This window comes from Delphinus delphis, chromosome 10, assembly GCF_949987515.2.
Source record: "Delphinus delphis chromosome 10, mDelDel1.2, whole genome shotgun sequence".
Classification (NCBI taxonomy): Eukaryota; Metazoa; Chordata; class Mammalia; order Artiodactyla; family Delphinidae; genus Delphinus; species Delphinus delphis.
The window spans coordinates 96,524,599-96,809,841 of NC_082692.2; the positions used below are offsets into that span (position 1 = coordinate 96,524,599).

Here is a 285,243-nt window from a genome sequence, read left to right on the forward strand (position 1 = left end):
TACGTTGATTTACTAAGTTGGTTAACCTAGTAAAGAGACCTGGTAAATTATTGCCTATAAGGTGATCAGATGTTTGAAAGAAGGAAAGAAAACAGAGTGGCTGAAAGCAATTTTGGGAAAGAGTGACAGGAGGCTCACAGACTCACCCTTTCTCCTCCCAACTCTTGGTTTTTAAAACAGTGGTCTTATGTGACAGAATATATGCAGGAATATATATTATATGAATATATATAAAAAACAGGACTCAAACATTAGCAGGGGTAAGAGATCTGAGCCACCTATTAGCCTAATAGAAACATAAACAACACTGTGTTGAGAACTGCACCAATACTGTTTTGTACTCAGCTCAAGCTACCCAGCTGCTGGCCTACAGATTCATGAAACTCCTGCTTTGAATCTGAAAGACTAGCAGGAAAGAGGAGAGAGCTCTTCCTACATAAGTGATTATTGGAGGAAATGGAGATATCTGTATAACTGGTTCTGAAGATAGGTTCAAAGTTTCCCCTTGATTTTAAAATATATAGGATTTACCTTGACAAACAGCTCATGAGACGATATGAGAATCTGGTTTTCACCAGTCCAGCTCGCATTTCAACAGGAATTCCGTAATGTTACGAGCCCGAGGAAGAACTGCTCCACTGCATGGCAGTACATTTCCATTCCCTTATGGAGAAAAAGGGGACGAGAAAATTAGCTAAATCAGTTCTGCTTGATTCTGCTCACATCTCTACTGCCAAGAGTAGCAGTTATTCACCAACAGGCACTAGAAATACCCACACACCCAGAGACATGTACAGTCAAGCATTTGTTAGACTATAACTTAATAAGCGTGTTGTTTTCCATTATCCAGGCCTCTAGATAAAATATTCAGTACCATCAAAATTTGGCTTGCCTTAACAGCAGAATTTTATGCACAGTCCTAGGTCAGCTATAAATCACAAATAGTTACTTTTCATCCAAGACAAAGTTCCAAAAAGTTTTCTCTGCCCATCCTCTGAGGTAGGATGAAACAACACCAGTGAGGGTCCCTGACAGGCCACAAGCAAGGGTAGGAGAGAAGATGTAATGACAGAAAAAGAAAAGCAGGGATACGTGGAAAGAAAAGAGAGGAAAGACTAAAAGTAATAGAACATTTATAAGACAAATGTGAATGATCTCATGTGTTACAGTACTGAATTGCCATAGGTTATATTTATTCAGCATCATCTACCCTATGCCAGACACTGTTCTAAGTGCTTTTATATGCATTATTTAATTCATTCAACACACATTCGTGGCACACCTTCTGTGTGCCAGGCACTGTTCTAAGAATGTTCTGTAGAGAACAAAATAGGTGAAAATCTCCTCCTTCTTGGAACTTACATTTCAGTAGGGAAGATCTTATTTAATCATCCAATAAGGAAATGAGATAGGAAAAGTATGTGAGAAGGGACAGAAAAAGAGAATTTAGGAACAGGGAGATAAAGGAGATGAAGGTCAGAGTGAAGTGTCCTTTTCAAGGCTTTCAGATGCTAGAAAGAAGATAAATCTCTGTTCACGCCTCAGCTCCTCCAACATAAAGGTTTTGGAAGGTCTCCAACATAAAGGCTTCGGAAGGTCCCACCATAACCAATTTAGTAAAAAGCCTGAATTGGAAATGTCTGAAGAAATATACTTCTATATTATATCAAATGTATATAGCAATTTGAAATGCTAACAAAGTCTTTCTGAGTAGATATCCTGTTTTAATAAAAATACAAGACCTATTTGTAACAAGCAACATTCACCTGCACATATAACCCTTGTTTCTCTCAGTCTTTTTCAGTGAAAGAGGAAAAAAAAACCCAGTGACCTAAGAAAAGATAAACCAGATATTTGGCTGAATCCCTCACCAGCACCAATTATAATACTAATAGATGCCATTTATTGAGGACTTTCTATTTGCTGTATAACAAACTATCCCAAAACTTAGTCATTTCACAGCAATGAATTATTATTTCTTATAATTATATAGGTTGGCAGGTCAGTTCAGGTCTCAACAGCTCACTCACATGGCTGCATTCAGGTGGGACTCTGGCTCCCTGATGCCTCTTTCTCCATGTGGTCTCTTACCACACAAGAATCTAGGCTGAGCTTCCCTACAAAGTGGCACAAGTGGTCCAAGAGAGCAAAAGTGGAAACTGCCAGCCCTCTTAAGACCTGGGCTTGGAATTGGCCAACAACACATCTGCCACGTCCTACTGGCCAGAGCAAGTCATAAGCCCAGGCACACTTCTAGGGGAAGGGAAATAGATCCCACCTCTTTTGGGGAGGAATATTGATCCTTACAATGATGAGAATTGTTGGCAACCATTTTGCAGGCAAGCCATCTCACTTGCCACATGCCAAAAACTATACTATCTTAATGAATCTTCAACAGCAACTTATGAAATAATCACCATTTTATCCCTATTTTACAATAAGGAAAATTAGTTCCTGAAAGGTTAAATATCCTCCTGCAAGTAGGTGGCAGACCTAAGACCAGATCTTAATCACCTTCAGAGTTCCAATTCACAACTATCCCTCAATACAACAGTCAGTAGAGTTAGAGGCATTGAACCCCATGTTCCCTCCCCCTTAGGGAAGCAGGAAAGCATGGCAATGAAGAGCTTGAACTCGGATCAAATTGCCTTGGTTCAAATCTTGGCTCTAAGTCTCATTAGCTCTGTGACTTTGGGCTAGTTACTTAGACTCAAGTTCACAATCTTCAGAACAGGGCTGGTAACAACATCTACTCCACAGGACTATTATGAGATAATGCATGTAAAGCACTGCCTGGATAGAGTATGTGCTCCATAAATGTTAGTTATTTTTGTTATCCCCTGCGTGTCCTGACTAGTTCACCCTGAATCAAGCAGTACTACAGTGCCAAGACCATGGTCTCCGAGGCTGCTGCTGACCAGCGATCCTGAGTCTATGCAACTTAATCATCATCTTCCCTGTTGGCCTTGCTTCTAATTCTGCTTTGCCTCTAGACCCATGCTGCTGCTGCAGTAACCACTGCAGAGGGTCCTGCTTCACTGTGGTCCCTCTCTGCTCGCTAGTTGCACTTCCTGCTTCCTTCTGGAGCTTCCACTTCATGCTAGAGATCTGGTGGCCGTCCGTGTTTATCTAACAACATTCTCCCTTTGTCAGTGCTTTGTTAATTCTTCTGATTACACAAAGGAAGAACGGCTCTCAGGGTCAACCCCATTAATACCTTGCTTCGTCTTTGACTATTTAAAAAAGGCTCACAAACATCCCTTTCTAACAAGGGAAGAGGGAGCAGAAGTTTCCCCAGTTCCAAACATTTGCTGGATGTTTCCTGTACCAACTCAGTTCCTTTTCTGCTGTCTGTGCTTTCAAAGAACTGCCGTGTTTCAGAATGAGTGACCACTAGGTGGCAGGGGTGTTTTGCTCCCCAGCTCATTACCTTCTTCCTCCTTGCAATCTCAATTACAGCCAAAATACAGTTCCTTTTAAGATGAATGAGTTGCTTTTAAATAAACCTACTTATCCATAGGAAGTTTAAGGTGAACGATAAATTTCAAGGACATTCTCTTGAAAATTCACTGTGATGTCACTAATTCTATTGGAGAGTTCTCGCAGGAGTTATATTACTTAAAGCAGTTTTATAGCCTTTGGCTTGACAGGGCTTGGGAAAAGTAAACAAATCTCAGCTTGTTCAGGGCACGGCCAAAGCTGATTGCTTTCCTCTCTAGTTGTTATCATCACCTGACAGGCCAAAGGTCCGTTGGGTTAAGAGTTCATGGACTCCTAGTCTACCATATCATTTCATTAATAGGATTGTAGACACATCACTTGTTTCCCAATGAGGTCCCAAAAGGTTTTCTTGGGGACGATGGAATTTTAGTAGTTTCTTCAGTGAGAAGCAGGTGTAGGGGTATCCTTTCTTTCAATTACATCCCCACAGGAATCCAACCTGGCAAGCGGAATCCTAACAAAATAGGTTGGGAGCTATAAAGAAGAAAAGTAGAGAGGGGCTTCCCTGGTGGCGCAGTGGTTAAGAATCCGCCTGCCAATGCAGGGAACATGGGTTCATAGCCCTGGTCCAGGAAGATCCCACATGACGTGGAGCAATGAAGCCCATGCGCACAACTACTGAGCCTGCACTCTAGAGCCCACGAGCCACAAACTACTGAGCCCACAAGGCACAACTACTGAAGCCTGCACGCCTAGAGCCCATGCTTTGCAACAAGAGAAGCCCACGCACTGCAACGAAGAGTAGCCGCTGCTCGCCGCAACTAGAGAAAAGTCTGTGCACAGCAACAAAGACCCAACGCAGCCAAAAATATAAATAAATAAATAAAATAAATTTTTTTTTTTAAAAAGGAAGAAAAGTAGAGAAAGGTACAAAGTGGGCAGCAGAAAGGCCAGAAGTGCTGATAAAACCCTCACCTAACAGTATGGGGAATCAAAAGATACTGTCTACAGCTGATAAAACAAAAAAATGTTTCATATATCGCTTAAATTTACCCCAGTAAATTTAACATAGAGGAACAAACTATATTGGGCTGTAACTTTAATGGGAGGGGAAGGGAGGGGGAAATAGGCTAAATCTCAAGTACCACAACAGACTTCACAGATAACGCCAAAATTGAAAAAGCAAAACATAGCACTTCAAGCATGCTATTTAGCGACATGGAGGAAATCACCATGTAAACTAAAGGCAGACGTGGTTAACAGTCCTTGCTTCCGTACAAGAGCAGAGGAAGGGACAGGGCTGGGGAGTGGCTGTACTCTTTAACTTTCTAACCACGATATTGTTTTACCCTTATGAATAGGCAAGGATAGACAGCTATTAGGGTAAAATAGATATGTGTTCATGGGAGCAACTACCACTCAGTTCCTAATTTGTGTCACTGTATCTGATAGGGATTATTAAATTTAATCATTTGCTTATTTACTTAGGGGTCACTTTAGTTTACTATAATACAACTACCAGTTAGGAATTAGAAGCTTCAATTTCTACAGGTATGTGTTACTTATTCAAAACTGGCATTTTCAAGCAAGGATGCACTTTAGTCAATATTTTCACAGCAGATCATCAGGGTTTGTCTGATGTAAGCTAGAATACTATTTTGGTTCTGGTTTATGACTCTTTGCAATAAACCAGAACCAGAACTCTAAAGAGCAAATATGTCCATTTTTACTTCCTCTGTAGCATTTTGGCCTGAGCTCTTGAGCATTCATCCCCCAGCAGAATATGGGCACTTTGAACCAGCAAAATCTGCTAGGTCTGACCCTTAAACTTCCTGTTCTTTACCTTGTTTTCAAACCCACATCCAATTCATCAGCAGTGACAGGTCATCCCTCAAAATACACTAGAATCTGACAATTCTCACCACACCCACCCCTAATATCCTAGTTTGAGTCATCATTCTCTCTCACTTGGACCACTGAAATGGCCTGGGGACTGCTTCCATTCCTGCACTCTACTGTTCTCCGTGCAGCAGCCAGAGTGATTCTTTTAAAATCTAAGTCACGGTGACAATTTGTAAAACATTGGCCTATATGATGTACCCATCCCATCTTATCTTCTCCCTCTCTCCCCCTCATTCTCTCCTCCCAGTCTACACTGGCCTCCTGGCTGGCTATTCCTAAACCCTGTTGAACATGTTCCTGCCCTCAGCCTGGAATGCTCTTCGCCCAGATACCCAAATGGCTTGCTTTTCATTTCCTTCAGGTTCTGCTTTGTCACCTGATCAAAGAGGCCTTCCTGACCACCTGATATAAAATAGGTTTTCCCCTCCATCTCTCTAGCACTCTTCATTAGTTTTTCTCCGTAATACTTATCATCACAGGGATGATATGTGTATTTTTCTGTATTGTCCGTCATTTCCATTAGCATATAAGCTCTAGAAAAAATTTTCAGTGCTGTATCTTTAGTGCCTGAGAGTGTCTAACATGTAATACATGTTCAAGAAGTTCTGTTGCAGACTTCCCTGATGGAGCAGTGGTTAAGAATCCACTTGCCAATGCAGGGGACACGGGTTCAAGCGCTGGTTTGGGAAGATCCCACATGCCGTGGAGAAACTAAGCCCGTGCGCCACAACTACTGAAGCCCGCGCGCCTAGAGCCCGCACTCCGCAACAAGAGAAGCCACTGCAATGAGAAGCCCACGCACCGCAATGAAGAGCAGTCCCCCGCTCGCCGCAACTAGAGAAAGCCCGCATGCATCAACGAAGACCCAACGCAGCCATAACTAACTAACTAACTAAATTTATAAAAAAAAAATTCTGTTGCTTCAACGACAGACCTAACATTACAGGTAGTTACTGTCTTAGGGTAATGTTTCCCCACGTGTGTGACCTGTTTATGAGAGACAATTTAAATAGTATAAAGGTATGCATTAAATAACACTGAATCAAGTGGAAAGAATCTTTTCAATATTTTAATCCCTCTCATTATGTCAAGAAGGTCTCATTTAATGCAATTTTGTCTCTAATACTTGATAATTTATCCTTTTAAAAAGCAAATGGGCCTCACATTTAGAACCTTTTATAGGGAACACTATCTGGCCAGCATTTAATAACTTTGTTTCCACTGTATTTTTTTTAATGGCACGATTTATTTTAATTATGTAACACGTTAATCTCATTTAAAGCTTGCAAGAACTCTTATGAGAGAAGTAGCATTTTGCATGTGAGGAAACTGCAGAAGAGTTTCCCATGACACCAAAGTTTCCTTTAAGACAAACTTCACCAATTTAAATATTTTAAACTGTACAATTCAGTGTTTCTTAGTAATAGTCACAATGTTGTGCAACCATCACTACTTCCAGAACATTCTCAACACCCCAAAAAGAAACCCCATACCCTTTAGCTATCACTCCCCAATCTCCTCATTCCCCCCAGCCCTAAACAACCACTAATCTTTCTGTCTGTATATACTCGCCTATTCTAGACATTTCATACAAATGGAATATGTGGTCTTTGGGGACTGTTGTTGTTTTTTTTCACTTTGCATGTTTTCAACGTTCATCCATGTTGTAGCATGTTTCAGTACTTCATTCCTTTTCTTAATGACTGAATAATACTGCATTGTGTGGATACACCACTTTTGTTTACCTATTCATCAGCTGAGGGATATTCTGGTTGTTTCCACTTTTTGGCTCTTATAAATAATGCTGCTAAGCACATTCATGTAAAAGTTTTTGTTTGAACATCTGTTTTCAGTTCTCTTGGGTATATAGCTTCCAGTAGAAATGCTGGATCATAAGGTAATTCTGTTTAACTTTATGAGGAAAGGACAAACTGTTTTCAACAGTGGCTGTACCATTTTGCATTCCCACCAGCAAAGCCCAAGTGTTCCATTGCTCCACACCCTTACTGAAACTTGGCATGTCCACTTTTTAAAACTTTTAGCCACTCAAATAGGTATTTCACTGCGGTTTTAATTTGCATTTCCCTAATGACTAGTAACCTTGATTATCCTTCCACGTGACTGTTGACCATATGCGTGTCTTCTCTGGAGAAATATTCCAAATGGCCTTTGCCCATTTTTAAATGAATTACTTTTTGTTGAATTGTAAAATCTCCTTCTAAAATAACTTGTTGAAACTATAAATTTAAAGAAAAGTGTTAAGTAAACAACAGTACAATTGGGCAAAAATAATGAAGGCAATGTACAACTCAGGGACTAGTTTGAGCAATACTGGCTCAGACGCTAAGAGCAAGCATTCTGGAGTCACAGCACCCAAGTTCAAATCCCAGTTCTGCCTCTAAAGTGCTGTGGGGGACGTTTTGGGCAAGATACTTAACCTCTGTGAGACTGTTTCCCCGGCTTTAAGAGGGGTGGCCCCTGCCACTTGAGAATTATTGGAACAAATTAAATGACGCGTGTGAAGCGCTTACTCAGTGCCAGCGCCGCTAAGCGCTCTCTAAAGTTAGCTACAAGGACGTCTGGCGACGAAGCCCGCGGCCTCCCCGGTTCAGCTTGCTGAGGCGCCTGTCCGCAACCGCAGAAACCAACCACCACGTACTGCACGCCACCGCGCACAGCCCTTTACACACACGCCCTTTCCTCAGCGACCTCGCACCGGCGCCCGCCCCTAGCGCGGAGCCCCTGTGACCGCGCCACCAGACTTCCGTTTCCGGGGCACCGAGGCGACTTCCGGCGCGGTGACCTGGGCGCGCTGGCCTCGGCGGCACCGGGAGCCGGAAGGGTGTTCATTGGCGACCGGTAACCGGGCGGCGGGTGGGAGTGGCCCGTTGGGGCGCTGCTGACCCTCGGCAGGGAAGGGCGGCCTTCGTCTTGCGACCCGGGCCGGAGACTGGGTACACTTCAGCCCGATCCACGGTGGAGCCCTTCTCGCTACCTTTCCCTGGGTTTCACCTGCTCCCCAGGATCCTGTGATTAGGGCCCTGGGGGTGGGAGTCGGGAGACGTGGGTTTCATTCTAGCCTGCGCCATTGGTTGGCTCTCTGACCGTGGTAGGATACGTCCTTTCGTGGGCTTCAGCTGCCTTATTTAGCAGATGGAGGTCGTTATCACAGTGATTGTGAGCTCCTTAATGGCAGGAACTGACATTTATTTGTGTTAGACACTGTCGCCTGTCCCGGGTACAGAACAAGAACTGTGTAGGTACTCTGGGCCTACTTGTTTTGGCTCACGAAACTTTGAAAATCTGCCGAGAACTATTGATCTCCACCTCCCACCCAGCTCTTTAGTCCCTCCTACTCCACCCCGCCCCCCACCCTACCAAAAGCTCAGATAAAGGAAATTTGGCTTACCGGTTTAAATAGTTCACAGGTCTCTCTTGATGCCCATCCAAGCATCCCAGAGCCTATCCTGTCCTAGGCATTCAAATATTTGTAGTCACTAGATAGTAGGTGCTCAGTTGATCATTTTTTAATGCATGAATCACTGTCCATTTCAAGGAGGAAGATAGATATCCTTAATTAGCAAGTTTTAATCATGGGCCTGGCAGTATGCTATTCCCACTGAAGTCTTACAACAACTCTAAGAGAGAGGCATTATTCAGTTCCCATTTGGCAGATAAGGAAGTTGAGGCAATGGAGAATAAACTTGTTTTAGGTCATTCAGCCTCTGAATGGTGAGGGCAAGAATTCAGACCCAGGTCTGAAATTCCAAAGCCCCATGTTCTTAACTGCTAGCTGAAAAAGGACTAGATGTAGAAATATTTTTGAATGTGTTGTAGCAACTTCTGTTTTGGGATTAACTGTTGTAGTTATGCGATGGCTATCATCAAGATAGGTGATCCCAAACCAAACATTGCATGCTGTGGAAATACTCTTGTCTGTCTCCTTTTCTTCCACAGTACCTGTATTGCTTGTTTAATAATATTTTATATCCTCCACTTTGTACCCATGTTATTCAGTCCTTTTATCTTTGGTGAATACTGATTCCGTTGTGTTGCATTGTTCTGCCAGACCTCCAAAGCAGATGTTTTTAGTTATAGTTGAAATAAGAGGTGATAACGTTTAGGCATTATTTCTTTTTCTTTTCTGTACTACTTTTAAAGGGACTATATTCAGGACCTTGGAAGCACTGCCAATATGTCTGATGTTCAAGAAGCCACTAACCAGCTCCTGGATGTGAACCTTCATGAGAACCAGAGGTCTATACAAGTGACAGAAAGTGGCTTCAGAAGTGAGTCTGAACATCTCCAAGTCACTATTGGAGCCACTGTGCCTACTGGTTTTGAGCAAACAGCTGCAGATGAAGTGAGAGAGAAATTGGGGTCACCGTGCAAAATCAGCAAAGACCGGGGCAAGATATATTTTGACATTTCAGTGGAAAGTCTGGCTCAGGTTTGAATGAAGCAATGTTTAAAATAGTTTTCTAAATATATCATTTTATGGTTACTTTCTAGTTTACAGACCTCTCTGGAATCCTTATTGCTTTTCTTTTCTTTGCTCTGCCCCAAATCAGGTAATTTTAAAGTATTACTGCATTTTCCATTGGGTACTGATTTGTACGTGTGACTACTAGTTTGCTTTATTTTTTAGAAGTGATCCTAGTATTTCCTGAGGATGAATTCACCAGAAAGGATCCTGTGAGACTTATGAAGAAATTCTTAGTATCTGCTACGCCTCTTAGAATTTATTTACTTCAGCATCTAGCTGAAGTGTAGACTTCAGTGGTGAAGCATAAAGGGAGAGATTTTTCTTTTTATCTGTGTCAAATTTATTCTTGCTCAAAAGTAATTAGGAATCACTGAAGGTGAGAAGTGAAGGTCAGCAAAACTGCCATCCCACTAAAGTAAAAGCTAAGCTGTATCTCATTACTACATAAGCAACATGAGGGCAGGGATTGTTGCCTGTTTGTTTCGTTTTTTTCTTTTTTTTGGTCAATATCTCCCAAGCTCTTAGTATCTGGCATATAGTAGACACCCACTACATATCTGTGGGATGAATTGGTAAGCAAGTATTTTTCATCCAGTGTTTTAGATAACAACTCAGCAGCTTTGTAAAGATAGGCCCTACCATTATCCTCATTAATTAAGGATTAATTAATTTTATTCCTAAAATTGAGCTTAGGAGTAAGTAATTTGCACAGGGTTGCTTAGCTAATAATCACAGAGCTGGAGCTCAAACCCTACCTATACAGTACCCCAGAGAGCCATGAGGGCAGTATAAAGCCCCACTTCACTGTCTTCCTCTCTCCCTTCCCCCCAAAACCCATGTTGCCCACATAACACTTCAAGCTTCTATCCTGCCATCTGTCTTTTTTCCTTTTCTGTAGAGGAACAGAAGCTGGGAAAAATTTTAAATACAAATTATAGGTATTAGCTGCTTTAAAATCTTTGTACCTGATTTTTATATTTAAATGCTGATAGTTTATGCGCTTCAAAAGTTTTTGGAGAAATTTGTTTCTAACATTTTTTTCCCTCTCCAGGTTCACTGTCTGAGATCAGTTGATAACTTATTTGTGGTTGTTCAGGAGTTTAAGGATTACCAGTTCAAAGAAACAAAGGTGAGCTATCCCAAACGCAGTAGCTGATTTTCAGCCGTCTTCCCAAAGAGATTATTTCCACTTTTCACATTCTGTGTATCGTTTAGCATTACTGCTGCTTTTATAATATAGAATACTGGGAGACTTTTACAGTAAAATCCAGAGATTTATTGATAGTCCATCGCAAAAGTTGCTTTTAAAAATCATTATTGCAGGGGGTGGGGAATGGATGAAGGGAGTCAACAGGTACAGATTTCCAGTTATAAGTAAGTCCTGGGGCTATAATGTACAGTATGGTGACTGTAATTAATACTGTATTGCACATTTGCAAATTGCTAAGATAGTAGGTCTTAAAAGTTCTCGTCACAAGAAAAAAAATTTTAACGGTATGGTGACAGATGTTAACTAGATTGTGGTGATCATTTTGCAATGTAAACAAATACTGAATCATTATGTGTACACCTGAGACTAAAATAATATTATATGTTAATTGTATTCCATTTTCTAAAAAGATGAAAGAATAACAACAAAGAAATAAATATCAATATTGAAAAACTTATAAGAAATAGAACAAATTGTTTGACTTTCTTACAAAAGATGGACACCTTAGATGAGCTTTGCTGATGTATATGGTTTCAAAATAGAATTGCTTCTAGGCTGTGAACCAGAGTAGGTGACAGTTTGTGTCATCTACAAATAACACTTTCTCTCACCATGCTCCTTTTGCCCTGCTTTCTTCTCTAGCTTGTTTTTTGAAATAAAGCCAAAGTAATATCTAAATACTCCTTCAGTTGTTAGGATAACAGCTTTGTCCCCAACTTGTATTTAGCATCTGATTCCTAAATATTGAGACGCTGCCTAAGCTGAACGCTGAAAATAGATCACAGTGAGTCTTTGGTATTTTTCCAGATTGCTTTTTGGTCTGGTTTCCAGAGTCAAATGCTTGAAAACTTTTTTCTTTCAGTTTTATTGCCTATATTAGAAATAATCTTTTTTAAAGTTGTGATGTGCTGCCTAATTCTCTAATTTTTATTTATTGACAACAGGTTGATTTCAAAAACTAAACTGATATGAACCCCCAACCTAGAAAAAAACAGACCTAAAAGAACTGAGACTCAAAATAGATGATAATTTTATTAACTAAAAATGTAACTTCTAACACTAGTTTTATAACCCTTCAGCCTTCTGATAGGCATTGCCAACCATATCATATCTATAAAACTAGTGAATAGCAGGCAGGGTACTGACAGTTTTTGCTCTTAAGTATTTCAAAATTGTGATAGTCAATTCTATACATGAATAAATGTTAACATATTTTTTAAAACTATAAGTGTCCATCTTAAATTCTTGCCTCTAACCTACTAGGGTGTTATTAATATTTTCTTCAATTACTATGTTTTTGTCATCTTAGAATTTGTATTATTTTGAGTATTTTTGGAGGTGAATTTGTTATTATGGAATGGTTCTATATGAGCCAGGTATTCAGAGTTGCCTTGTAAGTAACTGCAAAAGATATTACTGGTGGAAGTCCCAGAAGAAGAGCAGCAGAGATTAAGGCAGATTTTCTTTCATTTTTTTTTCTTTTTTTAAAAAATAATTTCACCTTTTATTTTTTTTTTTAATTAATTTATTTATTTTACTTTTGGCTGCATTGGGTCTTTGTTGTTGCACACGGGCTTTCTCTAGTTGCGGCGAGCGGGGGCTACTCTTCGTTGTGGTGCGCGGGCTTCTCATTGCGGTGGCTTTTCTTGTTGCGGAGCATGGGCTCTAGGTGCATGGGCTTCAGTAGTTATGGCACTCAGGCTCAGAAGTTGTGGCACATGGGCTTAGTTGCTCCACGGCATGTGGGATCTGCCCAGACCAGGGCATGAACCTGTGTCCCCTGCATTGGCAGGTAGATTCTTAACTGCTGCGCCACCAGGGAAGCCCTGAGGTAGATTTTCAGATCTCTGCAAGGGCAACTTCTCTTGTGTATAACCATGAGAAATTGTTAAGCCCTCCACTTTGTGGACTTAATTTGGAACATGCCCCCAATAAAACCTTGTTTTTAAACATTCGCTTCTAGTTTTCATTCTGTTGACCATCAGTTTTTCTTTGTTGCATTATAATTTCTCATGGCTTATAAAAGCCTGTTAGTTTAAGCATTCTAATGGGTTCTCTTATTTTTAAATATTCAGATGATATCATGAATTTTATTAGCCTTTTTATTAACTGATTTAAAAAAAAGCTAACATCTGTGATTAAAATTTTTTTAAGCTACTTTATACATGTTCTTAGAGCAAAACTGTAAAGACTGAAAAGATATACAGTGAAAAGTATTCCCCTGTTTTCATACCACGTGTTTCCCTCCTTGGAGGCAACAACTATTACCAATTTCTGAGATATCCTTCTAGAGATATTTTATGAATATGTGTATTTTATTTACATATTTACACAAATGGAAGTATCACATACATACTGTCCTGTGCTGTGCTTTTTCTCATTTTTCTTGGAGATGATGGCAATATCATTGTTGGATTTGACTGTATCACAATTTAATCAGTCCCATTTTAGGACATTAGGATTTTTCACAGTCTTGCTATTACAGTAGTGCAATGAACATCCTATATACACCCTTGTACATATTCAGTCTGAGGGTCATTTTTCTGTTTAATAAGTTTATCCCATTGATGTTTATTGACACGACAGAAATGTTTGGTCTTGGTTCAGTCACATTTATGCTACATGCCTTCTGCTTTCTTTTTCTTTCTTTTTAAAAATTTATGTTACGTGTTTTCTTTGCTTTTTCCCCGTGCACGTGTTTTAAAATATTTGGAAGGCTTGTATTTGCTCTCTACCTATTACCTTTATAAATACAACTTAATCTACTGCTTACACAGTATTTTTGAATCCCTACTAAGAGCAGTGATGAAATTGGCATATTTCCCACATCTCTCTTGCTTCCCTTTCACCTTCCAGTTTTATAATTTTTCTTAGTGTTGAACCACATGCCTTTAAATCCTTTAAATATACTTTTTTAAAAATCATCTTTATTTATTTTTTTTTTTAAAGATTGGATGAAACCCGAAAAGCTTTAATGCTGCATGAAAAGTCACTGAGATTATATTCTGGAAGCACCAAACTGCCTGTGTTTTGCACTTTCTCTGCTAAGCATTCATTTCTATCCTTTGACCTTGGGGTATGAGAGAAGAGGATATCAGTGTGCTTAAATTACTTCCCATCTTCTGTTCCCTTTCCCCTCTAAGGACAGGCCACTTTGTAACATTTACATTCTGTTTTGCAGTCATAATCCCTGTATTTGTTTTCATTTTAGTCCTATAGTTAAATTGATTATAGACATACTACCTGTCCTTTTGTTACAGTTTTTATCTCTTGACTGGCATGAGTTCACAAATGTTTGTCTTTCACCTTTCTATTTGATTAATAGTTTGGGTTTAAAATTTGGAGTCACGCTTTCCTTCCTTAAGAATATCATAGACAATGTTTGTTCTCTTCTAGCATGAAATGTTGCCATGGAGAATTCTGAAGTCATCCTGTTATTTTTCCTCCTTATTTGTTGCTTTCTTGTTATTTTTGCTTGATGCCCAGATGATTTTTTTTTTTCAATTTTGAAGTTCACCAGGGTACATCTCCTTGTTGCTAATTCCAGTTAAGACATGTCAGTCTGTAGAGAAATTCACTTCCATTTATGTTTCTTGAAAGTTTTCTTGAATTATTTTTTTAGTATGTTTTCTTTATTTTAAATCCCTCCATCAAGGATAAACCAGTTATACATACAGCAGGATCTCTTTGACTGTCTTTGATGTTTTATCATGTTCTCTCTAATCCATTTTAAAATTTTTGCTCATTTTTATTGTATTTGCTTTACTTTTCTTCACATCCCTTACTGTGTTTTCAGCGGTGGCTTTTATATGTGGTGCTTTCAATATGGTCTTCATTTTTGCAGTGGTTTGTTTTTTTATTCCACTTTTCTTTGAACTCTACAAGATCCTGTTTCATCTCCTTCTGGCGGCTCCCCTCATCTTTTTCCTGCTTTTATATCTCTGCTTTGAGCTCTTATTTTACAAAAGTATCTCCTTATTACATTTTTTGATGTCATGTCAACATATTTGACCACGGTTTTCAGCTGCTCTGTGGCAGTGTCTTTCTGGTCACTGGATTTAGTCCACTGTTTTTCTGTCCCTTTTCTTCTTTTTTCCGTTCATATAAGTCTGGTGCTGATAACTTTTGATAATTGCTCATCTTTGAATGAGGTAGTTCCTCTTGGGCCTACTGTTTATAGGAGGTTCAGGAACTGTTCCAAGCTAGCAAGAAATCCCTCTGGTTCACTGTGAAGTTCCTTTTGACAAAAGGTTGTGGTGAATGAGTTCTCTTCCTTTTTTTTTAAACAGCTTTATTGAGGTGTAATTTCCATACCACTTAATGAGTTCTTTTAACCATTACTTCTCCCTAGCTGGAAGCATTCAGCAGCTTTAGGGTTATTCACAATGTAGAGTATCTCTCCCCATCTCTACTCTGTTTCCAGCAAATAGAGCATGTCTATGAGATTCCTTGTTCAGCCTCCATTTCTCTCCTCTGCTGCTTCTGGGTACAAACGAGATCCAGGGACGCTCCCTCTCAGTGCATGTACTTGTTCCCTGCTGTTCCAGAGAAGAGTTTATTTCCTACTGCTCTGCAGACTGCTCTCCCCTTTGTCTGAGATCTGTAGTCATTCTCCCTCTGTTGTCTTTCTGCACCTCTGCTTTACCTTCACTGAACCTGGGAATTCTTATGTTAGAATTCTTATGTTCTGTTTCTAGGTTACAGATATCATGTAGATTCTATTAGGATAGAGTTGGTATTTCTGTTGTTCTTTTCTTTTAGAGTGGTTTCTGAAGAAAGAAAGGGGCTGTACCAGTGTTATCCCACCATGTTAAACCTACAAGTCCTATAGATGCCCTTTATATGGAAATTATTTGTAAATAAAATTGAATTTGCCCAACCTGAAATTACCATTATTTCATCAGGTTTCAAGTAGTATTAGAGCCTTCACTCATTTCCAATTCAAGTCTCAGCTCCATCAGTCAGCACTGATTTCTTTCTACTTTGATCTTCAGCAACATATACTGTCTGTGCCAGTGCTCTGCACCAGAACTTCTGATGGAAATGTTGTATGTTTATGCTGTCCAGCATGATAGCCATGTGAAGTGTAGCTAATATGACTGAGAAACTGAATTTTTAATTTTAAATCATTTAAAATATTTCAGTAGCTGTATGTGACTAGTGGCTGTTGAATTGGATAGCACGGCTCTGTACCACCCATTTTAACATTTTACCACATATCCATTAGCTGTTTACTGAGCACCTTTTTTACACCAGACACTGCTCTAATGTGTGGTTTATAGCAATGGTCAAGACAGCCAAGGTCTTTCCACCCTGTGCTTACCTTCTGGGAGGAGCCTAAACCTAATAACTTTAGATAATGTTAAGTTCTCTAAAGAAAATAAAATGAGAAAAGAATGACTTGAGAGGATTACTTTAAGTAGAGCAGGTCTCTCAAAGGATGTGCCTTTTAAATTGCTGTTAAATAATGAGAAGAGAACCAGCAATGCAGAGAGGCCATATGAAGCAAATACCTTCCAAGCAGAGGTACGAAGCTAGGGAGAGAATGATCCTGAAGTGATGTAAGAGACACAGGCAAGAGTCGGGTTGTTTGGGCTTTTTAAGGAAGTTAAATTTTGGGGGGTGTAATGGGAGGCTGTTGAGGGGCTTTAAGCATGATCAGATTTACTTTTCTAAAAGATGACTATAGATACTATTTAGAAATTGGATAGATACATTTTTAACTGCTTAAGCTTTGGGTTTTTTCTTTTCAAAAATAGTTAATTTGTATACACAGCACAAAATTCAAAAGGAAGTCAGTGAGAGGTAAGCTGCCCTCCCTCCTCTGTCTTTCATCTCCTCATTTCCACTCACTGGAGGTAACCACTGTTAATAGTTCCTTATTTGCTTACATTTTAATCTTGAATCCCAGCCTCTGATCTACCATTCTGTCTTGTATTATTCTGTCGTAGCCTTAATTTGTGTAAATCTTAATTTTCAGTGAGACTTTAATTTCCTCAATTGCAGACATTATATTATTTACTCTTTTGTCCTGTACTCCTGCCACCCCCAACATAACAATTAACATAGTCTGTAGGCAAAGTAGGGGTTTATTTTTTCAATTAAAGTGGTGAGAAATGAATGAAATGAATGGATTTCATTCTCTCTTTTATAGGAAGAAGTTCTAAAGGATTTTGAGGACTTGGCTGGGAAGCTTCCATGGTCAGACCCTTTAAAAATATGGAAAATTAACACATGTTTCAAGAAAAAAAAAACAAAGCACAAAAAGATAAATCAGAATTCAAGTAAAGAGAAGATTGAAAGTGGACGAGGAGACAAAACAGATGAGAGAGATGTCAAAAAAGAGTTCACTAACAATGTCTTAGATTCACAGATCTTAGACTATTATGAAAATGCAGCCATCAAAGAAGAGATATCAACATTAGTAGGTGATGATTTGACATCTTGCAAAGATGAGACTGAGGAAAGCTCAAAAGAAGAAACTGATCCTGAAGTGCTGAAGTTTAGAGTCACATGCAACAGGGCAGGAGAGAAACATTGCTTTTCCTCAAATGAGGCGGCAAGAGATTTTGGGGGTGCTGTTCAAGATTATTTTAAGTGGAAGGCTGACATGACCAACTTTGATGTGGAGGTAAGTGCAGGCTCTTACTGTGAGGATTCAAGAAGGCTCTCATAAATGTGTAGAATTTTCAAGACTAACCCAATCTTATGGACAAATTAAACTGAGGCCACAAAGCTAATAGGGTATCTTTTTTTTTTTAACATCTTTATTGGAGTATAATTGCTTAACAATGGTGTGTTAGTTTCTGCTTTATAACAAAATGAATCAGTTATACATATACATATATCCCCATATCTCCTCCCTCTTGCGTCTCCCTCCCTCCCACCCTTCCTACCCCACCCCTCTAGGTGGTCACAAAGCACCGAGCTGATCTCCCTGTGCTATGTGGCGGTTTCCCACTAGCTATCTATTTTACATTTGGTAGTGTATATATGTCCATGCCACTCTCTCACTTTGTCCCAGCTTACCCTTCCCCCTTCCCATATCTTCAAGTCCATTCTCTAGTAGGTCTGCGTCTTTATTCCTGTCTTGCCCCTAGGTTCTTTTGGCCATTTTTTTCTTAGATTCTATATATATGTGTTAGCATACAGTATTTGTTTTTCTCTTTCTGACTTACTTCACTCTGTATGATAGACTCTAGGTCCATCCACCTCACTACAAATAACTCAATTTCGTTTCTTTTTTATGGCTGAGTAATATTCCATTGTATATATGTGCCACATCTTCTTTATCCATTCATCTGTCGGTGGACACTTAGGTTGCTTCCATGTCCTGGCTATTGTAAATAGAGCTGTAGTGAACGTTGTGGTACATGACTCTTTTTGAATTATGGTTTTCTCAGGGTATATGCCCAGTAGTGGGATTGCTGGGTCGTATGGTAGTTCTATTTGTAGTTTTTTAAGCAACCTCCATACTGTTCTCCATAGTGGCTGTATCAGTTTACATTCCCACCAACAGTGCAAGAGGGTTCCCTTTTCTCCACACCCTCTCCAGCATTTATTCTTTGTAGATTTTTTGATGATGGCCATTCTGACCGGTGTGAGATGATATCTCATTGTAGTTTTTGATTTGCATTTCTCTAATGATTAATGATGTTGAGTATCCTTTCATGTGTTTGTTGGCAATCTGTATATCTTTGGAAAAATGTCTACACAACGACTCAAAACCTATGGGATGCAGCAAAAGCAGTTCTAAGAGGGAAGTTTATAGCAATACAATCCTACTTAAGAAACAAGAAACATCTCAAATAAACAACCTAACCTTACATCTAAAGCAATTAGAGAAAGAAGTACAAAAAAACCCCCAAAGTTAGCAGAAGGAAATAAATCATAAAGATCAGATCAGAAATAAATGAAAAAGAAATGAAGGAAACTATAGCAAAGATCAGTAAAACTAAAAGCTGGTTCTTTGAGAAGATGAACAAAATTGAGAAACCATTAGCCAGACTCATCAAGAAAAAAAGAAGACTCAAATCAATAGAATTAGAAATGAAAAAGGAGAAGTAACAGCTGACACTAAAGAGATACAAAGCATCATGAGAGATTACTACAAGCAACTATATGCCAATAAAATGGACAACGTGGAAGAAATGGACAAATTCTTAGAAATGCACAACCTTCCGAGACTGAACCAGGAAGAAATAGAAAATATGAACAGACCAATCACAAGCACTGAAATTGAAACTGTGATTAAAAATCTTCCAACAAACAAAAGCCCAGGACCAGATGGCTTCACAGGCGAATTCTATCAAACGTTTAGAGAAGAGCTAACACTTATCCTTCTCAAACTCTTCCAAAATATAGCAGAGGGAGAAACACTCCCAAACTCATTCTGTGAGGCCACCATCACCCTGATACCAGAACCAAAGATGTCACAAAGGAAGAAAACTGTAGGGTATCATTAACAAGAGCATGGGCTATTGAGACAGAGCTAGATCCAACTTTTGACTCCCTAACTGTGTAACTTTGGACAAGTTATTCTCTCTGAGCCTCTGTTTCAAATGGAGCCAATAATAGTTTATACCTGTGTGTCCTGAAGGTTAAATGAGATTATACATTTTAAGTATCTGGTGTGATACCTGGTCTATACTACATGCTTAATAGATGGGAGCTATTAAGACTTGAATTTTCTAATTTCTAATCTAGTGCTTTTTACAACATTATGTGGACTTTCAGATTATAAAATTCAAAAGAATTAAAACAACTATTTTGTTTTGTGTGTCTTGGTTTCAGACTTTGCTTCTGAAGTGGAATACATTTTTAAAACAAACCTTGACCTTCTAAAATCAGGACATCATTGCTAATACTCATGCTAGAGCCAGCTGTCCTTTTTCTTAAATTCTGCTAGATTCCCAAATCCAGATACCTCTTTTTAGCATGCTTACCCTCCTTGGTCTCAATCTTCTACTATAAGGGTGATTCACATGTGAGCCATACTAACAAGTCTTTCCATCTCTGACAGCTTAAAAGGCCCCTAGCAGCTGACGTTTTCACCAAGGAGTCATTTACTGTTGCTTTTGGGACACTTGAATCTGGGGCAAGTTGCCTGTTCTCTCTGTAACTTTTGTTTTTGCATATCAAATCAGAAGAACAAGTCCCCATTCTTTTTTTTCTTGTAACAGCTGTTATGAGAATGAATAGGCTAACTAGAACAGTGATGTTCAGAAGTTAGCATGGGAGCTCAGAGTACAGACTCTGGAGCCATACTACATGGATTTAAATCTCAGTTTACAAGCTGCATAACTTTGGGCAAGTAAACCGACCTCTTTGTGCCTTGATTTCCTTATCTATAAAAGGAGGATAATAATACCTAGCTCAGAGGGTGTGGCTATGAAATGAGGTAACAAATATAAAGTGTGTAGAACAGTGGTTTGCATATAGCTAGGTAAGTGTTAGCTGCTGCTGTTAAGATCATGATGAGGAAATTTTAGGTGGAAGATTGCAGAACATATTTTATTTCAACTTTTATTTTTGTTTGAATAGTATATATTTAACTGTGTGTTAGAAAAACTATAACTAAGACCAAAAAGAAACATTCTTTCACAGACATTACTTGAGTCAAGTTTTAAAAAATACTAAAAAAATAATAGGTTTTAAAGCAAATGTGGCCCATCGTTAACAGTTGGTTAATCTAAATGAAGAACATACTTAAGAGTTCGTTGTGCCAGTGTTGTGCCAGCATTTCTGGATGTTTGGAATTTTTTCCAAAAAAGTTAAAAATTTTAAAAATGCATATTAAAAACCTGGAAACCTTCAAAATGTGTTTCTCTTATAAAAATTCGGGGGGAATCTGGTTATAGCTAACTTGTGAATACGGTGAATTAAAAGGAGAATAAAATAGATTAAAAAAATTTTAAATACAGTATTCTTAAATTATTTCATTTATATGAAGCTCAAAAAAAGACAGAAGAGTTTATCACGGTAGTGGTCAGATTAATGATAATTTGTGGTGGGTATTGACAGAGGGCAAGAAAAACTATATATATGTTTATATGATGGTTACACAGCATTTATATGTAAAAATTACTGCGCTTCACACTTAAGATTTGTGCATTTTACTGTATGCAAAGTATACCTCAGTAATAAAGTAACAAAAATTAATAAAGCCTCAAATTTTAAAATCTTAGTGATAAGTACAGTTCGAATAACCCTAAAACTATTTTATTATTTTATAGGTTCTTTTGAATATCCATGATAATGAAATTGTTGTGGGCATTGCATTGACAGAAGAGAGTCTCCACCGAAGAAATATCACACATTTTGGACCCACAACTCTTAGATCTACTCTTGCCTATGGGATGCTCAGGTAAGAGAATGGGTTTGCCATGTAGATGAAAGTGACAACTTGGTTTGAATTTTCCCTTCAAAATGTAATTTTTTGTGAGGTACTGTGTTAGAATCTAGTAGTTAAGGAACAGGATAAAAAGCTAAAGCTCTTTCTTTGTATCCAATGTTGATTCCTTGAGATCCTGAAAATATCACTTAATTACTATCTCAATTTTCTTGATTTTAAAATGAGAACAGTAGTTTTCATCTGCCTCTTGAACGTGGTTATCACGTTTCTGTTTAGAAAGGATATACTGCGTGTTGGGAAATAGAACAAATTTTGCTTTGTTTCATTTCTACGCAGTGAAGCAGATGAAAGCAGAGATTTTTTTAATGTGTATAATGTATAAGTGAACACAGAGAGCTTTTACTTATATTTTAAAATTTTATACTCACATGGAAAATTTTCCACTTTTCCAAGAGCAAAATATAACTTTCTTTCTCCTTTGCCCTTTTCCCTTTGATTGGGTGTTTCTTTCCACCACTAGGACGAGTTGTTTTCTCTAAGTTTCTGTTTGCCAGACTGCAAAATGGGTTTGATATTAGACTTAAAGGATTATTAGTGAGGAGTAAATTGCAAAAACAGATGAAAAATACCTGTTACATACGGTGCCTGGCATAGCCTGGTAGTTAATTGTATTTCCTACTCCTCCAATCTTTGCTTCCTCTTTTACCCTGCTCATCCATGGAGTCCTAGTTCAATACAATTGGAACCTGTCAATTCAATGACAACAATAGAAAACTGCACCCGTTTGATTAAGGAAGAGCTCCTAGTCTTCATTCATTTAACAAACACTTATTATCTACTGCCAGGCATTATGGTGGGAGCCAGGGATATGGAGAGTTATTTTGGGTGCAACTGTTAGAAACCTAAGTAAGCTAGTTTAAGATTAAAAAAAAGTGATGATTGTGTGGGAGGGGGAATTACTGGCAAGATACTGAGAAGTCTTGGGAAATCCACAGAAAAACTAAAAGCCATATCTTAAGAAGGGTAGGAACCAGGTCTTAGAAAACCACCAGAAACCGAGACAGTCACTTTTATCTACCCTGGGAGCCTACAGGTTCTTGTTTTGCTCATCTGTGCAAATGGCTGCCCGTCATCTAAATTTATGTATTTCCAATTTTAAATAACCAGCCAGCCCCATACTGCCTAGGTCTTCTAGCTCTTTGTTCCCACGTCTTAGAAGAGAGAATCTGGTTGACATAGTTTCAGTCATGTGTTCACCCAGACGCAGCAGCAGTGGCTAGGAGTACGGGGTTGCTTACTACCAAGAGGGTTGCCAAGGATTCTGTTGCCGTGTGTTGAGGGGCAGGAATGGAGAAGTAGAGCTGGGCAGGTATTACAATAAGAATCCAGAGTTAGTCCCCAGGAATCTCAGTTTTGTAAGGGAGAACCATAATAGAATGTGGAAAGAATAGCAGGACAAAAGGAGGAAAGAGAAACCTTGTCGCCTGTCTGAGGAGGGGATGCTTCATAGAAGAGGTAACATTTAAGCCACTAACAGTAATTCCTCTAATCCTGACTCTGTCACCTACTAGCTTTGTGTCCATGGACAGGTTTGCATCAGCTTATCTGTAAATGAGAATAATAATAGTAACCTATCTCACAAGATGGTTAAAAGGACTAAAAGAGATAATGCATGCAAAGAGCTTAAATCCATGCCTGGCAAATACTAGGTGCTCAAAGTAAAGCAGTTATTTTATAGCAATGTTATTATCTTTCAAATTGAATTAATTAGGAAAGGAATACTGAATGAATAATTTCCAGTAAACTTATATTGATATATATTCTACTTCACACATTTGAGTTGTTTTAAACGTAACAACACAGGTCTATATACAAAATAACGTGTTTTCTAAAAGCATATACACACATATATTAACAGATCTAGAAGCTATTTCCATTTGGAAGTGAAATGGGATTTTGGATGGTAGTCAAAGGGGACTTTTAGTTATATGTAATGTTTTTGTAAGTGCTAGGATATAGAGTCAACATGTAATTACAAATTGATTTTAAAAATAAATATCAATTGTTTCTTCATGCTAGCATAACAGGCCTTTGATCTTACAGCTTTAGGAATAGTCTTTGTGGAAGTCTTGTCTGTTCACATAGGCTGTTTTCTTCTCTAGGCTCTGTGCTCCTCAGCCTACTGATATAATAGTTGATCCGATGTGTGGAACAGGGGCAATATCAATTGAGGTAATAACTTTTCTTTAGCTTTTATTTATTATTTTTTAAATTTTATTTTTGTCTGCATTGGGTCTTTGTTGCGGTGCATGGGCTTTCTCTAGTTGCGGCCAGTGGGGGCTATTCTTTGTTGCGGTGTGCGGGCTTCTTATCGTGGTGGCTTCCCTTGTTGCGGAGCATGGGCTCTAGGTACATGGGCTTCAGTAGTTGTGGTTTGCGGGCTCTAGAGCACAGACTCAGTAGTTGTGGTGCACAGCCTTAGGTGCTCCGTGGCATGTAGGATCTTCCCAGGCCAGGGCTCAAACTTGGGTCCCCTGCATTGGCAGGCATATTCTTAACTACTGCGCCACCAGGGGAGCCCTTCTTTAGCTTTTAGATAAGGAAGTGATACATCCAGAATGTTCTAGAACTCATGGGTAAATAGACATAATGAAATCACCAAGGTTAGATCCATGGACCCAAGAGTTTTGAGTGAATTACACTAGTAAAGCTGGAACTTTTGTGATAAGGATGTAGCCACTTATTACAAATAGCCAAGGACTAGATTTAGGTTATAAGTCATGTTTAGTCACTGGATTACAGAGGAGGCTGAGAATTACAAACTGGTGAGTCCCATTTCTGTAACAGACAAACTGGTAGACTTGAACAGAAAAGATAATTGAAGGTACAAGCTTGAACTGGAGGAGGGCATTTCATCTCTATAAAGTGAGACTATGCTTCTTCATCCTCCTAGGTTCTTGTAAGATGGGGAAGCCTGTGACCATTAGTTAGGTTTGTTAGGAAGTTTAACAAGGTTACAAAGTTTTCAGAAAATACCATGACATTGAGAGGACTCAAAAACTGCCTAAAGCAAAGCAAGAAATAGAAAGGCATTTTCTAATTGGAGAACATTTAACAGGAGAGTCTCCTTGAATCTGTATTATTGAATCAATATTACCTAAACTTTTATAATAAATAATTTGGAAGAGGGCGCCAGTAAAATTGCTTAAATTTGTAAAAAATTTAAATTAAATTTAAATTTAGGGCTTCCCTGGTGGCGCAGTGGTTGAGAGTCCGCCTGCCGATGCAGGGGACACGGGTTCGTGCCCCGGTCCGGGAGGATCCCACATGCCGCGGAGCGGCTGGGCCCGTGAGCCATGGCCACGGGGCCTGCGCGTCCGGAACCTGTGCTCCGTTACGGGAGAGGTCATGGCAGTGAGAGGCCCGCGTACCGCAAAAAAAAAAAAAAAATTATATTTAAATTAAATTTAATTTAAATTTGTAAAAAATTACAAATTTAAATTTGTAAAAAATTGCTTTATGTATAGTATATGTAAAGCCAATGGGAACAAACTGCAGGGAGATACTACAGATTCTGTGACTGAGCAGAAACTGGACAGATGAGCAAGTCCAAAACAACCCACAAAGGGAAAAATAATCCAGACTGCAATTAGAAAATGACATCGGCTATCTGGGAATTAGAATCCCAGAAGGAAATCATAGTAGTCTAGATGACTGCTGTTTTCTGCTAGTGTCAGCTAGAGAAATTTACTCTGGCTAAAGAGCCACACAGAGAAAACTCAGTTGTTGTCACAAAGAATTCTGGGAACAAAGCAGAGTGTGCTTCTCTAGCATTAAACCATGATGTGTCTATGGTCTGGAGTAGCAGTGAAGGTTACTACATGTCAAGAAATATACAACAGAGCTAGAGAGAGACCAGAGGAGCTCCCAGCCCCACCAAAAAAAAAAAAAAGATAAAAAGAAAATGTTTGAGGCATTTCCATGTAGGGGTAGGCATGAGAATGTCGATATGGAAAAACCTAAGTTGGTATATGATCAAAATGAATGAAATTATGAAAGGAATTGAAAGGGTATATAAACAGTTTGTTCACCAAAGTATAAAGTATTTGATTTATAATACTGCCTTTAAAACTTGGAAGTACTATAAAACCCAAAAATCTAAATAGGTTTAGAAGAAAAAATGAATACTCGGCAATCAGAATCACCAGAGAGGTTTTCATCAAACTCTACATCATCCTCCCTACATCACCCTTCTCCATTACCCTCAAGGGTCTGGGCAAAAGAAAAAGCTAAGAAGCCCTGTGTCCATAGATATGGGGGTATTACTGTTTACCATGGAAGAGGTGTTTGTTACTCATCCCTAAACCAAGGGCAGAACTGTCTCTGCTTTCATGTCAGAAACCTTCTGTTAATCTGCATAGAACATTGTTCAGGCCTAGGGTAGTATGTCACCCCATTGCACAAATAATATGGAAAGCTCGGTATTTCTGTTCTGCTGACATGTTTTTGATTTAAAATTACAAAATCCTGGGTTTCCCTGGTGGCGCAGTGGTTAAGAATCCGCCTGCCAATGCAGGGGACATGCGTTTGAGCCCTGGTCCAGGAAGATCCCACATGCCATGGAGCAACTAAACCCGTGCACCACAGCTACTGAGCCTGCACTCTAGAGCCCGCAAGCCACAACTACTGAGCCTGAGCGCCACAACTACTGAAGCCCGCACACCTAGAGCCCATGCTCCACAACAAGAGAAGCCACCGCAATGAGGAGCCTGCACTCGCAGCAACTAGAGAAAGCCCGTGTGCAGCAACGAAGACCCAACACAGCCAAATATAAATAAAGAAATTTATTTAAAAAAAAAAAGTGACAAAATCCTTTCAAGAATATGGTGGTTATCATTCAAAAGCCTATATAATAGACATTACACTTTATTTAAATTCTCAAATATTCCAGGTTATCGGATTATATAAAAATTCCATAATCACAAAAGGATATAGGTTAGTCGGTTTGATTTGGTTAAACTATGTTTGTATTTAAAGTCTGTAATACCTACTGTGTGGCAGACACTGCTGGGTGAGGGACTGAGTGACACACCAGACCTATCCTTAAGGAGTTCCTAGACGTTTTGAGCCGCAGACAGGTATAGAAATAATTAAAAAGAGAGCAAGTGCAGTGGCAGATACATGTACAGAGTGCTTTTGGAGGGGCAAATGAGAGACAGCTTGGAGAGTTGTGCTTGATGTCACAGAGGGCATGACATTTGAGCTGGGCCTTTAGAGATGAGTAAGAGTTCAGCAAACAGAACAGGAGGGCATTTCAAGTAAGGGGAATAGCAAAGTTGACAGCATGCAGTATTTTGCCACTTTAGAAAAGCATTGGATTATTGGATTGGATTGGATTGTCTTGTTTATTGACAAGTGATTGAAATGATTTTACCTTTTTATCATATTTTGGTTTTGTTTTTTTTTTTTGCAGTTGGCTACTTCTGTTTTCATATATACTCTTGTCTTTTAGGGGGCTACAGAATGGTCTAACTGTTATCACATTGCTGGTGATAATAATCCATTGGCTGTGAATAGAGCAGCAAATAACATCTCATCTTTATTGACCAAGAGCCAAGTGAAAGAAGGGTAAAATTTTAATTTAAAAGATTTTGTAGCATCTCTTAGACTTAGATAATCACTTTTCTTTCTTTCTTTTTTTAAAATTAATTATTTCTTTTTGGCTGCGTGGGGTCTTCGTTGCTGCACACAGGCTTTCTCTAGTTGCGGCAGACAGGGGCTATTCTTCATTGCGGTGCACGGGCTTCTCATTGCAGTGGCTTCTCTTGTTGCAGAGCACGGGCTCTAGGCTCCTGGGCTTCAGTAGCTGTGGCACACAGGCTCAGTAGTTGTGGCTTGCAGGCTCTAGAGCACAGGCTCAGTAGTTGTGGTGCACAGGTTTAGTTGCTCCGCAGCATGTGGGATCTTCCTGGACCAGGATCAAATTTGTGTCCCCTGCATTGGCAGGCAGATTCTTAACCACTGCACCACCAGGGAAGTCCAATAATCACTTTTCTTATTGGCTTTATGAACTAATACAACCAGTGCATTGTGACAGTATTATAGCCAAATGAATATATTGAAACTCCATTTAAATTTTAAAAGTTGATTGAAACTAATTTGTATTTTTAAAATATTTTAAATTTAACTATAATTTCCCCCACCCTAATGCAACTATTTTTATTTCTGTCTTCCTTTTTCTTTCCTTATTCAGATATCTTTTTTCCCATGTAGTGGAAGAACTGCATAGATTCATTTTAATTTCATAAGTTTTCCATTACTGCATGCAGGCATCCAGCTGGGGGTTTAACAGAGGCACAAGACTCCTCCTAACTGACTAGTGGTCTTTTCTCTGGAAATGTTTTAGTATTGAATAAGTGATGTAGTTTGGAGAAGGCACCCCGTGAAGGGGGTGAGAGAAGGGGCCCTAGCTGTCCTCCTAGCTGTCGGGGAAGAGGACCGAAGTGGCAGCGGTGCACTCTCATATCTGAAACTTAATTGAACACCAACAAGGAACTCAGTCCTCTGCTACAAGCTATAAGTATTAGAGAAATACCAGGGGGAAAATAATCTAATGTTCAAATATTTGCATATCCCACACATATTAGCTTTCATGTCCTCTTATATGTTTCAGGACCATTTTTGATGATTGTAGTCTTACAAGACCACATGGGCCCCAGGACCTAATTCATTCATAACTCAGACTGACACATAGACACGCTTTGTAATCATTTTCTCAATTCAAAATTTCTAGGTTCTTGTAAAACAAGTACATATTAAAATATTAATATTTTCTAATGCAATTAAACAGTTGAAAACATTAAAAAATTTTCAAACGCTTATGTTTTTATTCAATCTGTTTTTTAATGACTGCATAATATTCCATTGTACAGAAATATTAGTTTATTTAGCCTTTCCTCTGTTATTTGGCACTTAAATCTCAGAGTTGGAAAAGACCTGAAAGCTGTCCCTACAGTCCCTAAATGTCCTGTAGGAGATCCTGACCAGTGGTCTTCCAGCCTGTATAAACACCTCTTATGACTCTGAAGGCTGTTGATTCCAGCTTAGCACAGCTTTGAGTGCTAGTCATATCTTTTAGGGAACATGAATCTCTCCCTGTACCTTGTACAGATCTGGGTTTTTTCTTCCACTTGAGTCCATAAAGAAAAATCTTATCTCTGTGTCACAGTGATGATTAACATCAGATATTTAAAGGGCTACCAACCCTCCTCTCCTTATCCCAGCTCTCCACATCCTCTCTTCTCCAAGCAAAATATTCCAAGGTCCTTCAGCCATATCCCTTTGATATATGTGCATTGAAAGTCTGTTAGCCTCTGGGAAATTTCCCATCCTGAGATGTATGTTGCTATAGTACCTTAAGCCCTAGCCCATTGCTACAAATTGGATTTGACGACACACCATCTGTGCCAGCCTTTCACCATTCTTTCAAAGTCTCAGCTGTCTTTGGGAAGAATTGGTTGAAATAGCACTTGGTCTGCAGTTTCCTGCGAGACGCCTCATCACAAAATTGTTTCTCTGGTCTCCTCTGCTTGGAGTCCTTCATTTTCTTACAAGGTGGCAGAAATATGTAGCGGTAAGCAGATTTGTTAGGTCTTACAGGTGCTTCATATCCAGGAGCACAGGAAGTCATTATATCCCATGATTGACCTCACAGCTGCCTCCATGACCCTTAATGTGAGGTTTATATTTGTAAGTAGAAATCAGTTGTTTTTAAGAATATTTGTTCATTTTATGCAAATTTTCATATTATTTATACATGGTATGCCTTAATATTATTTTGTCTGTATATTGCTTATCCTCTTTTCTTTGCTAGTTTTTTTTTCCCTTTTGATTAGATTGCCAGTGCTTTGTTTTGTTCTTTCATATAGTATTTGTTCTGTGGTTTTATGCTTGATGCTTTTTGTTTTTTATTCCTATTTCCTATTGAGGTCTTTTCATTTGTTATCTAAAATCTTAAGTTATATGCTGTAAATGTCTTCTTTTTTTTGTTTGTTTTTTTTGTTTTTTTGCGGTACGCGGGCCTCTCACTGTTGTGGCCTTTCCCGTTGTGGAGCACAGGCTCCAGACGCGCAGGCTCAGCGGCCATGGCTCACGGGCCCAGCCGCTCCGTGGCATGTGGGATCCTCCCAGACCGGGGCATGAACCCATGTCCCCTGCATCAGCAGGCGGACTCTCAACCACTGCGCCACCAGGGAAGCCCAATGTCTTCTTTTTAATAAAAGTTTTTACTAGAGCTGACTTTTATGCTAAGTACTCCTGTTGACCATATCCTATAGATTTTGATAAATCTGTTTTGGTTACTTTCTAAATGATTTGTTATATACTTGATTCTCTCTAATTGTTTAGGACAGTGCTTTTCAAACTTTAATGTTCAGATGAATCACCTGGGTAACCTGTTAACTACACACGGATTCTGATTCAGTAGGTTTAGGATGGGACCTGAGGGTCTGCATTTCCTGGCAAGCTTCCCAGTGATGTTGATGCTGCTGGTCTGTGGCCCAACTTTGAGGACCAATGGTTTAGATCATTTTTTATACATAAGTAGTTAAAAGCTTTTAGTTTATTTTTATATTATGTTTTATTGTGATTAATGAATTTTTATGGTATATTTTGTTTTATATTTGAGATTTTTCCTGAGGCATAGTACATGACTAGGGTTTCTTTGAAACCTGATATTTTTAAGCAAATAATTTTTCTAGTTTCTGAATATTTTATCATTTTTCATATCCTCTGCATCTTCACTTTTTGTCTGTTCAACCTGTACTATTTCTATCTTACCTTGATTTTTTAAAAATATTTATTTTTTTAATTGATTTGGCTGCATCGGGTCTTAGTTGCAGTACACGGGGTCTTCATTGAGGCATGCGGGATATTTCATTGTGGCGAGCGGGCCTCTCTCTAATTGTGGTGTGTAGATTTTTCTCTCTCTAGCTGTGAGTTTGTGGCACGTGGGCTCTCTCGTTGAGGCGCAGGAGCTCAGTAGTTGTGGCAATGTGGGCTTGGTTGCCCCGCAGCATGTGGGATCTTAGTTCCCTGACCAGGGATCAAAGCCACACATCCCCTGCATTGGAAGGCAGATTCTTTACCACCGGACCACCAGGGAAGTCCCAATCTTACATTGACTTTTAATATTTTTTGCCTTTTTTGTTTTGTTTTATTGTAGCTATTGGTGCTTGTGAGTGTAATACATATTTTTAATATCTGTATTTTTTCCTATTATGTAGTGATTACCTCTATTGCATTTTATTTTTTCTTAAATTCTTTATTAAATATCAATATTACAACATTTAATTTCTGCTCATAATCTTGATTTGCTTTTAATTTTTAGCCTGTGCATTATTATTGCCTGTTATAATTTTGTTTCTTAAACTAGTAGGTTTGCCTTAATGGGGAGGATTTAAATCATTTATATTATTATATTCATCCTGCCTTCTGTCATTATTTTTTTGATGTTAACTTTTTTGTTCTCTTGTTTTTTTATAGTATGATACATGTTTTTTAATTTTAAGACCAGTACCTCTATACTTCCTAATTTTACATACCTGTTTCTTTAGGTCTCCTGTTATTTCTGTGTAGACTTACCAAACTTTATCCTTCAGGTGTGTCACCTCATCAGCTTTTTTCTCTTTAGTGTTCTGGTTTTTTCCAGTGTATGTTTCATCAACAATGTTTTTACGTCATCAGTTAGGTAATTAACTGCCTCAACACTGTTTTCAAGTTGTGTACTACAGTTCTTTGTGTTAACGGTCTTTTCCCCTTAATCTGTCTTCTTAAATTGTAGATGAAACAGATATAGACAGCTTTTGAAAACGAATCTTAACTAATTTTTTAATTTACTTTTTTACGGACTGTCATTATAAAAGTTTTAGCTTATGACCTATGCTTTCTGCCTACCTGCTACTTTAAAAATTTTTACTAAGTTCTTGATGTTGTCACTGATATTATTATTTTAGTTTTTGTATTTTATAGCAGTCTCTTCAGAAGAAAAGTCTTCTAAAATTTCATTCTTCGGGATATGTTGAAGCACCTTTTCTTTTGTCGCCACAGCAAACTGTCCTGGGGCTTGCCCATAGATACTATTCAGTGGGATATCTGCAACTTGCCACTAAGAACTGGCTCTGTGGACATTATTGTAACAGACATGCCATTTGGAAAAAGGTGGGACTTGTAAAAAAATGAATTTTACTTTCATTTGTTATATTAGTACCCACTTGTCTTCTAAATCTGTTGTATTTTCCTTGAGCTTATTCTGTCAGAAATCTTCCGTTTTCTTTTAGCAGACTTAACAGTTTTTCACTTAAGAATGTAACAATATGATAGATTCACCCATTTTGTTTCTTATGAGAACTCAGGAATGTACTAACTACACTTTGATCCTGACCATCACAGGTTTATCCACTTTGTAGCCCGTTGTTGAATTACATTAATACTTCAGAGAAAGGTTGAGGAAAACTTGGTTATCAGGATATTTTTTAATCACTGGTTTCATTTACATAATGATTGCTTATACTCATTAAGGGGACAATTTACATAACTATTAACATAACTATTATAGTTGTCAGATCTTTTCCGTAACCAGTTCATCCCATTCAGAATTCTTAACAACTTAACTAAATCTAACCATTTCATTGACATGTAATGACAAAGGTCTGGCTCTAGAAGGCAACTGTTTTTCATACCTCAGGACTTTCTTATTGCAATGAAAATGAGTTTTTAGTAACTTCTCATTTCATATAGTCCTAGATACTTATTTTTTGCAAAAGTAAGTGACTCATTAGACCTTCTTTTATAGGATGGGCTCCAAGAAGAGAAACTGGAACCTTTATCCAGCTTGCCTACGGGAGATGAGCCGTGTCTGTAGGCCAGGGACAGGCCAAGCTGTACTACTGACCCAGGACAAGAAATGCTTTATCAAGGTGCCGTACGTTAGCTTGAAAACTCAGCCAGCCCATGACAACTTTAGGACCTTTTTAAGTATACTTGGGGATATTTCAATAAGATTTGTTTTCTCCCAGTGTTTCTTACTAAGACCCCTGGTTGGTAGAGAAGCAGTTATCAGCTAATTACTTTTCTACTTTTTGTGTGTACACAGGCATTATCTGGAATGGGACACCTGTGGCGGAAGGTACATACCGTCTGGGTCAACATAGGGGGTCTTCATGCTGCAGTTTATCTTCTGAAACGTACACCTCAAACTTTTGTTCATCCTTCAGAACAAGATGGAGAAAGATCTCCTTGGTGATGCAAAGACTGAAGATGATTAGTAGCGCTGCCAGTGCTTCCTGACAGTGGACATGTCAGCATGAAGAACTTGCTTTGAGAGAAAAATAGTATTAATAAAAGTGATGTTTGGTGTAAATCTCTTCACCCTAGATAGCAAAAGGTGTGAATAGAATGGAACAAGTCTTAAGAGAAAGCAGAGCTTTTCTTTGGAGCTGTTGTAGTTGGGCAATTAGTACTTTTCTTAAAATGCTTTAAAGATGCTAAGCCTACTAAAATACTCTGGGATTTGGGTTTAGAACATTTTATTTTCAGGCTTTATAGCAGTTCCTGTTTTCCACTGTAGCAGGTGGAAAGCTACCCTGGCCTAAGGGAAAGGCAGAGAGCATAATCAGATCGTGAGGTTACATTTCATTGCCTCTGCAGCTTTGTTATTTAGTTGCTCAGGTTCTTCACCTCAACTTTAAAAAATGAAGCATTATTACACTTTGTAAAATAGTGTTTGCCCCATGACAAGGTGAAATCTCACAAGACCTACAGAAAAGTTTACTATCTGCTTTAAAAATTACAATATGCATCTGTTATTCAGATTAATAGAACTAAATAGACATTTCTATTTGTAAACAGCAGGGATTACACTGGTAGATGAAGTATGGGACCAACAAGCCATATTTAAATAAATTTTTCTTTCAGTACACAAAGGTGGTGATGCCTTTCAAAGTCAAACATAAACCTGTCAAAGTATTTTTGTTGGCTTCTCTAAAGGACTAGAGAACAAACTGATGTATCTTTGAATTAAAAACTTTGTGTAAGTTCTTTTATTTTCTCAGTCACTATTCATATTTAATTGCTTTTGCAGTAGCAAAGTCCTTCCCAAGACAGTGGAAAATGAAATAACCTAAACATCAAGTCCTTGTAAAAACAGTGCTTCTGTGCAACAGAGTTGGGGTTTTATGTGGCATTCTGTATTCAGTTTACTTTGGAGTTTCTGGCTGCATTCAGCTTAGATTTTCAGTGTCATGTCAGTAACATACTAACTTTTGATGTCTCATTTAGAATAAAAGGACACAGTACTTCTTTCCTTTGAAAGAATAGAGTTCACATTAGCAGCAGAGCCAACAGTCCTTGTATGGTTTCTCTCTGATATACCTCACCCTTGAGAATGAATTGGAAGTAAGACATTTATAAGGGTCTTATATCCTAGACTGGAGTTTTTAAGGTCATCAGAATGCAGTTTCACTATTATGGGTTCAACATAGAACAAACAGCCTTTCACCTCTCACAAAAGAAACCATTTAAACCTCTAAGTGTTGGTCAGCAGTCCATAGGACTGGAAAAGTACAAGGACCATGTTTTCTCTACTGTTCATCAACTGCCTGACACATTACCTATCAGCATGGACGTTTAATATCTGTTGAACAAATGGGTATTTTTGCATATTGGCTGTTTTTACGTGTATCAAATTTGTGCTCAATATATCATAGCTTTAGTCCTATTAAATACCATCATAAAAACATGAACAGATGTGATTTAAGATGATATAAGTATGTAGCGAACATTGTAATAGTTTGCCATCTTCCTCTCTAGTATTGTTTTGTAATCTGGTGACAGGAACAGGAAATGCGCTACATGAGGATTCAGAAAAGCTGAGATTGAATTATATATGACACTGCCACCTACTAGTTCTGTGACCTCGGTTTTCAACTTTTGAAACAGACCTGTACCATGGGGATGTAAAAAGATGGGGAAGGTAATCTTAGTAATCTGAAAACAGAATGACTTGAGTTATAGAGCAGACATTCAATGCATTTTAGAGAGGAAAAAAAACAACAGACATTGAGACAGATTTTATAAATTTAATGAAATTAAAGGAAGATGGTTATCTCCCAGAGACAATATACTACTTGGCTAGAGAGGGAAACATTTGTTTAAACATTTCTTTTAAAATGGTAATAAGACTTTCAGAAAATTTTAGATTCTGACATGTCACATTGCAGACATGGCTCATGTTTCCACTGCAAGGACCAAAAGGTAAGCTGAAGACTGAAAAAAGGAAGTATTTTAAAAGGTCTGTAAAGTGCCTGAAGTATACTCATGCCCACAAGTGCTTAATATTAATTACTGAGCTAGGCATAGGAAAAGTAGAACATCCTTATTCTAAGCATAGCCTTTTCCAAGTTCAGATGAGGTGTTATGTGGGAATATGATGAAAGTTTGAAACTTCTAGGACAAAAAAAATCAAATTATTGTACCTTGGTTACATTTTTTTTTTTTAAGTTCAGGAGAAACACCATATATAGGTCTCTCCTGTGCCAAATTTTAAAAAGTGCACAATGTGAAAATATTCATCATTGTTTACAAGAAGCCTGCTCTGTCACCCTCATACTTTTGCCCCAAGGCTAACACGTATGCCAATCAGTTGTGAGGTAGTAGCTGTTCAGTGATATATTCCATGATGAAAGCAGTTTTCACTGCAAAGGAGAATGGTGTTTTAGTTTTTCTCACGCCCAAATTCTGAATTTCCAACTGCCTACTATTGTTATCCCTTCTCCTGTAAGTCCTACTTAAACTCAACAGGAACCTATCTTTCTCCACTAAAACCTGCTCCCTGTCTTAGCGTGCCCATCCTCCCAGTAATCCACACTTAGTGCTGGGAGTCATTTTTAGCTACATCCAGCTACTCAACAGGCATGAGTGTTTGTTTACAATATACACTGTGCTACAGCAGCTTTCTCAAACTTCTTGGCTCAGGACCCCTTCACATTCTTAAAAACTGAGGGCTCCAAGTAGCTTTGTTTACCAATATTTTACCATAATTAGAAAAACAGAAAAAAAGTAAAATACAGTAAAAATATTAACACTTTCACGGAAGTAACTATTTTCAACAAAGAATGGCACATTACAAAGCATGTAATCTCATACAATAACCTATCCTTTAAGATACTTCAGTAGGTTTTTCTCATAGTTTTTTGGAGTTGATTCTCCCTATGTGTCAGACAACTCTGTGAAATATTCATCACCTTATTTGATAACAGAATGTATTCATGTTTATGCTTAGGTGCAAGGAAAACTACAAGATTTTATAATAACTGCATAATACTGAGGTTTGCTGGGGTTTTGGAGGTATAACCTGAAGAGTGAATTTCTAAAGACACAGATATTCATACCCTAAACCTACGACCTTAGGAAATTGTGAAAAATTCAAGAATATACAGCACCATTCAATTAACATTAGTGATGATGTCATCCAACACATATCATGTAGCCTCTATGTACTTGTGAGAATGAGTTGAAAAGGTAAGTTACGTCTTAGTACAGTAAGCCCCCTACATAACGAACAAGTTCAGTTCCAAGAGGGCATTCATAAGTGCAATTTGTTCATAAGTCCAACAAAGTTAGCCTAGGTACCCAATCGGCTATGTAGTACTGTACTAATAATAGGTTTATATAAAAATAAATACAAAAAATAAAATATTTTTAATCTTACAGTACAGTACCTTAAAAAGTACAGTAGTACAGTACAACAGCTGGCATACAAGGGCTGGCATCGAGTGAACAGGCAAGAGTTACTGACTGGAGGAGGGAGAGGAGGTAGAAGATGGTAGAACTCAGGGATGGTCAGCAACAGGAGACAAAAGGCAAGCTGCAGTTTCACTCACACCTGACACTGATGGCACAGGTTCTGGTTCCTTGCTGGATTCAATTCTATCTACCCTCTTGAAAAAACAACCCAATGATGTCTGGGTAGTAGCTCTTTTTTTCTCGTTGTAGATGACACGGTTGCACTGGATTGCATCCCGAACGGCTGCTGCAACCTTCATGTACTGTTCTACATTCGGATCCTGCACCTCAAAAACTAACAGTGCCTCCTCGAATAAAGAAAATCCCCTTGCCATTTCCTGTGTCGTGAATCTCTTCGGTTACTTCCTCCTCTTGTCTCTCTTCGTCCTTTCTCTGGGCCTCCAATTCCATCAGGTCTTCGTTAGTAAGCTCCTCGTGTTGCACAGCAAGGAGTTCAATGAAGTCGTCCTCTTGCAGATCTAGCTCCAGCTTCTCTCTGAGGGTCACTAAGTTGCTAAAAACCTCTTTGGACTCCTTATCCCGGGCAGCTACCATATCTGCACTCGCTGCCTTGCCACTTACTTCTACATTGTGAAGGTTGGCTCTAGCCTTGAACTGATGAAACCAGCCATAGCTGGCATTAAAAGATGCACCCTCTGGTTCTTCACCATGTTTCTTCTTCAAGTCTTCATAAAGCCTTTTAGCTTTTCTTGCATCAGCATTAAGCTGAGGGGGACTCGATGCTGATGCTGATCCTGCATCCACACACTGAGAAGTTTCCCCATCTCCATCACTTTTCCCGCTTCTTCAACATTATTGTCGCCATCATTGGCACAGCAGACTTCACATGTTCCATGATCTTGTCCTTGTTCTTTAGAATCATGCTGATGGTTGAACGATTCATGTTATAAGAATGAACAACGTCTACCATCTTTTCGCCTCGCTCCACCCTCTCAATTATTTTCACTTTTGTTTCCATCGTTATCACTTGGGGCTTCTTAGCAGTACCAGCTACAGCGCTTCTGGACATGCTGGGCTTGAAATAAAGATACTATACTACTGTATACAGTAAAGTACAAAAAAGCACAACCACTTGTAGAGGCTGCAGGCATGTGACAATGTACGCCAGACACGTGAACTAACTTACACGACTGGACGTGAAAACACATGTTCGCATCTTTGAAAGTTCGCAACTTGAAGGTTAGTATGTAGGGGACTTACTGTGTTATGAGAACAGTTTTGACCTTGAAGACTTCTGTATGCTTACACAACAGGGATATAGCCATAAACAAGCAATGTCATGCCCTCAAGGAGCAACCTAAAAAAATAGGGAAAAAACCCCAATTACTAATTACAACTGCGAGAAATGCTATGACAGCATTCAGGTGGGTACCCAATACAGTGGAGTTAAGGCATCAAGGAAGGCTTCCTTAAGAAGTGATGTGTCGAGACCATTTTCAGTGACCATTTGGTCAGTCTGACTCTTTTAACTTCCTTTCCATTTTGACTGCCATCACTGTATACCAGACCTAATCACTTCCTGTTTGGACTACTGTAAAAGAATCTCCTAAGCGGTCTCTCTGCCTTCAACCCTACAACCCATCCTGCATCTGTAGCCAGATTAAATTTCCTAAAAGACTGTTTCCATCAGAGAAACACAGTACCCTAAATTGGTAAGGAATACTGACTAAGCAAGTCAGATCAGTCTCAATCCCTGGCCCTTAATTAGTTGCTATGTCTATAGGAAAGTTGTTCAACCTCACAGCTTCAGTTTCCTACTCTGTAAGATGAGGTTTCATGTATTAGAACCACACTAAATACAATGGCAGAGTCTGGCATACTATCTGGTACACAACTGGCACTCAATGAATATTATTAGTTCATTTCTTCTAACCTGTGTTTCCATTAGCTTTGCCTATAGTATGCACTAGTAAGTTACCACTACTTATTATACTAAAAAGTCTGGGATGAGATTTTAACCAAAGGTCAGTAAAAAGAAGAAAGTCTGTAAAGAGTGTTGACTGAATTGACTAAAATCCATATACTAGAGGTGGGGTTCATTAGCTGGTAACATAACCAATTCTATAAATGTGATCTGAAAATGTGTTACTGTTGTCAGCAGGAAGAGCCAATCGTAAACATGTTTTTTAAAAACCCAAAAAACTAGAACACAAAGGGTGACTAAGTACCAGTACAAAGCAAAGGTCCAGGAAAAAAGCTAGAAAGTAGAATTATTAAGTGTAACCATGACTTCCAGATATAATCAGAGAGGCAGAAAATAATCTCTCTAGTCACCAGGAAGGTATACATCATGATACCAGGAATAAGTCATCAAGTTCAACACTGGCCTAGATAAAATAAACCTAAATATTTTATGCCATTCTATTAACAGTTCTCTAATAACCCAGTTTCTCACCCACTCCATCAAGAATCCATGAGGAGTCATGGATAAGAAGCAAAGTCTTCTGGAGAAATACATCCTCCAATAAAGTTGTATGCTACTATGTAACTAAATCAAGAATTCTCAGCCTGCAAAGTAAAGTACCAGACTTCTGGATATGTGACCTAACAATGTGCTCTAAAATTAAGATGGGCTTAAAACAAACTAGTCTTACACTTGTGATGTTGATCCCTATCATATTCTGGATTAACAGTTGCAAACCATAATTATACCAAACCTCTTCCGTGCATAAAAAATGAGAGAAACATTATGTAGTTCAAATTTTTTAAATCTTAAAAAAAAAAGATTATAAAATCCCTTACAAAGCCTTCAACTCTCTCATGCAAGTACAAGTTTTCACTCTATTTAATTTCTGTCCTAGGAGTATAAGAAATAATATGGCTCTACTTCAGAAGGAGGTAAGTAGCTGCTTTGTTTAAAAAATTGTAATAAAGCCTAAGGAAGTCAAGCATAGGAAGAGGATGAGTGCAAGGGTTTGCACAGGAAACCCAAGGAAGAGCTGAATGGCAGACAAATGTATTCAGAGACCATGAGGCATCAGATTCCTTTATGAATAGAATATCAGGTGACTTGGGTTAAGTATGATCCTAAAGTTTCTCCATAAAAGGAGCATTGCTTCTGTGGATTTAAACTATTACTTGAAAACAAACTTCACATATAAATCAATAAAATCAACATTTATTGAGTATCCAGTTCTGTGTTCAGGCACCAGGGAATCAAGAACAAATCTGTATCATTGAGGAATGCATTTAGTGGGACAACAGACAAAAGAGGGAACTTTCTTGGTAAAAAAGTAAAAAAAAAAGATTACTTGGAATAGTTTAACACTCCTTTTAAAACAAAGCAGTCTGACCTGTATGTTTCCCAAACTATTAAATATAACTTTTTTTTTTTGCCTTTCAAAATGTTTCCCCATTTATTCAGTTTTTCTGGAGGAAAAAATTACAAAGTAGAGGGGACATAGTTTCCCTGAAGTCGTAATCATTTTTGTAAGATAGGCATACTGTAGCCCCTCGGGTCTGTATTTGTAGTGTGCTTTCTGGGCCACCAATATCAGAAGCATATAAAAGACACAGAATTCTAGTGACCCCCACCAGTCTTAACTGAATTCAGAATCTCTGAGTGTGGGACTGGGAATCTGCATTAAATAGCAAGCCAATTATGTGCACTTCTCATATTTTAAGGAGAAATCTTAAGAAATTTTAAGTTAAAAAACTTGTTTTTTAAATATAAAAAATTTGAAATTTACAAGATGCTATCTATATTAGCATACAAACCAAAAAGCATTTTGGTGTTAAAACATATCTATTAATTTATACTTCATCAGAATGAAAACTTACTTTGTGATGATTTCCTGTAACTTAAGATATGATACTTAGGGCCTCCTCTGATGGAAGTTTTTCCAAAATTGAAAACTTTGTAGAACTGAAATTCAGGGCTAGTTTCACTAACATCAGATATAGTCCTATTCCTCATTAAACTTCTGTCACCGTTATGATTTAATGAAATCCCACTTTCCTAAAATCCATTATGCCTTCTTGAAACTCAAACGAATCAACAGTTGCTTTCTCAACACACCATTGTCCAAGGCAGGTTTATCTTTAGTAATGGTTTGCTGGATTCAGCTGTCAGCTAAAGTATACAAATAAGTTTTAAAACAAACCAACCGGGCTTCCCTGGTGGCTGCAGTGGTTGGGAGTCTGCCTGCCGATGCAGGGGACACGGGTTTGTGCCCCGGTCCGGGTAGATCCCACATGCCGCGGAGCGGCTGGGCCCGTGAACCATGGCCGCTGAGCCTGCGCGTCTGGAGCCTGTGCTCCGCAACGGGAGGGGCCACAGCAGTGAGAGGCCAGAGTACCGCAAAAAAAGAAAACAAAAAACCAACCAACCAACCAACCAACCAACTTGGTGGGGGGGGGGGGGGGCGGGGCGCACACCTAAATGGGCCAGAAAGGTTCAACTTTTATTTCCTTACTGCTCAGTATGAAGACAAAATTATCAATGTCCATATTAAGTATTCTGCAATCTACAACACAACTTTGTGGCTATGGCCACACCTCCACAGTGGCAATTTAAGCTTAAATTACATAAAATTAAAAACTGACTTCCTTAGTCATAATAGCCACATTTCCAGGGCTCAAAAGTAATGTGTGATTAGTGGCCACCATATTGGACAGCACAACTATGGGGTATTTCCATCACTGCACAAGGTTCTCGTGGGCAGTGCTAATCTAGAGCATTAGCAAGTGCACAAAGAAGTGTTTGAGAGGCCAATCTATCAAACCTTATAAAGACATTCTTTCATTTAGGGTTGGCTAGCCATCAAGGAATATACTAGGAGCTTAGGTACAAGACTCAACAAGAGCCTGTGCCCTCAAGAAGCTCCGAATAGTTAAGAGAATTTAAACAAGCAACAACAACAACCTGAGAAGCGCTATGATTCAACCTGCTTTGGGACCAAGAGAAAGCAATACTTACTTTTTTGTAGGCGAGTCTGGCTTAAAGGACGGCAGATCACAGAAGGCAAGATGATATTTGAGTCTTAACAGTTTTTACTGGAAGGGTAAGGATTATCAAGGGTAACATTCCAGGAGGAACCACCCTACAAGGAGGTCTGATAATCTCACTATGATTTGGGTAAACAGCAGTCAATTCAGTGTGACTTGAGAAGTAGTGTTTGTGTGTATATGCAGAAAACTGTGGCAAAGGAAAAAGCTGTTAAGGTGAGATCAGTCCATTGAGGGACCTTGTATATCACATTTGCAACGATGGAATTCATCCTGTCAGTAGTTAGGGAGCCAATAATGGAGTTGGATCAGTTATTTTCATGCTCTATCTTTATGTTAGGACAACTGTCCTGGACACACAAAAGTTGTAACAGCAGACACCGGAGATGGAGACACTAGTTCAGAGACTACTAACATTATGGCAACTGAGCTCAGTTACTGATGAGAACAGCACTGGAGATGGACTGAAAGGTATTCAAAGGACATAAAAGAGAGATGTTGCTGAACCTCACACCCAATTCTCAGGAAAGCAGTAGCCAAAATCATGTGGACTGAGAAGAGGGTCAGGAATAGAATCCCACATGAGGGAAAAGGACAAAATGAAAATTAAGGTGAAGATTCAAGAATATCCGTAAAGGAGAAATAAACGCATTGCTGGGCAAGAGTGAGGCCTATGCTCAAGTTGGGTAGCCTGTGTGGTTTCATGACTTACCGGGCTACCAAAACAGGAGACAAGAAAGCCAATGGTATGTCTGGGACTAAATGAGCAAGTAAAACAAATAGAAAATGGGCTGAAAGCATGAGTGAGAGTTGCTAAAATGCCTGACCCTGGGGATGCAAGGGTGGGGGACTAAAATTTTAAGATTTAAATCTAAGATGCTCTATTTTGGTGGTGTAGCAAGGGCTTCAAATGGGTAAAGTTTAAAACTCAGGAGATCATGCCTTTCATCTACCTCCCTTAATCTCCAGGAAAAATGCGAAAAAAGATCTTAAGAACTAATAACACGCAGTCTCGCTGCATAAAATCAGCCCCAGGTGTTGCCTGGACTCCATTTCCCCCCTCCACCCCTATTATAATTACTTTGTGACACAAACTCAAGTCTGTGGGTAGAGAAACTGGGCTCGTCCTCATAATCTTACACCTGCTCAGTTTCCTGCAGGACAACGCCCAGGAATCAGGTTAAGCGTGGGCAAAAGAATCCCGCCCACAATCGAGAAGGAGCGACTCGACATGGAGGCGATGACGAGATCGCGGGGGAGGGAGGGATTTTTCTAGGCCCAGGGCGGTCCTTAGGAGACAGGAGGCAGCCGAGAACTCCCATAAAGGTATTGCGGCACTCCCCTCCCCCTGCCGAGCAGGGTGCGGCCTTCTCTCCGCCCCCTCCTCTGCAGCTCCTTCTGGATTGCAGCTCGCGCCGATTTTTGGAGACCATGCGCCTCCCACCCACAAACCACCAGGACGGACGCCCGCTCCTTCCTCCACCCCCACGGGTCCAGGAGCACGTCGGGCTAGTCTCGTCCTTCAGGCGGCGGACGCCCAGGGCGGAGCCGCAGTCGCCGCCACCCAGAAGCCTCGGCCCTGCAGCCCGCCCCCGCCTCCAGCGCGCGCTTCCTGCCACGTTGCGCAGGGGCGCGGGGCCAGACACTGCGGCGCTGGGCCTCGGGGAGGGCCGTACCAACGACCGCCTCCCCGCCGACCCGCGCAGTGGTTTCGCTCATTTGGGACCCGAGCCAATAACAAGGGGCCGTTGCCGGGGCTTCAGCAGCCAATCAGATGCCGAAGCCAAGCAGGCGGCGGGTAAACCGACTCCCCCGAAGGAAGGGGAGGGTGGCAGGACGTCCGCACGGAGCCACTTTCACTGACCCTCTCCTCCCCACCGCGGGAGGCCGACCGCGCCCGCCAGTCCAGCTCGCTCCCCACCCCACCTACCTACCCGCCCCAGGGGGCAATGCGAGAGTCTCTAGGCGGCGGCGCACTCCCGAGGCTGTAACTGACAGGCGCTTTGCTCCAACCAAAACACGCCATTTGTGTTTTCACACACGGCGGGAGGAGCGGCAACCAATCAGTGACAGCAGAATAGCCGGAAGCGCCCCTCCCTCTGAGGGAGCAATGGCTCCGTCCGGATTCGAGCCTTTTCCGCTCCCTTTTCCCTCCCCCTCCGGTTGCCACAGGGCAGGCCACACTCCCGCCTGCCTCTAACCACCTCTTTCCCTTGCAGCGTAACAAACGCTATGCTCCCGACTTCCCGCGGGGGAAGATGACCCCCAGCTACCGGCCAGACGGCCTCAGCCACCCACCCTCCCCCCCGCCAAACCGCCAGGCCTCCCCCCCTCCCCACCAGAGTTCCGCTCCCCTACCTAGCCGAGGCTCTCTGAGGAGCGGGAGTCCAGAGCACAGCCTCTTCTCTAGGCGGCCCCGGCGGCTTCCGCTGATTGGCGGCGAGTTGGCCAATGAGTGCGGGGCGGTGGGCGGAGGGGCCAATGGCGGTGCGGGAGGGGGCGTGTCCCGGGTGCCCCTGGCGCCGGCGCTGGGAATCCCCGTGCGGTCAGTGGCGTTTCCGCTCGGGCAGCGGGCTGAGTGAGCTGCTGCCGCTGCCGCCGCCGCCGCCGCCGCCGCCGCCGCCGGGGGAGGGGCGGCCGCCGCCCGCCTGCGCTCAGAGACTCACGCAGCCCCAGTCCCGCCAGTTCGCCAACACTGTAGTGCCGGCCCCCCTTCCTTTCCTGGCCCTTCCCCCTCCCCGGCTTCGGCTCGCTCCGCCTTTCTGCCCCCCACCCCCACCTCACGGGCACGGGCCATTCCCGGCCAGGAAACGCCGTGGCGCCGCGTTGGGCCTAACTCGAGTCCTGCTGCCTCCCGGGAGTGCCGTGCGCCGCAGCCCGGGCCCAGGCCTGGGACAAGGTAAGGGTCCGACAGAAAAGCGAGACCTACCCTCACGACCGGGCCCCGGGGGAGGGAAGGGTCACCTCCTCCGTCTCCCCGCGCTCGCTCTCGGGACGTGGGCCTGGCCCTCCCCAGGCCCTCAGCAAGGAGGATGCTGCCCCTTCTCATCCCGCTCGCCGCCCCCCACACATCGTTGCACCCCTCTTGCCCAGGCAGAGAGGCCCCGTCGGTAATCTCGTCGACCCCGCTACCCTTTTCACGTCTTTCCTGGGTCAGGACATTTCCCCTCCCCCCACGCCTCTTCATCCCTTTTCCTGGGAACTGCCTACTCCACGTTTACCTTTTACTTGAGGGTAGGCCTCTCGCTGGTCTCCCCTCAAAATACACAGGCACACTTCTTCCCCCTCCCCAAACCTCACCCCCACCCCCGTTCGCGCGGCCTTGTGACAACTCTGATCCCTCTGGGGGCCTCGATCTCCATCTCCCCCTCCCCCCCCAGAATGTTTCTGGACGCCTTCCCTTTCGGCCAGGGTCCCCATCGCAGATGATTGCTTCGTTCCCCACACTAAAGACGTTACCTTCGCCACCCCCAGCTCGCATTCTTGGGCTCTCGGTGGCGTTTGCCCCAGTATCTCTGAGATGGCCCTACTGAATTTGTAGGGTTCTCGCTTGGAGTGGAGCCAGATTGTGTCGTTTTGCCTGCCTTGGGCGTGGAGAGCGATCATTTGCGAACGTCTTTAAAGGCAGAAAAATGTAGCCTTTATGAATTCCCTTTCCGTCTGTGCGGAAGCCAGGGATGCGAAGTGAATGGTGGTGAGGAAGAGCCCTGGTTTTAAGTAGGTGAATCGCGTGAGAGGGAAAGTTTAACTGTCGGGAAAGCCCCTTCTCTGCTAATTTATTCTACAGAGTTCTTTTGCTTGTCTCACTTCTTAGGAATAACTGGTCTTTCCCGTGTATACTGGTGCTGGAGCCAGCTCTGCTGGTCTGGGTCAGGGGTTGCGTGTATGACCTGCATTTTCTGCTTTCTCATGTTACTCGTGCAGTGTGTTCACCACTAACTCATTTCTTGCCCAGACCTCTGGGTTCCGTTGGGCTTTGTCTGTAGTTAGTTCATTTTTCCAGTTTTCCCCGTTCTTGTAGTACTGGAAAAATCCCTAGGTCCTCTGCTAATTTCCCTTAGCACTTGATTAAACGAGTTGCATTTAAATAACAGATATGTAACCAAGGTCATATTAACATTTTTTTGTTGGGCAGTTACATAGCTATACTTTGATTAGGGAGGATTCAGCTGAGTTGAGTGTTTGAGCTTTTCAGGAGAATGTGTACCCCCTATTTGGGAAAATTTCTTGGTGATTAGTTTTATATCATTAATGTTTTTACGTCACTTTGAGAGAAAAATTATAAATGGTAATTTTAGGTGTATGGAATCTGAGGTAGTATTAAAGCAAAGAATATTCACATTATCAGAGGTTTCTGGGCCTCTTGGAGGACAGAGGTAATTTTTTTATTGGTTTCTACCAGTTTTCTCAGGAGGATCATTAGTTTTCTTCTGTAGCCAAAAATTCTGGCCCATTATGGGATTAGAATCTTTAAGGTTTACTCAGCATGTCATTATATATAGAAAAATGAATTATGTCCTTTGGTAGGACGTAACACAAGCCGCTGTCTTTAACTGCAGATTTAAATTTGACTGTAAAGAGAGTGTTTGGCAAATTGGCCTTTTAGAGACTAAAGCTTAATCTGCACTCCTAAATTGCTGACTTATTAAATATATATTTGGAATTTGGTAAATGTTGATTTTTCTAATAAAAGGACTTAGTTCAAACTAAAAGGGTGACTTTAGGATTGTTTCTTTCTAAAGGCATAATTCCAGCCCTCCTGGCATGGAACACTGGTCCTCCCCCCACCCCACTCCACCCCCCCCAAAAAAAAGAGTGTGTAAGGAGTGGGGGTGGGGTAAGGAGAAGGTTGTTCCTTTGGGTTGGATCACCGGGGTGGGTATACAAGGCGGCAGCAGCTGCTGGCTCTGGAGCTCTGGTTGCTACGTGAGAAGCTTGAGTAGTGCTGGCTGCTGTCTCCAGGGAAGGACAGCAGTGCAGCGTCCATTAATGCTGTTGGCTGCAGGGAGCTGCACTTAAGCGATGGCTGCTTTAGGACTAAGAAGAAACCTTGCTTTCCTGGGAATTTTCACTGCTGAGCTGGTTTGCATTTTATTGGTGGGGACATGAGAACTAGCAATTCGTAACCTTCTACCCATTTATGGATATCACCATCTGGAAACTGGATCATAGTTAAAGACACTTCTTTTTTGTTCGGTTTTTGGTTTTTTGGCACATTTTGGGTTTTGCCTGGGGTTTTTGCTTGGATAGGACTGGAAGTTCCATTTGAGTTTTAATTTTTCAATACATTTACAACCAAAGTAATAAGAATTTAAGGATCTCCCTGAGAACGAGAATGGGGAAAATATCGGTTCATTTTTCTGCAACTGACAGGTTTTCCTCCATCTGTTTAATCATTAAATCAATTTTAATACTTTATTTGTATGTCTCCTTACTTCTGGTTAGACCATATTTACCTTATTGAACAGGTGTTTTGCTAAACATTTTACTAAATTCGGAATCTTAAACTTTAAAAAGAACTGTCCTTTTAGGAATTATTTCTATATATATAACTATTAGAAGTATTTTCTTTTTTTCTGTATTTGTAATAGACTTCTCCAGATTAGATTTTTTTTCTTTAGAATTTGACCTATGATATTGATTCATTAAAATAATGTTGAATATAGTCATCTGAGATCACAAGGATGTATATGTTTGGCCGTGATCCATCTGAAATATGGAACAGACTAGAAAGAATATTCAGAAATCAAGTATCTAGTGGACAGGATACTTGAGAAGACAGCCTCTGAGCCCCTTATGTGGTCTCTCTTCCCCCACAGCTCCCACACTTCAGGGAGATCTCTGATTAAGCAAACAGTTTGCTGAGTATGGAAGAACTTGAAGAAGAACCACCACCACAATATACCATCAGTTACATCCCTACAACTCTTGCAGCCCATGTATTTTTTTCCCTAAGAATTTTGATATGTTCAGTTTTGTGCAGATGTACCCAGTCATCTGTAATGTGCGGTGTGACTCTGGCATTTGTGGCGGGAACCAAAAAGAATGGAAATGAGTTTTGTCATTCACAAAGGTTGCTTGCATTGTCGCTCAGGGATATAAGCAGACTAATGAAACAGAACCTTTAATGGATAATATTTTAGGTGGTTCTAATTCTTATTACTATCACATATAAAAGATGTCATATCAGGTAAATATGGTTTCACTCATACTGGCCGTTTAACATAGTTTAGATATAAATGTCTTTAAGTTATTATGTAACATGAAAGTTACCTTATAAAGTAATTGCTTTTAACTTGTATTTCCTGTTTGGAACCCCCTTGTGATCTTAATGTAAGATCATTTCCTTAAGAGCATAGAGGGCCTTTTCATAGGATTTATTTAACCAGTATGCTTGAAATTTTTAATATCTTTTGATAGTGTTTTGTGTCCAGGAACTTACATACTTTCTGGGCTTATTTTGGCCTTTCGGAGGAGAGTGGCTACTTCATTTTTTTTCCTTTGGACAGGAAAATAATATGGGAGAAAATGCAGATGTGCAGACAACCACTTTTACTTTATCCTCTTCATATTCAAATAACTTATGAAACATTAGGCCACAGTTAAGGACAGTTAATGATTGTTGGATACATCTTATCAGTGAGAAATTGGATCATGAATAAAAATTTTTTGTAACTTGTGGTTCACCTCTGGTGATGTGTCAGTTTAATTTGAAACTAAAAGGCCTAGCAGTGAATTTTTTTTATAAAAATTGTTTTGGCTATTGAAAACTAAAACTTATTGATAGGGATGTTTGTTTAAAACAAACAAAACTTTGACTCCACAAAATTGTAAGATAATACATATTTAGTAATACAACTGGTAGTTATTTGTAAAAAAAAAAAAAATCCTTTCAGAGGCACTCCTTAGAAAATAGGTATAATGTACCTATGATAAACAGGGATTGATACCATTCCTTGCTACCAAAAATTCCAAAATATGTAGTGAAATGGCATTTTTAACCTTTCCCTTGATGCAATGATTGATTTCTCTTGGAAAGGGTCAGGGAAGTTCACCAAAGGTTGATAGAATATCATTTCTTTAATATCTTGATACATATTTTGTTTAATTAGTTGCAGTCTTATGAAAAAAGATACCCTGTAACTTGGTGGGGGACGGGTGTTGGAAAACATTACTTTAGAGAATCCTCTTATTTTGACAGAATATATTAAACTCTTAACACTTTATGAAGGGAACTATGAGAGATAATAAAGGAACAATGAAGCAGAATCTCTGTCTACTTCATATGAGCCCTCACTGAGCAAGGAATTTGTAATCCCATCCTGCCTCACTCAGTTTCTCCATCATATGGATTTTGTTTGCTGAATACCTCAGGGAGAGATGTAAGGGTCACATTAAGTATCTTTGATACAAAGACAGGGATAAGGAATTTTCTGCTTATTGGAATAATGTCTTAGTATTTTTAAAACACTAGGATTATTGGCCAGTTCTGCTTGATGTATACGACTGTTGATTTCATCTGACTGATTCCTCTTCTGTGCTCTTCTGTCTTTCCTTGAAGTATGAGAATTATCAGAGTTTTGATGGCAAATTGAAGGAGTAAGAATCATTTTCTTAGCCATGTTAGTCATGTTATACACCTAGAGCTGAGGGTACTCCTTGGCCTATGTTATGAATCACAGAAAAAACAGTGGATGTAGGACTTTATACAGAATTTGTTTCTGTCTGGGGAATCAAGTTTTTGATGTGCTACCTAATTGAGAGAAAATGCAGAGTTCCCTGCTGCGCTGTTTGAAAAATAGGTGGAAGCATGGGAGGGGCCTGAGACCTCTGCAGCAGGATTTGGTCTGAGTAGAAAAGGAAGATATTTGTTTGAAATTGCCAGCTGCTTATATCAGACTGACTCGCTTATTATGCCTCTAGTTGGCCTGTCAATATGGCCAAACAGCTAGATAAGTACGGGGCAGGACAAAGGGCTCTTTGCACAGCAGGGAGGCAGTGTTGATGGGGGAGGGGCAGGAGGTAGGAAAGGCAGGAGGAGGAGGTTCTTTTCCCTGGGAGATTATTCAGTTTGGCATACAATTAAAGAAATCATTTATAGTTCCTACTCGAGCATTGAATTTGTGCCAACCATATAATGTTAACCCCAAATTTAGTATGTCCCTGAATATCTGGTAGGAACCCATCCCCTCCTCCAAGGAAAATAAAAGCTTTGTATAGATTAAAAGAATAAATCCCATGTTCTCCACCCTTCTAAATACAAATCACCCCTCCCCCCCAGTAGACCAATTCTGGAGCATCTGAGAGCTGAATTCTCATTAAAAAAATGGAAAAGAATATTCTATCTGAATAAAACTTTTATATTTCAACACATACATTGTCCTTATTTGGGTTGGGATTAGAACAGAGTAAGTAGAATAGTTTGCTTCCCTTTGTGAAATAGTTGCATATTGTTAGCTCCAATTTTATATGAGTATCATGGAGAGCATCCTTCAGCATTCAAGTGTTGGGTTGCCATCATGTAAAATGCTAACTAAAGAAAGGTTACTTACTGTTTGTCTCATCCCTACTTCCTGGAGAACATGATATTCTCTGGAGTTTACCCAGCCCCCCTTTTAAGTTAGGCACAACCTTGTTTGATACATACGTGCTCAATTCCCAGTTGCAAGTGGGATGGTTGCATCTAGTTTATTATAATTAATACGAATCAGAGTTGGAAGAGATCTGTCATTATCTATCCCTTTAAACAAAATCATAATGAAATATTTGAAAGTTTTTGGAGGTTTTCATTAAAATATTAAAAGGATCAATGTCCTGAACAGTATTTATAGTTACTTTTATTTATTTATTTAAATTTATTTATTTATTCATTTATTTTTGGCTGCTTTGGGTCTTCGTTGCTGCGCGCAGGCTTTGTCTAGTTGTGGCGAGCGGGGGCAACTCTTCGTTGCAGTGCGTGGGCTTCTCGTTGCAGAGCACAGGCTCTAGGTGCACGGGTTTCAGTAGTTGTGGCACACGGGCTCAGTAGTTGTGGCTGGCAGGCTCACTAGTTGTGGCGCACAGGCTTAGTTGCTCTGCGGCTTGTGATCTTCCCAGACCAGGGCTCGAACTCATGTCCCTTGCATTGGCAGGTGGATGCTTAACCACTGAGCCACCACAGAAGCCCTGTAGTTAGTTTTAAAATAAATGTTGAACAATACATGTGCGCCACTTCTTTTTAAAAACCCAAAATATTAAAGAATTGCATTCACAAATTAGATAGCAGTTATTTTGATTGCAAAAGGATTCCTGCTTTATAAAAGGTATATGCTGTGGTTCTTTTAAATGCTTAATATATTTTAGGAGAATTTGATTTTTAGACATGATTGGTTTGAACTCAGCTTTCCAAGAGTACATCTGTTGCTTGAATTGAGATACCACCTGTATTGCAATGTTATTAAACTAGCTTTAAAGTTTTCCCTTCTATCCAGACTGGAGGAGATGATAAAGGAAACTGGAGTGCTAATTTTTACTTATGGGTTCAGAGCTTGTGGCTGTTAGCAAAGAAGAGATGTTTTAACTTAATAGAATAGCTAAAAAACTGCCTTTAATGCACATTATAATAGTAAACAAACGACCAAGTTTTGTGTCTTTTCCCTCAGTAAAAGAAATATGTGTTACGTACTTAACATTATATTTTTATGTGCAGTGGTCTTGGCAGTAAAGATATATTTTGACCTGAAAAGGGAAATTTGAGTGACTAATCATCTCTGCCATTAGTTAGAAGTTTTTTTCATTAACATGAAATTTAGTGGGCTGTATTTTATATTATTATGGAAATTAAGGGTAGTCATTTCTTCTCTTTAAAATTCATTCACACGGATTATTTCCATAGATTTGTGGGAGTAAAATAGAAGCCATCTAGTTCAAACCCTGGCCTCCATTCCAGACAGTTTTCTTTACGAGTCCTAAGACCCACATTGCTAGCACTAGGGTAAACATCCTTTACGCATGTGCTTGTGCATGTACACACACTCGGGCGCACACACACCACTTCCCAAATAATTAGAAATCTCTTCATCGTGGTTCCTAGTACTCCTATTACCCTAAAAAGTTCCTGGCAAGAGTGAGGAGGGCGCACATTTTGATCCCAAAGGTTTTGATAACTGCTTTGGCTCCCCAGACAGCTAATCTCATTTTCAGTAAGACGTAGTCAGCAGTAGGCTAGAATGAAGGTGAAACGCAGCACTACCTACCTCATCTTGCCTGTGCAGCTGCTCCACCTTATTTCCTGCTATTATCATCCTGCAGTGCCTCTCCCCAGCAAAAAGGAAAATAGGACAAAGGGGGAAAATTGGATGGGCTATTAGGATTTTTATTATGATTCGATTGTTTATATATACTTAAAGACAAAGCTGATTTGTCCTATTCTTAAAAATCAGTAGTGAAAGAGGTTTTATAACTTCAGTACCTTGCATTCTCTTTCTTGATAAGCCATTTCAGTTCTTAGCCTTACAGGAAAAAAAACTGTTTTTAAGCATACTTATTTTTCATTGGTTGGTCACACAATCATTATTACCACCAGATGCCACCGTATTATTAGCTTGAAAAAAGAGAGAATCTCTTCTGTAGATAGTATTTGCAATTTGAATTGGGAATTACTAATTAGTGTAACTCAGATTTATGACAAAAGTAAGGTTAAAAATTAAACCTTGATGAATATTTACCCCTTTACCTTAGTGGAGGTGAAATTGTTTGAATATAGATTTTTCAGACTTCTTTCTTCAAGCTGCATAATTTATATTTTTCAAGCCTTGTTTTTCCCACACCACCTCCCCAAACAAGAAATTTTATTTTTATTATTTTCTGATGCTGAAATTTCCTCCTCCCCACTCATGAAATGTGAAGACTCAGATAAAATCCAGTAATCTAATAAGGCATGTGCACTGCTGGATATAGTAAGAGGATAATTTCATAATTCTTAGAAGTTATGATCTGGTTAGGATGTTCCAGTATAGTGTTAGCATATTTAGTAATGTTGACTTGTTAATTTTAATGTATATCCAGATGGATGTCATTGTTTTACATTTGCACCCATTGTTTGTCATTTTGTTTAAGGTTGTTTCTTTTCTTTTTTTGTCCCCCTGTCTCCATGGTTTTTTATTCCTGTTCTGTTATGATCTTTGGCCTGTGTTGAAAAATCTATTTCCTTCCACCAACCTCTGTGCATGCCACAACACATACAGTTTGTACTCTCTCACAGCTCTGCGAAGGAGGATGATCTGCAGTTAATAATCAACTGTTTGGGCATTCTTGGCATCCAAGGAAGGTTTTATTTATGAGGAATGACCTGGAAGGACCTGTTGGCAATTACTCTGCCTTTATGTTACATTTTCCTTTATTAACGTAGGCTGTTGAGAGTTGACTTATTTTAAAAGAGAAACCAGACAGGAATGGAAGAGCCACAGTCAGATAGTTATTTGAAAAATAAATGTTTAATATGTTAGCATTTGAGATAGAGTGTAGAGGACACTTTTTTAAAAAAACTGTATTTTAGTTCTAAAGACAAAGGAGTTTAATCTCTTAAAGTAAAACAAGGAGAAAGACTTTTGAGGGACTGTGATTGATTGCATGCCACATGTAGCATTAGATTGTTGTGTGAATACATAAATTTTTATATTCTTGATTTCTGTGGTGCAGACTGCTACAACCATGCAAGTTAAGTGTCTTTATGCCCACAGCCTGGAAAATATATGGTGAAATGACTTTAAGAAAACAAAAATAACAAAGAACAGGCTTGAGGAAATTGTAGAAGCAAGTCCAAATTTTTGAAGTCCGTTTTAAATTATTTGCATTCTTACTAGAGAAATTTAGTTTTATTTATGGCAATTAGAACTTTAATGTCATAGCTTAGTAATAGAAAAGAATAAAGGTAGGTTGACAGGGTATCAATCCACATTTTAGTATGAGGCTAAATTGTACCAAATTGTTGCATACTTTCATATTTAGGCTACTTTTATTGAAAAGGTTTACCCAATACTTTAAAACCTATGAAATGGCATAAAATATTCACAGTTTAACAGGTACTCATCTCTTGGTGACATGTTATATAAGCAATACTAAAACCAGATATTTGCTAAAAATTAAAAAAATTGAAAATTATATTAACATGTATGGAGCTCTGCAGTTACTGTAGCCATACCACTTTAGAACAAGTAGGTAATAATAATGCCAACCCCAAGGCCCTTTGGAGCTTGGGCTGGCTGACCTGATCAAAATGTTTTTGCTTACTCTTGCTTTACCCCTAGGCTGTTAAGATTTGAAGTATTGCTAGGAATAAGGTGTCTGTTCATAAATTGAGTAGGAGTCTGACTAAGTCATGTGTGGAGGCCCATGGGAAGACGTGTATTTTTAGAAAAGCAAGGCTCTGGGTAAGTGTAACTTTCCTCTCATAGTTTATCATGCACAGTTGGTATGAAAAGAAATGGCTGGAGGTTTGCAGAATACACTGAGCAACGAGAAGAGAAGTAGGCATATCCCACTTTATGATATAACTGTGCCAGGCAAGAAAGATGAAAAGTAATTTTTTGTGTGTGAAGAATACCTTAGCTTTTCTGAACTCTATTACATTAGGAATATGTTTCTATGGAAAATGGTTACCCAAAGGATTGAGTTGAATATCTTCTGTGAAAATGATTTTTAATCTTTTGTGGATAGAGTGACCATACGTCTTGGTTTACCTGGGAGTGTCCTGTTTTGTGTTTAGCAGGTAGTTAGTGATAGCACCCCTTTCACTCTCAAAAATGTCCCAATTTGGGCCGTAAATTACATGCTCACCCTAATTATAGAGGGTTGTGGAACTTTTCATCACTCCACAGCAATGCAGTTTTCTTTTATAGAGCTCTTCTGATTGTCCTCTCGGCTAGGATTTTTCTGTTGGCCTCTCTGAACCCCCATTTCCACGTGGACAGTTTAGAATGCCTTTTTCTTTTCCTTTCAGTTTGTGGTGAGGGAGGGGATAGGTACAGATTTAATTTTTTATGATGAAAAATTCCAAATACAACAAAACAGAGGGAATGTAGAAAAATGGACTCCCTTTGGATTTTACTGAAACCATTCCATTTGGTCAAGATAAGGTCCATACGTTCCTTGCACTTGGTGGATTAGTTTGTGTCTTTCTAATTTATAGCTTCTCTCTTCTCTTTTTCTCATGTAATACACTGACTAATGAAATTTATCATTGTGTTGAGTTCTTACTCTTGGATTTTGGAAAGTGTGTCTCTATGGTGTCATTTAACATATTCTCCTATTAGATGACCCCTCCATATTTTATGTAAATTAGTGATTAGATCCATTTCAAGTATACTTTATAAAAGTAGTGGATACTTCCCTTAAGACTTACATAATGTCTGCTTGTCTTTGTGATGTTAGGCAGCTGTTGAAGGCCCCAGAGGGTTTCTGTTTTTGTAGTTTCTATTGAGATTTACCATATTAGAAATTAAAACTGATAATATTTTTAAATATTTATTAACCAATTTTAGAATAGCAATAACAAATCCTGCTGACATAAGTAACATGACTGTTATGAAAAATAACTTTCCAGTTTTTTTAATGGTATTGTTTAACATTTTTGTAAGTCTCTTTAGTGATAGAAGGTAGCTGCTTTCTCATAGTTACTTCTGCGTTTAATTTGTTGTGATAAGTTGTTTTGGTTAAAGACTGAAGAAAATCTGGCCTAACACAGATGCGTAGTTAAAAAGGGAAAGCCTTCACTTATTCCCCGAAAGAATCTCAAGACCTTCAGGAGTTCTCAGACCACAGTTTGAGAAGAACAGGCTTAGATCCTTATTTCCTTTATGGTTGTGGAATGGTGATATCACTACTTCATTTAATTTCTGTAATACTCCCCCTCATTAATTATATGGTACCCTAAGATACAGTTTGAATACAAAAAGCAAGATCAGTACTTGGTTTCTTTTTCCCCCCTCTTACTAATTTTCAAAATAATGGGTTGGTAACTTAGCAACGTCTAGAGGTGAGCAATAAAGTGTTGTTATTATTGTGTACTTAAGGTTTTAAACCTGTTTGATATGTTTCAGTCCCTTGGAGTTACTAGTTTTGACATTCAAATGGTCCCACATTTGGCTGTTGGCTTCTAAGTCGTTTTTATTTATTCTCAGTCGTTTCCTGGCTTGTTTTGATTGATTCCTTGCTTTCTAGTATGACAAGATGTTCTAGGATCATTTTGTGTATTTCCCGCCCCAAACCTGGAATTACTCATTTCTGCAAAACTCTGATTTCTTTTAGTGGGAAATGGTACTTAGAGACCATGGTCTGGGTGTTAGGAGTGTTTAGTGCTCTTGGGTTGGACCTTGTTTCTAGACCTTTTCAGTGAACAGAACTAAAAAATGGTTTCTCTCCTTTCCTCTTTTTCTCTTTCCTTTTTTTGTTTTAAAATATCAGTTGTTGGTGTTTGATAACTTCTATTTTGAATTTAGTGGTTCATGATATTTTCATAAGCCTAATCTTTTCCCCATGCCTCAAATCCCAGTTTCCACTAATAACCAATGTAATTACTTTGCTTTGTCCCACGATACACACACAACAGTTTTAGAATGGCAGAACAATATGATTACTGGAAAGTGAGTTTGTTTTGTTTGTTTGTCTTTGCCCTGAGCATATATTCCTCCAAGGATATACAGTCAAATTACAGTGGTTTTTCCATTCTGTTATCTTCCTGTCCCTGTATGTAAGACTTACGAATACAGGTTCATATGAATACTATTTAAAGTGATATTTTGTCGTGGTGCTTCTGTTGTAACACAAAAGCATATAAGTTAGTTTATTTACTAAAACTTATCTGCTTCTAGATTTTTCAGTAACATAACTTTTAGGCCATGGAAAAGGACATAGACTTTTCTGTTCTTCTAGGGTCCCGAATTTCTTGACTTAATATAAACAGTTCAAGATAAGAAACTTCCTTTCTCCAGTAAAAATTCTCTCTCTTGAGTTGTTAGATCATTTTCCATTTGTCCCTGATGATTTCAGATACTTGACCTTGACTACCACATGGGACACTGGAAGTACTTGTAGTACAAAGGTCATCAATTAACATTTTTTCGATAATTCACCCTTAGACCTGAAATTTAGATATTATCTTAGAAAGGATGTCATCTAATTTTTAGCTTTGTCATTTAAAAGTCAAATTATTTGATTTTATAAGTTTTAAATTAAAAATCAAATTGTTGAAAATCTTAAACCTGTTAAATATTAAATCTGTCTTATCCTTTCTAATTATAATACCTAAAAAGAAAAAAGTTACAGCATCATTTCAGCAATCTTATGTCACATTCTAATATATTTATTTTGTATGCTAAAAAATATTAAATCAAGATATGCCAAATGGTGAAGTGATAGTGGTTAAAGGTGTGAGGGTTCTGAAATTGGATAGACCTTGGGTCAGGTTCTAGTTTGGGGGTTTCCTTGCTCTGGCCTTGGACAAGTTTCTCAGCTTAGTGAGTGTAAGTCTTTGGCTACATAGGGATAGTGCCTTTCTCATGAAGTTGTGGGCGTTACATGAGCTGATGCATACAAAGTGATTGAGGACACAGTGGCTTTTAGAAAATAAGCATTCTCCAGATGTTAGCTTTTATTTTGGAATTCGTTATTGTTATGAATATTTGATCAATTCTCTAAACTCTGTCTGCATCTTAGGATAAGTAATGCTTACATGCTGTAAATATAGCATCTGATTTTCACAACTTCACTTGGTTATATGAAAAGAACCAACTGTTAACAGAGGAATAATTGGTGTCTAGCTAAAATTTGAGACTTCTGACTTTACAAAGGTACCAGTGCTTGCTATATAAATATAATTACATTAAATATCTTAATAGAGAAGGGAGTTTTGGGTGTGGTTTTTTTTTTTCTTTTTTTTTTGGTTTTGGCTACATTGGGTCTTCGTTGCTGTGCGCGGGCTTTCTCTAGTTGTGGTGAGCGAGGGCTACTCTTTGTTGCAGTGCGTGACTTCTCGTTGTGGTGGCTTCTCTTGATGTGGAGCACGGGCTCTAGGCGCATGGGCTTCAGTAGTTGCAGCACGCCGGCTCAGTAGTTGTGGCACGTGGGCTTAGTTGCTCTGCATCATGTGGGATCTTCCTGGACCAGGGATCAAACCCTTGTCCCCTGAATTGGCAGGCGGATTCTCAACCACTGTGCCGCCAGGGAAGTCCAGAGAAGGGAGCTTTAAGGAAACAAAACTTATTTTCAGAATCCAAGGTCCTTTTCAGACATCATTAGAAGCGGCTCTAGGGCTTCTACTGACCAGAGTGAAAGGAATTTTTTAACTCTGGAATTCTAAGATATATCAGCCTTTTAAGAGCCTTCAGGTAAAGCTATGTAAGTCCAGGTTGCTCATCAGGTCAGGTGTTTTTGTTTTGTGTTTTGTTTTGTTTTTAAGCTTTATTGAGGTATAATTGACAAGCAAAATTGTGATATATTTATAGCATACAGCATGATTGTTTGATATACACATATGTTGTGAAAGGATTCCAGCAATTAAGTTAATTAACATTCATCCATCACATGTTTACCTTTTTGTGTGTGAGGGAACCTATAAATTCTAATCTCTCAGCACGTTTCAGTTTTCCAATATGTGTTATACATTAGATCCTCAGAACTTAGACACCCTTTTCACTGAAAGTTCATACGCTTTTACTAACCTCTTCCCATTTCTCTTACACTCCGACTCCTGGCAACCACCATTCTACAGTCTTTTTCTATGGGTTTTTGCTTTGTTTGTTTTTTACCAATTCCTGTATAAGTGGTGATACCGTGCAACATATGTCTTTCTCTGTCTGACTTCTCTTAGCATAACACCCCCCAGGTTCATCCATGTTGTCACAAATGGTAGGATTCCCTTCTTTTTTATGAATAATGTTCTATTGTAGGTAGGTAAACAGCTAGATAGATAGGTAGATATCACATTTTCTTAATCCATTCATCCTTCAGCAGACACTTAGGTTGTTTACATAACTTAGCTATTGTAAATAATGCTGTAGTGAACATGGGAGTACAGATAGCTCTTCAAGATGTGATTTTGTTTCCTTTGGATATATACCCAGAAATGAGATTGCTAGATCAAATGGTAGTTCTACTTTTAATTTCTTGAAGACCTCCAGACTGTTTCCCATAGTGGCTGCACTGATTTACATTCCCACCAACAGTGCACAAGGGTTCCCTTTCTTCCACATCTTCATCAGTATTTGTTATCTCTTGTCTTTTTGATAATAGTCATCCTGACAGGTGTGAGGTGATGTCTTATTGTGGTTTTGATTTGCATTTCCCTGATGATTGGTGGTGTTGACCTTTTCAAGGATCCGTTGGGCATTTTTATGTCTTCTTTGGGAAAATATCTATTCAGGTCCTTCGCCCTTTTTTTAATTGGGTTTTTTTTTTTGTTCTTTTCCTTTTTTGGCTATTGAGTTGTATGTGTTCCTTAAATGTTTTTGACGTTAACCCTTTATCAACTCTGTGGTTTGCAGATAATTTCTCCCATTCCATATTATGTTTTCTTTTCATTGATGGTTTCTTTTGCTCTGCAGAAACTTTTAGTTTGTTGTAGTCTCACTTGTTTATTTTTGCTTTGGTTGTCCTGGCGTTTGGTGTTAAATCAAAAAAAATCATTGGCAATAAAGAAGATGTGATACATATATACAATGGAATGTTACTCAGCCATAAAAAGGAACAAAATAATACCATTTGCAGTGACGTGGATGGACCTAGAGATTGTCATACAGAGTGAAGCAAGTCAGAAAGAGAAAGACAAATATCATATAATATCGCTTATATGTGGAATCTAGAAAAATAATTCAGATGAACTTACTTGCAAAGCATTAGTAGAGTCACAGAAGTAGAAAACAAACTATGGTTACCAAGGGGGGAGGGGTGGTATGAATTGGGAGATTGGGATTGACATATATACATTACTATATATAAAATAGATGACTAATGAGAATCTACTGTATAGCACAGGGAACTCAGTGCTCTCTGGTGACCTAAACGGGAAGGAAATCTAAAAAAAGAGTGGTTATGTATATATGTATAACTGATTCACTTTGTTGTACACCAGAAACCAACACAACATTGTACAGCAACTGTACTCTAATAAAAATTAATTTTTAAGAAAATAATTAGCGGGAGTTCCCTGGTGGCGCAGTGGTTAAGAATCCGCCTGCCAGTGCAGGGGACACGGGTTTGAGCCCTGGTCCGGGAAGATCCCACATGCTGCAGAGCAACTAAGCCCGTGCGCCACAACTACTGAGCCTGTGCTCTTAGCCCACAAGCCACAACTACTGAGCCTGCGTGCCACAACTACTGAAGCCCACACGCATAGAGCCCTGCTCCGCAACAAGAGAAGCCACTGCAGTAAGAAGCCCATGCACCGCAATGAAGAGTAGCTTCTGCTTGCCAAAACTAGGGAAAGCCTGCACGCGGCAACGAAGACCCAATGCAGCCCTAAGTAAATAAATAAATATATTTAAAAAAAGAAATCATTGGCAACATCAGTGTCAAGGACCTTATCTCCTATGTTTTCTTCTAGGAGTTGCTTGGTTTCAGGTCTCACATTCATGTCTTTTTAATAGATTTCGAGTTGATTTTTCTGTGTGATATAAGATAGGCGTCCAGTTGCATTCTTTTGCATGTGGATATTCAGTTTTCCTGGCACCATTTATGGTAAAGAGAGATTATCCTTTCCCCATTGTGTATTCTTTTTTATATATATGAATGAAATTTTAATTACATTATATTTTAATTATACGCAAATTAAAAAAGCCACTTTTAGTTTCTTGTACAACCTCCATTATTTACAGAAAATGTCAGAGGAAACACTAAAATGCTATTGTATAAATTTACATTTTAAAATTCAATTCAGATTTACAACAAACTGATTTATATAAAGAGTTAAATTTTTTAAGAAAAATTACTCCATCAGAATTATCAGCTGTAGAAGTACTGTGATTTATATTTTGAAATAATTTATCGGAAATTTATCCCACCCCATCCCTTTCCCCTTTGATAACCATAAGTTTGTTTTCTATGTCTGTTTCTGTTTTGTAAATGAGTTCTTTTGTGTTATTTTTTAGATTCCACATATAAGTGATACCATACAATTTTGTCTTTGTGTGGCTTCACTTAGTATGATAATCTCTAGGTCCATCCTTTTCCTGCAAAGGGCAGTATTTCATTCTCTTTTTATGGCTGAGTAATACTTCATTGTGTGTATGTACCACATCTTCTTTATCCATTTATCTGTTTATGGACACTTAGGTTGCTTACAGTGCTGTCATGGCCTATAAAATACTCTTAACAGCTCTAGTAACAGAAAGATGCTTCTCAAAATTAAAGAATATCCAAAGAAGTCCTAATTCATAGCTTTTGCTGAATTTCTCCCCATTGTATATTCTTGATACCTTTGTTGAAAATTAGTTTACCGTATATGCATGGGTTTATTTCTGGGCTCTTCAGCCTGTTCCATTGATATATGTGTCTGTTTTTATGACAACACCATACTGAGTTTTTGTAATATAGTTTGAAATCAGGAAATATGATGCTTCAGATTTGTTTTTCCTTCTCAAGATTGCTTTGGCTATTCAGCGAAAATGCCATTGGAATTTTGATAGGGATTGCTTTGAATCTGTAGATCACTTCGGATAGTATGGACATTTTAGCAGTATTCTTCCAGTTGATGAGCTCGAGCTGTCTTTCCATTCGTTTGTGTCTTTGATTTGTTTCATCAGTGTTTTACAGTTTTCAGTGCACAGATCTTTCACTTGGTTGGATTTATTCCTAATTATTTTATGCTTTTTGATGTTGTTGTAAATAGGATTGTTTTCTTAATTTCTCATTCCTGTAGTTTGTTGTTAGTGATTTTTTTATATATTGATTTTATATCCTGTCACTTTGCTGAATTTGTTTTTTGTTGTTGTTGTTTTGGGGTTTTGTTGCTGTGTTGGGTCTTCGTTGCTGCGCATGGGCTTTCTGTAGTTGCAGCGAGCAGGGGCTACTCTTTGTTGCAGCGCGTTGGCCTCTAACTGCAGTGGCTTCTCTTATTGCGGAGTATGGGCTGTAGACTCATGGGCTTCAGTGGTTGCAGCGTGCGGGCTTCAGTAGTTGTGGCGCGTGGGCTCAGTAGTGGCAGACGGGCTTAGTTGCTCCACGGCATGTGGGATCTTCCTGGACCAGGGATCAAACCCATGTCCCCTGCAGTGGCAAGCGGATTCTTAAGCACTGCACCACCAGGGAATTCCTTGAATTTGTTTATTCTAAACATTTTGGGGGGAATTTTTAGGGTTTGCTAGTTATAATACCATGGCATCTGCAGACAGAGATGATTTTATTTCTGATTTGGATGCCTTTTCTTTTTTTTCTTTTTTTCCTTTTTCTTGTTTAATTGCTCTGGTTAGTACTTCCACTACTGTTTTGAATAATAGTGGTAAGAGTGGAAATCTTTGTCTTGTTCCTGATCTTAAAAGCTTTCAACTTTTCACCATTGAGTATGATGTTAGCTGTGGGTTGTCATATATGGCCTTTATTATGTTGAGGTACACTCCATCTGTACCCAATTCATTGAGAGTTTTTATCATGAAAGGATGGTGGAATTTGTAAAATGCTTTTTCTGCATCTATTGAGATGATCATATGGTTTTTAATGTGTATAACATTGATTGATTTGGGTAGTTGAACCATCCTTGCATCCCAGGAATAAAACCCATTTGATCATGGTATATGATCCTTTCAGTGTACTGTTGAATTGAGTTTGCTAATATTTTGTTGAGGATTTTTGCATGTATGTTAATCAGGGTTATTGACCTGTAGTTTTCTTTTCTTGTAGTATTAATATCTGGCTTTGATATCAGGGTAAAATGAGTTTTGAAGTGTTCCGTCTTTAATTTTTTTGGAAGGTTTTTGTTTGTTTGTTTTAGTACTTTGGGATTAGAGTGAGATTGAGGAGTGCTAAAGTGAATTCAGATTGGATGACAATCCTTTAGATATAGGAATGGGAGTTCTAGGAAAGGACAAAATGGTGGTTTGAGTTATCTTCCCCCCAAAAGGGGAGGGGGCTAAATTGGGAGATTGGGATTGACATACACACACTACTATGTATAAAATAGATAATTAATAAGGACCTACTGTATGTAGCACAGGGAACTCTACTCAATACTCTGTAATAACCTATATGGGAAAAGAATCTTAAAAAGTGGATATATGTAAATATATGTATAACTGATTCACTTTGCTGTACAGCAGAGATTAATACAACATTGTAAATCAACTATATTCCAATGAAAATTTTAAAAATAAAGTTATCTTCCCTCCAAAACAAAACAGGAACTGAAATGCACGCTTTTTTTTTTTTTTTTTTTTAAAGAATCTGTCTTTTAGAGATACATGCTGAAATATTTATGGACGAAATGATATGTTCCTGGTGTTTGCTTTAGAATGGAGGAGAGGTAAAAGATGGAACAAGATTGACTGTGAGTTGGTAATTGTTGAAAGATGATACATAAATGGAGTTTCTTCTAAAAGTTTACTTTTATTACTTGTTTGAAATGTTTCACAATAAAACATTTTAAAGGATAAAATAAAGGTGTCTATCAAATTGGCTGTTTTGAGTCTTGTTAAAGCAGATAGTAACATACTCAGATGTTTCAGTCTTTCCCCATTGGTGCTACTTGCTTTCTGAGCCCAGTTCCTTTTGTGACTGTCACATGATACTTCCAGTCAATGGAAAAACAGAGTGGCTACGCAGATATGACTTTGTAGTAAAAGGAAACTAATATTTTTTAAAAGTCTGTATAGAATTCTGGAGAGCCTTCCTGAGAGGAATTGGACAGGATTGAGGAAGCAAGTGGCTAAATTAACAGTATATTCAGTATATATTAGATTTCATTTTATGAGCTGGTTGAATTTCTGAAAAAGTATCTTATAAATACCACATCAATGCCAAACAGTTCAGATTTCTCTAAGAAAATTAATAGGGTATTTGACTAAGAGTGCAGATTATTCTGTGACTGTTAGCAAGTTTTAACGTTAGTAGACTTGGCAAGTTATTAACAAAACTCAAACTGTAGGTTCCTTTCTTCCACTAAATACTATTGCCTTGGAAGCAGGAAAGTGGTTCCTATTTGCCTTTTGACCTCTATTTACTTCTGTAATATTGTAACCCTGCATACCAAAAGTAGGTACCTGCAGTGTGCTAAGTATCTTGCTAAGTTCTCAATGTTATGTTACTTAATTCCCAAAGTAGTGCTATAGGAATGGCTTACAGATGAACAAACTGAATCAGAGTGATCGCACAACTAGTAATAAGGTGAGTCAACCCTGTATGATTCCAGGATCTTTTCATTATACTGTATTATGTTATTTAAAGAAGACTCCACCAACATAATCTGCACTTTCCTCTCCTCCTGACTTTGGATGTTGCCATCCATCTGTAGTTTTTCCCCTTTTTCCTCTAGGATTCTTTGCCTCAAATTGGATAGCGGTCCTGGATCTGGATAAAGAGAGGAAATTGATGAGGTTTTATTGGACTTTGTCCCCTACTGGACATATTGTAAATTCTGACTTCGAGGGTATTTACCATTCAGTCAGTTACCGGCTTCCATTATTCCAGACTGCCTGCGTTTCAGGAATGGGTATAGATCAGAGGCCTAGGAATCCCTAGAATTTTTCCCTGAGTTTTGTCTCTACATTTTTCTGAGGTAATGTTTCATAATCTTCTTAAGATTATCACAGAAATCTGTGTTTACTCTTCAAAAAGGTTAAGAACTATAGGCATCCTATGATTTGGTTCCTAAGAGAGCAGCTTGACTCAGTTGATTTCTTCTTCAGCCTGAAGAGGTGCCCCCCTTTGACCTATTGGGCCAAGCAGCAAACCACCACAGAGTCCACCCGTGAACGTACTTGTTTTCTTATAAAGAAATAATCTGTGAATTCTTGTAGTTTTGAAATTTTAAATAATTTTGCTACTAGAAATCAAAACCTACTTGTATCAAATTGGCACAGATGCACACTCAGTTGTGCTTGATAAATCAATTTTTTCCCAAAGAAAATACCTTTTAAAAAGGAAGTAAAGGACTTCCCTGGTGGCGCAGTGGTTAAGAATCCACCTGCCAATGCAGGGGACACGGGTTCAATCCCCGGTCCGGGAAGATCCCACCTGCCATGGAGCAACTAAGCCCGTGAGCCACAACTACTGAGTCTGCACTCTAGAGCCCATGAGCCACAACTACTGAGCTTGCGCACCTAGGGCTGGTGCTCCACAACTAGAGAAAGCCCGCACACAGCAACGAAGACCCAGTGCAGCCCAAAATTAAAAATTAAAGAAAAAAAAAAGGAAGTAAAAAAGGGAGGCATTAATAATAGGTCTAGAAGTCTGCTAAGACTTCTAAAAGGAATTTAAATTTTTGTAGAATAAGGAATGGTATCAAGCTGCTCCCAAACATTTATCTTTAAAACTTATTTTGGCTTGTAAATAAGGATTTTGTTTGAACTGTAATAGACTGATAGCCAAATAAACATTTGTTGTAGGTACCCCTCAAAGAAAATTTTAGGCCAATATTGTTTCCTTTGAACAGTACACTAATGTAGAGTTGGTAGGAATTTAATGAGTATGTATGCTCAAATAATAGCTAAGAGGTGTTAAGTTAGAAATCTGCTAGAAAAACTGTAACAAGGTAGTTATACCCCGGATTTTTTTTTTTTTTTTTTTTTTTTTTTTTTTTTTTTTTTGCGGGACTTGGGCCTCTCACCGCTGCGGCCTCTCCCGCTGCGGAGCACAGGCTCCGGATGCGCAGGCTCAGTGGCCATGGCTCACGGGCCCAGCCGCTCCACAGCATGCGGGATCCTCCCGGACCGGGGCACTAACCCGCGTCCCCCGCATCGGCAGGCGGACCCTCAACCACTGCGCCACCAGGGAAGCGCCCCCAGATAAATTTTTAATATAAATACCAAGGCAAATGGAGAGGCTGCGTCGTGGGCTTCCTTCTTGCTTTCATGTACAGATGGGGGAAGAGTTGGAGTTTAAAACATGAAACACAAACTTAAGTCTTAGTGGATTCTTAAGAAATCCTAAGTTCATTGAAGAGCCAAGGGTCATGTAATTTTTTTCACAATTCAGGGTTGAATGTAAAGACATCTTTGCTTTAACAGGGGGCTTTATGGTGGTTTGGCCCAAGAGGTCAAAGAAAGGCACCTTCTTAGGCAGGGATTTTGTTTGTTTCCCTTTTTTTTGTCACTTTTAGTAAGTATCATCTGATACATTTATCATAGTATAAATTGTTTAGTCCTGTCGTGGCTAAATGTTAATAGATAATGGTCCTTAAGGGCATAAATGAAAGGCTCTTGTGCAGAAATATTGTCAGTTCTCCATAATTATTATTATTATTATTATTATTATTATTTTTGCGGTACGCGGGCCTCTCACTGTTGTGGCGGAGCACAGGCTCCGGGCGCGCAGGCTCAGCAGCCATGGCTCACGGGCCCAGCCGCTCCGCGGAATGTGGGATCTTCCTGGACTGGGGCACGAACCCGTGTCCCCTGCATTGGCAGGTGGACTCTCAACCACTGCGCCACCAGGGAAGCCCCATAGTTATTATTCTTGGGCACTGGTGCTTTGTGGGCCAGGAGCCCCAATTGCAAAGGATCTAATGTGTTGACAAATGCAGGGGTTTTTGTTTTTGTTTTTTGTTTTTTGTTTTTTACTGTACTTTCCTAGTCAGCAGATAATCTTCTTTGCCCTTTTTTTGAGGCTAAAATTCTGAGAGATCAAGGTGTCGGCAGGGGTGGTTTCTCCTGAGGCCTCTCTCCTTGGCTTGCAGATGGTCAGTCTCTTGCCTCTTCGTATGGTCCTTCCTCTGTGTGTGCATGTCCCTGGTGTGTTTTGTGTGTCCAGATTTTCTCTTGTAAGGACACCAGTTATGTTGGATTAGGGCCCACCTTAATGGTCTTATTTTTTTTAATTTTTTTTTGAGGTTTAATTGACATTAGTTTCAGGTGTACAACATAATGATTTCATAATGATTTGTATATGTTGTGAAATGATCACCATAATAAGTCTAGCTAACATCCCTCACCTTAGTTACAACTTTTTTTCTTGTGATGAGAACTTTTAAGATCTACTCTCTTAGCAACTTTCAAATGTGCAATACAGTATTAACTAGTCACCATGCTACAGATTATACCCCCATGATTTATTTATTTTACAACTGGAAGTTTCTACCTTTGACCCCCTATAGCCATTTCTTCCACCCCCCAAAATTTTTGCAGTTTTAAAAGCTATCCTCATACCCAAAAAGATTGGGAACCACTGCTCTGAAGTTATTAGTGGTGGTCTACAAGAGATTTGTCAAAATCTAGGGCATAGGCTTTTTTTTTTTTTTTTTAAGTCTTAGTTTTTATACTGGTTACCAGGCACTGGAAAAGGAAATACCATATTCAAAAACAGTAATGTTGAGCATTTAGAAATATTTTACTTAGGAAAAAATAAGTTTATACATAGAAAATGTTTTAACAAAAAAGAAAAATAGAAGCTAAATCCTAAGATGCTTTATGTTTTACTCCACTTTGTTCAGTGGTAGAATTGTGGGCTTTGCTTAGGGTCAGACTCTGACAGGACAGGAAAAGCAACAGAGATGATTGAAAGAGACAATAAAATAACTGGGAAATTTTAACGTAGTATATGGTTGTGATTATATTTTGCATGAGAATTTGGAGCAACTTTACTGTACCAGTTGTATTCATTAAAAAGTACTGTTTTGTCCGTGTCCTGGGGCTAGTTTATTGTTAAGTATTAATTAATGAATGAGAATTTTGGCCCAAATACAGCTGAAGGGTTTACTGAAACTGAATTATGAGGGTTTTTATTTTTATTGGCTACGCCACGCAGCTTGTGGGATCTAAGTTCCCCAACCAGGGATTGAACCCAAGCCCTCAGCAGTGAAAACGCAGAGCCCTAACCACTGTACCGCCAGGGAATTCTCTGTATCAAGGTTTTTAAATTATTTTCATATTAAGATCTCCAGAGAATAATTTTACAATCCATAAGTTAAATATTTTTGATGTTTTTCATGATGAGAACTCTTACAAGTTTCTGCATCTCATAACAAATGACTAGCTAGTTGGTCCAGAGATGTTCATCCTCTTGGACTTCTAGGGAAATGATGTACTTACCATTCCAAAGATTTCATTTTACCCAGTAAGCTACTATATGAGTAAATGTAGGCTAGTTTTTGGCTTAGGTAAAACAATGTACATCAGTGTTTCTTTGAGTTGATCATTGTCTTACATCACTGTTACTTTTTAAATTACAAATTATCCTGAGTTTAGTTTTATTGTTATCAGTATAGCTTATGGAGGGTAGTTTGATAATAGAATGTGTTGGTATATATTTGCATTGGCATTGATTTGGGCCTATTTTCCACTAACTGGATCTTAAGATATCTTTGCTTTGTGGTTTATATAGGTATCAGCTATATATATTCCCAAATGTTTCTGTTCTGTGACACTCACCATTATTAGTGAGTTTTTTGGCTGGAAAGTATGCTTCCATTGAGTATGAGAGCTTTTTTAACCCTAAGTTAGTCATCAGCCTAAGGTTCTAGTACTCTTAAGAAACTGCTCATTAAAAAGAACAGCTGGCTAGCACCTCAGATATGATCCATTGCTAGTGTGATGTTACAGTCCTTATCTTTTCTTTTTTTTGACTCAAAACCAATTTTTTTTTCTTTTCTAACATCTTTATTGGAGTATAATTGCTTTACAATGGTGTGTTAGTTTCTGCTTTATAACAGAGTGAATCAGCTGTACATATACATATATCCCCATATCTCTTGCATCTCCCTCCCTCCCACCCTCCCTATCCCACCCCTCTAGGTGGTCACAGTCCTCTATAATGCATTGGTTTATCACACTTAACTGCTTCCAGGTGTTTCTTCTGTGTTTTATCCATTTTTACTTATTGACACATAGCATATACAAATAAGAATGCTATGTCAGAGATGTGGGTCGTGTGTATGCTTGTACTTAAATTAACTCTGCTATAAGGAAAAATTTGCATTCCCAAGAACACAAGAAATTTTGTTATCAACAAACTCAGATAAAAAAATTGCTTACTGGGACTTCCCTGGCAGTCCAGTGGTTAAGACTTTGCCTTCCAATGCAGTGGGTGCAGGTTTGATCCCTGGTGGGGGAGCTAAGATCCCACATTCCTCAGGGCCAGAAAACCAAAACAGAAGCAATATTGTAACAAACTCAATAAAGACTTTAAAAATGGTCCATATCAGGGCTTCCCTGGGGGCTCAGTGGTTAAGAATCCACCTGCCGATGCAGGGGACATGGGTTCAAGCCCTGGTCTGGGAAGATCCCACATACCGCGGAGCAACTAGGCCCTTGCCCCACAACTACTGAGCTTGCGTGTCTGGAGCTTGTGCTCCGCAACGAGAGGCCGCGGCAGTGAGAGGTCCGCGCACCGCAATGAAGAGTGGCCCCTGCTCGCCTCAACTAGAGAAAGCCCACACACAGAAATGAAGATCCAACACAGTCAAAAATAAATAAATAAATAAAAATTAAAAATATAATAATAATTGCTTACTGGGACTTCCCTGGCAGTCCAGTGGTTAAGACTTTGCCTTCCAATGCAGGGGGTGCGGGTTTGATCCCTGGTGGGGGAGCTAAGATCCCACATGCCTCAGGGCCAGAAAACCAAAACAGAAGCAATATTTTAACACACTCAATAAAGACTTTAAAAATGGTCCAGGGCTGGGCTTCCCTGGTGGTGCAGTGGTTGAGAATCTGCCTGCCAGTGCAGGGGACACGGGTTCGAGCCCTGGTCTGGGAAGATCCCACATGCCGCGGAGCAACTAGGCCCGTGAGCCACAACTACTGAGCCTGCGTGTCTGGAGCCTGTGCTCCGCAACAAGAGAGGCCCGCGCACCGCGTTGAGGAGTGGGCCCCGCTCGCCGCAACTAGAGAAACCCTGCACCCAGAAACAAAGACCCAACACAGCCAAAAATAAATAAATTTATTTTTTTTAAAAAATGGTCCAGGGCTTTGCTGGTGGCGCAGTGGTTGAGAGTCCACCTGCTGATGCAGGGGACACGGGTTCGTGCCCTGGTCTGGGAAGATCCCACATGCTGCAGAGCAGCTAGGCCCGTGAGCCATGGCTGCTGAGCCTGCCTGTCCGGAGCCTATGCTCCGCAACGGGAGAGGCCACAACAGTGAGATGCCCATGTACCGCAAAAAAAAAAAAAAGGTCCATATCAGGGCTTCCGTGGGGGCTCAGTGGTTAAGAATCCGCCTGCCAATGCAGGGGACATGGGTTCAATTCCTGGTCCAGGAAGATCCCACGTGCCACGGAGCAACTAAGCCTGTGCGCCACAACTACTGAGCCTGTGCTCTAGAGCCCACGAGCCACAACTACTACAGCCCGTGCACCTAGAGCCTGTGCTCCGCAACAAGAGAAGCCACTGCAATGAGAAGCCCACGCACCGCAACGAAGAGTAGCCCCCGCTCGCCATGACTAGAGAAAACCCGCCCGCAGCCATAAATACGTAAATAAATAGATAAATAAATGAATCTATTAAAAAATTGTCCATATCAAATTTAAAAATTGCTTACAGTATTTGTTTTTTGGGGTTTTTTTTTTTTGGCTACACGGCTTGTGGGATCCTAGTTCCCCAACCAGGGATCAAATCTGTGTCTCCTGCAGTGGAAGAGTGGAGTCCTAACCACTGGACCACCAGGGAATTCCCAGTAGTTTTTTTTCTTAAAAGAAAAAGATTGACATTTTTAATAGTTATGTGTGTATAACTGTAAAGCCTAAACATTACTCAGCAAATCAGTTGATGAATTACATTACGTTTTTATCCATTTTCACTTTTGCCTTGGAATGATGGTCTTTCTTTCCCTGTCACTGCCACCTGTCATTATAAGCCAACCACTCTCACCATATTTATAATAAACAAGGGATAACTTTATTCAGCAAATGTAATATGTACAACTGATATTTCTGGGATTTGCTTTAAAATAATCATGTAGAAGAGGAAAGATTATAGATAAAATAAGATTGGCTATGAGTTGGTTGTTGATTAAAACTCGGTAGTCTGTGAGTTCATTACAGGGTTTTCTCTGGTTTTGTATTTGTTTGAAATTTTTCATAAAGTTTTTTTAAGATGCAAAAAAATAGCATATCAGACAAGATAAGTAGTGTGAAGAAAATTTTGAAGGAAAAGAAACAGATGAATAGCTAATTAACAAAGGTGGTTTTCCATTCAGGCAAAGGAGTTTGAACTAACCCAGTAGGTATTAGGTAGCCATTATAGGTTTCTAATAGTAGAATGATAATGGTCATAGTTATTTAGCGTCATGGGAGAATGAAGAGTAGATTGAAGGGTTGAGAACTCAGGAGAGCAGTTCACTGCAACCTTGAAATCATAAGGAGGTGAGTAGTGTTGGTGAATGGATGGATAAAAGACAATCTGTGAAATATTCAGAGGAGAAAGAATACCTCTGCATCTACGCTGTCAGTCAGGTGCTAGTGCCAGCTCAGTGAAAAGGAGAGGTTTTTTGCCTCATTGACCCAGGACTTAGATTTGAACCATGTCTGGTGTCATAGTGGAGTATATACCAAATGATTTGTAGCTACGTTACAAATTTAGTCAATATTTTGGCACTCTGTCTTTTAGTAAGTCAATATTGACAAGCTTCTTGTAGTTTCAAACTTTTTTCTCTTTCTGAAGGTAATTAAAAATGGAAGGCATCATATATACTACTGAGGCAGAACTGCTAGAACAGAGTTTTGATAGCTTATTTGAAACTGAAGAGCTCAAATCAACAGATGCCAGCTAGATGGCTAGCATTTGTTTTTTCATTACTGGGAAAAGAAATTTAGAGCTTGGCACTGCATTCTATTAAATGAATTTAAAGTTATGTCATGGGACAACCATAAGAAAATACTTCCGTTGTGTAATGGTGCCTTATCTAGGTTTTACTTTGAAGATCCCATCCCAAGTTTAGTGAAAAAGCAACTGAGATTTCCTACTTAGTATAAAAGAATTTTAGAGGACATCCAGTACATCCAGTCAGTAGTCTTAAAAGTGTATCACAGAAATGATGAGAATTTGCAATTAACTTTCATTTTAGGGTTTTCTTGTAGGCTGTAGAGAGTCTTCTAAGGAAGAAACTCTATGAGGAATGTTAGAATTGAAATTATTTTGAACCTTACGGGAAAATGTAGCCTTCCCACTATGTTTGTAGCAGTGTAAAATGGCTTTAACTTTCTGGAGGGTGGTTCGGCATCACTACTAAATGTGCTCATGCCCTTCTAGCAGTTCCACTTCTAAGAATGTGTCCTAAGGAATTGTTTATACACATGTATAAAGAAAGGCATATGTACATGTACATGTCCATTCAGTGCAGCATTGTGTATATTATGGAAAATTAACAACAATGTAAACATTCTCATGCAGAGAATTGATTTAAATTATAGTGCATCCATAGGATAGAATACAGTGCTGTCTTTTTTTTGTTTGGCTGCATTGAGTCGTCGTTGCGGTGCACGGGCTTCTCATTGCGGTGGCTTGTTTTGCGGAGCATGGGCTGTAGGCGCACGGGCTTCAGTAGTTGTGGTGTGTGGGCTCAGTAGTTGTGGCTTGCAGGCTCAGTAGTTGTGACACACGGACTTAGTTGCTCCATGGTGGTTGGGATCTTCCCAGACCAGGGCTTGAACCCCTGTCCCCTGCATTGGCAGGCAGATTCTTAACCACTACATCACCAGGGAAGCCCCAGTGCTGTTGTTTAAGAGGAAGAAATAAATGTTGTACATGTGCATATAGAAAGATGTCCGAAACTTACTACTAAATGAGCAAAGCTGATTAAAGAAAAGTAGGGTTCTCACTTTCATCTTTGGGGAACTTTGGGAAGTGGAATTATGTGAGAATTTCACTTCTACTTCTTATGCGTTTGTAATGTTTGTATATTTTTATAAGCATTTATTATTTCTCAATAAGTCAATAAAGATACAGCTATTGGTCAGGAGAGGATCTCCGTTGTGCATATCAGAATTATTAAGCTTTAAATTCCTTTACTGCTAGATACTTAGCCACCTGGTCTGTCAAATAATCACAGAACACATATAGTCAGCTTCTGTTTGTCTGTGTTTTGAAGGTTCTTGCTGCCCATTGTTCTTTATTCTTCTTCATTCTTAATAGAATTTTTCATGAGACCAATCAGTGAAAAGTTTTGTCTAAACAGTTTAAGAGATTTATAAAAGAATCTGTTTCTGTACCCCTCTGTGTCATTGCTAAAAGATGGAGTGGTTTGGGGTTTTCTTTCTTTGGGGGAAGGGTGTTGTTTTCACTTCAGGATGACTCATTAATTGTAGAGACACACTTCAGGATTTTCTTTTCCCTTCATGGTTGTGAAGATGGAATACTTTGGCACACAGGCAAACAGAAAGAGTTTTTGCAAAGTGCCTACCCTCTTCTACTTGGATAAGAGAAACTTTATTATTTTGGGGGGAGCGGGGGCTGCGTTGGGTCTTTGTTGCTGCATGCGGGCTTTCTCTAGTTGCAGCGAGTGGGAACTACTCTTCATTGTGGTGCATGGGCTTCTCATTGTGGCTCCTCTTGTTGCGGAGCACGGGCTCTAGGTGCGTGGGCTTCAGTAGTTGTGGCTCGCAGGCTCAGTAGTTGTGGCTCGCAGGCTCTAGAGCACAGGCTCAGTAGTTGTGGTGCATGGGCTTAGTTGCTCTGCGGCATGTGGGATCTTCCCAGAGGAGGGATCGAACCTGTGTTCCCTGCGTTGGCAGGCGGATTCTTAACCACTGTGCCACCAGGGAAGTCCCAAGAGAAACATTTTAAAATAAAACTTAAGATCGTTTTTATACGTAGTAGAGTTACATGAGTAGTTACTCACTTCATGATTGTTGAATGAACGAATGAAGAAAACCCTGACAAATCTAGGTAATATAAATCCCAAGAGAGCCAGGAATGTTAATCTGGACTTGTTTGTCTAACGTAGTACCAACAATAATTGGTGCTTAATTTTTTAAAATTTTCTTTTAGGGAATTCCCTGGTGGACTATTGGTTAGGACTCTGCGCTCTTACTGTGGAGGGCCGAGGTTCAATCCCTGGTTGGGGAACTAAGATCCCACAAGCTGCTCAGCAGCCAAAAAAAATATATTTTTAATTCAAATATTGCTATCTAAAGTTAGTAGTGATTACTTTAATAAGTAGAACCTATCCATTAAAATCCTAATTTTCTTCTTAACTCCACTACTGTGTGTGTGACTTCTTATAAGTTAACACTTTTATAGCTCTGTTTCTTCATCTATAGAATAATGAATTAGACTCTGAACTTGAAACTCTAAATTTCTTATCAACTGGAGAAATTTTGCCTAAACTACTGAAAATATAAAGATATCAATTCCTTATAAATATGTATGTCTCACTTTGTCTGGAGTAAGTAAACATGGTTCCCATTCAGGGTTTGAAAATGAAAAAAGTATGGATTTAGAGGAGGCAGACACAGAGGTAGGAGAGGTTCTTTTCCGATCTAGTATGGAACATGGCTCTAAAGCATGATCAGAGGCTTCAAACACAGTAGGACAAAACCTTTAGAAAGTCTTTAGAATATAGCTCTTTAAAGAGATAAATCGAAGTTCATTGAGGGTATCATCTTTATTTGACACTTAGAAACCTAAAATTTTCCTAACTGATTATTGTTAAGGGCAGAAAGAGTCTGTGCATCCTTGGTTAGTTTAGCAGTAAATATCTGTTTATCATTGTTAAATGAGTTGTAAATAAAATATTTCTTTTTCTTCACTGTCATCTTAAAATAATTTAAGATTTAGTTTCGTTATTTATAGAGTGTACTCTTACCCTGTTACTCACCCCCCTTCCTTCCAAGCACAATGAAGTATGTCTTCGCCTCTATAATATTGCCATTATTGAAGTATTTCATGGGGAAAGAAATTCTTACTATGGACTGAAATAGGATTTTTTTTTAATTGGGTTTTAATTACCTCCTACTCTAGTAAGTTTAGAGCTTTTGTAGACATCAGTTTATTGTGCCAAGCCCAGTAGCCCCTAGAGGGAGTATAAATTTAGGCAAAGGAGCCAAGGGATAAACAGGTGTTGAAGGAGAAGAGGTGGGAGAAAAGCAAAACTTTATCTTGGCTCTAAATTACTAAATAACGATGTTTCTTTAGTCTCTCTTAATTGTTTATCCCAACACGTTTGTCTTTTCTTCTCTTCAGCCCTGAATTTCTAGATCCTTTGCCTGTATTAACTTGCTTCAGATCATAAGCCTAACTTATAACTTACACTACCCCAAGTACATGAACTTTTCCCCAGATCTCTGAGCTCTTTCTCTTTTCTTAGAGTACATCTCTTATTTTCCAATAATTCTTATTTATTTCTTCTAATGCTTATCACTTCTCTCTCCTATACTTTTCTTTTTTTGCATGTTTCTTACATATCCTTTTCTCACACGGTTTATTTTACTTTAGCAAAATTGAAATATACACTGTTAGAGATGAGTGAAAATAATTTTTAGCCACATTCAGATTATTAGTAGCACCTCCTCTTTGTTTACGTATATTTTGAAGTTCCAGAGAGCCACTTAAATTATTATTTGCTACAAACACTAGTCTATGTGCACCTATGTCAGCAGTACAGGTATTATTCTTTCTACTGTACACTGAGAAAACCGAGACATTGCATGAATTGCCCAAGTCAGTGTCACGATTCACAGAAATTTAGAGCAGGAGGAAACCCAGTGAAGATTTTACTTTGAGGAACTTAAGTCTCATCTATAAAAAGTGATTTTTCAGAAATCACCAGACTAATTAAGTTGTAGGCTAGAACTCAAATTTCCTAACTCCTAATACAGTACTTTTTCTTAACATACATTTTCTCCTCCCAAGATAAAAAGCTTTATGTTAAACAGTACAACGGCAGTGTTTTTCCTCAATATCTCAGTTTGGGTGGGAAATGGAAGATAAGCGTATAATGCAGCTGCCACATTAGTTCTCAGGCAAGTTGGTTGTGTAGCTAAATGTACATATATATTTACTGCTTTCTTAAGTGTTATGTGATTTAAAAATTGAGGATATAAACATACAAAAAAGTCTTCTAATATTCTCTCTGTCTTCCCTTTTTACTGTTTAGTCATTCAAAAGTAGGAAATTTAAGTATAGAAGTATTTAAGAATAATCTCAACTTACATGTGTAACAAAATTTTGAATAATCAGTAGATTCAGAAGTTGAATCTTAAAATTAGTGGTTATTTTCTTTTAACCCTTATTGAAAATTCTTCTGACTTTTTTTCCATCTTAATTGTGTTGAATTTATTCATTTATTGGCCTATTAAAAATTTTTACTGCTTCAGAGTTATTCTGTATCTCTGTTGATTTTTATTAATAGTTTAAATATCGGGGTAGTAGATTGGGCTGAACATATTGATTTCAGAATACATTTTAGAAGCTTGTGTTTATAGTGAATCCCAGTTTAAGGGTTATTGCTTTCAAAAAGAAGAAATTTGGGCTTCCCTGGTGGCGCAGTGGTTGAGAGTCCGCCTGCCGATGCAGGGGACACGGGTTCGTGCCCGGTCTGGGAAGATCCCACATGCCGCGGAGCGGCTGGGCCCGTGAGCCATGGCCGCTGAGCCTGCGCGTCCGGAGCCTGTGTTCCATGACGGGAGAGGCCACAACAGTGAGAGGCCCGCGTACCGCAAAAAAAAAAAAAAAGAAGAAATTTGGTTAATTGTCGCATCTGGCTAGTTGGAGTTTAGAGAAATGAGGTTTCTTGTATACAGAGTCTTTTATTTAGTATTCAAGGCAGGAAAAAATCCTAATAATTTCATAACAATACTGTGTGAACAACCTGATACTAAAGCTCTGAAAAAGAAACCAGGCCTAGGAGATGAGGAGTCTAGGGAGGATTTTTTCTTTTTTTAAAAAAATATTTATTTATTTATTTGGTTGCGCCAGGTCTTAGTTGCCACATGCGTGTGGTTTCTAGTTCCCTGACCAGGGATCGAACCCGGGCTCCCTGCATTGGGAGCGTGGAGTCTTAACCACTGTGCCACCAGGGAAGTCACCTTGGGAGAATTTTTAGGTGGAGGATGTTTTAGATTCTAAAACAGTAAGTTGTGGCTAATAGGATGAAAATAATCATTAACCCTCTTAAAAGATCTGAAGTAATATTACTGCCCTTGAGAAAAGTGGGCATTGCAAACTGATATTACTCAGCCTACCTTTTGTGTCAGCCTAAGCAAGAAGAGATTTTTCTCTTTTTCTGTAACACCTGCCTATTTTTAACATATTGAGTTTCACATAATTTCAAAAATGTCTAAAAATACACCTTTCTGGCCCTGAATTAGTGAGTGTACATATTTGTCTTTACTTTGAAATCTCATAATTGGGCCCTAGATTGCAGAGTGAATTTAAAACTTAGGGAATCCACTACATCCCCAAACATTTTTTTTTATAAGAAGGGGAGAAAAGTGTAAAATTTCAACGTAAATACCTTGCTGTTAGCTTGAGAATTCATAAAAATAAAAATAATCTCAGTGTTTTCTTTCAAATGTAATGATAGAGGATAGATATTATAAAGCCACAGGAACTTAAAAGGGACATTTTGAGAAAATGGCGTGTTTGTATATATCTAAATATATATTCACTAACATATTTTGTCAGAGATCAAAACTGAGGAAGAAATTTGACTTTCTGGTGGTTTGTGAGAGAGTTGATCAGAGATTGCTTCTTGGCTAAGTTGCTGTCTGCATAGGCTGTTAACAATTGTTTCTCTGGCAGCAGATCTTGTTCATCAGGATTGCATCATTTCTGGGAGAATGGCCAAGGTCCACAGCCACAGTACAAAGACTGTCTGAAGCATATGAGGCCTGTTCTTTTTCTGAAGCGGCACTCCTCTTCCTGCCAGTCCTCTTCACAGGATTACTGAAGCAGACTTGTTCTGAATTTCTTTCATCGGATTGGCTGTTTATTGGACTCTTGTCTCCCAGCTGCTTCCGGCTCACCTGGCTGATGCAATTTCTTTTTCTGAAATCTCTGTTGGAGTTGTTCTTAAAACACTTTTTGTCTGTTTTCTCTGAGAGTGACCTGACAGATCACATGGGTCTTGTGCTTTCAGCAAGTCATATAGAGAAGAGACTGTCAGAATGGCAGATACAGAGACTATTGACCATTTCTGAATTCAATTTAAAAGACTGGGGTAATTATAAACTATTTCTGGCACGTTCTTAAAAGCCTTTTCCTTAGAAACTATATGTAAATGGTGACTTCTCAAAAGAGTACTCAGTACTGGGAGTCAAGCTGGTTCTGCTTCTGAGTCCAAGAACTTAACTACAGTTCCTGGGGGGTCTGATGGATTGTAGTTAAACTGAAATGAAATTGAAATTGTGATGCATTCATTTTCCCCCTACTGTATACTCATGTACTTATTTCTCTTTTTACTCCTCTCCATTTTTCTTTCTTATTTGTTGTTGCTAAAGGAGTCTGTTTCTTCCTTGGTGTAATTTTTTTCTTCCTTCCATTTACTGTTACCTTCATACCTTTTATTTTTACAGTTCTGAGTATGCTCTTTTAAAATTGTTTCTAAAGAATAGTTTATTTTCCAATTTTTAATAAAAAGTTAGAAATCCATAATATATCAACATAAAGAACATTTACTCTCTACTGCTTGGTAACTGGAATCTCACACACAACTCTTTGCACATATATGATATAGCATTTCAGATGTTGAAACTCCTTTCTGGCTAATGTTAAATTTGACTTTTTACCCCCCCCCCAAGTCCTATGTCATCACCTATTTTCTTTTTGGAGTGTAGAAAGCTAATTAAAGCTCTGTTTTCTACATGCTTTCCATTGTGTAGATGACCACAAATGGATTCCCTCTTGTCACTCTTTCTGTAGTAGGACAAGAGGGTAGGGGGAAGCAAGGACTAATATGAACTCTAATAGATCATGGTAGGTCCCTGTCTGACTGGAGAATAAATCTGACATTTGATTAAAGAAAAGCCTCCGAATTTAAGAATGGGTCAGAGGAGGAGAAAAGCACCTCCTAGGAGAGATAAAAAGAAGGAATCCTTTGGGAAATGGGAGAGAATTCTGATTTGAAGGAAAGAAAAGGATTACCCAGAGACAATATATATCACTTCTTAACTCAAATAGACAATTGCCTTTTCTACCCTTTATTTAGGTTCTGGCTTTACAGGAAAATAAGATAACAAGGTTAAAGGACAAAGATACAGTACTAAATGGAACAATTACCGTTAAAATATTATTTCTGTAGAATTCTATTCCATGTGTCCATCTGTGTTATTTCTTTCTATACTAATTTGCTTCTCAACTTTTTCTAGGTCTTCAGAACTACTGGCAGATAATTTTGGGGGACTTCATATTCAGAGGTCTATAAAAAGGTGACTGAGCCAAGTAAATTCTTTTAATTTGTTTTAATTTTTGTACTTCAATGAATGCTAAAAACTATAATTTTGATATGAGTGATCATAATTTATTCAGCAAATATTCTCAAATACCCTCTATGTGCCAGGTGCTGTTGTAGGCTGTGGAACTACAACAGAGGATAAAATACAAAAATCCTTGTTCTCATTGAGTTTTTACTTTGGTAGGAAGAGAGAGAGACAAATTAACAAGTAAAAGATACTTTGAAACTGTTCCACCTAGAGATTTTAATTCTTATCAATTCTTTCTAGGACATATCTCCAACTATGTGATAAATTAGTAACTGTTATAACTACTAAGCTTGGTAAACTATAGTAGGAGCCTATTGTCTTGTCTTATAAAACCAGGGTAATTATAGTAAAATACTGCATATAGATGATCTGTTAGAAGTTTTTCAGTTAACATTTTAATAGCTACATTTTGCATGTTATTTAGGAAAGGAACTAGTCTTGGGGTCATATGAGAAATTAGGTTTTGTTATCTTTTTTTTTTTTTTTTAATTAAAAACACCCAATATTATAAGAGTATTATTTGGAACAGGATAACCAAGCTAATCCAAAATGCCTTCATCAGAAGAGTGGAAGAGGTCATGTAAAATTACACAAAAGGGAAATGGAAGAATTCATGAAAGTAATTAACTACTTAATCTTTCTTAAAGTTATTTTTCAACTATCCAAATTAGCTGGGTTGAGATTTCATTAAGGAATGTATTAATCACTTACTCATTTATTAAGGAGATATTATCTGAAGTGATTTTTCCATCTTTTCCTTTTAGTATATCTTTTTTTGACTCAGAAAAATAACCACTGTCAGCTTAGTTTTGTAAATTTTCTTTTATCTAGACACCTACATTTTTTTATGGGCATATAACAGTAATGGCTATGACAGAGGATTTTTTAATGGTGTTGAGTAATTGGTAGTGAGGGGTTCTTTACTGAAATATAACACACGATTCAGATTCCTGTATTGGTCAAGGTAGTAGTATGCTCATTATTAGACTCTGTTCTGGTTATTTAGCCAAGTAGCCTCTGGACTTTTTTTTTTTTTTTTTTTTTTGAGAATTATGCAGTGATACCAAATAGAGAAAGAGTTGTAACCAATAATCCCCAATGTTTAAAAATGCCCTTTTGGGCTTATTTGATAGGTATTCTCTCTTCTGTTACTAACAGATTTTATTTCAATTTCCCAGAGGATTAGAGAATGTACTGCTCTCCTCTGTTCGGTTTGTTAGGGAAAGGAAACATTTATGTGTAAAATAGGCCCAAAGGCAGAAAGTTGTATTAGTCACTTTTGTTTTATGAGCTGTGAGGAAGCAATAGATAGGAAGATTTGCCCTTTTCATTTCAGTCTCAAGTCCAACATGTCACCTCAAGTTGAGTGGGAACAGGTATATTGCCACACCCGGATTTGGAGAGTCCTAGGTCCATTGGTGAGATCCAGCTCTTTCAAAGTGTAGGTGCCAGGGAGGACTGCTTAGTTTATCGCTGTTCTAGCATTGTAAAATAATGATACAGAAGAGTATTATCTTTACGTGTTCTTAAAAATCTTGTCCTGATTCACTGTTCACTATTGGTTTTCTTTTCCATGTTAATTTGCTTCGTATTTCAAAATAAGAGTCAAGCATCTGAGATCATCTACCATTTTAAAATTTGCATTGATCCCCTGTATTGACTCAATTAATATGGTATAGTTTTCATTTGATTTAATTTTTTTAGTATAAATAACCGTTTTCTACTGTCTTATTTGTCTTATCATGAATCAGTATATCAGTCATGACTTCTTTTTGTAGTTTTTTTGCAAAAATCTGTATTAACCTGGGCCTTAACAGTCACATTGACTTTCTTTCCTCCCACATAAAATGCTTTGTGTTCCATTCTTTTAATGTTTTTTTTTTACAGAACTATAAAATCACTAATGTAAAGTCAAAGTACACTTTTTCCCTTTGCACCATACCTCCAAATCTCTTAATCTACTTAATCTACTTTTGTTTCTTTACACTACCAAATTTGTTTCTTTCTGTTCCCAAACTCCACTGGCTGTGGTCACCAACTCAAGGTATCCTCACTGCTTTTCCATGCAAAATTTTCTTATTTTTATCATGAAACTGTACACTTTGTGGTTTATGTTTTTATTCATACCTAGCAGTGGATATTATCTCACAGATATCATTACTAACTACATCTTCTCCCAAAATTATAGTTATTAAAAAGGTTTAAAAGAAGGAAAAGAGTATTCCATGACAAAAGAAGGCAATAAGAAACAGCTATTCAGTCAAATATAAGCAAATTGATTTCTTTTATCATCATATTTAATTTGGAAGGAATAACATTAAACTATAACATTAAACTAGTAAATTCTTTTAACTGTTCTCTTTCTTGTTAGTTAGGTCCTAGGGTGTCAGAAATTTTTGTTTGGTAAGCAGTTGTGGAATGGGAGAAATGTGCTCATTGGTGAGCAGACTGTTACTTTCCCTTTATCTGAAAAGAAAAAAATTAAAATAGAAATGAAAAGTGAGCATAACTTTTGCTAGCTCACTTTGTGGAACATTAATGTAGAACATAGTAAACACGATACAATGTTGATCCCTTGTATTTGTTTTATATTTATCCCTTAAAAGCTTTGTTCAAAAAATAGAAAAATATTCAGTAATATTTGCAATAAATTCAAAGAACTTTCTGGTTACTAGATGTTTTCCTTTTCTGTTCTAGGATTCCTCATGTCCATAACATGTTGGTTGAGGCTCTGCAGCTCACCCCCACTCTCAGAGTGGCCAGTCTCTGATAATTGGACCCCGTGATTTCCACTCTCTGCTGTGTTGGACGTCATGAGCATTGCAATCCCTCTGGGAGTCACCACACCAGATACATCCTACTCAGATATGGCTGCTGGATCAGAGTAAGTGCTGCTTCCTAGGTAGCAGATACATTACCAGTTTGTGTGGAGACAAATTTCTTGTGGGCATCTAATAATAAATAACGTGGTATTTTCTAAACCCAAGCCTAGCCCATTGTAAATGACATTAGACCTTTCCCTTTCCCCCATAGAAACTGGAGGAAAAAAAGAATTAGAAGCGGGAGGAAAAGAATTTGGCGGGGCGGGATTTCTGAGTAAATAATTAATAGAATTAAATTTTCAAGGTAGTGATTATGTTTTCATTTATTTTGATGGGTGAGGAAGATTGAAATAAGTAAGTGTCACTACCTGCTTCTGTAGAGTTAATGATTATCTGATGAATGAAGGATAAGGAGGAGTTCTCTCCAACTGATTTTCCTTGAAGGCCTCTTCCTATGTACTTCTCATTGTTCTAGAGTAAAGGGGCTGCAGCTATATGGGCAGGTTACTTAGACATTCTGATATTTGGGATAGAAAATGTGGAAATTAGTATCATCTGTTTTTATAATATTCATTGCCTAGAAAGAGGACCTTCAAAATCAGTGGTACCAAACTTTTTTTTCAGCTAAGAGCAGCTTTAGGAATTCAGAATTTGTCGAAAAGTCCAATCCCTAAAATAGACTCTCAATTCTTGAAGAATTTAAATGCCAAATGGCAATGAAGGTAGGCCTTCATTATAAAACTTTATATTCACAGTTTAAAATTTTTTAGACTTTTGTACCCCTTCTCTTTTAAGTTGTCCAAGATTCCCCCTGCTCACAGATTCCCCCCCTCTTGTCCTTTTACCTCCCTTGTACCCAATCTTCCTTGCTTACAGAAAGGAAGTGGAAGCCCCCTACCTTTCAAGACGAAGTGGCACTACACCAGGATGTGAAAGTCCAGCGAAAGAGACCCAAGGGGCCTAGGGGGCAGCACACCCCCAGAAGCCAAGTCTATTCCAGGCAGTACCAGGGATTAGGGTCTGGGCTGGAAAAATCCTGGTGTTTTGAATATGTTCAGGTCCAGTTCAGACTCTTGATCCCACAGCCACTTCTTGAGTGAGGTGGGTGTTGCTCTAATTCCCCTGTTTCTCTTGCCATTCTCACAGTCCCTGGGGATTCCTTCCCCTCCAGCAAAGTAAAGAAGCTGTACCAGAACTCTGGGTTCAACTGCATCCCTGATAATAGTGGTTTTCTTCCTTAAGACTGAGAATATTAGTAAAGAGCATGTATGTTTCTTCACAAAGCCACCTAGGATAATTTAACTGTTTCATGACTTCCTTAAAGAGGAAGGCTTAACATGAAGCTACCCTAAGAAGCAGTGTATTATATTCTGGGGTCGTGTAGAATTGAAAGCAGTTTCTGGCCTTATTCCCATATAAAAAGGAAGATGGAGGGTCGGGGGGTAGGGAAGGGTGGATTGTGTTACTTCCAGGGCCTTTTTTCCTGTTTTGTTTTGTTTTTGTTTTTTTGCATGCCACAGAGATGTAGTTATGCCAATAGCCGAGACTACCAATTTTACACCTGTTTCCCAAATAGAGTACTTAAAAATCTTCCTGCATTCATAGGTAATTGTGTAGTGTTAATGAATTTGTATAAAGTCAACCACTAGCCTCCTATATGGATTGGCTGACAGACTGTATATGTAAACAACATTAACATTTGTCAGAAATTTCAACGAACAGATTAACTCAACGAGTTTGGGGTTAGTAGCTAAGGAAAAGACCTAAAGCTATTATTCTTAAAACAGGGATTTTTCCCATAGTACAGAGCTAACTGCCCATAAATGTTGCTAGGGAGTCCAGAAGTAATTGCAGAATCAAAAAATACTTGTGGCCTAAAAGTTTGACTGCAGTGTTTCTGTTTCCTGAAACATTTTCATCCATAATCTCCAGACAGATTTCTGATACTGTGGTCTTAGCTAATTATACAGTTTTTCGTTTAGTATTCCTATAAAGCAAGAGAATGTCAACAATTAGCTTATATACCACTCTGTTAAATTATTGATGATATTTGTTAATGCTTCACTGTGCATATGTCACTGTCATGCATATTCCACTGTTCTGGGCACTCTAAGATTAAACCTGGGGACAGGATAACATCCTCAACTAAATAAAAGATCTAGACCTTACCTTATGGGATTTTAAATCTGATGGCAATGGTATGCATTATGTTTTGTTTTTGTTTTTTTTGTATATTTGTAGGAAAACCTCTAGATGTAACAATAGAAGCAAAGACTTTTCTGAATTTACAATCCTGCCATAAATGAATTAAAGACATTTTCTAAGAGGTAGTGTTATAACAGCAGGTTGCATATTATACTTGGAACAGTTGATGGAGTATATCTTTCGTAAGCATGGCTTCTGTGTATGTGCCTAGCTGTCATAGAAGTTCAAACATAGGGGAAGAAAGGCTATGATTACATTTGCGTAAAATCATTCGCTAATAAAGAGATGCAATCCTAACACTCCAAAATTTTTATCGATATTTTAAAATATAGATAAGAGCTGATATATGTTTCTGTATGTCAGGGAATATCCTAGGAAATCCTGTAGTTACCTGTCAGCATGTAACTATGTATTTAATCAGTAACCAGTATGGAAATTGCAAAGTTTCCTCATCAAAAGATGTGAGCTTAAATTTTAGTATTTGGCATGCATAGCAATATATTAAATGCTATGCTTGACTACAAAGTATTGTGCAGTGGGATGGCCTTTTAACCTACACAATATACATTTTATTTTTATTCCCTAGACTTGCACATGAAGTGCATATGTTCATATTTACCCAGTTTGGAGATGGGTAAGATACAACCGGCACAGCTCCATCTCCATGGCCATCTTTTATTTCATGCCACTTTCCTTTTTCCCGTCCAAAAAAAACAAATTCCATTTCTAATAAACAGCTATCATGTTTCACCCCATGTGTTCAGTGGTACAAAATCTCTTGCATAAAATATGTACAGCTCTTTGAAATACTTGTTTATCTAGTAAATTAACAATGTTGTGTAAAGTTATTACTTTCTCTTAACCTGTCCATCATAGAAACTAAATTCTACCTTCATTTTATTAATGCTTGTTTGCCTTTGGTTTATTTAAGAAACCCCACCTGTTTCCTAATACTCAGAGCTGATTGCCTCTCAGTGAGCCACGTTCAGATCATCTATTTCTCAAGAATACTGACCTGCATTCTTGATGTATTCCCCTACCCCCACCCAGTTCCCATCTTGCAGACACTCTTAAGTAATAAAATGCATGCACTTCACTAACAGAGAATACTTTCCTGTGTCTAAAGTTCTTCTTCACCTAGAAATTACCTTTGCTGTTATTTATAAGATCCCTTCTTACAGTTTTGGAGCAAATAACTGGGTGAGTTGGATACATATCTCAGAATTTTCTTTTATCCCTCACTTCTCAGCTGACATTACACCACATTGAACTGCACACTTGATTCCTGCCAAGTCCTATATTATGTGTATTTCTAAGCAGGAAAAATGTACATTACTTGAAGCAAACAATATTCATTATTTGATTCCCTAAAAGACCCTTTGATCCACCACTAAGGCTGAGTTACGTGTGTCTTTGGAGTTTCTGATTTGTGAATCTCAGTGCTGGTTAATTTAAATGACAGATAACCCATTATTCAGTTCTGCAAATCATACAATTGCATTCGTTAATTATCTTTCAGTATTCTCCAAAACCTAACCAGGTACCTGAGTAATCAGAGTTAAAGTTCTTTTTGCCCCAAAACGTGAATTTTGTCCTTAGCCACCTATGCCTTTTTATTATCAAGTAAGGGTTTACATTAAATTTCTAAATTTGAACACATTTATAATTATTTTATTTTAATAAATTGTGTTTGAACAGTTTACTTTCCACTCAGTGAGGGTACAGAAACATACTCAACCAAGCTTCTCACTAAGCCTGGTTACTTAAGATCTTATGTAATTTTCTTTAAAAGAAGAAAGTTATCGTGGTTTCCAAACCAATTAGGCATAGTGGAAAGAGCACAGACTTTAGAGTCAGACATTGTTTCAAATCCTGGCTCTGTCAGTGGGTAACCTTGGTGAAGTCGTATAATCTCACCACCTCAACTTCATGTTCTGTAAAGATGGGGTGCTGTTTATCATGTTTAGTAGTGGCAGAGTAAATGAATTAATACATATAAAGCACCTTGCAAATAATGGGCAATTCAAAATGGTAGCCAATACTACTGTTGTTATTTGTCGTTAGACTAAACTTCTGAGTACAGTTTTGAATAGTTTGAAGTTCTATGGTATTATCATGCAGCTATTAAATAATTGTGTCCTTGATATGCTTGCATGTCATTGGTAGATGAGAAATTATTACTCTAATATTTGGAAGGTGTTTGGGGGTTCATCAAGATGAGAGGTATGATAAATATAAGATGCCATTGTTTTTACCTGTACTTTCTTCAGGGTATCCTGTCTTGGTAGTGAATGGAAGAGGGCCTGGTCCCTGGGGCAGTGCAGAAGGCACTTTCATCATCTCACTCACTGCAAATGTCATGTGAGGTTTCATGGAAGTATTAAGAGATCCAATTAAGAAGAATAGTTCTGAGTCTAAACCAGCCCAGAGTGGCTTCTCTAGGGGAAACTCCCTGCTAAGCTGGTACGTTTGTGTTTGTCATTAGGGACACCTTGTATCCCAGGTGCCTGCTTTGAGACATCTGCCTGTACTGGCTTCATGTTACACACAAATCCACATTTAATGACACTCCTACTGTTATTTATAGGCTTAGTTATGTTAATCAGATTGTTTCACTGAGTTCTTTCTCTTATTCTAGTGGCTGGTGGTTGTGGAAAGAGGAGGGGTTAGAATGGGAAGTTAAGTCTTAGTTTAAGGGAAGATTAGGTGTTATGCTATCATGCGTTGCTTTTCGCCTTTGTGCAGCCCTGAATCTGTGGAGGCTAGTCCAGCAGTTAATGAGAAGAGCGTGTATTCCACTCATAATTATGGGACCACTCAGAGACATGGGTGTCGAGGACTGCCTTATGCTGTGAGTATGCATTTGTTTCTCTCCAGAGCAGTGATCTTCCTGGAGTGTAATCCATTCTTATACATTGTGACTTTCTTGAAATGTTTATATGCAGCATGACGAAGTTGCCCCTTTTGCACTTCCCTGCCTCCAGCGGACGTCTAGCCCTGCATCATTGTTCTTGTTTTTATGTCCCAGTTGACCTTGGCATTTTGTTTTATCACTTTCCTGGTTGAAGCCAAAAAACGAAGGGTACTACTTTCTTCTTTCTTTCCATATGTACCATACTTTAGGGGAGAGAGGGGCCAGTGTTTGGACACTGTTGATTTAAAAAATCTTATTTTCAGGATCATAATTACGGAGCCCCTCCTCCTCCGACACCTCCTGCTTCTCCCCCTGTCCAGACGATCATCCCCCGTTCTGACCTGAATGGCCTGCCGTCGCCCGTAGAGGAACGCTGTGGAGACAGCCCGAACTCTGAAGGAGAGACTGTTCCTACCTGGTGTCCTTGTGGTCTTTCTCAGGATGGCTTCCTTCTCAACTGTGACAAGTGCAGGTAAGATCGTGTTCCATCTAAATCCAGCCCTGGGTTGCTGGGATTAGGGTTTCTTATTAGTAGGGAAAAGCTCAAAGTATTCTTTCTTGTGTTTGTTAATGTAGATGATTCCTTAGTGCTCCTTGGCTCGAATTCTCTGCACTAGGTGAGAATTGCTGACAACAAGGAATGAGAGATTGATGTTAAAGCTATTGAATTTGATATGAAATTTAATGTCCTGGAAACATTTGGTAGGTGGGAGGAAGGGGGTAGTATATGCAGAGATACTTCTCCCATGTGTGTTGATGATGCGCTGCATGCTGTTGGAAGGACTACTTTAAGTTTATTTTCCCTCTTTAGGGGAATGAGCAGGGGGAAGGTTATTAGACTTCATCGGCGGAAGCAGGACAACATATCAGGTGAGCCAAAGATGGGTTAGGACCATATTTTGACATATACTATTTTGTGGTTTTAATATTCATCCCAAGAACCCCTCTTGTAAGTTCCCATGGTCCCCAGCTCTTTTCATGGACAGTGATTGAAGTCCTCTCAAGACCATTGTAATTCTATTGTTGTGAATTAATTGTATCCAGAGTCAACAATTTTAGCCCTATAGTAATCAAATTATTCCTTGTGAGCATGCACGGGTGCGCACACGTGTGCACACGCACACACACACACATCCTTTTCTGTTACATATACATTGAGGCAGTGGAGATTGGGGACTGAATTCAAGGGTAGAAATACATGATATAGAACAGGGTTTTCTATGCTTAATGCCAATGATGCAGAAAGAATCTTGTTTCTATATGGAATGTAGGTATATGTTCCACAGATAATAGAGTTAATAGTAGAAGTAATAACTTACTGGGTATGGGCTAGATCGAAAGGAATAAGCTGCTTTTAATGTATTTATGAGGCTTTTTGTACAACATGAACTATGAAATAACCTTTTTTCAGGTGGGGATAGCAGTGCAACAGAAAGCTGGGATGAGGAGCTTTCTCCTTCCACTGTGTTGTATACAGCAACACAGCACACACCTACAAGCATCACCTTAACTGTTAGAAGAACCAAACCCAAGAAGCGGAAAAAGAGTCCAGAAAAGGGTCGTGCAGCACCAAAGACGAAGAAAATCAAGGTATGAAGGGTAAAACTATCTCAAATAGAAATGTGTCTGAAATAGCCCAAATTTTGGATGAAGAATGCACCAGAATTCTTTTAAGAAATTTGATCCAGATGTTTGAAGGGCCACTTTTGCTCTTCTTGCACAAATCAGCTAATTTGTATTATGAACATGTAGATCAACCTCTCTTATTCCATATCATCACAACTGGCACAGAGTTTCTTTTGCTCCAGCCCCCATCCCAGGTATGAAATCCCAGCCCCACCTGGCACAAGTCCATGTGTGCTGCAGCCTCCAGTCTAGGCTTCCACTGTCCTTTCAGTATCTCCCACCTCCTCAATCCCAAAACCCAGTCTGAAATTCTTGTCCTGGTACATGCCCACTTCATGTCGTTGGTTGATTGTTTTTCCCTTGTTACAAAAAATTCAGGAAACATCTCTTGAATGGTCTAGGCTTCCTCAGTGTTGTGGTCACTTTCCTGTATTCTCAACTAAAAAGTCTCCAGAAGAAATCTCTTCTGTTTTGTGTTCTTTCTTCCCCATCACGGCAACTTTGTTGCTCCTAGGTGACTTGCCCACCCCTTGTTAAGGGGATTGGTCTTTGTTTCCTTCTTAATTTCAAAACTGGTAAATCTGCAGCCTCACTTAACATTTTTATTTACTTTTTCTTTTAGTGTCAGGGGTGCATATAGGATTTAAGTGATGCATGCTCTTCCCTGTTTATTACCTAATTCTGCAATGGAAAGTATTGGAATTAGCCTCAGAGTTCACTGGCCATGTGCTACCCCTATTCTTGATAATAGTGTGGGGAATTCCATTGTATTTGTTACCTAGGGTAAAGGGGACAGACTAGAACACTAGTTCTTGCCTTAGTTTTAGTCTCAGATAGGTATAACTGTCATTTTGGTACCAAGTTTTGTTTTGTTCTACTTGTTTTCCTCTTTGGGATAGGCATTTCGAGAGGGATCCCGGAAGTCCTTGCGGATGAAGGTAAGGGGTATTCTTCCCTGATGCTGTGTTTTACTTCACTGTGATCTTGCATTTTGGTCAGCTTCTTTCCTGACATTGATGGTCTGGGAATCTTGGACCCTGCTTTTCGTTAGTTTGTAATTGTTGCCATTCAGTTTTCATAGAGCCTTTCTCCAAAGTAGATTTTCTTGACCATTTTCTGAAATATTTTCCCTTTCTGTAATTAGCCTTCATTTATTGGTTTTTCATTAGCTGCTTCTCTCGGCATGGGGGTAAGTGACATTTTGCCAGACAAAATGAGGCTGATGTTTTCCATCATTGTGATTGGCCTCCACCTCAGGAGTGAGGATTTTCTGGTGATAGAGCATCTCTTGTGCACCCGCCCTAGCACCCTGTAGGCTTTAATCACCAGTTGGAAGGATAAATTTCATCAGTAGGAAGGTAGTAGTTTTGATAAGAATACTGGAATTACTTACTTTTGAGCTGTTTTCTCCTGGCATATCTGTTTGGTACAGAAGACTCGGGTGATGCTGGTGTGCTTCTTTTCTTCAGTTATCAAATAAAAGAGCTTATGAGGCATGATTTCGGGTAGTGGTTGGAGAATAGAGAAATTATGTACAATGGTTTAAAGGGACTTTCAGTTACTAGGTGATAAGGAAAGAGTTTGCCCAAAGGAGATTTGAATATACTGTCTGGTATCTTCCTTTACCTATGTGTGTATATAGAAGGACAGCATACCTCCCAAACCATTACTTAATGGCTTCAAAGCATTTAATTAGAATTAAGGTTGAGTGTAATGCCATAAGTATACTTATGCCTAAATGTGTAACTGATATAAAAGCAGGATCTTTCCTGTTGACCGTTCTGTGGTAAACATTAAACTCTTGTTAGTGAGGGGAGGCTTTCTTAGGATTTATGCACACACACACACACATACATATGGAACACCAATATGACTCATGTTAGAAAGATCTCAGGTAGCACTTTATATAAAATTAGAAGGCCTCACCGTGCATATACCCATAAACAGATTTGTACATATCTGTAAAAGAGATGGGAGAGGACTTAAGAGCCCAAGACCATCAGAATCCTGGGATATCTTGGAACACAATTACTGTTTCTTTGTTAGATCTATCTCCTGCAAGGAGACAGTTGCTTAGAGGGGACCTTCAGTAGATTTAAGGGGCAGACGTAGCCCCTGATCCCAGGTGTTAAGCCTTTTCTCTTTTATCAGCTAACTGTTGTAACTTAACTTCCAGAGGTTTGAAAGCAGTTGATTGGCTCTCCCAGAAAACTACATGTAAACCCCAAATATTGCTTGCAGTTTTGAGATGTTGACAGATAGCCCCATAAGCATGTTAAAATTTAGATAACTAAAAAGTACTGGGGCTTCCCTGGTGGCACAGTGGTTAGGAATCCGGCTGCCAATGCAGGGGACACGGGTTTGAGCCCTGGTTCAGGAAGATCCCACATGCTGCAGAGCAGCTAGGCCCGTGCGCCACAACTACTGAGGCTGTGCTCTAGAGCCCGCGCACCTAGAGCTGGTGCTCCAAGACGAGAGAGGCCACCGCAATGAGAGGCCCACACACGGCAATGAAGAGTAGGCCCCCCCACAAAAAAATAGTACTAGTTGGTTTATTTTGATTCTTATATCAGAATTCTAAATTGAGTTATAAATTTTGTACTCAGAATTAATTGTTAGTAAGAACTACACCAAACATCTGAGTGGGAACAATACCTTAAGAATGAGAAGAACCTATCATTTGGCTTTTTAACCCCAAAGTTGAATTTCCCTACTGGAGACTGCTCTAAACCAGGGTTTCTCAACCTCGACCCTGTTGACATTTGAACCAAATAATTCTTTGCAGGGATCAGGGCTGTCTTTCGCATTACAGTCGGCTGTGTAGCAGCATCCCTAGCATTTACCTGCTGGGTGCCAGTAACACACACACCCAGGTGTATTAATCAGAAATGACTTCAGGTATTACTAAATGTCTCCTTGGTGGCAAAACCCCCTCTGGTTGAGAACCACTGCTCTAAACCCACTGAAATGGGGTCTCCGGTACCTGGAAGAATGGGATAGCAGAGTATACAGTTATATTAGTGAACAGTAGCTAAAACTATGGCAGAGGCTTCCAGTATACATTGTTTAACAAGTTATAAGTTCAGTGATCACTGCTGGGTGCTTAAACCTGGGAATACTATTTGGGCACCCCTAATCCCCAGTCTTATAAACACCCTTAAGCCTCAGCTTTTGTACTTTTCTGTTGCTCAGCTGCTACTGACACCTCAAGCTGGTGATAGTCTGTTCTCAGTGTGTTAGCCTTAGGTGTTTGTTACATCCCTTGTTTATTGTTCATTCTTTTGGACTCTAGTGACAAATGTGGAAAACAGTGGTGTTAACTTTTTCCTTTGATTTCCCTGTTCCTTGGGGGAAGGATGGTAGACAATAGTCAATCAAAACTAGTGACACAGAAGTGAAAGAAAGTAATTGTTATAATGGGTATAAATGTTTTCTCTGTAATTTGTGGAAACTATATTTAATTTTTTCATACCTGTTTTTGCAAGTTTAGTTTTTGCAAGTTTAGAGTCGACATGGATTTGCAGGTAGCTTTGGTACTATAGTGTCTTTGCCTTCTTGTTGTCACTAGTGTGACATCATCACACGTTTGTTTTGTTTTCTGACAACACCTTAAGTCCTGAACACAATGGAGGAGAACATGTATCAGAGTTCAGCTGTGTCTCTATAGCACAAGCACATATAAAACTGTTTAGGATGATGTTGGTGAGATGTAATAATCTTTCCTCAGTACTATGTTGTCATAGAGGGCAGCGGTTTTCTGAAAGAGATATAGCACAGTATCTCTCAGCATTTCCTACACTGCCCCTACCCACGCCCCTCCACCCACCTCACCTCTACAGAGGGTGGCTGTTTTAAAATGTCAAAAGTAGAGTGCTAGAAAGATATACTCCAAATGATAGCTTTTTCTATGGGAGGCAAGAGTATGAGTTACTTATTTGTTTATTTGGTTCACATGTATTTTTAGAATGAACATGTATTAATTGTATATTAAAAATAATAAGTCGCACAAAAACATTCTCCTGGATGCTAGTAAAACTACCAATTTGAGATGGCACACTGTTGTTTGATAAGTATTGAAATTTAAGCAATATGGATATTTTAAGGTGTCTGTATTGTTCATTTTTATGAAGATTTTCTTATGAACTTGATGTCATTCTTCTGATAAGTTTGATTTTTATGACTTAAAAATGGTCATTAAATGACAGTGATGGGATGGAATTGCAATCCAGATTAATTTCTCACTTTATAAATGAGGAAGCTGAACCTCACAGCTCACTGGTAATGAAACCATGATAGAAGCCAGATCCTGACTCCCAGGCCATTACTCTTATGGCACACCAACTGCCAAGTGAAAACTAATCTTCTCTGGATATTCAGCCCGCCCCACCCCACCCATCCACCCCTGCCCTTTAATGGACTCTCCTAACCTACTTGACCTTTGTTCTCTACAGAATTCTCCTTCTGAAGCACAGAATTTAGATGAGAATACAACTGAGGGATGGGAAAATCGGATAAGACTATGGACTGATCAATATGAAGAAGCCTTCACTAATCAGTACAGTGCAGATGTACAGAACGCCCTTGAACAACATCTACATTCTAGCAAGGAATTTGTGGGCAAACCTGCTATTTTAGACACTATTAATAAGACTGAATTGGCCTGTAATAATACAGTTATTGGTTCCCAAATGCAGGTAAGGATCAAAGGGTTAAAGACTCCCTAAGTAGTTGAGATTTTTTTTTTTTTTTTTTTTTTTTTGGCGGTACGCGGGCCTGTCACTGCTGTGGCCTCTCCCATTGCGGAGCATAGGCTCTGGACGCGCAGGCTCAGCGGCCATGGCTCACGGACCCAGCCGCTCCACAGCATGTGGGACCTTCCCGGACCGGGGTACGAACTCGTGTCCCCTGCACCGGCAGGCGGACTCTCAGCCACTGCACCACCAGGGAAGCCTAGTAGTTGAGATTTTAAGAACCCAGGAAAAGGAATATTTTGGAATTACTGTTTCTTTCAGATGGCCTTAGAATAACAAATTAGCCAGCTATTGAGCATCTTTAACTAAGAGCAAGTTACAGTAACTGGAAACTGTTCGGATACGTGTTTTTAAACTACGTATCTTTATTAATTAAAAATAGATAAATTAGGGTAGGAAATTTTATATAGTCTCAGTAGGAGTTATTAAGATTAATAGAAACCTAAACCTAAACTCTTACATTAAACATAGAGCCACTAAAGTTTTAATCATATATTTTTCTTAGATTTTTTTTTTTTTTTTGTCTTTGAGGATTCGGGGGGTGGCAGGTTCACTAGATGGAGCCTGTTTCCTAGAAATACTAAGGTTTTATCATATTTTAAAATGTCTGATCATCGAGCTAAGTAACATACAAATAAAACCTAAAAATATTGGTGCCTTTTCCTCAATTAAGAAATATTTTAAATGTCTGCTAAGCTGCTGTTGATATTATCTAATGTTAATATTCTGATTTTATTTAGCTACAGTTGGGAAGAGTCACTCGTGTTCAGAAGCACCGGAAGATCCTGAGGGCTGCAAGAGATTTGGCTTTGGACACTCTTATAATAGAGTATCGAGGCAAAGTCATGTTACGGCAGCAATTTGAGGTCAATGGACATTTCTTCAAAAAGTAAGAGCATCATTCATTGAGTAGTAAGGGCTAAAGTAGGCCTGGCTGAGCATATGGCTATAAAAACCATCCTGGTTGATGGGATGCTCTTGGGGGAAAAGATTACAGCTCAGATAAGCTCACCCCTCTCTGCTATTTGTAGAGAAGTGCAAATAAACCTGCAAATTGTTTAACGTATAAAGTGGTGATGACTCCTTTCCAAGCGAAGCATTCCTTGCTTTGTGCTTATTCTTTAATCAGAAGCAGACAAGCATGTGATGTTTTCCAAGTGTAGGCATTGCAAAGGACTGCTGCTTCTGTCAGCATATGCTTCATATTTGAAATCATGGGGTGGCCTTTTTATTTGTATTGAGAATTACAGGAATTTTAATTATATCCCTAGACCATACCCCTTTGTGCTCTTCTACTCAAAATTCAATGGTGTAGAGATGTGTGTGGATGCACGTACTTTCGGTAATGATGCTCGGTTCATCAGAAGATCATGTACACCAAATGCAGAGGTAAGATTTCTGTAGCAATTTCTCTTTGAATGGAACCACCAAAAGGACAAGTCAACTGAAGAAGCAGTCTGAAAACTTCACCCAGATTAAGGTCTGTAGATAATGGTTATGATCTTTCGTTGTAAGAGATGAAAAACAAAAGTAATAATGCATCTGTTCTCACAGGATGTGGGCAAGGAATGGATTTTCTTTAGAGAAGGCAGAAATGGGCAAAAGCATGTTAGCATTTGCTAAAGAGAAAGAGCTAGACTGGATAAGAAGTCAGTGACGTTATATTAAAGAATTGCCATATAAAAGATTTTATTATTGGGTCAAAACGAAAGTGTGTGGTTGCAGTTTTTTAAATTTTAGCTAATAGGATTGTGAGACAGATTCTAGACATTTCTAAAGTTCAGTATTTGGTGCATAATGAGTGCAACCACATCAAATGCAGCAAGAAAATCCAGAGAGCTTTTCTTATAGACTTAAGAAATTTTAATTTTCTGGTGCAACTGAAAACAGCTTTAAGATGTAGAACAGGGGCTTCCTGGTGGCACAGTGGTTAAGAATCCGCCTGCCATTGCAGGGGATACGGGTTCAAGCCCTGGTCTGGGAAGATCCCACGTGTCGCGGAGCAACTAAGCCCGTGTGCCATAACTACTGAGCCTGCGTTCTAGAGCCCACGAGCTACAATTACTGAGCCCTTGTGCCACAACTACTGAAGCCTGCGTGCCTAGAGCCCACGCTCTGCAACAAGAGAAGTAACTACAGTGAAAGGCCCACGCACCGCAATGAAGAGTAGCCCCCGCTTGCCACAACTAGAGAAAGGCCGCGTGCAGAAACGAGGACCTAATGCAGCCCAAAATAGATATAAATAAATAGATTTATTTAAAAAAAAAAAAAGATGTAGAGCAGACCCTGACTGCTAACATCTCAAGATTTCTTCATTTATTTCAAGAAGTATCATAAATGTTCAATTACTATATGATAGTTTCAGATGAAATGATGGAGTTAAATGACAGACTACCATTAACTCTAAGTGAGGAGATATCATTTTGGTAAAAGGTTTTTTCCCTCTTATGGAGAGTTCCTGGTCTTTTTGATAAATCATAACCATAAGCCTTGTTCACACAGGTGCGACACATGATTGCAGATGGGATGATTCACCTCTGTATCTATGCTGTGTCTGCCATCACCAAGGATGCTGAGGTCACCATAGCATTTGACTATGAGTACAGTAACTGGTAAGATTTCCACAACCTTTCCTAACATGAATTGCTTGTCTTACAGATTAAGCTATTCTGTTCAGTCTGCTTTTGTGCCTTGCCATTTGCTGCTTTTTTTTTTTTTAAACCTAATCTTTCCATGAGTAATGCATTTTCTGCCTAGAAATTGTGGAGAGAAAGACAGACTGAGGGTGTTTTCTTAAGAGACACAGCTACATAGTGTGATACTGCTTACCAATCTTCTAACCAAGGGTGTTTTGGCCTCTGCCTCTATGTAGCAAGCATAACAAAAAGTGTATGTATGAAACACACGTAGAAATTGTAGTAGCATCTATTGTTATGCACACAGCACTTGTACCAGGGATCATATAGAATGAGAATTTAAAGCTTTGCTCCATCCACTCAAGCCATGTAATGTAGCTGTATATGGCAATGCCGAAAAACAGATGGCAAATCATAGGTGATTATGTGATGGGTTTTGTAAAATGGATGCTTTTCTCCCTTGGTCCTTTCAGGCAAACAGGGGTTATGTGGCCATTGATGTTTGGGCACAGGTGCAAGAAGAAAAGGTATTAATAATAAGTAGGGAATCAGTAGATAAAAGTGAGGACATGGAGAAGGGTACGGCCACTGCAGAGTCTGTCACTGATTCACTAAATAGCGTAGACAGTTGGGAGAATTGAATTTAGTGGGAACTTCATTTCCTTTCCACTGACCATATATAGGGGAAGCGTTGGGGTTATATAGAGAAACACAGAATGTTGAAAGTATTTATCGGACTTTCTTAATGACTATTTACCTTGTTCAAAGATGAAACTAGAGTAAATTACTATACTAATATTACAAGAGAATGAATGGGTAATATAACTGATATTCAGGGGTACTGAAACAGGCACTTTTGGTTGTTTCTTTGGAGCAGTAATTATAAAGTGGACTGTGCATGTCACAAGGGGAACCGGAATTGCCCTATACAGAAAAGGAATCCCAGTGCTGCAGAACCGCCACTTCCACCTCCTCCAAGCCTGCCCACCATCGGAGCAGAGACAAGACGTAGAAAAGCACGACGGAAAGAGCTAGAGATGGAGCAGCAAAATGAGGCTCCAGAAGAGGAAAACAACCAGCAGCCAGAGCAAATTCCTGAGAAAGTAATTGTATCCAGTGACCATGAGGTAATCTCCCCTGGTCAGAGGCTGTTGCTTTGGTGTTGATCCTCTTCAGATGAAGAGGATCTCAGGTTGCCACATGTTGTTTTATGTAGGGAATCTATATTAACACTTAATAACCTTCATATCAAGGTGGGTGTGCTTTCATTCATTATCTTTTTATTATTTTTTACAATGTCAAGAACATCCATTCAGGTACTTATCAGGTTTCAGTCCAGTGAATGAGATTTATCATCTGTGTTTACTATGTAGCCCCACATGAGTAACACTATAAAGCACTAGAAATTGTTTCTAGAGAGTTTTAAGCTACGAGCCAAAAAACAGGGATTGAGTTTTCTTAGAGCTTAAGAATACAGCTGAGTATTTACTCTGTCTTAAAGGCAATAGACAATCCAGAAGAAAAAGCAGAAGAAGAGAAAGAAGAGATTACAGATGACCAGGAGAACCCAGCTCATAGCAAGAGGGTGAGTACCTTCTAACGTCTTTTTGTTCCTGCTGACTCATGTTACCTATAGCATGTAAACCCCTTGTCTTCTGAATTTATATCATCTCATTTCTTCAGTAAGTTACTATGCCATCACCTCTAGGTCACAGTGTGGGCTTTTTCTATAAAGTAGATTTTATTACGATTTTTTACACAGACACACGTAGTTCTCTAATGACTATTACCAGATGATGGTTTTAAGAGGTTTCTTACTAACGGTTTGATTTGCAAAAAACTGTCTTAATGGAACAAAATATCCTTAGGCTACTTACTCTAACTTAGGAATTTCCTAAGTTTGTTGTGTGAATTTTGACATTTAAAAAACAAACACAACATTCAGTCATATGGATTCAAAAATTCTGCTTTATGGCTGAAATCAGTCATGTTTATTTCTGTCCCTGAGAAGCTGTTTAAGAAAATCTGCTTGACTTTTTTTTTTTTTTGAACTCTGAAAATACAGAGAAAAATTGGTTTTGATGGCTATTTTTCTTTTGTATTAAAAAGTTTCAAAATAGCTGACCCTTTTTGAAAAGCTTGGGTTTGACCTTGCCTTTCTTTACAACTCTTTGCAACATTTAAGATGAAAAATTTTTAGTTTTTATCTTATGTTCTCAAAGATATATATATTATCTTATTAGTATTTTCTATAAATATCTATCAATTTCCATTAATAATACTTTCGAAAAGCTGTTCCCTTCTCCTGGTTGAGGCTTCCTTCTATGCTAATGTTATTTCTTTCTAGACCCGGGAAGATAGGAAGGTTGAAGCCATCATGCATGCTTTTGAAAACTTAGAAAAAAGAAAGAAGCGGCGGGATCAGCCCTTGGAACAGAGCAACTCTGACATAGAGATTACTACCACCACCTCAGAGACTCCTGTGGGAGAGGAGACAAAAACTGAAGCCCCTGAATCTGAAGTTAGCAACCCTGCTTCAAACATTGCCGTCCCAAGCAACCCACAGAGTGTTGGAGTGAACACCCGGAGGTCTTCCCAAGCAGGGGTAAGATGAAAAGACTCCAGGTCTTAGTCGGTCTTTCTTTTGCTAATATCAGTTACCTAGCTTTTGGAATGGTTAGTTGTCAGCATTTTCAGCTTTGCCTTATTTCGCAGTAAGTAAGACTATTTTCAGTCAGCTGATTCGTGGGATTCAAGGAGACAGAATTTGAATGACTAGATACTCTCAGACTAGAATGGGACTTTCTACAATTTCTGCCAGATATTGTTGGTGGTGAGTTCATAAAAATCATGTGGTTTCTCTTTGGCTCTCTGTGTAGCACTGTCATGTACCTGACCTTTCATAAGATTCTCAGAATTAATTCTTCGTTCCTTTTCCTACCTTAGCCATAGATTCTAAGCCTTAAGCTAAAACCTTAGTATCTGGGGAAAGAGACAAAGGAAGAATTACCTTCCCTGCTAAGAACCTAAAATTAGGTGGCTACTTTCAGCTGTCTTTAGACCTATTTTATAAATACTTATTAGAAAAAGAAATAACTGAGACATCTTCCTGTAGCCTTTTTAGCTGATTTAAATGTATGAATTTTATAAGGATTACATTTGAAATTAATGTTTTTAAACGCTCACTTTTTTCACCAGTAAACATTCAGAATGCTTAAAGTGAATAGGAAGCTGGATAGAATGTTTGCTGATAAGAAATTTCTGGTAAGCAGTTAACTTTGCTATTGTTATAGGATGTTGCTGCCGAAAAACCAGTCCCCAAACCACCTCCAGCAAAGCCTTCTAGGCCCCGACCGAAGAGTCGAATTTCTCGGTACCGGACCAGTTCAGCCCAAAGACTAAAGCGTCAGAAGCAGGCCATTGCACAGCAGGCAGAGTTATCACAAGCTGCCTTGGAAGAGGGGGGAAATAACAGCTCAGTAACTCCTACTGAAGCTGGAAATGTAGACAGTTCAGGAGAAAACAGGCAATTAACAGGGTCTGACCCAACTGTGGTGTCAGTTACTGGATCCCATGTCAACCGTGCTGCATCTAAATACCCCAAAACCAAAAAGGTAAGTTACAAGTACATCTTCGTTAAGTGTAGTCTGCCGAAAGCTGTGGCTTAGTAAAGTGAAAGGACCTGTAATCCCCAGGGGAAAAAAAAAATAATAATAATCTAAGATTTATTAGATTGAAAGTTTTAGATAAAATGCTTAGACACATAGGGCTGAGGTCATCCTGCTGCCTTACTTTTGTTCGCATAACTTTTAGGCAGAGTTTAAATTGCTGAGCTGAAATCATTCTTTCCATAGTGCTCATGGAGAGGGTGAAAGAAGATACCCTTGTGCTCTGAATGTGCGATTCATACTCTCTGCAGCTGCTATATCTACCTCTGTCTAGTTTCTAGATGAGGTTTGTGTTTGTGAGCTACACTGCTTCCTCTGGCTTTTGCATCTGCAGCATCAACTGATGGTCTCTTTTTTAACTTAGTATCTAGTTACAGAGTGGTTGAATGACAAAGCAGAGAAGCAAGAGTGCCCTGTTGAGTGCCCTTTACGTATCACCACGGACCCAACTGTACTGGCAACGACCCTGAACATGTTACCCGGTCTTATCCATTCCCCGTTAATTTGCACCACCCCCAAACACTACATTCGCTTTGGCTCACCCTTTATCCCTGAGAGGCGTCGAAGGCCGCTTCTGCCTGATGGCATGTTCAGCTCCTGTAAAAAGGTATGTCTGTGTTTACGCGGTTTTTTCTTTTAAGCTAGGATTCCAGTACTGGTGACATATCTAACACGTTCTCTAGATAGCCACACTCTGCCCGTATGAGTTTATAATGAGTTAGTTGTTCAACCACAAACACTGACGCATCAAGAGTCAGTGAGACTAAGGTGGGATGTATACTACATTTTTGGTGCTCAGTTTGTGAGTATTCACTGTTGTCTTTTCTGAGAGCCCTTGTGGTTACTGAGTTGAGAGCACATAGCAGTTGGTGACTGGGTAGGGAGGGGTGTTCTGTGTGTGCTCCTGTGATATTGGTTAACATGTCCATTTGTGATTATTGTGTGAGATTGGGCCCCAGGTACTCTAGAGCACTGTTGTACAAGTTAAAGAATGATTGAATTGTGTTTTGGATTAATTCAGTCACTGTTATCATTTGACTGAGAGTAGAGGAAAAGTCCTGTTTACAATTGGCATAATTCCTTTTCCTTGATCAAATGACAAGTTGGACTGTTTATTCCCTAGTGATTATGGAACCCACTATAAAATTTTTCTCTCTCTCTCTCTCTCCCTCTCTCTCTCCCTCTCTCTGCCTCTCTCTCTGCCTCTCTCTCGCTCTTCTCTAGTTATATATTGTTTTTGGATCTAGTGACAGTAGTATTTGATGGCTGTTTGTTTTTGGAATGCTCTTTCTTAGTTCCCAGAAGCCCTGCATATTTTCCAAAGGTGTCTCTCAAGAATAGATCACTCCCTCAGACCTATAATGTCATTTTCGTGTTTCTAGAAGTATAGGACACCCTTTCATTTGGTCTTCTTTTGAGGTAGAGTCTGTTCCCTGGAACACCCTTTTCTCTTATCCTCAGATCTGGATTCAGGCTGCCTTCCTCAGTGTCTGCCATTGCCCTCCTCCACTGGCATCACGTACATGAGGATGCTGCATATAGATTATTTGATGTGATGAAGTCTCCAACTCCAGGCAGGTCTTCCCTGACTCCTCCAAACTTAAAGCTTTTCTCTTTTCCCAAAGAGCAGATACTATTTCTTGGGGGGAGGGGGCATAAAAGATGAGCCAAAGTGGTGTGGGATATGGAGGGGAGGAGGGCAACAGGGATCTGCACACAAAGGAAGGGTACTACCACTGAATGAGCAGCATACACTGAAGAAAGTCTTTTCCTAATCTTACCTAAGTGTTTGAGTCACTTACTGGTTTATTTAGGGGAAATTACCAAGTAGAACAACTCCTAAAGAGAAATTTGACCATGAGATCTTTGCCAGAAGTGTTTGTGGATGATGGACTAACATAACTTTCAGGTGTCAGAAGTGAAAACAGTGACAACTTTCTTAAGAAGAAAATAAGACTAGAAATTTGCCTAAGTGATAAAGGAAAGTTGGGTCTCTGGGGATCTTTTATTATACCAAGTTACTTATCCTGGATCTTACAAATTATCTGAGAAGGAAAAAAAAGTATTTGCCATTTAATGACCATTATGATTAACCTAATTCTGTAATAATTGGAGAAGGGCATTAACTGTGGTATGGCATGCGAAACTAATCTTCCTGTTACATTTAGCTCAGTCCCTCATTAAGAGTAACAGCTCAGAATCTTTAACTACATTTTCAGAGTAGTATTGAACAATTAGAGAAGCTGTAAATATGGTCTTTAGTTTGGAGGAACAAGTCAAGAGATGGTTTAATATATATGAAATAGACTTTTTCCTTTTGTTCTGTCTTTGGCTAGACACAGTACTAGATTTCCTAGGATGTTAACTACTGAAGCATCTTACCAAGTCAGATAATAGAATTTCTTATTTTGGTCCTTTAAGAAGGGTGAACAATTATTAATACAGAGTAATAGTGAAGTCTGAATTGTAAATAGTACGGACTAGCCTCTTAAAATACTGCCTTGATCATTGTGATGCTGGGTTATAATCTTTCTATTCCCATCTTGCTTTTTTCCAAGTAGCAGAGTTCTGTGAAAATCGAAAACGTGTAGAAATATGACTTCAAATCTGATAGAAAATCCATTTCTTAGAGCTCTTTTTACCTGGTTATGGTTTAGGACTTATATCTGTATCTCATCTTTGTGTCTCCATTGGCAACAGTTAGAAATACTTAACTCATGTCCGTGTTATATTCTCCCCATGTATCTGACCATCCTTAGTCTTGTTTTATACAGGCTCTGCTTAGGCACTTTTATCTATTTGTGTCATATTGGTCTTTGGGAAGAGTTCAGGCTATGTATGCTGACTTATATATCAAATTATCTTACTTAAATTGGGTCTTTTAAAATTAAGTTTTAATCACAGATTTAATAGTTGCTGTTAATGTATCAAGATTATATTACACAACAAGACTGTAACTTTTTATGGGACAGAATTAATGAAATTGGGCCTTATATAGAAATTGAACTCAGCTTTATCCTAGATGGGGAAGGAGAAGATTTTTTAGATTGGTTAGAAAGTACTCATATAGTACAGGACCTAAGAAGATTTCCATGATAAAACAAAATTGTAATAAATTTCTGAAAATCCATCAGAGAAGAATATAATTTAAACAGATGAAAACAACCATCCTCCATGGGATTAGTTAGAACAGTGTACATTCTTAATAGGCTTACTCTTTCATATCTGATTAAAGGAGATAAAAGCTTCATAAGTTTAAAACAGTATAAAGCTGCATGGGTATATTTGCACCCAGATTCTTAGAGTATTTGGCAGAATGTTTTGTGATGTCTCTGTAGTTTCTAAATTAAATCGATTCACAGTTCTTAACTAGCATGTTATAGCATGTCTTTTGTTGGATTTTACTTCACTTGTTATTTTAGAATGGAAGCATTTATGACTGGCTAAGAAGCCTTTCAGTAGTATCCCTCCTTGCTCTCTCTAAATCTCTAAACTTACCTTGTAGGCATAATATGTGTGGGCATTTGGTTTCCCGTTCAGACTGAAAATGAAACACTGTGTTTTGCATTGATATTTCATGATGTGCACTAGAGTGTTGTTAATCTGTATATCTCTGTACATAGCACTGAAATTCAGTTGAACTAGTCCTCACTGAACATGTGTGCCCAGTACTGTGCTACAAGCTTTCTTCACACACACTGTCTCACCATTCATGATAACCCTGTGAGGCTGGGATTATTGCTTCAATTTACAGATCCAGAAGCTTTGGCTCAGAAGCGTTCAGTAACTGGCCCAGAGTTAGGCATCTAGTAAGAGACACAGCCAAGTTTCAATCCAGGTCTTTGGACCCTAAAACCCAAATTAATTCCTTTCTCTTTCCCCATCGTAATGAGACCCTTTAAGACATTTCTGTTGCCCATCTCTGAGCTTCCTAAAAATCTCTTCAACACAGACTTTCAGGGAAGGGAGAAATGTTCTTTTGACCTTAATAACTGTAGCTAGAACTTGGAGAGAGGGGTTGTCTAAAGTTAATTTATTATCTGTAGGGGTGATTGGGATTTGTTAGATACAAATAGCTGTTCATGTTCCTTCTTTACAGGCCCTGAAATATTGTGTAGACGTACATATAGGGTCAGGGAGGAATGGGTTTGATCATGTTGCTGTGTTCGACCTTAAGCTAACCAAAGCAGCATCTTATTCCTTAGAATGCCCTTGTCCTGGTTTTACTTTCCCTTTTTGTAGTCATCAGATCCAGAGTGTAAGTTCTTTTATGGGTGCGTCTATTTGACACTGGAAATATAAGAAATTGACTTCTCTAGGAAGAAAGGACAGTGACCCCAAATGAGTCCTGTCATCTGCTCTGATGAAAAACTTGTATGTAATAAGGTATCTATAACAAAGGATTTTCACTCTTTTTGGCCTCCTGGCCTTATTTTCCCCATCTGTATAATGAGTACGTTAAGACAAGGTAACCTCTGAGGTCTCCTCTATGTAAGGAGCTATGGTTCTGACAGTTTTCATCTTTATATCAGTATTCTGTATGTAGGAGAGTTAGTTCATTCTTGGTCTTGTTTTGGCTTTTCAGAGACCTGATCAAATCCTAAAATGCTGATGTGATTCAATAGATGCTGAGCTGTCTTTCTTAGGTACTTACTCACTCTTTACCCCCTCATGTTCATAATTTTATTCTTGCTTTCATTTGGCAGACCACATGTTCTGGTTTCCTCACATTATTTCCTAAGTTTCTAAGAGGGTAAATCTATTAGAATTTCTCTCTTTGGTAAAGAGAATATTTACTTACCTGTAATATTGGTTTTCTAAAGGTGTAAAGTTATAATCACCTTTGCTCTTCCTATTTGGGATAGGGTCTGACTCAGAAATTGATGTTTATCAAAATTCGATCTGTCTTATGTCAGGGCAGGAGAGCCACAGAGTGGTGAGCAACCTACAACTGTGTATCTTAAGAGAACACAATTACAGGTAAGAAATTTTCTCTCTTCCACAGGATGCATAATCTTATTATGCTAATCTCTGCAGACTTTCTGACAAAAATCTATTTCCATCATTTTAGATTCCATTATTCACAACAAAAAATGACTGATTAGAGAGCTCTTTTTTACTTTTTTTTGCCTTTTTGATTTCTGCAGAAGGTCATTTATTCAGGTGATGATTTGTATTATTCATGCATAATTTAACCAAACTACTTAACAAGGAGGGAAAACTCAGAGGATATTCTGAGAGTAGACTTTCTGGAAGCATTTCGGTACTTGTAGTGAAGAGCTGTTTATCCTCATCCAAAGTTTTCTTGTGAATCTTTTCAATTATTCAGATATGCCCAACACAGGGCAGACAACTCTTAAGAGATCTTTTATCTTCCTTCTATGCACTTATTTTATGTGCTAGTTTCATCCTGTGTGATCAGAGTCTCTCTTAAATAAATGCTAAGATTTCTTCCTTATCTTTTCCCATTTATCCCATTCTAAGCAATATGAAAAGTTAAATAGTAATTTTTTTTTTTATTGGTTTGGGCTTTTTTGTGGGACTTCATTATGTGTAATCCAGGTTTTCTCAGTTATGCCCCGTAAAAGGAATTGATGGGGCACTATCCTAGAATGCTGAAACACAAGACAAAAACTACTTGACTGTGGACCCGAATGAATGCATTGTATTGCATCTCTCACCAGTTGATATGTAATGACCTGGTTAATGCATTTAAAATAGGTGACCTAAATAGTTTTAAATGATTATTGATAATTCCCTGATTCTTTTCCCATTATAGCGCTGGATAAAGCAAGCCTTGGAAGAAGGGATGACCCAGACATCATCTGTACCCCAAGAGACTAGAACTCAGCACCTATACCAAAGTAATGAGAATAGTAATTCTTCTAGTATCTGCAAAGACAATGCAGGTATGTGTGGCAGACCTTTCTGAATACATGAGCAATGATTATTTTGGGTCTACATAAAAAATTTCACTGAGTACTTTAAAAAGTCTGATACAAAAAAAAGAAATAGCATTGTTCTCTAAATAGTTACTTTACATCTGTCTTTACAGAGGAAGAGAGAGATCTCAAGTCAGGGATCAGTATTCCCAGGACGACAAAGAAGGAACTAGACAGTGTACAGATAACAGCAGAAATGGTTAAAAAAAGGTTAGATACATTTAAAGTAGTAAGTTTAGGAAATCTATATCCATATTTATAAGAGGAGAAATAAGCAAGAAAGATGCGGGGCACTATTCAGGAAAGAGTCAAAATCGTAGGTGATTGAGTTGGGTGGGACTTGGTTGAAGGGGCAGGGGATGAGTGAAGTAAATGAGAAATTATTATGAATTGGTTGTTTTCAAACTGGAGGGTCATGTAAAATCATCTGGCCCACTGGTTTTCCAGTGACTCTTGCAGGGGTTTTAATTGAATTGCAGTTGAAAGCACTGGTGTATGGACTTGATACCAACTTAACTTATTTTGGGATAGTCTTATTACCGGTTTCTCTTGGCCAGTATTACTTTAATTGAAAAGTTCTGTGTGATTCCTCTTAGTTTATTTATCTCTAAATCAATTTTGTGAATATTATGCAATCAAAACAAAATGCCAAAATAAATAAGATGCTAAAAGTCACATAGTAATATTTCCGATTTTCATAAAAACCACTTCTTTGTTTCTGTTTATTGTCTGAGTAAATATGAACTTGAATTAAATAAAGAGATTTGTACTAGGAATATCTGCTTTATATTAAAACTTTGTGTAATACTGTATTTGGGGGGAAAATAGGCTACTAAAAACAGATTTTTTTTTAAATTATTGACTTTGTTTTTCTATCCCTAGATTGGATTATACCTTGTAAGTTATCGCATGTGTAACCTCAGGATAATAAGATCCCAGTGTAGAACATCTGGAAGATAAATGATACCATGTATTTAAAATATCTTATTCTCTTCACCAAATATTAGGGAGATTTACTCAAACCAGGTTAACATAAAGAAATGCTGGTAAAAGATTTCCGTCAATATTATCAATTTATTGGCAGCTTTTACAGTACGGTGAGAGTATTACTTAACTGAAATCTTCTATCTAGTATACACACATATGTATATGTATGGTGTGTGTGTGTGTGTGTGTGTGTGTGTGTGTGTGTGTGTGTGTGTGTGTGTGTGTGTGTGTGTGTGTGTGTGTGTGTGTGTGTGTGTGTGTGTGTGTGTGTGTGTGTGTGTGTGTGTGTGTGTGTGTGTGTTTGAGGATGGGAAAGGGAGGCTGTATTAGCAATTCATGTCCTGACTGGCAAAGACTCATAGGGAAAGTTGCCTTTGTTACTATGTGCCCTGGTTGGAATGGAAGTAGGACTGTTAGTCACCAACCTTTATTGAACTTCTCTCATCTCTAGCAGTGAGAAACATTCAGAGGACACACCTTGCCCTTCAGGAACAACGTAAATGGGAAAATATTTAATTATAACCAAGCAGGGCTTCCCTGGTGGCGCAGTGGTTACGAGTCCGCCTGCCGATGCAGGGGACACAGGTTCGTGCCCTGGTCCGGGAAGATCCCACATGCCGCGGAGCGGCTGGGCCCGTGAGCCATGGCCGCTGAGCCTGAGCGTCCAGAGCCTGTGCTCCGCAACGGGAGAGGCCACAACAGTGAGAGGCCCACGTACCACAAAAAAAAAAAAAAAAAAAGCAAGCAATACTCAAATGAGTGACTTGGTATATTGCTACAAGTTAGTGTAAATCCTGAGGAATTATTTTTATTTGGTTTCTTTGGTTTTTTTTCCTCTCAAAAAGATCAAGAAAATATTAATCAAGAAAGGGAAAAAAGAAAACAAAAAGGGATACAAATTGGTGTAGTAGAAAGAATCCAACAGACCTGAGTTTGAAGACCATCTCTGCCCTTTACTAACTATATGATGTTGGGCAAGTTATAAAGTTATCTCTGAGCCTCATCTGTGAAATGGGTATAGTAATATCTGCTTTGTAGAGCTAATATGAGATTAAATTAAGGTACATAAATTACCGTATCAGACCCTTAATAGGAATTATTATTGTCATTATCTACAGATTTCTTGTCGAACATCTATGGAACATTTGCAGAAATTAGTCATGTACTAGGATACATTAAAGATTCTAAGTTCCTAGAAGCTAAAGTTGTATGGAAATAAATGGTATTACTCTTCAGGCAGGGGAGGACATAATGTTCATTATTTGTAAATGATGTGGATATCTATCTAGGAGAGCCTAAACAATCATTTGAAAAAATTAACAGGAGTTCAACAAAACTGCTGGATATGCAAAAATTAATACCATTTATGTACCAAGAAAATGAAGAAAAATTTTTCATTGCCGAACTTAACAGAACTGAGAAACTGCCTAGGAATAATGGTGGGGACATGTAAAGCAAATCATTACTGAGAAATATTTTTTTAAGTCTTGAGGAAATGAAGGGAACTCCCATACTGATTAATGGAAAGAAGAAATATAATGAGTCAGTTTCTTTCCTGGCTTCAGATAGTTTCCATCAAACTAGTTTGTTTGGGGGTTTGATTAAATGATCTTGGAAGTTTATCATAAAAAGCAAACATGAAAATAAGAAAAAATTGAAAAAGTAATGACAAAGAAGTACTTTACCTAGAAGTGTAAAACTAACTTCTATTATGAATCTAGAAGCTGGTAATTAGTACAGGTGCAATAATGGATGTATATATGGAACAGAATAGCCAGAAGCAGGCCTTATGTAAGTGAAAGATTTGGTAAATTATTCTGGAATTTTTACTTGCATGGGGGATGAGAAAGACTTAGATCTTTGCCAAAGTAAATTCTATGTGCATTCAGTGTTTTGGGTTTTGTTTTTGTTTTTGCGGTACGCGGGCCTCTCACTGTTGTGGCCTCTCCCGTTGCGGAGCACAGGCTCCGGACGGGCAGGCTCAGCGGCCATGGCTCACGGGCCCAGCCATTCCACGGCATGTGGGATCTTCCTGGACCGGGTCACGAACCCGTGTCCCCTGCATCGGCAGGCGGACTCTCAACCACCGTGCCACCAGGGAAGCCCCCATGTTTTTTAATTAAAGTTAAATAAACAATGTTTCTATGTCCTTACTTCTCTGAATTAATAGAAGACAAAAATATTGGGAGAAAGGATTTGCAACAAAAATGACAGGGAAGGGCTTCCCTGGTGGCACGGCGGTTGAGAGTCCACCTGCCGATGCAGGGGACACGGGTTCGTGTCCCGGTCCGGGAAGATCCCACATGCCGCGGAGCGGCTGGGCCCGTGAGCCATGGCCGCTGAGCCTGCGCGTCCGGAGCCTGTGCTCCGCAATGGGAGAGGCTACAACAGTGAGAGGCCCACGTACCGCAAAAAAAAATATATATATATATATATATATATGACAGGGAAGTAATACCCCCTACTAGCAATTTGGTAAGATTTATCATGCATTTTATTTTTTTAGTTTATTTATTTTTTTGGCTGCATTGGATCTTTGTTGCTGTGCACAGGCTTTTCTCTAGTTTGGCAAGTGGGAGCTACTCTTCCTTGCAGTGCGTGGTTTCTCATTGCGGTGGCTTCTCTTGTTGCAGAGCACAGGCTCTAGGCGTGCGGGCTCAGTAGTTGTGGCTCCCGGGCTCTAGAGCGCAGGCTCAGTAGTTGTGGCGCACAGGTTTAGTTGCTCCACGGCATGTGGGATCTTTCCGGACCAGGGCTCAAACCTGTGTCCCCTGCATTGGCAGGTGGATTCTTAACCACTGCACCACCAGGGAAGTCCCTGTCATGCATTTTAAAAATTCATTCCTTAACCTAGAAGTTGTTGTTCTAGGTACTTGTTCTGTAGAAATAGGTGTGGACCAAAATTTTTATACAAAGTGTTAGTCATGGAATTATTAATAATTGCAAACACATGCAGGATAAAAACAACCTGGGTTTCAACAAATAAAGAAATGTTAGAATTTGTGGTTTATCTTCTATTACACATACTTTTGGTGGAATACTATAGAGTAGCATTAAATTTTTTACTCTATTTTATCAAATTAACCTCCAAAAAATAGCACAGTACTACTTTTGAATTAGATTTCACTGATCTGAATCTTGAATCTGTAAGACTATTAAAAGAATAGTTTATTATGATGAAATAAAATTTTTCCGTGGAATGTAAAGGTGGTTGGTTCAGTATTTGAAATTTTATTCATATAATTTATTAGCCAGCCAAATGGAGAAGGGGGAGTAATAGCACAGTAACTGTGAATTTAATGATAAATCTAATAACATACTGAATGATTTTTTATTTTACATCTATCTGAAAACAATTGCCAGTTATGTTTCCTGGTGAAAACTAGTTAGATTAAACTTTTAAATTGGTTATCAACTTATCCCACTATTACCATTCTTATATAACGACATCTAGAATTGTTACCCAAACTGATTACCAAAAAGAAAATCTATGAGATAAAAGTTTTGGTAAAGAGGATGTATTTGTTGCCATTGTATACAAATAATATGCTACTCTACCTGGAAAAGCCAAGAGAATTAACTGAAAAACTGGTAGAGATCAATAGGGTAGCTGGGTACAAAAATATGTAAACATTTTCTTACATGTTAGCAATAACATTTAGGTAATACACAGGGAGAAATACATCCACTTCACAGTGGTAACAGAAGATAGTGAACACTGCAGAATAAACCTAATTAGAAATGTGGCAGATCTATAATGGAGAGGAATATAAGGAATTCCTTGGCGGTCCAGTGGTTAGAACTCCACACTCTCACAGCTGAGGACCTGGGTTCAATACCTAGTCAGGGAACTAAGATCCCACAAGCTGCGCAGCAGAGCCAAAATAATAATAATAATGAGGAGGAGGAATATAAATGAAGGCATGAGTAGCTAAAAGATCGTGCCACGGTGCTCAGTTAGAATTCTTGACAAATTACTCATGAATTTAATACAACCCCAGTCAGCCTTGGGGAGGGGGTAGTATCAGCATAGTGTTTGTTAGTTTGTTTTAAAGTTGTTTGTTTTTTGATGTGGACCATTTTTAAAGTCTTTATTGAATTTGTTACAATATTGTTTCTGCTCTATGTTTTGGTTTTTTGGCCGTGAGGCATGGGGGATCCTAGCTCCCTGACCAGGGATCGAACCCGCACCCTCTGCATTGGAAGGCAAAGTCCCAACCACTGGACTGCAGGGAAGTCCCAGTATCAGCATAGTTGACAAATGATTTCTACAGTTCATTGACATGAACAAGTATGCTAGAATAGGCAAAATATTTTGGAGAGCTAGAGTAGAATAACTGGAATTGCCCAAACAATTTTACTAAAAAGTGTACAGAATAACATTCAGAACTAAACCCAGTATCTAGTCGGATAAATGTCATATTTCAAATCAATAGAGAAATATGATTATTCTATAATTACAAAAGAATTTGGAAGAATATGCTAGCCATTTGGCCTGTGAAAAGGATAGAACATACTAGTACCAAAACTACTATATGTTCTGAGTTGAATTCAAAAATTAAATATGGAGATAAAGGGAAAATTGGTCAGTATTTTTATTGTCTTGGGGTGGGGTGACAAAAACATGACATCAGAGGCAGAAAATAAAGGAAATGGTTGATATATTTGACTAAATAAAAATATAAAACATTGTATAGCCCAAGACTATTAATAAAATTAAAATATAATTGTAACATTTTTGTCATTGTAATGGAAGGATTTTTACTATGTATTTCTGATTGAAAATAGTAGGTTATTGTCCAGTGTGATTTAGACAGGGTGAGTAAGGACATGTCAGGAAAGAGTTCTAGATGAAAATACACCAGCATATTAACAATGAATTAATTTGTGGATATGATTTCAAGTTATGTATGTGTTTCAATATGTGGGTGTTTGTTTAGATAACCTTAGGAATTATTTGAGTAAAGGTAAAAAACCATAAAAGATAGGTTTAACCACATGAAATTTGATAGCTGTGTATGGCAAAAAGAAGAAAAATGAAACTTGAAAAAAACAATTTTGTAAATATAGTGCCGTTCATAGAAAAAAGTACGCAGATTACCACTGGCCCATAAACCTCATAAGGGCAGGTGTCAGGTCTCTTGTTGAATATATCATAATAAGTACTCAGTAAATATATTTTAAATGAATGACCTTTAAGTTGATTTTGGGGGTGGGAGAGTTCATCTGAACTTTATAACTTTTCTACAATCAACTTTATCACTTACATAATTACCTTTAGTAGTTACAGCGTTGGACCTAGCAGTATAGCAGTCTTTTGAAAGATTCACTGTTTAAGACTCTCAAAATATATAAACCTAACTATAAGTCATGAATCACATGTTTGTTTGTTTATACCTAGGCACTTTTCAAAAGGAGAAAAGAAAAATGAGTATCTGGAACAGAAGGAAAATAGAAATATACTTCTAATCTAGGAAAAATTTTAAATTTTTATATATATGAAAGGAGAAATATGTATCTCCAGTGTTTTTTGCTTTTATTTCTTGTCTCTGCTTCAACCTCTACTGCCCTAGTTCAAGCCTCATAACTCTTTCTGTTTACTTCATTAACTCCAAATAGTTTCCCAGTGTCCATTCTTATCCTAACCATTGCTACCAGGAGAATCTTTCTCAAGCACAGCTCTGATTACTGTCCGAAAACTTTTCCTCAAAGACTTGGGGTAAATGTCACTCCTTCCACCAAGCCTTGGGGGTATAATTTAACCTAATGATTAAGAATGTAGATGGGAACCAGGTGACCTAGTCTTTCTCTCTTTATACATCAAATTCCTTATCTGTAAAGTGGGGATAATAATAGTACTGGGTTTATAGAGTTACTCAAATTACATCTGATAATTCACATAAAGCACGTAGAATAGTGCCTGGTGTGTAATAAGCACTTAAAAGCATATTTTTTTTTTTTTTTACTAACATAGCAGTATGATCACCTCTGTTGAGGTTCTTAAACTTACACGTTTTATATATGTTTTCTTTTTCTTACACATTTGTAAACTCATTTAAAATAGAATACATGATAACCATTTTCCCCCACTTACCTGGCTCAGTGGTTTCCATATTGTAGGTATTTAGTAAATGAATAGCTTTAAACTGTAAACGAATAAAAATAGATTTTTCCTTTGAGAAAGTGAGACAGGTGCATTGGCCTGCGTGGTCAGTAAAATTTATAGTATATTAACTTCCTTTCAAAGTGGAACTAAGAAGTGTACAGTAGAAAGTAGGATATTCCAATCAGAAAAAGAGTACCACCCTACTTTTTGAAAATGATTGGGAGAAGTTTCTGTAGAAATGATTTCACACTTTGAAGCACTATAAAACTAAGGACTCAACAAGGATCAAGTAATCATGTGTAACTCTTTTCTACTAAAACAATATTACATAAAGAGCTGGTAAAGAATGGCAAAAATACATAAAACCTTGAAACTGAGCTCAGTAGAGGGTGATTTTAGCAAAGAGACACAGATTAGAGATGTTCAGAAATTCAGTGTGAAAAAACTAAATTTATATTTTCCACTACAAGAGATTAAATTAGCTCCAGGGATTAGTTATCAGAAGGGTCAAATTCATCTGGTGATTTTCTGGGAGGTAGAGAATTTTGAGAATTACTTTAAGTGTGACAATTAAAAAGTCTTTGGGCTTTTGGTTTGATTGCAGGAGATAACAATGGGATGAGGCAAAAGTGGAGTTACCAGCCATTGTGGGCTAGAGATTAATAATGGCTTCACTATGAAGCAGCCCTTGAGGATGTAATTTCAGACCTCTCATCCAAGCTTTGTATTTCACAGACTTGTTGAGCCCATTAAAGAAATGGAAATCTCGCTATCTGATGGAGCAGAATGTTACCAAGTTACTGCGGCCTCTTTCTCCAGTCACACCACCCCCTCCCAATCCAGGCTCAAAGAGCCCCCAGCTGACCACACCTGGCCCATCTCACCCAGAAGAGGAGTGTCGAAATGGATACAGCCTCATGTTCTCACCAGTCACGTCTCTTACTACTGCTAGTCGCTGCAATACTCCTCTGCAATTTGAGGTGATTTGGGTTTGGTTGTTGGGAGTGCTGAATATGAAAATCATTATTTGCACCTCCTCATTTCAAATACATCACTCCAAGTGTTTCTTTACCATGTTCTTCGCCCATCTTAGCAAGAGAATGGGAAACCTCAGGGTCATTGTGACCTATTACCTGGTAGCCTCTCATCTTGGCAGTCCCCATACTTCCCAAAATAGGAGTAGTGCTCCCACAGGTGACACTCATCTTATCTTTTGCATGCAATTCATCAACCTCCATTACTTTAGGTGGTAATCGTGCTAGATCTTTATCTTTACTGTATACCTTGGTTAAAATAGGCCTCTAGCTGCTTAGTAACCATTAATGACACCTGCCTGAGCGCTCAGGTTATACTGATTGGTTGTGCCTCCATTTCTAGGCCTTTAAATAAGTGAAGTGTCTGTTATTTTGCATTCTCGTGTGCCTAAATAAACAGATTTAGAAAGCACTGAGGTATGGTTTATGGCAATTTAGGGGTTTTATTCATTCCCAGATTACTTTTCCTTCTCCTCATGTGTTAGGAATGAGAAGTAGAAAGAGCCTAGCAACATGCATTTATAAGAACCAGATTTATTACACTCACTCTCTGGTCAGCTGTTTCAAAAAGTTACTTCTGAATTGCTTTAGTATTCAAGTTTGAGTGACGGCAGCTTTACTGAATAGAATCCGTGTGCGTGCGTTAAAAAAAAAAACTCATCTATCGCATGTTGCTTTGATTTATAATTAAATTAAACAGACACTATCTGTTCCTTCTCAGAAAAATTTGTTCTGATGACTAAACACTCAGCTCTGACCCTACCTTGCACTTTTCCAGATGTGTTCTTTGATAAAGGTGAATGTTCTAATCAGTGCCATCCTACCTATTCAGTTTTTGTGAGAGCATGGAGATTAAAAAGACCTGAACCTTTAAATGACTAACTCAGAAAGAGGAAACTTAGCAACCTTGAAAGTAAGAGACAGCTGTATTCTGTACCTAAACTCGACCATATTAACTTACTTTCAGAGCAAACCTTTTTGAGAAGGCGAACAGAACCTTCTGGTTACATTTGATTTCTAGGGAAGTTACCCTTTACCAAATTCCCTGTGGCGTTCTTTTTAGTCAGATAGCAAAACAGCTGATATGGGCCTTACTAACTTTACTTGGATCTAATTGCAGTTGATTTTTCATTTAGCAGCCAAAGTTTGATGGTAAAATTTCGTGAGAGGACGTTCTCACTGGAAGGCAGTAGATTCTAGGAGTAGAATTTCATACTTTATTATAATTAATGTTTTATTATAATTAAAGGTGAAATTAGAAGGTGGGTTGCCATCTAGAACAGCCGGGTTTAGCACTCAGTGTATTTCCTACCCCTTGCAGTGTTTTGGATAACTGAAATTCTATGCAAATGTAAGGTGTTTTTATTTTCTATTTTTTTTAATCAGAGATCATTTTAGTGATGCGTAGTCTAAGCATAATGTTAGGATACCAGGAGGGAAAGAAAACATAATACATTAAGTAGCCGATCCTTTCAAAAAGTTCAGTGCATGTTTTCACTGTTTTAGTCTCATGATTTAACTAAGAAAATTTGGCCTTTTTCATCAATTCAAAAAACAGATTTCATCATCCCAACCATCTTTATCACCATTCTAATTGCTATACTCTTTCCTATATCCTAGTATGGGGAGGTGGGGAGCCTTATTTCCATCCAAGACTATGACACAAGAGAAATAGCAGAAAGGTGTCACAAGTGAAGATCAGCTTGGCTGGGGGAAGAATATTTTTGAAAGAAGGAAAATGAGAAATGCTAAGGGAATGAGTTGAAAAGACATGTAGTAGAAGAGAGGCAAGATCATGAGGAAAGGGAAGCATCAAAAAAAAAGTGAAAGCAACATTGGGAGGCCAAGTTTAATGAACCCCTCCTTTCCAGCAGAATAACGCTTCCTTTGTTTTCCTGCCTGGAGAGCCATACCCCACTATCCATCTCGCACATACTACCACCCCACCAAATAAAGTGAACACCAGTACCCCTGCTCTGCTAAAACAGCCTCATTTCCTGCCCCAGGATGGGCCAGCCACCCAGGCCACAGCTGTCCAGAGCCTGTGATATTAGAGGCCCTCCCCTACCTTGCCCCTGAATCCTTGTCACAGCAACCACTGTCATTCTCTGCTTTTTACCCTTCATACCTTCCCATCTGAACTTACTGCCCAGTTCCTGTTTCATACAGGAGTGCTGCCTCATGCAAAAGCCGCCCTAATGGTAGCCCTGTTTAGGACCAGAGACTGGAAGTGTACACATCTGCCGTTTTTTTTTATTTTCTTTTCTTTTTTCCCTCTATTCCTCAAAGTACAGTGGATTTTAATATCAGAAGAACTTTAGTGGTGGTGGTCAGATCCAGTTGGATTATGTTAAGAACCATCTAGCCTATGAGCTAGAGAATCCATCAATCATAACTTCTGCAACTGTCATTCAAGAGGAACTGGCCATCTTCCTAGCCCTGTCAGCCCCCAACATGCTAAGCAGTTTCCCTGGGTAATGGTGGCAGGCTTGAGCCACACAGGAGAATTGAGGAAATGTGACATTCAGAATAGGGTGTGGGGTGAAGAGAAAAGGTGCCCCTAAGCATGAGGAATGAGTGGTAGGGTGCCCCTCAATAACAAGTACTGTAGGAAATCTCTTCTAACATAGAAAGACATATACTGTAATAGTGTAAAATCTTACCAATTTAACTCTTGGTATCTGCTTGAGATGTTTACTTACAGCATGATACATAACCAGTTTATCCTTAAATGCTTTCAAAGACGCCAGGAAGCATTTTAACAAGTCATTCTGTCCATCGAGATGAATTCTGCATTTGAACATTTCCCTTGTGCCTTCTTACCCTTCTCCCTGCCCCACCCCCCAAAATTTGTGGCTAACCATCTATGCTTGCTTTTTTTTGCTTTATTTTTTGTTTGTTTTGTTTTGCTTCTTTGAGTAGATGAATAACAAGATGCTTTTCCTCCTCTAGAACATATCCTCCCCTGAGAGTTCCCCTGCGAATAGGCCCGAGTCCCTGTCACCCGAGGTAGTTATCACACCATCTCAATCACACTTGGAGGCTGAGAGTGAGTGTGCATGAGTGTGCTCCTGCCTGTGTGGGGAGGGCTGGGGGATCTGAGTGAATGGGGTGATGGGCTGGAGGGTGGCCGATTGGTCACTGTAAGTTGAATGAATCTTCCCATGTGTGCCTGTGGTTACTCAGAACTCTCAATGTAGATGGAGGAAAATGAAGTAGTTGTGTGTGTGTGTGTGTGTGTGTGTGTGTGTGTGTGTGTGTGTGTGTGTGTGTGTGTGTGTGTGTGTGTGTGTGTGGTGGGTTTGTTTTTGTTGTTTTGGGGGGGTGGGGGGGAAGGGTATGGCTGAAGAGTTTTCTTAAAGAATAGAATCTAGAAATCAAGTTTAAAGGAGCTGAAGATGCGGTGGGAACCTTGTTAAAGAAAGTCTAACAGTGTGTTTGTTAAATAAGGAAGGTTATATCAACAGTTGGTAGGAGCTGTTTTTTGATCTTTATTATCTTGGGCTGATAAAGGAGCAGCTTATATTGGTAAAGTTAGGCAGCGATTTATGCCTTATTCCCGGGTTAATCTGACAGCTGTTTAACTGGATGTTTTGAGCTTTGGTTGATAGATTAAGCAGCTTCTTTAGAAAGAGTCATGCCTCTCAGCTTAAGTCAGCCCATGGCTTCTGTGACTCAGGGCTCCATTCTGCAGTGCTTGGGAAATGGTTGCTGTACAAATGGTATCTCTTAGAATATCAAATCCTACTGCTATGGAGATGTTAAATTCAGATTTTAGTGCTAGAGTTTCTTAACTGTTAAAAGATTTGGATGAACGTAGTAATGATTAACTCCATGAATCCACATGGAGCCTTTTTCCTCTTAAAGAGAAAGTGATAGTCTCTCATAACCTTTCAGAAATTAACCCACACCCTTCCAGTAAAAAGTTAGTGCTAAAATCAGTGACAGGTGACCAAATTCTGAATCAGTAGGATTTTATAGATCAATGTGAAACTGAAGAAGATTGTATTCTAGTGTACTAGAGGCCTTCTGGGTGTTTTTTACTCTATTTTGTAAGGAATGTAAAGCTCTCCCTCAGTTGCTAAAGATTCTAAGATAGCATAATTTGGAGGCTGACACGGTGTGTCACCTGGGTTTCTGGTACTATTCTTTCTAGAGAGTTAGCTGTAGCTGACACAGTGGCAGAAAATCTTGATGTTAGGAGGTAATGATGACCAAGTAGATGGGTTTATTTTTGGTACGTTTCAGCATTTCAGATACTCTGCAGTGATGAGCATTAGTGGTCTTGTGGTATGTTAACATACGTTAGAGGATGCAAAAAGAAGAATTGAGTGGCCAGAAAGTTTTATGAGAAATACATACTTAATAGTGAAAGTGAGTGAAGAACTGGTTGGTTGATGTCGTTAACTAATACCATTCTTCTTTCCTGAACCAGTAACTTAAATACTTGACTTTTCGTCTACTTTCTACTTTCTTTCACCCTTTTCCCTCCTCCCACCTTCCATCAATATTAGTTTAGAAATGAATAACTCCAGAAGCCAGTTATCTTAAGACACTATTCTCACCTCTGTGGCTCCATGGGGCTCAGGTAAATCCCTAATTATACTGCCAGTCCCTGAATGTAGTGCAAGGTGACTCAGCAAACCTGATGAAAGGCTAAGCAGGCAAAATAGTCACATTTGGCCAGTTATCTAATTCTGACTTTCCCAGTATTCTCCTCCAGAAAGACTTTAAAACAATTTGGGGAAGGCCAGGATTCTTTGGTAATCTGGCGTGTATACACTGGTATTACATGGGACCTTTACAGATGTTAATGGCTTTCTCTCTTCTACTTTCGTCCCTCTTACCTATTCTTATTCACCTGTGCCCCCTCACTTCCCTTCTTTTCTGCCCTTTGACTTTTTCCTTTCTCCTCTACCCCATGTCTCCGTTGATTTTTATTCTTTCAGCTTTGTCACCGAAAAGACCTGGACTTGACAAAAGTAGGCTACCTTGACTCCAACACTAACAGCTGTGCTGACAGACCTTCCCTGATAAGCTCGGGTCATTCTGACCTGGCTCCTCATCCCTCTGTCGGACCCACCTCTGAGACTGGCTTTACAAGCAGGAGTGGAGATGGACATCAGACCCTTGTGAGAAACTCGGACCAGACATTTCGGACAGAGTTTAACTTGATGTATGCCTACTCCCCATTGAACGCTATGCCTCGAGCAGATGGATTGTATCGAGGGTCTCCCCTAGTAGGGGATAGGAAGCCTTTACATTTGGATGGGGGCTATTGTTCCCCTGCAGAAGGGTTTCCCAGCAGATATGAGCATGGTTTTATGAAAGACCTCTCTCGTGGATCCATGTCACCTGGTGGCGAAAGGGCTTGTGAGGGAGTCCCATCTGCCCCACAGAACCCACCACAGAGGAAAAAGGTAAGTGTTTCACATTTTATAGGCTCTTTTGAAGAACTTTAACTGAATAATTCAACAGATATTTACTGAGTTACCACTGTGTTTTCAGCACTGTTCTCAGTGTGAGGAAAATGAAGATAAGTAAGACGGTCTCTTGGCATGTCTAGTGAAAGACTGTTTTAATATAATTTGATGAGTGTTGTAAATGTTAAGCAAATTCAAATGCCTATCATGTATGTGCCATACACGTGGCTAGGCAATTCAAAGGATAAAGCAGTGAAAAAGAATAATGCTACTTACATGTTTTATATAGTACTTTTCATGTTCTAGGCACTGTTAAGCTCTTCTTATGCATTTAACCTCACAATAATCCTGTAAGATGGGTAATTTCCCATTTTGTAGATGATGAAACTAAGGCAAGTTGAGTAACTTGCCATGGTCACACAGCTAGTATATGGAAGAGCCAGGACACTACCCAGGTCTGATTCCAGATTGCATGCTCTTATTGCCACCATGCTATATTGCCTCCTAGGTTCCGCCCTAAGGGAGCTTATAGCAAGTCAGACTGAGCTTAGCAGATAATTGTACTAATGATGAGAAAGGAGTTGTTCAGATGTGATGAGAACAACTTAACAGGAAATCTGACCAAGTCGGATATGTGGAGGGTACTTGAGAACAAACAAGAGGTTCATAGCCAAGTTTGAGGGGTGGTAGAGTGCAAGGTGACAGGTCACTGATTTGTCTGATCTCAAAACAGGAAGTAGGAATCAATCAGCCAACAAATTGAGGGGGTGAAAATCTTACAGAAGAGAGAGCAGAACAAGTAACTGTGACACTCCATTGAGTGGGCAGCAGGGATGTGATGTGGTTGCAGTTGAATGTTGCTATGGTGGCAGGCGAATAGTGGGGATAGTCAGGAGGAGAATACAGAGGTGGGCAGGGCCAGGTCGCAGAGATCTGGTTTGGGGCTTGACTTGTAGGTGATGCCTGATCTATAAATTACAAAGCCAAACGTGTGCTTTTTTTATGTCAGTGGTTTTCAACTAAGGGCATTTGGAAATGCATAGGAGTATTTTGAGTTGTCACAGCAACTTCCATTTACTGGTCAGAGCTAGAGGTGTTTAATGTTGTGTGTGTGACAGTCTCACATAATTGCAAAATGTCTGTGGTACTCTTGTTCAAATGTAGCCTAGTGGCTTTTTGTCTTTGCATTACAGTGAAATACGTTAACAGAATTTATTATTAACCCCTTTCCATGATTGTCTATAGAAAATGCATACACAAAATTGTCTTAATTTGTGTTTTCATTATATTTTACATTTGAACAGATAAATGAGAGCCCTAAGTGGATAAAAGAAGGAGGAAACACTGGCAGATAATTTGTAACAAAATAGCATTGCGGGGAAAATTCCCTGGTGGTCCGGTGGTTAGGACACCGTGCTTTCACTACGGATCGAACCCTGGTTGGGGAACAAAGATCCCACATGCTGCGATGCGCAGCCAAAAAAAAAAAAAGCACTGGGTCTGGAATACTGTTGCATCAACAGCACTGACTAGCAGGAACAAAAGTGGAAACAGTCTTTGGATTTCTGGTTTCATTTATTATGTGCAAAAGTGATTGAAATCATGGTTTCATTTATTATGTGCAAAAGTGATTGAAATCATGCCGTCTTTGAAATTATGACCTGTTATTTCAGAAATATTGTTGAGCACCTGCTATCAACCAAGTTCTGCACTGTATGTTAAAGATAAAAAGCCAAATAAACTTGGTCTTTGCCCTTGTAGAACATTACAGTTTACAAGCATACAAGACATTGTAATAGGTCGACAGGCAGTGTAAGCACAGTGTGCTGTAACAGCAGAGAGGAGGTGTACTAGGCAGGGCAGGGAGGAGGGGTTTGTTGTGGCAGTCAGGAAAGAATAAGGCAGAGGAATGGCAGATAGAGGAGAAGTTTCCAAGTACAGGCTTTCTAGAGCTGGCTTGCTAAAATATAAACAGGAAATCATTTCCTTTCTCCTTTTACACTAGTTTCTCTATGTGTAAAACAGTAACAGTAATAAATCCCTGGATATATCTTGAAAATATGAGCACATTTAAAAACCCTGAAGCATTGGCTTTTTCTTTTTGTTTGTGTGTGTGTGTGTGTTGTTTTGTTTTGTTTTTAAACGACTAACTAGAGATTTCTGGGGAGTGAGGAAGAGCTATCAGAATCACCTAGGAGACTTTTTCAAACTACACAGACTCCCAGCTCTTCACCTTCCCTTTTCTGGGTGCTACCATTGTTCCAAATAGCTATGATAGCACACTTTTGTTGAAGGGAACTGTAATCTCACAGGTTTTTCTGAAGGCAGAATAAAGGTTGAGGTCTACTGGTGAATACCATTTTTCAAAAATGCCATCTCCTAGTGTAGTCTCTTTTCCTTACCAGTTTCTGACTGATTTAAATAAGTAGCTGTGCTCAGGTCTCTCTCACATTGGAAAAAGTCACCTGTTGGTGCCTGCTTTGTTTGCATGGCTTGCTAGCAGTTTACTAGGATTCCATCTTCTTTCCCCATTGCTAGTGATCCACTAATGATGTCTAGCTAGGGTCCTATTTCTTTTTTCCTTCCTAGGTATCCCTGCTGGAGTACCGCAAACGGAAACAGGAAGCCAAGGAAAATTCTGCTGGTGGGGGAGGTGACTCTACACAGAGCAAAAGCAAGTCTGCAGGAGCTGGGCAAGGCAGCAGTAACTCACTTTCTGACACTGGTGCCCATGGTGTGCAGGGATCCTCAGCCCGAACCCCATCTTCCCCTCACAAAAAGTTCTCCCCATCTCATTCCTCTATGTCTCATTTGGAGGCCGTAAGCCCATCGGATTCCAGGGGCACTTCATCTCACTGCAGACCTCAAGAGAGTATCAGCAGTAGGTGGTAAGTTTATGTTTGATGCTTTAATGATTAAATTCAGGAGGGAAGTAAACATCTAGGCTCTTTACCTAAGATGTACGGAAACACTTATCTGAGAAAGCCAGCCAACAGTGCTATCTACCCTATTTAGCTGATTTAGTAGTATCAGCCACAATCCACCAGCCCTACAGAAGCAAAGAATTGCCACCGAGCCTGCAAAACAACATGTTGGATGGCATATAGCTGTGGACACAGTGGAGTTATTTTTTTTGCTGGGCACTAACACTGCCTCTTCTATTTTCTCATTTCGTGTGAAAGGTAAGTCAGGATTTGAGCTCAGTTCCCCTTAAATTAACAACAGATATCTCAGTTCCACACGGCTAGAATATGCAGAGAGATGTGACACGTTCTGAAAGGATTTGTCTGGTTTAGGGGACAACGCAAATAAATAATACTAATGTCAAGTACTGAGTATCAAATGAGTGAAATAAAGAATGAGGCATTTTAGGGATCTTGAACTGAAGAAATGAGGTCTGAGAAAGGAGAGACATGGCCCAAGGGAGTAATGTTCATTCATCTGTGAAACAAACTGCTACCACATGCCAGTCACATGAGTTCACAGAAGAGAGAATTAGCATTTCAAGATGGAGGTTAAAAGAAGTAAACAGCTTCAAATCCCCCTTTTCCTTAATTGCTATTTTTCTCTAGAAGTGTTTGTTCTTAAGTGCCTGACATAGTTTGAGGCAGAGAAAATACCTTGTTTTAAATTGGTCCTGAAGAAAATAACGTTTAAAAAGAGGGTGTTCTAAAAATAAATAAATAAATAAATAAATAAATAAATAAATAAAGAGGGTGTTCTAAGAGAAAACGTTGTACAGTTTTTTGTCAGAGCTTTGTTTGTTCCAGACTCTTATCTTTAAAGTCCTGTGGCATAAACCTCCACACCCTATTGCCTTCACAGGATGGTTCCCACATCAGTAGAACGACTCCGAGAAGGAGGGAGCATCCCCAAGGTCCTCCGAAGCAGTGTGAGGGTGGCCCAAAAAGGAGAGCCTTCTCCCACGTGGGAGAGTAACATCACAGAAAAAGACTCAGGTGAGCCTATGGCCTTCTGCCAACCAGGTACAGGGACACGAGCCAGGCTCTACACAATGCACACCAAATGCTGGGCTGAGGTGAGTCCATTTCTTATGCAGTTGGGCTCCCCTGTATGCAGAGTTCCAGCTCAGTCTTGCTTTCACTCTTTTGGGCTACAGCATTCTTAAGATCTAGCATTGCTTGCTCTTTGTCTGCTCTTTTTTCCCAAAGGATACCTTTATGTAACTCATCTCTCCAAAGCCCTGGGAATCACCTTGATGAAGGATGAAGAGAAAAAAGGAGACAGAAATCAGATCAGGCATTTAAAACACCCCATAATTAACCGCTCCTTTTGCCCTTCTGGCATGCTGCACTCACCTGATTTGTCAGAAAGAGAGCGGCATGGGTTGGTGCTGGCATTGGTGACTTGAATGAACAATGGCTCTCTCACACTTACTCTAAGAAAATAAGTTGATTTTGTATTACCTTCCAGACCCTGCAGATGGTGAAGGCCCAGAGACACTGAGCTCAGCACTCTCTAAAGGAGCAGCCGTTTACAGCCCTTCCAGATACAGCTACCAGGTGAGACAAGAAAGTGCTCATCTCTGGGCATAAGAATGTGTTCTGGGTTCCAAATGTTTTGTGATCCTGGCCATCCTTTGCAGCTGAGATGCCGTCTTTGCATATAGTTTCAGCAGCTTTGGAAATAAGTCATCATCTGCTCACCTTCAGGTAATAAATCATGCCAGAAAAATTAAGTGACCAAAGACAGCCATTTTACTGTCCTTGGTATCCTAAAAAGAACAAATGTTTAAGAAGATGAAGAAAAAGTAGGATATTTTAAATATTCACAAGCCTAAATGGCTTAAATAGGGACTTTTTCACCTCCTTATGTTTTCCTCCCAACTCTTTCTAGCTCCTGCAGTGTGATAGTCCACGGACAGAATCACAAAGCCTCCTTCAACAGAGTTCCTCCCCCTTTAGAGGACATCCCACCCAGTCTCCGGGATACAGTTATCGAACTACTGCACTGAGACCTGGGAACCCCCCTTCTCATGGTTCTTCAGAATCCTCCCTCTCTTCCACGTCCTATTCCAGCCCTGCCCACCCTGTGTCCACAGACTCGTTGGCCCCATTTACGGGGACACCAGGGTATTATAGCAGCCAGCCACATTCTGGAAACAGCACCGGCAGCAGTCTTCCAAGGAGGAGCTGCCCTTCTAGTGCTGCTAGCCCTACCCCGCAGGGCCCCTCAGACTCGCCGACCTCAGACTCGGTTTCCCAGTCCAGCACAGGAACTCTGAGTTCCACCTCCTTTCCTCAGAACTCTAGGTCGTCATTGCCATCAGACTTCCGGACTATCAGTCTGCCCAGTGCTGGGCAGTCAGCTGCCTACCAGGCCTCCAGGGTATCTGCGGTTTCCAATTCACAGCACTACCCACATCGAGGGAGTGGGGGTGTGCACCAGTACCGGCTCCAGCCACTGCAGGGGTCAGGGGTCAAGACTCAGACAGGACTTTCCTAGGGCTTCTGGATTTGGGCAAACAGAACTTGAATGAGCCCATAGCTGCTTCCTTCCAGCTGCCTCTGGAACCTAGGCCGAGCATATTGCTGGGGGAGGGGGTACAAGGTGCCAGAGGATTGGGTCTGGTCAACAAGAAACAAGACTTGTGGTCGTGACTGGCTCTGGCCTTGGAGAAAGATGTAAATCTTGTCTGAAGCAGAGACTATAAAGAAGTTTCTCCCTGCTGTTAAGGGTACATTGTTGACAAGCAAATGGTGTTTCGGTTAGTAATGGTTCTAAGTGCAATGAGTTGTGTTGAAGCCTCCGTCTCCCATCCTTGCCTGTATCCTGTAGTCACTTGTGCAGTGAGGACATCTTTTTAAATCAAAAAAAAAAAAAGTTTTCAAAGGAAAAAATGGTGAGAAGAGCAAATCTCAAAGCCCCAAGCCATCTGAGTAGTGTTAGGGTTTTATGCACTTAAGAAAAAAGGTAGGTATATAAGACAACCATTCCAAAAGCAGTTATCTGGCCAAGATGTGTCCACCCAAGAATATTCCTTACCTTTGTCTTAGAAACACCAAGAAAGAGGCGGGGATAGTGAAGCTTGGAGTGTGCTTTGACTGAGGGGTGCCTGGATCTCTGAGGAAGAGCTCATGGTCAACTCTTGATTATTCAGGAGCAGACTGTCCTAGTAGATTGTCTGAGCCCCCAGCTGGTACCATCCCACTCCCCTTCCCCAAGCTATTTCACAGCTCAGTAATCTATGAAGTAAGTAGGCAAAGAAAAGAGATGTAACTGAGATGGGCCAATTGCATTGCTACTTATCAGCTTTTGGCAATAAATTTGATTAGGAAGGGTCCCAGGTGGTTAGGGAATTCTTTGAATTTTATTTTTTCTACTCCCAATTAATCAGGAGTTGACGATCCCCTGAGTAGGACTGCCTCCATGATTGGGGAGCATGCACTCGTGACTGCAGGGTAAGAGTGGAAAGATGCATTTGTGGAATGGCACCGACAGGGCTGTGATTGTGTGTGGCATGTCCCACGTTTCTTTGGGAGATGCTTATTTGAGAGTGGCCCAGGTGAGAGTGTTATAAAGCCACCCACATACCTAATAACACTGTTCTGGATGAGAGATGAGAGCAGACTGGCTTCTCCCCATCAGTGCATTGTGCCTGTTGTACACCCCTGCAGGAGCCCTGGAGCCAGCCAGGTGGGGTACACAATCTTTTTAAATTCCATACGGTTGCCAGCTTATTTCTTTCACTTGTTTACTGTAATATCCGGCGTGTTTTTATTTATCTAATTTTGTATTCAGTTATAACCATGGTAGGGGTAGCAGATATCTGACAGGTGTAATCCCTGGTGCTGCAGTGGACCTTACTTCTTTCTTTTGGACAAGATAATACTGTGAGTCTCCCTCCTTCCTTCCCTCCAGTTTGTTTTCTCCTTTTTTCCCTCAGCCTCTTACATCCCCTTTCTTTCTACCCTCTCCTACAACTATCATATGCACAGTCTTCTCTCTTTGTGTGTGACTGTTACAAAATTTCACTTTTTCAAAATTGAAATCAGGTGTTTGCTCAAATGAGGGGAGATTTTTTTTTAATGCTGAGACTTCAGCAGAATACTTTTTTTTGTTTCCCCCACAAACCCATCAGTCTGGGAGAGCGTTGGGAGTGGAAATCATGTTGCCTGGGATGCTGGTTTCTTTGTATATTATATAAAACGTATGTAAATGTCTCTCCATTTGGGCTGGGGTTTGCATTCTCCCCTTGGCTTTTGACTGAGGGGAGAGGCCAGCGGGCAGGCGGCCCTCACCCTGCCTGGCACGTGCAGAGACCCCAGCCACTCTGTGTGGGCAGGGTGCTGTCAAGACCAGACCTCTGGGGGGGGGGTGGGGGCGGGGGGTGGGGGGGACTCTTGGAAGGGAAGAAGTATCACTTCTTTCTCAAGTGGAGTGTTTACACCTTGCTGTAACATTTGAACTTTCACAAGAGATGTAATAATTTTGATAATAAAATTCTTAACCATAATAATCATAAGTTGAGAACTTCTTTGTCCAGTTCTGTGACCTTGGCTTGCCTGGTTTTCCTAACGCTGTCCTTACTTGAAGAGAGCAAAGATGGACCCACATTCAGGAGACTGTGCTCTTGGTGTTGTTTTGTCCATAATGGGGTCAGGAATACAGACTGATCTTCCTTCACCATTTTATGATTAAGATCAGGCTATAATCCTTTACTAAACAGCTACTGAGTGCTAGGCTATATGTAAGGTGCTGGGAATATGAAGATAAGACAGCCTCCTTCTCTATTACTAGGTACGTTGCTTTCGATGTGATATAAATATTAGAAGCTGAACTGTATTAAAGAAATAAGCAAGTGCACCTTGTATACAACTTCACAGTTAACCAGGCTCTTCCATTTATGTCATTGGTTGTCTCATTCATCCTTAGAATATGTTAAGGTAGGTATATTATTCCCATTCTATAATTTTTTATTAGTTTCAGAGGATATAATGTGTCCAAGATTTCTCTCTTCTAAATGGCAGGCTCCAACTGACAGTATTGGAAATTTTGCAGTTTACCCAGGAAACAAAAAGAGATAGCTAGAGATGCTTTGAAACTGACTAGAAATCACTTAACTAGCAGGAAAAGTATATCATACCAGTTCTTGCCTTAAAAAGCAGTCTGGGCTTTTTAGCCTTCAGGCATCATTTTGATGGTGCATGGTTCTCTGTTTACTAAAGGTCACCCTGAAGAAAAAAATGCACTATTGTCCAAATGGAGTAGGCCATTTACTTTGAAACTACACTGATTATCAGTTCATCAGCACAGCCTTCATCACCTGCTATGAGGCTCAGAGACAGAAAGGTTCCTGTGCTGAAGATGAATACAGGAAACAGCTTGGAGAAAAAGCATAGTTATTGAAGGAGATGGTGTTCCTCTATAACTTTTCCCTGCTCCTACACTCAAAACTTACTCTGAGATACAAAACCTTGGGCAACTTTATAGGAAAATTACACATACCCATGAGCCTCAAAACACCAATAGCCACAAGACCTTCATGGTATCACGTTCTGTTCCAGAGGAAGCAATGGTGTGTCTGATGGGTCTCAGAACTCCAAACGAGCACTCACTTGGAAGTTCAGCGAGCCAATTTGAGAACAACAGTCAAACTAGAAGGGATTTGCAGTGCGGGCAAAGGTGCTTGGGTAAGTCTGAAGGGGCTGGAGCAGTCTGGGCCCAAGACAATTCTAAACAGCAAAGCTCCCAGGACAGAGCTCCACACTGAAAAGAAACTCCTGATAGAATCCAAATTGAGCAGGAGAGGTGGAGGATCACATTAAATAAAGTATTTTGAATGAGTGAAACTAGGATTGTCCATAAAAGTGTTAAATAACTTACCTTGTTCTTTAACTCCTGAGAGAAACAAGTTGGTCATAGGTTGTTCTGCTGGGGCTTCCCTGGTGGCGCAGTGGTTAAAGATCCGCCTGCCAGCGCAGGGGACATGGGTTCAAGCCCTGGTCCGGGAAGATCCCACATGCCGCAGAGCAACTAAGCTCGTGTGCCGTAACTACTAAGCCTGTGCTCCAGAGCCCAGGAGCCACAACTACTGAGCCCACGTGCCACAACTACTGAAGCCCGCTCACCTAGAGCCCATGCTCCACAACAAGAAAAGCCACCGCAATGAGAAGCCTATGCACCGCAACGAAGAGAAGCCCCTGCTCGCTGCAACTAGAGAAAGCCCACACACAGCAATGAAGACCCAACACAGCCAAAAATAATATAAATAAATAAATATGTAAAAAAATTAATTGTTCTGCTGAATGTCAACTGCTATTGTTTGCACAGTCCATATTTTAATATTCTACACATACAGAAAAAATGTGCTGTAAAACCTTGAAACTAGAAAGAAATCATACCTCCCTTTATTTACCCATAAAAATGGGTAACAGAAAGTACCATAGTCAAATTCCAAACAGTTACAAGAAAGGAGCAGAATAATATCCCCACAGATAAAAGCATGCTAATGAAATAGGACAGGAAAAGGAAATAACAGGTATACAGATTGGGAAAACAAATGACTGTTCACAGAGGAGGACATAATTGTCTTATAGAAAATCCAAAAGAATTGACCCCCCCAAAATAAAAAGATGCAACTAATAAGCAGTTATAGCAAGGTTGCAAGGTATAAGGTTAATGATATAAATGTCAGTTGCTTCCTTACATACGAACAACTGGAATTTGAAAGTTTAAACACTAACATTTACATAAGAACTGAAAAAATGAAATAGGTATAAATCTAACAAAATATCTAAAAGACCTATATGGGTAAAACTACAGAATTCTTGATGAAAGAAATCAAAGAACTAAAGAAACAGGGATATTCCATGGCCATGAATGGGAAGACTCAATGTCAGGATGTCTGATCTCAACTTGACCTTTAGATTCGTAATCCCAATCAAAATCCCAGCAGATAGGGCCTCCCTGGTGGCGCAGTGGTTAAGAACCTGCCTGCCAATGCAGGGGACACAGGTTTGAGTCCTGGTCCAGGAATATCCCACGTGCCGCAGAGCAACTAAGCCCGTGCGCCACAACTACTGAGCCTGTGCTCTAGAGCCCGCGAGCCACAAATACTGAGCACACGTGCCGCAACTACTGAGGCCTGCGCACCTAGAGCCCGTGCTCTGCAACAAGAGAAGCCACTGCAGTGAGAAGGCTGCCCACCACAACGAAGAGCAACCCTCACTCAACGCAACTAGAGAGAGCCTGCGCGCAGCAACAAAGACCCAACACAGCCAAAAATAAATAAAATAAAATCCCAGCAGGTTGTTTTCTGGATATCAACAAAATTATTCTAAAGTTTATAGGCAGAGGAAAAAGACCCAGAGTAGCCAACACAGTGTTAAAAGGGAAGAATGAAGTCAGCCAGCCTTTGAGACTTACTATAAAGCTACAGTAGTCAAAATAGCATGGTACTGGAATAAGAATAGACAAATAGGTTGATAGAGCACCCGGAAGCAAACCCACACAAATACAATCAACTGATATTTGACAAACAAGCAAGGGCAATACGGTGGGGAAAAGATAGTCTTCAACAAATGGGGCTGGAACAGTTGGACATCCACGTGCAAAAAATGAATCTAGACACAGACCTTAAACACTCTTCACAGGACTTCCCTGGTGGTGCAGTGGTTAAAAATCTGCCTGCCAATGCAGGGGACACGGGTTCGAGCCCTGGTCCGGGAAGATCCCACATGCCATGGAGCAAGTAAGCCCGTGTGCCACAACTACTGATCCTGCGCTCTAGAGCCCAAGAGCCACAACTACTGAGCCTGCATGCCACAATTAATGAAGCCCGCACACTGCAACGAACAGTAGCCCCTGCTTGACACAACTAGAGGAAGCCTGCTTTCAGCAACGAAGACCCAATGCAGCCAAATAAATAATTTTTTTTTTTTTAATGAATCCGCCTGCCAGTGCAGGGGACATGGGTTCGAGTCATAGTCTGAGAAGATCCCACATGCCACGGAGCAACTAAGCTGGTGTGCCACAACTACTGAGCCTGCGCTCTGGAGACCGCAAGCCACAACTACTGAAGCCCACACATCTAGAGCCTGTGCTTCGAACAAGAGAAGCCACCACAATGAGATGCCCACACACCGCAACAAAGAGTAGCTCCCACTCGCTGCAACTAGAGAAAGCCCGTGCGCAGCAATGAAGACCCAACACAGCCATAAATAAATAAATAAATTTAAGGAAAAAAACAAACAACTCTTAACAAAAACTAACTCAATGTATCACAGACCTAAATGCAAAACTATACCTAGACAATAACAGAAAATCTAGAAAACCTTGGGTTTGGCGATGACTTTTTAGATACAACACCAAAACCACCATTCATGAAAGAAATAATTGGTAAGCTGGACTTTAAAATTAACATCTGTTCTAAAAAATACACTAACAGAGTGAGAAGACAAGCCACATACTGGGAGAAAATACTTGCAAAAGACATCTCTAATAAGGGACTGTTACGCAACATACAAAGAGCTCTTAAAACTCAACAACAAATAAACAGACAACCAAAAGCAATCTTAAGATTGAGTGCAATCCTTACCAAAATTCCAATGGCGTATTTCACAGAAGTAGAGCAAACAATCCTAAAATATATGTGGAACCACAAAAGACCCTGAATAGCCAAAGCAATCTTGAGAAAGAACAAAGCTGGAGGCGGGCATCATGCTTTCTGATTTCAAACTATATTACAAAGCTGTGGTGATTACAACAGTATTAAAAAAAAAAGACACATAGATAAATGGAACAGAACAGAGAACCCAAAAATAAACTCACGCATATATGATCAATTAATTTATGACAGAGGAGCCAAGAATATACAACAGGGAAAAGGACAGTCTCTTCAATAAGTGGGAAAACTGGACAGCCACGTGTAAAAGAATGTAATGGGACCACTGTCTTACACCATGTACAGAAATCAACTCAATGGATTAAAGACTTGAATGTAATACTTGAAACTATGAAACTCCTAGAAGAAAACATAGGCAGTATGCTCCTTGCCATCGGTCTTGATTATGATTTTTTGGATTTGACACCACACAAGCAACAAAAGCCAAAGTAAACAAGTGAGACTACCTCAAACTAAAAATCGTCTGCACAGCAGAAGAAGGGGAACCATGGACAAAATGAAAAGGCAACCTACTGAATGGGAGAAAATATTTACAAATCATATATCTGATAAGGTGTTAGTATCTAAAAATATATAAAGAACTCATATAACTCAAAAAGAAAAATTGCAATTAAAAAATGGGCAGAGGATCTGAATATACTTTTCCAAGTAAGAGAGACAGATGGCAAACAGGACATAAAAGGTGCTCCACATCACTAATCACCAGGGAAATGTAAATCAAAACTACAATGAAATACCACTTCACACCTGTTAGAATGGCTGTTATCAAAAAGACAAATCAGTTCAATGAAGATGTGGAGAAAAGTGAACCCATGTGCACTCTTGGTGGGGATGTAAATTTTTGCAGCCTCCATGGAAACCAGTACAGAGGTTTCTCAGAGAATTAAAAATAGAACTACCATATGATCCAGCAATCCCACTTCTGGGTATTTACCTGAAAAAAAAAAGACTCACTCAAAAAGACATTTGCACCCCCATGTTCACTGCAGCATTACTTACAGTAGCCTAGATATGGAAACATCCTACATGTCCATAAATGGATGAATGGATAAAGAAAATGTATATTTACAATGACAGCCATAAGCAAAAAATGAAATCCCACCGTTTGCAACAACATGGTTGCTCCTTGAGGGCATTATGCTAAGTGAAGTAATTTAGAAAAAGACAGATACCATATGATCTCACTTATATGGGTAATCTTAAAAAAACAAACAAACAAAAAAAAAAACTCAGGGATACAGAGAACAGATTTGTGGTTGGTTGCCAGAGGTGGAGGTTGGGAGGTAGGCCAGATGGGTGAAGGTGGTCAAAAGGTCAAACTTGGAGTTATAAATAAGTCCTAGGGATGTAATATACAGCCTGTTGACTAGAGTTAATAATACTGTATTTGCGGGCTTCCCTGGTGGCGCCGTGGTTAAGAATCCACCTGCCAATGCAGGGGACACGGGTTCGAGCCCTGGTCTGGGAAGATCCCACATGACGTGGAGCAACTAAGCCCGTCCGTGCACCACAACTACTGAGCCTGCGCTCTAGAGCTCGTGAGCCACAACTACTGAGCCTGCATGCCACAACTACTGAAGCCTGCGCTCCTAGAGCCTGTGCTTCGCAACGAGAGAAGCCACCACAATGAGAAGCCCGTGCACCACAACAAAGAGTAGCCCCCGCTCACCGCAACTAGAGAAAGCCTGCGCGCAACAACGAAGACCCAATGCAGCCAAAAATAAATAAAATAAATAAATTTTAAAATAATAATAATACTGAATTTGCAAGTTGCTAAAGGAGTAGATCTTAAAAGTTCTCATCGGGCTTCCCTGGTGGCGCAGTGGTTGAGAGTCCGCCTGCCGATGCAGGGGACACGGGTTCGTGCCCTGGTCCGGGAGGATCCCACATGCCGCGGAGCGGCTGGGCCCGTGAGCCATGGCTGCTGAGCCTCCGCGTCCGGAGCCTGTGCTCCGCAGCAGGAGAGGCCACAAAGGTGAGAGGCCTGAGTACCGCAGGAAAAAAAAAAAAAAAAAAATCACAAGAAAACAATTTTTGTAACAGTGTGATGACGGATGTTGATTAGACATTGCGGTGATCGTTTCACAACATAAAATAAAAGCAAGAGAACAGAACAAATACCAAAAGTTATAATTCAAGAAAACTTTTCCTTAAATATTTCAAACTACAGACTGAAAGAACATAATGCATACCTTGTAAATTCAACCAAGAATTCAAACCCAATATCAAGACATTCTAAAATTGTTGGAGTTTAAAGAAAAGAAAAAATCTTGGATATCTAGGCCTAAAAAGTTATTTACAATGGAAGGAAAATTAAGCTCTGTCAGGTTTTGGTTTGTTTTATGGCTGCATTGGTTCTTCGTTGCTGTGCGCGGGCTTTCTCTAGTTCCAGGGAGCAGGGGCTACTCTTCATTGCGGTGCACGGGCTTCTCATTGCGGTGGCTTCTCTTGTTGCGGAGCACGGGCTCTAGGCACGTGGGCTCAGTAGTTGTGGCTCATGGGCTCTGGAGTGCAGGCTCAGTAGTTGTGGTGCACGGGCTTAGTTGCTCTGCGGCATGTGGGATCTTCCCAGGCCGGGGATCAAACTCGTGTCTCCTGCATTGGCAGACGGATTCTTAACCACTGCGCCACCAGGGAAGTCCCTCTGTCAGGTTTTTTGACAGCCACACTTTATGGCAAAAGAGAATGGAATAATATATTTAAGATACTCAAAGAGACTATGAACCAAAAGTTTCGTACCAACTATGTAATAGCAGCAAACTGTCATCCTTATGCCAGAACCTGGGAAACTTTATTCCTGTTAATTCTTTCTTAGGAATATGTTAGAAACTGAGCTGATTTGGATGACCAAACTATCTTAAGAAACAGCAACAGAAAGTCTGGTTGTGAGTTAATTATATGCAGTTAGCTACGTGTAGAACTAAGAATGAATGAGGAATATAAGGTGAGACTGCAGTGTCAGCTGGTTCATGTGACCTAGGCAATGTAAGTACAGTGCAACTACAAAGAAATAAGCAGAAAATAATATGGTTTTAGTAGTTATATTTGTGGTATTATATATGAGGGCTTTAATGTGAGAGGAAGCAAATGAATCCAATGTCCTTGAGAACCACCTAAGAGTCCACATGCCCCAACTGAGTCTGCATGCTGCAACTAAAGATCCCACGTGCCACAACTAAGACCCGGTGCAGCCAAATAAATAAATATTAAAAAAAAAAAAAAAAGACACACCAATTTAAAGAGGCTTCTGCTAACCAGCGACAACATTTTAAGCATTAATTATGATAACTGTAATGGAATCAAGTATGTTTAAATCCATGAGTTCATAATGGTACCAAAACATAATAATTGTTCATCTTGGGAGGATGTTAGGGAACCAACTCTATTTTTGAAAACTAGAAAATAAAGGGAAATACTCCAGCATTATTCTTGCCTTTCCTATACAAGTTGTACCACTATCTGGCTAGATGGAAAATGAGGATGTTTCCCTTTATAGAAGCTCTCCCACAAATAAGAGAATGATAGGTTTGGAGCATCACTATTGTTTAACCCGTAATTACACAAAAGCAATTAGATACTATGTATCTCTTGATTAAAAAACAACAACAACTATGAAGCAGTCATTAAAATGTTCAAACATACACTTGAATGTGAATAAGCATCTAGATCCAGTTTTCTGGAACTACAGAGAACAGAGGGAACTTGTTCAGCTAAACCACAAGAATGGAGCCAGCAAAATCCCAGCTGTGGAACACTACATAACAAATGGTCCAGTTTCTTCAACAAATTGCAAGGAGGGATGAAAAGAAACAAAGTGAGTAAAGACATATCCAAAGAATAGTCAAAACTAAACGATTTTGTTTAAAGATGCTCACTTGGATGAAAAAAATTATAGAAGTTGGAAAGTGATTACAATAAAAATCCAGGCGGTGGTTACTCTTAGGAGGGAAGGAAGGGGGGTAGTGTTTGGGGGCACTGGAAAGGCTTCTGGGGCGGTCAGCAAGATTTTCTTTGGTTATGGTGAGAAGGTTATGTTTAATAGGTCATCTGCCTGTACATTTGTCTTATGCTGCAATATGTCTAACAAAACAAAGAACAAAGCTTTACATAGCCACAATAAACAGGCAAACAGCCCTGCTACTAAGTGACCTAATGTCATTTGAGCCCGGGGTCTCTGTCTGACTTATTTGTGTATTTCTAGAGCCTGGCAGTACCTGAGCAGAACAGGCATTTGACACATATTTTGTTGAATGACTAAATGAATCTGAAGAAGCCTCCAACCCACTCAGGTTGAATTTCGGCACCTAAATGAGCTTTCCAGAACTCCAGATCTGTATGGGTGCCAGCAGATGGTGTCACCAGTCCTTCTGCTCTGCCTCAGTGGACTTGAAAGGGGTTTCAAACTAGAGCTCTGTTGGAAACTTGGAGTCTGGTGAGTTCTACCAATTTCATGCTCCTTAGTCACCTCCCAAAATGACAGTCCTCCATGTCGTCTGGCTTCCCAGCGCTCTCTAATTTTACGACATACCATCCTTCCCTCCCAACTTTTCTGCAGTGCTCTTTTCTTTGATGGACAAACCCCTACCTCCTCCATATTGTCTGTTGGCCTTGACTGAATATGGTTCTCTCGTTAGGACGCCACCTCCTTTGCAGCCTCTGACGTGGAGGCTGCTCCTTCTCTCACATCCTGTTGCGTGGAGGCTCTCCCTAAATGTTTCCAGACAAAATATATCTTATCCCTCAGATTAAAAATCCCTGCTTCCTCTGCTGCTCACGCATTGGTTACTGCGCTTTCAGCCTTCTTCCTGCTGTCATCTTAACTGTCCAACCTCTCTCTCTGATTCTTTGATTTTTGGGGCAACTTGGCTTGTCTTCTGCACACCAATTTCTGCCATTATCCTTACCATTTGGGTAGACATCCTAACCAGGTTGCCTCACATCTCAAAGTCTTTTATAAGAATTACTCAGAATATTCAGGTCAAATACCCAACTTTCTAATTAGATACAGTCTCCTAACCTTCCAGCTTTTTCACGTAAACTTTAGCACCTTGATTTCTCCATTTCCTCCGTCAGTTTGCCCCATTGCAGGCTCTCCTTTTCCCATACCCAGCCTAGATCTGTTGGTGGCTCTCTGACTCGGCTTACCTTGCACCTCCCTTTCAGTCTATAGTCTACCTTCTGTGCCTGCCCTCCCATCTGTTGGTGTCACCACATATTCATGGTCACCCATCAGTCCTTTTCTTGATCCTTTTATATCCTTGGACAGCTCCTTTAGCAACTGTTCCAAACTTTCATAATTCTTCTCAAACCCCTTGCTCATTCCCTTCTCTTTCAGTAGACAGTGTTGCCTCCTGCTTCACTGAAGAATTGGACGCCATCGGGCAAGAGCTCCCTAAACGTTGTACTTTACCCCCAAAAAGAGGCTTCCTCGCCTCTTCCATTAGTCATCCTCTCATTATCTTTAAACTCTTACCGGCCATGACCTACATTCAGAGCTCCTCCTCCTCCTCTGGATTACATGCTGGTATTTGTCCACTGCTTGTTCACTCTACTTAAGATTTCCTGCAAGAGTTCCAGTCACCGATTCTCCCTTCTTAGACACGCTTCTCCAGAAGGTGACCCGCACTCAGTCACCTCCCATTCTCTTCCTGAACAGACCTCATTTTGGCTCTAACCTCACTCCTCTGAACAGGCTTTTACCAAATCCAGCAGTAGCTTCCTTGTTCCCAAATCTAGGAGACACATTTTTAAGTCCCTAATTCTGGACCTCTGCTCCATCTGATCAGTTGACCTTCCCCTTGAATTCTAAATCCTTGGTTTCGCTAACACCACATTCTCATGGTTCTCGTCATAGCTCTGACTCTCTGGACATCCATTCCTCTGACCTTTATATGTTGTTGTTTTCCAGCATTTTGCAGCCCCATGCTCTTTTCACACTACACAGTCACCCTGAACAAGCTCATCTGTACTTCATATGTCAACCATTACCTGCATGTGTTTGTGTTTCTGGCCCAAATCTTTCTCTTGAGCTCCCAAATTAATTAAGCCAACTGACTACTGGACAGTCCACCAGGATGTCCCACATGCATGTCTCAAATTGAACTGATTATCTTGCTCCCCTGCTATACTGGCAAATTTTTCTTTTCCCCCCAAGCAAAAAATTTAACTCTCCTCCTTGACGCCACTGTATCCATTATCCCCACAATCAGTCAGTTACTAAGTGTAATTTCTATTTCCTAAATATTGAATTCCTTACCTCTCTCAAAAGCACTGCCACCACCTTGCTTCAGGCCAGACTTCTGCTTTACTTTTTCTTAAAATTGTCTCCATCTAACTCAACCCCCTAACACTACAACCAGAGTGATCTTTCTGAAATGCCTATCTAATTGTGTCCTTTTCCTGCTTAAATTCCTGCCCCATTGCTCTTAGGTCTGAACTGCTGTACACAGCATCAGAGCTTAGTCATCATCTGGCCTGTGCTGATCTCTCCAGATTAATCTCTGACCCTCCCTACCTCACAGTTTACAGTTCAGCGTTTCTAAATTGCTCTTATTTCTTCACAGCTTCATTTCGGTTTCTCATCTCAGCCTTTTTCCCCAAGCTGCGCTGTCTTTCATGAATGGCTCTCCTTGCCCCTGCCTGCCTGCCTACCTCCTGTTCATCCTACAGTTAAAATTGTCCATCCCCTGCTCTACCCACCCCACCTAAAGCCATGCAAGGTATCCCTACCTGGGGTACCCACAGTACCTTGCACCAGGCAGACTTCATCTCCCCAACCAGACCCTTAAGACAGAAACTCTGATTTTATTACTTTAAGTTCCTAGCAGATACTATGTGCTCAAAATGTGTTGAATGAAGATTCAATTCCCAAGTGCAAAAATTATAATCAATGTAGCTGACACATGGGGCATGTTAACTATGTGCAAGACACTGCAAAGCAATTCACACGCATTCCCTCATTTGTTCCTTACTTTAGAGAGAAGTGAAAGGACTTGACCAAGGCCACACAGGCAGAAAAGGGTGGAGCCTTGTTTTCAAGCCCATGTAATCAGGAGCTGGCAGAGACTGCCAGCTCTTCTCTCCTTTCGCCTTGGAAACAACAACAATTTTATTTGTTAACAGATTACATTTCAGTTAGGTGTGCAGTGTGACTCAGTCCTATGGGATCTCCAGAAGTCTCTTTAAAATGAAATTGTGGATCAAAGTGACGAGTCCAGGCAGCCACTTCAGGCCATGAGGTGTCCTTGAGGATGAAAGCCAGGATTGAAAGTGGTGCTGGGTTCCATGTCAGTCATGGTCTGGCTACCTCCACATAAGGTCTGTTAATACGCAGCCACGGCTGGTACAAAGGGTCAGGTTGAATCTCGCCCCTCTTAATCCCCTGGGGGCCAACTCAGAGAAGGAGAAGCTAGCATGGGTGATATAAAGTGTTTCTTTATTTGAATGTCATTCCACCTGCACTGAAGCTCAAACCCAGCAGCAGCAGAAGGGGTCTGGACCAAAATCAATGTTACCAAATTGGACGATGAACAGTGAGGACACGTTCAGACAGAACTTACTAATGGGGTGTAGACAACACCAAGCTATCCTAATGACACACAGCATAGGCCCTCTGCTGATCAGAGCTCAGGGGAGGACTGTGGCTCCCTTGTTCCCTTCTCAGGAAACTCCAGTCCCCCCCGAAGGCTAGCCCTGAGCCAGGCAGGGGCCTGCGGAGGTTTCTTATGCTGGGAAGGTCCCAGCTTCTCCAGAGAGAGGGTTTCCCTTTCTCAGTTCACACTGGAAGCTGGAGAAGGGTGACTCCCCTGTGCCCAAGTAGGAACTTCAAAAGGTGGCCAAAGAATTCTTCCCTACAGCCTTGTCTAAAAGCTCTCAACTTCTTGGCTATAGCAGGCCTGAAAAAGATCTTGATCCTACCCATGGCGTTTTCCTCCATGGGTACTGGTCCCCAGAGAGGAAAGTTCACACATCCCAAGACCCGGAAGGACTTGAACAAGCAGTGCTCTGAACCCCCACTAGGTTGGAGCTGCATTGGCCTCTCCTGAGATAGTCCCACACCAGGCAAAGGAAACCAGATGGTGCCAGAGCCCTCTGGTCCAGGCACGGCTGGGGGAGGGGTGCCTCAGTGGGCCGCTCAAAGCTCAGTGTCTTTCAGGGACCAAGAGACCGATCTGGGAACGGACCATCTCTGCTTCAGCGTCCTCCCGAAGGCTTAAGCCAAGTTGCCAGACGTGGGTGAGAGCAAACTACAGACATCCTTGCTGTGCTGGCTTCCTGGCCCCGGAGAGCCATCTGGGCCCCGGCTTGGTGACACTTCAGCCTCACCTGGGGTCTCTGGTTGAAACATGTTTCCCGCTCTGCTCCCACCTCTGCTAAAAAGCTTCAGGGACAGGGCTTTGGTTTGGTACCCACTCCAGCCTCTTCCCCTTCCCTAAGGCACCCTGGTGTTCCTTCAGCCCCACCAACACTCCCCTCCTAACCCCAAGCTCCTGGGTGCGTCTCCCACTGCCCCACAGCAGCTGGCTGGGTGGATGGTAACAGGGAATCACTGTCCAACCACCCCAAGGGGAACCACCCTCCCTTTCTCTACCACTAACCCACTCCAGTGGCGCTAACCTGCTCAGCAATCACCTAGACAGTTCCCTTGATGTGGCGCCTCTACCCCAATGGGGTGGGGCATGGCTGCCTGGGCCCCGCGTCCGCCTCTGAGGAGGTAGGTCCTAACCTTCCCACCAGCAGCCCACAGGGGTCTGTGGCCCCCGTGGGTGGTAGGCTCTCCCCTCGCACAGTGGGCACGCAGCAGCTGCTCCCCATTCCTCCGAGTCCTGTCCCCTCTATCCTCCTCTCCTTCCCCTTCCTTTCTCCCCCTGCACCTGCCCTCCAACAGCTCACCTCTCCCTTTGCCTCCTTCCCATCCCCGTTCCTTCCTCGTCTCTGGCCACCTCCCCTCCCACCTCCAGGTGCTCTATCCATCACGCCTCCCTCTCTGGTCACTTTCTCCACTTCTGTACCCTCTAAATCCACCCCACCCCCCATCGCCTGGTCTCCCTCCCTCCTTCTCTCCCTGTCTCTGCACCTCCTTCTTCTCTTTCTCCCATCTCTGTCTTCTCCCCATTTCTTTTTTCTTTTTATGGCCGCACCATGCGGCACGTGGTATCTTAGTTCCCCGACCAGGGATGGAACCCGCACCCCCTGCACTGGAAGCGTGGAGTCTTAACCACTGGCCCGCCAGGGAAGTCCCCTTCCTCCCATTTCTAATCCCTTGCTCCTGGCCCCTCCCCCTGATGCCCTCCAACATTGGGCTTTGGTTTGGATCTTCGAGGAACTCACTTCTGCCCCCCACTCCACACCTTCACGAGGCTCCCCTCACCCTCCCACTCAGCACGGGACCCTGGTGGGAGCAGGGGAGAGGGGAGCACAGTGCAGGGACCAGAGCACAAGGGGCAGGTGTCTGCCCAGGAGGAGGGAGTAGAGAGGGCCGGGGTCAGGACTTAGTAAGTTCCAGGTTTCAGGAACCCTCCCAGGCCCCAGCATGTGACTCCAGTTAGGGTCCAGATGGGGGACTCAGGCAGAGGATTTCTAGGGTCTGTCTTGGAAACTCTGTCAGGTCCAGGTCCTATGGAAATGAACACAAGGCTGCAAATACATGGCACTCGCTGCTCTCCTCCCTCCTTGGGCTGAGGCCGACATGACAGGGAGACCACACGCTTCCCCACTGAGCCTGCAGGGGCCTCATGCCCCCCCTCAATAGGCCAGGCAGCCAGTACCTGGAGACAGAAGTAGGCACACGAAATGAAGCCAACCGGCCGCCAAAATGGGGGCTGGAAGGGGCCGTCCACGCCCCAAGCCAGATGGCTCTACCACCAGGTCCCCAAGGCAGTGAGGGGAGGTCAGAAACACCTGCAGTCTCCTTCCTGTGCTCCCTGCAGGAAGGGAGGAGATGTCCCCACGGTGGGAGGAGAGGGGGAGAGAAGACTTCATCTGCCCCATAAACACCTACACACGCACATGCGCGCGCGCGCGCACACACACACACACACACACACACACACACACACACTCTCATGCCTCGGCTCCAAGCGTGCCCACTGGGTTGCAGACCCTGGGCAAACCGCAAGGTGAGAGGTGGGCAGGGAGGAGGAGGAGGTGGGGAGAGGGTTACTAGGGCTGGGGATGGGGACAGGGGATACCCTGTTCAGAGGTGACCTGCAAGTTCAAGTTATGCAGAAAAGTATCAAAGAGGCAAGACAGTCTCTGCCCTTGGCAGAAGGGGATGGGGGGACAGCACGAGAAGGGGCAGAGGGGCGACGCATCCCCTAATTCCCTACTCATGGGCGCCTCTCCCCAACCCTGACAACAGGGCCAAGAAGTTCTACGCTGTACAAAACAGGCCGGGGTCAAGGGTCCAGTCACTGGTGAGCCATCCGAGCAGGAAGGAGGCCAGGCCAGCCCCAGAGCTACTTCCAGCCCCAGCTGCAGAGGCCAAGCGCCATCAAGACAGGAGTCCAGGCACTGCCTCCAGAGCCTGCCTGTCTTGGCTCAGAGTCCACGTGGACAGGGCCCCAGTCAGCATCTGACTAGAAGGCCCTGTGCTTTCTCCCTCGGTGCAGCTCAGACTCCTTTGGGAGAGCTGGGACCAGGCTGCAGCAGGAGCAGAGAGGCCCGAGGGAGGCCGGTGGCGCCTGGAGCTCTGTGACGAGATGATGGAACCACCATCAGCCAAAAAAAAGATAGGAAAGAGTCCAGTCTGCTGCCCTGGAACAGTGTCTTGGATAAGTTTCTGCAGGAGGCGGGGACCAGAGGAGGCGAGGATAGAGCCAGGCAGCAGCCCTCCGGACTGAGGGAGCCTGGTGGGGGAACCACGGCGTCACCTTCCCCTGAAGACTCTGCAAGGCCCTGGCCAGACTGGAGGGGAAGAGGAGGCCAGGGACTGGGGGCTGTCTCCCTTAGGTCAGTTGAGGGAGGTGCAGACCCAGACCCTCCCAGGCTCTGCAGGGCCTCTCCCCTCCCTCAGGCTGCATCCCAGCCCCAGCCTCTCTTCAAAGCCCGGAGCTCGCAGGCAGGTAGCAGGTGAGGTCAGTCCAAGATCGGGGTCTTCCCTCAGAGCGTGAATGGAGGGATGAGAGGGCAGGAGACAGGACAAGCTGAGGGCAGGTCAACTCCTGGGCTGTGATCCCGGCCTTCAGGGTCCCTGTGAGTGAGCGACGGGACAGGGGAGGACTCCCCATCCAGAGACATCACCCCCTGGCCGCAACACAGAGCTTACTGTAGAGCCCACAAAATCTAAGAGAGAGAGAGAGAATTGGAGAAAGTCAGAGGCCGCCCGGCACTGGGGCTCCGTCAGCCACTCCTCAGGGCAAAGCTGGGCAGAGGGGTGAGCTGCCCAGGTTCTGAAACGCAGCCAGCCCTGACTAGCTGGAAGGCCTTGAGCCAGTCATTCCACCTCTCTGAGCCCCAATTTCCTCATCTGTAAAATGAACATAGCCTACTTCTTCACAGAGTGATTCTGAGGGGTTAAAAAGATGTAAATAATGCCAGCCGAGGGCTTTGCACAGTGTTTGGCACATAGTAAATAGTGGAAATGACACCAAAGTAGAGCTTACTTTTCTTCCAGAGGTCTTTGGCTCAGAACTGAATGGTGAGGCTCACTCACCTTGAGTTCCCAATGAGGGAAGGAAATCCCCAGATGCTGAAGGAAGGCAAACTGGGGCTCCCTTATGTCACTTTTAACACTGAGCTGTTAGGGCGCTTTGGGGAGGAAGGAGAGGACACTGAGTGGGCCAACCTCACACTAGTCACAACCCCAAACTTCTTTGGAAAGGCCACGTGGCTGTCTTAGTCTTGCACTTTTGGAAGCTGCCACCAGAGGGCAGGCTCCGACCTCACACCAAAACCATAGAAACGACCAGGTGCCAGTGTCTCCAGGGACAGGAGCCTCAGAGACGGACAGCTTAGCAACCCAGGAGGGCCCTGAAAAGGGGACTGGCAGCAGGGAAGAGCCTGGCCTTTGGACTTGGACCTCAAATCCTGGCTCCACCACTTAGGTAACCTTGGGCAAGTCACTGGACCTGTCCAGACCTCGGCTTTCTCATTTATAAAATGGTGGTTATGATGCCTGCCTGATGGGGAGCTGTGAGGAGTGACAGCTTTCGCTGAGCATGCACCACTGCCCCGTTATAGGCACAGTCTTTCTTCCTTGCAGGACAGCCCTGTTAGGTGGTACCATTCTCACCACCCTCGTTTTTTGTTTTTTCTTTCCTTTATTTTTCTTTCAGTTTTATTGAGATATAATTGACATACAGTACTACAGAAGTTGGAGGTGCAGAGCAGAATGACTTATATTTTGTGAAAGTATTAGCAAACAATTTTTTCTAATTTAATAAACACTTTATATAGCAGTTGGTAACCTCCATTTAAAACATGTTAAATTTACCAAACATAACATTACCTGAAATGGGCTGTGAAACCCTCAGTATTATTTGGTGCTCTGAAACTTTTTACATAAACCACAGTTGGGGGAGTGCTGATTCATGAGACAAATTCTGCTCTTTTCTTCTTTTCTCTTACTCCACTGTCACCTCCAAGACATGTTAGACTGGAGGCTGAGCTCTCCCTGCCATGGGGAGGCAGAGGAGGCGGCCTCACGGAGAACAGGGACTGGGACAAGGGTCGGCAATAGATGCCTCAAAGACGTGAAACATCTGACTTGGATTAGGAGGCTTCTCAGGAGGATGAAATGAAAGGGTTGTTCTGAAGCCGGAGCGCCTCTCCCCATCCCTTGTCCCATCTTACGATGACAGTTCTGAGGGGTTGGTCTGGAATACGCATAGATGGTGGGGACTGGGGGACAGTGCAGGCCTGGACTGGGCTCAGGTGGGGTGAGTCAGGTAGAGTCTGGGTGTCAGTGCTTAGCACTGGTCAGGTGTCCTTCCAGTCATCTGGTGTGCCTGTTTGTATCCAAGTCCAGTTGTACTTGGAAGAGGATGGAGACTGTGGACCACTCCATAGATCAGGCCTCTGAGTATCCTCGGGGGATAAAAAGGACGTGAGTCTTACTTTTTTTTTTTTTCACCACCCTCATTTTAGGCAGTGCAGGAAACTGAGGCTCAAAGAGGTGAATTCATTCCTTAGCTCAACCTGCTTCCAACACAGACAACCTGCCTTCACAGTCCAAGGGTATTCACACCACAATACTAGAGTAACTCCTGCCAAATGAGATAATAACCCTCACTATCCCCATTTTACAGATAAGAGGCTCCAAGAGATGAATGTAATTAAAGGAAAGTGATGAACATACATCCAGCACACGCTAAGAGCTCAAGGAAGGGTGAGACGACGAAATCCGATTTCCCATGGCAGAAAACGGGCACCCAGACAGACGGGGTGTCTCCCCTTTCTCTAGGGGCAGCATGGGCCCCTGGGTCAGAGGACTGACCTTCCTTTAGAGAGCAATCTGGAATTATCACTACAATTGTGAGTGTGCAATTCCACTTCTGGAAAGACACCAAGAAAACAGAAGGCAAGGACAAAGATGGTCACTGTAGCATTGCCAGTAACAGTAAAAACCTGGGAACCTCCCTAACAGCCCCTACAAGGAGAACAGTTAAGAAACTATAATTCCTTCGTTTTATGTAATGCTAGGCATTGGATAAAAAGGACAAGATGGTTCTCCACAAAATGATAAAGATCTTTAAGACGTGCTCTAGAGTTGAGCACAAAAAGCAATCTGAGGAGGGATTTGTTTTGGACGATGCCTCTCCTATATTAGCACATAACACTACCACATATTTCACAAAGGGACATACATAGATACACAGATAAGCATCTGATAACTGGTAATCCCTGAGACTCTGGCCTTAGGTGTCAATTTTTTCTTTATTGTATATTAATGTTACCTGATACATACGAAAGTTTATGTGTACTATACTAGGTATAAAGCATACTGCACCAAACATCTGTGGGCTCACCATGCAAGTACTTAACTCGCCAATAGTTTGTACACACCCACCTGTCCCCCACCTCATGTCCTTGCTTCCCTGCTTCCATCCCAGCTACAGAGAACCACCATGATACCTTTTGTATTGATCATTTCTTTGCTTTTTTAAAAAATACGCAATATTACCACATATATATATATATATTTAAACTGTATTTAGCATAGTGTTACTTAGTTTGTTAACTCAAAAAAATTATCTCACTGTCGTCTTCTGGAATTCTATTTTTTCCCCTCTCTCTCAATATTATGTTTCCAGGATGTATCCATTCATTCCATTACATATAACACGTTCATTCATTTCCACAGTTGTAAACAATTCTGTGATGTGAATGTATCACCATATATTTATCCATCCTCCTGTCAATGGCCATTTAGGTAGTTTTTAGTGTTTGCTATTTTGCAACTGCAGCCAAGAGCATTCATACATTTCTCCTGGGTTTATACTCATGGGAGGGTTTGCTGGGTCAGGCGTGCCAATGTTCGGATTTGAGGGATAACCTCCAACTGCCTCCCAGGAAGTCGGCCTCTCTGTTAAGGTTTCCACCTTGTGCTTCACTTGACTTTGAAGGTGCCCCGCCTGGCGGGGCCGGCCTCGCCCACCTCCGCACCCCGCGACTGCCAGCCACCCACCCGGAAGCGTGCGCCCGCTCACCTTTGTTCTCCTGCTTGAGCTCCTCCTGCAGCAGGTCCGTTTGCCGGTTGCCCAGCACGAAGGCAAGGAAGGAGAGGATGAGGGCGTTGAGGATGCCGATGATGGCCAGGATGTACGCCCAGCGCACCGAACAGTCCCCCAGGGAGTACTTCCCGGTCTTGGCCCCACACATGTCCCGGATCGTCTCGGCGTCCCAGCCGTCGGGGAAGATCATGCAGCCCAGCACAAGGCACAGAGCTGAGGGGGCGCCAGGCCGAGCCCACCGCCAGGGTCAGGAAGGAAGAGAGAAGGGGAAGATTACTTCCCAGAGCCTGAGGACCACCAGGAGGCCCCCTGAGGCTGGGCCCCGCTCCCCCGCACCTCCCATCAACCCAAGAGCTTATGAACCACCTCCTGTGGATCCAGAAACTCTACACCCTGGGTGGGCCTCATGCCTTGGGGAGCAGAAACTTTCCAAAACAATGCCACCTCCTGCCCCCATCAAATCAACTCCTCCTCCGGGAAGGCTTCCTGGAAATAGGAGAAAATAGCAAACCAGGGTCACCTCCTTCAGCTCCCTTTAGCGTCTTGGCCATGCTTACCCTCTCCCATCCTCACCATTCTTTATTTTTTATTTTTGTCATTTACTCAACAAATTTTTATTGAGAGCCATTTTCCGGGCTCAGTAGGCCACCTCCAGCTGAGACCTTCCCCTCCTGGCAGAGAGTTTATGACTATGTCCACTGGCTTTATGTTGCCTTTTTTAGTGCCTGACAGTCCGCCAGTTACTGTTACTGTGTCTGAGACCTGAGGTCACCACAAGGCTCAGGTTGGGGCAGAGGGGCCCTTGACCCCCCGCCAGGCCCACAGGTGCTTAACCTGGGTTTTAGATGACAGTGATGACAAAGTGGGAGTGGCGGTCAGTTCTGCCCACTGTCTAGGAGGCACATCTCGTTCGTTGCCAGGATGGGGAGGGGGACACCTGGCTTTGCCATCTCTTTCCCTCATCTACCGTACGAGGAAGTGCTCCCCACAGCACAGACTCTTCCCTGCCTCGAGTTCTGCCTCCTCTGGCCTCACTCCGACCTTCTAACAGGACAGTCCTTCCACACTCCCCTAGGGTGTGCTCCTTATACTGACACAGGGCGCCCCTGACAGCACTGTGATCTTACACACTCAAACACACACACACACACACACACACACACGTTGGAGCAGGCCTTCCTCCCCTCTCCAAAGCGCTCGCCTTCTCCAAGACAATTCTTAGCTCAAGTGAAAGACACCTCTAATAAATGGCTGGGGAAAAGAGCTCGTGGCAAAGGGAATGGCAAATGCAAAAAGGCCCTGAGGCAAGAATGAGCTTGGTGAGTTAAAGAATTCAACAAGTTTGAAGATGCCCTTTAGATACCCAAATGGAGAAGGAAACTCAGGGAGAAATCAGGGCTGGGGATATAAATGTGGGAGCTGTGGGCATGTAAATCCCTAGGACGGGACGTTATGGAAACTGAAGAGAAGGCCCAGGACGGAGCCCAGGGGCGCTCTAGCAATTATGGGGTGGGAAGAGAGGAGGAGCCTACGGAGAGGGCTTGACCCAGCCAGCCACCTTCCCATATTTCCCTAACATTCTTCAGGACCCTCCAGGACCCTCCAGGACCCGGGAGAGGGGAGGAGGGTCAAATGCCAGGGATGGGGGAGTGGGAGACGAGGCGCCTAAGTTCTTCACATCTGCAGGGTCCTTTGAGGAGGGCGGGGGAGGCTGCACTCCCAGCTCCCCGTCCTCGGCCCTGAATCTCCAGCTTGAGGCAGGGGTGAGGAAAGAGCCTGGGAGGGGCAAAACCCACCCAGTCCCTCCTCCTCTCCCCGTACAGTGTTTCCTCTCCTGCCCAGAGCATCCCCGTCACCATGGAAACCGCAGCAGTAGCCTGCAGGTGGTCCTCCTCCCTCTGCAAGCTCAGCGTTCAAAGAGGTTTTCTCCCGGAGCTCTGCGCCTGCACGTTTTCTCTGTCTCGCTGCCTCATCACTTACGTGTCTCTCTAGTCGTGTGTCTCCATTCCTTTCTCTTCTCCACCCTTTTCATCTTTTTTTGCCTCTCTCTCCACACCCCTCCCCCTCTCTCTCCAGCTAGTCTATACAGTGCTTAATCCTCAGTCTTGACCCTCCCTCTTCCCTTCTCTCCTTAGATCTCAGCATCTGACATTCATTCAACACCCCTCCTCTTCTCTCTGCCTTTTCTTGCTTGTCTTCCTTCCCTTTATCTATCCCCTCGCCCTTTCCTCTCTCTGCCTCTCCCTTCATATATTCCACAAATAAATTCTGAGTGTCTTCTATGTGTCAGGCACTATGCAGGGTGCTGGGGACACTGCCAGTCACGGTTTCTTGTCCTCAGGAGCGGAGGTGTGTGGAGACGAATCAAATCAAATCAACACACAAATAGAATATTTATACATGTCAGGGAGCGACTGGAAGGAGACCCAGGATGACAGGGCACTCAGAGAAGGCGTTGGGGCGGGGGTGGGGGGGACCTCTCTCTCCATCTCTCACTCACTCTCTCTGCCTCCTTTACTCTGCAGTGTTTTAGGTGGTGGCTATGGGGCCCCAGAGGCTGCTCTAGGAACTACAAACACCCAGCAGTAAAGCAAGTGGAGAAAAGCCAATCAGACAGGTTTCCTGAGACCTGCGGCAGGAGAGGAAGGGACCTCTAGGGACAGCATAGACCAGGTAGGTGATCAAGAGGCTCAACGATCAGGAGGTGGAATAACTAGAGACAAGGCAGCCTTCAGCATCCCTGTGTGCTGGAAGAGGAAACCATGGCTGAGGTCTCTGGAGTCCAAGTTCAAGTCTCTTGGAAATAATGAGCCGGCTGAAGAGCCACCTGCTATAAGGCATAGACACAGGTGCAGGGTGCAGGGTGGGGTAAGTGGGGTGCCTTGTGGGATGTACAGCATCACCCCTAGCTTCTACCCACCACCCACAGTCATAGTGATAAAAAAAAAAAGTCTCAAGCCACTGTCAAATGTCCCCTTGGGGGCAAAGATGTCCCTGGTTGAGAACCGCTGGTCTAGGGGAAGGGGCCTTCGGATGGGGCACCGATATCCAGTCACCCTAGAGTCTGCTGACTTCCCAAGCAGCCAGGTGGTGTTGGACAAATTTAAGATTAATAATATTACTGTTATTAATAATATAATAACGATAACAAATAGTATTGAGTGCTTAACCATATGCCAGGGTGTGAAGCTCCTAACATGCATGATCTCATTTAATCCTATAACTAACCTGAGGCTCAGAAGAACTAAGTCGTATCGTATCCATGTCACACAGCTAGGAGGTGGCGGGCTCTGTATTCACACCCAGACAGGTCTTTACTGAATGTTTCTCTCTGAATAGACTCACTTTTTCTTTGGCCGTGCCACGCGGCTTGTGGGATCTTAGTTCCCCAACCAACCAGGGACTGAACCCAGGCCCTCAGCAGTAAAAGCGGAGTTCCAACTACTGGACCGCCAGGGAATTCCACAGACTCACTTTTTAACTGAGAGGCATTTACTGTAAAAGTAAGCTTTATATCACCATCAAAGAAAAGGAAACCAGGATCATTTACCATAGATAGAAGGCAACTATAACCATAAGTATAGTAAAAACAAAACATTGTTCTTAGGTTCTAGCTGGACGCTTTTACCTGCCAAATGATCTGAGACACCTCAGAGCACCTTAAAAAGGAAGGAAATCCTGACACATGCTACAACGTGGAGGAATCTGGAGGACATTATGCTAAATTATATGAGCCAGTCACAAAAGGTCAAATATTGTATGATTCCACGTATAGGAGGAGCCAAGAGCAGTCAGATTCCTAGAGGCGGAAAGTAGAATGCTGGTTGTCAGGGACTGGGGGCGGGGCATGGGGAGTTAGTGTTTAATGGGGACAGAGTTCTGCGTGTGAAAAGAGTTGTGGGGACAGATGGTGAGGGTGGTTGCACAACAGGGTGAATGTTCTTAATGGCACAGAACTGGACATCTAAGAATGGGTAAAATGGTAAATTTTATGTTATGTGTACTTTACCAAAAAAAAAAAAAAAAGAGAAAGAGGAAGGAAGGGAGGGAGGAAAGGGAACACAGAAAATGACACGACGTATTTTCCTCACGGATGTGTATGTAAATGCACACAAAAAGATCAGGAAAAATAGAAATTACGTTCATAATAATGGTGGCCTCTGGGCAGGGAGTGGGTGGGGACTTTAGCCTGTTTGTAATGCTTCAGCTTTTCACGGAGTGAATGTATTCATGTATTACTCATAAAATTAAAAAAAACATAATTTAAAATATTGGTTTTTCAAAGAATATACATACGTAAGCTTGCATGTCTATAAACATTTCTGGAAGAATACAGAAGCAACTTAATGATGGGAACCTCTGAAACACTGCCTGGGGTGGAGGAGGAAAGGAGGGAGACACTTTTTATTCTCTGCCCTCCTGTACTGTTGGAAAGTGTTTAACATTTGCATATATTACTTTTATGATAAAAATGATAATGTTACGTCCAGTCCTTTGCCACCTATGTCTGGCCATGAAATCCTCTTACACTTTTAAAATATAATTAAGCAACTAAAGGAAAGTTAAAAGGAAAAACAATACTTGAGTTTGGGGAATGAACCCAGGATGAGACTAAAAAAGTGATGAAGTTAAGAGAAAATATACAATATACGTGGGTGCTTGTGTCCTTTAAAGCTTGTGGTGTAAATGTGTCTTTATGTAAAGCTTTTTAATTATGCATTTTATGCTTAGCTATTTTAATAGAGTTTCATTATGACACCATGACACTATCCTCAAGGGACATACACTGAGCCGATCACTCCTAAAGGGAGGGCTTTGTTTATGCTCAGCTGTCCCCTCCATGCCTGATGCACCCCGGCTGCTACCCATTACTAGGGGGTCAGATTGGATGTCCCCCAGGGCTTTCTGTCCCTGAGCAGACTCCAAAGAGGCTTGATATGGACTGAACTGTGTCCCCATAAAAGTCATATTTTGAAGCCGTAACCTCCAATGTGAGAGTATTTGTGGAAGGGGCCTTGGGGAGGTAATTAGGGTTAGATGAGGTCATGAGAGTGAGGCCCCATGATGGGATTAGTGCTCTTATAAGAAGAGATACCAGAGAGCTTGCTCTCTCCCTGCACCTGCCACCTGACGACACAGCAAGAAGGTGGCCGTCTGCAAGCCAAGAAGAGGACTCTCACCAGAACCAGACCATGCTGGTCTGGAATTCTAGGTCTTGGAATTCTAGTTTCCTGAACTATGGGACAATAAATGTAAGCCACCCAGGCTATGGTATTTTGTTATGGCAGCTACACGCAACAACTTGGATGCCCCTTAGAGTCATAACATTGGGGGAAAAAGTGACTTCATTTATATAACATTCACACTGATAACCCTGCTTACTTCTAAGGAGGGGACTGAGGAGCCAAGGATAGGACAGGATGGAGACCTTGCACTGCTAACCTGCTACACCTTTTGAATTCAGGACCACGTGAATAAGTTACCTACTGAAACCTTAAGGCAGGTGGGAGTTGATCACTAATAAGTGACTATGGCCAGAGATTTTTTCACTCACTTGGAATGAAATAATTAAAGCAACAAAGAACTGCAATGCACAAGCCAAATGGAGCTCACAGAAATAATGAATTAATCACAAAAAAACCCATAAAACTGAAAATCTCTAGACCCCTTTTGACTGAGCTTGCCAATTTCTAGGAATTTATTCTAAGAAAATGCTCAAGGATCTGCTCTAAGATTTAGCTATGAGGATGTCTATCACATCTTTATTTGCAAGAAAGAGAAGAAGGAATAGAGCAGGAAAAGAAGGGAGGAAGAGAGGGAGAAATAATAAAAGAAGGAAGGAAAGAAAGAAGCAACTAATTATCCAACAACACAGGAATATTCTTTCATACCATGGAATACTACTCCCCTATTAAACTATACTGAGGAAGATTTAATGATACAGAAAATACTTATGATATGTTAGGTTTCAAAAGGATGTGAAAAATAATGTACAATATAATTTCATTTTGGGAAGAAATACTTACATAGTTATAGCAAATAGTTACATAAAATTTACCACATCAGGAACTATGCTAAGTATCTTACACACATTACTTCATTTAATCCCCACAACACTCTGTGGAGTAGGTACTATTATTTTCTTCTTTTTACAGTTGAGGACACAGAGGCACAGAGAGGTCATCCAAGTTATCCAAAGTCACACAGCTGGTAAGTTACAGAACCAGGATCTGAACCCAGACAGTCTGGCTCCAGAGCCTGCTCATAACCAGTACTCCATACTGTTACGACTTCAGACCAACAGTTAAGTTGACTGTTTCTGGGAAAGTGAGATTATGTGTGTAATCTTGGTCATCTACATTCTCCAATCTTTGTACAAAGAACAACGATAATTTTACGAAGCTGTAAAAAGTCCTAGAAAAGGTGAGATATAGAGAAGCAGTATAGCACAGAATGCACGGATGGCTGCTCGTATCCTGTATCTTCTATGAGTCCCTTCCTCACATTTAGGAAGGTTTTTCTAGAAAGAACCAGGCTGACTTGGGGGCTGAGGGAAGCCCGGAGAACGACCTGTGTCGGCACCACGACCACAGCTTTCCAAGGGAGCGCCTCCCCAGGCCTGGTGCACTAGGGGGCTGTAGGGAGACACCCCCCACACACACACCCTAAGAAGGAGGTTGTCCTCATGTCCCTCCCACCAGCTCTGTCCTGCCCCCCAGGGCAGGGGCTTATTGTACAAGGGAGACCAGACCTCTCCTAACAGTCAACCCCGCCCACTGGATTTGAAGATCCAGGCCCAATCTTAGTGCCTCCATTAGCTGGGGAGCTCGGAGGGGACGGGACTCTCGTGCCTGGGCTCCCTACACCCCATCCAGCACCCAGATTACGGGAACACCCTGACTCCTCCATTTCCCTCACCCCCAGTCCAGTCCACTTGCAAGGCCGACTGTCTTGACCTCCAAAAATATCTCGGACTGACCTCTTTTCTCCATCTCCACTGCCACCATCTGTCCAAGCTGCCATGATCTCCCTCCTGGAAGCCCGCAGTGGCCTCCTAACTAGTTTCTCTGCTCTCATCCTTGCCCCATCGTCTGTTCTCCACTCAGCATCCAGAGTGAGCCGTCGAAAGCAGATGGTGCCACTCCCCTGCTCAATACCCTTCAAAAGCTTCCCACTACGCTCAGGATAAGCCCTGACGCCTGGTCCTGGCCTGTGTGACCCACAGGCTCACCCCACTTTCCCCCACGCCATTCGGCCTCTCGATCCGTACACTCCAGCCACCCTGGGCCTCCCTTCTAACCCTAACCCTAACAACATTTCTAGTTCAGCGCCCCCTGGAGGGCTTGGCACTGACTGTTCCCTCTCCCTGGGACACTTCCTCCAAGCCATTCAGTCCCGGCTCGTGGTTCCTGATCTTGAGAAGACTACTGTTTAGTAGGGGGACTGTTAGGAACACAAATAATTGTATCTGTTGTCACAGATGCTGTTATGGAGAGATGGGACGCCCATCACTTTGTGTGGTAATTCTTTGGGAACAGTATTTACTCCACCAGCCCTGGGCCCAGCCTGCATGGAGCCCACACACAGCCTCTTGACAACCTTTGAATGCGCTGCATCCCCCGCTACCCTGGCTCGGCTCTGCCACACTCATCTCAAGGGCTCGGTCAGAAAGCTCCCGCCGCTCTCCCCGCATCCTGCCTCACTCCTCCAGTCTGGCCCAGGCCCACCACGCAGGCGGCTCTGTCCCTTCCGCGTCCCTCTGGCTCCTCCAGGCAGCCGTCCTTTCTCAAGGCTGTCCTTCTCAGTTTCCCTGTTGCTAATCTGAGCAGCTGCTCTGGCGCCTCTCTCCAAGCCGCCTTTTCTGGCTCCTCCTCGACCTGCATCTTAAAGGTTGGTGTTTCGAGGCTGTCTCCTCTTTTCCCTCTACACGCTCTCCCCGGGCAATTTCACCCACACTCAGACTGACATCTAACATCTCCAGCTGAGACCTCTTTCCTCGGTTCGAGGCCAGATAGTCAACAGCTGGTCAGAGCCCTCCTCCTGTGGGTCTCATAGGGACCGCAAATTCAGCATTTCCCAGACTGAGCGGATCTCCCTGCTGTGTCCTTTGGGAATGTCATTCCAAGACCAAATCGTTCAACGAGAGGACCCTGCGTCACCTGCAAGGCCTGCCTGTCCTCACCCCACCCCACACACACACACCTACTGGGATCCTAAATAGGTCTCCAGTTTTCTCCTCCTCCCGTGCCCCGGCCTCAGCCCCTCTCACCTGGACCACTGCCACTGCTTTCCCCCCAGGCTCCTGGTCTCCCATCAGGCCTCCATCAGTCCCTTCCCTGCAGCAACTGCCCAAGTCACCTTTCTTTTCCTTTTTTAAAAATTTATTTATTTTTGGCTGCACTGGGTCTTCGTTGCTGCTCGCAGGCTTTCTCTAGTTGCCGTGAGCGGGCTTCTCATTGTGGTGGCTTCTCTTGTTCGGAGCACGGGCTCTAGGCACGCGGGCTTCAGTAGTTGTGACGTGTGGGCTCAGTAGTTGCGGCTCACGGGCTCTAGAGTGCAGGCTCAGTAGTTGTGGCGCACGGGCTTCGTTGCTCCGTGGCATGTGGGATCGTCCCGGACCAGGGCTCGAACCCGTGTCCCCTGCATTGGCAGGCGGATTCTTAACCACTGCGCCACCAGGGAAGTCCCCAAGTCATCTTTCTAAACCCACATCTGGCCCTGGTCATTCCCATGCCTACAAGTAATTGCCCATAACCTAAGAATAAGACCCCAGACTTCAAGGCCCAACTTTCAGAGCTCCCCTGCTTTTCCAGGTGTATTTCCCAGTTCTCCCCACTTTTCAACCTTTCCTCCCTGGTTGTAGCACAGACCATGGAATGTTGGAACCAAAGGGTTATGACGAAAGTCACACGACAGCTAATAACAATTGCTGTTTGGCAAATTGGGTTTCCTTTGTGCCAGGGTGTGTACACACATTCTCAATCAATCCTTTAACTGCCCCATGAGCTAGTTACTATTATGGTCCCCATTTCATAGAGGAGGAAACTTAGAGTCAGAAATTGTATAACCTTCCAAAGGACACTTAGTTGGTAATGCCACACTCAGGATTCAAATTCAGGTTGGCTGACTGCTGAACGTGCTGCCTCCAAAGGAGCGGGTGGTGGAGCTAGGACTTAAATCAGAGCTTATCATTCAGGGACTTCCCTGGCGGTCCAGTGGTTAAGACTCCACGCTCCCAATGCAGGGAGCACAGGTTCGATCCCTAGTCAGGGAACTAAGAGCCCATAGGCCGCACTGCACGGCCAAAAAAAAAAAAAAAGAAAAGAGCTCATCATTCATTCATTCAATAGACACTTATTAAGCACCTACTATGTGCCAACCCAGACTCCTGATCCAGGGCTCTCCTTATGCCATTAAACGGCTCTGGGATAAAAGGTTGATAATGATGAATAACATGAAATGGAATGAAAAGAATAAGACAAAAATAAGAGGCTGTCAGAATAAGAACAGTTCAGCCCTCATCCTCTCGACACCTCCAGCCCATCCTCTCTACCAACAACCAGATCTATGATTCCCCCCCGCCCCCACTCAAAACACTCCAAGGCCATTCTAGGTATTATACTACACTCAGGAGGCATATAGGAGGGAACTGATGATGTGCTTACGTTGAGAAAAAACAAATTTCACCATGAGGAAAACATCCATAGACAAAGTCAAAAGATAAACTGGGAGACAATATTTGTAACATATCACAAAGAGCTAGCTCTTTTAATTTATAAAGAGTTCTTACAAATCAGAGGAAAAATACCATTAGCTTGGTAGAAAAATATTTCTGAACTGACAGTTTACAGAAAACATACAGGTACACCTTGGAGATATTGCGGGTGCAGTTCCAGACCTCCACAATAAAGCAAATATCACAATAAAGCGAATGACACAAATTTTTTTTTGGCTTCCCAGTGCATATAAAAGTTATGTTTACACTATACTATAGCCTATTAAGTGTGCAATAGCATTATGTCTAAAAAAATGTACAAACTTAAAATACTTTATAGCTAAAAAAATGCCAAAACAATTACAAAGATCACAGATCACCCATAACAAATATAACAATGAAAAAGTATGAAATATTGTGAGAATTACCAAAATGTGACACAGAGACACAAAGTGTAGCAAATGCTATTTGGAAAAATGGCACCGATAGACTTGCTCAACACAGGGTTGCCTCAAACCTTCAATTTGTTTAAAAAAAAAAAAAAAGGCAATATCTGTGAGGTGTACTAAAGTGAACTGCAATAAAATAAGGTCGGCCTGTATATATAAAAGATGCTCGACCTCATTCATAAAAGAAAGACACATTACTATCATAACAGAGTACTTTTTCCCATCAGTTTGGCAAAAATAAAATATTTGATAACACAGTTGGCAAGAATGCGGGGAAACAGGTACCCTCGTACATTGTTGCTGGAAATGTAACTCTGCATAACTTCCACGGAGGGGACCTGACTGGATCTGTCAAAATTGTAAACATAAAGACCATTTAATCCAGCAATTCCACTCTAGGTCTTTATGTTATCCTTATACTTACATATGTATCAAATTATATACATCATCCACTGAAACACTGCGATAGCAAGATATTGTAAATAACTTAAATATTGATGACATAAAAGATGACACATCCACTCAAAAGTATATTATGCAGCTCTTAAGAAAAAAGCAGCTCTCTGTACACTGATCTGGAACAATCTCCAAGATGTGTTGTTGAATTTAAAAAGCAAGACAAACCAAGTGTTTAGTATGCTACCATTTGTGGTGGTTTATAAATATGTCCACAACTTTTTAAATATACTTCCTTTCAAGAGGAGGAGCTGAATTCTCCTCCCCTTGAATGTGGGCTGGATTTAGTAACTCACTTCTAACAATAGAGTGTGGCAGAAGTGGTCTGTGATATCTGAGATTAGAACATAAAAGGCATTTGCTACGACAAAGGAGGCAAGAATGTACAATGGAGAAAAGACAGTCTCTTCAGCAAGGGGTGCTGGGAAAACTGGACCACTGCATATAAGTTAGTGACATTAGAACACTCCCTCACAGCATACACAAAAATAAACTCAAAATGGCTTAAAGACCTATATATAAGACACGACACCATAAAATCTTAGAAGAGAACATAGGCAAAAGGTTCTCTGACATAAATCATAGCAATATTTCTTAGATCAGTCTCCCAAGGCAAAAGAAACCATCAACAGAATGAAAAGACAACCTACAGAATGGGAGAAAGTATTTGCAAACCATGTAACTGACAAGGGGTTAATATCCAAAATATATAAACAGCTCATACAACTCGATAGCAAAGGAACCAAATAATCCAATTTTAAAATGGGTGGAACACATAAATAGACATTTCTCTGAAAAAAGACATACAGATGGCCAACAGGCATGTGAAAAGACGCTCAACATCACTAATTATTAGAGAAATGCAAATCAAAACTACAATGAGGTACCACCTCACACTGGTCAGAACGGCCATCATTAAAAAGTCCACAAACAACAAATGCTGGAGAGGGTGTGGAGAAAAGGGAACCCTCCTACACTGTTGGTGGGAATGTAAATTGTTGCAGCCACTACAGAGAACCGTACAGAGATTCCTTAAAAAAGAAAAAATAGAGGGCTTCCCTGGTGGCGCAGTGGTTGAGAGACTGCCTGCCGATGCAGGGGACACGGGTTCGTGCCCCAGTCCGGGAAGATCCCACATGCCGCGGAGCGGCTGGGTCCGTGAGCCATGGCCGCTGAGCTTGCGCGTCCAGAGCCTGTGCTCCGCAACGGGAGAGGCCGCAACAGTAAGAGGCCCGCGTACTGCAAAAAAAAAGAAAAAGAAAAAAAAAGAAAAAATAGAGCCACCATATGATCGAGCAATTCCACTCCTGGACATATATCCAGAAAAGATGAAAAAGATGTGGTATATATATGCAATGGAATATTACTCAGCCATAAAAAAGAATGAAATATTGCCATTTGCAGCAACATGGATGGACCTAGAGAATATAATACAAAGTGAAGGAAGTCAGACAGAGAAAGACAAATATTATATGATATCACTTACATGTGGAATCGAAAAATAATACAAATGAATCTATATACAAAACAGAAACAGGCTCACAACTAGAAAACCAATTTATGGTTACCAAAGGGGAAAGGGAGGGGGGGAGAGGGATAAATTAGGAGGATGGGATTAACGGATAGAAACTACTACAATACATAAAATAGATAAGCAACAAGGATTTACTGTATAACACAGGAAACTATATTCAATATCTTGTAATAACCTACAATCTGAGAAATATATGTATATAACTCATTTTGTTGTACATGTGAAACTAACACAATATTGTAAATCAACTATACTTCAATTAAAAAAAAAAAAGGCAGTGGGATGGCCAAAACAATCATGAAAAAGAACAAAGTTGGAGGACTCACACTTCCTGATTTGAAAACTCACTACAAAGCAACAGTAATCAAGACAGACTGTTACTGGCATAAGGATAGACATACAGATCAATGGAACAGAAGTGAAAGTCCAGAAATTAACCCATGGTTAATTGATTTTTGGCAAGGGTGCCAAGACTATTCAGTTGAGAAAGAACACTGTTTTCAATAAACGGTGCAGGGACAACTGGAGAGCCACATTCAAAAGAATGAAGTTGAACTCTTACTTTACACCATATACAAAAATTAACTCAAATGGATGAGAGCCCTAAGTGTAAAAACTAAAACTATAAAACGCTTAGAGGAAAACAGAGGTAAATTTTTGTAACCTTGGGTTTGGCAATGGATTCTTAGAAATGACATCAAAAGTACAAGCAACAACAACAAAAAGATAAACTGGACTTTGTGTAAATTTAAAACTTTTGTGCTTCAAAGAACACCATCAGGAAAGTGAAAAGACAGCCATAGAACGGAAGAAAATATTTGCAAATCATATATCTGATAAGGGACTTATAACAAGAGTCTAAAGAACGCTTACAACTCAATAGTAAAAAGAAAAATAATCCAATTTTTAAATGGGCAAAGGGGAAGGGAATGAGGGGAGGAAAGAAATAGGTGAGACAGATTAAAAGGTACAAACTCCCAGTTGCAAAATAAATGAGTCGTGGCTATGAAATGTACAGTGTAGAGAGTACAGTCAATAAATATATGTTTATATGGTAACATACAGTAACTAGACTCATCATGGTGATCATTTTGAAATATATAGAAATATCAAATCACTGTGTTGTATGATAGGAACTAACAGTGTTTATGATAGGAACTAACAGTGTTGTAGGTCAATTATACTTCAAAAAAAAAAAAAAGAAAAAGAGAACAGACTTGTGGTTACCAGAGGTGGGGGTAGGGGGAGAGACAACTGGATGAAGGTGGTCAAAAAGTACAAACTTCCAGTTACAAGGTAAATAAGTGCTAGGGATGTCATGTACAGCATCAAAAATATAATTACCACCTCCGTATGTTATATATGAAAGCTGTTAAGAGAGTAAATCCTCAGAGTTCTCATCACACACAAAAATTTTCTATTTTTTTAATTTTGTATCTATATAAGATGATGGATGTTCACTAAGCCAAATTATGCTGTACACCTGAAACTTATACAGTGCTGTATGTCAACTGTATCTCAATAAAACTGGAAGAAAAAAATGGGCAAAGGATCTGAATAGGTGTTTCTCCAAAGAAGGTATATAAATGGCCAACAAGCGCCTGAAAAGATGCTTAACATCACTAATCATTAGGGAAATGGAAATCAAAACCACGAGTTACCAGTTCACACCCAGGAGGATGGCTGTAATCCAAAAGTCAGATAATAACATAAGTGTTGATGAGGATATGACTAAGCACCTTCACACACTGCCGGTGGGAAAGTAAAATGGTACTGCCCCTTTGGAGTACAATCTGACAGTTCTTCAAAACGTTAGAGTTGCCACCTGAGCCAGCAATTAGACTCTCGGGAATATATCCAAGGGAAATGAAAACATGTGTCCACACAAAAACTTGTACACAAGCGTTCACAGCAACATTATTCATAATAGCCAAAAGGTGGAGACAATCCAAGTGGCCATCAGCTGATGACTGGATAAACAAAATGCAGTATATCCATACAATGGAATATTATTCAGCTGTAAAAAGGAATGAAGTATTGACCCATGCTGCAACATGAATGAACCTTGAAAACATTATGCTAAGTGAAAGATGCCAATCACAAAGACCACATATTATATGGTTCCGTGTATACAAAATGTCCAGAACAGGCTTAATAGACAGAAAGTAAGTTAGTGGCTGCTTAGAGGACAGAGAAGATGGGCATGGTAGGCTTAAGGGGAGACAGCGAAAGGATAGATATAAGGCGTCTTGAGGTTATGTAAATATCTTAAAATTGATTGTGGTAATGGTTACACAACTCTGTAAATATACTAAAAACTACTGAATTGTACACTTTATATGTGTGAATTGTGTGGCATATGATTTAAATCTCAATAAAGCTATTACCAAAGAAGCGGGGGGTGGGCATCATACCTTCTTATTGCTCTCTCTCAGAGCACTCATTCTGAGGTCTCCTCCAGCCGACCCCAGCTAAGGTCTTGGGTGCAACTTCATGAGACACCTCAAGCCAGAACTACCCATCTAAGCACTCCCAAATTCCTGTGACTCACAGAAACAGAGATAATAAATGCTTGTTGCTTTCAGCCACTAAGTGTTGGGGTAATCTGCTATGCAGCCATAGATAACTAATATACCATTTATTTTTTTAAAATATAGTTTGAATTTGCTTGTATATTTATGGGATTTCTTGGAAAGGATACTCAAGAAATGGTAAAAGTGGTTGCCCCTGGGAGGAGACTTCTGGGAGGGTCACTGAGAAATGAGAGCAGGGAGGAGACTTACATCTGATTAAACACCATTTTATCTTTTGAACTTTGTTTCACGTGCATGTATTAACTTTTCCGAAAAGTAAGTGAAAGTCTGGAAAAATTTTTAAAGATTAAAAAAAAAAAAGTCAACAACTATCTGCTGCTTATAGATAAAGTCTAAACTCCTGACCATGGCTTAGAAGGCATCCGCAGTCCAGCCCCTCTCCACCTTCCCAGTCTCAGCTCTCACCTCCCCTTGTGCGAATTGTTTGTGGTGCCCAAAACACACCAGGCTATTTCCCTCCTCCACACCTTCAATCATACTGTCTCTTCTGCCTGGTTCCCCTTCTCATCCTTTAAGACTCAGCTCAAATGCCGTTACTTTTTGGAAGACTTCTCTGGCTGTCCTTAATGTGTCAGAAGTGTGTGCCCCCAAGATACCCTTGCATGATTCAATCATTTCATATGTCATCCCATAGTGTGATGATCCAATTTCTTTCCTGCCTCTCCCATTAGACTATGAGCTTCCGGGGAGCGAGGACTCTTACTCAGGATTCCCTGAGCCTAGCATAGCCTGACACACAGAGGAGGCTGTCAGTAAAGGACTGATGTGAGAAAGAAAGGAAGGGAATAGGGAGAGAAGGAGCAAAGCAAAAAAATGCAAGAAGGGAGGGAGGGAAGGAAAGTGGAAGGCAGGAAAGAAGGAAGGAAGGGGGAATTGGGGGAGCAAGAAAATGAGGGAGGGAAGAGTGGGAGAAAAAAAAAAAGAGTGGGAGGAAAGAAATTCCCCCAATGTGCTCAGCAGTCTCATCACATTCAACAGAGACTCACTGGATGAATAAAATCCCAAACCAAATCTGAAACATAAGCCAAGGAAGCGGGGAGGGATGTGGATGCATATTCTAGGCTGTAGTGACACTGCTGCTCCTACCTCAGAGACCGCTGATGATTTAGGACACACATCTGGGAGGCTGGAAGATGCTCACCTCTGGCGCACCAACCAGCCCCTGCTGCCACCTCCACCATCAGTCTCCCCCCAGCTCCCACTATATCTCACACGTGCTGTTTGCCACAGTGATTCTAGCACTGGGCAGTGCCTGACACATAGTAGGCTCTCGACACTGACTAAATGTGGTCAGAATCACCTCCCTTCTGTGGATAGAGGAGTCTCACTTTGTGAGCATGGCCTTGTCTCTTCTCTCTGGGACTCAGTTTCGTTATCTGTACAACAAGGGAGTTGAGCCAGCTGATTGGTAAGACCCTTCCCAGCTGACGGTCTATGACTTCTTAAGGCCTTTGATCATCTCAGCAAGTCCAAAGTCTTTCACCTGAGTAGCAAGGACCCCTCACAAGCTACTCTTCACTCAGACTATGTCACAAGAATAACAGTGACCATTTACTGATTGTTCACACTGTATACCAGGAACCACACTCAGCATTTCAGCCCCATGGTTTCATTTCTTTCTTTCCATCACCTCTGAAGTAGGTACAATAATCACCTCCATTTTACAGATAAGGGAACTGAGGCTCAGAGAGGAAACCCACTTATCCAAGGGACACAGCTGGGAAGTGGCAAAGTGGGAATTCTAAGTCCTCCACCACTTCCCCACACTGCCCGCTCGGACCCTCGACCAGGCTTCCAGTCTGAGTCTCTACTCCAGCCAGCAACCTCCCCTTGGCTAACCTCACTCAGCCCACAGGTAAACACTGAGTACATACACCTGACAGTTGTAACTTGTAATCTGTGTATTCACGTCCTGTGTTTCAGTTCAGGGCTAAAAAACAGGTTCTAGATCCATTTAGACTCATGTGAAGTTTCAGCTCCTTCTTTCACTAGATGTGTGACCTTTGGACAAGTCATTTTAACAGATGAACAGTAAATGACATAACGAATGTGAAAGTGTCTAGCACCCGAAAATGGGAAAGACCAGGTAAAGAGTAGCAGAGATATCCTGAGAAGCCTTGAAAACCTGACCCCTGGGACTTCCCTGTTGGCGCAGTGGTTAAGAATCCTCCTGCCAATGCAGGGGACACGGGTCTGAGCCCTGGTCCGGGAGGATCCCACGTGCCGCGGAGCAACTAAGCCCGTGCACCACAACTACTGAGCCCGCATGCCACAACTACTGACGCATACACGCCTAGAGCCCATGTTCCTCAACAAGAGAAGCCACCGCAATGAGAAGCGCGTGCACCGCAACGAAGAGTAGCCCCCGCTCGCCACAACTAGCAGAAGCCCACACACAACAACAAAGACCAAACACAGCCAAAAATTAATTAATTTTTTTAAAAAAGAAAAGCTGACCCCTAACTCCACAAAGAGCCACCTGAGTCTCCCAGCCTACTTAGCATTCGACTCTTCTGGCAAATTCATCCTGTCTCTATTCCCATCCTGAATGTTCCTTTATAAATCCTTGGGCTTTCTAGTTAGACAGACTGAGTTACAATTCTGGCTCCACCACTTACCCCCTGTATGACCTTGGACAAATGACTCTTTCAGAGGCTCAGTGTTCTCATCTATGAAATACTCATAGTGGTACCTACCCCATAGGATTTTTGTGAGGATTCAATGACAGTATGCATGTAAATGTTTAGCATATGGTCAAGCATATAGTAAAGGCTCAGAAAATGTTAACTATTTTTTTCCTGATTATTAACAGTGGTAGTAGCTTCGAACCGCCTGCTGATTAAATCCAAATTTTTTGACCCAGTACTCAGAGCCTTGCACACTGTAGCCCCATCATTCCTTCCTGGCCTCTTTCACTGCTGCTCCCCTACGTGGATGCCACACTCAAGCCAGATGTGGCCCTCTCCCCTCTGTGTCTCTCCGTCCATGATCTTCCTCTCCATTCAGAATGCTCTCTCGCAACTCACATCTGTCCACACCCAGCCCCACTCAAGCTTCACCTCCCAACTAAGGCGGTATCCTCCTCAATTGCCCTGGGCTTCCACAGCACCTAAAGCTGAGCACGTATTAGTGCTCAGACTGTCCAGGATGAGGCCTCTGTCTGCACTTGTCTAACCCACAGTAGCCCTCTTCCAGTGGTGACACCCGATTTCCCTTTGTGGGAATTTATCTTTCTCCCCTATCAGTTCATGTGTCCCAGGAATGGGTATGTGGCCGAGACCTTAGACAGTCACACTGATTAATTAAGAGGTAGACACTTGACCAAAGCTAGACAATCAGAATCAGCCCTGGAACTTTTGCTGGAACCATTGAATAAAAGCTCTTTTTTATTCCACAGGCATCGCTAAGCTGAAGCAATGTAAATTCAGAGCTGCTGGTAGCCTTACTTATAACCTTCAAGAGAGAAGTGAATTTAAAAGTGCGCCAACACAGAGGAACCAGGAAATGGAGATTGACTGATTTTTTTTAATATTTATTTATTTATTTGGCGGCACTGGCACTCGGGATATTCGTTGCTGCATGCAAACTCTTAGTTGCAGCACGTGGGATCTAGTTCCCGACCAGGGATCAAACCCAGGCCCCCTGCATAGATAGGGTGTGCGGAGTCTTAGCCACTGGACCACCAGGGAAGTCCCAAGAGACTGATTTTTTTTTTGGAGTATAATTGCTTTACAATGTTGTGTTAGTTTCTGCTTTATAACAAAGTGAATCAGCTATATGTATACATATATCCCCATATCCCCTCCCTCTTGCCTCTCCCTCCCACCCTCCCTATCCCACCCCTCTAAGTGGTCACACAGCACCGAGCTGATCTCCCTGTGCGATGCAGCTGCTTCCCACTAGCTAGCTATTTTACATTTGGTATTGTATATATGTCGATGCTACTGAGAGACTGGTTTTTAATGACGTTATTTGAGCATCTGGATCCATCCGTGCCTGAAGCCAGTGCTCTTGACTTTTAATGTATGTGAGCCAAAAACACTACCCTCTTTACCTTATTTTATTTTATTTTATTTTTTCCAGTACGCGGGCCTCTCACTGTTGTGGCCTCTCCCGTTGCGGAGCACAGGCTCCGGACACGCAGGCTCTGTGGCCATGGCTCATGGGCCCAGCCGCTCTGCAGCATGTGGGATCTTCCCAGACCAGGGCACGAACCCGTGTCCCCTGCATCTGCAGGCAGACTCTCAACCACTGCGCCACCAGGGAAGCCCTTTATCTTATTTTAATTTACTTAAGTCAGCTTGAGTTGGGTTTCTGTCACTTTTCACTGAAAGACTGCTGACCAGTATAGTGATTCACCTAGATGGTAAGCTTCCTGAGAGCAGGGATTGCCCACATGCTGCATGGCATGGCCAATAAACAGCTTGAGTAAATGTTCACTTGAACAAGAACCATACAACAGGCATTCTCTCCTTTTTTTTTTTTTTTCTGTCTGCACTGCATGGCATGCGGGATCTTAGTTTCCCAACCAGGGATCAAACCTGTGCCCCCTGCAGTGGACGCACAGAGTCTTAACCACTGGACCACCAGGGAAGTCCTTCTAATTTTATCCGATACAAATAAGGCCCTCTGCTTCTCTGCAGTTTCTCTGAGGATGACTGATTTCTCACTTTCTGAGTGGAATGATCTTGGTGAAAGAGTTATTCTAGGAACCCCACAGGCCTGAAAGAGATACTTTAAATCCACTAATCTGACTGATTAGTCCCCCATTGTACAGATGAGAAAACTGAGATTTAAGCTAAAAAGTGGTTGCTTAACACTACATGGTGAGTCACAGGCAGAATTAACTAAGACAACCCTCCCCCACCAGCGCAATCCCATGACTTGCAGTCTAGTGCTCTGGCCTCTGCCCCTTTCTTTTTTTTTTTTATAAATTTATTTATTTTTATTTATTTATTTTTGGCTGCGTTGGGTCTTTGTTGCTGCGCTTGGGCTTTCTCTAGTTGCGGTGAGTAGGGGCTACTCTTCATTGTGGTGCGCAGGCTTCTTATTGAAGTGGCTTCTCTGGTTGCGGAGCACGGGCTCCAGGCGCACAGGCTTCAGTAGTTGTGGCACGTGGGCTCAGTAGTTGTGGCGCACGTGTTTAGTTGCTCCACGGCATGTGGGATCTTCCCAGACCAGGGCTCAAACCCGTGTCCCCTGAATTGGCAGGCAGATCCTTAACCATTGTGCCACCAGGGAATCCCCTGACCTCTGCCCTTTATTAAGCAAAGTAAGTCAGTCACTTAGCCAGAGCTCAGAAATCTCTAAGTAAAATACAATGAACTGCTCAACTCTGATAACTGCCCTTAGGGGTGGGGCGAAACACAAGGGAAAGAGCACTGGACCAGGAGTCATGACTAGTTTACTCTATTACTGGCTGTGTGACTTTGGGTAAGACCTTTATGTCTCTAGGCTCAGTTTCCTCTCTCTATAATGGGGGTGGAGGAAGGCAGGGTTTGAAGGAGCTGATTCCTAAGATCCCTGAAATTCTATATTTACATGAGGGTTGTTGAATAGTTCATCAAATCCCCAAGATTAAACCCACATGGATTACAGAGAATTGGATGGATTACAGCGAACTGGAAGGCCAAGAGGTCAGTAACCCATCTGCAGACTACAAATCAAGGTTCAGGATATGGGAGTTCCAGCTGAGCGTATATTCTTTCCAGCTCGCCTTTTAAGAGTAGAATGGAAATCACCTTCTGGGTACTGATAAATATGGAGATATGCCCCACATCCTACAGTTCTCCTTTCTCACTTTCTCCAAAATCTTAAAAGACCTCCATCTAAGTCAATTGGAGCAAGCCCACTAGAATGTCCACACTGAATAAATGCTGCCTTCTGCAAGGTAGTCCTTTTGGGAGTTTGAACAATCTTCCAACGGGCCAGAAATTCCTCCCAGCATTTGTAACAGTCCTCTTGGGGAAGCAAACCAGCCTCATGATTTTGCCCTCATACCTTGGCTTTCATCTCAAGTGACAGTTCTCATCTTGACCACCCATTGTGTTTTCTTCTTTTTTAATTTTTTAAATTAATTTATTTATTTGGTTGTGCTGAGTCTTAGTTGCAGCAGGCGGGCTCCTTAGTTGTGGCTGGTGTGCTCCTTAGTTGTGGCATGCGAACTCTTAGTTGCAGCACGCATGTGGGATCTAGTTCCCTGACCAGGGATTGAACCCGGGTCCCTTGCATCAGGAGCGCGGAGTCTTAATCACTGTGCCACCACGGAACTCCCATCCATTGTGTTTTCTACACTTGGCCATTTCCAAAAATCATAGTCCTCCTTTAAAAAATGGAGGTTTGGGACTTCCCTGGTGGTGCAGTGGTTAAGAATCCGCCTGCCAATGAGGGGGACACGGGTTCGATCCCCGGTCCGGGAAGATCCCACACGCCGCGGAGCAACTAAGCCTGTGCACCACAACTACTGAGCCCGCGTGCCGCAACTACTGAAGCCCACGCGCCTAGAGCCCGTGCTCCACAACAAGAGAAGCCACCGCAATGAGAAGCCCGTGCACCGCAACAAAGAGTAGCCCCCGCTCACCGCAACTAGAGAAAGTCCGTGCGCAGCAACGAAGACCCAATGCAGCCAAAAATAAATAAATTATTTAATTTAAAAAAAAATAGAGGCTTCCCCTCAAGGACGATGTTCAAGAGTATACACACCACAATCCAAAGACAATTTCCTACAATGTTTTGAGGAGTGGAACCATCAGCAAGTGACAGAACAGCTTCTTCACAGCTTCTTTGAAGGGGCTGACACTTGTTGAATATCCTGAGGTGCTTATTTTGAAAAACCACCTCTGCTGCATGATCATCACATTTTCCCTTCTCTTTCTCAACCCTGGAAGGCTCTAAACGTTTTCCTTCACCAGCCTTCATCGGTCCTCCTCCTCCATCCCTGCCATCCCCTGGCCCAACTGTCCTCAGCCCAACTCTCTTCCGTGCCTGCAATTAGGCAAATGCCCAAGTTGCTGAATCTTCAAAAATCTGTCTTCGATTGAAAGGTAGGCAGTGATGGGGGACTCTAATGGATCCTGGAAAACTGTCTCAGCAGTTCTTACTCCCAAAAGGCCCTTCTCTGGTTTTTAGGGCAAGGCATCTGTCTTAACCAAACATTTCAGAGGGTCCCAGAGACTCATTCCCGCTAGGCATGGCACCAGAACCCTTCCTGCCTTGGTGGGGGTGGGAGGCTGGAGACCTGCTCTCCAGAGGCCCATGTTGCCAGGTGTTGTCAACAACCTACACTTCAAACATTGGACAGACACTACACACAGCCTTCTCTTAACACCACCCTCCATCTTTTCCCAACTTTATAGTTTATAAATTACTCTTTCATGAGTTCTTGGACTCTTCTCCACTGTTTTACAGATGAGGAAACTGAGCCTCAGAGAAGTAAAGTGAAACATCCAAATTGATAACGTTAGCAAGTTAAAAGTCACTGTCAGATCTCTTGATTCCCCATCTCATTTTTTTGTTTTTAATTTTTTAGGTCACGCCGTGTGGCATGAGGGATCTTAGTTCCCCTACCAGGGATCAAACCCGTGCCCCCTGCATTGGCAGCACAGAATCTTAACCACTGGACCACCAGGGAAGTCCCTCATGCTTTTTTCAATGCAACAGAAATTGCTCACACCTAGAGTAACTCCTCATTCAGATAGTTATTTCCCTTAAGAGCCAAGGGTCTCTTTCTCAGAGACCCTCAGAAACTCAGACATAATGCTCATCCATCAATAAACGCAATCTGCCCACATCCAAGCACACAGACCTACAGACCCAGTTCTAAGGCTATGCCCTCTGCCCCAAGGTGTCTCTCTCATAGAATCCCCTCCCCACTGGCTGCTTAGAGTCAGCGAAGGAGGTGTGTCTTTAGACAGAGGAGCAGAATCTGTCTCTGACTCCTCCAAGAAGGGGTCCTGGAAGAAGCCCCTTCCTCAGCGTCTGTTCTAGAAGTCCCACCCCCGCCCCTCCCCTACCTGCCAAGAGCTGCATCCAGGCGCAGATCTTGTAGACCGTGGCCGTGTTGCAGAAGAAGAAAAGAGCAAAGCAGGTGATGCAGCCGAGGATCAGCACCATGGAGAGCAGCACGAAGAAGGCGGCCGCCTTGAAGGCGCCGGACGGGATAGTGCTGAAGTCGGTGAACGAGCCGCGGCAGGTGAGCTCGCGGCCCGCCAGCCCGCTGCCCACACAGTAGTGGAAGAGGCCGAAGTAACCAGGCTTGGGGGTGCTCACGCTGTCGCCCACCCAGTAGGGCTGGATGAAGACCACCACGTTGATGATGGCGAAGCAGATGGTGAAGATGGCCCATAGCACACCGATGGCCCGCGAGTTCCGCATGTAGTGCTCGTGGTAGAGCTTGGAGGCCTCCTGCGAGGGCAGCATGGTGCCCGGGGGCGGGGCCGGCGGCGGCTTGCGGGGGCCGCCGGCCCGGAACCGACAGCCGGGCTGCCGGGCGGGAGCTGGGGACGCACGCGAGAAGCGACCCTAAGCCAAGGAACCCGCGAGGGCGGGGCCTGAGGCGGAGCTGAAGGGACCTGGGGGCTGGTATGGAGGAGCTAGGAGGGGGTCATGAGAGTATCGGGAAGGTGTCAGGGTAGGGGGAGACTGGCAAAGATCTCCAATTCGGGGACATAGGAAGAGGCCATGTGAAAGTTGGGGGGCTGGGATGAGGGAGCTGGAATGAGCACAGGAGAGCTGGAGGCGGGGCGCTAGAAAGTGGTTACGGTGGCGTTGGGGAGGGGGCTTGGGGGCTGGTACCGGCGAAGTAAGAGGGGACCGTGGGGAGATGGAATGGAGGCTGGAGACCGGTAGCGGAGAATTAGCAGCGGGGTTTTACAGGGAGCTCGGAAGGGAATCTGGGGGCTGGTGTTCGGGGTAAAAGGAGGTCTGGTATTGGGTGTCTAGAAAGGGGCTGTGGAGAGGGGGGTGGGCGCTTCTACGAGGGGGTAAGAAAGGGATGTAAGGGGTTAGTGCCAGGGGACTGGGAAGGTGATATGGGGGCTGGGACAGGGAGGGCGAAGTGCAGGAACCAGGATGAGGCTAGAGGGACATCGGGGGCCGGAGCCGCAGGGTCTGAACAGGGGGCGGGGGGGTTGGGAGGGTCCCTCAGAAGACAGGGCTCGGGGGAGCCTACGTTTGGCGGGCCAGGGCTACAGGGAGAGAGGTTTTCCAGGCCAAGGAGACGAGGGACAGGCGCCGGCAGGCAGCCCGAGCCGCGAGGGGCGGGCAGTGGGCAGGGGCTGTCCCCGGGGCGCGGGGGAGCGGCCGGGCCCGGGTAGGGCCAGGGATGGGGGGGGGGGGGGGCGGCTGCCGCGCGCCCAGGCCGGACGCACGCGGAGGCTGCGGCCGCGGGAAGGGGGTGCGGGGAGACCAACCTGGGCCCGGTCCGGAGCAGTGGGTCCGGGACTGCCACGGCCTAGGCGCCGCGGCTCGGCGCTCCGAGCGGCGGCTTCCCGGGCCCAGGCGGCGGCCTCGGCGCGGCCTCCATCTTGCTCGGGCTCTCCCCGGGGCGCGCTCCCGCGCGGAGGCGCGAGCTCTCGGGCACCGGCGCGGCCCGACGGAGGCGCGTTCCTGCCGCCGGCGTGCGGGGCGGAGCGGAACAGGAAAGGGAGCTCGGGTGTCCGCCAGTCCCGGAGAGGGGTCGGCACGGTCCCTGCGGGTCCCCCAGCCGGAGCAGTAAACCCCCGCCACAGTAAGGCCTTCTAATTTGGGGGACCCCCCTCCTTCCGGCCGGAGCTGAGCGATTGTGGGTCCACGCAAAGCCCATGGGAACGCTGCAGGGGCAGAACAGGGTGTTAGTTCACCGCGTTTGAACTGATCCCTTGCTCCCAAATTACCTCGGGTACAGCCTACCACAGTGCCTGTCGAGTGGCACCGTTACGCTTCCAGTCCTTTGGGTCTTGGAGGCGTTGAAGGTTCCCAGAGTCTCCTTAGGAAATCGCCAGCACCTCTGGGAGAGGGAACCTCCTAAACTGTTAGCGGCCCACGCCCGCGGTGGGGATTCGTTGGCCGCCGGTGTGTGGAGCTGGGCCTGGATAGTGGGACACGGGGTGGGTATGGGGAACAGGAGAAAAGGAGGCTGGGGACGTGTTGGTTTCTCTCCCTACACTCTCCCAGTGCCTGGCATGAAGCGGACACATCAGGAGGGTGTGTTAAAGAACGGAGCATACCAGTCCAGGCAGTTTGCGGTTAGGCCCGAGAAAATGAGGGGACACTCCAAGGGAGCCAGTGCAGGTCATTTCTTCCCTGCAGTGAAATACCTTTTGGCTTAGGATCTGCCAAGATGATCTGGGTGGTCATCCAGAAAGCTCTGACTACTACTTAACTGTCTCCGTGACCTTGCACTTGCTCTCTGAACCTCTATTTCCCCATCTGTAAAGTGGGCAGATTAAGCCCCACTTCACAGGTGTTGAGGGGTGGTGAAAATAATCTCTGTTAGTAGGTTCCAAATACTGGACCATACACAGGGATCAGTCTGGTGAAATTTAGATCTATGTGCAAAAAACACACGTAATTATCATCATGTGAGGTTGCCACCTGTCTTTTTTCCCCGGGGTAGAGGGACTGTTTTTTTGTTTTGTTTTGTTTTGTTTCTGAGATGATGTACTTCCTGCCTTCCTGGTATAAAAAATTCCATTTTTTAAAGAAATAGTGATGACAGTTAATGACAGTTGTTCCACCCCCCCCCCCCGCCAGTGGCTTTATTTGGCAAAATAAGAAACAGGCAGTGTTATTTCCTTCCAAAATTAAAAAAAAAAAAATGTGCAGTCCCCCACAATTTGGGGACCACAGACCCATGTGAAGTCACCTCACCTGAGACAGTATGTTCAATCAGTTTGGTTTCCCCTTCCACTGGTTCCTTGAAGAGGCATCCAGACAGTCTCCTGAGAACCCTAAGATCCCAGAAGCATGAGCTGGAAGGGGCTGTGAAGAGAGTCTCATTCTACACCTTCCCCCACTTGACAGATGGAGAACAGAGGCCAAAGAGAGGAATTGACTTGTACAAAGAGGTGAGTCCATCCTACCAATTCAAGTGATCAACCTGATTCATTAATTTTTTTCATCCACCCAATAAATATGTGATAGGCTCCTGCAATGTGCCAACACAGCACTATGCTAGGCCCTGGGAGAAGATGGTGGGTAAAACAGATGTGGTCCCTGCCCTCCTGGAGCTCACAGCTTCATGGGGAGACAGAAGATGCTGAGAAGAGGGGGGAGGGAAGTCATCCTCAAAGGGCACCTCAAAGTCTCCTTCTGTGGGTGCTCCTGGTGTGGGTACTGTTCTGAATATAAGTTACCGGAGCCAGAAGTTCCATCTTTTCTCCTTATTCTGCCATGAATTATTGTCTTTTTCCCTATCCTGCTGAGCCAAGCTAGGCACTCCAGGAAAAAAAAATCACAGAAGTCCACTTACTACTCTCTCTCCAGGGAAGAACTGAGAGTTCTTGCTAAGATGGGCCCCCAGCTCCTCACTGGTTGCTCTGTTCTAGCTCTGCAGAGCGATGACACCCTGGAGAGAGCTGCCTGCCACCCACACCGCTTCTGACATCAGTACTTTGTCTTTAAAGAAACTCCTTTCCCCCTCACTCAGGCCCTGGATTTGGTGAGACTCACCCTACTCCTCTCCAGAACCGGGCAAATGATCAGGCCTGGAGAATGAACATATTCCATTGTTCTAGACACAACGATTGGGTCTGGGTGGGCCCATAGGCCAAGCCAAATAGTTGAGAATGATATCCAGGTCATTTGCTGCAGTTTACGAGAAAGAGATTGTTCCCCGTTTACTGAGTTTGTTGAGCTGGGGCTTCAGCTTCAACCACAGGGGGGCATCTTTGACACCCCAAGCAGAGAGATTGTCTAAGAATAAAGTGAACACAAAGAGAAGCTAAGAAATGGAAAGAGACAGTCCTGGTGACATAATTTGAGCACCTGGATCCATCCATGCCTGAAGACCTGCTTCTGGATTGTTCTGTTAGGTAAACCAATGAATTCAGTTTTTGTTGAAGCCAGTTTGTGTTGGGTTTTTGTCACTTCCGGTCAAAATAGTCCCAAATAATTTACCTACATCTCCCCCAACCCGGACTGGTGTACTGGATTATTTATATTGTAGAAAAATGCCTGAAAGGGTGAGCTACTCCTGACATATTGGAACCCAAAGGCAAAAATTTGAGGTGCATCTCTGCCACTGTATGACCTAGGACAGTGATGCTACTCCTCACAGCCTCATTTTCTTCATTTATAAAACAGAGAAAAACATCCTTCCTTCCTACAAATGTTATGAGGATCAAGAGAGAGAATGCACGGAAAAGAGCTTTGTAAACTGAAAATGGCTTTATAAATGTAAGTGATTGTCATTAAATTTTAATAAGTGGCTTGCCCAAGGAGTAGAAATTACAGTGGTATTGGAAAGGCACTCTCAGAGCTATAAGTAGCTGGGACAGAATGTCTCCTCGTTTTCAAGACTAACCTTGGGGAGTCTTCCTTTCCTACAGAAAGGAAGTCTGAGAACTCTCCACAGGAAGAACAGAACAGAACAGTTGTGAGCTCAAGTTGGGAACTTTAGACCATAAGGCAAAGATGATCCTGGACCTGGATGAGAGAAGCCCCCAGGGCACTTCCAGCCAACATCCTAGCAGAGAAAGGTTTGTGACTTGTCAGATACCCTTATGCCTAAAGTAAATGTTCAGTTACCTTGAACGGTTATTAAGCTCTTACAGCATTCTAGCTCCCCTGATCTTTGCTTTAGATATATTATCTCATTTAATCTTACAACAACCCTAAGAGGTAGTCTTATGGGCTGAATTATATCCCTCTCCCCCACCCCCAAATTCATATGTTCAAGTCCTAACTCCCAATACCTCAAAATGTGACTATTTGGAGATAGGGCCTTTAAAGAGGTGATTAAGGTAAAGTGAGGTGATATGGGTGGGCCCTAATCCAGTATCACTGGTGTCCTTTTTTTTTTTTTTTTTTTGCGGTACGCGAGCCTCTCATGTGGCCTCTCCCATTGCGGAGCACAGGCTCCGGACGCGCAGGCTCAGCGGCCATGGCTCACGGGCCCAGCCGCTCCGCGGCATGTGGGATCTTCCCAGACCGGGGCACGAACCCATGTCCCCTGCATCGGCAGGCGGACTCTCAACCACTGCGCCACCAGGGAAGCCCACACTGGTGTCCTTTTAAGAGGAGATTAGGACAGAGGCTAGATGATGACCATGGGGAACATAGCAAGAAAGGAGCCACCTTCTGAGGGGCCTCAGAAGAAATCAAACTTGCTAACACCTTGATCTTGGACTTTTAGCCTCCAGAACTGTGAGAAAATAAATATCTGTTGTTTAAGCCACGCAGCCTGTAGTATTTTATAATGGTAGCCCTAGCAAACTAATACAGACGTGAACTGTTTTACACATGAGGACAATGAGGTATGCCCATTTTACAGACGAGGACACAGAAGTTAAATTACTTCCCCTGGGACTTCCCTGGCAGTCCAGTGGTTAAGATTCTGCACTTCCACTGCAGGGGGCACAGGTTTGATCCCTGGCTGGGGAAGTAAGATCCTACATGCCGCGAGGCATGGCCAAAAAGCAAAAAAATTACTTCCCCAAAATCACACCTCTAGCAAGTGAAGCAGCTGGTATTTATCCCTAGGTAGAGCCCACATTCTTAACTACCATGCCGTATAGATTATTCTGTAGAGTGGATTCAATTCTTCTCAACCACCCGGGTTTCCTTTTTATTTCCGTATCATGTGGTTACTGGCATCAGACCATCTGGGTGCAAGTCTCAGCTCTTCATTCCTTGGATTATAAGCTGTAAGGTTGCTACATGCTCACCGTCCCATGGCAGAGACCAAGAGAATAGGCCAACGTATCCTCAGAGAGATGAAGAGTTTCTTTTTTTTTTTTTAATGGCTGCGTTGGGTCTTCGTTGCTGTGTGCGGGCCTTCTCTAGTTGCAGCGAGCGGGAGTTATTCTTCGTTACGGTGCGCCGGCTTCTCATTGCAGTGGCTTCTCTTGTTGCTGAGCATGGGCTCTAAGTGTGCAGGCTTCAGTAGTTGTGGCACTAGGGCTCAGCAGTTGTGGTTTGCGGGCTCTAGAGCGCAGGCTCAGTAGTTGTGGCACACGGGCTTAGTTGCTCCATGGCATGTGGGATCTTCCCGGACCAGGGCTTGAACCCGTGTCCCCTGCATTGGCAGACAGATTCTTAACCACTGCACCATCAGGGAAGTCCGAAGAGGTTCTTAATACTTTTAAGAGCCTGCGGTGAAAGTTATGCCTGTCTTTCTATGGTTTTCTTAAATCCCCCTCTTTTCTTTACAATGGTTTGAATTAGTTTTCTGTCTCATGTCCCTGAAAGAGTCCTAAGGAAGGCCATTTCTTTCTCTTTCCTCCCTCAACCTCACACATTAAATCTTGCTCTTTGACTTGATAATCAAGTCATTCATTCCTTCAGCCACTCGGCTAGTAAGTGTCAGTGACATCTTCTACTTGACAGGTCCTTTGCTGTGCAGTGGGGACACAAAGATGAGGAAGACCCAGTCTCTGCCCTGGAGGAACTCACTGCCTAGTGCAGGAACAAGGAAACAGATGGAGTAGAATTAGAATGACAGAGGTTCACTCAGAGATTTTCAGAGCCATGTGAATGGGCTCGCTGGAGCTGTGATATTAAATGAGTCATTCAACTTTTTTTTTTTTTTTTTTTTTTTTGGCGGTACACGGGCCTCTCACTGTTGTGGCCTCTCCCGTTGTGGAGCACAGGCTGTGGATGCGCAGGCTCAGCGGCCATGGCTCACGGGCCTAGCCGCTCCGGGACATGTTGGATCTTCCCAGACCGGGGCACGAACCTGTGTCCCCTGCATCGGCAGGCGGACTCTCAACCACTGTGCCACCAGGGAAGCCCCATTCAACTTTTGGAATCTCAGTTGTTTCATCTATAAAGAGCACATCGTTAAAAAGTATGTATTCTTTCATGGGTGATGAAATAATGGGCTCTGTACTTGAAACAAACTTTACATGTGAAGAATTTGTTCATTCAATAACAAGATGCCTTCATAGCTGTACCATGTCTCACCTGGGAAGTATCTGTTTTATTCAGAACTCTTGGGTTGCAAATGACAGAGACCCAATAAAAACTGGCATAAGCAGGAATAGGTTCCAGTAGGATCCAGCAGCTCATGTGATAGGGTTGGGAGTCAACATCTACCCATGGACCCTGCTTTCCCATCCATGGTTGGCTCCATGCCCAAGCAAGATCTTCCCAAGCCATGGCAAGATGGGTTTGCTAGCTTTGTGGTCAGAGAATGTGGTCTGTGTGATATTCATACTTTGGAGTCTGTGGAATATCCCTTTGAGGCCTAGTACATGGTTCATTTTCATAACTGTGCTTTTAAAGAATATGCTCTCCCTGTTAATGGAAGGAAGTTCTTTCTATGTCTGTTAGCTCAAGTCTGTTCATTGCATTGTTCACATTTTGTAGATTACTCTTTTTTTTTTTCCCTGTCTGCTTGATCCATGCATTTCTGAGAAGTGTGTTAAAATCTCCCATTATTGGGACTTCCCTGGTGGTGCAGTGATTAAGAATCTGCCTGCCAATGCAGGGGACAGAGGTTCGAGCCATGGTCTGGGAAGATCCCACATGCCGCGGAGCAACTAAGCCCGAAAATGTTGGGGAGGAAAATCTCCCATTATGATTGCTGATTTACCAGTTTCTCCTTGTGAGTCTATTGATTTTTTGCTACATATATTGAGACAAAGTTATTATTATAGATGCATACTAGCATTCTTTTGACTAGTATTTTCCTGTAGTATAGTCTTTTATCTTTAGTCTTTCTGTCATTATGTTTTTGGAGTGTCTTTTGTAAAAATCAAAAAGCTTCATAAAAAAAATCCAATATTAAAGTCTCTGTCTTATAATAAGTAAACATTGATCTGTTTACACTTATTGTGATTATTGATCAATGTGAACTTATTTCTACCATCTAATTTTGTGTTTTACATTTACTATGCTTTCTCTATGCATCTTTTTTCTCCTTCTAAGCCTTCTATTTTAATGGTTTAGTTTTCTTATTTTTTTTTTTTTTTTTTTTTTTTTTTTTTGCTGTACGCAGGCCTCTCACTGCTGTGGCCTCTCCCGTCGAGGAGCACAGGCTCCAGACGCACAGGCCCAGCAGCCATGGCTCACGGGCCCAGCCGCTCCGCGGCATGCGGGATCCTCCCGGATCAGGGCACGAACCCGCGTCCCCTGCATTGGCAGACGGACTCTCAACCACTGCGCCACCAGGGAAGCCCGGTTTAGTTTTCTTTATTCTTGATTTTGCTTCTCTTAGTTTGGAAGATCTGTAATTCATACTTTGTGAGACATTTCCCACGAGAATCCTCTTGGTTTTCAATACCAGAACATCACACAACTTTCTTATCTCTCAACGCAACATTTTCTGGCCCATATTTAAATAAGAAAATTTTATATTTACATCCCTAAAACTCAGCACAATGTTTTAAACAGAACTCAGTGTAGGAAATAGCTCAAGCAATATTCCAGCCACTATTGGTAGAATATCAGAATGAAGTGTTCTTTGTAAATTGTGCCTCCACATCAACAAAATGGGTGTGCATCTGAGATGTTGGTGCTAAGGGAAGTATCATGGTATCGGGCTGTTACACACAAGGCTCTCGTTTGCTAACAGCAGCATCATTTGTTTGGTGGTTAGGAAGCAGTGGTTTCTGGTTTTGCTTCTTGTGTGTAGTAAAATATACATAACAAAACTTACTCTTTTAACCATTTTTAAGTGTACATTCAGTAGCATCAAGTACAATCACAATGTGCAACCATCACCTCTTCAATTTTCAGAACTTTTTCATCATCTCAAACAAACTCTGTACCTATTAAACAATAACTCCCTATTTCTTCTGTGTCCCCCAGCCCCTGGTAACCTCTGTTCTACTTTCTGTCTATGAATTGGCCTATTCTAGGTACCTTATCCAAGTGGAATCATACAATATTTGTCCTTTTGTGTCTGGCTTATTTTCCTTAACATAATGTTTCCCAGGTTCATCCATGTTGTAGCATGTATCAAAATTGTATTCTTTTTTAAAGTTACGATTTCATTTTATGTATATAATATATTTTGTCTATCCACTTATCTGTTGATGGACATTTGTGTTGTTTCTACCTTTTGACTATTGGGAATAACACTGCTATGAACGTTGGTGTACAAATAACCATTTGAGTCCCTGCTTTCAATTCTTTTGGCTATAAACCTAGAACTGAAATTGCTAGATCATATGGTAATCCTATGTTTAACTTCTTGAGAAACCACCAAACTGTTTTCTACAGCAGCTGCACGATTTTGCATTCCCACCAGCAGTGCCAAGCGTCCTAATTTCTCCACATCCTTGCCAACACTTGTTATTTTCTGTTTTGTTTTAATTGTCATCTTACTTGCTCTGAAGTAGTATTTCATTGTGGTTTTAATTTGCATTTCCCTAATGACTAGGGATGTTAAACATCTTTTCATGGACTTATTGATGTTCGTACATCTTCTTTGGAGAAATGTCTATTCACAGCCTTTCTTCATTTTTGGATTGGGTTGCTTGTTTGTTGTTGAGTTGTAGGAGTTCTTTATATTCTCAGAATATTAACCTCTTATCAGATATATGATTTGTAAATATTTTCTCCCATTCAGTGGGTTGTCTTTTCACTCTCTTGTTAGTGTCCTTTGATGCACAAATGTAAATTTTGATGAAGTCAGATTTGTCAATTTTTTCTTTGTTGCGTGTGCTTTTGTGTCATATCCAAGAAATTATTGCCAAATACAATGGCGTAAAGCTTTTCCCCTGTGTTTTTTTCTAACATTTTTATAGTTTTAGCTCTTATGTTTAGGTCTTTAATCTATTTGAGTTAATTTTTGTACATGGTGTAACGTAAGGGTGCAACTTCAATCTTTTGCATGTGGCTATCCAGTTGTCCCAGCACCATTTATTGAAAAGACTGTCTTTTCCCTCATTGAATGGATTTTGGCATCCTTGTTGAAAATCAACTGACCATATATGTGCGGCTTTATTCCTAGGCTTTCTAGTCTATAGTCTGTTCTGTTGGTCTGTATGTCTATCTTTATGTTGGTACTACACTGTTTGAAGGAAGCAGTGGTTTTAATCATATTAAATCTTTTGTTTTTTCATTTTTTTCTTCCATTTTAATGAACACTTTACAAAGTACAAAATATACTATCTTTTTGGGGGGGGGAACATTAGGTACTTTTTTTTTCTCCGTCATACAGTACATGAATCTCAAGGGTTTTGTGTTTCTTCAAGAAAGAAAGAAAGTGTGAGGGCCTGCGGTACAGGGCTGCCTAGTTTTCCCCTCGCCCAGACCTTGGGACAGATGTAAGTGCCGCTGCTACTTCTGGTTAATCATATTAAATCTTAATACAATAGACTGTTGCTTGTGTACAGGTGTTTCACTGTATTTTATTTATGTTTTAGGAAATTGTTTGAGGTTTGGTGTTGACACATCATGCATTATAATTTTTCCCGTTTAAAATAATGGGAACTACACTTCCTTCTGGTCTGTGTTTTCACACAGAACATCTGATTTCTAACACAGATTACTGATATTAAGCAAGAGATGCCTGTATTTTATTTCTACCCTTTATTGGTTACCCCTACTTTTTTTTTTTTTTTTTTTTTTTTTTTTGTAGTACGCAGGCCTCTCACTGTTGCGGCCTCTCCTGCCGTGGAGCACAGGCTCCGGACGCGCAGGCTCAGCGGCCATGGCTCACGGGCCCAGCCGCTCCGTGGCATGTGGGATCTTCCTGGACCGGGGCACGAACCCGTGTCCCCTGCATCAGCAGGCGGACTCTCAACCACTGCGCCACCAGTGAAGCCCCAACATAGATCTTTTAAAGCATAGGCTCATCCAGAAAGAATTGCCAGAGGATTAAAACTCGTGCTGGGTTCAATCAAAAATCACCACTGGAGTGTGAAAGGAACTTTCCTAATTAAGCAATTCTAGAATATTCCCAACTCTTGACTACATGAGCAGTGGTGGGGAACCGTCATATCCGGGCTTGCTGGTAAGATGCCTTCTCCACAGACAGTGACCAGGGTGGCCTGGAAAAGTGCATAGTGGTCTGACATGGAGCAACGTACCTTGGTGTGCTATACCCCACAGTGGGTGGGTATCAGCGAATGCCACCCAGGAGACTCGAGTATCCCGGAGCTGCAGCGCTTTAGAACAGACTGAAGATGTTTACAGTGAAGGGTAAAGAATGTGCCATCTAGTTTAGTTTCATTGCAGCTCATATGTGGAAACTGGATAGACTGGGCAGCTGTCCATCCACTGGGGGTCTGGATATCTCACTCCATGTGATACTGACCAGGGTTCTTGGCCTTCCTCAATCAGTAGAAATTGATCAGAGGCCAGACAAGAAATTCAGGCAAGGCCAGAGGTATAATTTAGATACAATAAAATTCATTCACTTCAGTATTGACAGACACACAGAGTTCTGTGTGACCACTGCCACAATTAAAATACAGAACAGATCCATCACTCCCCAAAATTCCCTACTTTCCCTCTGATGTAGGCTCCTCACCCCACCCTAAACCCTGGACAAACACTTGTTTGTTTTCTTGTTTTTATTTTTAATTTTTATTTTATATTGGACTATAGTTGATTTACAATGTTGTGTTAGTTTCAGGTGCCCAGCAAAGTGATTCAGTTATATATATATATATATATATATATATATATGTATGTATGTATATGTATGTATATATTCTTTTTCAAATTCTTTTCCCATTTAGGTTACTACAGAATATTGAGTAGGGTTCCCTGTGCTATACAGTAGGTCCTTGTTGGTTATCTATTTTAAATATAATAGTGAGTATATATCAATCCCAAACTCCCACCACTTGTTTGTTTTCTTTCCCTGTGGGTTTTGCCTTTTCAACAATGTCACATAAATGGAATCATGCAGTATGTACCGTTTTCAGTCTAACTTGTTTAAGTTGGCATCATGCATTTGCAATTCAACCATTTTGTTGGGTGTATCAGTAGTTGGTTTCTTTTAGTTGCTACGTAGGGATCCATTGTATAGATGAACCGTAGTTTATCTATCTGTTCACCAATTGAGGGCCATTTGGATTGTTTCCACATTTTGAAAATTATAAATAAGGCTACTCTAAACATTCATGTATAGGCCTTTGTATGAATATAAGTTGTCACTTCTCTAAGGTAAATACCTAGGAGTGAGATTGTTGAGTCATATGATAAGTATATATTTAACTTTATAAGAAAATGACAAACAGTTTTCTAGAGTGGCTGTACTACATTGCATTCCCACCAGCTATGTATAAGTGTTCTAGTTTTTCCTCATCTGCACTAGAACTTGGTACTTTTTTTTTTAATTTGAGCCATTTGAGTGGCTTTTAATTTACATTTCCCTAATGACTAATGATGTTGGGCATCTTCTCATGTGCTTATTTGCTTAACTAGTGAAGTGTCTGTTCAAATCTTCTGCCCATTTTCTGTTGGGTTGTTGGTTATCTCATTATAAAATTTTCAGAGTTCTTTATATATTATGGATACAAATCCTTTGTTAGATATGTGTTTTGTGAATATTTTCTCCTAATTTGTAGCTTATCTTTTCATTCTCTTAATAGTATCTTTTGAAGAGCAAAAGTTCTTAATTTTGATGAAGGCCAATTTATCAATTTTTATTTTATGGATTATATTTTTTATATAATATCTAAGAAATTTGTGCTTGATCTAGGTAATAAAAATTTTCCTCTAAGTTTCCTTTCAGAAGTTGTATAGTTTTAATCTTTACATATAAGTCTATCATCCATTTTGAGTTAATTTTTCTTTATGATGAGAGGTTAGGCTGAGGTTCATCTTTTGCATATGTACATCCAATTGTTCTGGCACTACTTGTTGAAAAGACTGTTTTCTCCTTTGAATAACCTTTGTACCTTTGTCAGAAATCAATTGAATCACATTGAGATACCTCTTCACAACGACTAGGGTAGCTAAAATTAAAAAGACAGATAATAGGGCTTCCCTGGTGGCGCAGTGGTTGAGAGTCCGCCTGCCAATGCAGGGGACACGGGTTCGTGCCCCGGTCTGGGAAGATCCCACATGCCGCGGAACGGCTGGGCCCGTGAGCCATGGCCGCTGAGCCTGCGCGTCCGGAGCCTGTGGTCCGCAACGGGAGAGGCCACAACAGTGAGAGGCCCGCGTACCGAAAAAAAAAAAAAAAAGACAGTAAATAAGTGTTGATGAGGATGGAGAAATTGGAACCCTCATACATGGATAGTAGGAGTACAAACTGGAGGGAATTCCCTGGCGGTACGGCGGTTAGGACTCCGCAGTTTCACTGCAGGGCGCATGGGTTCCATCTTTAGTTGGGGAACTAAGATTCCGCAAGCCGTGCAGCGTGGCCAAAGAAAAAAGAATACAAAATGGAAAGAAATTTGGAAGTTTCTCAAAATGTTAAACATAGTATTATCATATGACCCAGCAATTACACTTCTCACAAAGGAGAACAGTGACTAGGTTACGACCTCAAATCTGAGACATAGGAAGGCTATAAAAAGCAGAGGTGATTGCTCCTGGGAAACTCCCAAAGACTAGCAGATGCCATAGAAACACATTCCCACGTTTGTTCTAACCTGACCATCTGGAGCTTTACATACCCTAAACATACATAGTTTAACTTAATTTGAGGGCAAGTGAGTGCTCTCCATGTGTTCCAAGCTCAAGGTCTTCCTAAGAGAAATGAAAGCATATATACACACAGAAACTTGTGCATAGGGATTTCCCTGGTGATCCAGTGGGTAAGACTCCGCGCTCCCAATGCAGGGGGCCGGGGTTCGATCCCTGGTCAGGAAACTAGATCCTACATGTGTGCTGCAACTAAGAGTTCGCATGCCACAGCTAAGGAGCTCGCGTGCTGCAACTAAAGAGCCCACAAGCCGCAACTAAGGAGCTTGCCTGCTTCAACTAAGATCTGGTGCAACCAAATAAATAAATATTTTTAAAAAAAAATTAAGAATGGATAAATTCCTAGAAACATACAACCTGCCAAGACTGAATGATGAAGAAATAGAAAATCTGAACAGACCGATAGTAAGGAGATTGAATAAGTATTCAAAAATGTCCCAACAAAGAAAAACCCAGGAACAGGTGCCTTTATGGGTAAATTCTACCAAACATTTAGGGAAGAATCAATGCCCATCCTTTTCAAACTCTTCCAAAAAGTTGAAAGGGAGGGAATACTACCAAACTCATTTTATGAGGACAGCATTACCCTGATACCAAAGCTAGATCAGGATACTCCAAGAAAAGAAAATTACAGACCAATATCCCTGATGAATACAGATGCAAATATTCTCAGCAAAATACTAGCAAACTGAATTCAACAGTTCATTAGAAGGATCATACATCATGATCAAGTGGTATTTGTCTCTGGGATGCAAAGAGGCCTCAACATATGCAAACCAATAAATATAATACACCATATTAATGGAATGAAAGATAAAAACCATATAAGTATCTCAATACATGCAGAAAAAACATTTGACAAAATTCAACATCCTTTCATGATGAAATCTCTCAACTGATTTGGTATAGAAGGAACATACCTCAACATAATAAACGCCATATATGACAAATTTATAGCTAACATAATACTCAGTGATGGTTGTAGCAAAGATTAAGGATTCTCAACTTTGTGACTCAACAATGACAGCAAGGAACCAAGAACTTTCCATCTTTCTCTCTGCATTCCATCTGTAATATTCTTTATTATGGTCACAAGATGGCAGCAGCAGACATGGCCATGCCCCGAGTAAAGGAAGGGGGCATTTCCTCTCATGCCTCTCTTTATATTAGGGAGGACAATCTTCTCCAGAGTCCCTTTGCAAACTTTCCCTCAGTTCCCAATGGCCAGGACTCAGTAACCTGCCTATATCCACAAGAGAGGCTGGAAAAATATATGTGAGCGTTCTCCACTCTCTGTAGTGGTAAGTGGGCTCTTCCAATGGTGAAGAAAGGACAAGTTGGAGTTGGAAATGGTTTTTTGGTAGGCAACATTTCCAAACAGTTCTAGGAGTGTAGACCGGGAGAAAAGATAGTTTGTTACCAACTCAGTCTACCATATAGGCTGAAATTCAGTATTACTTTTATAATTACAATACAATAGGACTAATTTACTTTTTAAAACTCTGTCCCAAGAATCCCAGCCATTTTACACAGGTGCACCCGTGCTGCAGTCCATGGTGTACACCTTGACCTGTGAGGGGAGTCAGTCTTTAACTCAAGTGAGTTGAAACTTCCAGATCATTAACTTCTTTTCCAAAAAATCAAAACTTCACTACGCTTCCTTATAGCTGACACCTTATGAAAAAAGTGATAATTTATCTTAAAGAAAGATTGAGGAGTCAAAATAGTTATTTTTCTCACTTGCAGTATAAACTTAACAGCTATAGTTTAATTATGGATAAGATGGACATTTCCAGTGAATGTGTTATGATGAGTTCCCAGGGCTTGGCTTGACTTCACACTGCTTCTCTTCTCTGAATGCCTTTTCTACATTCCTATGAAGGATAATTCTTATTCCTATAAACAGCCAACGTTGGATTTTTTTCTGAAGTGTCAAATATCATCCTGGTTTGGAAAAAAAATTTAAAAGGACCAAAGAGCTATACAACTAAAAGAATCCCAAAAACAAAATTTAGTTTACTAATAAAAAGAAAAAGAATCCCAGCCATATTGACTAACCTCCCTAACATTCTCTCGAGGAAGAAATCCAACCTATTTAGAAAGCCCAACTGATTTGAATGTCATTTTGTGCAACAAGGAAAAAACAAAGAAAACGTTTGTTCTTGACTGCCATGTGTTGGGTCTGTATAATATGTATTGCCTTTAATCCTTTTGATGACCAATAACAAAGATGCCAGTGTCCCCACTTTACAGATGAGAAAACTGAGACTTAGAGAACACAAGTGCCTTGCTCGGGCATTCCCTGGCTGTCCATTCACTGCCAGCCCGGGTTCAATCCCTGGTCTAAGAACTAAGATCCTGTGCAGCACAGATGGGAAAAAAAAAAAGTGCCTTGCTCAAGGTTACACAGCCTGGAAACCCAGCACAGTCTGGTCTGCCTGACTCCAAAGACCATGCACTTTTCTTTGGGGATTCATCCCAGTTATTTGTAAGGATAGACTCAACAATCAGAAATGTAATTTCCTGGGCTTCAACTGGGCCAAAAAAAATCCATCTTGAAGTCAGAAGTCTTGAGTGGGGCTTGTTATTAAATAATCCACCAGACAGGCCCTTGATTAGCAATAATGAAACTCTACCCAGAATCTTTCTGGGGATACCATTTGGCAATTTAAAAACATATATTTACTTATTTTGGCTGTATCAGCTCTCAGTTGCGGTGCTCAGGCTCTTCGTGGTGGCACGTGGGCTCCTCTCTAGTTGTGACGCACGGGCTCAGTAGTTGCAGTGTGCAGGCTTAGTTGCCCCATAGCATGTGGGATTTTAGTTCCCCGACCAGGGATTGAACCTGTGTCCCCTGCATTGGAAGGTGGATTCTTAACCACTGGACCACCAGGGAAGTCCCACCATTTAGCAGTATTAAATAGAGGGCATATATTAGTCTGGCTGGAGAGTTAATTCCTTCTCTGATTCAGGCAGCTGTCCTGGGAGAGATGTCAACTGGGAACTCAGCCTCCTGGTTCAGATTTTCTGCAGATGAGATTCCAGAAGAACAAATTTTGCCAGAGCATCTAAATTGCTCTTCCTTGGCATTCCACCCACTGGATTGCTGTTTACCCTCTGCCTTCCCTACAAGATGGTGAATAGCAAAGCTCAAGGATCCACCACTCACTCCCAGGCCTTGCCTGGTGCCTGGCACATAGTAGCACTCCATATAAACTTGGTTAATTAGTTGACTGATTAACAAATCATTGAAAGTGGTAGCGTTCTCCTCCTATACTGTTGGTGGGAATGTAAGTTGGTGCAGCCACTGTGGAAAACAGTATGGAGGTTCCTCAGAAAACTAAAAATATGGGACTTCCCTGGTGGTCCAGTGATTAAGACTCCATGCTTCCACTGCAGGGGGCACAGGTTCCATCCCTAGTCAGGGAACTAAGATCCTTCATGCCGTGCGGCACAGCCAAAAAAAGGGGGGAAAAAAAAGAAAACTGAAAATAGAATTATCATATGATCTAGCAATCCCACTCCTGGGCATATATCCTGACAAAACTATAATTCAAAAAGATACATGCACCCGTATGTTTATAACAGCACTATTCACGATAGCCAAGACACAGAAACAACCTAAATGTCCATCAACAGATGAATGGATAAAGAAGATGTGGTACATATATGCAATGGAATATATATACAATGTGATACTACTCAGGCATAAAAAAGAATGAAATAATGCCATTTGCAGCAACATAGATGCAACTAGAGATTATCATACTAAGTGAAGTAAGTCAGAAGGAGAAAGACAAATAACATATGATATCATTTTTTTAAAAATGTCCATGGTATCTTTTTTTATATATAAATTTATTTATTATATTTATTTATTTTTGGCTGCTTTGGGTCTTCTTTGCTGCATGCGGACTTTCTCTAGTTGCGGCGAGCGGGGGCTATTCTTGGCGGCAGTGTGCAGGCTTCTCACTGAGGTGACTTCTCTTGTTGCAGAGCACAGGCTCTAGGTGCGTGGACTTCAGTAGTTGTGACACACAGGCTCAGTAGTTGTGGCTTACAGGCTCTAGAGCGCAGGCTCAGTAGTTGTGGCACATGGGCTTAGTTGCCCTGCAGCATTTGGGATCTTCCTGGACCAGGGCTCGAACCCGTGTCCCCTGCATTGGCAGGTGCATTCTTAACCACTGCACCACCAGGGAAGTCCCCATATGGTATCATTTATATGTGGAATCTAAAATATGACAGGGGCTTCCCTGGTGGTGCAGTCGTTGATAGTCCGCCTGCCAATGTAGGGGATACGAGTTCGTGCCCCTGTCCGGGAAGATCCCACATGCCCAGAGTGGCTGGGCCCGTAAGCCACGACCACTGAGCCTGCACGTCCGGAGCCTGTGCTCTGCAACGGGAGAGGCCACAACAGTGAGAGGCCCGCATACCGCCAAAATATATATATATATATACTTCCAGAAATTATGAAATGTATTTATAAATTTACCAATCCACAAAATACTAGTGTAACAGATTGCTTACTTCTTAGTTTTAAATAGGAATTAAGGATTCTAAGGGTTAAGAATTCTAAAACATGTATATAATTAAAACTACTAGAAATAATACAGGAAACTTCTCTATGTAAGGACTGTAGGATGTGTTTTTTGGTGAGAAAAGGTGCCTTTTGAGTAATCTGCCTGGAAAGTGAAGATTTTGTGTCTTATCAAAATAATTTACTGTACTTCGTGTTACCTTTATCAGGTTTTTGATTACTTAAGAAAATCCTGAATCTTTTTTTTTAATGAATTTTTTTTTTTTTTTTGTAGTACGCGGGCCTCTCACCGCCACGGCCCCTCCTGCTGCAGAACACAGGCTTCAGACGCGCAGGACCAGCGGCCATGGCCCACGGGCCCAGCCACTCCGCGGCATGCGGGATCCTCCCAGACCGGGGCACGAACCCGCGTCCCCTGCACCGGCAGGTGGACTCCCAACCACTGTGCCACCGGGGAAGCCCATTTAATGAAAATTTTTGTTCATTGAGCTCAAATAAAATCAGACATGGAGCCTACTGCTGATTGAACCAAACCAGCACTGTCTTATCAGCTACAAGAGGGCTTTTTCATTTTTTCATTTTTCCTATTTGCTTGACAGTTCAATGAAGTTATTAAAATAAAACCTAAATTTTCTTTATCAAACCACAAAAAAGTCATCATCCTGTTCCATGTCATAATTGAAAATTATTTACACTATCCACCCCTTTCCCCAAATGTACAAAAAATTTAACTTATTGCCAAATGCTAAGCTTTATTTATGCAATGTGCACTTAGATTATAACATTTTAGTCACTAGAGTTATCATCCTTAAATCTGAAAATTTTTAACAACACTGAAAAAATATTGAAGAATGACAGGCATTAGAGACCAATTACTTTAGATTATGCTTTTGATGAAGAGAAAGAACTCTAAAATTATATGTAATTCTGTAACAGGGAAGAGTTAAATTGGACTCCATGTTGGATCTGTTTCTTTGACTTTAACCTTTGCTCTTCATTGCTTTCTTTATTATAATCATACATAATGGCCTGCCTCAGGGAACCCTGCCCACCTGTGAATGGCTGCAAGAAAAAAGAAACTAACACATCCCCTCACCAAGGCTGGTCATTCCAGGAGATGTTTTGCAAGACTGCTGGCCCTTCTACTTTACTTCCACACTGCCTCTCCCTCTCTATTCTGCCTTTTTACTTTACTTCCTCACTGCCTCTGCCTCTCTGATTCTATAACAGAAACTGGCATCCAGACCCAGATAAAATGGTTTTTCAGAGACACTAGTCTGCCATCTTCTCAGTCTGCCTTCTTTCCGAATAAAGTTGTATTCCTTGCCTCAGCACCTCATCTCCGATTCGTTGGCCTGTCATGTGGCAAGCAAGAAAGCTTGGACTCGGTAACAAATTTGGCGAGCCAGCCAGGAGCCTTGCAGCTCGTGGCTAGCCGGCCCGGTCAGGGAATATTGGGGCAAGGCCCTAGCAGCTGCCAGGACCATTTGTCCCGAGGATCTTCCCTTCAAAGTTCCCTGAAGCGGCACCGGCTACCCCAGTGCTTGGCAGCTGAAGCAAAGAACCAACAGACTTCAATTTGGGGAATGACGGTTCCATCTGGGAACTTCAGTTCCAATCTGGGGAACTTCAGTTCCATTTGGGACTACGAGTCGACAGACTCCATTCAATTCTGAAGGTTAAGTTCCTCTGGTGTGCATGCTGGGAACATATTCCCCCTCAATCTGGGCTTTTCCTTTACGGTACAAGCCAGTGTGGTTGGGGTTCCCTGTTGGAGGGGGGGAATTGTTGTTGGACTCTACCTGATTCTGGGAGCGGGTTCACTGGGAACTAGTTCGTTGGTTTTGTAGGGTAAGTCTACCTGATCTGGGAACTAGTTCGTTGGTTTTGCTCTTGGTTTTGTTTTGGTTTTGTGTGCATTGATGCTAGAATTTGTGCCTTTTGTGTTGGAATTTGTCTGTGTCTTTTGTGTTTTGGTGTAGTCAAACTGATAAAAATGGGAAATACTTCACCTATCCCGAAGGAAAACCCTTTGGGGCATATATTAGATAAATGAGCAAAACATAGCCGGGAGCCTATGACTAAGAGAGACGTGATATACTACTGTAATAGAGTATGAACCCAATATATGTTAGGATCAGAAGAACGATGGCCCCTGAATGGCTCACTCAATTATTATATAATCTCGCAGATCGAAATGTTCTGCAAAAGAGCAGGGAAAAGAGATGAGATTCCATATATAGGAGCATTTATGCTATTGCATCAGGAGGAAAAGGAGTCATAGGACTGCCACCTTATAGTGCTGTGATCTGAAAGGAAACCCAAGGGGGAGAGGGAGAAAATGAGAGTGGGGACATGTTATTTCAAAACTTAGCCCCCACCCCAGCCTACCCAGCTCCCCCAGTGACCGAGCAGGCTACACTGGCAGTTGTTCCAAATGTCCCCACCCCCATGCTGCCAACATATTCACTGCCTCCTGTTTCCCCTACCCATTGGAATCAAATAAAAGTTTCTGTGGTAACACCCGGGGCACAGCGACCTGGTTTAGTATCACCATCTAAGACCCTACAGGGCACCCAATTTGGACTGGGAGGCACTTCTGCAGCAGGGCAATTTCCCTTGCCCTAATATCCTGTAAGAGGCCAGGGGAATCCCTTGGACTTGAGGCATCAGACCCTGATTTCCCCACAGGAGTCCCCGGTAACATTGACAGTGGGGAACAAGTTGATTGATTTTCTAATAAATATGAGTAATCTTAAGAGACTTGTAAATATTAAACAAAGGGGAAACAAAGTCATCCTAGGAGAAACTTGCCTGTACCTTTGAGATACAAATGTCCTACCTGGTCTTCTCAGAAACCCTTATCTCTGCCATCTTTTTAAAATGCAAATTTTGTAAAAGAGGGTACAGTAATTTAGAACTTGACTTGTTTACCATAAATATTAGTAGAAAGGGTTTAGCCATCTAGACAAATGAGCTTGATTTGTTCCATTTGCCAGAAACCCAACTTTAATCCAACCTCTTTTGTAAACTGATGGGTTTTACACTACTGTACCTGACTCAGGGCTGAAATTTTGAAATGAGAACTATGATGTCTCTCTGTTTGTATGTTTGTATGTGTTTTTGTCTTGGATAACATTGCTGAGGTTAATCTGTAAATGAGCCTTATTCAATTGGCTTAAAGAAACGTAAGCCCTTACAAACCAAACAATTATAAATACAAGAGAAATTAAGGTAAATGAGTTTCAGTTTCACGTGAACCAGGAAATATTTAGTATTAAATTAATACCTGGTATTAATGTTTAAGTTTGTTGCTCTAATTAATATAGACATGTCTTTGGAGCCATCAACATTAAGTATAGTACTTTCACTGCACCTAGGTTTAATAGAAGCTAAATGAAATCTTGTTATATCTGTTGCAAATTTGTCAGCAAGAAAAATAACTTGATATGATGAAACTTTAAAGTAAATATAAATGAGATAAGAGCTTTTAGGTAAACTCTAAGAATAATTATGTTCTAAAAATCATCTAAAATAGTTTCTCCAGATTTGGTAAGTATTACTTGCCTCTTGATTGTCCCTAGAAATTAAGGTTTTTAAGAGCCGGAGATTCTAATTTAAATATAGAATTAAAGCTACTGAAAATAATAAAACATTTCAGTATGGTAGAATGTGTGTTTTCAGTTAAGAAGGTACGAGGAATGGAATTACATTTTACTAAGAAAGTTTTGTACATGGTCAGGATTAACTGAATTTAGATTGAAGTTAAATAAGTAAATGGATTTCGTTAAGTAAGCTAATACAAGACTGAAATTTGATCTCCCTCTCTGTTAGACTGCTCCTTTTGATAACAGATTAAATGAGTTTCTGTGCCCTTAGGTGTTCCGTATTTGTTTTTGTTTCATCATTTTGTGGCATGGTTAAATGAATAGGCACTGTTTCACAGTGACCTACATCCTGTTGTGTTGTAAAACCTTTTTGATATTTTTAACAAACTTCCCAAATATCCAAATCTGACTAAAGCTTTTTAGCCTCCAGCTGACTCTGGATACTTCGAAAGAACATCTCTGAGACATCTCAGAGAGAGATGTCAAACTAAGTTTATTTGGTATGTTAAGTTACTTCAGAAACATCATAAAGTGATTGGAGATGAACCTTAGATTATAGTGTATGGATAAATGTCATTTATATAGATATTCCAAAATTTATATGGAATCCCTAACATCTGGTATGTCCTGATATGTTAACAATCATAATACTAGTTATTCTAAAATGTTATATCCAAGAATCCTGCTAATTGCATTGTACTCAAATTTTTAACCATGCTATTTTGTTTTTTGTCCTGATGCTTTTACAAAATGAAGATTTTTCAAGAAGGCTGATAAAAAGGAACTTTTGAACAAATATAAGTTTCTTATAGCCTTTAGATAATATCACTGGACTGGGTAACAAATGACAAAACTAATGGGAAACATGATTATATCATCCAGATCAATGGGAATTAATTACATGGGACTGAGTGAACTGGTAAATATGATTTATAACTTTGTGCCTTTAGGAAATATATTGACTTTAATCTTTGTTTTTAGGAAAAAACTTTTATGCTATAACCTTATGCTATGACCTACAACAAATTGATAAAGTATGCCTTTTTAAACAAAGATGAAACATTTATCTTTTTCTCTCTACCTGATCCTGACAGAATTTGTTGTCTCCAGCTGGTTCTCCTATGGACTTGATATTATGCTAATCATTGTTTTAATTTGTTCTTTATTTCCAAATTGTTTGTGCTTTGTGTCTCCCTGCTGCAGTATGTCTTTGTCAATGTTACTAGCTGTTACTTATATCCTATTTTATAAGATTGTTGTCTCTTGCTGTACCCAGTGTGTAACCAGGCCTCCAACAAAACGTCTATGGCTAAACATCTTAAGGAAATAGATCACTTTTATACCATAAAAATAATTTTAATAATGTGATTCTAGGTATGGGAAGAAGCAACAAGGGAAAATGTCTCCTGGATCATAATTAGACAGAGGATCCAGAGAATCTTTAATTATCAATAGGGCCTAATACAAAAATTAGCACCTGGAGTGGCATATCAAGAATTTTCGCCTGATCTGGGATGAGCCTCCCAGCACCATGGGACAAAATTTGATCGTGAAATGTCTCCCAAATATTGGTCAAATTCCTGACCAAGAGGAGAGGATCAATCATCAGCGATTGCAGCCCCCCAGTGTGAGCCAGTGAACACTGAGGAAACTCAGGAAGAAGAAGAATACCTGCCATCTAGCAGCCATCAGACTGCAGCCACTCCCTATGGTGAGCCCTGAGGAAACGCAGGATGTGAAAATACAGGATACAGGCCCCATCTGGGCTGTGGTGCATATCAAAGAAATTATTTCAGTGAGCCCAGAGTCTAGCATCTTCCCATACATAGAAAAATGCTACATTTCTTAACTTGAGATGCAGCCTCCTGGGCTTGAAGCCCTCAAAATTCCTGACAACTCTCAACTTTTAGGTTGTGAATATTTGTAAGTCTACAGGTGTCAAGTAGACACTTCCAAAGCAGAACAAAAGACAAATCTCAGCATCTGGAACACTGACACCGATTGCGGACACTCCCAGAAAGATCCATCTGACCGAGCAGTTAGAACTTTGTCACCCCTTTTTCCACAAGATTGTAGAATGGACATTGACAGTAGGAAATTGTAACAGGGAAGAGCTAAATTGGACTCCATGTTGGATCTGTTTCTTTAACCTTTCCTTTGCGTTGCTTTTGTTATTACAATCATACAAAATGGCCTGCCTCAGGGAACCCTGCCCACCTGTGAATGGCTGCAAGAAAAAAAAAAAAATCCTCTCACTGAGGCTGGTCATTCCAGGAGATGTTTTGCAAGACTGATGGCCCTTTTACTTTACTTCCTCTCCGCCTCTCCCTCTCTGATTCTATAAAAGAAACTGGCATCCAAACCCTGATAAGATGATTTCTCAGAGACACTAGTCTGCCATCTTCTCCATCTGCCGGCTTTCCTGATAAAGTCGTATTCCCTGCCTCAACACCTCTTCTGGAATTCATTGCCCTGTTGTGCGGTGAGCAGAGCGAGGTTGGACTCGGTAACAATTCCAAAAAATAAACACTTCTGATATGTCGAGGTTTTCAAGATTTTCAGTTTTATTTTTTTCTCAAAAGCCTAGTCATATTTTTAAAGACATTTAATCTGCGAATAGAAAACCCTGAATCTTAAAAAAGCTAAGGGTTTGGGGTTTTTACAACTATATAACCTTCTGTACTTGCCTTTGAAGTCTTTACTTGTCACTTTGGTTAAATGGATATTTTTTAAAAATATTTATTTACTTATTTATTTATTTTGGCTGTTCTGGGTCTTAGTTGCTGCACGCAGGCTCTTAGTTGTGGCATGCATGCGAGATCTAGTTCCCTGACCAGGGATCAAACCCGGGCCGCCTGCATTGGGAGCGCAGAGTCTTACCTACCCACTGGGCCACCAGGGAAGTCCCTTAAATGGATATTTTTGACAAACTTCCCCCAAATCAAATTCTTTCTTTTTTTAATATATCCAATTTTTAAAAATTTTATTTATCTATTTTTGGCTGTGTTGGGTCTTCGTTGCTGCGTGCAGGCTTTCTCTAGTTGCTGTGAGCAGGGGCTACTCTTCTTTGTGGTGCGCGGGCTTTGCATTGCGGTGGCTTCTCTTTGTGGCAGAGCACGGGCTCTAGGCACGTGGGCTTCAGCAGTTGTGACACGTGGCTCAGTAGTTGTGACTCATGGGCTTTAGAGCGCAGGCTCAGTAGTTGTGGCTCACGGGCTTACTTGCTCCGCAGCATGTGGGACCAGGGCTCAAACCTGTGTCCCCTTCATTGGCAGGTGGATTCTTAACCACTGCGCCACCAGGGAACCCCCCAAAATCAAATTCTAAATGAAGTTTTTTTTGACCTGTGGCCAACTTTGGGATTTTCCAAAGGGCCCCTAGTATATTTGTTCTCTCTCCTTATAAATAGAGAAATGTGAAGCTAATTAGGCTTATTTGATATGTTAAATTACAAAGAAAACATTGCCAAATAAGCAGTGATGTTTAACTTTAGCTTATCTTTGTGTGGGTACGTTATTAACATAAGTGTTCCAGAACTTATATAAAATTCCTAAAAATCTGATATGCATGGTATAATGTTACAAGTTATAATCCTAGTTACCGTCTTTTTTTTTTTTTTTTTTGGATGGATACTCCAATGGCTTTATTAACTCCTTTCTGGGGATGGCAGGACGTTATAGCTGGAGAGATGAAAAGGAAGCCAGGAAGCTGTGGTCTCAATATGGGTCATTGAAGGGGGTGACCTGCATCTCTCGGGACCCTCTTCCCATCCACCGTAAGCATGGGCATGATGAATAGCAAATTTTTATTCAGGGCATCCAGCTGCTTCATCTCCTCCACGCTAAAGGTGAAGTCAAACACCTGGATGTTCTGAAGGATATGGGAAGGTGTGACACTCTTGGGGATGCAGCTCACTTTCTGCTGGACCTGCCACCTGAGCAAGATCTGAGCTGGAGACCGGCCATGATTTTCAGCCAGTGCCAGGACCACTGGCTCCTCAAGCAGGACAGGCTCATCAGGATCACGCCAAGCACGCTCAGAGGAGCCCAGAGGGCTATAAGCAGTCACCTCCAGGCCGCGTGCTTGGCAGTGGGCAATCAGCTCATTCTGAGCCAGGTATGGGTGGCATTCCACCTGCAGGACAGCTGGGCGCACCGAGGCCACACTGAGCACATCATCGATCTGCTCACTGCTGAAGTTGGACAGGCCCAGTGCCCTCACCAACCCCTTAGCCACCGGTGCCTCCAGAGCCTTCCAAGTCTCCTTGTAGTGAGTGGAGTCATAGCGTATAGTCCCATCAGCATTCTTAGGAAAGGGGTTGTCTCCCGCTCAAAGGCATAAGGCCAGTGCATCAGGTACAGGTCCAAATACTCCAGCTGGGGGTCAGCGAGTGTCTTCCGGAGGTCAGGCTCCACATCCTCAGGGTGGTGATTCGTGTTCCACAGCTTGGAAGTCACAAACAGCTCCTCCTGAGGCACCAACTTGCCAGGTCCCGCATCCTCCTTCAGGGCTTCCCCAATCGCAGTCTCGTTGTCGTAGATAGCACAGTCAATGTGGCGGTAGCCTATACTCAAGACATACTTAATAACTGCTTTTACCTGGCCAGGCTCGCTCTTCCAGGTGCCCAGTCCAATCGGGGACATCTTCGTCCAGTGTGCAGGAGGATACAGGAAGCCACCATTGCCCCCTCGGCACGAGCACAAGATGTTAACAGGGAAGTATGGCTTTTCAGCTCAGTCCTGTGCCCTGCTAGCTACCCAATGGGCCTCAGCTTCCCAGATTCCTAGTTATTGTCTTAAAAATGTTGGGTGTCACAGAAATAACCAAATTTCCTTGTCAATTTCCATTATAATGAACTCTCATCAGATCTCCAACCATGGGCATTTTAAAGTTCGTTGTCATTTACAGACAATTATTGTTTTACTTTGATGCTTTTGCAAAAGTGAGATTCCTGGAAAGGACCCTACCAAGTGTTCTTGACCACTAACATCAGTGTCGAATTGCAAGGTGTGAAAATGTGGGTACAGGGACTTCCCTTGTGGTCCAGGGTCTACGACTATGTGCTCCCATTGCAGGGGGCCCAGGTTCGATCCCCGGTCCGGGAACTAGATCCCACATTCCACAACTAGGAGTTCGCATGCTGCAACTAGAAGATACTGCATACTGCAACGAAGATACTGCACGCAACAGCAAAGATCCCATGTGCCACAACGGAGACCCGGCACAGCCAAATAAATAAATAAAAATATATAGCAAAATAAAAGAGCCAAATTTAACACAAACAAACAAATTAAAAAATTTGGGTACATGTTTCACAACTGAAGAAGACCCCACCTGACATCTGGCCCTGTTTAAATGCCAAAGACCTCAAAATCCAATTGACTAGGAAGAGAACTAGGCAACAGTGAGGTAGACTGTTTCCTCCCAAGAAGTCAGATTAAGAGCATTTCCTTCCATTCTTCCTTCCTTCTCTGACCATCCTTTTCCTAATTCTTACATCATGAAGGTCTTTATTGTTCTCTTCTCCACCTTTTGGCTTGCTCTAGCCTGGAAAGATAACTGTTCACCTACCTCAGACCATTGCAGAGAAAGGTAAACTAACTGTTGGACTGGCTTGGACGCTGGTGATCCTGTAGTTCTTTCTTCCCGTCACAAACTTCTCCCTGATTTATAACACCTCGATTTCAATGGAACAAGCGCACTGCATAAACATTTCTGGGGTGGGGAGACATAGTTACGCGAAATACATAAACAGGCTAACTGGCTTAAAGCAGTGTCCCCAGTGTTCTAGCTGGTTTGGATCATGGGGACCCTGGCTCAGGAGTACTCTCCAAACCATGGACATTGTTTTGTTGCTAGTAATTATTACTGTCTCCCTGGTAAGCTGGGTTCTCTCAAAAGTTTTAAAGGCATGTGGGCAGCCACTGACCAGCCAACACATGGTCTCTCTCTGACTGAAGTGACAAAAGAGAACAGAAGAATGGAACCAGGGCCAAGAATACAAGCCTGACATCACCTCTTGTGAATGCTACACTGAGAGCAGAAGAGGCAATGGTGGCTGAGGGTCATGTTAGTACTGATATTTTTGACCAAACCTCTTGAATGGTCAAGAGGATGAGAAAAGGGAGAATTACTGAAATAAATTTCTAGGCCAAAGATGGAGCCATTCCTGCCCAGAGTGCCACAGCAAGAGAGCAAAACTTAGTAACTTTGGTATCTCTGTAAATGTTCTGCTTGACCAGAAACACAGTATATCTAGTCAGCCAATCCCCAAACTCTGGGCTTTATAATTACTTTCTTGTTCTTTATTCATTTTCTATTTTTCTCTTCCATGTTCGTTTTTTTTTTTTTTTTTTTTTTTTTTGGCCGCCAGGTGGCTTGCAGGGATCTTAGTTCCCTGACCAGGGACTGAACCTAGGTCCTCAGCAGTGAAAGTGCAGAGGAGTCCTAACCAATGGACCGCCAGGGAATTCCCATTTCTTCCTTGTTCCTTATTCTTTATCCTATAAAAGTGTCCTGCCTTCAGTCCCGTGTTGCAGTTCTTTGGACCCTTGGGAACAAACAGTGGTGGCTTCATGAAGTGTTAAAGTATGTTTAACACCTAAATTCTCTTCCTTAATCATTTTTTAACAGTACTAATCTGTTAGAAGATTAATACTGAAGTATTCACAGGTTAAATAATGAGATGTGCTTTAAAATAATACTATTGGATGGGGCAAAGATTGATGAAACAAGATAGATTGGTGTATGTTGATGATTATTGAAACAAGCTAATGGACACATGAGGGTTCATTATACTATTGTCTCCATTTCTGTGAATGTTTGACATACTCCATTAAGAAAAAAAGAAAAATAACATGGGGCTTTCTACTCACAGAATTTCGAGCCAGTCATGACCCGCGGTTACTTCAATAAAGCGGGTTGACTATTGCAGCACTATAATCAGAGGGACGGCTGTAAGCAGCAACGCAAGCAAAGTGCCTTACGAAATGCTGTTTTATTATTACTTATTGTCATTACTATGGTTGCCAACACTAATTAGGTGCCTCCGAGAGTTCCCGCCTCCTCTCCCTGTTAATAATGGTTTATTCCACTCTTCGGCTGGTTCTTTCCCGTGGTTCCTTCCTTCTAGTCCCGCGCTGTACCCCCCCGCAGCCCCAATGGTTTAGCCTGGCTTCCCAGGGGAAACCCGGTGGGGCGGAGCACGAGGTTTCTGAGAGCGGCCGCGGTCCCCTCTCCGGAGACCACTTGGACCGCTCCGCGTCGGGAGTGGGCAGGTAATCGTGGGGCAGGGCGCGAGTCCTGGGCTCCGACTGGCCAGCTCTGGAGTAAACATCCGGCTGGGTGGGGCGGGGCCGGAAGTGGAAAGCGAAGGAGGCGGCTGAGGCGGCTCCGGAGGTTCAGGGCTCGGAGTCGGTGCCTCCAGGTGCCATGGGCCGGGCTGGCCCGCGCTGAGGGCGACGCAGGGCGCTGATAGGGACGCGGGGCTGGGCCATGGCCGGCGCTCGGGCAGCCGCCGCCGCTTCGGCGGGGTCCTCGGCTTCTTCAGGCACCCCACAGCCGCAGGAGCCGGGGCTCGGGGAGCTGCTGGAGGAGTTCTCCCGGACTCAGTACCGGGCCAAGGACTGCAGCGGGACGGGAGGCTCTAAGGTGAGTCCGGAGGCGCGATGAGCAGAAAGAGAAGGTCCCTGGTTTGCGACGTTGCTGAGGTCAGGGGTCATAGGACAGAGAGAGAGGGAAGTGCCCAGTGTCTGGACCCGGAGAGTAAGGGTTGGGTTTAAAAACCGAAAAGGAGGAACTGGGCTCAGAACGAGCCAAGCCAAGGAAGGACGACGTTTTGGTTTGAGACAAAAGGGTGTGGAGGTCAGAGATTAGCGCTGAGTGGCCTTGTTCAGAGATTAGAGAAGAGGCGCTGAGGAGGGTTATTCCCATGCGTTAGGTATGGGGACAAAAACCCTCATGTCTAGATTTTTTGAAGTGTAGAGGATTTATCCAGGTCAGAGATCAGAGTGAAGGGGCTGGAGGGGTGGGGCAGAATGGAGCCAAGAGATAAACTGAGTGTGTTGCTCCCTTGTATAGTCTCAGCATGACTTTAGAATTAGGCCCATCCCTTTCCTTCCCCCATAAAGCAGGAAGGCAACTCATACTCCCTCTGTTCCTTTGTCAAAAGCAAGTCTTAGTTTCTCTTTTTTTCTACTTTTGGGATTCCCTTCAGGCTCCTTATTGCCAGACCTGGAAGGCTTCCAGTCTGGTCAGGCCATTCCCATCTTAGGCATTGCCTGACAGTCTGATGGGAATCTTGCCGACCCTGCCATCTTTCATCCCCCACGTGGTTTTGGCAGGTTTAGCATCAGGTTTTCCAATGGAATTCTGTTCCCTCCCAGGCCGTGAAACTCTGGTTTGGCTCCAGGGGTTACCTATGCTAGGACTTACTGAACTTGGCATCTGCTAGTCTGAAGTAATGCAGGGAAGACTTCAGTAATGATGGGTCTCCCCCACTCTCCAAATGACCGAGTATTTTTCAGAGCTTAGCCTGAGGACCACCTGTTTCAGCATCATCTGGGGTGTTTGTTAAAAATAAAGGTTCCTTGATCCCACCCAGTCCTACTGAGTTAGAATTTCTGAGGGTGGGAATCTGAATTTGTATTTTCTAATAGGTTTCTTAATGATACTCATGCCCCTTGAAATTTGAGGATTTCTGTTTCTTGTGAGTTTTTCCCTCCACGTTGGTCTTTTGGGTGGCTAGAGGGTCAGTTTTGCTGGGCCCCCCTACCTTCTTACACACCCCTGAAGATTGGGGTTGTAAAAAGTTATACTTGACTCACTCCACCTGGTCCTAAACTTCTGATCTTTTGCAGACTTGTTGAGATGTTACAGGTTTTATGTCGTTCTTCTGGTGGGTCTTTCCCTGAACTGAGCAAAACAAGAGCAATTTTAAGGGAGGTGTTCCTTCTATTTCATAAGCAAATTGCGTGTAAGGAGACAGCTTTGTCTGCATCTTTTACTCATTACAGTAACTAGAGCTTCTAGGTACTGGTCTGTGGCTGGAGAATGGGGAAGAATCTGGAGCCAAAGGAAGATAATGGATTAGTGCCGGTTAAAGTAACCTAGAGAGGGACTTCCCTGGTGGCGCAGTGGTTAAGAATCTGCCTGCCAATGCAGGGGACAGGGGTTCGAGCCCTGGTCCGGGAAGATCCCACGTGCCGTGGAGCAACTAAGCCCGTGCGCCACAACTACTGAGCCTGCACTCTAGAGCCCGCGAGCCACAACTACTGAAGCCCATGCTGTGCAACAAGAGCAGCCACCGCAATGAGAAGCCCGCGCACTGCAACAAAGAATAGCCCCTGCTCGCCGCAGCTAGAGAAAGCCCGTGTGCTCCAGCAAAGACCCAATGCAGCCAAAAATAAAAATAAATAAATAATTAAAAATAAAATAAAGTAACTTAGAGCAGGGGTTCTTAATATTTTATGGATTGTGGACCCCTTTGAGAATCTAATGAAAGATGTCAACCTCTCTTCAAATGCTTATCATACACAGTTTCACCACTACATTGAGGGGTTCAGAGTCTCTCCCGGAGTTTACCATGTGGGTTCATGAACCACACGTTTAGGATCTGTGATCTAGCAAGATGTCTTTTCCTGGTATTGAATTATAATCACAGAGGCACATTGTCATTCCCAGAGACCTCTCCAGGTCAGGAACCGCCTAATTCTCAGAACGCCAGAATCTTCTTTATGCTCAGATCTCCTCCTCTGTGCAGGTTGAGCGCATTGAGAAGAGGTGTCTGGAGCTGTTTGGCCGAGACTACTGTTACAGCGTGATCCAAAATGTGAATGGGGATATCTGCGGCCACTACCCCCAGCACATCGTGTTCCTGGAGTATGAGAGTTCTGAGAAGGAGAAAGACACGTGAGCATCATGTAACCAAAGCGTGCCCATCTGGGAAGGCCTTGACAGCTCATCCCCGGGGTTAGGAAAGTCTGCAGCTGGGTGGGGCAGGCTCACTTTTCCCAGGTGTCAAGCCTCATTGGCATCTTTGTTTTCTTCAGGGTTTCACATCTTAGATTGGCAGAGTAGCACAGCGTAGAAGGAGGGGTTGGGAGTCACAGCCCTGGCCTCCTGTTTTACTCCTACCCTATAGCTCATTGTCCTGAGACAACTGACTTCACAGCTCACCTCTCTGAACCTCAGTGTTTTCTGTTCTGTTTTTTTCTTTTTTTTTTAAGAGAGCAAGTGGGAGGTATGCTTTGTCAACATGTGGAAGGGCACTTACCGTATGTAGAGATTAAGAGCCTGAGGTCAGCGTACGTGCTGGCTGCCCTGCTTGCTGGCTGTGTAACTAACTTGGGCAAGGTACTGAACCTCTTTGTCTCTTAGTTTCCTCATCAGTTTCTACCTCTATTTAGAAAAGTGGCTTTTGCAGTTCCTGCTGATAAACAGGATTATTCCAAGCCTGACGTGTGTGCTGTAAGAATTAGAAATAAGAGCTACCATTTATTGAGGGCCTCCCAAGGCCCGAGTGCTTTGCGTGTGGTAACAGTTCACACCAGAGCAGACACAGAGCACCCAGCACAGGATGCAGCCCATAGGCAGTCAGTAAATGGTAGCAGTTGTTTGACACTGATAAATAATCACTGATGCTCTAGGAAGTGCTTTCTGTTGATCTCAAAGTTTGTTCCCCTAGGCGCCCTGCTTGCTGTTGATTTTAAGGGAATTCCAGAAGCTGTTGCCAACAATATCCATGAAAGCCTGGCCCCGTGGAAGCACTGTGATGATGAGTGCTATGGTAGAGTCGTGCTGCAAAGTGCAGCGGGCCATCACTGCTCACAGTGCGCCCATCAGCGCACCCAGGAACGGCTAGAGATTCTGAGTCTTGGACTCCAGAGCCACTGAATCAAAATCACAGCATAACAAGATGGCCCAGTGATTCGTACGCACTTGGAGGTTTGAGAAGCACTGCTGTAGACGAACTGGGGAGAAGGGTGGATTCTGCCTGGTGTGTGTTTCGGGAGACTTTTCAGCTGGATTTGGAAGGATGAGTAGGGGTGTCCCTGAAATGTCCTTTGTTAGAGACCAGCTTGTATATGGTCTTGATCATCAGGCATGTGGACTTGTGGGTGTTAGTGGTTATTGGGCTAGTACCCCCTGAGCAGTCATTGAAATCACAGATTCCAGGGTCCCTGAATCACAGTTTCCAGAATCTGTGCCTCAGAGAGCTCCCTAGATGAGTCTCACCTTTGCTATAGCCTGGGAACCGCAGGGAGCCAGAGAAGCCTTTCAAGTGGAGGAGTAAAATGGGAGATCTATAAGTGTGCCCTGTAATGAGGTCGTGGTGGGGTGCACTGAGAAAAAGGAATGTATTGGGAAAAGGAATTGAATGTAGATCAGAGCACTTGTATGACTGCCTCTTCTTTCTGTCACCACCATGGCACTCCCATCTTGCCTAGCGGGGTCTAGCCGCCCAGGCTAGGGCCACTGCAGTATATCCCTAACCCTAGAGGAGTTGTGGAGTTTGTTTTTGTTTGTTTGTTTGTTTTTTGTTTTTTTGGCGGTACGCGGGCCTCTCACTGTTGTGGCCTCTCCCGTTGCGGAGCACAGGCCCCAGACGCACAGGCTCAGCGGCCATGGCTCACGGGCCCAGCCGCTCCGCGGCATGTGGGATCTTCCCGGACTGGGGCACGAACCCGTGTCCCCTGCATCGGCAGGCGGACTCTCAACCACTGCGCCACCAGGGCAGCCCTGTTTGTTTTTATTTATTATTTGGTTGTGCCGGGTCTTAGTCGCGGCACGTGGGCTCCTTAGTTGCGGCAGGCGGGCTCCTTAGTTGTGGCTTGTGAACTCTTAGTTGTGGCTCGCATGTGGGATCTAGTTCACTGACCAGGGATCGAACCCAGGCCCCCTGCGTTGGGAGCATGGAGTCTTACCCACTCCGCCACCAGGGAAGTCCCGTGGACTTTGTTTTTACTTTTCACTTCTTGCAAGGCCTCGAAGTGATACTGAGTGGGCGATGCCTGTTAAAGAGAAGGGAGTATGTGCATGTTCAGGTGGGAAGAAGTAGAACTTTTTGCTTCTTTACACATGCCTGGACTTCGTGTTAATATGACACTAATTAGACTGAGTTACACAGGGTAGAACTGGATTCAGGAAGTGGTTTGGTCCTCTTAACCCACCTCCCCAGTTGAGCCCATATCTGGGACTAGAAGCCTGGATGGGGATCTCTGAACGACGAAGACATGAGTTTGTCAACGAGGCAAACTGCTGCCATGAGGCAGACCCCAGGGATCTAGTTGCAGGCCCTACCAGAGAGATGAAGTCCCTACCTTTAGATCTGGTGGGTAACACAGACCAATCAATGAGCAATGACAGTGTAACAAAGGCCAGAATTAGGGCAAGTACAGGTGAAGCATTGGGAGACAGTGGTTAAAGTTCTGCACTTGCTAATTCCAACTCGTGTGTGAGCGTAGGGTGGGGGGGTTGTTCTCCCATTCCACCAACTTCCAGACGCCAGCGTTGTGTTTTACAGATAACATTAGATCCCACAGGTTAAGGGCTCAGTCCCACAAGAGAGACATAAATACACAAGCTCACTTTCATTCATTCAAATATGAGTATCAGGTGCCTGACACAGCCCAGTGCTTAGCACAGTAAGGGAAAGATTCTGAGGCCAAGAGATAAAAATAAAAACAGGAACCACTGAGAACAGAAACTGAATTGGTTCTTTGAGTAGGGGACCCAGGGAAATAAAGCACCAGCTAGCCTAACAAGAAAAAGGTGCCTTCCTTCACATGATAAGACTGCCCAGAGCCTCTAAGAGGGAAATGCTGGCATATTCTCTCCCTCAGTTTTGTGGAGAGTTTGCTGAATGGAAGGATTCAGCCTGGGAGAATCATATGCAGTTTCAAGGCTTTTAGAGCTGCTGGAGTGAGCTCCGTGAGAGTCGGTTAAAACAGATGGTGCTGACCACATCTGTGCAAATGGACGGAGGCCACCAAAAGGTGGGAGGGAGACTACTGTGAGCAGTACTGTGTGTGCTCAGTTTTATATTATCTTGGCATCTGAGTTTAGGCCATTGCTTCATTCTGAGGTGCCTTTTTTGTTTGTTTTTTTTAATGTTTTGGCTGCATTGGGTCTTTGTTCCTGTGCATGGGCTTCTCATTGCGGTGGCTTCTCTTGTTGCGGAGCATGGTCCCTAGGTGCATGGACTCATGGTCCCTAGGTGGGCTCAGTAGTTGTGGCACACGGGCTTAGTTGCTCCGCGGCACGTGGGATCTTCCCGGACCAGGGCTCTAACCCGTGTGCCCTGCATTGGCAGGCGGATTCTTAACCACTGTGCCACCAGGGAAACCCTGAGGTGCCTTTTTATTTCATAGAGAACCTGAGTGAGGGGAAGGTGGCAGAACTTAGTTTTCAGTGAGCCATGTTTTTTCTAGAACCTGGCTGGTTGGCCTGTGCCATCCTATGGGCACCTTGAAGAGGCACCCCAGCCTTCCACCTTCCATCAAAATAAGGAAAAAAATCTTGATCGTAAAAATAACATGTAGTCACTTCTTTGTTGTTTGAATTGGTTATGGTAAGGATGTAATAATTCTGTGATTTAAAACAAAATGTTTAATAAAAATGAAAAAGAATCTTAAATCAGACCTTACAGAAAAATACACCATAGGAAGTATAAGTCCTCTTATTTTATCCCCTGTTCTCTTTCCATGATCACCAAACTCTTGGTCCAGGTTTTTATTTGAAGACCACTGTTTAACTTCAATTTCACATCTTCACTTGATAGTAGTTATTTTATTAGTAACTGGTTTGAGAATATATCTATGAAGGCTACTAAGAAATCAGCAGTGTTTTTAAAAGACTATATTTTTATTGGTGCCAGCAGCATCCAGATATGCTTAAAAAGGCACCACAGATGTATAGGAGTTGGTGAACTTACTCATTCTGAAACAATTATTTGTGTGCACATGCTGTGCAGTGACACGGGAGCGCTAGCACGACTGGGATGTAGAAGGAATGAACGCCCTCTTGGACTCGGCCTGGAAGCTCAGCCCTTGTAAGGAGGGCACTTGAGTGTCTTCCCTCCCTTCTCTTCTGTCACCCTGCATTACTCTGCATGGCGGGGGTAGCTTCCCACTCTTGAACTTTCCTGCCTCCTGTTCCTCTTGCAACCAGAAGCTCTGACTGGCTGCTGTGGAGTCTTTTGTTAAGAATCTACGGGTGGGGACTTCCCTGGTGGTCCCGTGGTTAAGACTCTGCACTTCCACTGCAGGGGGCACGGGTTCAAACCCTGGTCAGCGAACTAAGATCCTGCATGCCTTTCAGCACGGCCAAGAAATTTTAAAAGAAGAAAAGAAAAAAAGGATCAATGGGTGAAGCTATGAGAGTAGACCCTTATTTTAGGGGTCAGCTGATTTAACCTGATTTAATATGTGTGAGTTGCTTAAGCTCATTTCTAAATGTATTTTTTTCATCTTCTAGAAGCTCCCTTATTAAACCCAGTGCATTAACTACTGTGCTTCTCAAGGCCACAAATAGCTTCTCTTTCACTACCTTTGCTCCAGCATTCCCTCCCCTGTTGGCTTTTTGGACTGTTAGAGGTAGCTGGAACGTTGGGGAGGTATCAGAGGCTCATAGCCGTGTGAAATGTGAACCTGCATCTTATCCTGCACTCTGAAAGATGACAAGAATGGCCCCATGATTTCCTGAGGGTCCCCAGCACACGTATTGTCTTACTTTTGGAGTAAGATACTGAACCCCCTAGATATAATCAACGTTCAGTTTGCTATATATGTTTCTGTATTTTAAATACCATGTCTTCAGAGTAGCTTTTTTTTTTTAATCTTAAAGGTTTTGAAATCAGGATGACTTCCATTTTATTATCTATAATATAGCATTTTTTTCTTTTCTTGAAAAGCTTAGAATGTCCATGATCTAGAATTTAGGAATCTGAGCATTTATTAAATTTGGAATGAATATTCACACACACACAACCCTAGCATGGGGCACACAGTACTCACGCGGAAGCAGACTGACCTACCTCTCTTGCCCGTTTTTAGGTTTCAGAGCACCGTACAGGTGAGCAAGTTGCAGGACCTCGTCAACCGCAGCAAGACGGCCAGGTGCAGAGGACGTTTTGTCTGCCCAGTGATCCTGTTCAAGGGCAAGGTAAGACCACACCTTAGCCTCGCACTCCCTGAGACCCTCTCGTGGGGTACCTGGCTTAATGCAAAGTGTAGAGTCTCGTGTTCTTGGCTTTTGCCAGCCAAGTTTGGGTGATTACTGGGTGCCTGGTGCGGTGGGAAGCAGGCCAGAGAAACAGACCAATTCTGATACAACTTTTTTTGAAGGTGAGTCTAATTAGGAAAGGGACAGTCACAGCAGAGGACCCCACCCTGTGTCCTGGAGCCAGACTGCCTACGTTCTGATCCCGGCTCTGTTACTTCCTGCCTGTGCAAGGCCTCAGTTTCTTCCTCTATAAAAGGGGAAAAATAATCATGCCTACATCAAAAGTTTATGAATAGATTAGATCAGATGAGTAAGTACATTGTTGTTTGTTCATTCTTTCAGTCATATAATTTACCAAGTATTTATTGAATGTGTGTCATGTTCAGGCCTCAAGGTACATCAGCATACAAGGTACACAAAAATCCGCACCCTTATCAAGCTTATATTCTAGTGACTGTTGTTAATTTGGCTGCCCACTATGGTCTCATTTCACCTCTTTTTATAATCCTTTGGTGTATTTGATATTCCCATTTTGCAGATGAAACGAAGGCTCAGAGTGGTTAAATAACTTCCCCACGTTTACACAACTAGAGAGCTGGGGTTTAAACTTAACTGCAAAACGCACTCAAGTTACCACACTGCAGCTTAGGGCCACATGGTGTGGTGTCAGAGGAACCCACTTAAGACGGGCAGCAGTTGGGGACTTCCCTGGCGGTCCAGCGGTTAAGATCCTGTGCTTCCACTTCAGGGGGTGTGGGTTCGATTCCTGGTTGGGGAACTAAGATCCTGCATGCTGTGCAATACGGTCAAAAATTAAAACAAAAAAACCCCAGATGGGCAGCAGTGTGGACTGACAGACATGGCCTCATTAAGTGAGCGGGACTAGGCAGCAAGCTTTGGAGGAAGGGTGGGAGGGTGTTCCAGGCAGGTGCCAGCGCTGGGGGAGCATGAAGCCAGGTGCGCAAAGTCCGAGAGACTCCCTGACGGGAGCGCAAGGTACGTGGTGGAGCCGAGGATGGAAGGGACTGAATGCAGGAGGCTGGTTGCTGGCCAAGGTGTTTAGGTTTGCTGGGAGAGCCACTGTGGTTTCTGAGCAGGGAAGTACAAGATGCAAATAGCATTTTGAGAAAGATTAATCCAGAAGGAACGGACTAACAGAGAGCCTGGAGCAGGGGAGGGAAGCAGGGGTGTAGGCTCTCTATTCTTGTTTTTGTTTTTTTTTTAATCTTTATTGAGTTTGTTACAGTATTGCTTCTGTTCTATGTTTTGGTTTTTTGGCCGCCAGGCATGTGGGATCTTAGGTTCCTTACCAGGGATCGAACCTGCACCTGCTGCACTGGAAGGTGAAGTCTCAACCACTGGACCGCCAGGGAAGTCCCTTAGGCTCTCTATTCTAGTTGTCCAATATGTACCTGAATGCGCTGTGGTCTTGGTGCCTGTCGGACTATAGTCCGGCTCCCAGCGCAGATGAGGACTGGGGCAGGGCAGTGGGGAGGAGAGACACAGGGCTTGTTTCCATCCCTTTGTGCCTTCCTTTCGTAAAATGGAAGAAGGGGGGATGTGAAAGCGGGGGGTAGGAAAGGAGACTTGACCACAGGCTTTCGTGGACAGGTCGATTTTAGGGAAAAGTATGTCTGGAAGTCAAGTTCCAGAAATTGATCATCTTAAAGCTATTTATTCCCTCTTCCCCTTTGGAAAGTTCCGTGTTGCTGTAAGCTCTGGGAACTCCGGTTTAGATAACTGGACTATAACACACTGCTCTGTGGGGCATAGTGCTTGTTGCTAGAATGTACATAGGAAAACTCAAACCTGTGCTTCCCACAGTGTGTTCCACAGAATAGTAATTTAAGGATGTGCTTGTGCAAAGCATTCCCTGTCAAACAAGGGTGAGAGATAGCACGTTACTAGATTTGGCCTGACCCCCAAGCTCCAGATTCAAGAGGTACATTGGTAAGTGTGCACTGACATAGGAAAGGCTCTGAGAAGTCCTGAAGCAGAGGGACCTGTGTAGTGCAGTCAGGTCTGCTATTTCTCACTCGGCAGACCTTGAGGAAGGGACTTTCCGGAATGCATTTGGGAAAGTGCCACATTGACTGGTTTAGTCCAGTGAGATTGCAGCAGGCCTGGGAGAAAGAGCCCAAGGCAACTCACTTCAGAGGAAGGGCAAAGAGTTGGAGGGATTATCCTCTTTTTTTTTGGCCATGCCGTGCAGCTTGTGGGGTCTTAGTTCCCCAAGCAGGGATCAAACACCTTATATACGTTTTATTCCTATTGTGTTTGCAAGTCTGCTGTCTCCTCTCAGCGGTCATCCCTTTGAGGGCAGAGGCCTTGTCTTGCTGCTGTCCTCCCAGCGCCTAGCAAGTGCCCACCCAGCTTGTACGTGCAAGCTGGGAAGGTGGGAAGACGCTGCTCTTTAAAGTGGTCGTGGGCTCTGCTGGGTTCTCGGGGGACAAGTGACTAAGACAGGCCTGTCCCTGTGGAGCTCAGTGAGTGGGGAAGGTTGACCTGTGAACTAGCAGCTGAGAGGGAGATGGCAAAGGGCAGGAGAGGGTCTTCTGTTGTGAGGTGGGGATCTCATCCTCAGAGACGGGGCTCCCAGCAGGCCCCAGCCAGTGCAGTGACAGCAGTGTTTGCTACCAGCACATCCTGCCGGGCTGGGGAGGGGGACGTATGTTCAGAAGTGCCCGCTTCCTGCTTCTCTCCAGATTCAGTCCAGTGTGGCTGGGGCAGCCAAGGAACTAAATGTCTGATTGTATTTCATTTCAATTAATTTCCATTTTATAGCTGAAGCAATGTAGATTTTTTTTGGTTAAACACAACTTTATTTTGGGGCAGGACTACGTTTCCCTTTAAATGCTGAAAATAAAGTATCCTCGTTGAGATGTGCTGCGAGTATAAAATACATATTGGATTTTGAAGACTTAGTCCAAAAAATGTAAAACATGAATAATTTTTAAAGTGATTATATGTTGACATAGTAATATTTTGGATATATTGGGTTAAATGAGATATATTATTAAAAATTTTTTACAACTAAGTTCAAGCATTTAAGGGTAAGCAGTTCTCCCATGCAGTTCTCTTCCCCAACATCTGTATCTGGGTTTTAGGCAGTTAAAAGCGGAACAGGTCATCTTTCTCTTTGTTTCCTCCCTTAAAGAGATGGGGAGCAGAGGTCAGCTGCTTTTATTCCGTGTGCTAAAGTTGGTTACTACATTAGCATATCCTATAGAGCTGTATTTCTCATGCAGAGTTAGCGGCCACTCCTAATTAGGTAAGTGGAGAGCATTCAGAGTACATCCTGCTTTTTCAGTCAAGAGCGAAGCTTAAAGTACAGAAATGGCAGATTATGCTTTGGAGCCGTGAGGCCAGGGAGCAAGGTCAGGTGTTAGACTCTGCCTTGGGGTGCAGCTTCCCCCAGGTGCCGGCTCGGGACCTTCCTGCAGAGGTTGGTGCTTCACTTGGGGAGCTGGCCCTCTCTCCCATTCTTCTCCATCTGATGAGTCCTCTGTGCCAGGTGTATCTGCCTCTGTTACCAAAAAGACAGAGTCGAAAAGAGATGGGAGAACTGAGCAGAAAGAAGAATCTGAACCTTGAAAAGAACTCAGAGCTCAGCAGCTAAGGAAGGAAGGGGTGTGTGTCCGCTCTGAAAAGATTTAACAGAGTAATGCAAAGAAGACTGAGATTTGGCGCCGGCAGCTTGGATGATGGGGGAGGGTGGGCATGATAACATGTGCCAGTCAAACTCAAACCACGTACCCCCCATTGTCTTGCTTTCAGGAATCAGACCTCCCTTCTTACCATGAGAGTCTTGGGGGGTCCTCAGCCTGAGGATTGACATTTCCCTGCTGCAGTTCCTAATTACTGAGTTGGTCTCTTCAGAGTAGGGCCTCTTATCGGGGGCTGGAGATGGGTCCATGGATGGACTTGGAGATGTAGGTAAACTCTGGTGTGTACATTTTTATCCAGAGACAGTTTATCATTTTCATCAGATTTTCAAAATGCTTTTGGACCCAGAAAAAATGAAGCAGCCCCCGCAGAGTGCATCCTGCTCAGGCCAGCAGGAATCTCTGCCCGAGCCCTTCTTCATAGGCTTCCAGGACAACCCTCCCACGATTGCATTCTTGCCCCCGGCACTGGAAAATCACCCCACCCCGCCCGGGTTGTAGCAGGTTGCCTTTCTATCACCTGCCCCCTGCCCCAGGCTGCCACTGCCTCGGAAAGCCGGGTGATGCCCTGCCAGTTCCCACCACGCCCCTTTCCTAGCGGCAAAACCGTTTCTTTCCCCCTGTCTTACAAGTGGAGAAGAAGACCCCTTGGGCAGTATTCTGCAGTTTTCCAGGGACCCTCCTTACACCACCAGGCTGCGTGACCCGTTCAGAAATGCCTTCCCCCTGCCTAGTGTAACCTCCCAGCCACCCTCACAGCCTCCCTCAGCCTGTAACTGGACCGTGGGGTACCAGATACCTCCTCTCATTCCTCCTGCATCTCATCAAACACAATTTATAAAGATTCAGCCTTAAAGTTAAATAATGAAGTTCATGCCCATTGCCTGGTTTCTAGAATTCTAGCTCTTGAAATGCTCCTTCAGTGATGAGGAAAAAGTAAAAGGATAGTTAAGCACAGTTAAAGCCACTACGCTTCCTTGATACAGAGGAGAGAGAAGATAAAATTTCTTTAAAAAAAAAAAAAAACCCCAACATTTCTCCCTTAATTGGCCCTCCTGCTGCAAAGGTTGCCCTCCACTGTGCTAAGCAGTTCCAGTGACGGTCAGCTCGCAGGCTCTGGAGGGAGGTGGGCTCGATCAGGTCCCAGCTCAACCCCCTCTGTGGTACCTTAGGCATCACTTCACCTCCCTGCGCCCATCCCTCGTCTTTTCATCTGTGAAGCAGCAACAGTGCCTGCCGCCTGCGACATCTCTCTCATGGGCTTGTGTAAATCCAGTGGGAAGGTGGTGTACTTGTTTCAGTCCTGTACTCATAAACACATGTGATAACCGCCAGATCTTACCCAAGTACATGCGTGACGACCACTGAATCTACCCATTACTGTTAGTGACACTCTGGTGCCTCTCGTTTGGGAGAGAGAACCTCTTGACAGAGGCTGCAGGTTAAATTCTAGGCATACTTCGGAGTGACTGCTGTGAAGACTTTGGGCGGTGCTCCTGCACCCATTTTCCTGGCCTGGAGGGTCCCCAGGGGTTCCCCCCACTGTGTGCACTTCAGAAAACCACCTGACTGTTGGTCAGAGGGTACAAACTTCCAGTTGTGAGATGAGTAAGTTCTGTGGATCTAATGTACAGCATGGTGATTATAGTTAATAATACTGTATTAGATACATGAAAGTTGCAGAGAGATGATCTTAAATGTTTTCACCACAAAAAAAGAAGTGGTGATTATGTGACATGATGCAGGTGTTAGCTAACGCTACGATGGTAATGATTTTGCAATAAGTAAGCGTATCAGATCAGTGTGTTGCACACCTTAAACTTACACAATGTCATATGTCAATTATATCTCAAGAAAGCCTGGGAAAAACCGAACCAAAAAACTCCAGAAAACCACCTGACCCTGAAAATGCGGTTTCTCTCCCAGCATATTTGCAGGTCGGCAACGCTGGCTGGATGGGGGGAGCTGTATGGACGCACTGGCTACAACTATATTTTCTCAGGTGAGCGTTGAGCTGCACCGTCTTTGACTAAGAACAGGAAGCCAGTGGTGGAGAATAGCCACCTAGGGCTGCAGTGGTGTAGGTGGAGGGGCAGCAAGCTGGGGGATGGGCAAGGGCCCTCCTTTCGTCACCTGAGGAGATGCTGGGTGTGACGAACACTGCCAGGCATGTGGGGCTTCGGATGCTGAGAGAGGCAGGAGTGTGGTCCTTAGGGTGTAGCCGGGGGGAGACTGGTCAGGAAGCCCCTGGGTGGAGCCCCTGCCTTGGCCTCGGTGCTGACCGCAGGTTTCTCCCACAGGGGGTGCAGACGACGCCTGGGCAGATGCAGAGGATGTCACGGAGGAGGACTGTGCGCTTCGGTCAGTGCCAGGTGGTTATGGGTCTGGGCTTGGGTTGGGGGCAGGCGTCTGAGCGGTGGTGGCCATTTTCCTACTGACGGTCATGACCTCATCAGTGGTCCAGGTGAGTGGATTGGCTCCCTTCCTCCTGCTGCCAGGCCCACGCCCCTGCAACAGGGTTGTTGAAGTCCACCCTGTAGCTTCACCCGAAGCTGACTATGGACTACCTGAGCAGTCTGTGCTCGCCAGGACTGCAGAGCGAGTGCCCCAACCCTGGGGTTCCTGGCACCCCAGGCCCAAAACACAGGCCAGACATCCGTGTGTCTTCAAGCCCCACGGTTTCCAGGGTGTGACGTCTGGCCTACCAGGTGATGCACAGCACACCCGGCCCGAGGCACAGGGCAAGCAAGGACTGTGGTCCCCACGTGAGAGGTGTGGGCACTAGGAGCTCCACAGCTGTGTGATAGGTGCCATAAGGCGCTTGCTACAGAGGAATGTTTTAGGCTCCCTTAAAGGGAAGGAGGGGGCTGGCTCCCACTCTTCCTACCTCCTTTCCAAATATTTTTAGAAAACGGCAGTAATGGTTATTTTGGAAAAGCTCCTTTGCATGGTCTGTACCACATGGAAAGTCTTTAACTGGTGTCGGGTGTCTCCGGAATGCACACCAGCACCCTGGTCAGATCAGCCGCCCAAAATCATGGCTCGGTGCATGAAAAGGCATCTCGCTGTGCCCGGCTTCTGCCCGTTAGTTCCAAGAGCAGTGGCTCTGGCTTGTGCTCAAGAATGTTTGGCTCTTCCCCCGGGATCAAACGACCTCTGCCCCAGCCAGGCCATCTTCCACAGTGCACACTGTTCTTGGTGAGGAGTCCGCTGGGGACAGCAAAGCAGTGGGCATTACAAAAAAAAATTAATGGTGACTTTATTCGTTCTGCTTTTGCCTTTATCTGTATGACTGATCAAAAGGCAGCCTGGAGATTAGGAAAATTTTATCTTTCTCCTTGCTTCAGCGGCCTTCTAAGCAGAGGGAATTCACTTGCTAATATTTCACAATCAGTTGATAACATAGCTCTAAAGAGTCCATCTCCCAGTGAAAGTTTCAATCTGTTACATTTTGAGCAAGTCATATGGCTAAAAACGGTCATAAATGGGGAAAGGGAGGGGGGTGGAGAGAGATAAACTCTAATGGAGGCTCAAAGACTCTATCAGCCACTAGCCTGCTGCTTTTTAGAGCTCAGAGATTATCTTGAGTCTTCTGGCTTCACGTCAAGCAGCGCCAAAAATCCCTTTTCCGCCCCAGGTGCAGATCGCTCCTCTTTGAAATGCGTCCCAGAGAGCGGGATAATCACTTAGAAAGTCACCTTCCCTGGGAGCGGTTGTCCTCTCTTGGCCCTCCCTCTGTCTTCTGGAGAAGAGAATCAGAAATTCTTCTGTAGAAACTAGACTTCCTTGAACGCGCCCCTCACGCCCCAGAGTTTTGTGGATGAATGTGCAGTGCACCTTCTCCCTCTGGCTCTTTGTTTCAGAAGTTCCGACACGCATCTTTTTGATAAGGTCAGAGGGTATGACATCAAGCTGCTCCGGTACCTGTCAGTGAAATACATCTGTGACCTGATGGTGGAGAACAAGAAGGTGAAGTTTGGCATGAAGTGAGTGCAGGGCACCCCCTGCGAAGTGGGTGGAGGCCGTGTGCTCACAGGCTCGTGGGGTCGGAGATGGCACAGAGCAGTTACAAGGGCACACTGCGTGCCAGGCCTCGTGCATCCTCTCCCTGTATCCTCACACAGCCCTCCTTGCAAGGAGGTTCTAGTGTCTCCCTCTTGGAGGGGAGAAACTGAAGCCGGAGAGGTTAAGTCACTTTCTCTGGGGTGGTGCGGAGAGCACCAAGGGAGCCGTGGGTCTCTAACGTGTGCTCTGCTGCCGCTGCGCCATCTCTGGTAGATTAGAGTCTCTTTTAAAGTGGATCGAAAAAAATCAGTATTTACTCAATTTTTATGTCCTGTGTGGAACAAATCTTCTTACGGTAAGGCAAAATTAGAAACAAATGGAACCTGGGTTAGGGTGATGAAATTTGGGGAATTTTTCCAAAGTGTTGTTTATTTTTTATAATAGCCACTTTTAATTTTGCCAAGTATGTCTTAGAAAATAAGCCACACTGAGGCTGTTACAGCTCAGCAGTTTGCAGTCACCTGCACATCCCGCTGTCTGTCAGAGTAGTCCTGTGTCTCTCCGATGCTGCCTGGGAGTGTCCGCAGTGGATGCCGGAGAAGGTGGAGACGAGAGTCCGCCCCAGGGCCCCTTTTGGACAGTGTCTCTGTTATTTTGCTCTTTTCTCACTCCGCCCTGCGGGTCAGGGGGCGATGCTGCCTTTGGGGGAAGCTTGTTCCGCGGCTTAGGTCCCTTTGCGTTGCGGGTGCTGTGGGGTCCGGGGGAGTCGGCGCTCTCACCTGGTGACTTGGGGTAGAGGCGGCAGAGCAGTCGCATTTCTTAGTCGTTCTAAGTAAGCCCCCTGGAGGGCATCATTCCTAACTCTGAACAGTAGTTTCTATAGCAGGAGGATCATTTGAGCTGTGGTAATGCTTGTGGGGAATGGTGTGCGTGTGTTGTGATGCCGTAACACGTTGTATCCTGTCTTGTAGTGTCACCTCCTCCGAGAAGGTGGACAAAGCCCAGCGCTATGCCGACTTCACTCTCCTCTCCATCCCGTATCCAGGTAGGGGCTCTTTCCAGGGTCTGGTCAAGGGACAGGCTTCCCAGGACTGGGGCTCTTTGAGGCCCTCCTCAGGCCCTGGCCACTTAGGTGCACAGATGCCCCGGAGCTCTCGGACAGGATCTGCTGTCGCTCAGCATAGGGCAGTGCAGCTCCTGGTCCTTGGCTCTCACCTTAGGGTAGGACGCTGTCCTTGTGTGTGTGTAGGGGGGCTTTCCCCTGGGAGCGGCCCAGGAATGGAGTCCTGGCTCAGGTCCTCCCTACTGCGCTCTTGAGCGAGTTACTTCACCTCGCCCAGCCTCAGGTTTTCTCAGGTATCACTGGAAGTTGGTGAGGCTTAGCTCAGGGTCTTGTTGTGCGGATTAGGTGAGGTCAGGTTTATCGGCGTGCTCTGGGCAGCTAATGTGCTGTTTCGGTGTGAAATGACATCGTTAGTCCTCCGTGTCAGCAACCATCTATGCTGCGCTGGCTGTTGCCGTGGTGAGGATGTAAGTGCTCTGTCCCCAGTTGCACGTGGTTGGTGGCCTCACCGTGTCACAGAGCACCGTGGTGAGCACACAGCTGGCTGCATTTGTCTCTGGCACAGACTGTATGCGACCTGTGGCCAGGGCAGTGTTCTCTGCACTGGATACTGAAGCTGCGTTAGTCCAGTTTGTAGCGTTTAAGCTTTCTTTCTGGCAACACCTGCTCGTTCAAGGAGGTATTAGAGCCCTCAAGGTATTAGAGCCCTCAAGGAGGTATCAGCACCAAACTTTGTCAACAGACAGTAGAAAGTGGACTCTTTCTCCTTGAAACCTCTCTCCTGCTCCTCAGCAGTAGCACCTGCCTTCAGTCCTGTGCTGGATCTTGTCTCCTCATCTTGGAGCCATGTGGCCAATAGAGAGCAGGCTGGTGACCCCAGGTTGCAGTAGAGACACAAGGCCTTCTCATTAGAACCTCAAGTTCATCCAGTGCCTCGTGGGCAGAGGGTATATCCTCATCAGTGTGAGCTGGTGGTATCCAAACCACGACCCCTGTGGCCTGGCTGTCTTACAGTGGCCTCCTTCAGGGTCTCTCCTCACTCTTCTCTGCTAGCTTGGCATTTGGTGGCATGTAGGGCTGGGCGTGCATTCCAGTCCCAGCACTGTGTCCTTGAACAAGTCCCTTAACCCTTCTGAGCATCAGTTTCATCCTGCATAAAATGTGGTTAATGATGCTTACTCTGGGCGAAGTGCCAGACCTGTCCCTGACAGGTGCCAACACCAGGCCGAGTGACGAGCGCCTGGGAGGAGAGGCTCGCTTTCGGCAGATGCAGAACCATGATGATGATGCCGTGGGCTCGGCAGCGTCAGAGATGTGTCAAGACAGGGATGTCCCCGCTGGGGGTCTGCACTGGAGCTTTCCTCAGGTAGCTCTAAAGCTGGCTTTCGGACTAGGCTCCTGACTCTCAGGAGATGCTCTGGGGGTCCCCAGACTGAAGTGCTCTCTGCCGAATGCACGGGAGAGGGCGGGGTTGGCTGAGGAGCCACGCGTCAGCTTTCTTTATTTGTGTTCAGCTTCTCAGTAACACTTGGCTTAGAAAAAATTGTTTTGTGGGACTTCTCTGGCAGTCCAGTGGTTCAGACTCCGTGCTTCCACTGAAGGGGCATGGGTTCGATCCCTGGTTGGGGAAATAAGGATCCCGCATGCCGCATGGCAGCAGCCAAAAAAAAAAAAACCACCACACTTTAAAACAAAGAAAAGAAAAGAAAAAAATCGTTTTGCTCCAGAACAGTAGCACAATATCCTTTCTGCTGTCGTTGGGCAGCTTGTTAAAAGACTCCTGAAATATTAACTAACACCTTTTGACCCAGTTATTCATTAGGCCATAATCCAGCCTGCTTGGGCCTGTAGATGTTCATCATGTCTGATTATACCAGCCAAACATGGGAAATGTTTTCATCAATCAGAATAATGATGATGTAACTGATGGTACAGCCATCCATAGTAGAACGAGATATTACATAGTCATAGAAAAATGCTTAAGGTGCTAATAAGCAAGATAGAAAATTAAATACTACAATCTCAACTATGTAAGAGAAAAAGTGCTTACACAAAATGGTAAGAAAAGAAAACGCCAGAATGGTAAGATGATACCATCTCTCTGTGAATTTTTTTCCCCCATTCTTCCCAGAATATCGTGTACTGCATCTGATAGTTGTGTATGGTGTTGAGGGGAGATTAAGAGGCATCAGTAAAAACCCAGAAGCCTAGGTGGCAGGAGATGCTGCTGCACACCCAGATGAGGGGACAGGAGAAGCACTTAACTTGCTTACCTTAATCACCTTGCTTCCTCTGCTCATGTTCTTAAATTTCTTTACATGCCTACATTATTATACTTCATAACAAAATTGATGTTATCCAGACCAAGTCCTGAAATGCACTCTGCTGCCATTTCAGGGGTCTCTGTTGAGCCCTCTGATGACTTTGAAGCCCAGACAGGAACTGCGGTGGTATCAGTTCTCTGTCAGACTAACTTAGGCTTAGACTAGCCCTTGAAAACGGGAAGTGTTCTGGGAGCACTTCCTTCAGGGCACCAAGATAGACGGGGCCAGAAACTCCCCAGCATGAGTCTAATTTGTTTCCCTCTTGAGCGAGCGTCCGTTCTCACTTCACTTTTGGTCCTGTCTGTTTGCCTCTCAACAGGCTCAGAAGCCTGTTCAGGTAATGAATGTCAAGGCATTGCCCTGGGTACCGAGGCTGCTTTAATTCTCTCCGTTTCTCACAGTTGCTTCTGCATTATATGCTGGTCAGAGCTCGGCCTGGAGCCTGCAGTGTTGATTCAAGCGCTCAAGTTTGAGAAAACAGAGCACTTTACGGGAGTTCTGAGGAATGATTGGTGTCCCTCCTACTCCCAGGCTCATAAGCTCAGGGCCTCTGTCTGATATTTATATTTCTTCTTTCTCCCAGTGAGGCACCCAAGAATCCGCTGAAGTGTTAGAGCTGAGGATTGATTCCTGACTTCCCCATCCACAGTGAGGCCTGGGGGATTCGAGTGCAGGAGTGTGTGGGGTGGTGAGAGCCAGGTCTGCAGAACACACAGGCTAAGTTTCCAGACCTTCCTCCATGAAAGAACCTTTCCTTTCTTCCCTGGTGTGGCCCCAGACAGGAGCATGTCCCAAGAGGAGCTGGAGAGTTCTGTGTGGATGTTTATGGCCTGTGGCTACTTTGACAGAATTCAGGCAACTGTTTTGTTGCCTTTGGGGACCTTACCAGACTTGGACCTGTGGCCAGAGCCTTGTGCCCTCTGGAGTTTGTGTTGGTCCTGGTGGAGGAACTGAGAGGAGTGCAGGCCTCGTTCTCCCCAGGCTGAGCTGCAGGGTTGCACTGGGGCTCTCACTGCAGCGGTGGCATGAGGATGGCACCAGTATGCTGTCACCTGAGTGCCCCTTGTCGCAGTGCTGTGCCAGCTGTTTTATACGTATTGTTTCATTTCATCCTTAATCACTTTACAAATGAGAAAATCAAGGCTTAGAGAAATTAACTTGTTCACAGTCACAGGGCTACATGAAAGGCTGAGGTTTGAAGCTGGGAACATTGCCAAGGCCCTTTTCTCTCCACTCCTCTCTCTGTTCCTGAGGTCTTACCCTGGTGGTATTTCTTATAGTTTTTCTGGTGAATGATACAGAAAGCACATCTTGGCAAGGTTTGTTGGAGAAGGACGTGTCTCTTTAGCGCCTGTCCCATTTCAGGCACTGTCCATGGTCCTTTCTCTCATGTTACGATGTTCGGTCCTCACTGAAAGCCTGCGAGGTTGGTACAGGCAGACCTCATTTTATTGCTCTTCGCTTTGTTACTCTTCACATATTGCATTTTTTACAAATTGAGCATTTGTGGCAACCCTGTGTCAAGTCTATTGGAGACATTTTCCCAGTATTTGTTCACCTCGTGTCTCTGTCACATTTTGATAGTTCTCACAATACCTCAGACTTTTCCATTATCACTCCATTTTTTATGCTGACCTGTGATCAGTGATCTTCGATGTTACTACTCCACCTCACTGTAGGCTCAGATTATGGTCACCATTTTTTAGCAATAAAGTGTTTGTTGTTTTTTTTTTTTTGGCCGTGCTGTGTGGCTTGTAGGATCTTAATTCCCTGACCAGGGATTGAACTGGGGCCCACAGCAGTGTACCAAGTCCTAACCACTGGACCGCCAAGGAATTCCCTGAAGTATTTTTTATTTAAGGTATTTTTAAAATTTAAGATATATATATTTTTTAGACATAGTGCTATCACACACTCAATAAACTATAATACAGTGTAAACATAACTTTAATATGCACTGAGAAACCAAAAAATTCGTGTGGCTTGCTTTATTGCGGTGGTCTGGAATTGAACCCTCAGTATCTCTGAAGTGTGTCTGTAACAGGAGGGAGGGTGATCCTCCGTAACTAGGTAAGTTGCTGAGAAGGTGCTGCCAGGGTTCAAACTGTAAACCGCGCTGTTGTTCTCTGGCTGTTGGCACTTCAGGGACTTGTAGGGCAGAGGGACCTGAAATGAGAGAAGAGTGACCAACAACCAGTGAGCACAGAGGGAGAGAGACACAGAGGTGTGCAGGCAGGGGCTGCCTCATCGGGAAGGTCTCTGGCTAGAAACCCAAGGAGCATTGGAGGCTCCCGCTCGCCTGGTCCAGCCTCCACTCATGTCATCTGGGGCCCACTTTGGAGTGTGTGCGCTGGTGGCCGCCCCGGTCCTCCAGCACCCAGGGGCATCTCAGGACACTGGGCCAGGAAGGGTGGTGTCACGACTCTGCCCTTCTTTTCCAGGCTGTGAATTTTTCAAGGAATATAAGGATCGGGATTACATGGCTGAAGGGCTCATTTTTAACTGGAAGCAGGTATGAGCAATAACATTCATCAGCTTGGGTCTTCTGTTTGTGAAGGGAAACCAGCCAGTAATCTTCTTGGGGAAAACAGCTACCCTTCTCATTTCTTTGCTCTTCCCTGAATGAGTCTCATTATTTTTCCCTCTGTCCTCCTTGTATGTACATGTTTAAACTCTCATCATATATACTTTTCTCTCCCCCTTTAATTTCTCCTTTTCTTTAAAAGAGTTTTCAGGGAAAAGGTAGGAAAAGTCCTTCATTTTTGCTCCGCTCTCTGTGTGAAGAGCTCCTCCTCAGCGGGTGGGAGCAGCCCAGGAGCTGCCGGAGGCTGAATACGCTGATCACCTCTGTGTCAGCCGTAAACACTCAAACGCCAACTGAAAAGCTCCACTTGGCAGCAGTATCTGGTCCCTTTGATTTTTAAGCCGTCACTCCCAGGGTGGCACAGGCATCTGGCCCTGAGAAGGCGAGCACTGTGGGGGGACAGCCTGCCTGCCTGTGGTAGCCACAGCTTCAGGGCCTCAACCTGCCTGGTCATCCTGGCTTCTCCTGGTGGACAGCCTGCATCTCACAGTGTCTTTCTGTCCCCAGGACTACGTTGATGCCCCTCTGAGCATCCCCGACTTCCTGACTTGCTCTCTGAACATTGACTGGAGCCAGTATCAGGTGAGGGGACCCCTGGTGCCTGCCCCACAAGTCCCTCAGGCAGACACCTGAAGGCCTGGCTTGTGACCTCTGACCTCCTGGGAAAGGAGGAGCTGCTTACCTGTTGAACTCTCTCTCCTGATTTCTTGGCCCAGAAAATCAAAGCTTTCTGAACATGACTCACTGAAAGATTTGCATCCACCAGGGAGTTCTGTTTCCAGAGGAGGACCTCATGGAGTTTGCTTTTCCAGCTCTGGGATTTAGTGACGTTTTTCATTTCACCTTTTAAATGCGTGTTCCATCAGAGAAAGTGCAGAGCTGCCTGACCTGATTTGGTTATAGAAACCTTAAAATTATTTCCACTGTGCTTCTCTCCTCTTTGTCATCGTCTGCCATGGAAGGGTCCCCAGTCTTTTTTTTTTTTTTAGTTTATTTATTTTTGGCTGCATTAGGTCTTCGTTGCTGTGCGCAGGCTTTCTCTAGTTGCAGCGAGCGGGGGTACTCTTTGTTGCGGTGCGCAGGCTTCTCATTGCAGTGGCTTCTCTTGTTGTGGAGCACGGGCTCTAGGCGCATGGGCTTCAGTAGTTGTGACACACAGGCTTGGTAGTTGTGGCGCACAGGCTCTAGAGCGCCGGCTCAGTAGTTGTGGCACACAGGCTTTTTTGCTCCGCGGCATGTGGGATCTTCCCGGACCAGGGCTCGAACCCGTGTCCCCTGCATTGGCAGGTGGATTCTTAACTACTGTACCACCAAGGAAGTCCAAAGGGTCCCCAGTCTTACTGGATGGATCCATCTCTCTACCGCGTTTAGCCCACTGTACAAGCCCACAGGCCATTAGCAGTGTCCTTGCCACTTGCTTCAGCCAGGACAAGTAGCCTCATTGTTCCCACTGCCTTCCCCATGTCTGTTCCCTCTGCCTGGCTGGCCCTCCCAGCCTCCTCTTGTCTGGCTGACACACTGCCTTCAGGATTTGGCTCGAGGGTCCACTCCAAGAAGAATTCCCTGATGTGCCTCCTCTCCCCCATCCCTAGAGAGGTTGTATGCTTGCATCTACATTCCCCTTAATCCGGGCTCTGGGCCCGGCCTGGCCTGGCCTCTCTCAGTGATCCACACCTACTTCCTTTTCCAAGTGTCCCGTCATGCAAGCACCTCAAACTCAAGCTGCCCAGAATGGAATTGGCCACAACCCACAGCACCCCCGAGCCCTCCACCATTTACCCAGATGCTCAGACTCGAAAAATGGGGGCTCTTCTCCCCAACACCCATGGCTGGTCCCATCAGTTCTGTAAGTCTCTGCCCCAGGGAAACTCCCCAGTCCTTCTTGCCTCCATCCCTTAGGTCACTGGCCTAATGCAGGCTACCATCGTCTCATGGCTGAGCGTGGGTCCACGTTGAAGGGGCAACCGACTGGAAATAGTGAATAGGGCCTGGCAGAGCACGATACTCAGATGATGGGGCAGGGTCGTCACTGTCACTCCTTCCTTCACAGCTGCCACTGACTTTCCTTTTTCCCTCAGGATAAGTCCAAGGACCCTTATGTGGTCCACCCAGCTCCACGTGGTCCAGGCTTGTTCTTGTGACTCACTGGCTGTCCACTCCCTCCCCTCCAGCTACCCTGACCGCCTCTCCACCCCTTAGGGAAGATGCTCTCCAGGTTTGCACATGCTCTTCTCTCTGCCACAAACACTCGTGTGCTTTCCCTCCCCTTTTCTCACATGCATGTCACCATCTCCAAGGAGCCTTCCCTAAGGGTCCCCATGGATCAGGCTAGGCTCACCTCCCCAATTACATGGTCCTGCAGCATCTTAGAGGGCTCCTTTTAATTAGCACACCTGCAGCAATTCACTTTGCCTTCCCTTCCCTCCAGCCTCAGGGCTGGAGTCATTGTGTTCACTGCTGTGTCCCAGGGCCAGGCCCACAGTCACGTTCACACCACTGTTTCCCATTGCACGAGCAGTAGTGCATGTGTGGGTGTTGCTGACCTCTGTGTAGCCAGATGGAATTCCATAAAGCTCTGCTCTTTCATTCTGTGCCCGAAGACCCCTTCCAGTGGCTGCTGCTCCTCAACCTGGCCCCTGACTATGACTAGTCAGTGAAAGAACATTCTAGAGGTACCTCCTAGTCCCTAAGCACGAAGCCTTACAGATGCAGACGTGCCAAAATGGCCTCCGCCCTCACTGGGCTCAGTCTAGGAAAATTCCGAGGCAACAGCGTAACCATCACCTGTGTAGTAGGGGTATTGACCAGTGGCCACAGAAGAAGACTCTGTAGAGAAGATAATGGGGCTGGGCCTTTAAAGGATGAGTAGGAGTTTGCCAGCCAGGGAAAGAGGCATGCACCAGGCATGGAAACGTAAGGCCGATATGTGGTACTCACCTCTGTATCTGGAGGCTTTGTCACGGCACACATAGATTGAGAGTCAGAGGTGAACCTAGATTTTCATGCATTTCCCAGGTCCTCTTCTGTTTCTCACTCTGGTATCTGAGGAGGTGTTCCTACAGTGCGGTGTGTGACCACAGGCCTGGGTCCAGACCCCAGCTCAGCTTAGCTGTGTGACCTTGGGCCTCTGCCGACCCAGCGCTCCCCAGGCTGTGGTTCCTGCCCCAGCCCTGGGCACGGTGGCCAGCGGAGTCTGCCGCCGCTCCTTGGTCATTTATGTCCCCTTCAAACAGCTGCCGTTGTGGGAGCTGCCCTGCGGGCTCGTCCTTGGTCACCTCCTGCCCTTTCCCGACCGCTGCAGTCCTCCCCCAGCCAGCCTGACCTCCCTGCACACCTGCTGCATAGCTCCCACCTCTCCTGCTTTTCCTCACCCGCTGGAATCACAGCGCGGAGGAAATCTCTTGGCAATGGTGTGTCTGACACGTTGAACCAGATGAGCAGAGAGACCCCCGAGCCACCACGGGTAGTAATAAGTTTATCAGCACGGCACTGCAGCGGCTTTCTCTGCAGCTCCTGCAAGTGGGTCAGGACTCTCCAGGGTCCATGGGAAGGTCAGGTAAATGAGCCTGGTTTAAGTTCCTGGGAAAACCATTCCAATTACAGGTGCTGTGTTCACCCTCCCCAGGGCAGCGCTCTCGCTAGCTGGCATTCACCGCCTTCTCTGCACAGCCCCAGACACTGAGAAGCAGTCATGTTAAGAGACTGTCCCCAGCTAGGGGGAGGGGGCCACAGAACTGGGTCAGGCCCCTCCGTGGGCTTCCGGATTCCAAAATGGACTGTTTCTCAGAGGGTCTAGTCTGGACCTTTAGCTTGGGCTAGAACAGAGGTTCCGATCTCTATGGCTTTTGCTTGTTTTTGCTCTCCCACCTCGTGGGCCTCCTGTTTTAAAAGATTTTTGTTTACCAAACAGACTGCATTTGTTACTCATTAAAAGACTATGCAGTGAGTAGCAATAAAAAACGTGTGAAACCTGATTGATGAGAAGGTTGATGGTTACCTTGGTTTCTGTGATGTGATGGCAGATAAAGAAATGGCTCTTTCCATTTGGTGACAATGGCCATGGGCTCAGGGCTCTTTGTCGGCTTCTGTTAATTCCCTAGACAGCCGTGCCTGGAGCCCAGGGCTCAGAGGAGCTAGTGTCCGGCTGCTGCTTGTGGCTGTGGGGCTGTGGGTTGCCCAGGCTCCTGCATGGCTTCCCCTCCCTCACCCGCACGTTGGGTCAGAGCACACTGAGGGAGGGGCCCGTGGGGGAGGGTGCAGGGATGTGTGAAAAGTGAAGTTTCAGATAGTCTGGGATTTGGGACCTGTGGCCTGTGACCATGAGCCTGGGGTACTTGTTTCCCCAGAATAACTCATAGCATTTTATTTTAAAAATACTTTAAATTTCCATTCTGAGTTAAACACCTATTCATAGAATCCTTTTATTTTTCTTCTCCAACAGAGTTGGGATCTGGTGCAACAAACACAAAACTACCTGAAACTGCTGCTTTCCATAATTAACAGTGACGGTGAGTCTGCCTCTGCTTGCCTCAAGCCATAGGATCTTCTGGGTGTTCCCAGGTCTTGACATCGCAAACGTGTGTTTATTGGGGCCTTTTGCTCTATGGGAGAAGGATTTGGGGATTCCCTTGTCATTGGCAGATTTATTCCATGCCCAAAATTATGAACTTGTTACCATCTGAACCACATTCAGCTGGCCTTTGAGCTTTGAGCATCAGCCTTTTGTGTGGGGCTGCAGTGGCCTCTTTTGGTTCAGAAAGGTGAGAGAAAGTCAGTCCTGGCCTCTTCTTGGGCACACACAAGAGCCCCTGGAGGGCCTGTTCTCCAGAGGGTACTCCAGCCAGTTTGACTGTTTTGATCGGATGAGCCCATTATGCTCAGTGTCCTAGGGCGGTCTGACTCTGGTTCCTCCATATCAGTCAGGACCTGTGTGGGGTTGCACTTGCTTGAACAAATGGAAATGTATTCGTTTATTTAACCAAGAAGGCCCAAGAGCAGAGCCAGGTGCCAAATACCACAAAGCATCTCTCCTTGTCTCATACCCACTGTTTAGTTAGCTTCATGGCTGGCAATCGTTCCAGACTTGTTTCCTGCCATCTTAACCCCTCCAGAAGAGGGAGACGGCCTCTGTCCCAGAGCTCCCGCTCATTGCCTCAGTTTGGATCCAGTGCCCATCCTTGAACCGGTCACTGTGGCCAGGTTGGCAGAAACATCACATGCCTGCCTCTGGAGCTAGGCCGTGGTTCTGGGGTGGCCTGGCTCTCACCCCAGGCCAGGGCGGTGGCACATCCCCTTTTCATCAGCCCGTGTTTGCTTCTCTCCTGGGCCTCCCGTTCCACGTTCCTGTGTAGATGACAGCGGACTGCTAGTACACTGTATCTCAGGCTGGGACCGGACGCCCCTCTTCATCTCTCTCCTGCGCCTTTCCTTGTGGGCTGTGAGTATGGACGGGCTGGGCCGTGGGGTCAGGGAGCATTCAGAGGCCCTTTGTGAGTGCTGGGACTGTTTCCAGAAAGCAGAGAGGCTTCGGAGCGAGGGACCTCACGTGTCCAGAGCAGGTGTCGTGTTTAACCCCGCTCCGGGGGCTGTCAGGCAGCCTGGCTGTCACGGGGGCAGTGGTTGTGACTCAGCCCCCGAGGCCAGGAGGGAGCCGTCGTGGGGAGGCTTCTTTCTGATCTGGGCCCGTCTCTTCCAGGATGGGCTCATCCACGCATCCCTGAAGCCCGCTGAGATCCTCTACCTAACGGTGGCCTACGACTGGTTCCTCTTCGGGTGAGCCTTCGGGAACTGTCGGGCTGTGGGGTGCTCCAGTGCTTGGGAACCGCCTTTTTGTGTGCGTGGGTGTGGTGGCCCCTGTGACAGGGTTGAAGGCGAAGACGGTCCCACCCCCTTGGGAAGAGAGAAGGTGTGGTCGGGCCCACTTGAGGCTGGGGTGCCAAAGCCATGGGCTGTCCCTGTGGCTCTAGTCCCCCTTCATCCTCTTGTCTGGGAGGTGCTCGCTTTGACCTCCTCGCCTTCTTGTTTCAGGCACATGTTGGTAGATCGACTCAGCAAAGGAGAGGAGGTGGGTACTGCTCACGGTCTGCGGGCACACGTCAGGGCTCCGCGAGCTCGGGCTCTTTTACCCCCAAGAGGGACAGGGTGATGGTCTGTTTGGTGTCCACACTTTGGGGGCGGTTCCTTGCCTGGTGAGTGCTGGGATCATGCAGAGTGGCAGGAAAAGCACCGGCACAGCAGCCCCGTTCTGAGCCTCAGTCCCCCTCTCTCGCGGAGAGAACACTTACCTGTGACCTTCATGTGTCAGTCCTCTTCCCCCCGTTCTGTGCCGGCCTTCTTATGAGTGACCTTGTTTTCTGCACTCAGCTCTGGAACCAGTTTACAAGTGCTTTCCTGTGCCCCTCACCCTCACAGCTAAAGCCAGAAGCTCCTCCCTGTCCTCCCTTGTCTCATCACACCCACTCAGCAGCTTTTAAGCCCCAGGGCCTTCCGTGCAAGCAGGGTCCTGCCAGCTCCTCACCCCCCGACCAATCCCGGCCAGCAGGCTCCCTTTCTGTCCACGCGCTGTCCCTCCTTCCTCCTCTCTGCCCTGTCCACGCCTTATCCTTAGCTACCTTTTTTAGTCTTTGGCTCTTCGGTACTCTTGTTTTCAGCCTGTTTTCCCTGCACACAGACCTGGAGTCGGACCTGAGTGTGAACCCCAGTTGTGCCACTTACTACCTGGGTGACCTTGGGTAATGTGATTAACCTTGAGTCTCCCGGTGTCGATTCTGCTGCCTCACAAAGAGAATGAGTCCAGATGCCCAGCGTGGGAGCTGCACGCAGTGTTGGCTCCCCCCCCATTTTCCTGAGGCATCTTTCTCACCCTCCTGAGGCTGCCTCTTTTCTGGGCATCTTATCTTGTGCATTCTTCTTTTGTTCCTCCCTCTCAGCTGCTCCTCTCCCCTTCTAAATCTCTTCGTTTGAGCACTTATTGCATCCGCCAGGACTGCAGAGCCCATAAGCCTGTTCCTCAGAGGCCTCCATGAGCTCTGTCAGAGGTGGTGACTTTGGCACTGAAATCCGCACGTAAAGCCCCTTTGCAGCCTCTCATTTTGAGATTTGCTGGAGCTGACGCTCCAGTACCTGCTGACCCCCATGCTGTCTCGCCGTCCCCAGAGCAGGCCAGATTCCACCTTCAGAGACTGGGCAGGGGATGCGGCTGAGCCCAGTGGATTCTGGACTCAAACCCTGGCCACGTCTCAACATAAACAAGAGGGTCTTCTCAGCTGGGAGGGTTGGCAGGATGTGGGCTTTTCTCTTAGCCCTCCCTTCCTCCCCGCACACGCTCAAAACTCTGATACTTTAAAAACATGCAAAAAGCTGGGGCCTGTTAAACAGCTCCGTATCCCTCCTTTGCCTTTGAGGCTCTCAGAACACATTAGCATATTAAAGACTAAAAAATCTGTGGTGAAGACACCTATTTAATTTTATGTAACAGGGACTTCCCTGCTGTCCAGTGGTTAGGACTCTGTGCTCAGGACTCCGTGCTTTCACTGCCAAGGGCCCAGGTTCAATCCCTGGTCAGGGAAGTAAAATCCCACAAGCTGTGCGGGGGCAGCCCACCAAAAAAGTTATGTAACAAAGTTTTCATACTGGCCTGACCTAGGCACCCTCCCTCCTTTTTTATTTTTTGAGGAGATCTTACGGGGCTCTGGGATACCCTGTGGGTGTTTTTCCAAGTGAGGGGTTGATGGACCACACCTTGCAGAATCAGCTGCAGAGACTGCATTGTGTGCACTTCACAGAGGCCCGTTGGACCAGGGCACTGGCTGGGAGGGAGAAGAGAGAACTTGCTCACGGAGCTGGGGATGCGGAGGCAGGGTCAGAGCTCAGGAGCCTCCTCCGGCTTTGCCTGCCTCAGACTTCGTCCTGCCCCTTACAGTTTCTGAACAGTGCAGGCCGCGGGCCAGGCAGTGGCTGCCCCTCAGCCCTGGTTCTCCTGAACCACTGTTTCCCGGTATTTCTTCTACAAAATCTGATCTCTTGCCCTTGCATTGTGTTCCTGCTGTGTCCATTAATCTTCTTGCCCCGAAATTCTCTCCCAGCTGTCCTTCCCTGTTAGCCTCTCTCCCTGGGGTTCTTAGGAGAGGCTGAGAGGGAGAAGAAGCTGTTCTCTTCCTCCTTTTCAGTAGCTTGAGAACATGTGTGTTCAGTTTGAAGATGGTTTGAAACATCACTGGCTTACCCTCTTGCGTTCTCAGGAAGGAAACGCCCTTCCTTCCTTGCCCCAGCCCAGGCACACCTGCCCGACCTCCTAAGCCTTCTCTACCGCCCGTACTGTTTCTACACCAGAATATCCAGCAGGGTCCCCAAAGCAGGGCTGCTGTCCATCAGGGGTTGACCAGGGTCACTTGTTGCCCTCTCCTGGGAGTTCTGCCACCTAGATTCTTCTCCCTGGAGACTGCTATCTTCTCATGTGTGCTGCTTTTTGGTCTCTCAGATTTTCTTCTTCTGCTTCAATTTTTTGAAGCATATCATCTCTGAGGAGTTCTCTGCTCTGAAGATACAGAGGTAAGGAGAGACCTGCTCTCACTGGGAGCAAGGTGCTCTGGGAAGGGCCGCGCTAGGGCGGTGGGGGTCTTGCTCGCTGCCTTATCCCTGCCCTGCTTCCCTGCATGCTTGGCAGGCTGGCTTCCTGTCCCTGCCTTCCCTCTGAGGGCAGGTAGGGGTACCTGGGGAGGGCCAGCAGCTGAAGAGGCTCATCTTGTGACCAGGAGAGCAGGGCTCGTTGATGCAGAGAAAAGCCAGCCCAAGGATAGGGGGACTCCCAGCTCCCCATGCCACCGCCATGGCAGAAGCTTCTCCTGCCTGAGCTGATGGCTTCCTTCCCTGTGCTGCTGCAGAGGGGTGTCTGCACAGCCCACCGCCACAGAGCAGAGTCTGCTTCCAGCCTGGCAAACACAGGGGTCTTGCTTGGTAATTGCTTTAGGACCCCTGTGAGAGTAGGTGTCTTTGCTTGCTTTCCAAGTCCAAGCTTTCCAAGTCCAAGCTCCTAGTGTGCTGGACCAGACTTGAACTCTGAGGGCCACACTGACAGGGAGGCGGCAGGCTTTGCTGGCCTCAGAAGTGGGCCTGGCCTTTCTGCAACAGTTCAGGTAGAACCTGTGTCCATGAGTTTCCAGTGAGTTGGAGCTTCTTTCCCAGGTGGACAGCATGCAGGGGACGTGGGAGACCTCAGCCCAATCTGGAATTCACTGTCCTGGCTTCTGTTTATAGGAGGAAGAGTTTGCCAGCCCGGGATGCAGGCTTCACTGTGGAAGATATCTGCATGCTGAGTGAGTCATGGGCCCCAGCAGACTTCCTCTGTATATCTTTCTGACTATAGACCACATAGGGACTGCTTGTTCTAGAAACTTCTGTGTGGAAGAGGTGGGGGACCCCTAGCAGGAGAAGATGTTGTGCTGATTGATGGCACTGGCTTCTTTCAGGACGGAAGGATCGTGGCAGCACCACCAGCCTTGGCAGTGACTTCTCTCTGGTCATGGAGAGCTCCCCAGGAGCCGCCGGGAGCTTCACCTATGAGACCGTGGAGCTGGTCCCTGCAGGAGCACAGACTCAGGCAGCTTGGTGAGGGCCAGGCTGGAACTAAGCTTGCTAACAGCTGTGAGCCAGGGCTCCAGCTCCAGGGAGCCCCAGGAACAAAGGGGCCCCCGACAGTAGGCCTGAGAGCTGAGCTCCATGCCCTGCTGTCTCTACTGGGCCTCAGAGGCCAGCCATCTGGTTGGTGGGGGGCACTGCGGGATGAAGGAGGAAGCTGCAGGGCTGGGAAGACAGGGTCGGGTGAGGAGGGCGCTGGTGTTAAAGGGACTTCCTGGGGGTGCTCCCTTGTATCATTTGCCTGGGAGGTGGGGGGCCAGCTTAGAAAAAGAAAAAAGGGGTGAGTACAAAATAATGATTGGGAATTGGGAGCTTGTTGAGGGTCAGCTCCTTTGAGAATCAGATGACCTTCCCCGTAGACAAAGGGCTCAATATTTTTTATAACATTAGCAGGGAAAGTCAGTTACTAAAGTGTTGGTTAAGAATCTGTTTTCCAGCATGTGCACTGAGGCCAGCAGGCCAGTTTTGTTCAGACGTAACATTCCCTCTGTGAAGACGCAGCTCTCGCTGCCCGTGGCCGAGCCCAAGGGAGTGCTGAAGTATGCCCACTCCCATGTGGCATTTTTCCAGTGCAAGTAAAAAGTGGGCCCTGAGATTTAGTACAGGTGGGCAGAGGGTTTGCCTGAGGTGGCCCCTTAGCCAGCAGCCCTATCTTTCCACTGCAGGAGGAAGAGCCACTCATCCTCTCCACAGAGTGTGCTCTGGAACCGGCCGCAGCCCTCAGAGGACCGCCTGCCTTCCCACCAGGCACTGGTGGAAGCCAAGTCCTCCAGCTCCTCGTCCTCGAACCATTCTGACAACTTTTTCAGGCTGGGTAGCAGTCCCCTGGAGGTCCCCAAGCCCAGGTGAGGACCTCCAAAGTCCTAATGGTGGGGTGGCTAGCCCTTCCCTGTTAGTAAGGCTAGAGAGTGGGGTTCCAGGGCATGCGGCCTGGCAGGCAGTGTACCCAGGAGGCCAGAGGGGATCAACAAGCTTGCAGGCTCACGCACTGTTTGGAGGATGGGTTAATGTTTGGATACAGAGCAGGAGCTGGTTCGCAGAGGGGTTTGAGACTCCCCCTTCCCAGAGCCCTGGCGGATCGGTATCCAGAAGGTGTAGTAGTTGTGATGTCATGGGCAGGGAGTTGGGGCTGCCCCTCCCTCTTGCCTTTGCCAGGTCTCAGCCCCCCTGTGGACCTCACATTCTGATTAAAGAGATGGCGCTAGATCCTCCGAGGTGCTTCTGGCCCTCCCGTTTCTCGTCTGAATGGGTGGGGCACTGAAGAGGACAGACGGTAGGGAGCTAGGCTAGATGTGTGTGGCTGGGGCAAGCCTCGCTGGCCTGCACGTCTGGAAAGGGAGCAGCTCAGCCAGGATGGACAGGTGTGGCTGGAGTGTGCTGCAGAACTGATGTTTCCTTGGTGAGGTTAAAGCTGAGCACTGGCCAGGGGCTTAGGGCTGAGGGATGGCCTGGCATTTGGGGGAGGCATTTCCTAGCTGACCCCATAACACTCCTTCCATGTCATACAGCCAGGGAAGGAGGCCTGTGAATTACTTAGTTTTCTAAGGCCTTGAGAATGTCTGGCCCTTCTGAAGAGAACAAAGAAGTGTGCGACTTAAGAGGTCCTTAATAAATTCCAGGGAGAAAAGACATTTAGCAGAAAGATCGTGAGCGTTGAAGTCCACTCTAGATTCAAGCCCAGCTCTGTTGGATACTGCTCCAGAATTTCAGGTCTTTCCTTGTGGCAGGCATGTTACCAAGGAGGAAACTGAACCCAAAGGTCACAAGCTTATTACAAAGAAAACCCTGAAACTTTGGGAACTCTCCTCCCATCACCGTCCTCTGGTTTTTCCTTTCTGGGCAAAAGCAAGCAATGGAGGAAGGTGGGGACAAGCACCCTCCCCACATAGGCTGAGCGGATGAGCTCTAGGCGAGTGGAGCTGCACTGTCCAGAGGGGTCCCGTATGCTCACCTCTGAAGGTGAGCCCTTCAACTCGGAGCACTGCCACGTCCGTCAGCGCTGTAGCTGAGTCTGTTAAATAAAGGCCACAACCTCTCTGTCCCCACGGGTTTGGTGGAGGCAGCTGAGCGGAGGGGGTGCCGAGCACACAAGCCCACATGCTGTGCTCATCCGCATCCTCTGTGCCACCCCGCGTGTCTCTGCAGCTTTCCTCAGGGCCCCTGTGGGCCTGCTGCGGCACTGCGTGACCCTTCCTCTTCTGGGCCGGAGCTCTTGCTCATCGTCCCTGCCTCCTTTTCTGCCTGTGCAACATCGCTGGACAACTGGGAAGGAAACCAGAAGATTCCTCCTGTCCCCTGGGTCCTCCCTGGTCTTAACTGTCCAGCTGTTGGGGGCTCCCCCACTGAGGCAGCACCCCATCATACACCGTAGCTTTTCATCATATTCCCTTCTTCCTGACAAAAGATCCTAGTTCGATCTCGTGGTCGTTTCCCTCGGTCTCGCCACTGGTTATCTGCCTGCACTGGGGGCTCAGATGCTTATGGCTGGTCCAGGATGGTCCAGGAGGCTGAGGAGGATTGGGGGTGTCCTCCTGATCTCACGGCCCTTTGAGCTGGGGCCTGGTGAAGGAGGCTGGAATAACTGGGCCAAAATGGGGCGCCTTGGAAAGGCGTGAGGTGGACTGCTGTGAGGTGTTTGATGGCTCTGCTGGTTTATTCTGGGAGTGCCTGCTTGTAGCCAGGCTGGGCTGGCCAGGTGACAGGGTTCTGGATTGGCTGCTTGTTTGCCACAGGATTTGAAAGACTAGTTTATTCAGATTTGGAGCATTCTAATTATAATTACATATTTCCATTAACATTAAAATTAATTTAGTCTCTCTTATCTTAAAGTGCCTGAGGGATTCTGTCATTAGCTTTCCTGCTTCTCTAAGGTAACGACAGCCAATCAGCTTTTTAGTGCAGCAAAGGGAACTGTGTGGAAAGAAACCCTTTAGTAAAGCTATCTGTGACGGCCGAAATTCCCCTTACAGTGTGAATTCTCTGGGTTTCCTATGCTCCACATTCCCAAGTTCTACAAGAATATCTCTTTTAAGGTAGGACTTCCCTGTGAAAAGAATTGGTGAAGCTTTGTTCAAAGCTAAGAACTGTGTGTCAGATTCAGAAGAAAGTTCTGTGGGGTGCTGACTCTTACCCAGTCCCAACCCCGTACCCTTCACTGGCAAGACTGGTGGCCCTTTTGCTTCATTAGCTGCTACTGCAGCAGCTTCTAATTGAGTTGCGTTTCTGGACCATTGTTAAATCTCTCGTCACCTGTAGGGCTGGGGGCTGGGAAGAGGCAGGACCAGTGCTCACATGCCTCTCCGAGCCCTGGTCAGTAAAGCGCCCCGCACCGTGTGTAGTCTTGGTCTCTGCTCCAGAGTCAGACATCTTTAGGGATGGGGGTTGCTAGCATAGCACTGTTGTGCCTGAGGAGGGATGGTGCTACCACTGAGCCCAGCTGGAAGCCAAGCTGCCTGAAGAGCACGTGAACTTGGCTGAGGGACATCCAGCGGCCTGGTTGGTTAGCTAAGTGACAACATAGGTGCCAACTCTGCTGCCCAGATAGCTGCTCTTTCCCCATCCTTCACCACCTACTAACTGCTTGTTATGAGCAATGAGCTCTGTCCCCGGCTATGTTTAATGAGGCAGAGAAACCAGATTGCTTTCTGTAACACATAGGGTTCCTGTCTTAACGTTTGATGTGTTCTCCCATGGGGCCACAGCTTCAGACCAGAGATGAGCGGTGAGAAGCCTAAAGGCATTGCCAGCTTGAGACCCATAAGAGAAAACTTAGAGCCCCAAAAGACTTCTCCTTGGGCTGCTGCAGGAAAGCAGAGGTCCCTGGTTCACACAAACACACACACCCGCACAAACAGACACACAGACACACACATACCCCAATGCCTGAAGTCCAGGCTGAGGGAAACTGATGACTTCAAGTCTGATGAATCTTGTCCTAGCCATTTTTGAAGTCACTTGTTCCGAGGAGTCAGGCCCTTGTTGAACCAAAGGATTCTTCCCTAAGGCCCCATTCCTGGAGGCGTTCACTTGGGCAGAGGCTGTGGGACCATCACCTGGAGGCTTGGTAGTGGTGGGGGGTAGGTACAAATTAGGTGACATTCAAGCTCTCTGAAAGGCTAGGATTCTGGGTCTTGGCTCAAATGTTCGTTCCCTGCATGACTTCAGACATGTCACTTGATAGCTTTGGGTTTCTTTTTTCTCATCATCAGAGGCTTAAATGGGCAACTAACTGCCCAGGTCCTTCCTAGCTGTGAACCTTCAAGCCCTCTCTGTGAGCTGTCAGATCAGGTGCTTTTAGATGCAAGTAACAGAAAATCCATCTCAAAAGAGTTTAAACAATAAAGGAAAACCGTTGGTTTACGTTGGAAAAATGCAGCCTTCAGGCCCAGCTTCCTCAAGGTTCCAACTCCGTTTCCCTATGGTTCTTTCTCCTTGCCTCTTTCTACATGCTAGCTTTGTCTTCTGGCCAGCTTCCCTAATGGGGCCAGCTACTCCATGTGCTTCCTTTCTCACATCCAGGGACCATGTGAAGGCCTCTTTTCCAACCATAGATCAGAAACTCTGTGCTTGATTCCAGTTGGAAGTTGGAAGTGTCCATCCCCGAGTCAATCCCTGAGGCCTCCACCATCTCTTATCAGGAAGGAAGATCAGTGTACTATGCGGCTAGCATGGGTTTTGGTCAGACTGGGTTTCAATCCCAGCTTTGCCACTTCTAGCTGTGTGACTTGCAAAAAACACTTCCCTTCTGAGCTCAGTCTTTTTTATCCCATCTTTAAAGTGGCAGTAATGATCCTGGTCTCCATAAGTTTGGGTTTAAGTGAGATAATGGAGCAAAATACGTGGCACATAGTAATACTTATCCTTTCCATGAGTACTGGAAATGCTCAGTAAACTGTAGTTGTGGTTAAGACCCGTCCTTATCAGTCTCATTTCTGAAGGACTGTGGGCTGTGTCAGGGCACTGGGCAGCTAGGTAAAAGGCCAGATCAGGTACCTCAGGCCAGACCTCTTTCTCCTCGCCTCAGCTGTGTGGCTTGGGCCAGCTCTGCTTGTATGGATACTCCTGTACCCCCTTACAAAAGGACCAGCTAAAACACACTTGCCTGAGCTGGCCCACAGCAGGGGTCTGGCAGGTGTGGGGCAGGGTGGGGCCATGTAGCTCTGTTGGTGCTGTGAACAGGGGCTTAGGCCATACCCATCTAAGGGAGTGAAATGTTGCCAAGAAGCCAACCTCCTGGGCAGAGGTCTGGGCCCTCGGGATGTGGATGGATGACCTTGGAAGCACTGTCAGCTCCACAGTTGTCCAGTTTGAGGGCAGCTTGGCCCCATGTGCCCTCCAGTCCTGTAGGTAGGTCGGTGGAGGTAGATGCTGTGTTTGCACTCGAGTAAGGGTATAGGGCAGAAGAGCATGGGGTTGTATTAAGGCTGGTTGCGTTACCTGTGTACTGAGGCTAACTTGAAAGTTTTCCTTCCTTCTTTCACTCGGCAGGTGCAGGTGCTTCCTTCTCGTGACTGTTCCCTGTCATCTTTAGGTGCCCCCTCTAGCCAGCTACTCCAGATGTGTACTTACGAGGACCTCTTTGCTTAGCACAGCCCCTTGCTCTCAAACCCAGGAACGCAACGGTTGCTTTGCAACCCTTTGCTTGACAAAAGCCTCAGATACGAAGATTCATTTGGAGCCTGTGTGCTCACTCTTGAAAAAGATGCAAAAGATGGTTGGCTGCTTGCTGAGATTCCTTTGTGGCCCCTGGGATCATGTGCCCTGTTGCTGTCTGTGCTGCCTACTCCATACTACAGCTGTCCCCGGGCTGCTTCAAGCATGGCTCTTGCCTGGGGGTGCTACCTGCTGCACACGGGAAGTACAGGCAAGGGACTAGCCTAGGAGACCAAGAGCCCGTGCTGGGAACCTCTCTGTAACCATATTCCATCTGTCATTTTCCCATTGGAAGTGTGAGTCTCTGATAGCCCTGGGGAGTGGGGTTAGGAGCATAAGAAACCCCCATGTTCCCTGCCCCATAAGTCCCTCGTCCTACCCAGCCTCCTGTACTTCACATTACTTTCATTCCCTCAATACTCTGCTGTTTAGCAATTATTTTCCCGAAAACTGGAAAAGAAACTCTGCCTTACCTTAAAGTTTGAGCAGGAGGTGAGATTTGTGGAGCCAGGCTGCCCTCAAGAAGGGTTGCATTGACTGAAGACTCCAGCGTGACCCAGGGGAAGCACGGGGCAGGCACCACACGGTGGCATGTAGCTTGCTCTTGCATGTAGGCAGCAGTCTCTGATTTATAGACAGTTAAGGATCACCAGAGATACAGTGTCTGGCCTGAACCCTACCAAGTTTCTCCACGTAGGAAGAAGGAAGCCCTGCTTTGTCAGTCACTAGGGCTTCCACCAGGTAGCAGACCATGACCTGTCCTCATCCCCAGTGCTGCTGTCATACACCTTCCAGAGCAGAGCAGGAGCAATGAATATGGCAAGTCTCTATGTTGCAGGGTGGGTCCGATTCATGGCGGCTTTAACGTAGAAAGCTAGCTGTTTTCCCTGGTCTCAAGGTGGTTCTGTTGTACAGCAAATCTGTAATCAATCTTGGCTTTAAAAATCTATTCTTGCGCTCTGTAGCCGTGGAACCTTGGGTGAGTGTCCTTACCTGTCTGGGCTGCCATTTTCCTTCCTCTAAGAAGGAGATGAGGGCTTCCCTGGTGGCGCAGTGGTTGGGAGTCCACCTGCTGATGCAGGGAACACGGGTTCGTGCCCCGGTCCGGGAGGATCCCACATGCCGTGGAGCGGCTGGGCCCGTGAGCCATGGCCGCTGAGCCTGCGCGTCTGGAGCCTGTGCTCCACAACGGGAGAGGCCACAACAGTGAGAGGCCCGCGTACCACAAAAAAAAAAAAAAAAGATGATTTATGATCAGCGGAGATGCATTGCTGGCCAGAGCTGCACTCAGCTTGGCAACTACTTGAGGATAAGCTGGCCTGGGGACCCATGGGGACTGTCACCTCAGTCTAGGAGCCCTTGACTCCAGCTAACTGGGTGGGCCAAGGTCAATTAATTTTTCAGTATCCCACCCCCTGTACCACTATTCATGCTTCCGCTCTGTTTCTGGGTCCCTACAGGAGCACCTTCTGCTATTCTTGAATTAAAGAACAAAGGGTCAAGCATCAAAGATGATGCGCCTCTGGGGATTGGGACCTGGGGTAGCTGATGGAAGGGCCTTGTTTGATGTTTCCCTGTCTCCTCCCTTCCTCCCCCACCAGCTGGGCTACTGTCCAGAGACAGCAGAGAAGGCTGGGCTGTGAGTGGGGAGGTGGTGGTAGATTCCCAATACAGCTTTCCTCTCCCCGCACCCCCCAAACTTCTGCTTGAAAAAGGCCTGATGAAGTTGTCAAGTTGGCTGCCTGATTTCATTCCTTCCTCCTGGGCATAGCCAGTGAGTTTGCTGGGTTGATGCTTGTGAATACGAACTTTGGCTCCTGGAAGGCGCTGCAGAGGAAGAGGGCAGGGCTCAGGGCTCCCGTCACCTTCCTCTTCCATCTAGGTCACCGCCCGCACCGTCCCCAAGAGGCTTGTTCTCCCATCTCTACCATAGGACCTCAGTGGTCTGGGTTCTGCATTGCCACCCTGCCAATCTGCATGCCAGGGAGTGTGGGGTGATCCTGCCTCCCTGGTTCCTGGGGCATTCAGCCTTGCTCTCCTCTTTTTGGTGCTGTTGAGATTTGACTTGCTTTGTCAGCCAGAGCAGGCATGCCCTGATCCCAGGCTTTGGTTGCTGGCTCACCTTTGTCACCATGCTTTGCTCTTGTTCTTTTGCTCCTGTAAGTCTTTGCATGATACATTGTCCTCACAGCTGAGCCTGCCTTATGGTCTTTTTTTTTTTTTTTAATAAATTTATTTTATTTTATTTATTTACTTTTGGCTGCGTTGGGTCTTTGTTGCTGTGCGTGGACTTTCTCTAGTTGCGGCGAGCGGGGGCTACTCTTCATTGCGGTGCTCGGGCTTCTTATTGCAGTGGCCTCTCTCGCTGCAGAGCACAGGCCCCAGGCACGCAGGCCCAGCAGCTGTGGCTCGTGGGCTCCAGAGCTCAGGCTCAGCAGCTGCGGTGCATGGGCCCAGCTGCTCCGTGGCATGTGGGATCCTCCCAGACCAGGGCTCGAACCCGTGTCCCCTGCATTGGCAGGCAGATTCTTAACCACTGCGCCACCAGGGAAGTCCCTGCCTTGTGGTTTTTACTCTTCTTTCTTGGTCATAACCTGTCCAGCTGTTTTTATACTTTTGGAGAAAATGGTTAACTTTACAGCTGCTCTACCAACAGACCCTTGTGGCCCGGTCCCAGGGCCACCGTAGCCTCCCCGCCCTACTCCTCCAGGGCCTCCCCTGTCAGGCATATGACTGACTACATCATCTCCCCTCTCTCTCCTCTCTGCCCCAGATCAGTGGACCATCCCCTGCCCGGATCCTCTCTCTCCACAGACTTTGGCAGCTGGCAGATGGTAACAGGCTGTGGCAGTATTCAGGAACGGGCTGTCCTGCACACAGACTCCTCTCTCCCTTTCAGCTTCCCGGATGAGCTCCCTAACAATTGTCTGTAAGTGTCTTGCTTGAGAAGACAGGATGCCCCGCCCCCACCCCACCCCACCCCGCCCGCCCGTATCAAAAGCTGGTGAGCCACTGAGTGCTGGCTAGGAATGAGGCAGCAGCAGGCCCCAGGGAGCTGGCCTGGGCTCCCTGCCCCTCCCGAGTGTCTCAGTTAAGTATACCTCACTGCTCCTGGACCCTGAGGTATGAAGGGGGCCTGATGGACTGCTCAGGAAGTGCGTTGGAGTGTGTTCACTCTCCCCAGCCTCTAAAACCCATCCATGGGTCTCTTGGGGCACACACCCTTAGGGAAAGCTGGCTGGACTCTAGCTATAAAAGATTCTATTTCTGTCCAAGGCTTTGCCTGACATGAGAACCCTTTGAAAGCAGAACAGTGGAGTAGTGAAAGTAGGTGTATGGTGGAGACCAGAGCCAAAACGGGTTAGCCCCAGGGCTGTGCTCCCAAGCAGAACCGAGGGTTCCTTGCTGTCCCCTCCCCCCTTTTGTCATCTGCTTTTGTCTCTGGTCAGGAAAGAAAATTGGACAGGGATGCCCATCCAAAGCCCAAGCCTGTAAAATCCTCTCCCTCCAAAGCTCCAATGCTGGACTTCCAGTTCTAGCAGAGCAGCTGCCTCTCTGGCTGCCGCCTGCCCCCTGCCTGCGCTGCTGTTTCACGGATGTCAGGCGGGGAGAGCCTCCGGTGGCCTGGGGAGCAGGATCTGCTTCTGGTCTGTGGCTGCCTAAGGGCCTTCGCCTCCCTACCGGGTGCTGGGTGTTCATCACCACCACCAGAATCCAGTTCATACCCTCCAGGGCTGACAGGTTGGAGGCAAGTTGCCCTTGGGAGTTGAGAAGGATTCCTGCTGAGGGCAAGCAGGGGCCAGACCTTGGGATTCCTAGATGGTGCTCACAGGCCCTGGCCCCGCAGCTAGGGAGTAGCCCAAGGACTTTAGAGGCCACTAGGGCCTGGTACAGCCTTTTCTATAGCCAGGCCCTTAAGCCAGAAACAAGATCTCTTAGATTTTTGAGGATTAAAGAAATAGATGTCTGCACCTTTCTGTAGGCTCTTCCTACTTCAGCCAGAGAGCCTAAGAGCTACCTCTGGAGGAAGCAGACATCTCTGCCCCTGCTTAATAGCACCCCTCACTTACCTGGTATTAGCCACTGAAGTGGGCAGCTCTAGCCCCAGATCCTACAATTTATGCCTTGAGTAGCTCTCTGTGCTCCCAGCCAACCCTCAGGTTAGGGGTGGTTCCCAGAGGAGGGCTAGGTTCTCCGTGATCCCATGGCCTCCAACATTGCAGGATGGGCCTAGGGTCAGGGTTGATTCCTGGTGAGGTCACATAGTATGTGCGTTCACTGCTTTGGCTTTGATGTCAGAGAAATTTAATCCAAATCCTAGCTGTTATGTTTACTAGCTCTGGGGACTTCCCTGGCGGTCCAGTGGTTAAGACTCTGCACTTCCACTTCAGGGGGGTACGGGTTCGATCCCTGGTTGGGGAACTAAGATCCCACATGCTGCATGGCCAAAAAAATCAAAAAAAAAAAAAAAAAACCAATATGTTTACCAGCTCTGTCTTGGGATATCAGCCTTGACTTCTCTAGCCTGCTAGCTCATCTCTTGAGAGGGAATGGCACTATGGTACCTCCAGTCTCTGCCTGCCATATGTCCTCAAGCGGATCACACACTCTCTCTGGGCTCCAGTTATCTTGTTTCTAGATAAGTTGTGATCTCTCCCCTTTCTGCCTCCTAAAAATAGGGGGCAATGAGAATGCATACATACGGACCTTTAGATATTCCCTGTGAATATGAACTACTATCTGTATTTCTCCTGGTTATATGCTCTCAGGAAAAGCTAAAGAAGCACACATGGTCTCCAGCCTATGTAAAACCTAATTAGGAAGTAAAGAAAATCCGGGGCCACGTATCTCCCCCACATGCCAAGAGAGACTTCGGAGTTGTTCATGGTATTGCAGGAATCCAGTATCAGCCCCATTTTCTCAGTGCTGCTGCTAGAGCTATTTGACTTTCCTTCGCCCTACAACCTGCTTCTGCTGCTGCTGCTGCTTCTCTCTCTCACTCTCTCTCACTCTCTCACTCTCTCTCACTCTCTCACACACACACACCCCACTCCCACCAATCTGTTTTCCCTGGGTCTGTTCTCCCCATACTTACCCCTGGACACTCACTTGTCCTCATATCTCTATGTGCTACCCCAGGCCCTAGGTGCAAGTCATTTGGGCTTGGGAACTGGGGATACTGCTGCTTCTAACAAATTTGCAGGAGGGGTTACCCAGTGATTGGTCTCTTAGGGGAAATTTTGGAGTGAGTTGGTGGTCAGGGCTGGTCTTTGTGCTTAGGTAGATGGGAATGTGAGGGCTCATCTCATGTGGGTCTGTGACCTTTCCTCTAATTCTGTGTCCCTCCTACCCCTAGACTTCAGAGGTTGAGTCCAGAGGTTGGGCGTGGCTGGTATCTCAGGCCTTTTCTATTAAAGACTCTTCAAGTCATCAAACAGCCTTACGTGGAATTCACACTTGTTGTTCCCCTTCTTGACTTGTGATAAGTGCCTGTAGAGGCCAGGGAAGGAAAAGCAGATAGAATGAGAAAAGAAGTCCTGCTGGAAAAGCCAGCACCTTCCTAGCTGTTTACCTGGGGACTGCAGTGACTGAAGGTGAGGGCTCTGGCCTCTCCAGGTAGGAACAGCAGCCTGAGAGCTGAGAGAGAGTTTAAAAGAGGAACAGGGCCAAACATTTGGGGCCTGAACCACAAGGGTAGTATGGCCACGGGGCAGATGCTGGCCTTCTACTGAGGAATGCAGAAGGATAGGCAGTGTGGCGTCAGGATGAGAATGTTGGATCCTGCCCCAGGGTAATGCGTTAATTCTCTCTCTTTCCCTCCCTCCCTCCGCACAGGCTTACAGCCCTGAGTGAACGGGAGACTCGGCTACAGGAGGTGCGCTCAGCCTTCTTGGCTGCCTACAGCAGCACAGTGGGGCTTCGGGCAGCAGCCCCCAGTCCCTCCGGTGCCATCGGCCTGCTGGAGCAGTTTGTCCGTGGTGTTGGACTCCGGGGCACCAGCAGCAGCACCTTATGAAGCAGCCAGCTCATGACAGCTTCCTGCTCCTCTCTCACCTGAGCCCTAAGCGGAATCAAAGCCATGCCCAGCCAAGGGGTGCTTCAAGGTGGGGGGAAATCTCCCCTTCTCCATCATGCACATGGCAGCCCCAAGGCTGAGCAGGGCCAAGGACGGGGTTCTCCCCCACCCCAGCTTCCTAACTGGTGTCCGCCACCCTACTTGTCACTGCCTCCCACCCACCTTAGTCTTTGCCAGGATTCCTGTCAACTCTCAGAACTATGTGGGGTTTCCCTGGGGCCTTGTGGAGGCTGAGACTTCACAAAAGACCCCCACTTTCCATTCTCGTCTCCTGGGGAGGAGGGGTCACCCGCGCTGAGAATGAGGCAGTTTTGACACAGATCACAAAATGAAATCAAAGCCTTTTTGAACAGCTACTCTATCGCATTATCATTTGGCTCCTGTCTTTGTGGAGTTATTTAGAAGGTTCTCCTTGTCCTTCTTTTTGCTGGGGGGAGGGGTACAGATGAAGCAGGAAGGGAACTGGAGACTTGGGTGTTCCCCTTAACTCCTGAGCCATGAGAGTCTCCAGTGAGACGGGAACATGTAGTCACAGGCTGTTAAGGTGGGAGCAGTGGTCCTCAGGCCTGAGTGGGCCCTAGTCCCCACTAGGGAGCCTGTTTATCCATGCAGATTTCCAGGGCTGCCTGAAATTCAGACTTGAAGTTGCTGAGTTTCATTTAGCTGGGAAGGGTGTGGGGAGAATCTTCATTTTTAACAAGTTTAGCAGACTGGTACAGGTGACTTGCAGCCCCTGCGTTCCTTCGGTGAGGGATTGGCTTCCAGGGCTTTGGAGGTAGTAGGTGATGTGGGGAGGATGGACCTGGCCGACAACCTACCGTGTGACCTGGAGTGGGTTGCATCCTCACAGAGTGTGTCTGCATCTCTTAACACCATGAAGTCATGCGGGTTCAAGGACATGGACAAAAGGTTTTGCACAGTGCTGTAACAGCCACCATTTACTGACCTCTGACTCTAAACACAAAAGAGGTCATCAGTGTGAATGCCAAGAAGGAAATAATGCTGGTGAACATTTCTTGAGTATTTACTGTGTACAATCCCCTGGGCTAAATCCTTTCTGTGGATTGTTCTCGATGAAATTTTACAACACCCCGAATAGGTGCTATTAATGGCCATTCTACTAATGAACTGACTGAGCCACAGAGACGTTAAGTAACTTGCCCAAGGTCACGCAAATGTGTAACTCTTCAGAGACTGAGGGAGGGAGGACGGGAGTGGGAAGGAGGAGAAGCAGATTGAGCGAGCGGCTCAAGAAGAGGAATCGACCCCAACGCCCACCAGGTATCTGGAACCCTTCAGCTTCGGGGACAGCTCGCGGGGATGTGGGGGGGCACTGGCTTTGGCCCCGGGGAAACGCGCTGGGAGGACTCTCCCACCTTGTGGGTTGGAGTTCGAATCTGTGTAAGGTTCTTGGCCTGCTCGAGGCTGCTCCAGTGGGGTGGGGGCCACCCGCAGGGCCGGGCGGGGCTGTGTTGCCATCTGGAGCCGCTGCGCCGCCGGCCACAGTGAAGGCGCGAGCAGCAAGAGTGCGCGCAGGGCTGGAGGGAGTGCAGCCTCCGCCGCCAGCGCCGCGGCGGCACATGGGCCGACCCCGCCGCCGCCCCTAGCAGCTCCGGCGGCCCCCGTCTCGCAGCCTGCCGCAGCTCCGGCTAGCCGACCAGCCATGTCGCTCAGCGGAGCCTCTGAGCGCAGCGTCCCGGCCACCAAGATTGAAATTACCGTGTCCTGCCGGTGAGCGGGCCACGCTGGGGAGGGCTTAGGCATTGCCCCAGCACCACCCAGCTCCGGGGCTCAACGCGGAGAGGGGCTAGACCGCTGGGGAAGCAGCATTCGGGAAGGAAAATCGCGGCTGCAGACTCAGGGGAGTCGCTAGCGGACTCGGGAAGGGGGTTTCCTGGAACAGCTCCAACTACAAAGGAGGGCTCAGCCTGCGGCTTCAAGGGACGGGTCTCGGGGGTCCAGTAGGATCTGCGCCGCAGGAGGGCAAAGTTCTGGGGGCTAGCCCTCTTTCCTGGACCCTTGGAGGCAGTCCAGTCCGCAGAGAAACGGTTCTTGGGCGCAGATTTCCGGTGTTGTCCAGGGTGCTGATAACGCGCCCCCCCCCCCCCACACACACACCCAAGCCGGAGGTAGTAACGGGGGAGGGGAGTGTGATGTGAGCCCCGTGCCTCCCCAGGTGCCCATCTTTGGGTAGGTTCGAGGCGATGGGCTCCAGAATGATCCACCCCGTGTCCGTCTGTCTGTCCCTTTCTCTAGGAACCTGCTGGACCTCGACACCTTCTCCAAGTCCGACCCCAGTAGGCGGCACCAGGGCCAGGAGGGAGGGAACCTGGGGTCCGGGAAAGACTGAGGGGCGGGGAGGGGGTGCGGGCCGACCTGAAGTCCTTCCCTCCCCGCTCCCGCTCCCGCCTGCAGTGGTGGTGCTCTACACGCAGAGCCGGGCCAGCCAAGAGTGGCGGGAGGTAAGTCCTAGAACCCTTGGCCAGTCCGGAGCCGCCCCTGGGAACCACCTGCCCCCTTACAGGCCTCGCGCTGACTCTCCGCTCTCCATTCAGTTCGGACGGACCGAGGTGATCGACAACACGCTGAACCCAGACTTCGTGCGCAAATTCGTCCTCGACTACTTCTTCGAGGAAAAGCAAAACCTGCGCTTCGATGTGTGAGCCCCGCCCCGGATCTGGCTTGGACCACCCCCCGACCTCGATCAGCCCGAAATTCCGGCTGGCTCCGCCCCCACGCGGGCCCCACCCCCCACCTCCCGGCCTGGCTCCACCCCCAAGCCCGGTTCTGTGGCACTCTGAAGGGCTCGGCTCAGCCTTAGCTCCGCCCACAAGTCTAGGTTGGCCCTGCCCTTAGGTCAGATCCAACCCTCCGCTCCTTCCCAAGCCCTACCTCTGACGTGATCCTGCCCCCAGCAGACCCCGAACTTGGCCTCGCCCCGGGTCTGACTCACAATGACGCCGACTCCTGCCAAAAGGAAGTCCAGGTTGAATTCGGGTGCAAGGCTGCCCCTCCTTCCACCCACAATTTTAACCTGGACTCGAAAGCCGACTCCTTTCCCAGGCTCTCCCACCAGCCCCGCCCCATGTTGGTCCCACTCTCTTCCCAGGTACAACGTCGACTCCAGAACCAACATCTCCAAACCGGTGAGCGACCGTTCACTCACGGGCTGGCTGGGCACACAGGCGGCGCTCAGTGTGTGTTAAACGACCCTCCTTAGAACCCTCCTCCCCCTCAAACCCGACTCGACCTTCTTCGGCCCCGAACCTGCCCTCCCTGCCCTCCTCTCCTGCTCCTGCCTCGGTTTCCCGCCTGTGCCTCTTACTCACTGCTACTCTTCCTTCTCGACTGTTGCTGGGACCCTCAGAAGGTGAGGCTGAACGGGGCTGGGCGGGGGCGACATGTGTGGTGTGTGAAAGGCGAGGGGTGGGATGGTATCTTGGCTTAAAGTGATGGCAGGACCAAGAAGGGCAGCTTTCCTGGGGACCCCGCGCCTCCTTTAAAGCCCCGGCCGCGTGGTACCGCTGCCTACAGTCGCCGTGGTCAGTGCAGCAGCGTCACCAGGGCTGGGCTGGGACTCTGCGCCGCCAGCCGGTCCTCGCCCCGCTGACTCTGTATCCCGGCGCAGGATTTCCTGGGACAAGCGTTCCTGGCCCTGGGAGAGGTGATCGGAGGCCAGGGCAGCCGAGTAGAGCGACCCCTCACGTGAGCTGAACCTGAAGGGGAGCGGGGGGAAGGGCGGGCCTCCAAATGCTCCTCCTAAAGACACAGCTGACCCTGTACTGATGGAGGCTGGGATTCCCCTGGTCAGGGGCCTTCAGTGGCTTCCATCACCCTCCTGGGAAAATCCAACCTCCAGGGCTTTGCTCAAGTCAGTCTCAGGCCTGACGGATCTTGTCTCTCTCTTTCCTCACCCTTTTCATTCTTTTTCTAAGTCTGATTCAACCTTTAAGGTCCACTTCCAAGCCTTTCTCCTCCAGGAAGCTTTCCTCACTAAATCAGGTTCTCTGGAATTTACATTACATTCACTCACTAAATATTTATTAGCTTGTTTTGTATGCTATACCCTGTGCTAGGCACCAGGGATGTATCCATTCCACAGACACTACTGGGCATATACTCACTCTATGTCAGCCACTGTTCAAGGGGCTTGGGTTGCAGTGGTGAACAAAACAAAGGTTCCTGCCCTCAGGGAGCTTATATAACAGAAGGGGGAGAAAAACAGTACAAAACTGACATAATAAATAAGTAAATTACATAATATATTAGAAGACATTAAATATTGAGGAATAAAGACAAAGTAGAGCAGAATTAGGGGGACTGAAAATGCTGGGTGGGTAGGTGTTGCAGTGTTCAACAGAATGCTTGAGTAGGCCTCCTAGAGAGGTAACTTCAGAGCAGTGACCTGAAGGAAGTAAGGGAGTGCGCTGTGCAGATATCTGGAGGAGGAATGTTCCAGGCAGAGGAAACTGCCAGTGCAGAAGTCTGATGTGTTCAAAGAGCAGCAAGGAGGCCAGTGTGGGTGGAAGTGCGTGAGCAGGGGGAAGAAAGGAGAAGGTGAGTTTGGAGCATTGACAGTTAGAGCCTTGTAGCCACTGTAAGGACTTTAGTTTTTACTCTGAGTTGGAAGTCACTGGAGGGTTCTGAGCAGAGGATTGATATGATCTGACTTGCTTTCAAAGGATGCTGCCGGGTTGAGACTAAACCTTGGGTGGACAAAGGTAGAAGTAATCCACGGTGCTAGCAGTGAAGGAGGGGAGAATTGGTCAGATTCTGGATGTATCTTGAAGGTGGAACCAACAGGTTCCTGACAGATCACATATGGATGTGAGAGGATAAGAGGAGACGAGGATGATACCAAGGTCTTTGGCCTGAACAAATGGAAAGATGGAGTTGCCATAAACGATGATATTTTTTTTTTTAAAAAGTGAGAGAGGAGTAAGCTGTGGGAGGAAGTCAACCAGGAGTTCAGTCTGACCTGTTGAAATTCATAATTTTTATTAGACATCTGAGTGGACATGTCAAATAGGCAATAAGAAACGTGAATCTTAGGTGCTCTTTAAGGACATGAGATTAGATGAGATCACTAAGGGAGCGAGGAGAGAGGGAAGATCAAGGACTCCACGAATTGGAGCTAGAAAGGGAGGCTGAGAAGGATCATTAGTGAAATGGGAGGGTAACCGAAAGCAGGTGGTGCTGTCCCGGCAGCAAAGTGAAGGATGTTTATCAAGGACAAGAGAGTGGCCAACTATGTCAAATGCTGCTGCAGGTCAAGTAAGGTGAGGATCGGGAACTGGCCGTTGGGTTTAGCCAGATGGAGGTCGCCGGTGACGCTGACAAGCAGAGTTTTGAAGGAGAGATGGGAGTGACAGCCTGGTTGGGGAGGTTTAGAAGAGAATGGAAGAGAGGAATGGGAATTAGGAATCTTTCAAGGGGTTTTGCTGCAAAGAAGAGAAGAGAAAAGGAGGGGTGGCTGGAGAGGGAAGTGCGAGCAAGAATAGGTTTGTAATATTTTAACATGAGAAAAATTATACCACATTTGTATGCTAATGGGAATGATCCAGTAGAAACTGAAAATTTGACATAATAAAAAGAGGGGAGGGACTTCCCTGGCGGTCCAGTGGTTAAGACTCCACGCTTCCAATGTAGCGGGTGTGGGTTCAATCCCTGGTTGAGGAAGTAAGATCCCACATAACGTGTGGCGTGGCCAAAAGAGAAAAAAAAAAGGGGGGGAGAGTTGCTAGAGTGACGTCCCTGTGCAGGCAAGAGGGAGGGTGTGGAAAGTAGCACACAGTGGAGGGGTAAATAGGCACATGGATAGTCATTTATAGCAACGGTAGGAAGGCCTCGTGTTGGAGAAGATACTGGAGGCAGGGTAGGTGCGTGGTGGGTCTGTGGACATTCTCCTCTGGTTGCTTCAGTTTTGTCAGTGAGGTAGGAAACAAGGTCATTGGCTGAGAGTGAGGATGGAGGAGGAGGCTTGCGGGTTGAGGAGGGAGGAGGAAGAGCGAAACTGCCATCTCGCGGAACTGGAAACGTGAAGTGACTCGGGGTGTATGGTATGATTAAGGACCCTCTTGAGGTTTGTGGTCACACATTTAAAATGAAAGCAATTAGCATGAATGTGTGTTTTCCTCTGGCCATATTCAGTTGCACAGGTGTAATACAGGTTAGGCAGAGAATTGGATTTAACTAGGGCTGTGGTTCTGCCAGATAAGTATATAGAAGTGAGAGAGGGTAAGGGAAAAGAAGTAGGATGCAAGGGAGTGATTATTATAGTCGAGAATGACTGGAATTCACACTGGGTGATGAGATGAGGGAGAACATTAAGGAAGCAAAGGACAGTGAGAAGGCAGTAGGATCAGCGACTCGGTTCTGAACGTGCAGGTGAAGAGTCCCTGTACTCATTACACTCTGTCTTTTTAAAGCACAGAGAGTCAGAGATCAAAGGAGCCAAAGAAATGGTTCAAATTCTCATTTTAAAGATGGGGAAAACCACATAGCAAGCTGGAGTCAAAACTTGAACTGAGAATACTCCTAACCTAGCTTCCTCTCTACCACACTTTTGGATCCCATGGGGGTTAGGGTTTGCAGGCCCATATCAACAGGGTCCCTGACTGCTTGGAGACCCAAGGCAAGTTGGGGATGGGTATCCTGGTATGCACCCTTCGGGCACATGGAAGTGTCCCTTCTTGGGTCAGAAGAAGATAAGGCTGCCCTGGACTTTTTGATCTCACTCTTCACAGTCTTCAGAAAGCACAGCATCTTTGACCTAACAAACCAGCCCTTTTGCCCCAGATCTGGATAGAAATTCCTCTCCCTCGTTAGGATTGCTACATCATGCTCTACTTGCCTATTGGCTTTGACATCCCACCTTCCCCTGGAAGCTCCCTGAAGGCAGGGTCTAGCAGAGCTGGAAAGTGCCAACTGGCCAATTCATACCTAGAACAGTGTCTGGTGTATCGTAGATGAAGAGTCTGCTTTGAGAAAGAGAACCACCTTCATATCTACCAAGTTTACCAACTGCTTTTCCTTCCAGGCATTCATTCTGATCTCTTCACAACCCTGAGAGGTGGGCAAGATTCCCATTACATAAAGAGAAAACCAGGGCCCAAAGAAAGGGAAAATAACTTGCCCAGAACTCTAAATCCTATGTCTTTCCTGTGCTACCATTATGATATGTCCACGTAGGCTAGGTTAACCCCTTCCTTCCAGACTAGAAACCTTCCCTAGTCAAAGTCAGGTCTTTCCCCACCAGAAGCCACCTAGGACAGAGGTGGACATACTCGGGACTGTCAGTCAATGACAGATTGTATCCCCTGACCTACCCAATCCCAGATTGGCCACCCCAATTCTTGTTTCCTACTCTCCCCTCTCCCCTCACAAAGAGGCTTTTTCTGCTTCCAGGGGTGTACCAGGCAAGAAGTGTGGGACCATATTGCTGACCGCAGAGGAGCTTAGCAATTGTCGGGTCAGTAAGGGCCACATACTAGACCCAGGAGGCTCTCTTCTCTCCCCAAACTCCCTGTAGTGGGCTGTCTGAGTTTGTGAGCAATTTGAGTGTCAATAGCCCAATTTCATCCATAGGATATTGCCACCATGCAGCTGTGTGCAAACAAGCTGGACAAGAAGGACTTCTTTGGGAAATCAGACCCCTTCCTTGTGTTCTATAGGAGCAATGAGGATGGCACGTGAGTCACTGCCCCCACTGTGACCATGGGCCCATTAGGGCTCTTAGGCTGGGACATCTTAGACTCCTCCGGGACCTGAGCCCAGAATCCACTCAAGGCAGTGCCTGATATGTGCTTGAATCTCCAAGAGTATCAGGCCCTGTCTCTGGGCTCAGTCCTACCCCAAAGGCAGGTTCCAATCCTCCTGTCCTCTCCAGGTTCACCATCTGCCACAAGACGGAGGTTGTGAAAAACACGCTGAATCCTGTGTGGCAGCCCTTCAGCATCCCTGTGCGGGTATTATGCAACGGAGACTATGACAGGTCTGCTTCAGCATAAGCTAAGGAGTAAGGGGACAAGGGCATGAGAGTGGGGTTCCTGGGCCCAAGAATGAAGGTAGAAGGGTCATAATAGTGTTGGAGGATCCTACTCAGTGAGACAGAGTTTTGGACATGGAGATGGGTGCATGGGGAAGCAGACGGATAGCCACATGGATGAATAGGTGGATGGATGGATGGATGGATGGATGGATGAATGAAAGGGCAAATGAACAAATGAGTAAGCAGATACATGGATGGGTGGTCAGATGAATAGATAAACTGGTGAATGACTAGATGGGTATGTGGATGGGTGTATAAGAGGACTGGTGGGTGGGTAGAGGGGGAGATGGATGAATGGATAGCAGATGAATGGATGAGTGGACTGATGGGTGGATTAGTGGATGGACAGATGATGGGTGGATTAATGGGTGGATGACTAAATGTGTGAGAGGATGAATGGGTATATGAGAGATTGGTGAGTTGGTTGGAGAGGCAGAGGGATGACTGAAAAAGCAGGAGCATAAACAGGTGGAACGACAGGTAGATTGATGGATAGACACATGAATGGATAGCAGAGGGAATGGATGGATTAGTGGATGAATTAGTTGGTGGATGAGTGTAAAGTAGATGGATAGGCTGACCATATGATCTAACAAATGGGCAGTATGAAGATAGGTGAGTGGGTAGAAGGATGGATGGGCATATAAGTGGATGGTTATGTAGAAGAATGGATGATCAGATGGACAAATGTCAGATGGCTGGATGTTTGGTTGGATAGATGAATCCTTCTTGATAGAGGAAATGCTTTCAGTTTTTCACCATTGAGAATGATGTTTGCCATGGTTTTGTCATATATGGCCTTTATTATGTTGAGGTAGGTTCCCTCTATGCCCACTTTCTGGAGAGTTTTTATCATAAATGGGTGTTGGATTTTGTCAAAAGCTTTTCTGCATCTGTTGAGATGACCATATGGTTTTTCTTCTTCAGTTTGTTAATATGGTGTATCACATTTATTGATCTGCGTATATTGAAGAATCCTTGCATCCCTGGGATAAATCCCACTTGATCATGGTGTATGATCCTTTTAATGTGTTGTTGGATTCTGTTTGCTAGTATTTTGTTGAGGATTTTTGCATCTATATTCATCAGTGATATTGGCCTGTAGTTTTCTTTTCTTGTAGTATCTTTGTCTGGTTTTGGTATCAGGGTGATGGTGGCCTCATAGAATGAGTTTGGGAATGTTCCTTCCTCTGCAAATTTTTGGAAAAGTTTGAGAAGGATGGGTGTTAGCTGTTCTTTAAATGTTTGATAGAATTCACCTGTGAAGCCATCTGGTCCTGGACTTTTGTTTGTTGGAAGATTTTTAGTCACAGTTTTAATTTCCTTATTTGTGATTGGTCTGTTCATATTTTCTGTTTCTTACTGGTTCAGTCTTGGAAGGTTATACCTTTCTAAGAATTTGTCCATTTCTTCCGGGTTATCCATTTTATTGGCATATAGTTGCGTGTAGTAGTCTCCTAGGATGCTTTGTATTTCTGCAGAGTCCATTGTAACTTCTCCTTTTTCATTTCTAATTTTATTGATTTGAGTCCTCTCCCTCTTTTTCTTGATGAGTCTGGCTAAAGGTTTATCAATTTTGTTTATCTTCTCAATGAACCAGCTTTTAGTTTTATTGATCTTTGCTATTGTTTCTATTTCATTTATTTCTGCTCTGATCTTTATGATTTCTTTCCTTCTACTAACTTTGGGTTTTGTTTGTTCTTCTTCCTCTAGTTCCTTTAGGTGTAAGGTCAGATTGTTAATTTGAGATTTTTCTTGTTTCTTGAGGTAGGACTGTATGGCTATAAACTTCCCTCTGAGAACTGCTTTGCTGCATCCCATAGGTTTTGGGTTGTCGTGTTTTCATTGTCATTTGTCTCTAGGTATTTTTTGATTTCCTCTTTGATTTCTTCAGTGATCTCTTGGTTATTTAGTAGCATATTGTTTAGCCTCCATGTGTTTGTGTTTTTTGTTTTTTTCCCTGTAATTGATTTCTAATCTCATAGCACTGTGGTTGGAAAAGATGCTTGATGTGATTTCAATTTTCTTAAATTCACCGAGGCTTGATTTGTGACCCAAGATGTGGTCTATCCTGGAGGATGTTTTGTGTGCACTTGAGAAGAAAGTGTAATCTGCTGTTTTCGGATGGAATGTCCTATAAATATCAATTAAATCTGTCTGGTCTATTGTGTCATTTAAAGCTTGTGTTTCCTTATTAATTTTCTGTTTGGATGATCTGTCCATTGGTGTAAGTGAGGTGTTAAATTCCCCCACTATTATTGTGTTACTGTCGATTTCCTCTTTTATAGCTGTTAGCATTTGCCTTATGTATGGAGGTGTTCCTGTGTTGGGTGCATATATATTTAGAATAGTTATATCTTCTTCTTGGATTGATCCCTTGATCATTATGTAGTGTCCTTCCTTGTCTCTTGTAACATTCTTTATTTTAAAGTCTATTTTATCTGATATGAGTATTGCTACTCCAGCTTTCTTTTGATTTCCATTGCATGGAACATCTTTTTCCATCCCCTCACTTTTAGTCTGTATGTGTCCCTAGGTCTGAAGTGCGTCTTCTGTAGACAGCATATATACGGGTCTTGTTTTCGTATCCATTCAGCCAGTCTGTGTCTTCTGGTTGGAGCATTTAATCCATTCTCGTTTAAGGTAATTGTAGATATGTATGTTCCTATTACCATTTTCTTAATTGTTTTGGGTTTGTTTTTGTAGGTCCTTTTCTTCTCTTGTGTTTCCCACTTAGAGCAGTTCCTTTAGCATTTGTTGTAGAGCTGGATTGGTGGTGCTGAATTATCTTAGCTTTTGCTTGCCTGTAAAGCTTTTGATTTCTCCATCAAATCTGAATGACATCCTTGCCAGGTAGAGTAATCTTGGTTGTAGGTTCTTCCCTTTCATCACTTTAAATATATCATGCCACTCACTTCTGGCTTGTAGAGTTTCTGCTGAGAAATCAGCTGTTAACCTTATGGGAGTTCCCTTGTATGTTATTTGTCATTTTTCCCTTGTTGCTTTCAATAAGTTTTCTTCTTCTTTAATTTTTGTCAATTTGATTACTATGTGTCTCAGCGTGTTTCTCCTTGGGTTTATCCTGCCTGGGACTCTCTGTGCTTCCTGGACTTGGGTGGCTATTTCCTTTCCCATGTTAGGGAAGTTTTCGACTATAATCTCTTCAGATATTTTCTCTGGTCCTTTCTCTTTCTCTTCTCCTTCTGGGACCCCTATCATGCGAATGTTGTTGTGTTTAATGTTGTCCCAGAGGTCTCTTAGGCTGTCTTCATTTCTTTTCATTCTTTTTTCTTTATTCTGTTCCGCAGCAGTGAATTCCACCATTCTGTCTTCCAGGTCACTTAGGCGTTCTTCTGCCTCAGTTATTCTGCTATTGATTCCTTCTAGTGTAGTTTTCATTTTAGTTATTGTATTGTTCATTTCTGTTTGTTTGTTCTTTAATTCTTCTAAATTCTTGTTAAACATTTCTTGCATATTCTTGATCTTTGCCTCCATTCTTTTTCCAAGGTCCTCGATCATCTTCACTATCATTATTCTGAATTCTTTTTCTGGAAGGTTGCCTATCTCCGCTTCATTTAGTTGTTTTTCTGGGGTTTTATGTTGTTCCTTCATCTGGGACATAGTCCTCTGCCTTTTCATCTTGTCTGTCTTTCTGTGATTGTGGTTTTCGTTCTGCAGGCTGCAGGATTGTAGTCCTTCTTGTTTCTGCTGTCTGCCCTCTGGTGGATGAGGCTATCTCAATAGTTCTTACTTTATAGAATGATTGTTAAATTAAATTAGTCTGTGAAAGTGCTGAGAACAATACCTGGAATATAGTAAGACTCAATAAGTTGTAGGGAATTCCCTGGCGGTCCAGTGGTTAGGACTCTGCCCTTTCACTGCGGGGGGCCTGGGTTCAATCCCTGGTTGGGGAAATAAGATCCCGCAAGCTATGTGGTGCAGCCAAAAAAAAAAAAAAAAGTCAAGAGTAAAGTATAGTAACAGCAGTATAAATATCAGTAGTAGTAGTAATACTGGTAGTGGCAGTAGATAGTTGGGTATGTGCATGGACTAATGAATGGATAGGAGGGATAGGAGGAAGTTTGATAGAAGGACAGATGGGTGGATTGGAAGATGTTTTATGTATAGTTAAGTGGGTGGGGGTGTCTCAGATTTATCATACACACCCAGCCTACGTTTATCTCCTGCATTTCAGAACAGTGAAGATTGATGTGTACGACTGGGACCGGGATGGAAGGTAGCACTGCTCCACATAGTACTGCCCTCTCCTATAATTAACACAAACAGTTCCCTGAAATATGTAGTACATTCACTAGGAACCCCAAAGTAGCCTTGGGAGCCAGAAAGGTTGATGACAGATGCCAAGACCTTGGGTACAACTGATGCCCTCAGTTGTCTCTCTGGTACACTGTCGCTTCCCTTCTCTTCCCCTTAGCTTGGTCCCTCTTCTAGCCCAAGCCCCAGTGCCCTGCAGCCCAAGTAGAGGCACAGATAGTGGAAATAAAAGACTGGTTTCAGGCTTCCCTGGTGGTGCAGTGGTTAAGAATCCGCCTGCCAATGCAGGGGACACGGGTTCGAGCCCAGATCCGCGAAGATCCCACATGCCGTGGAGCAACTAAGCCCGTGCGCCACAACTATTGAGCCTGCGCTCTAGAGCCCACGAGCCACAACTACTGAGCCCGCCCACCACAACTACTGAAGCCCACACGCCTAGAGCTTGAGCTCCACAAGAAGAGATGCCACTGCGATGAGAAGCCTGCACACCACAACAAAGAGTAGCCCCGCTCGCTGCAGCTAGAGAAAGCCACGAGCAGCAACAAACACCCAATGCAGCCAAAAAATAAATCAATTTAAAAATAATAATAAATTAAAAAAAATAAAACTAATGAGATTACCTCCCAGTACTCTAATGGTTTATTTAAATAAAAAAAAAAAAGACTGGTTTCAGAGATGTCTCCAAACCACCAGCAGTTGTTGCTTACCCACCTCTGGTCTCATTGCAGTCACGACTTCATCGGTGAGTTTACCACTAGCTACAGAGAGCTGAGCAAGGCCCAGAACCAGTTCACAGTGTATGAGGTGAGAGCTCCAGCCCTGCCCAGGTTGCCCAGGCCCTCCATCCTAGTGTGCTCAGTCTGTGGTTCCCGTCCTGTTTCCCTCCATCACTGTTATCTTCTTCACTTAGGTACTTAACCCTCGGAAGAAATGTAAGAAGAAGAAATATGTCAACTCGGGAACTGTGAGTACTCCCTAGAGCCCTGTCCCTCCCTGGATCCTTCTGTCTCTATCCCCACTGACATAGCATGACATGGCAAATGTTGAGGGTATGGGAAAGCTGTTGGCACAGATTACTTGGATATAGTAATGTTGGATACAAGGTGGCACCATTTAAGTTTTTGTTGTGTTTTGTTTTTAATTTTTTTTTCTCTCACCTAAGGAAATTGTTTTGAAATTTACTCTTTTGCAGATTTTTGGGGAAAACCTAAGTTATATTTCCCAATTTAATATATTTTTGGAAATCCAAATGTTTCTGACAGCTTCCCCTTTTTGCCCTTTCAGAAATTGGACAGGGTGGGATGGGGGTGAAATCAAGTGCCTCTTTCCCTTTTTCTACCCTGACTACACTTTCCAAAGTAGCAGGGCTGCCTCTTCTGTCCCGCAGGTGACGCTGCTTTCCTTTTCTGTGGACTCTGAATTCACTTTTGTCGATTACATCAAGGGAGGGTGAGTCACAGGCCAAGCTTTTGGCTGAAAGCCCAGCAATGAGTTACTCCCAGTTCTGAGCCTCAGTTTTACTATTCATTAATGGTCAGGGTCCAAAGAGATCATGAGGATAAACTTTAAAACACTTGGCAGACTACAAAGTGCTTTATAAAGTGCAGAGTGCCGCCCATCTTAGTTCTCTCCATGGGGCTGCCTTTCAACCCAATCTTCCAGCCCGCCCTGGGAAGATGACAGACCAGTGGTTTTCAAAGGTGTCCCCAGTAACCTTACTGGGGCCCAGGCAGAAGATATGTCCAGGCAAGAGGGAGAAGCCAAGAAAGAGGGAAACGATAAGCAGGCTGTAGGGGACATCCTGCTTGGTTTAGGGGACACAGGCTGACCTCAGAAAGGTACTTGTCTTCTCTAAACCTCACTTTTCTCCAGTGTAAAATGGAGCTGTTAAGTACTACTTCAGGACGATAGTAACGGTTAAATTAAATTCCATCGCGCACATTATGTCATGCAGCAGGCATTTAATTCTGCCACCCAAAGTGTGTTCAGTGGGCCAGCAGCATCTGCCTCACTTGGGAGTTTGTTAGAAAAGCAGAATCTCAGGCTCCACCCAGACCATCCAGTTCAGAATTTGCATTTTAACACGATTCCCAGGTGGCTCATATGCATACTAGTGTTTGAGAAATCCCGGTATAGTAAGTTATTAGTCCCTCACTTCTCAATCCATCTATTTCCCCAATAGGACGCAGCTGAACTTCACAGTAGCCATTGACTTCACAGCTTCCAATGGTGAGGCATGGATGGGGGAATGGGGTACGGAGGAATTCTAAAGAAGTCACTAGGGATTGGCCTGGATTCCAACCTGGGAATAAGAGTTAAGCTACCCAGAAAGCCCAGGCTTGAGGCAAGGCCCAGTCAGGCTCATACTGGGGCAGGAGTGTCGTGAGGAGATTACTGGATGTAATGGTAGGAGAGGGTACAGAAAAATAAGTGGGTAAATGGATCAAAGAAAGTTGAAAGGATAGACAGGTCTACATAGCTTGAGAAGCAGATGAGTAAATGAATGGATGGGAGGGAATACGAGTGTAATGAGAGATGAATAGGTAAATGGGTGGATGACTGGGTGGGTAGATAGATTTATAAACAGAGGGGGCAAATGGGTAATGAGTGAGTACAGTGGGTTAGACAGGTAGATGCATGAACTGGTATGTGGGTGGACAAATGCTCAGATGTTTAAATTGGGGAAATGGATGAGTGGACAGGTGAATGGATCCATTTGAGGATAGACAGGCAGGTGAATGAATGGGATGGATAGGGATGGATAGAGATGGATAGATGGATGAAAGAATATGGCTATATGGATGGATGGGAAAGAAAGAGAAATAGCAGGTGAACAAGTGAATGGATGGATAGATGGATGGATGGTTAGGTGGGTGGGTAGTTGGATAAGAGAATGGAGAAGCGGACAGATGGAGATGAATAGGTAGACTGAAAGATGGATTTATGGCCAGTGGATGGGTGAATGGATGTATGAGTATGTGGATGAACTGAGGGATACCTATAGGGGTTGGTGGATGGATAGATGGATAAATGAACATTTGGATGACTGGGTAAAATAATGAGGGAGTACATGGGTAAAGAGTGGATGAATGGATAGGTGGATGGATGCATACAATGATAGGCAGGTGAACTAATAGATCATCAAGATGACCATGAGGTGGGTCTCCTGTTTCCCTATAGGGAATCCCCTGCAGCCCACCTCCCTGCACTACATGAGTCCTTATCAGCTCAGCGCCTATGCCATGGCCCTCAAGGCAGTGGGAGAAATCATCCAGGACTATGACAGTGACAAGCTGTTCCCAGCTTACGGCTTTGGGGCCAAGCTGCCTCCCGAGGGACGGATCTCCCACCAGTTCCCCCTGGTATGGTATGGCCAGAGCCTAGACTCCATGCCCTGGCATCTGGCCCACCCAAGTTGACAAATTCTTCTGCTTATGTCTCTTCTAAGGGTCAAGGACCTGCCAAGTAGCAGGAGGAGCTAGGAGAAGGTGGCAGAGCAGGGAGGGGGCAGGGTTGGAGTTTGGAGGGGACTCTGAGAGACAGCGATGCAAGAAGGAAAGAGTGAGCTAGGATCAGCCCAGCAGGGCATCTTCCCTGACAGAACAACAATGATGAGGACCCCAACTGTGTGGGCATTGAGGGCGTGTTGGAGAGCTACTTCCAGAGCCTGCGCACAGTGCAGCTCTACGGGCCCACCTACTTCGCCCCTGTCATCAACCTGGTGGCCAGGTAAGGAAACTGGGTGGGGCTGGGGGAAACTAAGGGGACCCAGACAGTGAACTGACTTCCCAAGAATAGTTAGGACCACTCTTGGGTGGATTTGGGCTCTGGGGAGAAGGTGAAATTTTCAGTGTTGGCCAGGCTCTGTTATAAAGAGGTTACATAATGCCTTATTCTGAGGTAGAAAGGGTGTCAACAAACTACCCCAACCCCACTCCCTGGGAACAACAACCCAGGCCTCAAGTTTGGGGAAGAGAGAAGGGCCTACAGAACAGTGGGTAAGGCACAAGTTTGGGCATCAGACCTGGGAGTGATCCCAGGTCTACCACTCACTAACCATGTGACCTGAAGCAACTTAGCTTCTTTAAGCCTCCATTTCATCCCTGTAAATAGGTGTAATAATGGATAACCATAGTACCTTCTTTATAGGGTTATTGGAAATTTAAAATTAGATAACAATATAAGAATGATTAGGACTTCCCTGGGGCCCAGTGGTTAAGAATCCGCCTGCCAATGCAGGGGACACGGGTTCAAGCCCTGGTCCGGGAAGATCCCACATGCCGCAGAGCAACTAAGCCCGTTCGCCACAACTACTGAGCCTGAGGTCTAGAGCCCGTGAGCCACAACTACTGTAGCCCGCGCGCCTAGAGCCTGTGCTCCACAACAAGAGAAGCCACCGCAACGAGAAGCCCGTGCACTGCAACGAAGAGTAGTCCCTGCTCGCCACAACTAGAGAAAGCCCATGCACAGCAACGAAGACCCAACGCAGCCAAAAATAAATATAAATAAAATTAATTAAAAAAAAAAGAAATTACAAACTCTTTAAAAAAAAAAAGAATGATTAGCACAGTGTGTGGCCCATAGTAAGTGCTCATGGTAGATTAAAATGAGCTTAAGTTGCAGATTAAACTATAGAAGAGTAACTTCTAAAAACAAAAGAGTAACTCCAAATTTTCAGAACAAAAACACAATGCAAAGAAAATCCAGCTCATGTAACAAATGATTTTCTTAAATGCAGATAAAATAAAATGACAACTAAAACCAAACATATGTCAGTGAACCTAAAGTTTTTCTGATTGAATAAAAAAATAATAAGTAAACTGTAGTATGCTAAATAGAAGAGACCCATCGAAAACAAAGTACCTCAGAAAACTTGAAAGTAAAAAGATGAAACAAAGAGAAGAAAAGTTGAAGGATTTCAGGGAGATTTATATGTCCAGAGACTTGCCTTTTCTCTAATAAAGATTAGTTATTTTTTAATTCGTAGTGAGATATAGTTTCTTTAATTACAAAAGTAACATAACATTGCTGTAGAAAATTTCAAGGATGGAGAAATTAAATAAGAAATCACCCAGAATACGGCCCATGGGAATGTGGATGTATATATAGTTATTGACAGTCTTCCTTATGCAACCATAATGGCAGTCAAATTACATGTAATATTTCACTACTGAGTTTTTCACTTAATAATGGAACCTGAGCACATTTTTTTGTTGTTATTAAACAGACTTCTTAAATATTATCTTGGGCAAGTTCACTCATTCATTCAGTCAGTCAGTCAACATTCCATAAAGGAGAATGTAGCATGAATGTGGGCTATGGGGCTAGACTAGCTAAGTTACACCCACTCTACCACTTACTAGCTGTGTCACTTTGGGCAAGACTGTTAACCTCTCTATGCCTGTTTCCTCAGCTGTACATGGGGATAATAGTATCATAGAGCTGTTGTGAGGACTAACTAAATTAATATTTGTCAAGCACTGAGAACAGTGCCTGCCACATTGTAAGTGCTATAGGTGTTAGCTATTACTGGTACTATTATTATCATTATTACTATTCTAAGGGCATCTGTGTGTGCTCAGTTCTCTGCTGGGGCACTAGAGACTCACAGATGAATCAGATCTAGGCTCAGCCCTTGAGATCTCCTGCCTCGGTGCCGGAGACAGAAATATAAACAAATCATTACCTTCTGTAGGCCGGAGCTTCCCAGACTTTTCCAGCAAGTTGCCTGTTGGCAAAGGCAAACAACAGCTTCCCCTAGGGGAAACTGGGGGCACAGCTGAAAGCAGCCAAGCTGAAAATGTCTTTGAAATCCCCATATTTTATCTTTAAAATGCATGCAAATTTACATTCTTCTGATATTGTGTCCATGTTTGCTATAATCTGGGGGGGGGGGAGGTGTTTTAAGTGTACTTAGAGTCATCTAGCTTTATCCACCAAATCATATAGTATAATGAGTGCCTCCGGTATCCTGTGACCTTGGGTTCCCCTTGGTACACATGCTGGTACCCTCAGGGATGTGAGAACCCATTTGGAAGGGCAGACAGCCCGTCTTGGTGGGTGGCATCCTAGAAGGCAGAGGGAGAAGGAGAGTCTGAGAGACCCAAGGCAGTCTAGTCACAGAGGGGACTGACTGCTTGGCTGGGTGCAGAGGGCAAACTGGACTTTATCAGAGGAAGATGCACAGAGCAGGCCTGGCAGCAGGAACCACATGTGAAAAGCACAGAGGTATGAAGGGTGAGCTCGGTAAACAGTGAACAGTATACTCTGAGCAGAATGTGCAGTGTGTACGGAGGAGTATCCAGAGAGCAGGCTGGAAGGAAGACTGGAGGAATCAAGAGCTCAGGCTTTAGGTTCAGATGTTCAAGCGTGGGCTTGGACCCCAGCTGCACCACCCCTTGGGGATGCTACTTAATGTCTCTGAACTTCACTTTTCTCATTTTAAAAATTGGAATAAAAAATGTGCCTACCTCATAGAATGGTGGTGGGGATTAAATTAGATCACGTATGTCAAGAGTGCGGCTGTGATTTTGATGATCACAGATGACTCTTTGTCGTTTCCCACCCCACAGCCAGGTGGGGCACAGACTGGCCTTCCCCAGCCAGTCACCCAGCTCCAGGTCTAAATGGCCTTGGGAATGCCAGGCATCGGCAGGGAGCCAAAGATGTACCTCCCGTGCCCAACGCCCTTCCATGCCCCCCAATGCCCTGGCTCACAAATCCCTTCATGAGGGGGCCATTGCCCACTGCTCCAGCCTCATCTCTCTTCTGTGGCCCCATGTGCACCCCCTAGAACACACTCTCTTGGTTTGTACGTGCTATTCCTTCTCTCTGGAACACTTTCCCTTTACCCTCCCCTCCTCCCCCCACCCCACCTCCACCTCCACCTGGCTAACTCCTACTCATTTTTCAGGTCTTGGGTTAGATGTCATGTCCTCAAAGCCCTAACCTCACTGCATCTTAGTGGTGAAAGCATCCATCACCCCGCAGGACAATGTCCAATTCTCTGCTGCATGCTCAGCACCAAACTTGGTGCCTGGCCTGACACATAGCAGGTGTGCAGTGATTATTTGCAAAATGAGTGAGTGACAGGAAACAGTACCAGCCCAAGCCTATGAGGAGGCTGCAGCCAGGATTCAGGAACGGATCATGGCCCACTCCCACCCTGGGCCCTGGGCAAAATGAACTGGAGCTATTTGAATTCTCCACTCTCACCACGCTTTCCTCCTTCTTTATATCAAGCTTAAATACCAGCACTGTCCAACAGAACTCTGCAATGATGGAAATGTTCTGTATCTGTGATGTCCTATATGGTAGCTGCCAGGCACATACAGATAGTGAGCGCTTGAAAAGTTGCTAGGGGGAACAAGGAACTGAATGTTGAATTTTATTTAACTTAATTAATATAAATTTCAATAGAGGCTACCTTACTGGAGAGTGCAACTCCATCCTTTCCAATCCACACAGGGCCCAACACTGGAAGTCAAGAGACCAGGTCTGCCACGGCCTTTGTGCTCTCTGAGGTCTCGTTTTTCTTATGTGTAAAATAAGGGGACTAGAGTTAATGACTTCTGAAGTCCTTTTCAGATCAAAAAATCTTGGATTCAAAGACTGATAGTGAGAGAAGGAAAAGGAGCTCTGGGAGCAGCTGTTAGACTGGCTGAGGACCCAGAAGCCTAGGCAATGGGATGTGGTCAGCAGAGGGGAGAAGGGAGAGAGGAGAAATGGGTGAGAGAGGGAAGAAAGGAGGCCTTCAGTCTTTGGTCTTGTTCTTGTATAAATACCAACATCTTTCCAGGGCCAACAAAGCCCTGTGTGGTTTGGGCCCCACCTCATTTCAGTCACATGGTCCACTCTGCTTCCTTCTCTTTCTGGGCTCCAGAAAGGGTAGGATTCCTCCAGTCCCATTTTGGGGTCTTTGTCCATGCTGTTCCTTCTACCTGGAATAATTCTCCCCCTTCACTTAGCCTCTTCTCCTTCCTCCTCTCCTTTATCCTCAAACACTGTTTCCTTAAAGAAGCTTTCACTGACCTGGGCCATGTCAAGATCCCTACAGGACACTGTCATAGCAGTGTCTCTTTCTATCCCAACTCTCATCACAAGTGCAATTCTATAGCTATTTCTGTGATTCTTAGATCAGCATCCCCTCTCAAGGGGACTGGGATGGATTTGTTTTTTCTCACTGTGTACCTCCAGTGCCTAAACACAGTACCTGCTATAGTGAGTGTTCTATAAATGTAACTGGAGGGATGGTAGGTGGGGCAGGCAGCCAGGTCTGGGGAAGGAGCATGAGCTTCAGAAGCCCCAGTCCTTGACCACTGCTTACGTGCTGGCTGTGGAAGTTTTAGGGACAGGACATTCCTTTGAACTCTGGGCTTTCAGCTGAATTCTGATCTTGGCCTCTCACCCAGGGCTGCAGCCAAGATCTCTGATGGTTCTCAGTACTATGTTCTGCTCATCATCACTGATGGGGTCATCTCTGACATGACACAAACCAAGGAGGCCATTGTCAGTGTGAGTCTGAGGAGGAGGGCTTGGAAGGGAGGGGTCACTGTTAATAACCGTGAAGGGGTTGAGATTTTACCCTACACGCAAGCTAACAAGTTAACCTGCCAGTTTCATGGATGCTGGCAGCAGACACAAAAGCAAAGGACTTTGGGACTTCCCTGGTGGTCCAGTGGTTAAGACTCTGTGCTTCCACTGCAGGGGGTATGGGTTCGATCCCTGGTTGGGGAACTAAGATCCCACATGCCATGCAGCGTGGCCAAAAAAAGCAAAGGACTTTGCTATTCCCAGCAATAGCAGTAGCTCAACTATCAGCATTGGCTCTGATTCACTAAGTCCCGCTTCCCACAAGATAATGTGCAGAGGGCCAGATGACACCTGTACCCACAGTGGGTTGCATTATAGAACAGAAACCCTAAGTGTAGAGAACCCGAGTCTTTTATAATGGGCAGTAAGCATGCCTTCCCTTTGTTCCAGTGCGAGATATTATACTGGACAGTAAACAAACCTGCCCTTTGCTCTGTAGGAAGACACTGTATCTTTCAAGGCAGTTACATATGGAGACATCCTTGAAAAGATAATCTGACACAAAGGGAATCAGTGCCTCTGCTTGTAAGATGTGCAGAAACATCACACACACAGAATTGTCTCCCAACAGCCACTTCCCTTGTTATGCCTGCTCACCCCAACCATTTACCCTCTTTCCCTCACAGGCCTCCTCACTGCCCATGTCCATCATTATTGTCGGTGTGGGACCAGCCATGTTTGAGGGTAAGATGGGGGGTGTCCATGAGTGGGACCAATAACGGGAAAATAGGGGAGGATCTGGGCACCCAGACCTGCCTCATAGAAAAGATAGGATGGATGCCTGTGCTGGACTTTGGCCAAGTCACAGACCTTCTCTGAACCTGTTTCCTCATCATAACCAAGGCTGTTCATACAAATACTTCCCTCCTGGGGTTCCTGGGATGAAGGAATGCGTGGGAGGGCATAATAAGAACTCCATTACAATGCCTAATATTTGTAGGACTTTGATACAACCGTTAGGCATTCTCATGATGACTCCAAAGGGGAGCTAAGAGGGAGGGGGCAGCATGGGTTGGTGTGGGAAAGGCCAATCAGCTGAGGGGTGTCTTTTCCGCAGCAATGGAAGAGTTGGATGGTGATGACGTGCGCGTGTCCTCTAGGGGACGCTATGCAGAGCGGGACATCGTTCAGGTAGACCTGACCCGGGAGAGGAAGTCATGGAGTCAAAAGGCACGGTGGGAAGGAGAGGCTAAGTTAGCAGCTGTTCTCCTTTACTGCCTTCTTAATCACCTGCCTTTCTTCCCTTCACTCTTTCAGCCTACCTACATTCATTCAACAAACTCTTTTTGAGAAACAGGCAGGTTGCTGCAGCCATCGTGGATTCATAGTGTAGGAGATCCCAAGGCTCCTGCCCTCTAGTGGAGGCAGCCAATAATAATCACACATCTCATTAGATTGTGATAGGTGCTCCAGAGGGACAGCAAATGCCACAATGAGAGCCTATAACAGGGACCTGATTAGGTAGGGTAGTCAGGGAAGGCTACTACGAGGGAATGACATATGAGCTGAAATCTAAAGGAGGTATAAGCATTACAGGTAGAGAAGCAGCACGTGAGAAGGCCCTTAGGCTCAAAAGAACTTGCCCAATCATGGAGAGGGCAAGAGGCCAGGGTGGCAGGATCACAGGGAGTGAGAGGAAGAGGAAGCCAAGGCCTTGCCAGTCATGGTGAAGCTCAGAGCTTTGTTCTAAAAGAACTGGAAAGCTCCTGAAGGATTTTACGTAGAGAAGTGGGGTGGTCAGACTTGCATTTTAAGACATGCAGAGATGCTGCAGGACGGTGGACTATAGCAGGGCAAGAGAGAAGGCAGGTAGACCCGTTAATGAGGAAGCCTTTGAAGTAGTACAGGGGATTTGGATGGGAATGGAAGCAGTAAGGATGGAAAGAAGAAGCATTTTCAAAAGATTATTTAAGAAAAATTTCCAAGAGTTGAAGATTTGATTAAATGGTGACAGGGAGCAGGGCTTCAAGGATGATTCTCAGTTTTCTATACTGAGCCACTGGGTGAGTGATAATCCCATTTACTGGTAAAGAGAAAGCTGGAGGAGGAGCAGATTTGGCAGACAAGCCTAGAATTCCGTTGTAAACACATTGGGCTTGAGGTATCTAAGACCAATGAAAGGAGATGTGATATGGACAAGTAAATATGTGGCTCTGGCCTTAAAAAAGAGGTCAGGGATGGATGTATAAATTGGGGAGTCATCAGGGAACAGGTTTTTTTTTTTTAATTGAAGTATAGTTGATTTACAATATGTTTCAGGTATACAGCATAGTGATTCAGTATTTTTAGTCTATACTCCATTAAACGTTATTACAAGATAAAAGCTATAATTCCCTGTGTTATACAATATATCCTTGTTGCTTATCTATTTTATACATAGTAGTTTGTATCTCTTAATCCAGGGAACAGTTTGTAAAGTCACAGAAGTGTATGAAATCACCCAGGAAGAGAACTGAGAGAGAGAAGGCACCAGATTTAGAGATTAGGTAGACCCAGAGGACTGGGGGTGGGGGTGGGGGGAAAGGCATCCAGAAAGGTAGGAGAATCTAGAAGAATGTAATGTGTCAAGAGGGGGAAGTGTTCAGGAAGATTATGGTCAAATGTAATAGAAAGCTAAAGAGGAGTCAGCAAGATGAGGCTGACAATCATTGCCCTCTGGACTAACTTGGGAAAATGGTGCTGTTGACATCGTTAGCGAGAGCAGTTTCAGTAGACTACATGAAGCCAAATTAGAGTGGGTTGAGGGTGAACAGAAGGTGAAAAAAAAAGTGGGTGGAGAGAAAGCAAATGTAGAAAGCTCCTCAAGATGGGGGAGAGAGATAGTGTGATATTTGGAAAGAGATGTTAGGGGGTCAAAGAGGAAGCCTCCCTACTGCTGCCTTCCCCACTCCCCTCTCTTCTGTCCACCACCCACATCTGATTGTCTGTGCCTGTCCCAGTTCGTCCCATTCCGAGACTATGTCGACCGGTCAGGGAACCAGGTGCTGAGCATGGCCCGACTAGCCAAGGACGTGCTGGCCGAGATCCCAGAGCAGCTACTGTCCTATATGCGCACCAGGGACATCCAGCCTCGCCCTCCACCCCCTGCCAACCCCAGGCCGACGCCAGCTCCAGAGCATCCCTGAATAGCCCACCTATCCAAAGCCTAGCAGCCTGCTCACCTGCCCACCCACTGCTTCTGCTGAAAGCCAGAGGCACCTGGAACCCTGGACCTCACTGGAAGGCCAGCTTGGAGGATCGGTACTGGCTGGTCGAGCCCTCTGCCCCCTCAACCATAGGAGGGCCTGGCACTCCCTGCCTTCATGCCAATAATAAAGCTGATCTCTACTGCAGTTCTGTCTCATGGGTCTTGGGGAGGGAGGGACCCAGGATCTGGGGCCACACCAAGAGAAGGAGGGGGCAAGGACAGTTTCAGCTAGGGTTCATCCCCATCCTAACACACATTCATCTAACACTTGAGACATTCTTCAAATACGTTAAGGAACAAGTGAATCTTTATGTGTGTACATTTTTTCTGAGGGGAGAGGCCCATAGCTTTTATCAGATTCTAAAAGGGGTTCTTGACCTCCAAAGGGGTCAGCTTTAAGATGATTCTGTATAACTCTGCTCTAATCCATCTAGTCCAAGTTTTTTGAGTGAGGATAATAAAAGAGTTGATATTTTCTTTGAGTATTCACTACACGTCAGACACTATGCTAGGTGATTTACAGGTATCATCTTATTCAATCCTCACAACAATCCTGTGAGGTAAGCACTATTTTATCTCTATTTTACACATGAAGAAACTAAGGCTCAGAGCGGTTAAGTCACTTATTGTAGAGAACCCAACAGTTTGACTCCGGATCCAAAGATCTTAATCAGCAAACCTCTTCCTGGTGTGTTAATTTTATAAGGATGTTTGGGGGAAGACACTGTATATGAAAACACATACTTTATAGTGGGTCAACTGCAAGGTTTGTATTAAGATAACATAGAAGTTTCCAGATGCTTTGGGCTTTGCCCCAGAACCCTGGCAGAATCTTTCACGCTCGCCGTTGGTGGCAAAACTGGACAGGCTCAGCAACAAGTATTGTTTAACAAGTGGACTCTTCCTGGCCCCCAAGTTCTCCGAAGCCCCCAAGAACTGACAACAGAGTTGTCGAGCTCAGCTTTACAAATAAGTAAAGGTAGGTGAGGAAGAATTTAACGACTTGCCCAAATTCACATAGCTACTAAGTGGCCCAGTCACATTAAAAGCAGCTCTGTTTTTTTGTTTATTTTTCGGTACGCGGGCCTCTCACTGCTGTGGCCTCTCCCGTTGCGGAGCACAGGCTCCGGACGCGCAGGCTCAGCGGCCATGGTTCACGGGCCCAGCCGCTCCGCGGCATGTGGGACCTTCCCGGACCGGGGCACGAACCCGTGTTCCCTGCATCGGCAGGCGGACTCTCAACCACTGTGCCACCAGGGAAGCCCGCAGCTCTGTTTTGACCCTATCTTCCAACCGGCAACCCGTAGCCATGAAGCATTTCCCCGCCTACCTACAGGGTTCCAGCATCTGAATCTCATTTTACCTTACACAACCCCTTTCACGCCCCACCAGCCTTCCGCACCACCCCCAATCAGGCAGCTACTTTCAGATTCACACCTTTTTCTCCAGCTCTGCCCCTTTACCTTTTCCAAGCCCCACCTCTTCAGCCTCACATCGTTTTTCCCAGCTATATCCTTTCCCCCAGCCCATCTCCAAGTTCCAGGCCCACCCAAAGCCCCGCCCTTTCTTTTCTGAGGCCCACTTTTCTGTTTAGTCCCACGCTTCACCCCCCGTTCAGCCCCTATTCTCCTTACTGGGGGTCTGCTTTACAGATGGCCCCGCCCACTCTCCGCAAACCCCGCCCCGTAGACTGGTTTATTCTCTTCCAGCCCCGCCCCGCCCCTACCTATAACTTCGGGTCCCCCTTAGGCTCCTGTCCGCGTCCCTCTTGCTCTTGGCCCTGCCCCCAGTCCCGCCCCGTGGCTCCCGCCCCGCCTCGCCGCCTTCCTCCGAGACCAAGGCCAGGTCCCTACCGCAGCCGCGGCGCCAGCAGGAGGGAGAGAAGGAGGAGGGGGGGAGAGAGGCAGAGGGGGAAGGGAGAAGGGCGGGCTCCTCACGCCCAGTCCGCGCTCACCGTACGTGGTCGCAGATTCGCTACAAACGGCCCCACCACTCCGGGTCCCGAGTACCGCAACTTCAGTCTCCAGAAACTCAGCTCTAAGATGGAGGTGCTAGAAAAGCCATGTAGGGTGTCCAGGGGCACTTCCGAATCCCAGAGAATGGCCTCTCGAGCCTCAGCGGGCGGGCGGGGATGTGTGGCGAAAGTGCAGCTCGGCAGCGTTGCGGCGTCGCGTTTACCCTGCGCAGACGCCGTCGCCGCCGCTGCTGCCGCCGCCGCTGCCACTGCCTTTGCCGCCACCGTCTCCGCCGCCGCCGTCCCCGCGCTGCCTCCGGGAGCCTCCATTGTTCCGGCGGTGCTGGGTCCCGAGACCGGGCAACCTAGGGGCTTTCGAAAGGGGCGGCGGCCGCCGCAATTGAAAGACCGGGGCGCCGGCGGGACTGGGAGCGGCAGGGGTCAGCGCGGGAATCCCAGGGAGCCGGGCCAGAGCGTGGGGCGGCAGGGGGTCGGGGTGGCGAGGTCTGCAGTCTCCGGAATTGGGGCTCCCCATCCCCGGCCCGTCTTTCCCCGCCGGCCTCCCCTAGTGGGGTCGGAGCCCCGGCGGGCGCCCTCGGCAATGAGCCCGGACTCGAGGTGGCCGGTGAGTGCGGGCCAGGGACGAGGGCGGGAGTGGCCAGCCGGGAAGGGGTAGGCTACTTTCGTGGGGCGCGCACTGAGCTGCCCAGCCCGAGTACCCTCGGGCCACTCCAGCCCGGAGAACTGACAGTGCATTCGCTCACAGCCTGCATTCCGGGCAACACTGTATCCTTCGGGGTTGTCTGGGGCTGCCTGGGCCAATGGCAGGAGAAGAGCCTTGTTTAACATTTTACATTTCGACAAAGGGGAAACGTAGCCGCATCCGGGAGAGGGCTGCGGGCACCGCCCGGCCCGGCCTAATCCCTCTGGCCTCCGCCCCCTACTTCCTCCAGCCCTCGGAGCGCCTGGGGCAGATGCCGCCGCCATACCCCTGGGCCGGGGCCCTCCCCACGGGCTTTCGGGTCTAAGTTGCCTTGTCTCTCCTCTGTGCTTCTGTTTCTGAGTCCCAGCGGGACGTTTGCTGGGGGTTTCTGTGCTGATTAGGGAGCCAGCCGGGGCAGCAGAGCTGCAGCGTTCACCAGGGACTCATCATAGAAAGAGGAGAGTTTGTTTGTGCTTCTGATTGGTTTGTTTAAAGACAGGTGCAGGTAGGAAGTAGGGGCGAGTTTAAGGAGTAGTTTTACTGATATGACAATCTGGGGCTTTGACGGAGAGACTGGAGCAGCTCACTAGCTTGGTTAAGTCGCAGGAGAGGAGCCAACAAGGACCGTTATTAATCAGGGAGCTCAGGGTGGCTTTGCTTGGAATGGTGCCAAGACCACAGTTAAATTGTTGCACTCAGCTAGGCCTGGAGAAATTGGGGCAGTCTCTCTGACCAAGCTGGGCTTCCTGGGGGCTGGTGCCATCTGCTGTCTCCACTCACCCAGGAACACTGGAGAGGAGGAAGGGAGGGCTCTGAGGACCAGCATGGAGCTGAGTGTGCCTGGATTGTCATGTTCCTGTTTGTACCCTTAGGGCCTGGTGCCACTCCCAGGGCCAGGGCATAGGCTTACCGTAAAGGCCTCAGAAATTAACTAATTCTTTCTGTAACCCAGTGATTTCTGCTGGAGTCCAGGACCAAATCATTGGCTACCTGTTCAAACTTCTGCATGGGCTGACACTAGCCTTCATCCATCTCATCTCCAGAACTGGTGATCCCCTCATTTAGCTATTCATTCAACAGATTATTTATTCATTGGCCAAAACAACACTACATGCCAGGTACTGGGGATACAGAGGTGGGTAGGCTCTGGTGTCTGCACTGCACAGCTCCCAGTCTAATGGGAGGAGACAGAGAACTTCCAGTGTGGTGAATGCCATGGTGGAGGTGAGGATGAAATGCTGGGGAAACACAGCTCTCCATGGGAGAGACAAAGAAGCATAACAGGAGTGACATTCGAGCCATGTTTTGAAGAATGAGTGGGAGCTCACTAATCAGGGAGGTTGGAAGGCATTCTAAATAGAGATCATCTTGCAGGAATGAGAGGTTGTAACATTCAGGGACTGGCAAGTTGTCCTGGTTAGACAGAAACACAGCTGTAACTGGTGAAAAGAATCTAGAAAGGAGGACTAAGGCCACACAGTGAAAGGAGCACCTTGAATATCATCATAAGGAATTTGGATATTATCCTGAAGTAAGTGGGGAACATCAGGAGGATGCTTTTAATCAAGAGACTAACATGATCGTTTCTACTTGGTAGAAAGATCGTTCTGGACACATTGTGTGAGATTAGGCTAGACGAACTCAGACACAGAGCAGGATGATCAGGCAAGAGGTGATAAGGCCGAGACTATGGCCATGTTGTGGAGGAGGGGGCATTTGGAGCTGCTGTAGAGGTTGGCTGGCCAGGACCCTTGGGGAGAGGGAGGGCTGGAGAGAGTGGAGTGGGTGGCCAGGAACTCTTCCCTCGGTCTGTGCTAACTGATCTGTACATTCTAGATGTGACAGCATGGGGGTGGACTTTGACGTGAAGACTTTCTGCCACAACTTGCGGGCAACTAAGCCACCGTATGAGTGCCCTGTGGAGACCTGCCGCAAGGTCTACAAGAGTTACAGTGGTATTGAGTACCACCTGTACCACTATGACCATGACAACCCACCGCCCCCACAGCAGACTCCACTCCGAAAGCACAAGAAGAAGGGGCGCCAGTCACGCCCAGCCAACAAGCAGTCACCCACCCCCTCAGAGGTATCCCAGTCGCCCAGCCGTGAGGTGATGAGTTACGCACAGGCCCAGCGCATGGTGGAGGTGGACCTGCACGGCCGCGTCCACCGCATCAGCATCTTTGACAACCTGGATGTGGTGTCAGAAGATGAGGAGGCCCCTGAGGAGGCCCCTGAGAACGGCAGCAATAAGGAGAACACTGAGACACCGGCTGCTACTCCCAAGTCAGGCAAGCATAAGAACAAGGAGAAGCGCAAGGACTCCAACCATCACCATCACCACAATGCTTCTGCAAGCACCACTCCCAAGCTGCCAGAGGTGGTGTACCGGGAGTTGGAGCAGGATACCCCTGATGCCCCGCCCCGGCCAACTTCCTATTACCGGTAAGGCCGCCTCCACCTCCCAACTCTGGAAAACTGGTCAAGCAGGGCTCAGGAGTCAAAGATAGGTGATAGGCAGTGGCAGGGGTAAAGCACAGCAGAAGCACACTGGTCCTGCCAAGGCATAAAAGTGCCCCAGCCAATGATGGCACTTGGTCTACACTGCCACATGCCAGGCCCTGCACTGGGTGCCTTATAGCCATTCCATTATTTTATTCTCACAACTTACTCAGGTAGGTATTGTTCTGATTTCACAGATGAGGAAACCACGGTCCAGAAAAAGGACCGAGAAGTCACATGTCAGTAGATAGCTGACAAACCCAGGTTCCTCTGACTCCAAAGCTGCACTATTTCCACAGTATCAAAAGGTCCCATTTTTTGTTCCTGACTCTTTCTACTCCATCACTCTGTGATCTTGGGAAAGGCATCCAGCTTTTGGTGTTGCAGTGACCCCATCTGCAGAGTAGGTATAATATTCCTCTGGTAGCCTACAGGTACAAGACTAGGGACAATGATTTCATAAGGTTATAAAATCAGTTTGTAAATCTAAAGAAGTAATTTTCCCATTACTTGTTCTGTTATTGTCACCCATCCTTTAGCCTGCGTAAGCAGTATTTTCATCGCCTATGTTTTGTACTCCTCCAAGGACCCTTTTATTTGTTTCATTTAACTGTTTCTTAGTACCTCACTTCCTTCCAAAAATTAGTCACAGTGGCTCCTAATAAAGTCACAGGCATAGGGCTTCCCTGGTGACGCAGTGGTTGGGAATCCACCTGCCAACGCAGGGGACACGGGTTCGAGCCCTGGTCCGGGAAGATCCCACATGCCGTGGAGCAGCTAAGCCCGTGCGCCACAACTACTGAGCCTGTGCTCTAGAGCCTGCAAGCCACGACTGCTGAGGCTTGTGTGCCTGGAGCCCATGCTCCGTGACAGGAGGGGCCACTGCAGTGAGAAGCCCGCGTGCAGCAACAAAGACCCAATGCACCAAAAATAAATAATTAATTAATTAATATTTTTAAAAAGTCACAGGCATAAGGCTAAATTCCTTTAACTTGAGGTAAAAAAATGAAGGAGTGGGGAAGTGTGGTGGTGGAACTACATACAGAAACCCTAGCTGAAGGATGGAATAAAAACCAAGTGTAAAATTTCTTAGAGTCTTGGCATCCAAGTCAAAGAGGGCATTTGGGTGAGTTAGTTAAGGAGCCATCTTTGGTGTCAGCTAATCAGAAAGCCTGATCTCTGACAAGGACTTGTTGTAAAGGTTTTTATATGAAAGGTAGTTTTTACCAGAAGGGCAACCCATGTGATGTTATACTAAATCTCAGTTTTTTAAAAGCAAATCTTTGGGAACTCAAGTAATTTGGCCCAATGCGTCACTCTCCTCTCACCGCTGTTCACATGCTAGCCAGTCTCTTCTTCCTCTCTTCCATCCTTTCATCTGTTCAGCCCAGCTCCGTTTCCCTCTGGCTTTCTACTGCCTCTCTTGTCTGTTAGTACTGACTGCCATGCCCACCTCCCAACACACAGACCCCTCTCTGGGCCTGCCCTCTCTCCTAATGGCTCTTCAGTGCTCTTGGCTCCAGTAAGCAGCCCAGCCCAGCTCCTCTGCTCCTTTTCTTCACCCCTCCACTCAGATTCACTCTTTCCTCGGGGGAATCAGATCTGTTCTCCAGGCAGCAGCTTTCAGCTGGTGCACTGCAATCAGTTGGGAGGTGTGTTGCATGTAATTTGTTACTACTGTTAGCAGAACTGCCTCTTTTGGAAATGATTTACTTTTTATATAAATGTAAGAAGATTTGAGGTCATCCCTCTAATAACACCACTTGCTCTTGCTCACATCTGGTATGCTTTCTTGAGGGGGAGAGAGAGGGTGGAGTGTCAGCTGCTGTGTCAGGAATTGTACGTGACATGCAGCCTACCTTATCTGCGCCACACCCTGTAATCTTGGTGCATGGTGGGAGTGTGTTATGCACCATCACATAATGTCACGTGTGTCGTGGCAGAGAAAAGGTTGAGAGCTGGTGCCAAGGCCTGGAAGGGACCAGATGTTTCACACTAGCCCTGAGCCACACCCTTTTTCAAGGATGAGGACATTGCATTCACCTTGGGGAAGAGGTAAAGGGCTAAGGAAGAAGTTGCTTCTGATAGACACAGTATTTTAGTCTGTCCTCCCTTCCACCCCCTAAATGTCTTTCAAACGAGCAACACTGAGCACCTATTTCTGTGTGGTGAATCAGACATGGTTCTTGCCTCTTATCTAATAGTGGAGGAGTTAAGACACAAAAACAGGTATAACGCAAGACAGGGTGGGGCAGATCTATACAAAAACTAATAATAAAGCTAACATTTATTGAGTACTTGCTCCATGCCAGCTACTGTTCTAAGCCCTTTACCTGTAGTAACTCATTTAATGTTCACAACAGCTGTATGAAATAGGTTCAAGTTAGCATCACCATTCTACAGGTGTGGAAACCAAGGCCCAGAGAGATCAGCTCACTCGCCTGCTGTCATCCAGAGCATGGCTCCGGAACCTCTGCTTGCCTGGCCTGCTGTAGCCCCCAGAGCCACATTTCCCTTGTGGAGAGGAGAGGGGAGGCATGGGAACTAACATTTATCTAGGGCCTGCTCTGTGCCACTTGATTTAGCCCATTTGTTTCTCATTCTGTCATCAATAAAACTGAGGTTCAGGGCTTCCCTGGTGGCGCAGTGGTTGAGAGTCCGCCTGCCGATGCAGGGGACACGGGTTCGTGCCCCGGTCCGGGAAGATCCCACATGCCGCGGAGCGGCTGGGCCCGTGAGCCATGGCCGCTGAGCCTGCACGTCCAGAGCCTGTGCTCCACAACGGGAGAGGCCACAGCACTGAGAGGCCCGCGTACCGCAAAAAAAATAAATAAATAAAAATAAGACTGAGGTTCAGAAAAGGGCAGTGATGTCCTCCTAAATGCCACAAAGTAACAGAGCCAGGATGTAAATCCAGGTTTGTTAGAGGGCAAAGCCCTGTTCTTTCCGTTGTAGCTCCCTGTAGCTTTACAACACCAGGGTCAGGCCACCTAGAGTGTGCATGGCAAGGGGGTGGGGAGCCTACTTTGTATCCCAGGCACCTGGAGCAATCCTTAGCTGCAGTCCTGCTGGCCCACTGAGTGCTGTGAAGTGGAGTTTGAATCCTCACTCTGCCACTTCCTGGTTGTGTGAACTAACTGTGTTGGGTAGTTAATTAACTTCTCAAAGCTTCCAGTTTCCTCATCTATAAAGTGAGGAGAGTAAAAACATTGACCCTATGGCTATGGGGAAAATAAATGTGATAACTTAGCACAATGCCTAGCTTATAGTAAATGCTCAGTAAATCTTAGTTATTCTGACTGTTATTTCCCAAGGTTATCCAGAGAGTAAAGAGTACCTAGAGTTTGAGGGAGCCCTGAGCTGATGCTGGTACCAGCTAACAGAAGACCTACAGCAGCTGCATTCAGGACATAGCCAGTTGGTGCTAAAACAACTTATGTATGATTTGCAAATGAAAACTGAGGACCTTCCTTCCTCTGACTCCTTGTATCATCACCCAGACCACCCCAATAATGGGTCCTAGCTGCCCCATCCTTCAGGAGTCTGGCTGAGCCTCTGCACCTCAAAGGAGGCAGTGTAGCAGCTAGGACATGAGCTTTGAAATCGGCATGGTTGGGTTCATATCCCAGTTCTGCCACTTTCTCACAAGAGGACCAGGGCAGGTGAATTAACCTCCCCAAATGTAAGTTTTCCTTTTCTGCAAAATAAGAATGCTTATAGGACTTAGAGTGCCTGGGGTAAAGGTGAGGATAGAATCAGACAACACAGACGTAAAGGCACAGGCCTAGAATAGGGTGAGTACTTGGCACATATAACCCATGGTCTTTAAAGGAGGGAAATCTCAACCTTCTGGTGCTGAGCTGCCTCTGTGCACTGCAGGTACATCGAGAAGTCGGCGGAAGAGCTGGATGAGGAAGTAGAGTATGACATGGATGAGGAGGACTACATCTGGCTGGATATCATGAACGAGCGGCGGAAGACGGAGGGTGTGAGTCCCATTCCGCAGGAAATCTTTGAGTACTTAATGGACCGGCTGGAGAAAGAGTCCTACTTTGAGAGCCACAATAAAGGCGACCCCAATGCGCTCGTGGATGAGGATGCAGTGTGCTGTATCTGCAATGATGGTGAGTGCCAGAACAGCAATGTCATCCTCTTCTGTGACATGTGCAACCTGGCTGTGCACCAGGAGTGCTACGGTGTCCCCTACATCCCTGAGGGCCAGTGGCTGTGCCGCCGCTGCCTACAGTCACCCTCCCGTGCTGTGGACTGCGCCCTGTGCCCCAACAAGGGCGGTGCCTTCAAGCAGACAGATGATGGGCGCTGGGCCCATGTGGTGTGTGCCCTGTGGATCCCTGAGGTCTGCTTCGCCAACACGGTCTTCCTGGAGCCTATCGACAGCATCGAGCACATCCCGCCAGCTCGCTGGAAGCTGACCTGCTACATTTGCAAACAGCGGGGTTCAGGGGCCTGCATCCAGTGCCACAAGGCCAACTGCTACACAGCCTTCCATGTGACGTGTGCCCAGCAGGCTGGCCTTTACATGAAGATGGAGCCTGTGCGGGAGACGGGTGCCAATGGCACCTCCTTCAGCGTCCGCAAGACTGCCTACTGCGACATCCATACGCCTCCAGGTTCAGCACGCCGCCTGCCTGCCCTGTCCCACAGCGAGGGGGAGGAGGAGGAGGAGGAGGAAGAGGAGGAGGGTAAGAGTTGGAGCTCAGAGAAGGTCAAGAAGGCCAAGGCCAAGTCCCGGATCAAGATGAAGAAGGCGCGGAAGATCTTGGCGGAGAAACGGGCAGCAGCACCTGTGGTGTCTGTGCCCTGCATCCCACCACACAGGTATGAGGGGAGCAGGTGGACAGGCTGTTGAGGGAAGAAGCCCTGTTGGAGACTGACAGCCCCCTGAGTGGAGTGACAGGGTTGGGGTATCTTCTTCCTATCAGGAGCTACATAGAAGTTTTGGGGTTTTTTTGCTTTTTGTTTTTAATATCAAAAGAGATGAGCTCTAGCAGGTCACCTGGCTTTTACACTAGGAAACAGAAACTTCAGCTTTTATCTGGCAGACCTAACATGTTTTAAACTGCCTTCCGTTTTGATGAGGTGGTTTAAGTTAGGAAGAAAGAGGCTGGAATAGCTACCAGCCACAGTGGAAGAAATGGTCCGACTCTGAAGGGAGAATGGAATGAAGAAGGGGGACGGATACGCTCTAGGAATCGTGAAACGGTTGCTGCCACAAATAAGTCCAAATGAGGGCTACAGTCATCAGTTACTTTTTACTCTCTCTTGTGCTATATAGTCGATTTCCTATAGTTTACTGCTGTACAGTAATACTTCATCTTAAAACCTCCCCAGGCTCAGTCTGAGTTGGGTATCCCAGGGTCAGATAGCACTCTGGGCTGCAATGACAAGAGCAGTCTCAGGGGCAGGCTCCCTGACCCACTGGGGAACAGAATTATGGATCTGGCTTAGAGCTGGGAGCTTGGCTCCCTGTCTGCTGAGTTGCCATTGACAGCTCTCTTCGCTCTTCTTTGCCTTAGCCCAGTGTCATAGGCCTTTTTGACAGTAGATTTATTCCCTATTTAGCCCCACTCAGAAACTCTCATTAGCCAGAGACCACTGTTCTGCTTAAGAAAATCAGGGCCCAAGAGGTTTTTCTCTTTGCTCTCCTGCTTCCCAGGCTCAGTAAAATCACTAACCGCCTGACCATCCAAAGGAAGAGCCAGTTCATGCAGAGGCTGCACAGCTACTGGACGCTGAAGAGGCAGTCACGGAATGGGGTCCCACTGCTGCGTCGCCTGCAGACACACCTGCAGTCGCAGAGGAACTGTGACCAAGTTGGGGTACTGTGTCAGATTCCCTGTGGGCTGTAGGAACTAGTGCCAGGGGCACGAGGACAGAGATTTTGGGGGGGCCGTACCGCCCGGCATGTGGGATCTTAGTTCCCCGACCAGGGATCGAACCCGCACCCCCTGCCTTGGAAGCGTGGAGTCTTAACCACTGGACCGCCAGGGAAGTCCCCAAGGACAGAGATTTGTGACTGTAGTTTCCAGTGTCTGAGGGCTTGGGCTGTTTCCTCCTTTAAACTAGGCCTCAAAGCAAGCTCAGGATGGAATCCTTACAGATGATTTTTAACGCATTTTTCCTATGTGTTCATCTGTTCGTTCACAGCAAGCATATACTGAGCACCGACTCTGTGCTGGGCCTAGGGGCCATGTGGGTTGAGGAGCTTCCACTTCAGTTAGTTAGTGAGCCTACCAGTAAATCCCTGTGCTCCCTCCTTTGGCTTTGCCTGCCCTTGACCCAAGCTTCCTGGGCTCTCGTCCCCTCTGGCTCTCTCATCATTTCCTGATCCCTCTTTTGCCTCTTCAGAGAGATTCTGAGGACAAGAACTGGGCCCTCAAAGAACAGCTCAAGTCCTGGCAGCGGCTTCGGCACGACCTGGAGCGAGCCCGGCTGCTGGTGGAGCTGATCCGCAAGCGGGAGAAACTCAAAAGGGAGACGGTGAGTGCTCCTGGGCCAACTCTTTTTTACAGTAGAGAAAACAGACCCAGGAAAACAGAAAACATGGACAAGTATGTGTCACCTGTCCAGGAAGCAACAGGGCTGATGCGGGAGTCAGGTCTCGTGAGCTCAGTTTGCTCTCAAGCCCACCGGAAGCAGAATGTCGCAGGAGAGTGTGACCGGAAGCCTAAATTATGTGATGCAGGTAGCTGGTGCTGGGAGCTCAAGGAAGGGAAAGTCCAGAGGAGTCAAGTACACCGAGCTGTGTAGGGTGGGAAGGAAGGCGAGTTCCCATACCAGCTACAGCCATCTCCTCAGACCTCTCTGCCAAGGGACGGCCTAGGCCTGGCTGATCGGGCCTTTATGTGTGTCAGATCAAGGTCCAGCAGATTGCCATGGAGATGCAGCTGACCCCTTTCCTCATCCTCCTTCGAAAAACCCTGGAGCAGCTCCAAGAGAAGGACACAGGCAACATCTTCAGCGAGCCGGTCCCTCTGTCTGAGGTAACCGAATTGGACGAAGTAAGAATCCCTTCCCCTCACTCCACCTTCTTTCTGTTCCTCTCCCAGATGGACCCCCGCTGCAGGTCTGGGCCAGGGACTAGGAGGGGACCTTGAAGAGAGGGGCTGGTGGCTCTGGGGCTCCAGGATGAACTGGAGCCACATGCATCACCTGGACTCTGTCTTGTCCCTGTCATATCCCAAGGGCCCAGAATGGGAGGCAATCTGCACTCCTTCCCCAGAGGCAGGGACTGAGTCTGCCAAATGAATTATCCCAGGGCAGGAAGACACTTTCCGGGTGCTGAACCCTAGAACGGAGAATTTAGAAGGCTCAGCACCTAAAGAACCATCTCTGAAGCCCTAGGTCCTGACTGGCAGACTCTTCTCTCTAAAAGGTATAAAATGAGAGGCCTGAGGCAGCAGCCTCCTTATAAGTCTTAATGATAAGTAAAGAGAGCTATAGGAATGCAAGGTGGTGTTTTTTTCCAGAGGATTCCCCTAGTCATTTTCTTACTAAAGCGTCATATGGCTCTAGGAGATAGATTTGGCTGTAATTTCATTACTGTTTTCTAGGTGAGGAAAAGAAGGCCCAGAGAGGTTAAGAGGCTTGCCAAGGTCACACAGCTTGTGACTAGTAAAGTCAAGACTAGAATCCGGCTTTCTTTTCCCCTGTGCTGAATGCCTGCCTCTAACTGTGGTGGGAGGAGGTTGCTGGATGCATTTCAAGGGAGGTTATTAGGAACAGGGGTTCAGGGGGAATGAGGAACGTATCTCCACTTAGCTACACCTACCGTGTTCTCCCAGGTACCTGACTACCTAGACCACATCAAAAAGCCTATGGACTTTTTCACCATGAAGCAGAACTTGGAGGCTTACCGCTACCTGAACTTTGATGATTTTGAGGAGGACTTCAACCTCATCGTCAGCAACTGCCTCAAGTATAATGCCAAGGATACCATCTTCTACCGGGCAGCAGTGCGGCTCCGTGAGCAGGGTGGTGCTGTGCTCCGCCAGGCCCGGCGCCAGGCAGAAAAAATGGGCATTGACTTTGAGACGGGCATGCATATCCCCCACAGCCTGGCTGGAGACGAGGCCTCACACCACACCGAAGATGGTGGGTGATAAGTCACACCTCCACATAGACGCCAATGCCAGGGATGAACAGCTTTCCAAAGTCCCCTCCTGGGAGCAGGCATTGTGTAGGCAGGAAGCAGCTAGGCTGAGCAGTGGCAGGCTATCCCCAGGAATGCGCTCTAAGAAGCCAGACTGGGTGAATGCATAGCAGTCCCTGCCATTGCACATCTCGGTGCTACTGTTTTACAGCTGCTCCTGGTGAGAAGCAGAGGGGGAGAAGAGTGGGTTTCTTGTTGCCTGCCCAGGTTCACGGGGCCCAGAGGACTGCCCTGAGTCTGACCCTTTCCTCCCTATTCCCACCCCTGGCAGCAGAGGAAGAGCGGCTGGTCCTGCTGGAGAACCAGAAGCACTTGCCGGTGGAAGAGCAGCTGAAGCTGTTGCTTGAGCGGCTGGATGAGGTGAATGCCAGTAAGCAGAGCGTGGGCCGCTCAAGGCGTGCAAAGATGATCAAGAAAGAGATGACGGCACTGCGGCGCAAGCTTGCCACCCAGCGGGAAACTGGACGGGATGGGCCTGAGCGGCATGGCCCCTCCAGCCGGGGCAGCCTGACACCCCACCCGGCAGCCTGTGACAAGGACGGGCAGACAGACAGTGCCGCCGAGGAGAGCAGCAGCCAGGAGACAAGCAAAGGTCTGAACCCCGCAGCATGGTGGACCCCGAGGCCAGCCAGACTTTGACTCTGCAGCACACACTCAGCGCCTGCCATGCCCCAGGCAGAGGTCCCTCATGCACAGCCAGCTGCACTCTCTCCCTCAATTCCCCAGTCAAGGGCCTCTTAGCTGCCTCTCTGGCTATTTGTATAAGAGACAATGTTCCCAACTCCATGCCCCCCAGATTATCTCCCCTACTCTAGCTGGAGTTATGGTCCTATATACCCAGGGCCTACCCTGGATGTATGCCCTTCCCACATCAGGCCCCTCACCGACTCTCCTTCTCTCTTTCTCTGCTCCAGGCCTGGGTCCCAACATGTCCTCAACCCCCGCACATGAGGTGGGCAGGAGAACCTCAGTTCTGTTCTCCAAAAAGAACCCGAAGACAGCTGGACCGCCCAAGAGGCCGGGCCGGCCCCCCAAAAACCGGGAGAGCCAGATGACCCCCAGCCACGGAGGCAGTCCTGTGGGGCCCCCCCAGCTCCCCATCATGGGCTCCCTGCGTCAGCGCAAGCGGGGTAGGAGCCCTCGGCCCAGTTCGAGTTCAGACAGCGACAGTGATAAATCCACAGAAGACCCCCCAATGGGTGAGCCTCGCCATCACCCAGCCCCGCAGTAGAGTGAGCAAAGCTGCCATCCTTCCCAATATAACTCCCACCTATCCCTTCATTTGCCCATAATATATCAGAGCTAGAAGGGCCCTTAGGAATCCTTTAATTCCATTCCCTCATTTTACAGATGGGGAAACTGAAGCCCAGAGATGCTGACCCAGCTAGATTCCCATCCAGGGCCCCCCCACCTCCATTGTATCACTTCACCTTTTCTCTTCTTATCCTCCTTGGGGAATCTCCTTTAAGCCATTTGTGTCCTAAGGCCAGTAACTGCCAAGGGAAGTGCAAGGGGTGGGGCAGAGCTGTGGCCAACTGTGGTGGACACTGCCCAGAGCTAGCTCTGCTGGCCAAGGTTGGAGGAATTTTCCAGCACAGAAGTGAAAGCCAAGCTCTAAGTCCCTCTTACCCCCAGTAGATCTCTGATCTACATCTTCCTGACTGATTCCTTCCCTTCCCCCCTCCCCCCAACCAAGACTTACCAGCCAACGGCTTCAGCGGTGGAAACCAGCCAGTAAAGAAGAGTTTCTTGGTGTATCGTAATGACTGCAGCCTTCCTCGGAGCAGCTCGGACTCTGAGTCCAGCAGCAGTAGCAGCAGCAGCGCTGCCTCAGACCGGACCAGGTACCAGTCCTCCGGATCAAGACGCACCTCCGGGATGGCCTTCTAGATTTCCCTATGGGGAGTGGGGTGGCAGCCATTTTAGCCTAGATTAAGATGGCTCAAACCAAAGGTTCTCTGCAAAATAAATGGAATAGATGAGACTGTCACCATAATGAAACAGAGGAGCCCACCCTGTGTTAAGCTGATGGTTTAGAACAGAGGGCATAAACTGGTTCCTCGTGGGCTGGATTTGGCCTGCAGACATTTTGTTTGGCCAGCATAGTCTTAAAAAAAAAAAAAAAAAGATTCGGAAGTGGCATATAAAATTCCCAGTTTCTGTAGTCTCTGTAAAAATCAGACTGGCAGTTCTGGCCACTGTTGACTTAAGACGGGCGCATGCATTCAGCACTACTGCTATGTCCAGCCCACTTCAGTCAGATCACCCCCAAGTCCCTGAGGGCATTTGAGTTTGAAATTCTTCAAGTAGCCTCTGCTTTCCAAACGTCTTAGACCCTAGGGGCTTAAAGAAGGGAGGATACCCACCATGCCATTCCCCACTCTTCCCCTCCTTTGAGTTGAGCTTCCCTTTTGTCCACAGCACAACGCCTTCAAAACAAGGCCGGGGCAAGCCCTCCTTCTCTCGGGGCACGTTCCCAGAGGATAGCAGTGAAGATACCTCAGGCACTGAGAACGAGGCCTACTCCGTGGGCACTGGCCGCGGCGTGGGCCACAGCAGTAAGTACGCCTGCCCAAAGCCAGGGGTTCTGGGGGCCCAGTGTCAGGGCCTTGCCAGACCCCGGACTGCTGATCCGCCCCCTCTCTCCCATTCCTGTGAAGTGGTAAGGAAGAGTCTGGGCCGGGGAGCTGGCTGGCTGTCAGAGGATGAGGACTCCCCACTGGATGCTCTGGACCTGGTGTGGGCCAAATGCCGAGGGTATCCATCATACCCAGCTCTGGTAGGCTTCCACTTTTCTTGTCATATCCCTTGTCTTCCAACCCCAGAACACAGACTCAAAAGTAGCAGACTTTTTCTACTCTCTGCTGAGCTGCAGAGCACAGGAGTCTTTGGCAGATAGACACTTAGAGGTCCCTGGTTAGTTTCTCCATCTCTCCCTCTTTCTTCCCTTTGCCCCTTGGGCTCTGAAATAGTTCAGCATGGGAATAAGCCAAGGGTCAGCACTGCAGCCCTAGGAGTGTGGTAACCTTTTTCTGTTCCCACTTCAGACGTAGTCTCCAAATTCTTGGATAGGGTAAGCCTTGGGAAGGAGACTGAACTAAACCAAGGTCTTATTACACCCTTAGATCATTGATCCAAAGATGCCCCGGGAAGGTATGTTCCACCATGGGGTTCCCATCCCTGTGCCCCCACTGGAGGTGCTGAAACTTGGGGAACAGATGACCCAGGAAGCCCGAGAGCATCTCTACCTCGTCCTCTTCTTTGACAACAAGCGAACCTGGTAAGGGAGGAGGGGAGCATTTGATGTGACTCATAGCCACAGATGCAACCCTCGGTATCGGGGCAGGTTGCCAGGGAACTCCAGCAACAGACAGCCTGAGCTGTCATAAATCAGTGGGGGAGGGACTTAGATCTTTGAGCAAAAGGGTTGTGTTGACCAAGAGTCTGAGAGACTGAGCGGGCAGCAGCTGACAGACAGCTGTAGCTAGAAATCAAAGGACCGTGAGTGACTGTGACAAATGTGGGGGTGGCTCCCCACCCAGACTAAAGTGGCTTCTAGACTTACTTTTCCCACCTCTGCCTCCATGGTGACAAGATGGGGATAAAGCACGCATAATCATTCAGGTTCTGAATGCCTGTTCCGTCACACTTACATGTGTGGTCTTTGGTTGTTAATTGTCTGCAGAGGATGTTTAATGTCAGTTAAGTCTGCCTGGAGCCCACTGGACAAGGTACCTATTTCAGGGTAGGTCAAGGCTCCTTTTTGTGCCCATAACTAACCTATGATTACCCCGTTGTGACCGATGACTGGGCTCTTTTCATCACTAGCCTGTGAGCAGTTCCTTGAGAGCAGGGACTGCATCTCTTGGTTTCTTTAATTCCCACCAGAGCCTGGCCCAGAGTGGGGCACTCAGGAGGAGTTTTTGAAGGAATGAACAAGTGAGGAAGGCTGGTGCCTGTTGCTCCCCCAGAGATAAGAGATGACTTACTCGCTTCTCACCTCGTCCTACAGGCAGTGGCTGCCCAGGACTAAGCTGGTTCCTCTGGGCGTGAACCAGGACCTTGACAAGGAGAAGATGCTGGAGGGCCGGAAATCCAACATCCGCAAGTCAGTACAGATCGCCTACCACAGGGCTCTGCAGCACCGCAGCAAGGTGCAGGGCGAGCAGAGCAGTGAGACCAGCGATAGTGACTGATACTGTCCAGCACAACCCAACCTACAGTGCCCTGCCACCTCTCTCCTCCCCTTTGCTCACTGTCCTGGAGTGGCACCGGCCTCTGCACTGACTCATTCCTGGTCTTGGGGCCAGTCTCAGGGGAAGCTGGGTGGGGGAGGTCCCTCCCGCCCTGAGTGCAGCTGGACTGTACAGAACACTCCAAGGGCCCATGGGGGCTCTGCGCAATGAGAGGGGAGGTTCCACAGGCCAGAAAGCTCCAGAGACCTCACGGCATTGTAGCGCACGTTGGTGGGCCAAGCTTAGGACGCTGCGTAAAACAGGCCATCCAACCACCTCTGCCTACTCATGCCAGGAGAACCCCTAACTGCCTAGTGGCCTGAGGCCCCTGAGGTGGTGAGGTGAGCTGGCATCTGCACAGCCTAGCATTGAGATTGATGTCTGTCCAGCCCGGAAGAGGGGCACTAGGTGACCCCCCTCCCCTGCTGTTGTAAATACTGTAAATAGTGGAGAATTTAAATTATTCTCATTTGTAACTGCGTTTCCGGGTCGCGCCAGAGTCATTTGGTACTAAAAAAAAGACTGGGGCCTGTCCCCACTTCCCTTCTTCCCATAGATTCCCCCACCTTTCAAACTGGTTTGTATTTATTTCAAAGGAAGAAAATATATTGATTCTTAGAAAATAAATGGTCTGTTTGGAATTCTTGGTTCTTGCCTTCTGCCAGGGCAAAAGTGAGGCTGTGTTCCTCGGGGATGGTAAATAATTGGGCCCAAGTGGTTGCTGGCTGCTGTGCCTGCTGCATTTGTAAGACAACAGCAAAGATAATATTGGGTTGGCCGAAAAGTTCATTCGTGTTTTTCTGTAACATCTTACGGAAAAACCCAAATGAACTCTTTGGCTAACCCAGTATGACAGCTCCCATTCCCCATGTCCTTCCTTCACTGAGTGGTAGACCCTGTGCTGAAGCACCTTTAGATACACAGTTTTGTATAATCCTTGCAATAACTACGGGGAAAGTTAATGACAGGGTAGTTATCTCCACAAAGACACCAAGGTTTAGACAAATTAAGTAACTTGCCAAAGTTCCCACAACTAGGAAGTCGCAGAGCTAGCATTTGAACAACAGCCTGCCTCCACAGCTGGCTCTTCAACCAGTATGCCGAACGGCTGGAAGGGAGGAGTCTTGTGGCCATTCCTTCGTGAACTGCAGATGCTTCGAGTCCTTTGCCAGTGAGACGGTCCGGGTGCTGCTTCAGTCACTATAGCTGTGTGACCCTTCTTCCCCTGTTTAGCTGGGGCCTCAGCAGGAATGCAGAGGGACTCTTCATTCCCCACCTTGACACCTTCTCTTCCAATGTAAGCATTTACTGGAGGAATGCCCTCTAAGCACTAGGCACCTGTGGGCCGTCGTGCCTGCAAAGGAGACAGACACAGGAAGCAGCTGCCCCAGGGCCTGGTAACTCCTGAAGCCCGGAACTGAGACGCTGCCAGGCTCACGGCCCCCGCTGCTGGGAACTGTGGCAAGAGGGACACAGAGATACATCAGCCGTCAGTCTGTCCCTTAAGGAATCTGAAGGCTAATGGCTCAGATACAGTAACCAAGAATCACCGCCCAGAGGCAGTTCTTGTGGCCCTGCTTTTTGTGTCTTTCTCCAGAAGATAAGAAGTTACATGATACATCTCTCCTGGGTCAGGTAGCCGACCCTGGCACCGGGGCTGCCCGGGGGGCCACACACTTTGTGGTCCTGTGGCCTCTCTGGGCCGCTGGGCGCAGTCCCCGAGGCAGGCCTACCCAGGCCCCGTTGGGCAGGGCTGAGGGAGTGCTGTGGAGGAAGGCCCTAGACGGAGGGAGCAGCTGTGGCAGCCAGCGGGCGGCGCCCGGCGGGACAGTCCGAGGAGGCAGGCCTCTGACGAGGAAGTCTGTGAGGAGGCCTAAGCCTACAGCGTCGAGGCTCAGGGACAAGCCCTTGGAGGGTAGCGGCTCCGCGGGTGAGCGCGAAGGCAGAATCCTCGGGAGCCAGATGCCGTGGAGACACCTCAGAGGCTCGGCGGGCCCGGAGCTGCGTTCCGGCGCGATTCTCAGTGAGGGGGTGGTTCAGGGGAGGCCGACTGAGGAGGGCGAGGATCAGCCCCGAGAGGCTCGGTGAGAAAGGCTAAGGACGGCGAGGGATAGGACTTGGTTCTGTGGGCGGGCAGACCCTGAGGAATCCCAGGGCTCTGAGAAGATCAGGCAGTGAGGACTGGGGCCTGAGGGCGCACAGTGCGCCCGGACCCTGGGGAGCGGGGATGGGACACACCGGCGTGCCGAGTGCAGCCGAGCCCACAGAGGAAAGCCCAAGGGCGGGCAGCTAGCCCAGCGCGCGCCAACCGCTGCGGCGCCACGGAAAGGCCCGCCCACCCGCCGCCAGGCCCGATTCTCATTGGCGACTCTTAACTCTCCGTGGATTGGCTACCTCTGGATCCAATTAGCCGGGCTTGAACCGTACTTCCGGTGAGAGAGGTCGGACGCCGGAGAAAGCCGAAGAGAGCGCTTCCGCGCGCTTCCCGAAGTCGCGGCAGCTCTTTGGGACAGTGGGGACAGTGGTGCGCGCCCGGAGGCTGTGGGGGGCGGGGGAGGATACGTAAGGAGGAAGGACGGGAGTGTCGGGACAGAGTGGGAGGGACGGAGCGTTGGTGAACCGCAAGGAGTGGGCCCTTTGGGGAGTGGAGAAATTGAATAAAACTGGGCGGGCCTTAAATAAGCAAATTAAGAGGCTAGGATTTGGTGGGCGAGGCCTAGAGGGGCGTGACCTTTGGGGCGGTGTCTCGGCGGAGCGTTGAGCTGCTTTGAGTGGGCGAGGGCATCATGGGGCGGAGCCTGACGTGGAAATGTTAGCCCGCTCCCTTCTGCAGCGTAGCATGAGACATCGCACTCTAGCCTCCGTCCCGGCCCTGTGGGCCTCCATCCCCTGTCCACGCTCTGAGCTGCGCCTGGACCTGGTTCTGGCTTCTGGACAGTCATTCCGGTAAGTGACCCTGGCTCCTGGCTCCTCGGCACAGCAGATCCTGGGGTGCATTGGGGGTGATGAAGAAACTTCAGAGTACAAAAGAGGAGACTGAGGCACGGGTGGTGACCCTGTTACATGCTTTATAAAGTGGAGGTGAGGTAATAAGCCTGCGCAGTGTTGTTGCGAGGATTACATGATATAACTGATGTAAAAGAAAGCACTTTTACTTTGCAATTTGTAAGTCAGTTTTGTATATGGAGCAGTTATAAGATGGGAGGGCCCCAAAGGGTGCAGGAAGGGAAACTGAGTACTAGGGCTGCCCTGTGCCTGGGGGTCAGGTGGAGGGAGCAAAGCCCTGCGCACTGGAGTGGCGTGCTGGCCGACCAGGTATGGACACTGACCCAGACTGAGGAGCATCTTTACTGCACTGTGTACCGAGGGGATAAGGGCCGGGTTGGCAGGCCCACACTGGAAGAGCTAAAGGCCGTGCGACAGTACTTCCGGCTGGATGTCAGCCTTGCTCAGCTGTATCACCATTGGAGTTCTGTGGACCCGCACTTTCAAGAGGTGGCTCAGAAATTCCAAGGTGAGTACAGAGCCTGAGGCAGG

At 44.4% G+C, this 285,243-nt stretch overlaps 7 protein-coding genes, 1 long non-coding RNA gene and 1 pseudogene across 51 annotated transcripts in view; 7 read left to right on the forward strand and 2 right to left on the reverse strand.

Moving 5' to 3' along the window:
- Positions 1–8,145: 8,145 nt before the first annotated feature.
- THUMPD3 (THUMP domain containing 3) lies at positions 8,146–34,550 on the forward strand. Of its 4 annotated transcripts, XM_069541165.1 has the most exons (11): positions 8,146–8,202; positions 9,505–9,793; positions 10,881–10,958; positions 17,194–17,670; positions 21,275–21,405; positions 23,556–23,625; positions 26,906–27,021; positions 31,501–31,611; positions 32,246–32,369; positions 32,546–32,578; positions 32,667–34,550. In XM_069541165.1, exons 2-11 carry the CDS (start codon positions 9,539–9,541, stop codon positions 32,715–32,717), a joined length of 1,446 nt encoding a protein of 481 aa, XP_069397266.1. In that variant the 5' UTR covers positions 8,146–8,202; positions 9,505–9,538; the 3' UTR covers positions 32,718–34,550. The 4 variants fall into 4 exon arrangements, with proteins under 4 accessions (XP_069397266.1, XP_059878952.1, XP_059878953.1 ...); XM_060022969.1 differs by having other exon boundaries at positions 32,546–34,548; XM_060022970.1 differs by having other exon boundaries at positions 8,194–8,297; positions 32,546–34,549.
- A 9,214-nt stretch (positions 34,551–43,764) lies between these two features.
- Positions 43,765–136,812, forward strand: SETD5 (SET domain containing 5). 21 transcript variants are annotated; one of them, XR_009520910.1, is made up of 28 exons: positions 43,765–44,101; positions 78,619–78,678; positions 81,430–81,616; positions 82,431–86,222; positions 86,505–86,610; positions 86,937–87,145; positions 87,485–87,543; positions 88,085–88,263; positions 89,199–89,237; positions 92,751–92,993; positions 93,791–93,939; positions 94,322–94,439; positions 95,553–95,662; positions 96,561–96,813; positions 97,188–97,271; positions 98,034–98,291; positions 98,980–99,300; positions 99,719–99,961; positions 105,134–105,263; positions 113,125–113,369; positions 116,376–116,432; positions 118,373–118,843; positions 121,436–121,734; positions 122,672–122,805; positions 123,281–123,369; positions 126,608–126,753; positions 127,375–127,500; positions 134,695–136,812. XR_009520910.1 is itself a non-coding variant. In XM_060022974.1 (27 exons), exons 5-27 carry the CDS (start codon positions 86,131–86,133, stop codon positions 124,310–124,312), a joined length of 4,497 nt encoding a protein of 1,498 aa, XP_059878957.1. In that variant the 5' UTR covers positions 43,765–44,101; positions 78,619–78,678; positions 81,430–81,616; positions 82,179–82,276; positions 82,431–86,130; the 3' UTR covers positions 124,313–126,172. The 21 variants fall into 21 exon arrangements, 18 of the variants coding, with proteins under 18 accessions (XP_059878957.1, XP_059878974.1, XP_059878956.1 ...); XR_009520909.1 differs by lacking the exon at positions 134,695–136,812 and having other exon boundaries at positions 127,375–129,885; XM_060022974.1 differs by lacking the exons at positions 126,608–126,753; positions 127,375–127,500; positions 134,695–136,812 and adding exons at positions 82,179–82,276; positions 123,704–126,172.
- Positions 136,813–137,336: 524 nt separating this feature from the next.
- LHFPL4 (LHFPL tetraspan subfamily member 4) lies at positions 137,337–169,434 on the reverse strand. 3 transcript variants are annotated; one of them, XM_060022994.1, is made up of 4 exons: positions 169,324–169,434; positions 167,926–168,408; positions 145,142–145,378; positions 137,337–141,776 (listed from the first exon to the last, which is right to left on the reverse strand). In XM_060022994.1, the coding sequence occupies exons 2-4, from the start codon at positions 168,329–168,331 to the stop codon at positions 141,676–141,678; spliced, it is 744 nt and encodes a 247-aa protein (XP_059878977.1). In that variant the 5' UTR covers positions 168,332–168,408; positions 169,324–169,434; the 3' UTR covers positions 137,337–141,675. The 3 variants fall into 3 exon arrangements, with proteins under 3 accessions (XP_059878977.1, XP_059878978.1, XP_059878976.1); XM_060022995.1 differs by lacking the exon at positions 137,337–141,776 and adding an exon at positions 142,906–143,519; XM_060022993.1 differs by lacking the exon at positions 137,337–141,776 and having other exon boundaries at positions 144,954–145,378.
- Positions 169,435–169,521: 87 nt separating this feature from the next.
- On the forward strand, positions 169,522–187,528 carry LOC132432485 (uncharacterized). 2 transcript variants are annotated; one of them, XR_009520913.1, is made up of 5 exons: positions 169,522–169,640; positions 170,915–170,958; positions 172,196–172,288; positions 172,441–172,590; positions 186,475–187,528. It is a non-coding gene; the product is annotated as an uncharacterized lncRNA (long non-coding RNA). The 2 variants fall into 2 exon arrangements; XR_009520912.1 differs by lacking the exon at positions 172,196–172,288.
- A 6,006-nt stretch (positions 187,529–193,534) lies between these two features.
- On the reverse strand, positions 193,535–194,489 carry LOC132432926 (aldo-keto reductase family 1 member A1 pseudogene; annotated as a pseudogene).
- A 2,681-nt stretch (positions 194,490–197,170) lies between these two features.
- Positions 197,171–240,388, forward strand: MTMR14 (myotubularin related protein 14). Of its 3 annotated transcripts, XM_060023003.1 has the most exons (19): positions 197,171–197,458; positions 199,569–199,717; positions 204,862–204,970; positions 210,622–210,697; positions 210,996–211,056; positions 212,559–212,681; positions 213,672–213,745; positions 218,529–218,599; positions 219,179–219,253; positions 223,113–223,179; positions 224,023–224,108; positions 224,367–224,443; positions 224,699–224,735; positions 227,151–227,221; positions 227,927–227,985; positions 228,139–228,277; positions 228,973–229,152; positions 236,733–236,888; positions 239,795–240,388. In XM_060023003.1, exons 1-19 carry the CDS (start codon positions 197,303–197,305, stop codon positions 239,973–239,975), a joined length of 1,947 nt encoding a protein of 648 aa, XP_059878986.1. In that variant the 5' UTR covers positions 197,171–197,302; the 3' UTR covers positions 239,976–240,388. The 3 variants fall into 3 exon arrangements, with proteins under 3 accessions (XP_059878986.1, XP_059878987.1, XP_059878988.1); XM_060023004.1 differs by lacking the exon at positions 236,733–236,888; XM_060023005.1 differs by lacking the exons at positions 197,171–197,458; positions 199,569–199,717; positions 204,862–204,970; ... (2 more) ...; positions 212,559–212,681; positions 213,672–213,745 and adding an exon at positions 215,983–215,998 and having other exon boundaries at positions 218,525–218,599.
- An 18-nt stretch (positions 240,389–240,406) lies between these two features.
- Positions 240,407–264,340, forward strand: CPNE9 (copine family member 9). 5 transcript variants are annotated; one of them, XM_060023006.1, is made up of 21 exons: positions 240,424–241,316; positions 241,643–241,766; positions 242,292–242,332; positions 242,451–242,497; positions 242,591–242,694; positions 243,145–243,181; positions 243,664–243,740; positions 247,443–247,506; positions 247,623–247,726; positions 247,924–248,028; positions 252,281–252,322; positions 253,089–253,164; positions 253,271–253,324; positions 253,748–253,809; positions 254,543–254,589; positions 255,541–255,722; positions 255,962–256,089; positions 260,772–260,874; positions 261,579–261,636; positions 262,010–262,083; positions 263,892–264,340. In XM_060023006.1, exons 1-21 carry the CDS (start codon positions 241,211–241,213, stop codon positions 264,075–264,077), a joined length of 1,821 nt encoding a protein of 606 aa, XP_059878989.1. In that variant the 5' UTR covers positions 240,424–241,210; the 3' UTR covers positions 264,078–264,340. The 5 variants fall into 5 exon arrangements, with proteins under 5 accessions (XP_059878991.1, XP_059878989.1, XP_059878990.1 ...); XM_060023007.1 differs by lacking the exon at positions 240,424–241,316 and having other exon boundaries at positions 241,575–241,766; XM_060023008.1 differs by lacking the exons at positions 260,772–260,874; positions 261,579–261,636; positions 262,010–262,083; positions 263,892–264,340 and adding an exon at positions 256,600–257,574 and having other exon boundaries at positions 240,407–241,316.
- Positions 264,341–266,349: 2,009 nt separating this feature from the next.
- BRPF1 (bromodomain and PHD finger containing 1) lies at positions 266,350–282,320 on the forward strand. 5 transcript variants are annotated; one of them, XM_060022998.1, is made up of 14 exons: positions 266,350–266,718; positions 268,633–269,241; positions 273,178–274,137; positions 274,976–275,138; positions 275,668–275,799; positions 276,174–276,320; positions 277,104–277,413; positions 277,743–278,063; positions 278,386–278,670; positions 279,168–279,315; positions 279,893–280,029; positions 280,132–280,250; positions 280,597–280,751; positions 281,484–282,320. In XM_060022998.1, the coding sequence occupies exons 2-14, from the start codon at positions 268,643–268,645 to the stop codon at positions 281,665–281,667; spliced, it is 3,660 nt and encodes a 1,219-aa protein (XP_059878981.1). In that variant the 5' UTR covers positions 266,350–266,718; positions 268,633–268,642; the 3' UTR covers positions 281,668–282,320. The 5 variants fall into 5 exon arrangements, with proteins under 5 accessions (XP_059878981.1, XP_059878982.1, XP_059878983.1 ...); XM_060022999.1 differs by having other exon boundaries at positions 276,174–276,302; XM_060023000.1 differs by lacking the exon at positions 278,386–278,670.
- Positions 282,321–284,263: 1,943 nt separating this feature from the next.
- Positions 284,264–285,243, forward strand: part of OGG1 (8-oxoguanine DNA glycosylase) — a 19,990-nt gene continuing 19,010 nt past the window's right edge. For 4 of the 8 annotated variants that reach the window (XR_009520915.1, XR_009520914.1, XM_060023021.1 and 1 more), the window contains exons 1-2: positions 284,266–284,652; positions 284,973–285,220. Coding sequence is in view for 3 of the 8 variants with exons in the window: in XM_060023021.1 (XP_059879004.1) it covers positions 284,516–284,652; positions 284,973–285,220 (385 nt within the window). In the remaining 5 variants the exon portion in view is untranslated. Of the gene's footprint in view, positions 284,653–284,972; positions 285,221–285,243 lie in introns of all 8 variants that reach the window. The other 4 variants (XR_009520917.1, XR_009520918.1, XR_009520916.1 and 1 more) reach the window with 2 other exon arrangements.

Bases quoted from the DNA above. Each gene is read 5' to 3' on its own strand.
- MTMR14 (XM_060023003.1), top strand. From the start codon at position 197,303: ATGGCCGGCGCTCGGGCAGCCGCCGCCGCTTCGGCGGGGTCCTCGGCT. The intron at 227,222-227,926 runs GTAAGGAGAGAC...TTCTGTTTATAG, and splicing joins TCTGCTCTGAAGATACAGAG to GAGGAAGAGTTTGCCAGCCC. The intron at 227,986-228,138 runs GTGAGTCATGGG...GGCTTCTTTCAG, and splicing joins GGAAGATATCTGCATGCTGA to GACGGAAGGATCGTGGCAGC.
- CPNE9 (XM_060023006.1), top strand. From the start codon at position 241,211: ATGTGTAACTCTTCAGAGACTGAGGGAGGGAGGACGGGAGTGGGAAGG. The intron at 256,090-260,771 runs GTAAGGAAACTG...CCTCTCACCCAG, and splicing joins GTCATCAACCTGGTGGCCAG to GGCTGCAGCCAAGATCTCTG. The intron at 262,084-263,891 runs GTAGACCTGACC...TGCCTGTCCCAG, and splicing joins CAGAGCGGGACATCGTTCAG to TTCGTCCCATTCCGAGACTA.
- BRPF1 (XM_060022998.1), top strand. From the start codon at position 268,643: ATGGGGGTGGACTTTGACGTGAAGACTTTCTGCCACAACTTGCGGGCA. The intron at 274,138-274,975 runs GTATGAGGGGAG...CCTGCTTCCCAG, and splicing joins CCCTGCATCCCACCACACAG to GCTCAGTAAAATCACTAACC. The intron at 278,064-278,385 runs GTCTGAACCCCG...TCTCTGCTCCAG, and splicing joins CAGCCAGGAGACAAGCAAAG to GCCTGGGTCCCAACATGTCC.
- LHFPL4 (XM_060022993.1), bottom strand. From the start codon at position 168,331: ATGCTGCCCTCGCAGGAGGCCTCCAAGCTCTACCACGAGCACTACATG. The intron at 145,379-167,925 runs GTAGGGGAGGGG...GCGCCCCCTCAG, and splicing joins CTGGATGCAGCTCTTGGCAG to CTCTGTGCCTTGTGCTGGGC.
- THUMPD3 (XM_060022969.1), top strand. From the start codon at position 9,539: ATGTCTGATGTTCAAGAAGCCACTAACCAGCTCCTGGATGTGAACCTT. The intron at 21,406-23,555 runs GTAAGAGAATGG...TTTCTTCTCTAG, and splicing joins CTTGCCTATGGGATGCTCAG to GCTCTGTGCTCCTCAGCCTA. The intron at 32,370-32,545 runs GTGCCGTACGTT...GTGTGTACACAG, and splicing joins ACAAGAAATGCTTTATCAAG to GCATTATCTGGAATGGGACA.
- SETD5 (XM_060022974.1), top strand. From the start codon at position 86,131: ATGGAAGTATTAAGAGATCCAATTAAGAAGAATAGTTCTGAGTCTAAA. The intron at 87,146-87,484 runs GTAAGATCGTGT...TTCCCTCTTTAG, and splicing joins CTCAACTGTGACAAGTGCAG to GGGAATGAGCAGGGGGAAGG. The intron at 118,844-121,435 runs GTAAGTGTTTCA...TTTCCTTCCTAG, and splicing joins ACCCACCACAGAGGAAAAAG to GTATCCCTGCTGGAGTACCG.